Source organism: Anopheles coustani, chromosome 2 (assembly GCF_943734705.1).
Source record: "Anopheles coustani chromosome 2, idAnoCousDA_361_x.2, whole genome shotgun sequence".
NCBI classification, from domain to species: domain Eukaryota; kingdom Metazoa; phylum Arthropoda; class Insecta; order Diptera; family Culicidae; genus Anopheles; species Anopheles coustani.
In genome coordinates, this window is record NC_071289.1 from 18,403,223 (window position 1) to 18,645,020 (window position 241,798).

At 45.1% G+C, this 241,798-nt stretch overlaps 18 protein-coding genes, 1 non-coding gene and 1 pseudogene across 24 annotated transcripts; 13 read left to right on the top strand and 7 right to left on the bottom strand.

Moving 5' to 3' along the window:
* The first annotated feature begins 49,594 nt into the window (after window positions 1–49,594).
* Window positions 49,595–56,635, top strand: LOC131265486 (serine/threonine-protein kinase pakB). The gene is made up of 3 exons (XM_058267757.1): window positions 49,595–50,155; window positions 54,698–54,944; window positions 55,025–56,635. The coding sequence occupies exons 1-3, from the start codon at window positions 49,595–49,597 to the stop codon at window positions 55,309–55,311; spliced, it is 1,095 nt and encodes a 364-aa protein (XP_058123740.1). The 3' UTR covers window positions 55,312–56,635.
* Window positions 56,636–64,007: 7,372 nt separating this feature from the next.
* LOC131265485 (uncharacterized) lies at window positions 64,008–68,338 on the top strand. Its single transcript, XM_058267756.1, has 3 exons — window positions 64,008–64,077; window positions 66,607–66,864; window positions 66,934–68,338. Exons 1-3 carry the CDS (start codon window positions 64,008–64,010, stop codon window positions 67,842–67,844), a joined length of 1,239 nt encoding a protein of 412 aa, XP_058123739.1. The 3' UTR covers window positions 67,845–68,338.
* A 9,806-nt stretch (window positions 68,339–78,144) lies between these two features.
* Window positions 78,145–85,632, top strand: LOC131264029 (uncharacterized). The gene is made up of 3 exons (XM_058266320.1): window positions 78,145–78,301; window positions 83,972–84,448; window positions 84,524–85,632. Exons 1-3 carry the CDS (start codon window positions 78,145–78,147, stop codon window positions 85,630–85,632), a joined length of 1,743 nt encoding a protein of 580 aa, XP_058122303.1.
* Window positions 85,633–85,704: 72 nt separating this feature from the next.
* Window positions 85,705–86,603, bottom strand: LOC131264031 (DNA-directed RNA polymerase II subunit RPB7-like; annotated as a pseudogene).
* Window positions 86,597–89,024, bottom strand: LOC131265484 (F-box-like/WD repeat-containing protein TBL1XR1). The gene is made up of 4 exons (XM_058267755.1): window positions 88,810–89,024; window positions 87,783–88,738; window positions 87,594–87,710; window positions 86,597–87,512 (listed from the first exon to the last, which is right to left on the bottom strand). Exons 1-4 carry the CDS (start codon window positions 88,865–88,867, stop codon window positions 87,129–87,131), a joined length of 1,515 nt encoding a protein of 504 aa, XP_058123738.1. The 5' UTR covers window positions 88,868–89,024; the 3' UTR covers window positions 86,597–87,128.
* A 641-nt stretch (window positions 89,025–89,665) lies between these two features.
* Window positions 89,666–90,603, top strand: LOC131265495 (large ribosomal subunit protein P1). The gene is made up of 3 exons (XM_058267767.1): window positions 89,666–89,848; window positions 90,143–90,398; window positions 90,471–90,603. Exons 1-3 carry the CDS (start codon window positions 89,774–89,776, stop codon window positions 90,482–90,484), a joined length of 345 nt encoding a protein of 114 aa, XP_058123750.1. The 5' UTR covers window positions 89,666–89,773; the 3' UTR covers window positions 90,485–90,603.
* LOC131265488 (ribonuclease H2 subunit A) lies at window positions 90,591–91,780 on the bottom strand. Its single transcript, XM_058267759.1, has 2 exons — window positions 91,520–91,780; window positions 90,591–91,442 (listed from the first exon to the last, which is right to left on the bottom strand). The coding sequence occupies exons 1-2, from the start codon at window positions 91,713–91,715 to the stop codon at window positions 90,652–90,654; spliced, it is 987 nt and encodes a 328-aa protein (XP_058123742.1). The 5' UTR covers window positions 91,716–91,780; the 3' UTR covers window positions 90,591–90,651.
* A 310-nt stretch (window positions 91,781–92,090) lies between these two features.
* LOC131265481 (E3 UFM1-protein ligase 1 homolog) lies at window positions 92,091–95,313 on the top strand. Its single transcript, XM_058267749.1, has 5 exons — window positions 92,091–92,244; window positions 92,318–93,772; window positions 93,859–94,323; window positions 94,695–94,906; window positions 94,977–95,313. The coding sequence occupies exons 1-5, from the start codon at window positions 92,168–92,170 to the stop codon at window positions 95,129–95,131; spliced, it is 2,364 nt and encodes a 787-aa protein (XP_058123732.1). The 5' UTR covers window positions 92,091–92,167; the 3' UTR covers window positions 95,132–95,313.
* A 5,785-nt stretch (window positions 95,314–101,098) lies between these two features.
* LOC131265483 (monocarboxylate transporter 10) lies at window positions 101,099–111,987 on the top strand. The gene is made up of 4 exons (XM_058267754.1): window positions 101,099–101,417; window positions 108,646–109,776; window positions 110,010–110,081; window positions 111,310–111,987. Exons 1-4 carry the CDS (start codon window positions 101,099–101,101, stop codon window positions 111,342–111,344), a joined length of 1,557 nt encoding a protein of 518 aa, XP_058123737.1. The 3' UTR covers window positions 111,345–111,987.
* Window positions 111,988–112,380: 393 nt separating this feature from the next.
* LOC131265487 (uncharacterized) lies at window positions 112,381–147,146 on the bottom strand. Its single transcript, XM_058267758.1, has 6 exons — window positions 147,022–147,146; window positions 140,772–140,776; window positions 128,314–128,403; window positions 127,799–128,174; window positions 114,947–115,320; window positions 112,381–114,478 (listed from the first exon to the last, which is right to left on the bottom strand). Exons 1-6 carry the CDS (start codon window positions 147,144–147,146, stop codon window positions 114,330–114,332), a joined length of 1,119 nt encoding a protein of 372 aa, XP_058123741.1. The 3' UTR covers window positions 112,381–114,329.
* Window positions 136,274–137,395, top strand: LOC131265489 (uncharacterized). The gene is made up of 2 exons (XM_058267760.1): window positions 136,274–136,401; window positions 136,470–137,395. Exons 1-2 carry the CDS (start codon window positions 136,354–136,356, stop codon window positions 137,331–137,333), a joined length of 912 nt encoding a protein of 303 aa, XP_058123743.1. The 5' UTR covers window positions 136,274–136,353; the 3' UTR covers window positions 137,334–137,395.
* Window positions 138,641–139,538, top strand: LOC131265492 (uncharacterized). The gene is made up of 2 exons (XM_058267765.1): window positions 138,641–138,749; window positions 138,837–139,538. Exons 1-2 carry the CDS (start codon window positions 138,705–138,707, stop codon window positions 139,461–139,463), a joined length of 672 nt encoding a protein of 223 aa, XP_058123748.1. The 5' UTR covers window positions 138,641–138,704; the 3' UTR covers window positions 139,464–139,538.
* Window positions 147,147–148,727: 1,581 nt separating the features above from the next.
* On the top strand, window positions 148,728–151,911 carry LOC131265482 (TBC1 domain family member 23). 3 transcript variants are annotated; one of them, XM_058267750.1, is made up of 2 exons: window positions 148,728–149,001; window positions 149,185–151,911. In XM_058267750.1, the coding sequence occupies exons 1-2, from the start codon at window positions 148,985–148,987 to the stop codon at window positions 151,385–151,387; spliced, it is 2,220 nt and encodes a 739-aa protein (XP_058123733.1). In that variant the 5' UTR covers window positions 148,728–148,984; the 3' UTR covers window positions 151,388–151,911. The 3 variants fall into 3 exon arrangements, with proteins under 3 accessions (XP_058123733.1, XP_058123735.1, XP_058123734.1); XM_058267752.1 differs by having other exon boundaries at window positions 149,213–151,911; XM_058267751.1 differs by lacking the exon at window positions 148,728–149,001 and having other exon boundaries at window positions 149,174–150,595; window positions 150,656–151,911.
* Window positions 151,912–152,402: 491 nt separating this feature from the next.
* On the top strand, window positions 152,403–184,127 carry LOC131265491 (protein pinocchio). Of its 3 annotated transcripts, none has more exons than XM_058267761.1 (5): window positions 152,403–152,515; window positions 153,986–154,325; window positions 180,855–180,954; window positions 182,321–182,591; window positions 182,667–184,127. In XM_058267761.1, exons 2-5 carry the CDS (start codon window positions 154,073–154,075, stop codon window positions 182,895–182,897), a joined length of 855 nt encoding a protein of 284 aa, XP_058123744.1. In that variant the 5' UTR covers window positions 152,403–152,515; window positions 153,986–154,072; the 3' UTR covers window positions 182,898–184,127. The 3 variants fall into 3 exon arrangements, with proteins under 3 accessions (XP_058123744.1, XP_058123745.1, XP_058123746.1); XM_058267762.1 differs by lacking the exon at window positions 152,403–152,515 and adding an exon at window positions 152,667–152,868; XM_058267763.1 differs by lacking the exons at window positions 152,403–152,515; window positions 153,986–154,325 and adding an exon at window positions 175,571–176,144.
* Window positions 184,128–184,341: 214 nt separating this feature from the next.
* Window positions 184,342–184,423, bottom strand: Trnas-aga (transfer RNA serine (anticodon AGA)). The gene has a single exon. It is a non-coding gene; the product is annotated as a tRNA-Ser (tRNA).
* Window positions 184,424–186,327: 1,904 nt separating this feature from the next.
* LOC131264032 (uncharacterized) lies at window positions 186,328–205,969 on the bottom strand. Its single transcript, XM_058266321.1, has 8 exons — window positions 205,930–205,969; window positions 197,636–198,519; window positions 191,339–191,510; window positions 189,721–191,225; window positions 188,430–188,731; window positions 187,855–188,325; window positions 187,268–187,428; window positions 186,328–187,190 (listed from the first exon to the last, which is right to left on the bottom strand). The coding sequence occupies exons 1-8, from the start codon at window positions 205,967–205,969 to the stop codon at window positions 186,328–186,330; spliced, it is 4,398 nt and encodes a 1,465-aa protein (XP_058122304.1).
* Window positions 205,970–214,622: 8,653 nt separating this feature from the next.
* On the top strand, window positions 214,623–214,985 carry LOC131265494 (vitelline membrane protein Vm26Ab-like). Its single transcript, XM_058267766.1, has one exon. It carries the CDS (start codon window positions 214,623–214,625, stop codon window positions 214,983–214,985), a length of 363 nt encoding a protein of 120 aa, XP_058123749.1.
* A 7,543-nt stretch (window positions 214,986–222,528) lies between these two features.
* On the bottom strand, window positions 222,529–223,362 carry LOC131263797 (ATPase inhibitor mai-2, mitochondrial-like). The gene is made up of 3 exons (XM_058266055.1): window positions 223,238–223,362; window positions 222,882–223,017; window positions 222,529–222,790 (listed from the first exon to the last, which is right to left on the bottom strand). Exons 1-3 carry the CDS (start codon window positions 223,285–223,287, stop codon window positions 222,662–222,664), a joined length of 315 nt encoding a protein of 104 aa, XP_058122038.1. The 5' UTR covers window positions 223,288–223,362; the 3' UTR covers window positions 222,529–222,661.
* A 368-nt stretch (window positions 223,363–223,730) lies between these two features.
* On the top strand, window positions 223,731–226,610 carry LOC131267279 (upstream-binding factor 1-like protein 1). Of its 2 annotated transcripts, none has more exons than XM_058270118.1 (7): window positions 223,731–224,057; window positions 224,127–224,539; window positions 224,613–224,734; window positions 224,815–225,657; window positions 225,721–225,783; window positions 225,862–225,933; window positions 226,012–226,610. In XM_058270118.1, exons 1-7 carry the CDS (start codon window positions 223,991–223,993, stop codon window positions 226,367–226,369), a joined length of 1,938 nt encoding a protein of 645 aa, XP_058126101.1. In that variant the 5' UTR covers window positions 223,731–223,990; the 3' UTR covers window positions 226,370–226,610. The 2 variants fall into 2 exon arrangements, with proteins under 2 accessions (XP_058126101.1, XP_058126102.1); XM_058270119.1 differs by having other exon boundaries at window positions 225,724–225,783.
* Window positions 226,611–227,698: 1,088 nt separating this feature from the next.
* On the top strand, window positions 227,699–229,419 carry LOC131264033 (uncharacterized). The gene is made up of 2 exons (XM_058266322.1): window positions 227,699–227,716; window positions 228,029–229,419. Exons 1-2 carry the CDS (start codon window positions 227,699–227,701, stop codon window positions 229,304–229,306), a joined length of 1,296 nt encoding a protein of 431 aa, XP_058122305.1. The 3' UTR covers window positions 229,307–229,419.
* The last annotated feature ends 12,379 nt before the right edge of the window (window positions 229,420–241,798 follow it).

Below are 241,798 nucleotides of genomic sequence, written 5' to 3' on the forward strand. Positions count from 1 at the left end.
CAGGGCGCACTATGACATCACCTGAGCAGCACGGAAGGTGTTCCGTCGTCGTAGAATAAACACACTCCGGCATCAGATAGGGTCGGTGCGGCATTATAAAAAAGAAAAACCTCAATCGCAATCTACCATAAGGTCAGCCGAACCGTAATCCGAATCGGCCGTATCGTTAAGGCTGAGCCGTGGAGAGAATGGAAAAACACTTGAGATATCCGGGTTCGTGAATCGAGGGGCTCGCATGGCGTGGTGCAACCATCACCACCATCGAATCGCCTTTAAGGATTAAAGGGAAATAATCCGCCAGTAATGAGATCAATTTGCGAACGATTATGATTTCGAACGGCGTGTTTTAATGAATGTGAGTAAATCGGTTCTGCAGTAATATTTTACTGGAAGCTAGAAAAATATAAGGCAGGGTGAAATTTATTATTCCCAAAACAAACTAAATCAGGGCTTACAAACTTCTCATACTTTAATTTATGTTAAATATTAATCTACTCCGAAAAGGTCACCATAATAAACCTAAAAATAGTAACTGACCTGCCTTCAAACCGATGAAGTCATATGTTTTCTATTGGTATAACGTAGAGAAAACGTCGAAAAGGCATCATGATCATTATAATAATTTATTCAAAAACAAACTAAAAAAAACCCATAAATCCTCACAATAATTCCATACCCAACCGGTAAGTTCGATCGATCTCATGCACGGAAAGCATGCCATTTTTGCACATTCGTCGTCATTTGTCGCTGTTCACGGACGGGTGAGAAATATGACGCACCATGTTTTTCCCGGGAAAATAGTTCCCGAGATTGATCCGGAATCGAAATCGGAGGAGGACCTCAACACCCGAACGATCCGTGCTTGTTAGTGGGTTCGAGATTTCCCTTTTTGCACCCCCTTTCACGTGTTTTCACCAGCTCCTGCTAACGAGCAGTCCGGGTGTTCCGTCACGTTAGATGTCACATTTTTGACATCATCATCCGAGCGGCGTGGCGTTTGACGATGACAATCCGATTCCTTCCTTGTCGCCTGATGATCCGATGTTTCCTTTTCGATGCGGGCGGGTTTCGTGCACGCCTCAATACTGTCCGGAACTGTCGGAAAAACTAATGGCCATTTTTTTCCGAGAAACATCCCGGCGTTCAGTGAACACGTCTGGCTTGAAGTTTTATTTTTCCGGCCCAATGGGACATTCGTGGAATGTGAGTTTATTATTACGGGCTTGTAATTCATGTTGAATATAAACTCAACATCGTCCCACGGTAAAGAGAGTCGTTTAGTATATGCAGGTTCGTGAGGCCGCCATCAAAAGGGTAAAACCGTCACGCACGATAAGCCACGCCAACGCAAAAGAATCGGTCGAAAACGTGGCGTGCATTGCTAAAATGCTGCACATGGCGCGCACGCACCGTACCCATGATCATCCCGTACATGGATGATGAGTTCAATCGAGTAGAGACCGGGCCAGAGGCCTTCCTCTCAAACGCTCGGTCAGAGGAGAATGCACACACCGTATGCAAATCGGAGACCGAAAAACGGGCACAAGCAAGTGCAATGGCATAATGTTCCGCGCGTCATCTCTTGCGCCGACGGATGCAAAAGATAAGTTAACCATCCGGCTGGAATGTTGGCTTCATATACCGTTGCATCGATATAGGGGAGAGTGGGGCAAGATGCGTACCGGTCGGGTTAAATGTACTGGCATTTGTTTTCACCAGAATTATGCAATTCAAAGTATTGGAAATGTTCGTATGTTTCATTCATGTTATGTGAGAATTATGGCTTTACATGAAAATTCTCACAGAGACAACGTAGTAATATTAATTAAGCGAGGATTAATGGATAATTACGTCATCATATTTTCGAAATGATATTTTATAAATATAAACCATCTAAATAGGTGTTTGGTAAGGAATCGGATTAATAATTCTTGTAATCATGTTTTGGAGGCGAAAACTAAACATCGGCTTACATGGGACAACATGCACAGGCGTAAATGTGAGGGAAAACGTCCAGCTTTTCTAAAATGATGAATTTTCCAATTGTCCTAACAATCTAAATTAAGGTATTGTTGTACATATCTGTAACTTACAAATAAATGTTTTCCAAATTTGATATTAAAACAAATATTGAAACGAAACGTTGATTTATTTGATGTTCGAAAATTTTAATTTTTTGTTGTTGGCATGATCAATTGTTTTTTCGAATCATAGATAATCCAAAAATATTGTGTAATTTAAAAAAAGTTTTCTATTCATTTATTATTTAAATTTAAATATTCTACTTTTAGAGTGATTATGGTATTTTTTGGGTAAAAGAAAAGATGTCAGAGAATGGAAATTTAAAAATTGGTAACGTACTCAATTAAATTATTTTTAACGGGAGTGCATATTGCCTCGCCCTGCCTTATGTGCTTTGTGTACCATTTTGACAATTTATTGCAACTGGCCCGTCGGTTCGGTTTTTCGTTTCCTTCTCCTCGTTCGCCATGCCTATTCATAACTCACACGTGTCCAACGCGGTCGAGTGAAGATCTGGCATTCCCCCATCTGACAGCTTCTGCATCGGCGAGGATCTGCACTCGCGATCGCGAGATTTTCCCCCCGCGTCCGAGGCCGGGGGTTGGATAGAGTTTTTAATTTGTGATGCCTTATCCGCGCAGCCGCGATATGTTGTCTATCTGTCGTCTGGCATCGCGGGTCGGCAGGCCAACCACCATAACCGGGCAGTGCATACACTCGCTCCCTCCTCCCCATCCCTTCCTTCTCAATCGGTTCTGCTGCATTGTTTCAGCAACTTTCCGGTCAAGTTTGGCACGCCAAAAGGGTCAAGCCCTTGGCGAAAGGAGAGGGAAAGGGGAGAGATGGCCATAAACTCCGGTTTTTTTTCCAATGCCTTCCGAACACACAACGTGACGGGACACAACGTTCATTAAACCCGTCGGCGAAATAATTGAATATTTCGTACGAGGCGCGATGACAGGCCTCGAGTTTGTTAAATTTATCTCCGTGACGCCTCTTTACCATCGAATGCCACAGCACAACCGTACGATGATTCATTTCGCGGCGGCTCGTTTCGACAAATGGTAAACGAATTCGCGACGTTTGCCTCTTTAGCGGGCTTTATTTTCCCTTTTAACGTGTACTTTTTGTACGATTTTCCGATTGCCTATCCAAGGGACTACACGATGGGCGGCTGTTGTCGTATCAATTTCGCACACGAACGCTGCGCTGGTGGTGGATTAGAGAGAAAGTTCAAAGGGAACAACATCTCGTGGTGAGATATAAATCATCGGTAGCCTCCTTCCCCTAGCGTGTGCTTGGTCTGTGTGGACAAACCGTCTACAACTCGCGACCGGGACATCCCGGAATGTCGTCATCCCGCGGCTTGAGAACGTGAGGATCCATCCATCCGTCTGTCGTGTCTTTCAGCGCACGGCACGGGTAACATTCGCAAACCCGCACAGATCGTCACGTGCTGGCACATTGTTGGTTCCGTGAGCGTGCTAAAAGAGTAACAAAAAAAAAGTAATATCAGAACAAACGAACGAGTGACAATGGTTTCGATGATGATCCATGCACATACACACACATATGATCAGAGCACCGATGGGGGTATGTTGTGACTATGTTGACAGTGGCGATTATTTTCCTACCACTAACCCGCGTCTCCGGAGCACGAATCGTCACGTCGAACTGGGGTTGTTGTCAGGTAATTGCATAACAATTGTACGTTCGTGTGTGGTATTGTGTACGCCGGGTACATAACTGGTGACATTTTCAAGACATTAAGGCTCTCCTAGTTATGCTCCTGAACCTTGGAAGGCACCACGTAACATCTTGGTTCTGGAAAAACCAAGCGGATTCGTTCATTTATGTCCAAGAAACAAATGTAGGCTTCAACTCTTTGATCAAGCTCCGGCAAACGATAGCAACTTTCACTTTACGCGTACGGTTGTTGAAAGTTATACCAGCATTTCACGGTATTCCAACGTTTCAATTGTATTTTGTAACGTGAAACGATTTATTCTTCCTACTTTTAATCCACTTGTCAATCCGGCTTCGTTGAGTATTGGTCTACTACTTTTGATTATGACAGCCTCACAAATGCAAATCATTTGGACACAAAAACAAACTGATTTGCTGTTTTATTGTGTTTTGTAAAAAGTTTTCTGACACATTGGATTGCATTTAATTGTACTTGATTGTTTTGGAATTGAGGTAAATTAATAGAGACTATCCTTTGCTTCAGAAAGTTTCGAGTCATTTAAAAATAAACTATTTGAAACTTTAGATCGACTAAAACTAAGATGATTGTAGGTTAAAATCGATTAAATAAAGCTGTAATAATTTGCTGTTGGCTTGAGTTTCAACTGTTGGTTATTGAAGCTGCCTTCCAATTAGACATAAATGCATTTCAATAAGATGTCTTTGAAATAAATTAGAGCTTCGCTAACATTAGTTCTACTCCTGTGTTCTTTCGAAATGCCTGTGTGTTCACTAACCAGAATATGGAAATCCGGTGATGTGATTAGTAAATGTTATAAAGACAGTCTATGTTCCCTTCTCTAATCAGTGAATAATTTGGAAAGTTCCTAGTATTGCCCAAATCCTTGCTATTCCGTAAGTCACACCACAATCAACTCTGGTTCATCAACAAAATGTCCTTAAAACGCTCAACAAAGAGTGACAAATTTAGATCAAAATTTCAACCAAGTAATAAGATTGCCGTTTTCATCCGACAACCGTGACACGCACGGCTCCGATTCTTCAAACACATGAAAGCGTTCCTGTGGAAATATAATTACCGAGAAACCCCGAACCAAACACACCGAGCGAACATTCCGAATCACGACAATGTGGTTCAACCGTGTGTGTGTACTGTCGTGTCGCCACATAAGGACATGAAAGAGATTTTGGTTTCGCATCAACATCGTCATCGCCATCGTGCGAACCTTCCTGTTGTGAAATGCAATCCTCCGCCAAACACTGGGATACGCACAGTACAGCCTTCATTTCCCTTCCGTGCGTTTTTGTCCATGCAGCCTTCTCTCTGATGCTTTTTGCACAGACATACACACACACACACACACACACACACACACACACACACACACACACGGATTGATTGCTCACGTTTCGCGGATGAAAGCTATGATGGGAAGGGTCGGTGTCGGGGGGATGGAAAACAATGTGTGCCCAGATATCGGATATCCCCACGACGTCCGGGAACAGGACAGGAACGTGCCATTTTGATTATCGACGACATTTTTGCACTTTTCCAACATGCCCGACACTCCCGATACGGGCCGGGGTCTCGTCGTACCTCTGGTGGATGGTAGTTTTTTGCCTCTCATTAGTTCACCGTTGCATAAATGCTGCACGTGTTGGCACGTTGGAGAAACGGTCCAGCTCCAGGGCGGCCGTTGTTGGTGAACTGGAGCGCGAAATATGCTTCACCGGTTCCCACCAAGCCGGGGATCCGGGGATCGATTGAGTTTGAAGGGTGCTTTCATCGGGCACAAATGATCGGAAAAATAGATTGCCAACCGCCGTTCAGCCTGAGGTTTGCCCAGAACTGTGTGTGCGAGTGTGTCTGAAACATTGCTGACAGGGAAAAATAAGACCTAAAGTCTTTGGAATTCCGCACTACAACCACAAGGCCTCGGTGCGACGTGCAAAGTGTGGTCCACTCCAGGAGTTGTGCCTGTTTCGTCAAACCGTGCTCTATCGGTCGTCGCGACCACCACTTCCGGGTGCCGAGAGCAAGAAGAAGTTTCGAGCGAGAAGTGGCCGGCCGGCACTAATGGAAAAATATTCTACCATTATTTTTTGCTTCAATGGAGAAGTGGTGGTTTTTTCCCCGCTTTTCTAGGATTTTTCCTTCGCTGACACAATTCTCGAGAGTTTCGAGTGAAAGAACAGAAGTGGCCAGCTTCTTCCAAGACACTCCTTTGTCGCTTCTCGTCACCGCGCTTCAAGAAGAGTGGACCATATTCTGGTGCCACACGGGCTTCGAACGGATCGAGAGCTTTTCACTCGATAAAGCATAGATGAAGGATGAAGAGGATTTATGGTCCTGGTCCTGGGTGATACGACATGCTTTTGTTGTTTTTGCCTCTTCGTTTTTGCGTCCCGTTGTTTTCCGAAAACTCTTCCATAAAGGTCACCGGATCGGATCAGAAATCTATCCAGTTTTTTCATGCTGCTGCTTTTACTTCAATGCCGTCCTTTTCCGGTGCGCTCGTGCTGGAGGAGGTGTTCCTTGTCGGCGGAATGTCACCAGAGTGCCCTCGGGGGGTTGATCCAATAAGACATAAAGCGCTCGTTAGTGGGATCCATTTGCCGGTGGATTCTGGGCTGGTGACAAATGGCACGCCCCAAAACTGATGGTGATTATTTGATGTGATTCCTTCCAAGTAGTGCGAGCTCGTAAAACAGATCATCGTTATCCTTTTGGTTAAGGGTTTCTGACGGCCCTAAAATGAGATAGAATAAATGACAACAATTTTTCTGGTTATTTTATCACACACCTTTTTTCATAACAAATTATGCATACCTTGTGAACGGGATTATGGTAATTGCGTCGCACAAGGCAACATCTGTGTGCGGGTGAGTCAGCTCCGGCCTCGTAGCTCCGGCGTCAAACGACGGTGAACCGAACAAAGCCAAACCTTCTGTTAATTTTAAAGCAGCTTACAAGTACCCCAAAAAAGGCCTCCAAAATAAACAAATACTCACTAAGGCACCCAGCGGTATTTGTGGTAACAATTTTAAAGCCATTTATATTTGTCCCCCAGCGCCATCATATCGGCGTTCGCCAGCTCCTCAGGGACTCGTCGTCGTGAGTCTGTTTCTTTACTGAAGCGTTTGTGTTTCTTTACCTGGGGTTTTTTTCGCGCGTCAGAGCCATCAAACAAAACTAAAAAAAAACCTTCCGATCGTGGCAGCGCTCGCAAATGAAGAGATACAGCCGACGGTACGGAACAGTAAACAGTAAAGTTAGGTTAGGTTGTCAATTTTCATTACGCACGTCTCGTTTCGCTTGCTATCTTTCCCCGAATAAAAGAGGAGACAGCAACCATCGACCAAACGAACACCTCTCGTCGAACACACTCGCCGACTCTGACAGTAGGCTATGGAAGGAATCACCTGGGAGACAGAAGCATCAGCATCCACCAACCGCCCCGAAAGTTCGGCGTAATTGCGCTGCTTCACCTTGCAAGAGGTGATTCTCGTCTACACTGAAAAAATAATTTGCATGCCCTCACTACGCTGTTTGGCGGCGGGAGTCTGTCGATGAGTTTGTGGATGATGTCACTCCAGCTGTTACCGGTGCGTGCAAGACAAGATGGCGTCATTTATTTGCCACTATGAGGAGCTAAACACAGCCGTAGCTACTAATAATTGAAATAGAACATCAATTGCCTGTTTTTGACATAATACAACTTTTTTTATGTCTAGGTAAATTATTTTTGGGTCTGTAGCACACATTGTTGTCTCTTGGTCATCTTTTCATAGCTCGGATTTCAATCGCGAAAGTTCGATACTGACTAAAAATAAACACTAAATTGACTAATAATAAATAGTCGGAATATCAACACAACCGCTTTTGGTGCCTTAGAGACAACATCTACTGACAACAGCTGTAAAAGTGTGTTTTTATTGACCGTTTGTCACTTTGCACAAGTTTTATCGAGTTGAACCCAGTTCAAATAACCTTTAATAGTGTTAACATTGTTGAGCGTACACGCAAACAAGGGATAAAGTACTAAATGAAAACTGAGGGTTGAGGATCCTAAAGGCTGTGAACTGTCAAACAAAGGGTTCGGGATCTTTTAAAGTAAAGTCTTCCTTTGCGGACCTATTATCGTACGTCGTGCGTCGTGTGCTACCAATACTTACAACAATGTTTGCAAAAATGGGAAAAATATAGGTCCCATTCCGTAAGCCTTTTCTCGTTGGACATTTTTATAGCCATTTAGTTCCGACTCGGACCCAACACACCAAAGGGATAATCCCGGTGTAGGTTTATTTATTTGCAATCCTTTTTTTTTTGCCTTCCCGTATAATGGTGGCGCAACCCTATTCGCACAAGTGTACGTACGTGCGATGTTTTACTACGACCTTTACTGCTGCCTTTTGTCATAAGCTTCGAGGTCGGAGGAGAATGCGCACGGGACAAATCCGGACCCCGTCGGTAATACCCAAATAAAATGCTGTTGAAATAAATCGTGCGGCGGTTCTATTTCTTCGACCCTCTGCAGGCTGCGCGTTTTCTCTTCCCCGTTTGCAAAAGCCACGTTACTTTCTGCCGGTATTAGATGAGCATTTCGTGCCAAAAGCGAAGGAATTCCACTCCGTCGCAAAAGGATCTAGGAAGATTATTCAAAACATTAGCTAATTCAAATTCTTGCCATCACTTCTCGCCAGTCCTCCTTGATCGTCGGAATAGCTTCGTGCCATTCGGGAGAAAGTATTTCGCTCGGTGCAGTAATTCTTCCCCCCCGATCCCTTTGTGACAAACTTCCTGGACAGCTCAGGCCCATAATTTGTCGATAATCCATTCCATTTCGAGCGTGCCGGGACAACAGAAGCAAGCAACAAAAAAACATGCAGAAGCGAAAAACAATCGTCTTAATGAAGTAAAACTTTTCCACGTCCATCCATCCGCGGAGTGGTTTGGTCCAGGTTCGGCCAAAGTCTGCCCCGCCCAACGGCTTAACCTTATTAACGGTGTGTTGCTGGTCGCGTGTCGGAATGTTTTTCTTTTCGGGTTTTCCTCGGCCCGAGCACCCACGCGAACCAACATCCGTTTGTCGATAATGCCCCATCCGGATATTGCCAATTACTTCATTTTTCACCCAAAATCCAATAAAACTCCCGATCGAATTTAGGCGGGCTCTGGTGTTGGGAGGGGAAAGAGAATGATACAGCTAGAGTTTCACGTTCACGACCTTCAGACTAGCACACACACACACACACCCCCTCTGGTAACGGAGCTTTTTCCCACTCCGCCACGATAATGCGGTGTGCGGTCGAGGGAAATTGCCTCCGATTTGTCATGGCAATAATCCACCAGCCCTCCCCTTGTGGCTTTTCGGGACGCGGATAGTCCCCCGACGGAGGGAAAATTTCATTTCCAATCGAACGCACCTTGGGCAAGCCAGGAAGAATGGAAAGAGGAAAGCTTCGGGTCGAGATCGATGATATACGAGTCGTCGTGTACCGGCACGTTTTGCAATAGATGTGATTATATTATTTTAGATACGAAGCAAATGTGTTGAGATAAATCAGTACTTAAAGCCTCGTGCCCCGGGACGAGTGGGCCGGTTGCGCAGGGCAAAGGAGAAGGAAGCCAGTATTTTCCGGACGAAGGAAACCCCACACTTATCCGATAGCTACCATAAGCACGTGGAAATGAAAGTGTCTTTACGATTATCGCTTGTGCATGATTTTGTATTCGCTTTTCATTTTGGATTCAATATATAATTATCAGGCCACGATTCAAATGCGATTGGTTTGAATTTTAATTTTTTTGAAAGTTATTTTCGCTCAATTGTTAATCATTTTAGAAAGAAATATAAATAACCAAATTCGCATACAAAACATTCTGTAAAGCAGAGAATCAATAAACTATGAAGAAGAATAGAATCACGTAAATCAACCATATTATTTTTCTCATAGAGATTCAACAAACACATTGTTTCTTAAATTAAGAGGCTAATATAAATGAAAAAGGTTAATTAAATGAGATAAACACAGAACAAAAAGCGAAAATTAGAATATACAAGGTTTAAAAACTAGAACAAGCATATTAATTGAAATGCCATGAGTTACACAACTTTTCTACTCTCAAGTTTATCACAAGCCCCAAAGTTCATGTTAAAATAATAAATTAGTTATCGGGTAAGATTTCGACGTCCTTGACTGTTCAAATGATGTGAGTGGTTGAACAACTTGGTTAGATTCAAGGTTTAGCTTGAGATTTACTGATAAACCGGAGAGATACTTCACGTTCTTAGGGAGACCCATCTTGACTTACAATAAGGCAAAATTGACGCCGCTCGAAAGTAAACGAAAACTTAGCTCTCAACTATACTGAATGAGACTATCGAAACTCACACCCCAGTTCACCGCCGGCACAGGAATGCTTAAACGGACCGGGGTTAGTTGATAAATGTTGGCAAGCTTTTTGATGGGGTTGCGTGGCAAAAATAAACCACTCGCCAGGATCCATCGCCAAAGGATAGGGAGAAGTCGATCGGAAAATGAACCCCGTGTGCGATATCAACACGATAACTCACTCTCCTTCCTTTGGGATGGACCTGCGGAAGACGCTCGTGAGGAGGAATGGGGGAAAACAAACAAATAAATTCAGTCACTGCCCGCCAGCGATGTTACCCGGTGACTCCGACTTTCCGCTTTTCCACCCACAATCCGGGACGTGTTGCCCGAGGAAAGATGGCTGATTTCGGTGTGCGCGTGTGTCTGGGAGCTGGAGGGCGGGAACGCGGCGTAAAATATGTCAACAGCAACCCCGCAATCGCCACCCACCCCGGTGGACAAAAACCGGAAGTGGCAGCCTCGCCGAAGAACACAAAGGCTCCGGGCCGGGATTGGAGGGTTGGGTCGTTTCGCGAGCGCTTTTATGGCCATGGGTTGGCGCGAGTTCATTGTTGGCATATCCCGGCGGTTCGCTAGCCGGTTGGCCATAAATTTCCGGAGCGTCAAGGTTCGCTCTTCCCGATCAGCCTTGTCCTTGGCTGGAGGTTCGCCCAACGCCCCTTACAACATCGGATCGGGGGGGACTGAGAGGAAATGTTTGTTTATTACACCTCCCCCGGTGAGAACTTTCAACGGTCCGCCAGGAGCCCACATCGACCCGGTCATAAGGAACACTCTTTTCGACGACACACTAAGGAGGCTGTTCATTTTCTAAACGATAGCGCGGAAGGACAAGGGCCATAATTTGTCTCCAGGGTTACCATCAGCCAGTCGCCGACTCGATGTTATCGGTGTTGGTCTGCAGTGACGTTGTTCGGATTTTTGTTAGGTTAAAATAATTAAATTCACTCGCCGATGCTGATGTTGCAAGGGGAAAAAACATCAACTCAGTGAAAACTCGACTTGATGTGCAAAATTCAACAACTCCTCGCAACATTCCCTCCTATAGTGCGTTCGGTATAAAACGAACACCAGGAAACCAGCAGGCGATGATGCGCCAGCCTGATGGAACAAACCAACATCGACGGTTTCCGTTGGGAGGCCCCACGTGGGTGAGGAAACGTTTGAAGATGTTATCCTATTTTGTTTTTGACAGCCGGCGGCGATGAAAACTTGGCGCAACACGGATTGACATTTTCGAACCACGGTATACGCGAGGCTGAGCCGGGGCTGGATTCACTTTTTCCACCGTGGGCGGCTGACGAGTGCGCGATCGGAGTGAATCTTCCGGGTGTCGGGAGTCCCTCCCCCCCATCCCCTCTCCAGCCAGTGCTAGTCCCATGCGCCAAAAGAACCGAAATCGAATCAAAACCAATCCTATTTACTGAAACGCACAGTGGTTGATGTGACAGGCAGGGACCGGACAATTTGAATGGGGAAGTAAATCAAAGTAATTGTAGTTTAAGAAATAAAATAGAAAATAACATTACAAATTGGAAAAGAAATAAAAAGCGAATGAGACCCTTAGGCTCACATTAAATTTTTAACACAATTATGTCTGTCTTTGAAATTTATTCGATAGCGAGCCGATGAAATTTTTTATTATTACCATCAATGCGCTAACACCAGTTTAAAGTACAAGAAACTGGCACATTTTTAACATTTAAAAACGTAAAATGTGGATCATTCACAATAATAGTAAAGGTTTTCCAGAAGAAATTTGACATTCCAAAATTACGGGATAAATTTAGAAAATAAACTTTCTGAAAAAAATAAATACTTCACGAAAACCATGTGAGATATAACGAAGAGCAAATCGTTTGTGTGAATAAAAGACTCTACAATAAGTACCTCTATTACTAGTATGAACTCATCTATCCCCGTTTTCATTTTCTTTTTGAACATATTTGGATTGTTTCTTGACAAGAACAAAGCTCTCAAAAAGTCATTAAATCGTAAATCAAAAACATTGACATTTTTTGTGTTAAGGTTTAACGAATCAGAATCGGAATTCTAACAAAAAAGAATTCCACAAGTCCTTCTAACCGTATCCGATTCCCATAGTGTAATGGACAGTGATTGCTGGGAGAGAAGAAACCAGGGAGCTAATGGGGCGGTCTCGGGCGAAATGGCGGCGAGTGGAAAATAAATTGAAATTTATATTGGAAAAATAAATCCCCGTCCTTCCAAGCTCAAGGGCAGCAGCCTGAGAGCCCCTCCTTTCGTCACTTTCACTCGCCGTTCATCTCGCCTGCGCCCTTCCCGGTTCGTTCCATTCTCTCCTCCTACGCAACCGGCTTTGCGCAAAAAGGACCTCCGCGCCTAGGAAGCGGTGAAATGGCATCCGCTAGTCCACGGGACGAGCGTTGTGTCGTCGCTCGTCGCTAAAAGCCGTGGCTCATCGGATCGTAATGCAGCTCTCTCCTCCGGCTAGAAGTGGCCCTCGTCTCTAGGAAGGCTCGGATTTTCGCCAACGGAGAGGAAGAGGATAACATATTTATTTCAGCTCAATTTCGATCCATATGATGCGATGTTGATGACAGCCGGATGAAATAGATGAGCCCGCAGTGTATATTGCGCCGACCGGGGGGTTTGAGAGTTGGGCGGTTTGTCGCTTTAAGGGTGTCTATCTATTTTATTTATTTCTTCTGAATTATGTGGTAGGAGCAAGCCACATCTCTAAGGCAGGGAGAAACATCATCAATTTTTATGCCGTACCTTGTTACGTCGCGTAATCGTAAGCAAAGGATCAACAGATTCCGTTGACGAGTGTTTTAAAATGATCTACCAGCTAGAAATATCCATTTGCGATTGCAGAAATTGTTTTAACGCCCCGAACCATGCTTGACGCCATTTTAGACTCGACGAAAGGGTAATCCTTCTTGCTGAACTTCTGCTTATTTCAATCAACGCCTCAACCTCGGCATAAGCCGCTCGCGATAAATCAGCGAAACGATATTTATCAACGGCGCGACCCCACTCGGAGCTCTGTCCGGGGCAGATTTGGGCCGATCGTCTCAATTTCTCGACTCTGCCCTGCTCTGCTCGCCGACAGACGAAATTAATTGGATAAATTTTGCACATAATTAGTAAATTTATATCCCTTCCCTCCACAGGCTTACACGCGCCCCCGCGAAGTCCCATCAAGTCATTTCCACTTATCACAGGCGAAAAAAGCGTATTTCCAATCCCGAAATCTGCTTCTTCCCGCAAGTGCTTTTTTCTGGGAGAGCTTACGAGGGGAGTTCTTTTTTTGTCTCTCCTCCTCCTTTCTATGGGACATCGATTTCGGCTTTCACCCAGATACTTTTGAAGATCGGTAGGCATAAGGTCGTGGGACGCGTGCGGGCCTGAGGGTGCGGAAAATTAATTAAAATCGCAAAGCAGTTACCAGGATACAGTTTCCAGAAATTACAGTGGTTGTGTTGGGGGTTGTGTTGTGTCGGAGACTATCGGTATACATTTCCCATTTGTTGGTCTCGTTCCGTTTTGCTTCCCGCCCTTTTATTGCTAGCAAGGAACCTCGTTCTCGTTTTTAGGTTCGCTGTGGAATAAGTCATCCAAACGTTAAAAGATACTTTTTAATCAACAACATTTGTATAGGTGAAGCCTACCAACATTAAATAATACAGTTAGATTTGGTAAAGAATTAAACAAGGAAGTTGTTCATTTATAGAAAAGTACTTTACATCTGCAAAGAACCTTTCCTTAGTTAAATTGTTATGATCTTTACTCTCCCTTTTTCAAAGACCTTTGCCGATTCTTTGCCGAATGAAACAATCATGTGTTAAACATGTTCAGCTACAGCTACTTCACACACTTTGTTGTCTTATCCCTCAATTACTTTCTTCTCGTTGCTGCTTGCTGAAACGGTCAGAGAAACGACTAAAACTTTCGTTTACGCACCGCGAGCAACCAGTTTATAACTCCCATTTAGTTAATGCCTCACGCGCCAAATAATAATAGTTCACAACCGTCAAAGAGCATGTTTTCGTTAAAACACAAGAAACCTCGTGGTTCCCTTTCGATGAAGCACGCACCTTTATTGTTCGTCGAAGGTTAGGGAAAGTTTGGGCACCAGCTTGCTGCTCCTACATTATTATGCAACCCATTGAAGGCTTTCGCGGGAGAGCTTTGGAGCACCTGAAATGGCCCCACTTCTTAGCATTCCCCCCAAAACGGGGATCCTGCTTTATGGAAGCACTTCAAGCACAATGTCTCTATTTGAGGCGGGAATGTTTGTAGGATGAGTCTTTTTTCAAGGTGCGATGTGGTGATGTTAAAAAAACGACGCGCCCGAATAATAATAAAAAAAAAGTTTAAAACCAACAAACAGCCATTCATTAACGTCGCTCATGCGTGTTTACGTGTATGTTTTTTCTTAGACAGACATCGTTTGTTCCGTTTGGGATGGAAGTTTATCTGAAATTTTAATTCACTCCCGAACGAGTCAGATGTGAATGCATCAAGCAAGAGCTCACTCTATTGAAACAGAAGGCCATGAACCTTGAACGTGAACCTCGACGAGCGGCAACCGAGAGTCAATGCAATCATGGTGGTCGTCGCAGTCATCGTCTACATGATCACCATCGTCTTCATTTGTACAGCGTATCTGAATTATCACTTTCTGAACGTATGGTTTCCCGGCGTCCAGAGTTAGGAGAGGTTTCCTTTTTGGTTTCCCGGCCCACTAACTTCTCTTATCTGAACAAGGTTTGTTTCGCACGGACACCCAGGAATATCCCAACCGGCTTCTTCCCCACCAACCTTGCGTTCTGAAAAAAAGCAAAACCGGAGGAGGGAAAACTATAAATTTTAACTGTTATTTCCATGATATGTGTCCACGTTTGGTGTGGTTTTATTTTTCTGCCTTCCGTTGCGGAATCTCCTTTTTTCCTCTTGCCATTTTATTTTTGCTCGTTGATTTGGCCACTTTTAATTCCCTCCTTCTTCGAGCCGCTTCACATTACGAAATCGGCATCCAATCCATTGGATTGGCTCGGCAGGACGCCCTGGGAGAAGCTGTAACTGGTGTATTAGTGGCGCGAAATATACTCTGTGTGTGTGCGTGTGGGGATATGTGGAACGGGTTCCGGAACGAGTCGAGTGATTTATAAGGTTTTAAAAGTTTCCAAATTTATGACCCACGTCAACGGCTTATGAGCGAGCAAATATCATTCGGAAGCGCGATAAGAAAAAGTATGAATGCTGGATGAGCATGAAAAGTGATAGAATAGAAAAAAAAACTTTTACGTAACGTTAATGAAAGTTCCGAATAACATATATTTATAGATTATAAAATATTATACATTGTATTAAGCCTTTAAATTAATGAATTATTTTCGTTTGCCCTAATGAAACTTGAAAATGAAAGCGACACAAATACCTATTTCAAGTTAACGCTCCTTTATAGTTAAAGTATATGATCAATATTTACAAAATTGTACATTAAGTGTAACTTAACATTTCAACTGCATTTTGTGTGTGTCTTTGACTAAAGAGGGAATCAAAAGTTTGGTGTGTTTCGCTATCAAAACTAAACCCGAGCACAACGGAACACTTGTCGAATGAATCCCTGTTCTCACAAACTTTTCCCATTCTTCCCAAAGCAGAAGTGTTTCTACTCCATATGACTTCACTTATCTGTTCCGTTGACTTTCCACAAATCCAACTGTGTAAGCGCAACAATCTTTTGCAATCTTTCCTTTTTTCTGTCGGGGATTCCGGTTTGGAAAACTTTTTCCGGAGCCTTCCTCTTTAAAACCATCCGACTTGGGAATTTACATGACAGTGCATTAGAAACGAGGGTTTCTTTCATTCGATTTGGCATCGATCTTCCCGGAACCACGCGAGGTGTTGTGTGGAAAACTTTTCTAACCGACACCTTTTTCCTTTCACTTTCGAGAAAAGCAAGCTATCGGAAAAAGATGGTAAACCAGTGAAATGCAACGCCAAAAACATTTCGCTCGAAGTTGTTGAAAACTTTTCAACTACAGCTTTTGACGAATCTCTAGAGCCCGCAACAAATGCCTTCGGGGGGAGAAGTTCCGCACTGATATCACAAACCAAAAACCCGCATCATTTGACGGTGCCAACTCAAAAAGCGCAAATAAAAAGAGGAAGGACATGAAAACCAAAAAGCGTGTCTAAAGCGACGGTATCTTTTTGGTGATGTCACTTTTCGATTTCCGTATCGGAAACACTTTCAAACACCGTTGAACAAACCAATTCGAAGATTTTCCTTCTGCGGGGCGCCGCATGGGCCACCGTCTATCTAATATGTCCACCGGGTCGCTTTTCACAGTTTTGGTACCGAATCGAGTCGACAAAACTGGGGATAGGTGAATTTGTGCACTTTCAGTGCCTGTCTTCAGTTGCGAATATATCTGTGTGACTCCAGAGTTGAGTTGGATTACAAGGGATTGGGAGGACAAACTTTATTCCACCTTCTCATCCCTAAACCCCTTTCCTGAGTTTCTCGTTCATGCAAGTGAAAGACAAATACTGTTTGTTGAATGTGAGTACGACATAAAAGGACTGGTTTGGTTGGTTGTCTATCCAGACTAAAATCCACTTCAGCGCAAGGTGTGTTGAACACACGAAAACGAGGACCGACGAGTGTTCCGAAATATCACATGGTGGAATTATTCTTTGTTCCCTCATTTCGGCTGCAACATAATTTCCATACAATGATCCACACGGCTGCCGAGCTCCATTACCGATCCTGCAGCGTCGCAGGTGAACCTGTCCATCCTCTTGCTTCTGGGATGGAGGGAAAAAGGAATCACATTTATCGGACATTGAACTCGAGCCCAATGCATCTCGCCACCCCGTGGAATGGCGTTCTCGCTGCACGAAACGCTCATCGCGGGGTCCTCGCCTGACCATAAAACCAATTACTTTCTTTTTACTTTTTATCGCTCGCGCCCTTCTCACACCATCGCCCTTCACAAGTGTTGGCCATTTTGCAACATCGGTGTAAGCGCTCATAGCTCATGCTCGGTTGGTCCGGGGCTTCATTTGGAATGCCGGCTCGTGTAACGTTCTTCTCTGCCCCCGACCCGACGCGATCGAAACGATGCATTATCTTACCGTTAATTGCATTCCTGTCCGTTTTTCGCGCCGAATGACCGGCACCGGGCGTACGTGTGTGTGTGTGTATGCGTGTATGACAGGGGCATGTCAAAAGCTGCGGCCACTTCACACAGCACGTTTCCTTCCAATCTTCCCAACGTATGCATATGAGATCTAACGACCAACGCGTTTCTCGTCGCGCACAGTCATCGATCGTCGCTTGGACGCTCTTCAGAACTCACGCGGTGTAACAGACAGTCTGTCCATTTTTTTGGTTTCTTTTCATCCTTACGATGCACCGAGGGAATGATAAACTGCATTCCCAAGTGCACAAAGTGTGTTTGTGTGTGTGTATACGGCGAAAGAACGAACCGTAAGCTGACGAGAATGTTTTGTGGCGACGGCGAAAAGAGACATTTTTTAAAACGTTCCTCTTTTATATTCGAAGAGAAAGCTCATTTTTCTGTTTTGTAAGGAAATCCCCCCGAAAAAAAAAACGTACGGAGTCCCGGGATGAAGATGTTGTGAGTTGCGTTTTTGTTTTGGGAAGGAAAATTTATTGGTGAGCATAAATTTAAACATGTCATTGTCAAAAGAAGCTATAAATAATAGTTTGATACATTCTTCTTCACCCAAAAACCAAAAAGAATAAATAGTGGTACATGCAGGGATAAAAAGATTATGCAACATAATACGCTTTTTACAATAAATAAGATTGAAAATTTAAAATATTTGATTAAACAGAAGATAAGTTAAAAACAACATAAGAGAAACAAGCAGAAAAACAAGGGAAAATAAAATCATATAGTTATCATATAATATATAAAAGTCACCGTTGTATGCTTTAAGATTCAAAGTTATTATCAAAAAAGAAGGAATTCACACTATTTTAATTTATAACATCCTAGAACTTCCAAGAGCTAATTCAACATTATCTTTAACTGGCAAAAAACAAACGACAAACGTAAATGGTTAAGAGAATAGTGCAAATACAATAAAGTTTTCAATTGGTGTCATGTGTTTTAACATTTTGATCACATTTTGACAAACTAGAATGAAAAGTTTATTGAAAACAAAAGGAAAGAAACATTTGTGGAAAAAAGATGAATTTTATAACAATGATTTTTTATTTATTATGTACCAAAAAGCGTTATAAAAACTGTTTAAAATTCTTTGTAATCGAGCCGTTTTAACCAGCATGATACCAGCATCATCGAGCAGATCAACCTCTTGAAGGCGAGACCACACAAATTATAAAATTGCACGCCACCACCTTTACAACAGCACACGACAGGACGAACGGACCTCCTGGGAACTGGGAGGAATTTTGACGTTCGGTTTCCCGGTCAAAAATTAAATCGATTGTACCGGGGGAAATCATTCGGTTGCGTTCGTCCCGCTTCCCATTAGCGGCCATGCTTCGCCGCATTCCTGACCCAAAACTCTGGAGCACGTCACCGGAACGGACCAGGGGTGATGGATTTCGGGGTGCCATCTAGAGCGGGAAAAGGGACAAGAATTTTTCGGCAACCGTGTAAGAGACGAAGCCGTTTGACCAGTTTCTGCAGCACGCCTGAATATCGGGCCGTAAGGGAATTTCGCGAGCTTCTTCGCCAAGTTCACCAATTTTTTCTCCACCATGTAATTTATTCCGAAGCATAGGAGAAGGTAGTAGCAATGGGACGCTATGTGGAGGGAGAAGAAAACCGGACTGACGGGTTTCGAAAGTGCAGAAACTTCTCGCGCGAAAGGCACGTGAAACCAGATCGGCCAGAATGTGGAATCAGCCGTTGCTGGTTCTCGAAATTTGGTGCATCAAAAACGGAAACGGTTTAAAGCCAAACTGGATACTCTTTAAATCCCGAATAAAAACGATAGATTTGCATGGGACTCTCCATCCGTCATCCCGCGTGTTGGGGCCTTTACAGTCCGCAAAAAAACGTAACACCATTGTGGAGTTTCGAAAAACGTGCAGTAGAAACTCACCGAACGGCGATAACTCCTATTTCGATGGTGTAGAATTCTCTCGTCCGAACACGTGGGAAAATGAATGCCGGACAGAAAACTTACATCTACAAACGCTCGGACAGACTGCATCAGTTGGCAAATTTTCGACTAAATGTGGCATCACACTCAAAACCTTTTCTGCCTTGTTTTTCACAACCCCAATGAGTGAGAAATACATATGCCGGAGGCTAGAACCCTTGTAGAAACGATGGTAGGTTCAAATTTTAACAACGCAACCATATGCTGCGAGCGGTCGGAAATGTCCCACGCTTGTCGGTTGTCATGAATTTTCCAATGATATGTTTGAAACGGAACCCGAAATGGGCGAAAAAGGGGTCGTCCATTTCGTCCTTTTGGGTTCCGAGAACACAGTTTTCCAGCCGGTTTTTCCCGCGGGCACAGCCGTCCGGGCGATAAATTTCAAACAAAAGTGGCCATCGCTAGCGGCTTCCCACGAAGTGGTCATATTTTTATCGCTCGAGAAACATAACCAAGGAACCGATTCGGAAGCCGAATCTGGGGAAAGGTTTCGACAGATATAATTTTATTTTTCACATCTACAAATGCCACAACCAAACTCCATTTGACCTCCAACAGGAAACCCTTCGTCTAATACAGTCACCGGCCATTTCTTCATTCAAATGAACCTCCCAACTATCGCTGAGGCCTGCCTAAACCCGACCAGGGGGTTCGGGTTTCTTCTCGCTTCCATTAGAAAACCCAGTTCAAAGGGGCAACAGCATTCATTGACCCGAACGGACGAGCGTTCTTTTAAGCCGTCCCACAATTTGCTGTTCTTTGCCATCTGCCAGCGGGGCAACGTCTTATCCCTTCCATATGAATTCGCAATGCTGGCGAACCCACAACCTGAGGAGGGAGGGTTTGCTGGTTGTGTGCTTTTGTGACAAACCCTCCCAACCGGAGGCTCGACTTTTCGCACTTCCTCGCGGCATCCTGGGGACGAATGAATGTCGGTCGGTGTTGTGCGTTGATAGTTATCTTTCGTTTGGGATAACAAACACAAACACATAGGATGGAACGATCTTTTCGCAGCTGGAAACTAGTCACGAGCCTACGAACCAAAAGAAAACCTTTCCGAGACGACCGCCTCTGGATGGCTCTCCGTTCGTTCGTTCGTTCGTTCGTTCGTTCAGCCCCAATAAGCAAATGATGGCCATCGTGCCGTGCCTTTGCTTAAGCCTCTTCCGAGCGTGCCTTTCTTCTGGCCGAGAAGGAAATCCTCAAGCATAAGAAGTAAAGGCAGGGAAGCAAAAATTTGCTGGTGTTAATATTTTATGTTCCGTTGCGCGTTCTTTGTCTCCGGGTTTCTCGTTTGAAGCCGGTGCGCGCAAGAGGTGCTCCAATGGTAGGCCTAGAATGTCGACAAGCATGCTCTCGCACACCGAAAGACACGCGAACATTCAACAATCTTTCGTGGTTCAAGAGATTGCGCGAAAGGCGAAAAGTGACGCGCTTTATCTTTTCATTCGCGTTATTACTGTGGAAAAGATAGTGCCCGTACTCCGTCGTAACCCCCGAGAATCTTGGTCCTCTTTCAGCACACTTTTGGGCCGGATCGATAAACGCGAAGGCCACGCCGAAAGGTTATGGCACAATTTTGGCCGATAGTTTTAAAGATTATCTCGTTTTGACGAGAAACTTATTTAAATTCGTATGGTCTTATTAAAAACTTCAATAAGTATTAAAATAAACAATTTATTATTATATGGCACGACATCCCCTAGTGGGACAAGACCTCTCTCCGAAGTGAGTTTCTATGACCGAAAGACGTTATATTATATTAAACAATTTACCACTAAAATAAAAATTATACTATAATTTACGCTTAATGTGGTGAAGTTAAACGAATTTAACATTTATTTGTAACCAGAAAAGAACCAAGAGAATAATGAACAAATAAATATGGAAAACTCTGTTAAGCTGACATTTTTCATGATCCGGTGCGAATTGTTATAACCGAAGCATGTACAACCGTCAACGTTTTTGTGATATATTTTTAGTTATTAATATGTTTTAAGACATCAAACTATTATTTTCGATCCAATGTAAAAAGCAACGTATTATCAGAAAAAATAACTATTTGTAGAAAAACTAGTGAATGATGAATGAATTGTTATTACAGCATAGTAAATATTCTGTATGACACTTATAAAATGGAGCGGAACTATATTTTTTCATTGAACTTTAACACAACTAAAACGTAGAATTAGTGAAAAATACTTAATTTTGAGTTTAACCTGCATGAACGCTAAAGTTTCTGTTGAAAAACAAAAAGAACACTTAACTAATAATGGTTGAAACTAGTGCAAATTTAAAAATTAATGCTTCGTGCTAATTTTTATCAAACCAATTAAATGTAATCATCATTTTTACTTAGTGGTGCTTTTTTATTCTATCATTGCAGAACTCTTCATCGAATCAACAACGGGTCAACACTCCTGAACATCAAAGGTAACGCAAAAGAGGGCCAAACGTGGTCGCTATCCTCATGCTTTATATAAACCTTTTCAATATTTCCCAATGAACCAAAAAAAAAATGTCTCCCCAACCTCTCCGCCGAGAGCTATCTAATTACAAATGATGCCTCCCTGAGGTTTAAAAGGGAGATATAAACTAATCCGATCGATACGTTGAAACGTGCTGCACGTGGACAGTTACGAATTACCAGCCGCGCACGTTTGGCAATAATAGCCATCCATTAGGCCGGTGTGTCTATGTGAGAGTGTGTACCATTGGTGGTTCACGATCTCTCGTGCGACTTTCATCGTGAATCAACAATTCCCTCAACCTCCCCGAACTAATTTAAATGATAAATAACGATCATCAGTTGATTTACACGCGTGCTTCATTATGCCTCTTACCCGTTCTGACTCTGTCCACCATCCGATATCCTTTCTTCCTGTTTCCTGTTCCTAGTTGACGGGGTGAATCGATCGATCGCAACAGGGCTGTGTGGACTGCCGTTAAGGATTGTTGATTACACAGTCGAGCGAAATTACACCATAAGTCAATTGGAAGTAATTGAAATGCTCACCTCAACGACGGAAAACGGGGAGTGAACGTGTGTAGAGTGGGTTGGGTTAAAATGCACGTTTTAATGCATTTCGAGGATCATCCCGAGAGCAATGTATTTACACTCTTATGCGTGCGTGCGTGTGTGGGTGTTTAATGCAGTTGGAAATGCACTCAACCGGGCTTTGTTGGTTGTTTCGGGCGCAAGAAAGGAAGAGACCGATGCACTCGGCGACGGTTGGAGGATGTGTTGATTTTTCGCGGTTGGCCAAACCCACCACGTGCAGGCCATGTGGCCACCACCAACACACGCGCGCACGCACCTCACCGGACCAAATCGTTTTAATTATGCTAATGGAAGCGAACTTCCTGGGCCTCCGATAGGCATTTGATTATTGTTGAGCTAAAATATTTGCATAAATTTCACATCGCGCACTAAGTGACTCCCGAAGGTGGCGTCCAAACACACACACGCGCGCGGCCTGCGAGTGGATTTTGGTGGTAAATTAATCAATTTTCCGAATGCGTATGTGCTTACGGACCGGAGCGTATTTTCGACCGCTCAACAACGGCCGAGTGGAAATCGGGACGGGATAATGTTATTTCTATCATAATTGAAGCGTGTTGCAACAATTTAATTAAGCTCCCGAATGACACGCTTTCGCCCACCTAAAGCGGATCCTCCCGTTCATTAGATTCATTAAAAAAACTGTACTTTATTGAGCGCGGATCGAACTATCCGCCACTTGTTTATGGTAGCTTGAAAATAGGCAGAGAGATCAAAATTAAATTGAACGAAAACTATTTAAAAAAAAAGGATTCCCCCAAAGGGAAAAGCTTGAACCTCTTGTAGTCAAATATTTCCAATGGTACTTTAACAAAACTATGGTTGAATCACGATGATAATATCAAGACGATCGAGTGAAATGATCAAAACGTGATAAAGCTGAATAAAAATTAATTAACAAACATAACTAACATTCTATACCTGGCAGAAAAAGAGACCAAAACTAATTCCATCCAAAAACTGTACACCAACAACTTTTTGAACAAATAATCATAATAAAAGCGGTAGGAACAGACCAAACTTGGAAACAAAGAAGATTTATTTATATTAAAACTCATGTCTAGATTAGAATGAAAATTAAAAACTAACTTAATTTGAGGTTTTGATGAGAAAGAGTGAGTTTACTGCATTTTACTGAAAAATTCTCCAACCTTAGGATTTCAAAAAGATTCCTTCACATCAGTAGGTGCAATTTCAATTGCTTAAATTATGAGTTGTTTACCACCAGATTTGCTCCCGCTTTCATACATGAACTCCTCTTCTAATCGTTCATTTCAAGGTTGTGAAAGCAATTGTCAACCCAATTATGTTTTCCCCTTTCCCCGGCGAGAGGGGATTCAATTGGGTTCCGCACGGGAAGAGACGCGTGGTACGCAGTGTGGGGTGTATTGTTTTGCGGTTTGCAATCGGTCGTTTGCAAGTTGATTCCACCCGTTTTGCGACAGGATGTTTATGTCTCGGCCCGATGCACCCGAACCACCGCCTCCAGGCGGCTCCGGTTTCACAAAGGCAAACGAAGATGTTGTGCTTAAGCACAGCGAGCGGCTGAACATTTAGCACTGTAATCATAAACACCTGAACAACCTCCCGAGGCGTCCGTGTACGCAAGTGTCAAACGCAGCGAGGCGTGTGAACAGTAAGCCACGTGTTTGGGAAGCCGTTGGAAGCGGGTGTTCGGTGGATTTCTCTCTATCTCTCTCGATAAACACATGTCTCCAAGAGGCCGATCAGTTGGCTTGCTAATTTGTATTATTTAGCCATGAAAATGTCTTGCTGACAACAAACCGTCATCACGATTGGAGGACATCATCGGGTAAAATAGGCAAACAAACAAACGAACGTCTTAAGCGAACACTTTCGTTAGATGCAGTCGGATGGAAAAGAAGAAATAAAACCTAACAATTTACCACTGCCTCGTCGAATGTGGAGGAGAAATACGAATGAAAGTGTCATGGAAGCCCACTTTCGCAGTCGGCTTATTATTATTACAGCGGAGGCAATTGCTTACCAATCACCAATCTCCGGCTTGACTTCAAGACATTCCAGAGGTCAGGCATGCTCGGAGGAAACTTTACACTCACTTTTGCACTTCGTCCCTCAGGTCAGCTTCCTCGCATTAACCCCCCCCGGTTCGGTGCCGTGAAATATGGACGGTGTCGTTTTACAAGCTCACGGGCACACTTTCCACCGAGAGTTTTCCATTCCCGTTTCGCTCGGGGTAAACCCCGGTGGGGGACAAATGTCCAGCCACTGCATTCCCGGACACACTGTTTTGATTGATGGCCGAGGTGAACATTTATCACACAATTTTCACGTGCACCTCCGCTCGAGTGGCAAAAGTGTCCCTGCGAAGGGGAACCCTCGAGCGGACGGAAAAGCAATTGAAGATGGGGAAAGACAAAGAGAGAGAGAGGACGATTGTGTTGCAGAACGTCGTCAATCAAAGCAGCTCTTGAAATGAAAACCACCGGAAGGGGTGCTTGGGGCTGCTGATGATGGTCAGTTAGAAACTGGTCAGCTTTAAGTGCGCTCCTTCTTCCGCATTGGAAGCATTCTTTTCTAGTGTGCTTTTCCGACATCTTACGAGCGTGATAGCTATCGGGTATAGTAAAAGGAAGTTTACTACAGCTACACTCAACTGGAAAGATGGGAGTAGAACTACAACGCTCTGAAATTGGTGCAGTAAAATAAACGAACGCCGCCGATCGATGCAAATAGATGGCGGCCGTGATTGCTTGTCATCCATGATGGAAACGGTGGTTTTCCCTCGCTTATGCTGATTGCTGAGAACGTCCGTAACGGATGATTCGTTCGATCACGTTCTTAAACATACTTTGAACCAGTGGTCGGCAAAGGGTGGCCGAGTTAAACTAATTTTAAATAAATACTAAAATTGAGTGCTGTTTCAATCAATCAGATACATGTGAAATATGGAGAGTAATAAACATTAAAAATAGACTATAATTCAAGTCCGAAATAACCAGAAAATGATCATACCTGATATCATTGAAGCAATCGTGAATCTTTCGTCTAACTTCGAAAAGTGTTCATAATGCACCACAAAACCCAAAAAATAAATGTTTTATAGACGATGCAAAACATTTGCTTGTAAAACAAATATTTTCCTCCAAGCAAAATGAATCTTTTTGATAAATGTAACATGTAAAAGAAAAATTAATTAGATTGATCAAAACAAGTGTGAAAATGTCCATGATAAAATGTATGAACATACAATATTTTTTCTAAATTTAATGGCCTAAGTGACATCGAGCGGATTAATGTATTTTATGGGGCTGTTTACTTGAACTAAAATTTATATAAAAATACATGTAAATTGACTTGATCGATCTCTAGCTCATTTTAGCTTATTAAATATGGCTCTTCAAAATAAATCCTATCAGATATTTTCCAGGTGTCCAGGAGAGTGATTTGCTTCGAGAAGTTTGCCGACCACTGCCTCAATCGATTGAAACCGATGGCGGCAGTAAAACACAAGTGAACAACGGAGATCCATCCCGGAGCCTGATGATCGGGAACTGGAGACATAAATATTAATCAAGCAAATGCCCGAACCGGCCGCGCGAACCGTGTGTGCATCATCAAGCACAAAGAATATCCATTCGCACGGGATGAAAAGCGGCCACGAAACCGTAACCGATTTGTAATTTGGGCGATTGGATTTTCGCTTACGGTTTCGCGTCAAGACGAAGATTGAGGCTTCTATAAACGAGGAAAAACAAAAACGGATCCAATCGCGAGAACGCTCACAGAAGCCGTGGCGCAGCGGCTCTCCGATTTCATCGCCTTTGGGTTTTCTTTTCTCGAATTCGTATCGAACTAATTTGGCGTAAATGCGATTCCAGAGGATTTGATATGTTTATAAAACTATAAAACTATAAACAAACAAGATTCGCGGCAAACGGAACATACCGAGCAACCGAATCCTCGAGATTCCTTTTTTGATGGATGCCAATCTCGCTACCAGAGTTGATGAATATAGTTTTAGCAAACGCCGTTAAATACTTTTCTTGCTCACCGTGGAAATTGTTTATCCGATCGTCAACCACGGGGCACAGTGGGGTCGAGGAGTGGAGTGCGGTGATTACCGTTTTCGATACAACATTCTAGCCCACGGATCAATCACGGTTTGCGCGTGTCGTTTAATTTGTGAATAAATTTACCCGGCGCCACAAGGGAATAACGGAAAAGATAAATTCGAAAATCATCCAGATGGAAAGGTGAAGCACAGAGTTGGCTGGAACGGGTTGTTTTCCGACGAACACAGTCCCCGCAGACGCGAAACAATAACATGGGAGATAACATGCAAACGAGATAATTTATGTGACTTTTAAGTAGCACTTCTGCTTCCAATAAAACGCAGATAAAACGGGACTTTTTTTTTAAACTTACAAACATCTGGCACATGTTTTTAATGTAACAGCTAACTTACTTCACACAAAGTAAACCAAATGAAGTACGGCGCTTGGGAGAGGGAAAACAGAATAGAGTTTGTGTGCACAAACTTTATGCAAATCAGTTTGCCGCTGGACTCTGTGCATCTGTTCTACTGACCCATTTTGGCATGATGTTGGTTAACATTTCCGCCAAAAACTCGAACAACTGCATAAACCTGCACTCGGTGCAGTTTGCATCCGATTGCGAAAAAGGCAAATCCCGTGTGCTCGTGTTTTTCGGTCTCGAACAACGCATAAGGACGCATTTTCCGAACGCTCGAGTGCCTCTTTGCTGATGCTAATCCGAAAGCTGTTCACAAAACCTCGTGGAAAACTCCTTATCGACAAGCTTTCGCCAGCTGGGCTTCTGTTGTCGTGTGGTACAACATAACGCGCCCGTGTGTCGCTTTTCCATCTTCCAATTCTGCTCCCTCGAAATCATCGCGGCTTAGGCTTTGTCGTGATCGACGTCATTATTTCGACTGCGACACTCACGATGGAATCGATTGAATGCACAGGCGGTTTGTGTGTGTGTATGGCCAAGGGGAAGGGGCAGGAGGAGATGAGATGCTGCATAATGGTGTCATGTAAATCAGCATACACACACCGCCAACACTCCCTCCCCCCGGGACCTACAAGAAATCTTTTTGTTTCGTCATCACAATGCTGCCATGATTCAATGAACCCAGCATTCCCGGGCGCTTGTAAGAGGATCTGCCTCCTGTATCCGGGTCAGAGAGCCACAACCACCAGTGCGCACATGTGTGCATATGTGTGATTAATGCTCACTAATGCAGCATAATTCGCACTCGACACCAACACTTCACTGCTCCAGACACGCTCGTGTGAAACTCTACCGTCAACACTCAAGCGAGGAGAGACAGGCAGGTGAAAGAGGCAAAAGAGAACAACACCTCTTCTTACAAGTTGCAGTTGCAACTTGCAGCCTGGCTCCTGCACTCGTGTGAAAACGCACTACGGGTGTAAAGTGTTCCACCAATCTGTGCTCCCACAATGTGACGCCCCACGGTAAAGGGTGCCACATGTGTGCAAGTGTGTCAAAAATTTGCACAAAGAAGAACCGAAGCAAAATGCAGCTGAAAAAGGCAAAACACAGCCTTAATTAAACCGTAACAACAGCTGTTCCATATGTGCTCGTTTGTGCTTAATTTTTATCTTACTTCTTTCGTACTTCGCCGATAAATTTGTTGAAACCTTTACCTTCCTTTTGCCCTCCTCTTTCAGCATTTCCGTGGCAGATGCGGGGTTTGGACATTGTTCACTTACTTATAGCAGTGATTCTCAGTGCAACGAATTACGTAAAGTTCTACTCAACTTTCATAACCAAAGAACAAAAATGGTTTTTAACGTATAAGCTGTTCAATATACGATGAAAATGTTCAAAACTAGTAAAGCTTGTTTTAAAATGTCATAGAAAAACAAATTCTTTAAGGAATTCGAGAAGTTGACTTCAAAATCTATTTTTGATTTAAACACACCGTTGATTCCCAAGTGTACAATCTCAAATTTCTTAAGCATATTTTAAACGATTTCAAATAGTGCTCATTGTTAAACTCGTTTTGAACCCCAAACTACGAGTGGTGGTTTAGAGTTCAGAAAGCGTTTTCTACATAAGGTCGAGTGAAAGTTGGTATCGTTTAAGTTGGTTTTTAAAGATCATGAAATTTATCATTTAAAATTATAGAAAAAAAAAATAAAATTATGATAATTGTCATGTTGAAAGTTCAGATTAAGTTTATTGTTTCCCGTATTAAATAAAAAAACTCCTTTTTGGTAACAATCCAATGTATAAAGCAGACAATTTCATATGAAACATTTTATATAAAACATCTCATTTGCAAATTTGTTTCATAAACTTGACTCAGCAGATCTTGATTTGCTTTTGAATTCCTCTGTTTTGAGCATCTGTTCAATGGTGATTTTAATATGCATATACTTCACAGTAATAAAATATACGTTGAGAATCTCTGGCTAGCACGAATAAAAATAATACATACGAAGTAGTTAGGCCAGATCTTAGTTTTTCCTGGATGAAAACTTCTGCTAACCGTTTGCTGCTTCTTGCGTACGAACGGGTAGTACTAAAAAAACGTAAAACCTCCACCGAGAATCATCACCATCGACTTTTTTACAGAAAGGCGGCGAAATGGAGGATAAGATTTTAAATTGTGCGTTCCCTGCTTTATCCCTTTTTAATGCTAAGTACATGCAAACGATTCTGATTGTTCTCACGGTGTGGCTGTAATTTTTTCCAGCATTTTCAGTCATTCCTTCGTTTACTTCAACAGTTCACTTCATTTGCGACGTCCCTAACGTTTCTGGAAGTCAAAACCGCGAACAAACGCCCATCTGCTCGGGGGAAAAACCTCCTCCCTCCTCCGGTGGGTGGATAGGGAGAGACTTTAGTGCGCGCTCGTAAGTTACACTGATGGTGGTGGATAGATGATGATTATGAAGGCCCCACATCATCGTCAAGAAGCGATTGAGGAACGGTTGTTTTTTTATGTCTCCGTAGAAGAAGGAGGGAAAAAACCTAACGCACAAGAAACCCAACGCTTCAAACCGTGCGCAACATGTGCAACGCCGACGCAATTTTCCCCTCGCATCAACTCGACCGTTTCCACCGGAGAGTGGGAGGTCAGATATGCATTTCCCTCTTGCGGGTTCTCGTTCTGCTGCGCTTCTTCTGCAACGCGAGTGGTGGTGCAAATGGTTTTAAAACAACCGCCTAGAATGTCGGTTGCTGCAGGCCAAGCGAGAGGAAAGCAACAATAACAACAGAGAAAAAACCCATTTGCCCATAAATTACTGCACAAAGAGCAAACGGACATTAGAACAATGGGAAATGTTTATGTTGGCACGACTGCGTGCCAAATGGAAGGGAAGAAAAAGTGGGCTGACGCGCGAAGCGAAGGTCGAGGGAGGGGCTCGGTGCTGGGAAAAGCTTCCATCAATGCAAGTGCATCGGTGCATTATGTGTGCGTTATGCGAGGAACGGTGTTTTCCGCCATTCCGGGGAGGGAAAAAATCAGCAAAGTGCACCCCGTAGAGTGCACTTGCATCGAGAGAACCCATTACGCTGCAACGAGCGCTGCACTTTCGCACACCAGCAACAGAACCGGTTCGATTCGAAATCGATCGATTCGCGTCTGCTGAAGACGGCCGATGATGTCCGGCATATGACGGTGAGTGGACCATAGCGAAAACATCATTAGCCGCCGGGTGTGCGAAATTACCCAAACTGTAGTAAAATGTGCCGAGTTGGGAAATTACAGAACGAAACCGAAAACATCGTCTAGCCGCGCGTGTGTGTGTGTGTTTGTGTTGGGCAGGTCGATGAAAAGCGTGAAAACTATTTGACCATCGCGCCACGAGCAAATGCGCCGTTCTGTTCTCCTCGAGTTGCTTGGTTTCGTAAAATTGCATTCGGACCAACCGGCGCGGTGCGGTTTGTAAAATAAACTAAACCTTATAAGTATGCACCGAACATAGCAAAATACTGCGCGCGTTCAAATTTCGTGAGCTAAACGCATTGAACCGCCGTGAACCTGCCGGAAGAATCGTCTGCACGCCGCAATTTCCAAAACGATTGCGTTTCACGACCGGCAAATAACCCGTTTGGAGGCCAACGGTTCGGCAGTTCAGTTGCAGGTTGTCTACCAATGGCAACGTGTTGATATCAATAGGCACATGGGCTCGATGCTGATGTCCCAACATGTCTTCTGTGCAGAGTACTATTTGGTTGATGGAAGCTAAAGAAATTTATGTTTTCGACCTAACGTTAATTTAGAACGAGTAGCTCGCATTATTTAAGAGCATTGCATCTAATAGGATTACATCGACACGATGCAGGGAATAAATTAATTCCTAATTTTAAACACCAAAAGTATATGACGATGAACTTGAACTTCACCTTTGTGTTCAGTATTTTTAAAAGCTATTCATAGACGTGATTATAAGCAAAAAAATGCCTAAGTATTTTTGAAGGAAATATAAAAAGTTATAATACAAATATCAACCCACTTTTCGTACACTTAAAGTGTTTTATTTTCGTGGTATGGTAAAATTTTCGTCAATGGTAAATATTGTACCAATAAATGCAAAGATTATCTCATAGAAAGGTAAAGACCATTATCATTAACAATAACAATAATTTATTTTTATCTTATAGCAAACTCAATGCGTTATTCTTCTCACGGTTTTCACCCCAGAATATATTTCAACAATTTTCCATTTAAATCAACTCTAACTTTAAAGATTTAACCTTGTAGTAGTGCTCGTCATGAATTACATCTAATAATAATTCTAATGCACCAGAAAGAATTGCAAAAAGCTCACAATGAATTGAGACAGAACAAAAACTAGCTAAATATAATACCTCTATATTTTAAAGCCACTCTCCCACCGTTGGGGTGTTTTTATGGAATGCTGATCTCATTTGATCTCAATATAAAATCCGGATATGGTCACACCATATATTGCACAGTCAATCTATCTAAATCGAACTAATGACGGTGGAATTTATATATTTTTTCGATTATGAACCGTAAATTATTTTCCACCAGTCAAAAACCTTCACGAAATGGACCGTTTCGTCTAATTACGAGACGGAACGCGCTCATCGAAGGTCATAAAAGGCGGCGACGACGATGCTGGGGCCGCTGTATTTAGTGGTTGCAGACGGAAACCCAACGCTAGCCGTCGCAAAAAACAATTACTCTACCAACCAATTCGCCCCGTAGGTGGGTCAGTAAGAACCACTGAACGGAAAAACGCGCGCACAAAAACGGTTCCGGAACCGGAAACATGGCAAAAGAGAAAAAAAGGCGGTCGGCGGGTACGGGAGGCCGTTTCTTTTCTTCTGCAGTCCGTAAAAATCCGCAAGTCTGGTCGCAACCAACCTCCACAACCCGTGGGCTAATTAATTAGCTCTTTTCTAATTACACGAGATTTAGCTCGCCCTATGCCCTCCCTCCCCTGCCCAGTTACCTAAGGCTATTTGTGGTGGACTCCGTTTATCCCAAGAAGGCCCCAAGTCGAAAAAGACGTGGGGTATGAAGAAAAGGTTACAGCGAGATGGGGGAGAAGACGTGGAATTAAAATGAACCGGGTGAAGATTTTCTTTTTTCTTATTATGATTACATGCTGCTGCTGTTATGGCCTGCAGTTCTTGGGGTTTTCGTTTATGATTTTCCTCCGCATTGTTACGCACCCCGACAACAGGTAGGGTAAGAGAGGAAAAAAACAGAAGAAGAAGAAGGGAGGGGGATCGCCAGTCTGGCGTGTTACAACAACAGCCTAACCCGGGAAGAAACAAAACAGTGCATAAGGGGTTGAGAGGTGGAAAAGGTGCGCAAAGCTGGCTTAAAAGAAAATCCCACCGAAGGAATTTGGGACCAGAATAGCGCGGCGTACGCCACCTTAAGGGAATCTTTTTTTTTTAAATCATATTTGTGGTCGATGGTGGCTACGCAACGATGCCTAAGATGGGGCCTAAGGAAAGAAAAGCCCAGGTGTTGCACCAAAAAATTTTAGAAGCTCCCGCTGCCGGCGGAATAAGCTGGATTAGCTTCCGGGAAAACAGGATTAGAAGCAAAAAGGTTGAGATGATTTCGTTCATAAGCCATAAAAAGGTTCGTGACGGTACGTGAATTTTTTAGTTTAAACATTTGCAGTTATTGGTCCGGAAAAACCAAACCAAGGAGCAGTTAAATTTAATCAAACATATTCATTCTTTTTACAATCTATAAATTAAAAGTCAACCCAATCGTTCTTGTACCTTTTGTTAAACACCAATTCCTAACTGGTCGTTAAAATAAACGGTGCTCTAAACCCGTTAAGGAACCATCATAAACCCCCCCGGCCGGAAACGAACTCCCAGAAGGCAAACCAGTAGAAGTGTTAAACAAAAAACAGAAGAAGAGAATGAAATGCTGACCAGAAAATAGAGAGGAAAACCAGAACCTGGAGCACAACACATTAACTTAAATGCCCACAAAGCCCACCAAATTTAATTTTCCTCGACCGGTATTTTATCTATCTCCTCTCACCACTACCGAGGTTTAGTGGGTGGTACACGGGGGAGATTGGTTCTCATATTAGGTCGCAAGACTTTAGCAACGCTACCGAAGGGAGGATAGAACCACCAACACCCTCTCCCATTTTCGTAAGCCTCCATGAGGAAAGGTTTAGGCTTTTTGGTTGCTCTTCTTCAATCTCCTTTCCGTTGCGCTGAGAGAAGGTGCTTCCACAAGCCGAAGCAAGTTGACGCGGTTGGCGTGGAAATTGGTACACGGGAAGGAAAATTATTACTTTCCGGTCGAGTTGCGGGAAAACCAAGGGAAAGCGTCGTGCGCCAAAGCAGTATGACTGCACACCACACAGCCAGAGACTGACCTGGTCTACGTCCACCGTCAGGAGGTGTGTACGGCTGAACTTTTATCGAAACGATCCCAAAATGGTAGCGCCAGCCGGTGCAAATGCCCTCGAAACGATGTTAATTACCGGCTGGTGCCGATGAGCTGATTCAGTGTTATCGGAATTCGCAGGCGAACCAACCCGAGCCGTGACACAGCGCTGGCCCGCAGATCCAATTGGTGCAAGTTTCGCCAAATTCACAACATTCCAGACGCCGACGTCGGCGAATGTCGAGGACCGGCTTTAGCCAGGAGTTTAACAGCGGACCGTCGAGAAATTCCCCAACATTCGAGGGCATAAAGACCAACGCAGAAACTCCCTACCCTACCTTTCTGTAAGGTTCAAAAGCTTGTATTCGACGTGCCCCAAGCTCTGTGAAGGCGTGAAGCACACCTTCACCTTGTCGGGGGTAACACGGAAAGGTCATAAAATCGTAGGAAAGATTTGTTAGCACGCCCTTCGGACGCATTAAGGGCCTTCGTTGCCGCTTTAGGCGGTCGTCTTTCCGGTTACGATTGGATTTTTTCCATCTCTGTTTCTAATAATTTTGGGTGACCGTAGTAGGAGACCCCGATTACTCAATCATCCGCCGTTCGGTATCGATTTCCAATTTTATTTCCCATCGGGATGTAAGAAAAGGAGAGGAGAAGGTCGGCATACCGGGGAAGCTTTTGGGCTTGTTGGGATATCTGAACCGGAGGAATCTCACATCAACTCTTCTAATCATGGCCAGTTAAGTGACGTATTGGAAAAGAAGCTTTAGTTTTCATCTGCAATAAAATGTAGCGTTGTCTGAAGCTACCCAAGATAAAAATATTACCTAATTTTAACTGCTTTAAGCTTTCTTCCACAACCACCGTCGCTCGTATCGATCTGTTCGATCCAAAGCTTTCCCTTGTTGACCCTTAATGGAAGTAGCGCCAACGACCACCGTCTTCTTCTAAGGAACACACACACACATACACTCTCTCTTTCGCTATATAATACCCACTTGTTACGTCAAACGGTTTGACTACTTCCACTCCGCCGGAGTTTCGCTTTCATTCCATCTTCCGTGTCGAACCCAAGGCTCGTGTTTCCGATTTCCGATCTGATAAAATGGGCGGCTGGCAAGCAACCCGTGGCCCATGCGTACCTTTTTCTGTTTCTCTACGTCTTCCATTTTCTCAACGCGAGGCATTTGGTAGTAAACACAACACCAGGATACCATCGATCGATCGATCCGATGCAAATGATCAAACGCATCACCCGGCGACGGAAAGGTCCATTCGGTTGTTCGGAGGATAGGGACAAATTTGGACCCCAGAAAAATCACTCACAAAAGCTCGCGTAAGGTAGTCGTCGGTTGTGTGGAGAACTACAGGTGCGCCTCAAACACATCAGCGAAACAGCGGAAGTTTTTGTTCCGGCATGAAACATTACCATAAATGGGAAGGATAATTCAATTCTCACAACTCTCCGCCGTACATCCCGCAGGAAATGAGCTGGCTCAAATCAAAAGGCGCCCAGGGAACAGGTTTATCCACACGGAACCGTGGAATTCGATGCCATCATTCACGGCGATGAAATATTTAAAATCAACCGAAATCTCATCGACCGTTCGGATGATGTAACGGTTTTTTTTTCTGAGAAGTGCCAATAGTAATATGTAGGGAAGTGGTTATTTTGCTTGTTTTGAGTAGGCCGGGGATTTAGCGAGTTACGTAAAGCGGGTTTTCGAAAGGATTTTATTCGTGGTTCCGTAATTCAGTTCCTAGTATTCCGTATGGTAGATGTGAAGATAATCTGCTTATTAAATTCAAACCATCCTCGATACGGTGGATCCATTCGGAGGCTCAACCAAATTTCAAAAGCTTGTTTTTCAACCCAGCAAAGTAAGAATATCATCATGAAATTGTTTTAAATATATTCAGAATATCCAAACCAGTTCCAATATCCAATATTCAGTTTAAAAGTGTTATTACAATCAGTTTCATAACTTTTCAATACTCAACTGGAGTATTAATATTTAAATGCATGAAACTCAACTGAAACAAAAATAATACTGAAGTTGGTATTAACGACTAAGTATATTCTGACAACAACTAAATTCAATCACATTTTCTAGAGTCTAGAGTTCTAGAATTTTTGAGTTTTAATGTGTTTATTTCTAATCTCTTCAATACACCATGATTAACAACGACAAAACCCCTTTTCCGGTATTGTTACACGGTTTGCAATCCTTTAAGGCATCGTCTGAAAGTATTGCCAAAAAAAAATGGTGGTGCTATTGTTACTTCGCTGGGTGCATAAATAATCGTGAGGGACCTATAATAAACCAGGATAGGATATTACCGAAAATATCCACGACGGAACCAAAGCACTTTTCCACAAATCTCCCCAAAACTCCCCAGCGACCGATCACAAAGCATTTTCCACAACGGTGAACACATTTTCCGGGACGCTGGCTTCTTCAACTGTGCGCGTAATCGATCGGACTCCTGTTGTTACGGTTCGGGGACTCAAGCCGGGCGTCACGCTCTCAGCCATCGACCACTTTGAATAATTATAGTTTTCCTAAGCCAATGTTGCCCTTACAAAACTATAATGGGCTTTGTCCTATGCCATCTTTACCGGGAGTTCGGCGAAACGGTGTTCTTTGAGCAGAATGGCTTTCAAAGAACTGACAGATATTTCCCTGGAGGACGATGGTTTTCAATTAAGAGCGTATTTAATAAAAACATTTGCATTTAAATAGCCTAAATAGGCAGAAGTTCACCGGTTCAACCATTTATTACACAGCGAATCGCACTGCATTAGCATATGCGTTGCGTCCACCAGAATGTCGCATACGCGTAGAAACACTTGCGCAAACATTGTGCCATTATCGGCCAATTCAGAACCGACCCAGTAGCTACGCCTACCCGTGCTTCACAAACGACCTGACTCGACTGTGTGCCTTGGCCGAGAAATAATATTATGTTCAGCAACTTTCCCGCAACCTCCTGGCAGCAAAGTGTTTGTTTCGGCAAGTAACTAGTAGTATGCATAAAATCCCAGTAGTTCATTAATGGACCGAAGTCATAATCTCCAATCCTGCATCTTGAGGTGGGAGGGATCGGGGTATGTGGTACTGATTCCGGTATGGTCTAGCCAATTGGTGCATTAATTTATGATATTTACCTCGTTACCTTTTGCCCGCATCCTAGTCCGCCTTCGCCCGGTTTGGATGTTCCCGGTTCTCGGACGCGTTTTGTGCGACGTCCTGTTGGAATGTTATTAGAAGTTCCTGCTTCTTGCCCTGACAGATTCGTGTCTCACCTTTGCCGTTCGGAGTTCTATCCGGAGGTTATATCTCCGTTCAGGGCCCATATTCCACCAGATCTTGGGTGCAGTCATCTGTGTCTGTTGACCTGAACATGCCGTGGCGCAGTACCAGCACACCATCCCTCACCACTTCTAGTAGAGCACCCGTGAGGCTTGTTTAGGTAGGCATCGAGTTTTGCGGAGAAACAAGTGACACATCTTCCTAATGTGTTCACTGGGTTTGCCATATCGTCGTCGTCGTCGTCGTACGTCGAACCGTACGTCGACCATAAACAAGAGTCCCCCGCCGGAGTGAATTGGTGAACGCCGGTCCGAAAACCGGTCCATGCCTCCCCTGGGCACCGCGTCGTTCGGACCTCGACCAACGATTGCGATGCGATCATTCTGCTCCGGTCATTACGCTTTCATGTACACTCATTACCGCCCTGCCTTATACTGTATGTGTGTTGGATACCAGGCTGCTAGGTATACCTCCCCCACTCGCCCTCCAATCGGTCAGCGTCCGTGTCTTCGGTGCTGTCTACTGCGCGTATATCAAACTGGTTCTGTGTACTTCCACCGGCTTCGGGACTGCATTCGGCGAGAGGTTCAAGTTTATTGGACCGAAATGCTACATCGGCGGGAACGGCGCAGAACGGCATTACGAGCCGGGACGGGCGGGAAGTAGAAGAAATCGTTCCACTTCCGCTCGGTATGCGAAGAACTTTTATCATTAGCGAAGACAAACAAATTTCCCCGGCCTGAACGGATGGGATCGGTCCCTTGTCCTCCCTCCCAAATCTGATGGCCTTTAGCTTCCGTGAGGTCAAGCTTCGGCACCTTTGTACCTAGAGCGGGGTTGGGAGCTTAGATGTGACGAAGTTCTAATCTCACCTAATAAGTTGCGGGACTCGGGTTTGCTTGTTAGCAGCCATAACAGGTAACGACAGATAATTGCATTTAAATGTGCTCAAATCTATTTCGGAGTAGGAGATTGAAATAAAAAGCGATCCAATTAACAAGCACGCAGGTTGCTTGTTTGTACTACTCTTTGAGGTTATGCTTTAGAGTTTTAAGCTGTAACCCCTTAAACCACCTGCTTACCTCTAAGCCGTTACCGACTACAGTCGGTGCCGTTAATGTTTCCCTTTAAAAACGCCAACAAGCATCAACTTAGTGTTTCTAAGGCAACCATTATTTCTATCTTTAACGTATCGCCTTGCCATTTAGTTTGATAATTTACTTTGGTTAAACATGACGAATAGTGTTTGGATTAGGTTTTATACTATGAATGACCTACAGAAAGTAAATTATGTTAAAATTTTAACAATTTAATAGTACGATTTTGAAATGAAAAAATAATAAGTTTATATTACCAACTTTAGACAACATTTATTTATGTTCTTTGTGATGAAGAAAGAGTTTAATTACCTGAAATAACCACTAAGCTCGAGACTAAAATATATAGGCTAGAGACAAAATCAATACACTATGGCCAAAGGATGCCCTTAGACACAAACGTTTGACAGATGATGAGTAGTATTCTAAAATATTTCAATTCAAAGCCAACCTCCCTCACAATGGCTTTGTAATTTTAGACTTCAAAACCGTTCAGAACGGCTTGCTTTTGTGGTTAGATCAAAAACCAACACCGAAGCTAATAAAACACTCCAACCCCGGAACGCCAGAAATGCCCATACATTATAGCACCCAACCGGCTAATGCCGATAATAAAACGTAAATCCTGCCACTTTCGTCCTCGCCGGAACCGACACCGGAACGGTCGGGCGTACGTCCATTGTCGGTGGCTTCCGGTGGGCAACACAAACCATTTCACATTTTTCCCTGCAATGGCCGCAAACCCGCAGGACCCCAAGGGTAGGGAAGCGAAGAAAAAAAAAACAAACCCCTGACAAGAGAAAGAGAGTCTAACCAAACACGGTCCGAAACACAAACATTCACTGTCACTCACCCAGGGATGACTTTTTGTTGGATCTTGTGTGGATGAAGTAGGGAAGTTTACCCGAACATACCTCGACTGTGGTGGCTTGCAGGCGACATGCAGTTCCTGCCTTGCATCGGACTCTGGCCACACAGAACAGGGTATGGAGTAGATATGCTCAATAAACCAAACACCGAGCAAAACCACCGAGCAGCTCCAAGGGGTAAGTATTAGTCTTTTCGGGGAAATTATTCATGAGCATAAATTTCCATGATATGTGATAACTGCATGAGGTACGCACTCGTCCTCTGCCTCACCAATCCTTCCTACCCTTTCTCTTACCCACAACAAATGGTGTGCTTTGTTGAACTGTCGGATAACTCGGTCAACGCTGGGAATATGCTTACGCTTCGTTTGCATAAAGCACCCGCACAACTCCGGTGCAAAATCTGGATCTAGGTTAGGTAGCAAAAAAAACCTAAGTACCACACGCCGGGATTCACTTATCTTCCGGGATGGTATGGTTAGTCGGAACCTTTAGAGGGGGGGGGGGAATCGGAACGTGACCACACCTAGCGCTCGCCATCAATCCACCTGGGTTGGTGAAGCGAACAGCGCTGCTTGACCTGCTTCCGGTACCGACAGACAGGCAAAACCGCCCCAAGGGCAGCCGCCCTTCACGCAACATGGCATACGCACGTACGCACACACGCAACATAGGCATAATCACCGGTGAGGGAAATTTTGTGGCCACACAGCAAAATGGTTTATTATATGCTAATTTATCGGGAACTCCCACGGAAGTTGCTCGTGTAGAGAGGGAGAGAGGAACGATGTTTGATTTGGTTGGTTATGGTGGTTTGAGTCGTCACGTCTTGGATCTCTACGCCTCATACCAGGCTTGGCATGATGTGCCCCTAGGAGAGATAGGCCACTGGTAGATTTATATAACACAAACCTGGTATGCTGCACTTCAGGGAAGCAAAGTGGGACTTGCGATGAGCCCTACAATGTCTAGGACCCAAACACCAGAGAACCGCTATGTCCCTTGCAATGTTTACGAGCTTCCCGGTTGGAAACGTTGGAACGTTCAAATCTGGTGTCGGAAAATGCTCCGGGCTTTTCCGACAAGGTTGCGCTCCCGTCGGTGGGGAGGGACGTTTGCCCTCTCCAACGCTGGGAAAACATTGGTTGGTGCATTGTTTTATATTTATTAGCCCTTGTTACCGGCGGCGACTGCAAGAACTGGGAACTGTGTCATTGTGGCACAAGTACATTTGCGGTCGTCACATTTGCCGAAGTCACCAGGGAGTGCAACGAATATAGAACACCCGGAGGGGGTTTCATAGAACACGAAGAAATAGGGCTGTCTGGTTTCGAATGCCATCAGAAAAAGTGTGACGACTCCTCCTCCTCCTCCTCCCCCCATGCCGAACGACCTAGAGAGCCCAATTAAACACGATAGACTCCCGATAGATACGATGGCAAATGGGGAGGTAAGCTGCACGGTGGGAAAGGGTAGAACTACTAAGCGGACATTTCCAATTTTGTTGAATTTCTCGACTATTTTGATTGCTTCCAGACCAGTTAAAACATTAAAAATTATTGAAAAAATTTAAAATACCCTGAAGCAACTATTGACCAATGTATTGATTTAATACTAAGGCAATCTAACTTTCATGTAAACTGTTTATCTTTTCCATAACTTTTAATTAAAATTTTTCAAAATATCCACCTCTGATCCCATCGTGGTATGTGAGCTGAAACCGTTGGGGGTGTCGGAAATAAAACCCAAGCCCAACGTGTGGCCATCGACGCATAAAAAAAAAACCAATGATAAGACAACGGAACTGTTGGCCGCCCAATGGACGACCCGACCTTGGCATGATTTATGGTTTTCGAATGATTATTAAGGTTCGAAAAGAGGAACACGATCCGCTGGCCGCTGCTCGTCTCAAAAAGCCAAATCAAACCGAACCAACTAGCCACGCTTCTCAGAGGTGTGTGTAAGAGTGTGAGGGGGTTATCTCCATAGATACCCGTTGTCCCATGGAGGAGTGAAGTTGACGGAGCATATCAATCAATGCTAATTTGATACGAGAATTATTCACAAGCAAAGTATCTTTTCCATTAGCGTCCATTATCGATGGTGAGTGGCCGAGGGGAGGAAGCATATCGGGTGGGTGATGGTGGTGTGTAGAACATATAGGATGTTGTTTTTTACTATCTTCAGATAGATGATGACGACGATGATAAGCGGGAGCATAAATAGCCAGTCGCATACGATCGATAAATGCTCGCTTTGAGGAATCTGAAGGATACAAATAAGCTAAATCGAGTTTCGAAAAGGTACTGAACGATTTACGAAACAAAAAGAAAAATAACAACTTGAAACAAAAGAGACGCTGAATGTTACGATTCAGCAAACTTTTACTTGCAGTAAGACAGTATATATTCATTTACAATTTCAAGCCAGTATTTTAATCAAATTCAATGTTTGACCATTCAGTCATAGAGATTGTTCAGATTTTCTTCAAAGAGATTAATCAAAGATATCGTCGGAACAGTAACACAAACAACATTGCAACATTGATAAGCAGTAGGATTAAACAAATTAAATTCTCTAAGTAAATGGTCCTTAACTCATGTCGCACTCTGCTAAAAAATAATCTTGGTACGTTTATTTTTAGAATAAAACCTTCAAGCGATGAAATTTCGCCAGAAAATATGTATTTAAAGAAACGGAAAAAGAAGCTTCCTTTCCATTTTTAAATACATACATGTAATGTTGATGTGCAGTCCCTAGAGTAAAGTGTTGTAATATTAACTTTTTATGTCTTTTTCGTTGATGTTTTTTCAAGGAAATTGCTCGAAAGTCAATCAAATCGATCGGCTGTAAATCAAGTTGGTGTTTGTGTGATATTACTTTGTTGTTTAAAGTTTTTCTACAAAATTCTTGTAGAATATTACATCTACAATAATTGTTGTTCAACATGTACAATATTAAACGTATACATTTATACGTAAGCCTTGGAAAGGTTCAGTATAAAGGTTCAAATGGGATGCTGCGTTATTTAATATGGTTGATTATACAATAATTAAGCCAGCGCTCTTCTTTTCTTTCAAAATGATACTAAAACACACTGCCCTTTTCAGAAGCACTTGGTTCTTTGGCTCCCGAAATCATGCCATGTTCCGCTTGCTCCCAATAAAGCGGCAATAAGTTTCCATTACGCTGCCCGAAATGTAACATGCTGTTAAATCTGCGCAAACAGAACTTTCCCCTGCGATGGGACAGCCGCTCATTTGTTAGATCACCGAAAATTACTCCCCAGCGCAACGGGAAGCCAGCCAGTGGTCGGTCCGGGCCACGGGGTCGGTTCCGGAAGATTCGGGAAAGATTTTTCTCCATCTTCTTCTCCAAAGTTTTGTCCTCGTTCCGCCATGATGCCAAATGAAAAGCGGTGGTGAGGGGTTCGTTGTGAGCGGGGAAGGGGATAAAGTGTGCTAATTACATTTCAGTACACAAGCGACTGCACCGACGAGGAGGCTGATAGGGAAGGACAGGTTTGCCAAGTCGAGCTAATATTCGAGCCTTATCAAGGTGTCCTGGCGGGAGCAAAGTGCCACCATAAGGGCATTACCACTATCCGTTTTCTTCTGGAAACTTATGGAGTAACCTCGTGGAAGCCAACAACGGTTGGCACGTTTCGTGTGTTGATTAGCCTCCACGTCGCAGAAGAAGGTAAACCGCACGGGGTTGTGGTGCTCGCGAAATTAACTACATTAAACTTCAACTACGCTGGAGCGCATAAATTTAATTACACTTCTATTACAGTTTGTTTTTACCGTGCGGGAAAGTAAAACTGCTTCGTCCGCAAGAGTCGCGCGATATCGACGTTCGATCTCATCCAATGGTGCTGGTGTAGCCCTTCAGTGGACGTGTCGGGTGGCTTTGTGGTGCGTTGTGGAGTGACACCCAAGTAGGTAGGAGGTCCCAAGATAAGCACGAGCGCCTGTAAAACTGTTTCTCGGTAGAAAACTTTACAAAACTTTTCTTCTTCACCGCTTCTTCGATCTTTCGCTCACTACACTTTTTGTCCTGGGAATCCTTAAGCAAAAACGTTAAAAAAGAACCCACAACAACGGCACCCAGAGGGCATTAATTCCGCCTGCGGTGACACCGAAAGTCGGACAGGCATTCCACCCAACATCATCTCCGCCCTTCCCCTCCCATGATGTTTCCATATTTTATTATTATTAATTTTGACTTCGCGCTAAGCCAATGTTTCTGCCCTCGGGCGGTCATACCGTGCGGATGTCTTGTTGTTCTATTTTACTTCTCTTTTACCACTTTTGAACTGGTAAGCTGATGCTGCGCGAATAAACTTTGCTTATTTTTTTAACAAAAATATTTACAATGGAATGTCTTTTTCGATTTTTTTCTCCGACCTCGAATAATGCGTATTTATTTTTGCTTGTAAGCCACAAATAAACCACTGTTACCCATCAATCACGCGGGGAGTGCCTTGTTCAATTCAAATGTCAAAAATCAACACCGCACCGAGAAGGGGAGTGTGTGTGTGTGTGAAGGCATGCCAATTTGCAAGACTTCACCTTCCTTTAAAGTGGTCCACGCAAAGGCGGTAAAAAGTCACGTCGTACTACAGGTATTCTTATATTAATTTGCGATTCCTGTGACGCTTCCCTACATGGACCTTCAAAAAAGTGGCGAAACCCCCGCACCCAAAAAGTTCCTCCTTGAGAAAGAAGCCAACCTGAACCGAAACCTCTGCAGGACTTCCGTTTGCGTAGCTCGATGTTGTGAAGAAAAATAAGTCGTAAGAGACAAAATAGCAACCAACCTTCACCAACACGGATTTGCACTCGAAGAGTGTGACTTAATTTTTCAACACCACTTTCCGGCGAGGGAGCGCGCTAAACTTTTATCCGCACGCTCCAGCTTGCAACCCAACACACCGCTAGTTCCTACAAACCTCACACCGGGAAGTGAGGACCAAAAAGGGCAGGCCAAGAAAGACATCTCCTGCAGGCACGTTCCATCAGGGGTTTTTGATTTGCTAATGGTGTTTTGAAGTGTTTTTAATACAACGATGGTCGGTTGTTTAATGGTGGCCTGCTTCCGGAAAGTTAATTTAATTTCTTCACACCCAACGCCACCAGGCATGGGTGGCACGAGCGATGAGCAATTTTAGTGCACAGCCCAGCACTAGCAATGGAAGGCAATTCGCCGCGATACAACTGGGACCAACAACTTTAGGCACCTTCTGCTCGCGGAAAGATGCTGCTTGAGACGAGGATATTTTCCCCCAGAGCAGTGGCAGAATTTCGACAACTCTTTGCACGAAGATCGCATCACGAAGCACGAAACGAGATTGGATAAGCTCTCGGCAAATCTCAAGTACCTCGTTTGCCGGTTCCAAAAGGAACCCGCGCGAGTGCGGTGGTTCCGTCCGAGCAACCGAGCGGTCCTGGACGTGACTAATGACTCCAAGTTGACACATGCCGCCCGGATGATCTGACAAGTCAAATTTGCTTTGCCATTCCATAGCACAACCACCAGCGGACAACTCAATGTGAGTTTGAAAAGCAAAAGCGTCAACATTCAAGGATGCAATCGATCGATGGTAGTCTGCATCACCCGATCACGGATGGATAACACCGAATAAAAAAGGGAAACTGGTTACCCGAGTGCCGCACTGGAATGCACTCGAATGCAATGGCAATTGATCAGAGTAAGAAAGATGACATAAATAATAAACGAAAGAAAAAACAAAATTGCGAACCGCTTGATATAATCCGCAATGTCATCGATTTATGTGACGTGATGCGATTACTTGCCGGCGGAATGACGAATTAAAATATTACCGATCACGGATTCGTTTACCCGGCGGGCGGTTTGATTGATGGGAATGAATAATGTTACGGAGCATTAAAAATAAACACCACGGACGATAGGGATCTATTTTTGTGTGGTTCGAACGAAAAAAACATAAAATCAAATGCGTACATTTTCATCGCATAATTCTGCACAATCCTATTAAATGCGCCACGGTGGTTGCATAAATGCGGCTAGACGCCCACCAAGCGCCAACAGATTGCGTTTGTTGTGGTGATTGCACAAATGATACAAAACTTGGGCTGGAAAATAACATTGATTTATGTTTGATTTGGCGGTCGGTTAAATCATAATCAAAGGTTTCCGGTAGGAACATTCTATAACCTTCCGTCGATTAAAATGTTAGGTACAGTTCATTGGTCAGTTTTAATTTAAAAAAACTTTATCAAGCACTTCTGACTGTAATACCATTATCGATAAAATAAAAAAATATACCTTTTTACAAAAATATTATTGTTTATGGGACACGGAGTCATTGGAACGGAGCGCAAAATCACTACGTTCTTGATTCAAAATTAGTTTGTTAGTTGCGTAGGTTCTAAATTAGCCGTTTGACAACCCTGAAAAAAAATTCTTACAATGGTTTTATTGTCCTTCCTTCCCAATTTTTAAAGCTTTGTCGACAAATAGAAAAGCTTCAACCACATTGAATGGGACAGCTGGGACAGGCATTCTTCCGAAGAAGCCGGGTGCCGCGAAGTTGTCACAAACAAAAAGCTATCCTCTTTCGAAAAATACAACATTTTCAATGGATGGAAACGAAGAAAATGAAAAAAATATGGCCAACCCACGGGAGCAAAAACGTTAGGAAAGAGTAATTTTGTACGTGAGATCACCAACAAACAGAGCCGGGGTGCGAACGGAAAAAAAAATCCTGCGTGACTGAAAAGTGCAACCTCCGCCAATGGGAATCCCTTTTTGTGTTTTATTTTTTCGTGTCTACCAGACCGGAGAGAGAGCCGTACGCTTTCCGATGGTAATTGAATTGCATTTCTGCGCTACAGCTAACGCTTCCGGACAAGCAGACACACCACGCCACAGAGACCAGACGTACGTACCGCTGACAATCGCTTCCCGGGCCCTGAGCTGAGGACTGGCGGGGACAAACTTCCGTTCACACCGGAGGGCGCTCGCTTCCGGCAGGTCTCACGTGGCGCCGACAGTTGGACGGTCGGCAGGACGATCGAGTGAAGCAACATCCACTGTCGGGATGTCGGGGCCACCATGAAGGGACCTCCACTAATACCTTGATGAAGAAGTCATCCAGGTGAGATGAGGACCGGGTGCGCACCTCTTACTCGTTTTCCCTTTTTTTCAATTCGAGTTCCATTTGCAGTTGGGGACTTTTTTAGTCCTTCGGCGAAATATTCTCCCCTTGTGGCAAGCTATTACGAAAGCCAGCGCCATCACGTCCTAATCAGAAAGAATGCACTGTGTCGGGATGGCACGCGGCGGTCCACTATCCGTGTTGTGGCCGTGTTCTAATTCTTCCAATTTTTGCCATTCCTTTCCCATCCCGGGGGTGAGGGCTGGAAAGCGCATTGATTTAATTAAGTTACCCAACACTTTCACTCCGTCCGTTCGCTTCCCTCGTTGCGATTCGTTAGTTAACTTCCACGTCCTATTGATTCTGTGTCCATGATTCTTTTTGTTTCTTCGCCACCACCACCGCGTCTCTACCAAATGTCGGTGGTCCGTGGGGGAAAACTTCTCCGACCATAATCCCCCCAACACCCAGCGAAAACGTGTCCCGGTGTGCCATTTAAATTGAATTTTCCATAACGTGCGCCTCTAGTTTCGGAGAATCTTCTGCTGCTGCGGAGTGAATTAGCACCATCAACTTGCCCCACGCAGACACATTTGATCAATAGTGAGATGTGCCAGCGAAGTTGTATGCAAATTGGGCAGACGCAATTTTCAGACGGGCTTAGGTTTCGACCGAACGGCTATCAAATGCAGACTACCGTTGGGAAGTTAATAGCCGGCCTCTTGGGACCATCCACTCCGCGGTAGGTCCACATCATCCTAGACCACCAGGCACGGCAGAGTGATGACAATTGAATTAAGCCTTATCTGGGACGCCATGTAGTCTCTGCCGGAGCTGCATCTTCGCTGCTGGTCGATCGAACCACCAAACCCTAGCCAAGCTCCCCCGGGAGCCATTCCAGGGCCACTAACGATGTCTGATACTGGCTTGCAAATGCTTGGCTCTCCCCCGCCGCCACGAAGAGTGACACATCCATTCCCTCTTTTTGCAGTGCAGCCTCAGATGGACTCAAGTACATATCTCCACCGTCCATAAAAGGGGACAAGGGTTCACAACAGTTCGAGCTGCCCAGATGGGTGAGATTAAACCGATCTCTCACATTCGACCTTCCGACCGACCGGCTGTCGGATGAACTCCGTTTTGCCGTTACTGACTTTGGGGGGCAATTTATAAAAATCATCCTACCACCGTGTTGTAACTGACGCGATGGCGGCGGCCATAAGGCCGATGAAGACCATAAAGCATTTATAAAAATAATTAACATGTCTGCCCATTAATTAATGCAAATGGACGTTAGATTATGCTGGATGCGTCGTTTTTACTTATGTTTTGGCAGCATGAGGGGGTTGGTTCACGGGAGGATTCATACATATGAATCAAGGAAGAAGAGACAGAGACGGTTTTTAATTGAATCCATTACGCAGCGGTTTTCCCGGCGTGAGGGAAAACTCTTCACTTGATTTACTTTGCGGCAACGAGACACACACACCCACACTGAATGTGTTCAGAAAACATGAAAACAAATGAAATGTTGTTTCGTTTTTCCACTCGCTTTTGGGCATATTATAACCTTTGCTTTTTACCCCGCAAGGTTGTGTGTTGACTATTTTAATTAAGTTGTCAAACCATTTCTGCCTAAAATCTACCTTTTGCACAGTAACCCCGCGGTGGTTGTTTTTCACCGTCATTCGAAGAAAGAACGATAAATTAACGTACAAATTAAGATGTGTTCGGGGAAAGTAAAACGTGCTTACTTAGAGACCCATTGCGCGAAAGAGCAAAAGAACGATCCCTGTTGTTCCGCGTCAACACCGGTGTGTGCCACGGTTGGATGATGGATGAAAATCGTACATCAGCTGAAAGCAGCAATCTTTTCTCGCTCGTGAAGCGAACGGTGCTGTGTGAGACCTGCACCAAACGATGATCCAACACAGCGATGAGGTGGAGAAGCAGAAGCTTTAAAATTGCTTCCGTAGTGTTGTTGTACAACAAGGCACCAGCTAAATCATCTCGTGGTTGCAGACGCTGTGTGTGTGGTACTAACATGATCCTTAAATGAAGGAAAATAAAGGGATAAAAACTAGCCGGAAATTATTAGAGCAAAAGAAAAAACCTTCCTCGAGCGCCATCTCACGTCCGTTGAGGATAGTTTCTTTTCCTTGGCAGTGAAAAATTGCTTAGAATTTTGTGTGTGTGCGGTTGGCACGACGGTCAACCGACGAGAACCCCGGATCGTACTGATGAGGTTGGCGAGCGCGCTCTTCCTTGCCGTACGACCGGGATTTACTTCGCTACAAACAAGCGATCCGGGTAGAAGATATTTTATGTTCGTATTTGCCGGTTGTTCCAGTAACCTCACCAGGATAGCAACGGTGATGAGCGAAGTTTGTCCCAGTTTCGGTTGATTAATCATTTCATTTTCCCCACGCTGGTCACAGACCGGGCGACGTAAGGTGGTACACGTAAGCTCAGGGATGGCCCGGCTATATTGCAGGAGAAAATGTACACCATCCTGCGAAGCTTTGCAATATGGTTTCTTCTTTGTTACTGGGAAATGATTCGAAGACACGTTTTCTTAAAAAGAAAAACAGTTGAAACAATGTTGCCAAAAGCAGGAAGCAAAAAACATTCGAGATTGTCTTTTAAAAAACCATGATTGTGAGTTGAAATGTTTACTCTTGCCACAGTTGGAAACATCTAAAAGAACACATTGACTAGCAAAAACCAACACCACACTAAAAGGGCATACCTGTTGCGGAATCATTCTTTGGAAATGGAACTCGACCGTTGCGTCCCCAATACGGAAAGGTAAACATTAGAACCCGTTTTAGACCTCTTTCTTTCTCCACCAAGTTGGCAGACCACTGACGAGGGTTCGAATTCGTACTGTGCGAAAGGTGTGTGGCTCAATAGCAGCCCTATTTGACAGACAGAGACTTTATCTTATCGAAACCGAAAGAACCCATGCAAAAACCACGAGAAAAGCGCCTGAAAGAGGAAATAGTCTAAGCTACTTTAAGAGAAAAAAAAAATACACCCCAAACTGGGTGTTGGGGGCCTCTTATCAGCTACCTTTCAGACGTCAGAGGCACAACAAACACGCACACCAGATGGCCATCGTGCACTAAAAGGAGTTGTTGGTTGTTCTAGACATTTTATGTTTCACTGTATTTATAAAGTGCAACACACCCGTCTCGTATCTTCCGATCAACCGATGACCTTTTGGTATCAGTGGAAAATAAATGTATCATCTTGATTGTGAGTAATAAGGGGTTGCCTGTTGTTCCGGTATCGTATCGGGGTTGCGTAGCTCGCTCAGAATGACGCCATTGTGCTACACTTGCGACACACACACGTTGGTGTGATTTCATTTCCGATTTCTTTGTATCGGGAAGTTTATGTCTTTCTCCCGATTAACATTTGATGTCTTGTTTCTTTTTTCCTGATCCTTCCTTGTTGCATGCTCAGGATATTTTTTAAATATGCTTTCCACATTGGCTTGTCGTTAACGTTGGCTCCACACTTCCATTGGCTAGTAAAAGTGCAGTTGTATAAGCCGCATGTGTTTATGAGTCTTATCGGTTGTTTGTCCCATATCTCGACCGCGCGGCAACCTATCCGCGAATGCTATCAGCAGTTGCCGGTAGGTTGTCAGTCGAGTAGGGTCGAGCTCCCCTTTTTGGAAGACCTCCCAGCTGCCTTCGATCGTGGCTAGTTGACTCGACGTGTGAAAAGTGTGGTCGAATGTCAGATGGTGCGTTCGCTGTTTCGATACCGGGCTGCACGTACGCTGAAACTGGAGAAAGATGAGAAAATTACTGCCAAAACCACCGCATGTAAAATTGAATTGTGACAAAACGCCTTCCGTTGCCAAATCCAGCAAGTGCTTATTAACTTACCAACGCTATGTTTTTCTACCCCCACTCTCCGCTTTCCGCAGATGGCACACCTTCAGCGGCACCGGTTGGAGTCAGTGAGTGACCACAGTGGACCGACCAGCTCGTCGAGCAAGTCGGACAGCTCGGATGGGTCCGCCTCGGAGATCTGCGAGGTAATGCAGGAGTGGTCCCTGGACGGTAGTGACGCGCAGTCACATCCGCTGCAGCTGCACCATCTCCAGCAGCAGCAACTGCAGCGCCAGCAGCAACAGCAGCAGCAGCAACATCATCACCATCACCATCATCACCATCATCTTCATCATCAGCATCGCACCACCCAACAGCAACACCATCACTCGGCGGCTGCCGCCCATTTGCTCGCCACTCACGAACATCTTCACGTGCGTCCACAGCACCAGCACCAACAGCAGCAGCAGCAGCAACACCTGGCCGGACTCATCCCGTCGCCGAACTCGAGCTACACCCAGGAGGACGACGTCGACGAGCAGGACGTGGACGAGCTCGAGTACAGCAAGCACGACCTCATCAGCCTGGACAACGGCGTCATCACCGACTACGAGCGGGCCCAGATTGAGAGCTTCTTCAGCGGACTCGGCACCGAGGTAAGTCCCTGGCTGGGTCGATATAACTGTTCCAGCTAAACCCTCCCCCAATGTCTCAGGGGGAGGAAGGAAAATGATGTCAGAACTCACACTGGCCACTGCCGATGCGGCAAGCTGTTTGACCCACAGAGGTGATAATGGGGCAACCAGTTGACATGTTTACGGAGTGGTTTATTCTTGCGGCCAGATTAGTGTCACCGTTTGACACTGCGGCTATTTTAAGCCGTTTATTAACTTCACCTCGATTGGTTGAACACTAAACATCACGGAAGGAATGTTTAATCGCTTCACGAAGAGATTCTTGCCTCAGCATCGTTTGCTTTTTGGAATGTGTGCCTTGGGATCTATTTCGAGCTTAGAGTAGAAGGGTGAACCAGGCCAATATGGGCTGCTTTGTTTAGTTTGCAAATTATGGGGCCTACTGCGATAGTCGAGTCGGGTATCACTTTGATATTCGACAGAGCCGATTTTATGTTCCATAGAGTAATCAATAAAATCTCGGACATACCTTTGTGATAAATCTGTAAAATCTTATCAGGTAAGACGATTGCAATAAAAACCAAATCATATTTAGGCACACGAATAATGCAAAAGAGATTTGCCAACACGAACGATAAATCAAAAGATACTTTTGTCTTGTTTTGAGTAAAAAAACGTGTTTTGATAGTTGGGTTATTCATTTTTTGTTAGATCTCATTCGGTTTTTAAACGTTTGAACGGTTGATTTTTTACAATCAGTAGCAATTAGTTCCTAAAAAATATTATACATTTTCAAAATTTGAAACTTTCTCATTCAGAACGTCTCGTTCTACCCAAAGAATGAATGAAACATAATATTTCTATTCTATTTTAACCCTCTATTATGACTTGAATATCCTCACCACTTCTGCGTTAGTTAATTTGCCCAGATTAAAGAGATTTAAGAAACCCTACTAAAACAGAGACTGATGTTGTCCAGATATGAGAAGTCATGAAAATCCACACCAAAAAAGGACGTCCACAAATTTCACACTTTTACTGCAATTGAGATTTACTTTTAACCACCGAAACACGGAAGGGTTTACTTTGCCTCTTCCGACTAATCTGATGCGTCAAAGCGTGCTTATCGGACGGAAACAGCGACACCCATGGCGAAATGGGGGTTCCACGGGTGGTAAAGTGTCAACAAACAGTCACTGGCCCGCTTTGGCCAGCAGAGACGAGAGACCTAAAGGCGCATCCGTGCAAAGCGAGGGGGTTGAGTCATTAATGGAGCGCACGGTCGTACGTCGGCGGTTCCGGAACAACGTGCCCCGGCGGGTGGGACGGTTATAGCAGGTCGGAGTGCGGTAGCACGTTTTCTCAGCCGGCGGCCAAATTAGTGACAATTATTATTGCTGTACTCGTGAGTCAGAGCCATTTTGTTTGTGGTACGTTCGCACACACCCCGGGTGGCGTATGATGATGCTTTCCGGAAGATTCCGAAAACAAAGCATTGTCTATTCTGGCAACTGTTGTTTGCTCTCTTAATAGTTAACGTGGGTGCGTATGGGAATCCTTGGAGCTATTTATCATGCCCCAAACCACCCGAAGTCACGTGTCCAAGTCGCTGAGTTGTGCCGACTGAAATACTCCAAGAAATCACAAACCACTTCTTCTGCGAATATTAACGATCGCACAACGACGCAGATCACGTGGAGGAATTCAAATTAAAGAGAGAAAAACAGTATATCAACAACGCAACGTGATTTGCAAGAAAAGGGCACTTGCCAGCATCATAATCAGTCGAGATGAGAAAGGTGAAACATGTGTTCAGCTGCTTTAAACTAAAAGGCAAAACAAAAATCGACAAACAACAAAAAGGAAACTTACTCATAACGATGGAAACGAGGACAAACTAATAAGCACCTTGCACAACACGTGCAATGAAAGCCATTTTATTCGTTTCGATCCATCGTCCCAGGAATATCTGCGGGACGTTACTATTCGTGTCACTGGGTAACCATCGTTTTTTCTTGCCTTATTTGATTGGAATTTTGACACTTCGATGTTCGATGTTGGAAAAAATCACCAAACATGTGTTTCCCCCATGTCGCGCAGAGAATTTACTTCAATATGAAGCAAGTTTGGTGTTGTTTTCGTTACTTTTCATTGCCCATTTATGTTTCGAGCTCCATCGCAAAACGAAACTGCCGAGCTCGAGGGAAGATGGAATCAAAAGTCATCCCTCGTACCGATACATTTGCAAGCGAACAACAAAAAACCAAAGAGTCGCACAATAAATAAAACAAGTTACAAGTCGACGCGCACAGGCCAGTACAACAAAGAAAGGTGATTTTGCATCTTAAATCGAAAAGTTATCATCCGTTAATGATGATTTGTGGCTTTCGGGATCCCGGGAACTCGGGTGGTTTGTGCCGATTTTTTTTTCTTACCCGCCACTAACAGATGGCGTTACTCCGTAATGCTCCTGATGTTTCCGTTTTTTGTTTGCGCAATTTTATCCTTTTCCCTTCTGCCTTGGTTCTCGGTCGAGGGGGGCAAAGGGAAAATCACCCCACCGCCGAGGGAGAAACATTGGGTAAAACGATGGTACCGATTTTGGTCGACGTGGCATGAAAAGCACTGATATAACTGAAAGATGATCGTTGATTGCGAGCACCGAATGAAATATTGGTATGAAACGATGATTCCGACAATGGTGCATCTTTTCTCGGGAGAATATCGGGAGTATGGTTTCGCGGGATTGTGGGAACCACTGGGACGAGGCATCCACCCTGGGGAGGGCACTGATTTTGCATATCTTTTTTGCCCTGGAAATGGACATCCAATCAATTGCGTTGGTAGCTTTTTTTTACTTTCCGGTATGGTCAACTTGTAAAATTTAATGAGAGAAAATATTTTTACTTTTGTTGACTGTTTTAAAGATGAAGACGGAATGATAACTCTAATCTTTAACTAACTTTTATCGTCAAAAACATGCACACAAATTCGATGTTCATCGATTCAGCGAACTAAAACAAGTTGTACAACTCTTGAAATTGATGTTATTACACAAAGTTTTCCACCACCCGGGGGGGGAGGTTAAAAGACACATAAATTAATGATGCTTAATCAATTTTCCACAAAGCTATAGCTTTAATTGGTCTCTGCGTACCCCAAACGACAAACGGCTAATGGAAATGGCAAACTCGCTGTTCTTTTTCCCCCCCGAAACGACCCCATAACCACACGATTAAATCACGTCCTCAAAGTAGTTGAAGAAAAACTTGGCCGCAACGCAAAAGAAAAAAAAAAACTGCGGTGTTTCCGAACAAACCAGACAATCATAATGGTTTCTGGCGAGTAGTGGGCGACGCCGAGTAATGCTAGTTTTGGGGCGCGGTTGGGGAAGGAACAATCTCCGTAACGATTCCCAATGGAGCCATCCATTACGGTGGGGTGGTTGTGTTGCGGTGAGTTTTCCCCTCGGACAGACACCGCCAGTTTCCCGTGGCAAATAGTCTTCTTTCCCGGTGAGCCCGGTACCGCAAATCAACACGCGATTCATTTTGCTCCGATTCACCTTGATTTGAATTTTGGAAAAACGAAACGAAATAAGTACGAACAACAAAACTGGGACCGAGAGGAGCACATCGAATGCTGGGTGGGAGGATTCAACGTTGAGCTCACCGAAGCCGGCACATTCGCAGCGCAAATCTTATTAGCATCCTTCCACAACAGCGAAGCATAAAACTGTGTGTGTTTGCATACGGCTTAGCATATACCTGAACTCAACACCATTCCTTCCCCCAAAGGAGAGACTATTCATCCGTTTTGGCCAACACGAAAGGAAAAAAAAACCTCAAACAAACGGGCAAACGGAAGAAAAATTCTGCAGAAGTAATAGCTCACGTGGCGCCCGGGTCAAAGGCGCTTTCCCGAAAAAGGGACCAAACCGACCGGGGCTAACGACCGACGGGGGGTTACAAATAAAGTGCCATAAAAAGGTCAAAATGGCCAAACTTTATCAAACACATTTTGCATAAACTTTGACCACGAGCCGACGACGATGAACAGAGGGCCGTGTTCGAAACCAGTCCATCATCAGGGCAGCAGTGCCAATCTTTCAAAAGGTGAAGTTTTTCAAACACCTTACTGCTACTAGCGAGCTGGTACTCGTTAAGACACAAGAGAAATGGGAAGTTCGGGCCATGACCCGTCCGTGCTTTTTCTTCTTGCGATCCTGGTTGCTTCCGTATGCTCCTGGATGCCATTAACATATGTTGCTCGCACTGGGAGGAGGCTGGGTTTGGCTGGCAGAAGTCCTTCCGTCAATCTAAATTGCAAATAAATTCCTCCAAACGACTTCGTTCAGTGAAGGGTAGGCGCGATTCTGCTCGCGGTACACGAACCTAGAAGGTGTTATGAAAAATGTGCCAAGCAACCCCACCCCACACACGCACACACCCACACCCGGGAGCCCCATGAATAATAATTTGCCGATATTTTCTACCATATAAACACACCGGGACGCTTTTCGCGTTTTATGCTACAACTTTTCCCATCTCTGCTCACCGACAGGTGTACGTGAGTTCATCGCTGGCCAATCTGTACGAGCGTGTCGGCAAGGAGGACTGGCGCCTGGTGTTCACCGGCATTCCGGTGCTGCTGCACGACAAAGGCAGCACGCGGTCCCGCTGCACGCCGAGGGTAACGTTCGTGCTGGCCGAGCGCGGCACGTGCTTCGCGCTGTGGAAGGACACCATCGACAACCTGTCCGACTACAAGGTGGCCGCCGCCGCCTTCCACACGATGTGTCTCTCGGCAGGTAAGCACAACTCCGCAGCACACGTCCCGGTAGGACGCTCCACTCAAAATTGTCTTCCGTTTTCCTCCTCCTTCCGGTAGATCATCGACAAGTGATCGGATTCAGCTTCGACTCGAACCAGGCCGCCCGGGAGATGTGGGTGCGGGTCGAGGAGCTGACCAGCAATCCGGAGAATATCGCGCTGTCGGCACCGGGACGCAAGCGGAAGACACCGAAGCGCGCCAAGCCGATCGTGCTGCCGCCAAAGTCGCAAATCTCCCAACCGTGCCAGTTTAACCACGTTACCAGCGTTACGACGGGCGATACGCAGCGTTACTTTAGCCTGCAGGCGTTCGTTTCGGCACCAGTCAAACATCGTAGTCCGTAGATGCGTTTGCCTGAAACGACTAAACTGGTTAATCCATTCAGCAAGTGGCACACGTGGGGGCAAAAGAAAGGAATCGACGAACATATTCATCCATGACTCGAACCGGTCGAGTGAATCGATTAAGCCGAGACACAGTTACTCGTCGAACCAGCGACAGTTGTGTCTCGGGTTGATCGAATGCACCGAGTTTATTTTCAAACTCATCTAGATGATGTGAGTTGGGTGATTTTTTTATTAGTTTATTTAAGCAAAGAAGAACTCATTTTCCATTTTCATCGACATTTCAAAAACAAATACGAAACATAAAACAAAACTCGTTTATTTCTGCACCGCATGCGAAGGGGAAAGTAATTGCAGCACACTTTCTGCCGGAATGTAGCTGTGTCCGATACATGAACACACAATCCGAGTTGATTACTCGACATTAATCGATGGTTTAAAATTGTACTGTAGGTTTAAGGTTTTATCTCTCCTCCATGCATGAAACTTTGAGAAGAAGGAAGGCGGAAAACGGCGCGTCCTCGGACGTTATTTTGCACAGTGCTAATAGCTAGACGACTGCAGTGCCACATTTTGTAGATGCTTAAGAGGATAGGGTTTAGGCGTAGGAAAAGAAGAAAAAAAGGAAACTGAACCTCACCAAACCAACCAAGGTTAGTAGGACGAAAAGAAACACACAAAAATACCTGCTATCAGCAGAGCGTGCGTATATTCGCGAGCAAACTACCCGGGGCTTCGGTACCACATCCTGGGCCTGAGCGAATGGTCAGTTTGTATATGTGTGACTGTGATAAGGGATAAGAAACACACGCATCTGCAAGGGCGATGATTTGAGTCGCGAATTGAAAAACACGACACGAAACGGGATGTTGTTAGTCGCTAAGGAACCATTCTTACATTCACTTAGAAACAACAAAAAGAAACTCAACTAAAACACACTGAAACATGGCTTCTATCACTGTTGCGATCATGCACGGTGCGCAAATTATAAAACTTCTATCATCTCTTTTTCTATGCAATTCAAATGCAGCAACACATCTAGCGTTTAATTGTTGTTCGTGTTAATTCGAAACCGCATAAAAGAATCGGAGTTTTAAACACAAAAAATCAAAATGAAAACACCTCTTAACGCTAGCGCCACATACATCAGCAAGAAAGGATAATGATTCCCCCCTCCGCTATCATCGATCAACTTTCTCTACCCGATGAACCCGTTGTATTGATAAATGTAATTGATAAGAGTTTGAGTAACAATTAAGAGTGCTGTAAATATTTGCAAAAGAAAACAAACACACAAATCTTACATGTAGTTCATGATATGAAAATAAAACTTATCAACTGATTGTAACCCATTGTGCATTATTTTACATCCTTATTCGAAACCTTACTAGAGGGCGATATTTTAAAGCATAACAGAAGACCCTCGATTGTCAGCGGGAAAGAGACTGAGAAACTAAGCTTAGCTTAACTTAAAAATCCCGTTCGTTGGCAAGCAAATTTGAACACATTTTTATTATCAGAACGTAATATTAAGAAAAAGAAAAGGTATCAAGAAAAACCTGGGATCACCGTATAAACGGGAAAATTCTGTATTTCAAGCATTTTGCATCCTTCTTCAACAGGTAAATAATTCGAAATACAAAACCAACTAAGAATTTCTTCAAACTAAAAACAAAAACTTATTTTTTTTATAATTTATAACAACAAAACAGTTTCAGCGAATGTTTAAACATTTGAATTAACGTATAAACAAACTAGATCCATAACATAACCTTTTGGATCGAGTTATTCCAATTTTAAATCGACAAAAACGCCACTTTGACAAATATAAGGGCAACTCAATGCAATTTTCTGATCACCAGCCATGTCGCTAAAACAAAAGAACGGACCAACACCGTCGACACTCGGCCCTCCCCCAACAAATCGGAGGACAACGACCGGTTGGAAACGTTATCCATTTTGTGGCTGTCACCGGTAGCAACGTCCGGTCCAAAGATAGACCCAGTCGACTCGCCTCCTTGACTCTGGAAGCTTCTTCAGCCGCCGTTAGGCAAAACTTTGTAGCTCCACCTTTATGGCAATTGTAGGGAAACACATCGCACTACCAACGCACGTACAATTTGCGTGCGACATTCCGATCTATCACCTGCCCCGACGACGCTCGATACAAATACTCGCACGGACGTCCTTCTTTTCCTCCACCTGGAATCGATCGGTAGTTGAGCGGTGCACAACTTTCAGTTTTTTTATTTCCCCCCCGACGGCAACCTCCGCCTTCGCGAGCCGATCGACGTGCTTTGCTGGAAGATCGTGGGGCGAGAGAATGAAAGCGAAATTTTCACGCCACGTTCCCTTTAAGAGAGTGACATCACTGCCTTATCGGTGCGGTCTATTCATCAATCTGTCATCGATCGATCGGTGCGCCTCGGCGACAAGTCCCCGAGTGTGTCATAGCGCACCATCTCGGCCCATCGGGGAGAGGGGATCATCACCCACTGGCTAACTGGCAGGATACGACCGCCGGGAGGTACCAGCAGAGGAGTCCCAACATGGACTCTGCACATTGCTCCGCTTAGATCATGCGCATCGGGCGTTGCAATCTGTTGGTTGTTTTTGTCGCGCACCGTGTTGTGCACCGGAGTGTGTGAGAGTGTGTGTTGATCCGCACCCGAGGGGGACACATCTTTACGTAAGCCATCCGCCGACCATCTGGAGGTCTTTCTCTCTCTCTTTCTCTGGCCGCGGGATCGTGGTAGCGGCGGGAAAACACCCACTTTTCCATTTTCCAAGAACTGTTCCGAACGGCAAAACCGGGAGTCGGTCAGTCCCCGGTAAGGAGACACGCGCTGCCTCCCTCCCAAACACAACCTGTGCGCCTCGACGCCACGGAGCAGGATGGCCAGCTTTGGGCAGAGCACGTTCGCCACCTCCTGGCGCACCCCAGGTTCTCCTCACCTTCCCCACTGATATGAACGTGCGATATGATGTCGATGGTTGGGGTTGGGTTGTGGTTTGCTATTGATGTTTCGATCGAGCGCGGGTGCAATGACACCACGGCTTTTCCGTGCACATGTGTGCGCAGGAAAGTTTGCAGCAACCAAGCGGCAGCAGCGTCCCTATTAGGGTGGGCGATGTGTTCAATTAATTTACACTAGGGACCCGGTTCGGCCCGCGTGCGTGTCGCATGGACACTCGATCGGTGGAAGGAAAATGCAGCGACACTTTAAAGCAAATGTTGAGCACCAAAGTCCAATAAGTTTTCTTTCTGGAATCAAAAAAAAAATCGATGAAAGATAAAATCTCTTATTTTTGGGGGAATTATTTTCAACAAGACAATTTTATGCTGATAAACGATGACGGAAGCCGAGCATTTTCCTCTGCTTTGCGTTCTGTTTCACACGAAATCGTTGTTTCCTCTGCGGAAATAAAATCACACGAAATCGTTGAATAGAATCGTCAGTGGTTTTGTAAAGTTTTTGCTAACAAATAAGGAAAATATGTATTCCAAATGCAATATCAGAAAAATATCCTTAAAAAAAGACCATAATGTTGGGACCTGTTAAACTCCTTCATGGTAATAAGATAGAAGCAGCTGGGCAGAGTTGCTCTTGTGCTGCAAATAGAAGCTTCTGAAATAAAAGTAAACGCAATTTACTTATATGAAAACAGTTTTTATTAGGTATAGTTTGAATGACCAGACCGCTTCTTCAGCATTCTTGCTTGTCTTGATATGAAAATGGGTCAGCTTAGGATTGGATCGACAGTCAAATAGGCAAATCCAAGTCAAATACCCTCCAGTTTTGATTCGGCAAAACAAAGGGTCTTTTGCAAGGGCTTTCCGGTGACGTGCACAATGTCCCTAGTGAATAAACCCATTCATGATTAGGTACCTCGAAACCAAAGTGTAATGTGCTTTTCCCATCGTCTCGTCTTCCCGCGATAGCTTATCAGCGTTATCTACAATTAGGATCGAAGTTTCCAAACATGCGCCGTGAATCGCATCCCTCGTACGGTTGCCAAAACAAACCGGCATGACGATAAGGATCGCATGGATCGTGCAGGGAAAGCTCCGGGCCGTAGCACCGATTCCGTCCGGCGGGGCTAAACGGAGTGTGCGCTCGCAGGCGAACGGTATGGTCGCGGTTTTTGTACCACCGAAGCGAACATGCGCGAACGGTGGCGTGTCTATTGAATTAAGAGGAATTGAGTTCCCGCCAATTGCCCGCTCAACTGCTTACACGTGATGCTGACACGCCTGCGGTGACAATGGCTCGGAGTGTTTAAATTAAAGCTGCGGCCGGCATCGCGCTTCCATCGGCATTTGCCGTCGCCGTCTCATCACATGTTGGCACATGCCGTCGTCCTATGACCCGTCGTCGGTCGTTCCTGGGCGTTGGAATCAATTCCTAAAAAAGAGGAGCAACAATCTACACCCAGAAATAGCTCTAGCATCCACTCCGTGCTCCGTCCTCGAACCCCCTGTCCCAGATGGGAGTCGCGTACGGTCACCACCATGGTTTAGCGCCGCACCAACCAAACGATAGGTAGCCAGTCAGCAGCTGCGACACGAGCGTCTACTTCTTCCCGCAGCGGCATCGAGCAATCGATCCGCGCCGGCAGTTCAATCCGGTCCGAAGTGGTCCGCGCCAGTCGCCGGCTGAAATTGGATTCCAGAAAATTGCCATCAAATGGCCACCCATTTGCGGTCAAGTTTTTGAGCTAAAAAAAGATGTGCGCCCGCACTTATTTCGCGGACGAACCACACGGTTCGCACGGTTAACGATCCGGAGCGCGCTCGTCTCGGACTGCTGCTGTGTCACTTTAAACCAGGCAACGAGTGAAGAACTCCAACCGACGTCCGCTGCCTTTCGCGTTGGGCGTCATCTTGCTTCCCTCGTGTCGACAATGAGGCGCCACACCTCCCCAATTCTTTGTGAGACGCGTATAAGACAAGGGCGATGTTGATGTTCGACAACCGAAGCAATATTTGCGTACACAATAAAATCATATGAATATTTCATCCTTTCCGGGGAACATTATAAGCGCGTTGCTTATGCGGTGATGGTACATCAAAAGGAGCTAAAATGAAGCAAACATATCTATTTTTGAGAAGCGAAACACTAAAAATAAGAGAAACGAAAACTGACATTATAATTTAAGAACATTGCAATTGAACAAACACGAAGGTTGCCACTAGCATCGGGGAAAAAAAAAACATTTTGAAAATCAATTTTAAATATTAAATGTATGATAATGAGAAGTCATAATGAGTGCCCAGGCACGTGATACAAGCAAATTATCTTGTGGCGGAACATTGCAAATATGGTTGAAGCCAATCAAATCCACGAAGCGACGATATCGATCATCAAATGGAATAGCGGATGTAGTAATCTCCGCCATTGGGCGTCAATTTGATACGAATAGTTTTACATGGGTTGTATACAATGAAATGGATGAGATGAATTGAGCATTAATTTGGTGGCATAGAAGCCAAAAGCATCCAGCAGTGAAATTTGTTTTCGTGAACGATACACGATGCATATATAGATATCGTCGCCGTCGGGCTGAAAAATAGAGTCCGCAAGCGGACGTGATTAGAATTGGTAATGGCAACCACGACGAGAGTTGATTTGTTGGATCGCCGAAGCGGATACTTAAACGGTTTGCATTACATTGTGAATCGCTCTCCCGTTACTCTCGTCGGCTTCTTGGGTTGGTTAGCGCCATCGGACGGATGAGTGAGTAAGCGTCCTACGTTCCCGAACCGACTCGAGAGAAGCTTGGCAGGCTTTGGCAAGGAAGAAAAGCAAATGGCATAAGAAACGATTGCATGGTGAAGACTGGAATTTGCAGATCGCCGAGTGGCAATTGCTACAACTCTTCCGATGCTGGATAAACTCGACAGCATGCCGGTGGTGATTGCAACATTTTCTCCAGTCTACTACGGCGCGTTCCCACTATGCAGGAGTACCCTAGCCAAGTGCGACACCGCGCAAGCTAAGCGCGCTCGATGCGTATACGAAATTCATATGCGACACGATGAAAGTGAAGAAATGCTTCGGCTTCTCTGCGTTGACACTAATGGCAAGTGACAGTGTTCCCCCCTTGAATGTGCATGTCCCATCGTGGGTGCGATATGCGCAACAACAAGCATTGCCATCGAGGGAAGCACAAGCATCGGCGATGACCGGCAGGGTCCGTTTAACCACGCTTGCGCTTCCGGAACGGTGTGCGTCGAAAGTATATTAAAGTTCTTCGACGACGTGCTAGTAATGCATAAACGGATTCCTCACCAAGCGAAAGAGAAAGTACTAACCGACACAGTGGTTGTAGAGTATTCGGTTTTGAAACCAATGCACAACATTACACAACCGTACCGGGGCATCTTCCCATTGGGGAGGATGTCAAATCGAAGTTGAAAACGAAAGTACCGGAAGTGACGCTTACTTAGTCGACAGTTCCGGTATGTTTAAGGGTTGCTTCCATTTTGTGAGTTGAAGGAATTTTGGCTTGCACAATATTTACCCTTAGTGGTAGTGGATTCCGTAATGAATTTTTGATGAAATAATTTATGCCGTATTTTCGCCACGTCCCCACAATATAACTTAAGAACTATTGGTTTGATAATATTTCTTTGAGGAATTCCTATTGATGAGCTACCCGGTGTTCCTAACATTCGAAATATGTATATCCTCTTCATTTGTAAGTCCAGAAAATCGTCTCCCAAATAGATCACCACAAAACTGTGCACAAGAATGGTTGCTTTTTTCTCTATGGATTGGCATTTCTTATCAATTTCACGAAACCCTGGAGGTCGTTTGTGTAGTTGTACACATTTTTTTCCCACATTCCCGTTTTAAATCAAACTGCTTTTTAAAGCGTCCACGCGCTGGTCTAACCTTTGCTGCGTCTAAAAAGAGAACTTAGCAAGCGAGTTCAGCACCTCCTGATAATCAAAGTTTGTGCCGAATTTACTACACACGATCAACACACCACACACCACCATCACACGGGCGGATCGTTCATTCATGGTCAATGTACTCCAAATCCGGATCGTAGACCCGGTTCGATAGGAAGTGGTGTCGGTCGAGGGATCGTTATTCTGTGTGTGGTCCGGTCCTTCAAAAGAACCACCGAGATCCAACAACGGAACTCGGAGAAAGACCCTGTGGCGAGTGGTTGGTTGGTTTTAGGAGGAACCGTGGAGCTGTGGCTACGTCGCAAAAATTATGATTGATGGTTTCTTCCCACCCGGTGCTGCTGTTCCAGTTTGAATGACGCGAATCCAGCAATCTTTCTTATTTCACCATACAGCTGGAACTCGCGAGCGCGAGTGCGGTCACAGGCACTGCTCGATGCTTCTATCAGGATTTTGTATAAATGTTCACCATCTGGCGATATTTTAGGGGTAAGTCGGTGGTGGCCACGTTGTGTAAGTAGGTTCATTGCCAAGAGCACGGGCACACACAAAATGGGAGCATCAACATCAACCCCCTTTTTTGTATACTAAAGAAGAAGAGTCTAAGAATACCCTTTTACCAACCCCGTTTGGGGAGATAGGGATAAACGCCATACTGAGTGTTGGAGAGATCATCAGGCATTCTCTTATACGAAACGTTGAATATACTTTAGAGTGGGAGATAGGGGGAGATGAACCCTCGAGTAAATGAACCCTAGAGAGAGATTCTTGAAGAAAGAAGAACCATATATGTAGCAGGATCTTGGATGCTGCTTGCGTGGATGGCATCATTCTCTTCTCCCGTCAATTTATGATCAGGATTCTCCAGAGTTTCATCTCTCATTCCCAGCCATACTGCTCGTTCCGACTTCATTCATCCAGTTCCCCGTACTGGCCCCGTTAGTGGAAGCTGAGTGCACTGGGTTTTGATAAGACTCTCGAGAATTAAGGCACGCTCGACCACTACCACCGGAGACGGCCATCGCACAGATCATCATTCATATATGCACCGTCCGCCGCTTCGGCACAGCCGTGTACTCGGCGCGGCCTGTGTTCCCGCGCGGCTGCTGCTACTGCGGCTGTTGCTGCTACTGGTGCCACTTCAGAGTACACATACACTACCGCGAGAGGCATATAAATTCTGATCAACCGCCATCCCGCAATTTAGTTGCAGTCTGATATTTCGTACGAGCAATCGGGAACGATCTTCGCAACAAGCTGTGGTGCTATCCGCTGCCTGGTTCTGAGACTATCGTTAGCCGATTTCATTACGGTACAGTCTGGTGCTCAGAACGAACGTACGCTGCAGGGAGAGATTGTGCGCCCATTAGGTTACAGCCTTCGCCTCTGACGGGTTCGTAGATCAGTGAACTGACCCCGCGATCGAGTGTTTCTTGCTTCAGTTGGAGCCCGAGCTCGTGCCCGTGTCTACCTATGTGTTTCAGTTGGCAGTTTCCGAGAACATACACTGGTGACGGGTGGTGTGGTGTGCGAGGTAAAGCGTATTTGTGACCTCCATATGACCAACCGGACGTTGTGGTTTTCAAGTTGGTACCAGTGAAAAGCAGCGGAGTGAGCATAAACGGTGTCCAGAACATCGAGAGTGAGTGATAATCGGCAACGTTGTGCCTACGAATTACAACTCCCGAGAAGCGTGTGCGAATCTGTAGTGCGGGCGTCAGCTGAAGCAATCGAAAGGCCGTGCCCACCGATTCCTCATCCCAAACCAAAAGCCGAAATGCAGAGACTGATAGTGTTGCTACTGTTGCTGGCGCTAGAAACGGCGCGCCATCGTACGGCAGGAAATGGTACGGTGCCACTTCAGTTTCCCTTACATATCACGGTTCACGATGATGTGGTTTCTTACATTCTTAGTTCATAGAGTCTTGTATGGAGGGCATGTTGAGGAGGGTTGCCAGAAGAATACCGAGCATTCTGCTTGCGGGGGGATGTGTTGCGTGCCCCCCGTTGCGTGTAGAAAACGTGGGCAATCAAAGTGGGTGTGTTCGAGAAGGTTTGGCTCGGTTGGCGAATCGCGTACGTTCTAGCACTAGACGTCACATGACGACGTCCCAGTGGCCCGCGCATGTTGCGGGGTCACAAACGGCAGCCCGTACGGTGGGTTGTCCAGGAAATGCATCGCGCGCATCCATCCATTTATCCAATTGCGCATTGCTCCCGTGTGCATTGGTGCAGTGTGGCATGATTGATACACTGAGTAATGCTTGTTCGTAGTCCATCTTCAACGGACTGGCACACCCAGTGGAAAGATGAAATCCGTATGGTGACGAGGGAGTGAAATTGGTGATCACTTATATTCTATCCACAGGCCGACATCGCGACCGTTTGATGTACTGGAACGATTCTCCAACCATCAGGAAACACTAGCATTCATCTGGAAGATAGAAGTTACAAATAAAGACAAAATTTCATTTTTCATTGATTTGAGCTAAATCTTTACCTCCCCATCATACGCTCGAGCATTTCAAAGGCTAGAGCGTAAAATCAAGGATTTACTTACTTTTTACACATCCGGCAAGACCGGAAGACACTCTGTCGATTTATGAAAAATCTAGCTCAGCATAGGCAGGAAGCAAAAACCATTCCCATCAGAAACGTCACAATCAGATTGCTGCTTCGTTGCGATTCCAGCGAAGTGCTCGCTGTTCTCGAAACAGCTGGTCCCCAAGCGCGGCTTGTGGTTGCTAAGTGAGAACGTGAACACCGACACACGCGGCTCGACACTCCGATGATTGAGTTGATTCGTTCGTGACGGGGAGGAAAAAAACAGCGTAGCCAAGGCGCGAAAAAAAAAATATAAAAACGCGAATCGCGCGCCGCTACGTCTCGGAAGATGAAGACGACGGCGTGGCGAAGGAGAGCATCGCTTGGACCTGCGCGGGTCGTTCCAAAGGGCAATGACGAAATCGGTGACGACGGTGAAATATGAAGCGTGTGATGCTTCTAAAAGCATTCATTCGGATGACAGAGTGCGGCTGATTGTAGTTTACGCTGACTCGTGGTTAGCGCGCACTCGATACAGCATACAGCAGCTCCTTCAGAACTCGAGCCACCCGTTTGTTTTGTAGTCCAGTCATCAGACCCTCGTCGGGGGCATCCCGAGCAGCTGGGAGAACCAGCACAATTCATCTGCTTCCGCTAAGGTCAAATGAAAAACAATTTATGTAAAACCACAATTCAAATGTGTAAACATAACAAAGAAAAGAAAGTGTTGCACATACACCACTTACGCGGGGACGGATGGTCGAAGGTGGTGGCGTACGTGACTGTCCCCGGGAATAACCATGCCGTCAATTAGCGGCCATTTTTTGTTTTGTACACACTCTCCCACATGCCAATCTTTCCCGGCGATAATCCGCCAACCGAAGCAACACAACGGTGTCTGGAATGCTCGGGATGTGTGAAATGTTCGATGTGTGTGCAGTGTGTGTCCGTAAGGCGTTACGTTACATACCAATTGCAACAACCACGGTTGACTAAGTGACAGTTTATTCCACTTCGCCGTCAAGTATCGGACCCTGAGATGCGCGAATCCGGAGTTCTCGGGCAACAAAGTTGCCGACAAGATGATGTGCTACCGTTATGCCCAGCAGATGGAGGAATTAGAGTGGTAAACTTCCTCCCACAATCACCACCCAACGCGGTCACCCTCCTCTCTCCCAAAGCTACAAATTTGTCTAAGACACACGGAAGAAGCGCGATCATTTGCGATCAGCGATAAGAGTGTGCTTGACGTAGTTATGTGTCTAGTTCCCCTCGGTAAAACTAGCTCTCACCCACCCTCCTCGGAGCTGGGAACACATGTAGCGGCACTCTCGCACCACACGGTATTTACCCGTTTTGTGCTGCAGAAACTGGGGCCTACCCTTGATCCCAACCATGTGTCAATATTATTCCCGCCCCGCGTTCGTAAGCGAACGTAAACAAAATCCACGTTTTCTCCGAGGGTTTTGATTTGTTTCCGTAACCTCTCGCTTGGCTGGAGAGACGTCCTAGTCACACTCCAAGGTTGGAAAAAAACGGGCTGCCCAACGGGGAGGCTTTCTATATGCCGTGTTTATGGAAAATATATCACCAGTTGCTGAGAGCGGAGGAAAATCCTTAAAAGTAATTAAAGAAAGAAGTACTTCATAGCTCGAAACATTCCTAACATAAGCGTGGCAAAACATTGACATTGCTTTTAGTCCAGAAATACCAAAGCGTTCTTTATGAAGGGATTCTCCACCATTAAATACTACTTGACATCCGTGACCACACCATTGTGTCGTCTATGTCTGGTCAGCGTGCGCAGACAACATTTTAAAGCGTACTATCAGTTCTATTTCGAAAATTTCTCATTACAGCCGTCGAGCGGAACTGCGTGGTGCCGCTGAAGCCCGATCTGTCCTATCCATCGCCGCTGATTTTCACGCAGACCGGTGTACTGATCTCGCCAGAGAACGATAGCCGCGAGGCGGATGTCATAACGCTGGCAACGGGTGAAGAGGTGGTGTTCTCCTGCTCGCCCAACTATTTCCGCGAGCTGTCCTCGGAGAAGGTGCTGTGGGGCCAGTGCAAGAAAGATACGACATTCGGTAGGTATACCAGTCATTGTTCGGTATCATTGGAGCGATGCCTCATTTTGGTTATTTATCTTGTTGCAGTGGTCAACGGGCAGGATAAGAACTTCGTGTCAGCGCTCGCCTGTAAGGAGCGTCCGATCGAGGAGATCATCGTGTCGGTGCGGGGTTGCCCGGCAACCCTACGCTCCATCGAGTACGGATTCACCAACCCGGTCAGCAACAAGTCGTACATCCTTGGCGAGGCGTGCTACGACGCGAAGGTGGGCCGCACGCACTTCATCCACACGAAGGTGCGCTCCGGCACAAACAGCATCGAGCACCTGGCGCTCAAGGTAAAGGACAACGCGACCTACTTCCACGGCTACCACCCGACGCAGCGCTACAAGGTGGACCTCAGCAAGGCGCTCAACATCAACGACCAGGTCGAGCGGTTCCGGGCCGTGTTCGGGGTGAAAAACGCACCGAAGATCGAATCCCGCCGGTACATCGGCGAGTCGCTGCTCACCCACCGGCAGTACCTTTCAGTATTAAAGATGGCCTGGAACTACCAGATTGTGAAGGATCGCGACCTGCTGCTCAACTTCGACCGGCTGCTGGAGGACATCCGTGCGCTCGAGGTGACCGAGGTAGAGATCTTTACCGGCGCGCACGGTGTGCTGACCCTGCAGGACAAGCACAACCAGAGCGCCGAGGTGTACCTGGTGACGAACCGGTTCCCGGTGCCGAAGCTGCACTGGACGGTGGTGCGATCGCAGGACAAAGCGACCGCGATCGCCATCTTCAACAAGCCGCAGCTGACGGAGCAGGAGCGCGAGCAGAACGCCTTCTGCACGAGCGTCTGCGAGCAGATCTCGTGGCTCAAGAAGCTGCACGAGGCCGATGCGTGGCAGAACGTTCGCGACGGGTACGTACTTTGCTGCGAGGTGGAAGACTTCCGCCGGACAGTCAAGGAGATGCCACCGATTGCCGGCATCAATGGTCTGTTCGTCTGAAGATCCCCACACACACACACGCTATCTGCGCGCGGCATCATCTCGAGCAAATCCTAGCGTGTCGTCCAACATTGCACACCAATCTGATCGCGAGCACTGAAACGGAGCCGGGAGTCGGCGAATAGAACGAGAGAACGTGACAAATGATTGTGAGGAAATGCGAACGAGAAATACAGAATTGCTCACCAAAGCAGGCAGTGCACACGCCGGTGGTAGCCACTGGAACTCGTTTGTTCCACTGCTGATGCGTCCCGATGCTGCTACTGTCTTTTCCCCATTAATACTGCTAGTGCACCTGCTATTACTACTTCTGCAGCAGGCTCTAAAAACCGCTGAATCTGAAGCTAGAAGCGTCGGCATTGTGATTTTAATTTTTTTTTTTGTGTAATGTTTTAAATTAAAACCCCTAGCTCTTAGAATGTAGTATTTGTATGAAAACGAAAAAAAAACACTGATCGCGTAATAAAAGTACAATTCGTCTAGTGTGCTTGAAAATCTTAGAGGAACACGTGCGTAGTATTGTTTCATTCCAGTACCAAAGTGAGTGGATATTCCTAATCTTAATGCTTCTTCTTCTTCCTTTCTTCATAGATAATTGAAAAAGATCTTCATACTTTCTAGTAAATGAAAGATCCTGCGTAACTCGTAAAAATCTCCCATTTCCCTTTAACCGAAGTCAGCTGCCCGGCACAAGTCTGGTGATATAAAGTGACGGTGTGAGTTGTTAGATCCATTTAGAAATCTTTTGCTCGAGTACTGTCCCTCTTTAGATTTTATCATTTAGTCATCTCGGTCAGCTTGACGCAACACAGAGGTCACTCCAACGCCAACATCGAGGGTTGCGTCTCAAAAGCGACGCTCTGACATTCTCGATTGAGATTACCAGGTTAGCCACACGGTTTGCAGTCAATAAATTCCCTCCCAAATGCAGTGTTGGGTTTTGTTTTTTGCTCCATCGATTCGTTTCACTTACTTCGAAGTCCCCGTTTCGAAAGCCGATAACAAATCGGGTGTCAGCCGCTTTGGGGCCAGCGCCGATCGCCCCAATCGTGTCATCCCAAGCGGCGCCGATTGGAAATAAAATCGGTAAAAGATGCGTTCGAGCTGGTGTGGGACAGAAATATGCACCCAAACGGTCATCAAACGAGGTGCTTTTTTTTTGTTTTTTGCCAATTTGGCTTAGTTTTGTTAATCTTTGGCCCGTACGACAGTGTTCAGTTTAGGCGCAGTAGAAAGTGTTTGAGGACATACCAGCGCCTCCCGTTGGTCGCGTCCCGAGCGACGTTACGTGATCGGCATCCTGCACCGGCTTCCATCATCCTTATTTCTTCTTCTTCGGAAAGCCGGGTGAAATACTGCGTATGCAAATGGGCGAAACCGTTTCGGCCGCGATCGGCTTAGATTCGCTTGGCCCACCGGTTGGAGGGAGGACCACATGAGGACGCGCATAATGTTGTATGCTGAAACCCACCTGGTTGGCCCCATCGTCTTTCGCCCACCCACCAAACCCACCCCCATTTTGTCGTTATTAGTTGGATGCCTCGGGGTGCGTCTTCAAATCCTGGCAATGGAAACCCATGGAACGTTGACGAAAGAGGGTTGAATGAAAGTGTCCGCGTGGAATTAATGCTGTGCAAAAATGGAAAATAAAACCCCCCAAATGGACGACTATGTTTGAACTTCCATGGATTTATGCAAAAATGTTTCACCAGAAAACTGTCCCGTTCATCTGAAACATCGTTAATGACTTAAAAATATGAATTTTTAAATCACTTTTCTCACACAAGCGGACTGTCCGGGCTGGTCAACGATTTGGCACTAAATTATGGCACTGAGCTTTCGTTTAGTTTCCACCTTGACGTGATGCATTACCCTTAAGCACTAGCGCAACGTAGAGAGTCCTATAGGGTGCATGGCTCCATCTGAAGCTTCCTTAAAGTTTATAGGGCGCATTGCAACATTTACATACACCGCACGTCGTTTCGCTTTTGCCGGGAACAGCAAGTGCGAACGCGGGCCAATGTTATACAAGCCCGTTTCGTAAGGTTCACCGCCGAGAAGCGTCATAAAGTGCAAGTGCAATGCAAACAGAATGCACGATGCGCTGCGATACAAATATTCCCTTCCCGGGCAAGCAAAACAATCAAACGCCACGCTTGGATCATACCATCCGATGAGTGGTTTGTAATCGACTCGGGAATAGCTCTCCTTCTTGGACCGGTTTCACACGATACGCTGATGATGATGCTGATGGACTGAAACATGATCAACTGACAAGACCTCATGAGTCCCTGTTGATTCAGTCCGTAGTGGAACATCAAATAGTGGTAACGATCGATGAATGGTGAGAAAATTATGCACAGAGCTTATTATGTTTGTAAAACATAGATCAGATATAAAGCAGGTGAATGGCGAAAATATAATAGAATTCCCGACAAGCAGCGATCAAGTGCTGAGCGCCATGAATACTAAGAAATTCAAATATCAATGACTTCAGCAACAAGATACACGCATTAATGCTACCCGATGAAGATTGGTGCGAATTATCTGCTCTATCGAATGATGCAATAGATTAGAATGTGCGAAAAACCAAATTCAAATGAAGGTATAATCATGTTGAGTATAAATGTAATGATTTCGGTACCTATCCCTCAGATTTCTCGAGAATATAACCAAACAACCTTGAGAGCGATGGTTTGGGCAACCAATAGACACTGTCAGCGTAAACTAGCTTAAGAATATGTTTCAACTCACCCTGTGTGAAATCGACCTGGATCGCGAGCATCTGAAGCGTACGAACCGTACGTAATAGCAAAGAGTCTTACTTCTAACATCGGATGTGCTTAAGCAGGACATCACAGATGTGTAGTAAAGTTTTCCGTGTTGAGCCAACATTCTGAGGTTTCCACGCGCTTATTGACATACATTTCCTTTCGTTTCATTCACCTTCCATCGGTCGATGCGCTCTTGCATGAACTTGGCCAGGATCGAGTCTGCACATTGCTTTACAATCCGCAATCACCCCGGTGTGTCGAGAGGTATTTGTTCGTAGTGGAGAAAGCTCTGGTTGGGGTTTTTGCGAAACACTTATTCCTAGATTCTAACAATCTTTTACCGTGCAAGTAGTACAAACGATGCATTTCCTCCGGACCCAATGTTTTTGTTGTTATCTGCAAGTAAACAGTTCTGGTTATGAAATGGGCACGCGTCAAAGGGTTGCCATATTTACCCCATCAATAAGCACAGATTGTCAGCATTTTGTGTGTTAAGAACTGCACAGTCAACTGGGATATGCCTTTATACGGTGGCAAAGTGAGTCAATACATGAGGCTGAATAGAGTTGACAGTTCGTCAAAGCCAAAATCCAAAGGCAAACGAATATTTACTGTTTTTGGAAATCCAGAAAGTCTTGTTCAGCTATGAAAATATTTCCGTCTGTAATATTTCCATGATCTGATCGATCTTAGCGGTGGGTAATAATGAATTAAACACGCGAAATGTTCAGTTGAAAGAAAGTTGTTCACGTACCTACCTTTTTCTTACCTACTCGCCTTTAATTCCACGATCTGCTCGTGTGCTGGCTCTTACCGGGTTACCGGGGCTCCAGGTAAAGGTTAACAAGTTCGATTGAACTGATCACCGACGCGCTCGTGCAGCCAGAGTGAGGTTATGGTCAAGAGCAGACGCCGGGTTCGCGTCGCCCGGGCGGAACATGAAATGAACACACAAACACACAACACAATACTGCGGACTACATAACTGCACGGGTGGCACGCCGGATGTCGGGGACCCCAAACAGGGCAGAGGTTTGACACCAAAAGAAGAAAAACAAACCGCACGTAAGGAACGCGATTCCCGAAAACGATGGTGTCCGCGCCCGGTTTGGAGTTGCACTTCCCGATAAACGATCACGCGTGATCTTCCTCAACCCATGACCAAGGAGGACGGGGGGGGGGGGGGGGGGGGGGGGGGGGGGGCAATGGAGGAAAGATTAACCGGGAGTTTTCGCAACAAAATCGAATCGCGAGTGTTTCGTGCCCGCACCCTGACCTGCACTGAAGATGACCCGCCCCCGGGGGGGATACGCGGGGACACGCACGAAATCGTATTCCTTTTATTCGCGCGCGAACGACACGACCGCGGACTTCACCTTGTGGTCTGTTGTGTGGGAAACCGTTCAAAGGGTGGAAAGGGCGACGGCGGAAACCCTGGAAGATACGGATTCTTCCAAAACCAAGTGGCGCACCAGCCGAGAGCAGTAAAAGTGACAGTGAAACAATCGCAACACACGGCAACGCGAACAACACACCGGGAACCCATTACAATAACAGGCCGCAAGATGGAGCTCGAGATAGAAACGTCAAACGCGCGAACGGACCGCCTGGTTCCCGTGGGGGAACCGGCAAACAAAAGCGGCAAACCACAACCGCTGGATGGGTGGGGTGGGGAAAAAAAACCAGGGACAGTTGGAACAACTAAACTAAAGCCAACAACGCACACGGCGTCCACAGCCGCAACTTCGTCCGAGGACAACGGGTGCGAGGAGAAGGCAAGTGAAATGGCCAGGGACGGAGGTACACGAGCGGCAGAATGAATGAAAAGAGGTGGCCAAGGAAAAGGTAGGAAAAAGGCGAACGAAGACGGCAACGCAAAAACTGAACAGTGGTACACACGGCTGAAGAAAGTTCAAAAGAAAGGGAAAGAGAACGAGAGGGAAGCACGATGCGAAATGAAGAAATGAATTGCTAAGTGCTTAGAGTGGGTCGATGATTTTTTGCACATTTATTATAAATTTTCTTTGTCCTTTTTTGTTGATTTTTTAATTTAACAACAGTATACCTACTTATACCAAATCATCATAAAATCGAATGACCACATCATTTTTGCCATAACTTATTGTCTACATAAGATGTACTTTTACTTGGTGTTGAGTCATCTGGCACGAGATTATTCAAGTTTCTCTGGAAAATTTAGTTTATTTCAATACGGTCTGTTTCGGTTTACATACAACAGTAAAAAATTGTTTAAAAGAGCTCCAATTTATCTTTCCATCTAAAGTTGTAAAAAACTTCATATATGTGCTTTAATGGTAGCTAAACAAATGTGTAGCAAGATTCTTCTCAATTGATCGAAGAGTCGAAAAATAGAAAATAACTGTTATTACTTAAAGCGGCTGCCAGCTGAGCTATCAAAATATATCATTTGTAAAATGGTGTGACCGATGTATAATATACCGTCTTCTAAATCACCGTAACTCTTTTCGGAGAGAGGGCCTTGTCCCACTAAGGGGGGATGTCGTACCACAAAAAAAAGATCAGCAAGTTCCAAAATCTATCAAAAGATCTAATCGATTCCTTATTGATGAATTAATTTTCTTTCGATAGTTTTCAAATCAGCTCGTGTTATAAATAGTTGATTTGGTTTAAGACAGAAACTTATCAACCTTCGAGGTGAAGCATGAAAACGAAAACAACATAGAATCAACAAAGCGAACAGCGAACGGTGGGAAACGCGATCGCGAGCCCCCGGGAGTAAAAGAGAGATTCGCGGTCGGTGTGAAAGAGTCATCGATGAAGTCCCGTATCATTCGAGGGGTGGGGAGGAGACTACAACCGCGGACCAACCGCGACGACGACGACGACGACGACGACGACGACGATCGACGGGCGACGATGATGATCATGATTTAAAATTTAATTCATTTTCAAATCAAGCGATCAGTCGATCAGCAGCAGCATAACAATACGCAAGCAAGCAAGCAACAATTTTCCTTTCGGCGCGCGCGCGAATGAAAACGTCGCGAACACCGTCCGTGTACCGTAGTGCGAATACTCTCTCGCGTGTGACTTTCTTCGCCGGTGTCCTGTGGATTGAATTTGTCTTTTCCATCGCATTTTAGCCGTGTTTCATCTTGGACGCGCCCGTGTTTTATCGGTCTCGTGAAGGTTGGTTTTTAGTACGCAGTGCGTTGATGAGCATTTGCTGATTTTCTTATCTCAGTTTTATCGGTGCTGTGGACATCGTTTCTTTTCGATCGGCGGAATGTGCCATTTTTTTATGTGAAGTTTTTCTTACTGAACCAAAGCGGAAACATTTCAAAACTATATTGCGTGCTAGTTGACTAGTTTTAAAGAATCGTATCGTAATCGAAAACAACAAGTGATAAATAGAGACTTTTGGAAAATTTATTTAAAAGTTCCTATTACTAAGTAAAGCAATGTTTTAGAAATTTGTTTATCGAACGCTAATCGAATGATAAAAAATTATAAAAGAAAAATCCAAAAAACAGTCAAGTGATCATGAAAAGGTCATTCATAAGTGGTAAATATAAAGATGACACTCACCCAAATATTATATTGAAAAAAATAAAAATGTCGATGTACATACTCAACATAACACTGCAATATGTGAAGTGGAAAGAGATATAATATGTGGATTGAAAAGTGAATCCAAAAGTAAATCAACCAGAACTATAGATTTCTGTAACAAAAAAAACTCTTATTTTCTACTCATTTTTAAACGTAGTGCTTCGTGTGTGTGTGTATTTTTTAATGAAAAAAAAAGAATCCAGGATGATAGCGGAACAAACTACCTCGTAAGGCACAAATGGGTGCCCCATTTTTCTTGCACATAGAACCAGTTTCCGAACCTTTGAAGGCGCCGAAACAGTGAAGTCCCATCCGGTTATTTCCTCTTTGCGTGGCGTTTTCGGAACCTTGTTGATGTATCAATTACGCTCCTCGTGTCGGTTCTTGTTGGTGTTGTGCAAACGAAGAAAACCTTAAGGACGCACCAAACAGATTATGGAGGATGTAAACGGCACTAATAATCGTTGTAACCTGAGCTCCCCAGAGGATATCGCAAAACCGGTGCGATTACTTTGACGTCTTTTTCATGCTTGTGATCGCGAGTGATCGTGTATCCGTGTGTCTGTTGTTGGGTGTGTTTAAACTTTTTTTAAACTTTAAAAAAAACTCTCAACATCAATTAGCAACAACACGATGTGCAAAAATAAACAACAAAACTCCTTCGACAGAGATCAAAATCGAATGAAAGATAACAATGTGGGCTGCAAGGGAATAAAAGGACGCTGTAGCATAAACTGTTTACGATCGCGTTACAGAAGTGGGCGGTTGATGTTGGGCCGTGCGCGGATGGGTGGTCGATCTTCGCTCATTCATGCCTTCGCTTATGCTCGCGGCAGGAAAATAAAAAAAAACGAAACTTGCTAAAAGACAAACTAAAAAACAAATAAAAAACTTTAACTGAAGCGAACTCGCATCGTCGAAAATCGTGCGCACGCTCGTAAACGATATCGTGTGTCCCTTTGGGGATGGTAATACATGTGTTTATGTCGTGCCCATTGGACTGTCTGTGCCCTGTGGTGTGTGTGTGTCTGTATGTGCACCCAATGTGTGAACGGCAGTTTGAGCAGTTTATCGACTTAAGGTTTTTTTTGTGGTTGGTTGGCTGGTTTTTGTGTTTGCCTCTCCGATATGTCAGAAACGATCTACAATTCGTCGATCGTCGAACCCGTCGGAAAAGCGCTTTCTTCGTCGGCTTGAGAAAATATTGATTTCGGTCAAGTTCAAAGTGATCTTTTAATGAAGTGATAGCTCTTTTTTCTCTCCTCCCGCTTTTTCTTATCCTCCTTTTTCGTCCGGATCGTTTCCTTCCAATCGTTCGTTCCTTTGCTTGTTGGCTTCGGCTGAACGGCAAACGGTTGGACTCACAGCAAACGCCATCCTTCACCAGGTTGCAGACATCCTTAAATAGAGTTCAACATGAGCTGCTCTTTTCAACCACATTGTCCCTCGTTTCTTTCCCTCACCCCTTTTGCACTGCTTGGTCTGTTTCTTTTTCGCATCGCGTGTTGTGTTGTTCCCGCGGTACGTGACTGACCCTTACTCGGCCAGTGTGTCACTGTGGCACGATGTCCACTGTTGTACCGGTGGAAAAATACAAACAGAAACGTTGCTAAGGGAAAAGTATCTTTTTTGAACGAATGCGACCGAAAACGGGCATTTTCGTTCCGAGATAAATCAATTTCTGCAAATATTTTTCGTTGGTGTGAATTGAAAACGACACATCACGATTTAATTATGCGGTCAAAACATATCAATTTAGATTATACTTTTTTTGTGTGGATTCTGTGTGCCGAAAGATTTTTAATTTTCTTAAAAGTTATTGGGCAAATTAATGCCGTCTGTGTGCAATATAATTAGGAGCAATCAATAAATTAAAACATGCAGTATTTAACTTTAATTTTAATTAAACAGCCGCTAAAAAAAACTGTTTGATGTAAAAGAAGCCAAAATTTTTAAGCGATACACCTTAATTACCATTAGATTATGTTTCCGTAGAATGTGTCCATAAATTTTGGCTTCAATATTATTATTGTCGTAGAAATATATTTTGGTACTGAAAATAAGCCTCCTAAAATAGATCAGATATAATTGTAGAGGAATGGAATGAAATTTTAGTTCCAGATGGCAGTTTCCTGTTTTTATTTCTAGAAAAAATGCTTTACATATTTTTGTGATAAAGGCTACTCGTTCTCTTTCGTAAACATTTTAAGAGTTTCATATACAACATGTAAAACCTCATTAAATGATTACTTCATTGTTAACAAAGATCACGTTATCGGTATAATTATATCTGTTGTCTTATGAAATAGCAGCAGGAAAAAGGTAATGTTATAAACAAAAAGCACGTGTGGTGTTGATGCTTCGCTGTACCTAATAGGTACTCAACAGTAACAAATTAACTCACGCCACACTTCCGCAATCGCGATCTGTTGCTCTTTCTGTTATCGATGGGCAGCGCTTAATGTTGGAAAAATAACTCGACCCAACACGAGAGAAGCCTCTCCCAGTCCGTCCCTAGTACCACCAGTGTAAGTGCATCTTGAAGTGATGCTGGAAAACTGCTCATATCTAGCACAACTGTCGTAACATTGGCTTTGCTCATTAGACCTCCACCATCACCATTCCCGCCGGTGGCCATCAAATGGATTCTGTTACCTCTTTGACCAACCCGCCACTACACAATATTGGTGTATTACGGATAATTTTCGCTCCCCCCGTGCTTAATGTTGCCCCCTTCACGGAAGAGCTTCCCTTCGGATGAAGGGAGAGAAGACAAAACAACAGAGCCATTTTGTTGCATGTGAGGGCTTCGGTCCGTATCGAACACTATTAATCACGAGCAGGCCGTGAAGCAGTTCCGGCACCCGAAAGGGCGGTTCCGGCTACTTTATGGCCATACAAACCCTCTACTTCTCCCCACCAACCTTTCTGCCCCCCCCCCCCCGCCACCTGTCCCCCTTCCAATCCTCTCCCCGCATTCAGTTACGATTTGTTTAATTTTAACTACCCATCGAGCGACTCGTGGCGAGTGAAACGGATTGGCTCCACACGTGATTTGATTATTGGATATGTTTGCCTCCATTATCGAGTGGCCCCACACCCTTTGCCGGTGGGGGTCCCTTTCCATTCCCCATGCCTCAACTGTGCGAAACGAAAGCTTTTACTTTCAATCAATTATCAGCAAAACACGTACAGGCTTAGTACAGTCCGTCTTTTTAAAATGGTTCCACTTTAACTGTTCCATTTTTCGTTTCTTTTCCGTATGAAGTGTGCAAGATTCCGTCAAAGCGTGGCCTAAGCACCCACTTTGTAGATCGCTTTTTACGTAATATGTTGATTGATGAGCGGGCGCCGGCGCTTTTCTCGTGCGGTATCACAAGTAGCTACTCAACAACGGCTCTAATGGTTTGACGATAGGTTGCATCTTACAGCTGGCAGGAAGCCGACACGTCGAAGCGCTAGGCATACACAATGTATTTATGCTATGATACTTTTCCACTGCTCATTGCACAAGCTGCTTGTTGCAATTATTCATCAACGCTGTATTTTCGGGTGGATGTTTTCTCCGACGCACCAACGGGGGACATACGTTTCGAAATGGTGATTCTCCGATTCAATCGAGACATTCAAGGCGAGCAAGTGGAGTAACAGCGTCAACTGTATCACTTCTCCAACAGCAGCTCCGATCTATTACGGGCGCTTTGGCAAATATCGCCGCAATCAAGTGATAAAAATGATTGAACACAAAAAAAAAACCGACACTAAATAAGTCACAACGCCACGCGCGACGGCTGCGAAACCGCTCGAGTTAATGGTTCCCCTCCGCCAGCGTTTCATTGCTTTCCATTTCGTTTCGCATTTTCCACAGCACAACACACGGCAGAAGAAGGTTTTTTTCCGAGCGAGAAGAACGTTACTGCACACAGCACATGATGCGCTGCGAAACGGTGCTGAGGTTGGGCTGCGCGTTGCTGATCTGTGTCGGTGCGAGCTCCGTCGAAGCCCACGGCCACGGCCAGGGAAGCGTGGAAACGCTGCTGGCACACGACCTTTCATCGCACGAAGGACCGGGAGATAATTTCAATAATGGTAAGTACGGGCAGGAAGTTGGTCTTTAAGCATGGTGACTTTGGGAATGAAACGGTTGCCATAGACTTTCTTTGGCTGGTAGCATTCCGGGCGGTTGCAAACTATCATGACAACGACATTTATAGCCGGTTACAATAGCTTAATCGATGCAATCTCTAAGGTGGTAGTAATACCAATTACCAAAGGCTAGAGTTTGGAAAAAGTGTGTTTTCTAATATATCCGAGGAAAAAGTATCTACCAAACGCCATTTTATTTCATTAGGAAAACGGTTCTAAGCTCTAACTTATGAAGAATGAAAGTATACAGTAGGAATGCGTTGAAAATATTAAAAAGTTGACCTTTACGGTATATAAAATTACCAAAAATTTGTACCTCATTTTGTATAATATTACACATACAGATAAAGTACCGTGAAGGCGATATGGCTTGTAGTATTAAAATTGTCTATTCCATAATTATCTATTGTTTATGCTGAAATTATTTCTCCTTATTCAAAATGATAATAATTATAATATAGTAATGTCTAGCGTGATACGTTTTTCATGGCTAAAGAGGTTTTAATTTGGTTTTACCGATGCTGAAAAATTGGTTTAAAATATTTTTTTAAAATTTTGAAAACCTGAGCGTTAAAATAACAAACAGTTTGACGAAGATCGCCAGCCAAACCTCTGAGCGAAGCCAAGTGAGCCATAATCCCCAACAAGGGCTCAACCCGACGACATCACGACTAGCATCCACGATGCCCTTGTCCGGGAATCTTCACCGTGGTCAAACCAACACATCTTAGGTGAACAAAATAGAGCCCAAGGGCCACTCGGGAGCTACCAGCACACCACATTCACTGTCACGGCCAGGGCCACGATCAGCGGGGCCGAGCCATTTTGGGCTTAGGATCGCACCGTTCCCATGCTCTCTCGAAGCCAAAGACCCACCCGGTGTTTCGGTGTGCGTCACCGGGTGTCGTGATAATCAACTCAAATATTTTATTGATTTCATTAGTGAAACTACCCCGACATTAAACCGCCCTGTTCGTCACCCGTGCGCTCATGGCTTACCGGGGGACTCAAAGCCAACCTTCCCCCATCGGGTTCGTTGTTTGGTTGTTCGTTGCATTTTCCCATCCCCCATCGCGTAGAGATAGAGGGAAAATACGAAACTGAGAGGCGTGTGTTGGTGTATGCAATGGGACCCTTGTTTTGCCACTGGAGACCCGTTTATGCTACTTAGCCATTTATGTACGTTGTCTGTTTGCCTTACTTCATTCACCGGACCGACCGGAGTCCGGGACGGGAGCGATTGCGACATGTCGACCCGTCGCCGTACCGATGTGTTGGCCAATGGGGACGTTTTCGGTGGCAACACCCTTCTCGCGCAATGAATGAAACCGCAGCATGATGCAAAGGAAAGCCCTCGGTCGCGCAAGTAGACGGAGAAATGGTGAATGAAGACGAAACCGAGAAACAAAAAGGTTGCGATTGTAGGCACTAAAAGTGGGTTGGGATGGGTTTTAGGGTGTTTGTGACTCGAGGATACATTATTCCGTATGCCACATGTTTGGTGTCACTGGGTTTTTACTCCGCACTGTGGTTTCTGGTCGTCAAAAGTGCGGAAGGGAATTTGTTTTGAATGAAAGACATCAACTGGCAAGCAAGCGACGAACCCTACTTTTGCATATTTAAAGGCTAGTTTTAGTTTGTTTATTTTTGCGATGAAAAGTATCACAAAAAACTAAGAATTACTTAAAATTTCAACTAAAATATAAAACAACAATCTTTTTTTCGAAATGCTTAAATTAATATCATTATAGATAGCCTTCAATTGTGGCGATCACAACATTTCTCCCTACAGACTGGCTTCGAAAATCACTTTCATATCTATTTAAACATTCAGCTCAAGCACAATCGAGTTGAAACCCCTTTCCAAAAGCCTCCCTCCTCCTCCCCTCCTACCTTCCACGGTGCTCACAATGGTTTAAGCCAATAAATCCGATTACTTCGAACTCCGAGCTTCGCTGCAAGGAGCGGGAGGGAAAGAAAAAACTCCAAAATTAATCACCCAAGCTAAGCGTTTCGCCAACTTATCACCCTGGGATAGATGTCTACATTACCGGTTGACGGTTCTCGCGGGGAAAAAAAGGAAATGTACCGGAGAAGCATTATGTGCACTCTGCGCTATTGCTTATTGTCACTTTCTAACCACTTGCATCACTTGTTTGCCTCCCCCCTCGTTCAGCGATGTTTTTCCTCGCCAGATCGAGCAAGTCTTCCTGCTCCGGGGAAAGATTTATCATTCAACTATCACCAGCAGCAGTGCCCATAATTCGCTCATTACCTTTCGATCGCCAACGTTAGCGAGCGCGCTAAGGAAAACGATCAATTGTGCGCGGGACGCCGGATGGTGGATCTACCGGAAGTGCCGCCGGGTTGGAGAGTGTGAGTGGCCTTTGCAGAAGAAAGATGGTCTCTTCGCTCATACGCAAAAAAATGGCAAGACGCTACCAATTAGGTAACACCGTCCAGCTATTGGATCAGGGTTCGCAAGGTAGGGATTTTCCCGTCCTTTGCGTCTTGTCGTTGTCGGGAAAGACACTTTGAAGCGCAAACAACCATCGGCTCGCTATGATGGGAATGATGCATTTCCCAATGTTTCAAAAACGAGCCGAAACCTAGACAGCACGAAGATGAAGAACATCGTTGGAGAGGGGTGGGGTGGGGTTGGTGTAGGGAGAAAAGCGAACCGATAGTGGAGGAAAAACAACTTGATGGACTGCAAGGAAAGTGCGATCGGTCACCGATCGAGCCCCGCACGCAGGAGGGAAAATAAAATCTCCAATAAGCACCTAATGCTATCTTCGAGTGGTCAAACATGTCAGGCGGCGGACCGGAGGCGGTTTAGTTCAATGGCAACCCATTCCACCGTGCCTCCAGCAGTGACCTACAGAGGAGTACACAGAGGGAAATGGGAATTGAATTTCAATCTCACCGAAACAGCATCGCACGCTAGCTTGAGAAACAGTGACGTTCGATTGTTCTCGCCACCGACGATCATCTTCAGTTCTTTGCTGACTCATTTTGAAAGGGTTTTTACTCGAAATATGTTTGTCTGTTTTATTCTGTTTCCTACAGGTATATCCTGTTTTTCCATCGTTCTAAAACTAGAAAACTGTATGTGCTCGGTTTGAAGTCCAAAGTGGTAAAAACACGTTTATCTGAATCCATTCTTATCTACCCAATCTTTTCTGTGGACCATCGGATCACTTCAACACATTGGGATGATTATTGGTTGCCGGGGATCCCAGTTCCACGATCTATAAGTTTGTCTAGTTTTCTTAATTCAGGCTTATCCGTTACTATGTTGAGTTATACCTACATGTTTTTGTATCTCATCTACTTTAGCACACAGCTGCTTTTATACATCCAACTAGTCCTACCTCCTCCTTTTTTTAGATGATTAACATTTGGCACAATTTACTACGATTCAAACAATTTTAATATTTTAAATTATTTTTACAATACAGCAACCTTATACAGCTGAGCTCTGTAACAAATTTGAAACTATACTTTTTACGTGATAGTTTCTAGTATTCTATTCGCATATACCTAGGTTTATGACATCGTGAAAATAATTAAAATATGTAGTAAAACATATAATTGGTAACAGTTTATAAAGTTTTTGGTTGGCTATGTTTTTAGTTTTCATTGTTTTCTGTTGATGTTTAAAACCACTGTTAATGAGCAGAGCCCAATTTGACCAATTTATTTGTTCGAATAAAACACTAAAACAATGGAAATGATAAAATCGACCATGCACTGTAACACCACTTCGCCGATGGGTTCAGTAGCCCCCAGCGAATGCTGCCGAAGACCCTCCGTTGGCCGCATGTCCCGAAGAGCTTTGGCCAGAATGGATACGTTTACAAACAGGCTTCCGAACAGATGCAGTACGTTGCGCCAGACGAGACGCGGCTACACTGTGCGGTTTTTATTGGCCATTGTTGTCTCCCTGGTGCCCGCTCGCGCTTCTTTTTCCACCATCCAACCCATCCTGGCGAAGGCGAAAAGCATGGTTCATTCAATCAAGATGCACACATTATCACCAGAGCTCCAGTCCGATGGAAAGGTGTCTGGCTTGAGGTTTGCCTTTCGTATTCCCTCCCGTAGCGTCCCCTCGTAGGTCGGGGCTGCGTGCGTTTCCGTCGTGCAGTCGGCGAAAAAAGTCGTTACACTGCCATATAGTTTAGTACCCAATTTCCCATCTGTGCCGTGTGCCGCCGTTCGTGTCTTCGTGCGGAGGAAATTGAAATGCGATATAAAACAAACGCAATTTTGTGACCCTCACCAAACCCGGGTGCGGAGGACCGGGTTGGTTACAAGCAACCACCCCGGGGGCTGGCCGAGACCTTCCGAAAGAAGCTAACGAACTCACAGCTGCAGCTGTGTAACCACTCAATTAACAACCCGCACCGAAATGGGAGATTCCGGGCGCGAAGACGCTCCGACGCCGCAGACACAAAGACGTCAATTTGGAATGAAATCCCGTGCCGATCAAAGATGATCCACCGCAAGCAAAACAAAACATCGCCTGAACTTTAATTACCGCCCGGGACATTCGCGTTTGAGCGTTTGAGAGCGGTTTGAGAAAGTGTGCGATTTTCCATCGTTCACGGCTTTGGTTTGGAACGCGTATAGGGATGATCCGGAGTATGGCAATAGGATGGGACGATTCCCGAATGTTCATTGTTTTATGCAATCTCGTTTTTCGGGGTTTAATTAGATTCATTCCAAAGTGAATTGAAGTTACGATTGATTTTCTCAGGTTTGCCATAAGGAACCAGAGAAAAATAATGATTAATATGGGAATGAGATTGAAACAAAATCAGATGCCTAATCTTATGCTACAGGTTAAAACTTGGATGTTGATATGGCTTCACAATGTATTATTTGCATAAATTATAATAATTAGGATACTATGCACTCAATTGGCACTTTTAAACCCAAAGTGAAAGATATATCTACTTTAATAATGTTATCTGAAGTTCTATAAATTCATGGGAAGAAAAAGTAAATGGCCCATTAAACTCATCAATTTGAACTCCTCCGAGCACTGTTTGATGGTAAAGTACTGTTTAGTGTGTTTTGTAACGACTATTTAATTACTCCTGTGCTTTGATCTCGTAGATAATTTCAAATTAATAAAATCACAATTTTAAAGGCTATATTTATTCCAATTTGAAAATAAATCGTTTAGCTGAACAACGTACTTTTTTAAACCATACAAAATATCCTATACTTTTAATTTGTAGGAGGAAGGAGGAATCTAGTAACACTCAAAGAGGTAGAAATTTAACTCAAATAACCCGTACTGTGTGTGGCTATTACTTTTTTCAATTATCAACACAAAATTTAGTTTTATGGTACAATAAAAAAAATGCTCATGAGACAAACGTTGGGAAATGAAACATTATCACACGAGTTTAGGGAGAAATATGATGATTTAATTAAAAATGTATCTACTAAATTATACAGGACATGTCAAATAAGCTTTAATAATTGAAAGAAAATTATTACTGACAGGTCAAAAGACCTTTTTGTAAATTGTAATGTTGAAGTTTTTGAATATTATGACCCAAACATTTGAATAAAGAATCATTTGTATTTTTTTCTCCAAAGATTTGGCCCGCAACTTTCACTCACCCCGGTTGGAATACAACGAATGGTTGCCGGTGGGACGAGGTGATCCACTGAAGAACGACCCTACGTACGACTACAGTCCACCGGTGTTGGACCGGGTGCGCTACTGGTCGGAGGGATCGAAGGACAAGTCGGCCGGCAACGACATCCTGCTGCTCGGTGTGCCCTCGAAGAAGTCCAGCGCGGGTCCCGTGGGCAAGGACTGGAACAGCGTTCCACCCGTCGCCCGGCGTAACTACTTCTCTCATCAGCCGCACGGAGTGGCCGCCCCGAACCAGCTGCCCACGGTGCTGATGCCGCCTCCGTTGGGCAACTTCCTCGGTGGGCCGGATTCGGGTGCCGGTTTCTGGGGAGGATCTTCGGCCGGCGCTTCGCAGAGGGTCGACAATCAGCCCGGCGAGGGATTCAAGTATCGTCCGACGGGCAGTAGCTTCCCGCTGCCGGGACAATACCAGGGTATGTTATTGAGCAACCAAATCCGCGTTTGGCGAGTACTTTAACTTTGCTTGTTTTGTGTTTTCTCGTTTTTAGGACCGAAGCATCCAGATCCGCCGATATCGCAGCCTATTACGGCACAATTCCATCACCATCATCAACCCCAGCCAGTGCAGGCAGGATCCGTGGGGGTCGGATTTAATCGGCAGCAACAGCATCCGTATGTGACGACGATCCGATTGACAACTCCGGCCGGTGACACTGTAAAGCGACCGCTGCTGAAGACCATCCTCCAGAATGAGCACTCCTATCCCTTCACCAAGACGGCCATGACGAGCACGGTCACTGAGTACACGTCCGGTGGGTTCTACGACGCGCAGAACATCAACGCCATGGCTCAGACGATCTTCCATCCGCCACAAACCACCGAGTATCTGCAGCCTCAGCCGACGAAGGTGGTCCCGAAGCTGAACACGGAAATCCGGGCACCGTTCGTGACCCCGGCCGGTCCATTTGTGACGCCGGTGAGTGTACACCACTCGCCTCCGGTCACGTCCACCACAACGGTCCGCAGTACGATCGCTCCGAGTGAGGCGCAAAATATCCAACAGCATACCGACCTGGGCATGCACAGCAGTATGGTTAGCAGTTTTAGCTCGCAACCGGTCACGACACCGCCACCGGCTCCACCCGCCATGACAACCGATACGATCTTCTCGCACTACAAACAACCGACCACGCCGGAACGCTGGTCGCCCTACCTCATCATCGAGGGCCACTCGAAGGTGAAAACGTACGGCCTGAACACGAACGACACGCTAATGCAGTTGCCCCGGATGGTACCGGTGGCCAGCACGAAGGATCCGATCGTCCGGCACGTGGTCAACCGGGATCCAGAAACGGGGGCCGAGATGGGCGTAACGCATCTTGCCACCACCCGCCGGCCACCGGTGTACGAAATCCACACGGAACGCACACGGCCTGCCAACGCTAACCCTGCGGCCGATAAGACCGCATCGACAAAGAGCGGCGGCCAGAAAGAAGCGTCCGCCGTCGATACCCTTCTCACGCTGCTCGATGCATCCCCCTTCGGAGACATGCTGAAGCACGACGAAGCCATCGGGAATACGCTGGACGGTGCCGGCGGTGGCAAGGATAGCAAAACCCGTCGGAATGTGCGTATCGCGAGGATGGTGCGACCGTAAGAACCATTGACATCCACGGTTCCGCAAAAAACAAACCCCGAAAACTCGACGGCCATACTTGTCGGTGCAGATTCACATTGTTCTGTACTCTGCATTGACACGCGAAACCATTACAGTAACCAATTCCTTTGGGGGAGGGTCGATGAATTCACCCTTCCCCCTTTCGTGCGACGGATGCTCAACTCAAACTCACCAATGTATTTTCTCATTTCGCTAGAAATCCACACCGTCCCAATCGGATCCGAGGGACGTCTGTAAATAGTAAGCTTAGAGTAAAGATTAGTTAACGAATAAGAACGATAAAAGAATAATTAAGATAATAGAAACATTAAGTGAAAGCTTTTCTGGATCTTCTTGCATCTATGCGAAACTTTACAGGAAAGAAAATATGCTCACGTGCTTCTCTACTTCGTCGGCGAAACGGAACGCTATCTAACGTCTCTAAACGACTCTTGTCTTCCTCCGCTATCACGCTTTCGTCGTTCTTCGCTCGATACCAAGGTGGTGCACCGTTCGGGCAAAACTGTATATCGGCCGGAATGGAATAGCGCGAAATGAAGCACGGCAGAGGTCCGATCCCGGCAAGCATGCCGACCTTGTTGGCCTGCTGCACTATCGCACCTCCCCATGAACGGCCGGAAGACGACCGCCTTATACTTGAACGGATACACCACAAAGCCCTGGCCCGGTTGCATAGTAACGGAACCAGCTAGATCGGGATTAACACTTGCCCTCCCGAACCAGAAGATCGTTCTCCTGGTAAAATATCAAACAGAAAGAACACTGCTTTATTCCAGGAATAAAAAACTTCGCATCGCAGAGAAAAAACGTAAGATTTGTACATCCTAAAACATGAATTATTGAATTTATTTAGCGATTATTAAGTGTTGACTTGTAAAACATGAGGTCAAATTCTGTAAAAATTGTATTCCCATCATCGTAAGAAAAAGCTATGATCTTCATTACAGCATTGAATGTTTATTTTAATTGCCATACTATTGTTCAGCCGCAATATGCTAATACTCTATTTCTAGCTTCGATACACTTTAAACCTTACTTGTGATAATCGGAAACGCCTGGCTACGCTTTCCACTTACAATATAGTCTCATCTCGCTGCAAACACGGGAAAAGTAATGGACACACGCCTGCCGGAGATATTCTCCCGCGGGATGGAGCAGGAGTGTTTCATTTACACATTGTAAGTAAATAAAAAAAATCTTATCGCTAATGCGATATCGTCTACACCTACTATCTAAGGTTGATTCAAATGTCAATGCGAATGCGCACGAAAGGAAGAGTTGGTAAAAGATGGGGGAGGGGGGCATTCATGGGGTGCCGTCCTGCGAACGATTCTCGATAGCGAATTTCACTTCGGATTCGTTCGCCTGAGGCAGTTCAATGATTGTTAAGATTTCTTCTCGGCCGCCGTTAGCAGCGGTGGAGGTAGCCCAATGCCGATCATTGCCGATGAGGACATTGCTCCCGAGAACGTTGCTCATAATTTCCGCAGATCGAGGACGAACACACTGCCGTCGCTGGCACTAGCGCCGACCTTGCTGCCCCGCGAGTTCCAGCAAACTTCGAAGATGCCGCCCGTACCCTTGTAGCTGTGCACCAGCTGTCCGCTTTGGGTGCTCCAGATGTGAACGCACTTGTCGAAGCTGCCGGACGCGAGGAATTTACCATCCGGACTAAACGCCACCGAGTAGACCGGTTCGGTGTGCTTCGTGAGTGTGTGAATGCAGACGCCACGCTCCACGTCCCAGAGGCGTACGGTTGAGTCGAACGAGGCGCTGGCTAGGATCAGGTTCATGTTGGGATTTAGCGTACCCGTACCGGTCGGGGACCATTTGATGGTGTAGATTTCCTTCGAATGTGCCTGCATGGTATGACAAACAACGGTAGAAATCGTGATAGGGAATCAAACCGTGAAAGGGGATTCTTTAGCTCGTCATTTTACCTGCAAATCGTGGACACATGTGTCTTGCTTCATGGACCAAATCTTTAACGTCATGTCGTCGGAACATGAAGCCAACAGTTGTCCCTGAGGGTCCCATTTGATGGCGTTTACTTCGTTCTAGAAAAAAAGGAATAAAATTAGTTGCAAATCTCCCAATTTTGGTTGGAAATACTATCGCACGAAACCTACCGTATGCCCCTGGAACGATTTGATCGGTTTGTCTATGCCAAGCTTGCACACATGAATGCACTGATCCGTACTGCAGCTGGCAAACGACTGATTCGACTGCCAGTCCACATCCAGCGCCGGTGCCGAGTGGAAGCTAAACTGCTGCGTGCACTGTCCCGTTGCAGCGTCCCAGATGATAGTCGTTTTGTCCACACCGGCCGAGAGAATGTAGTTGCCCCGTTTGTTCCACTTGAGTGCAAAGATTGGCCCCTTGTGCTGGCCGAGGGTACTCGCCAACAAACCATCCGTGCGCCAGATACGGGCGTACCCATCGTACGACCCGGTCGCAAGCAACGTTCCATCGCAATTCCAATCCAACGAAGTCACATCCTTGTTGCTCGGTACCTCCGTCCCACCCTTCTGGATGCAGTGGCGCAGTACGAGCTGGTTCGGGTTAGACGGATTGTCCGACATGTCCCAGATGCGGGCGGTACTATCGCCCGACCCACTGGCCAGCAGGTCCGTGCTGGGGTTCCACGCGCAAATGAACACTTCACTCTCGTGCCCCCGCAGTACCGTCGCTTTCGAGGCGGGAATTTCGATGCTCTGGTCCACCTCCATCGTTTCCACCGGCGGCAGTACAACACTGGGCGTGGTCGTCGTGATTGGAGCCGGTTCGGCCGGTTCGTCCTTCGCGCCGTTCGTTTCCGGTGGTTCCGTTTTCGTCGTTTGCTTCTGCTGGTTTTGCATGTTCTGCCGGATGGCGACCACCTCCGGCATCACGGCGTCGATCAGACTCAGACTCTCCACCAGCCGCTGTTCGGTGCCATCTTCACCGATACTGATTTCCGCCTCGGTGTACTGGAGCCCCTTCTGGAGAATGCTCAGGAGGGCGGCAGGCGGTACAAGCGCCCCATTGATGTTGCTTTGCGAAATGTGTGACTCAATGCCGAACGTGTAGGCCGAGTGCGAGAAGCCTGTGAAGGAAAAGCATAAACAATGACTCACGAACGCCTTCTCTGGGTTGTTTATTTGCGACAAATATTACCCGATTCCTGCAAGTAGCGATAAACGAGGAAGTTCACCTCATCGCTAGAGAAACTCATCGTGTGTTTTTGTGGCCTGCAGATGAGCTGCTTCACCAGATACAGACACCAGCAGGTACGTTGATAGTTGGCAGCGTGGAAAATCGATGCTTGGGGCGGTACTTTCAGTAAACTAGCCGAAATACGACCAAAAACAGCGACGACGGAATGTGTTTGTTTTTATACAACTGCAAAACTTTTGAGCGTCATTTGACGGATCGTAATGTTTGCTCGTAGACACCTACGGGTTGAATACTCCATAACCGCTTGAACAGGTTGACCTGACCAACAAAAAAATTCCCAAACGAACTGAAATAAATTATTGAACCACTCAGAAATAAAAAAATAATTTTATTATTTACCAACGCGGTTCAAAATGTAAAACATTTCCAATTTTATATTTTACCACTTTTCGCAAACAACCAGCGTATTTTAGCTTGAATAAAAAACGTACTGCTAATATTTGTTACCTTTGCTGTCAAACGAAACGCATACTCAGCTTCCGGTGAAATGCCAAAGACCGATCAAGCTCTTCACTAGTGATGGAGAAACTGAATCCCTGCAGGGATCACGATCCGGGTCTTCGAATCCGAATCCCAATCCGTCATATCATACATGCTCATCTAATTCCGATTTTTCATATGATGTGTTTAATTCAATGAATGATTTAAATAAGAATATCAGTATAGTTGACATTATTCTTCTAATTGTCTGAAAATTCTGTCAAATGTGATTCGAATCTTTAGAATCCGTCTAGGGATCGAATCTTCGAATCTTCCGAATTCCGATCCTGCCATGTTGACGGCTGCTCCTCACGACCGTGTTTCTTTCTCGATTGTATCGTGAAACGGTGCAGTGTTCTCGCCGGAGCTAAGGTCAATTAATATTGACGACTTGCACGGTTTTACAGATTAGAACCCCCTTAAAATGGCTCTTAACAAAGCTGAACTAGCCTGTGTTTATTCGGCACTGATTCTGGTTGATGATGATGTTGCCGTGACGGTAAGTTTTCGAAAAATGTGTCGACCAGATGCGGATCGAATACCACTCACCCTTCTGGGGTGGTGTGATGTGGACAATCCAAATCTTGTAGAAGTGCCTCGGAGATACTTAGAAATATAACTATTTATGTTGACTTTATTCTGATTGTCGTTGATAAGTGCCATCAATGTGAAAGACATTTGATGTTACAAAGTTCCACATCGCACGCCACCCTCACTCGTGTTTTTATAGGTTATGTTCATCACTGTGTGTTCACATCGTATTTTCGTACCTTGCTTTCGATTATCTTCACAGGACGAGAAGATCTCGACCATCCTGAAGGCCGCCAACGTTGACATCGAGCCGTACTGGCCCGGTCTGTTCGCCAAGGCTCTGGAGGGCATCGATGTCAAGAGCCTGATCACGAGCATCGGCTCCGGCGTCGGATCCGGTGGTGGTGGCGGCGGCGCTCCGGCCGCTGCCGCTGCTGGTGGTGCTGCCCCGGCCGCCGCCGAGAAGAAGGAGGAGAAGGAAGAAGAGCCAGAGGAATCCGATGATGACATGGGATTCGGTAAGATACCGCATGTGAAATTTGAAATGTCCCGACCATTACTAACTCCGTTGTCCTTTCTTTTCTCCATAGGTCTCTTCGGTTAGGTCTTTCTCGCCGTACTGAAAAGTACAAAGCAAAAGGGAACATATGTCTCTTTGCAGAGTGCTGGTATTTGTACAGTTTTACTGTACATTTATGAATAAAAAAATCTTCTAAAAAATAACGAATTGTAATTTCATTTTTCCGCCCCAAGTTGACATCATACTTTATTCTACAAGTCCACTACATGTTCCAGGCAACGATCTCTGAAGTATTCGTTCCTCTTCCTATTCTCATTTTTCGACGCCGAAAAGTATTTGGATAATTTTTCACTACCATATGTGGCTTTCTGTGCCGCTTGAGCATCGGATTCATCTTCGAACTGCATATCGTACGCCTTTTTCTCCAGCGCATTACTTGCCGTGGACCAGCTGAATCGTACCAAACGCGGAAATCCGAAAACAAGGTCTACTTCGCCCAAAAAATCTTTCGTCGTTGGATCTCCCGGATATCCGCTGCCGAAATCGTTCTCGCCTTCGTTCGACCGCTCGCGGAACTTCCAACCCTTCAGTGCATGATCACGGGTAACCTTCGCCGCAATACTGGCCGCCGAAACGATCGGGTACGTGCTATCAGCCTTCTTAGCGACGGTAATTTTGAACTTGGGAAAGATAGTTTTCAGCTTTGCTTGATACTTTTCCGGTGGCCCAACCGTGTCCACGTATACCTCGGCAATGTTAACGCCGGCCTCGATAGCCCTATTGATCAACCCGATGGCCGAGTCCATCGACACTTCGTTCAGGGAATGTTTCGAACGTTTCAGCATGTTCATTGAGATCACGTTCGGTGATATGGCCTCGACTGCCCATCCGAGCGACTCGACGGCGTAATCCTGTCGATTCATGTCATCGAATATTGCATCTCTCTTGCCCTCGGTCAGCTGTTTCGAGTCGGCGAAACCGAGCGTTTTTAGGACTTTTTTCTTCGACAGCGGACAGAAGGCGATTCCATACACCATTGGGCCTAAAAAATAAATCGAGAATGCCGAAAGGTAGGTTAAGGAAAGAAAAGGTTAAACAACGATCACATTTCCCACTTACCCAAGACGGGCCCTCGACCCGCTTCGTCTACTCCGAGCATGCATGGTTCGTCCTTGCACAGTTGAGGAATATCGGAAATGTAGACAAAGTTCTTCGCGTTATCCTGCTCCACTATGTATGGTCCCAACGACTCTAAACTATCTATTTTACGTTTCTTTTCATCAATATTGTTTTCCTGTTTGATTTCTATATCCATTGTTCTACTCCTCGGGATGGAAAACTTAACTTCAACACAAATTATTGCTCGCTACAGATAAACTGCCGATTTGCCGCGCAAAGGATCAAAACAGGTGAAGTCAGTGTTGCCAATCATGTACCTTTTGAAATTATAATTTAACGATGTTTTGTTTGATTAGTTTTTTTTTTTGATTCTGAGAAACCGATATTTATAATTTTTTTTCTTAACATTAATTTTTTCCGAAAGTAATCTACAATAATAATATTTTGGTGACAAATTTAAAAGTAGTCGTAACGGGCAACACTGCTGTTGGTTCTGTTGTCAAATAATACATGACAGCTAGATGTGTATGTGGAACGGCTGATTGGTAACCAATCTGGAAGAGAAAGGTTTTCGTCCAGAAATTCGGTGAAATTCTATTGCAACTTTAATTTTATCTGCTGCTTTTCTGCACAATTCAAACCGCCACAATGTCGGCCGACTGGGATGAGATCAAACGTTTGGCAGCCGATTTTCAGAAAGCACAGCTCTCGACAAGTTTACAAAGGTATCGATGTGGCATATTTGTGGAATAAGTGTTTTTTTTCTACCCCGTATTGCATTCGATCTTTTCCCCCTAGGTTGTCCGAGAGGAATTGTATCGAAATAGTGCGTCTTCTTATCGAAAGACAGTTGATCGATGTGATCTACACAAACGATGGCAAGGAGTATCTCACGCAGGATCATCTGGAGCGGGAGGTGAGGGACGAACTGTACGTCCTGGGCGGCCGGGTGAATTTGGTGGAGTTGGCCACGGTGTTGAACGTCGACTTCAACAAAGTGGAATATACGGCTAAACAACTGATACAACGTGACCGCGAATTACACTTCCTGCTCGGGCAGCTCATCGACCAGTCCTACGTCAAACGGGTTGCGTCCGAGATCAATCAAAAATTATCACAGCATGGTGAAATCAATATCGGCAAGCTAACGGCGACGTACGATCTGCCGGCGGATTTTCTCCTCGATGCCGTCGTGCTGCCAAATCTTGGCAAAATAGTCATGGCCAGGCAAGACTCGGAAAACCGGAACGTTTTCTTCACTCAGTCCTACATCGCACGGAACAAGGCGAAAGTTCGTGGGGCACTGGCTGCGATCACGAAACCAACGCCGATAACGGCCATCCTGAACCTAACCGGTGTGCCCGAGCGTGTGCTGTACATGGTGATCGAAGAGAAAGCTGCACTCGGTAGCGTAACGACGCGGTCAAACGCCGGTCAGTACATTCCGCACATTTACTCGCGCATGCAGTCACAATGGGTGAAGGATTTCTTCAAACTGAACGGATACTTGACGTTCGAATCGATCGCCAAGCTGGGTCTAACAGACGCAAAGAGTGTCGTTCAGAGGTTCCTACCCGATGAGAAGATAGTCCACACGAAAAACTGTCTCATCGGGAGTAAGCTCATCGATCAGGTACTGGCATCGATGGAAGAATGTATTGCGACCGGTTCGTATCTGGACGTGTCCACCATTCTACCATCGGCACTAGGCGACGAAGATATTGAAGAAGTGCTGGCGTACGTGTTCACGCCGACGATGCGCAAACAAGTGCACGTGTTTGGTCCGGTCGTACTAACAATAACCTTTATGGACGAGTGTGTCAAGGGCTGCCACGAGCTTGCCAGTGAGCACGCGAAGCGAGCGGTCGAAAGTGGGGCGTACCAGAAGTATTTGGCCGAAAAGATGATGAAACATCAGGATGTCGGTTCGATGGCAGGCGCAACTGAAGGTGACGGCAGTAAGGGTGACAAGCGTGAGGAGCGTCGGAAGAAGGCGGCTGGTGGTAAAGCAGGTGGCGGTGCGCAGGGCCGGGAGACGAAAACAAAGTCCACCAAGAAGCACACTCGGGGCAATAAGGGGAATTTATCCGATTCCGACGACGAACCGGAGCAGCGGGAGGGAAAGAAGGGAGGCGGCAAGGAGGCATCCATCGAACTGATCACGCCGAAGGAGATTGCCAAGTTGGTGGAGAAAGTGCTCGAACCGGAAGGATTGGAAATGTTTTCCAAGGATTTGGCCAACCATTACTATCCGTAAGGATTACACGCATTGTTCCCAAAGACTTGCCCAATTGTACAATAAGTCTAATTTGTTTTTTTTTTCGTTTTGCACATAATAGAATTCTCAGCAAACAATCGCTTGCAAAAGCACATGAACTGTACGAACTCTCGCTACAGAAAAACAACCAGAACAGACGTCAGACGCACGCCAGCATTCAGGAGAAGCTCAACAACCTGTACAACGATATCCGTCTGTACGAGAAGGGCCTCAAACTGTTCCCGGCCGACGTGCAAGGGCAGCTGCTGAAGTATCTACTCAAAACGCTCGGCACGGAAGTCTGCAACGAGCTGTGTCTATACGTGGCGGCCGAGTGTAATCTAAACACCAATTACGGCACTAACCTTACGCAGGAACAGCGCACAAAAATTGCCAACGATAGCGACGCGGTATATCGACCGACCCTGCAGGCCCTCTGCAAGGCGCTAACCACTAGCGAAACCGTGGACGCGTTCCTCGAGGCAACCGAAAAGACTCTGCACGTTTGCAGCATGATGCTGAAGAAGGTGGACAAGAAGAAAGATAAGTAAGTACCCAGGGGAAGGGGGTTCTGGAAGCGCCGGTGATGGACTGCCGTCGATTAGGTTCAATGAAGTAGGTAACGAATTTTAATTCCCCACTTGGAACGGGTCTTTGTAGTTGAGAAGTGTTTTTTCGCCGGTCGTCTCGTTTCCGCTGCCAACGATTTCATTATAACCAGTTTTTTACGCCCATCTCCCTTATGTTGTTAAATTGGCCGTTAATTAAGTTAGATTAGGCGCTACGCTGTTTCCAACTACCGCCATGCGCGGCAGGTTCCAATTCAATGTGGTTTTCATCGATTGCGACATTCGGTAGACATCGAATTGCTACTTCTTTTTTTTTGCCCTTCTCATTCTCGTTCGTTACACTTTGCAGAAACCTTATTCTCTGCCACAAACATGGCTTGCTGGAGCAACTAACGAACTGTACCGACCCGGCGCTGGTGCTTCATCTGGCCGCACTCATCATCTTCACCATCTCCACGCAAACGATGCTGCACGCTTCCGGTCGGCATGTGTCCGCCATTCTAAGCTTCCTCCAGACGGCGCTGAGTGCCGAGCAGTCGAAAGTGTTCAACACATATCATGGTATGAATGAAATTTCCTTCTTTTCCTATTGGTTGTATTTTTTTATATTAAATTTCGAACACTGTTTCAGATTTGGTGCTGAAATTACTGAGCACCGAAAGTTCCAATAGCGACGACGGCAAACCTAACGCCGAGCAGATCACCAAGCAGCTAGGCGAACTGACACAGGTAGTGAAGGAGATTGCCGGGAACTTTAAGAAAGCCGGTGTAACTGCGGTGGAGTAGGAAACGGAGAAAGAGATTCACTAATCCAAGAACTGATAAAATGGCTTAATAACTCCCCGCACGAAAGCGTTCGATACGCCCGTTGCTACTCACCCGCTGTTGATTGTGCGTTTTTTGTTTCTTTGTCTAGGTTTCTTACGGTGGAACGCTTCAATAAACGAAAAAAAATCTTGTTAATTGTACTCGATTAATTTATTAAGCATCGGAAGAGCGCCGTGCGATGTGACATTTATTGCTGGAAATCAAACTAATTAACCTTTTCGTTCCGGGTAAAGGGGCGTGCGGCAAAAGAAGGTGGTTGAGATTATCGCCACCGACAACTTTGTACGGCGATAGATGCAAAAAACGCTGATGCTAAGTACAATAAGTCCTCAAGAAAGGAAGAAGGTTGACGTTCAGGAAACCGCTCGATTCGATATCGCTTTTTCAGGTCAAGAACTAAAGATTGGACACTGGATACAACACGACCGATGGTGGCTGCGAGTCATACACTTAACACTTACTCAGGTGTATATTTTTTAAAATGTTAATCAAAGCAATCGGTTGCACGGTTGCCTTCAACTTCCGCCACGCAGCGTACATGGCCAGCTCAGATCGAGACCGAGCGTCCAACAGGTGTTTATTATTGACCTATTCCACCCGACAGCAAATAAATTCCATCAAAGCGTGAATCGCTTACACAGAAGCTCCGTCAGCTGGGGGGTAACGGAGATTTTGGATTAACACTAGTTCTGTTAGCCATCGCAGCAAGTACGTCACGTTTCAGTGCTCCCAAAAAGTCGACCAGGAAGACTTTTCGACATCTTGAGTCGCACTTTTACTCTTCGTGATCTACGATCGTCCAGCGAATGTGTGTGTGTGTGTTGTTTTTTTCTTGCACTTCCTATTCGCTATCCTTTTGTGTGCAAATTAACGCAACAGCGTTCATTCACAAGTGGTTCACCACAATGTCCGCTAAATGGTAGTTCAATGGACCCGTTCCCGGGTGCGAGAAGGGGTAGAGCGTGTAATCCCAATTTCGAAGACGTTATCGTAGAGCAGAAAACGTGCTAGTTTTGCGCGACACATAGTACAGTTTAGTTCAGTTGTGGGACGCATCGGTCGTATCGGCCAAACGACCGGAGGTTTGGTCCCTCGCTGCCCTTCCGAAACGATCCTCCATCCTCCGCGCCGGGAGACGTCGAATGCAGGCAAGTAGGCATAGACATATTCTTTCCGTTTTCTCCTCGGCACCGTGCAAAAGTCCCTTTTGCCCAATTGTCCAAACGCTCAAGGGCAATCGTCGGCGCAAAATGTCACGTTGCGATGGCCAGCGCATTTCGAGTTGTGGGTCACGCCAATCCGGGGTGGTGTTGTCGAATTTGTTCCGCCGGCTGATTCAATGGGGCGCCAATGTTACATCAGCTTTCGACGGGACAAGCGTGGAGCGAGGGGAAAAAAGCGTGCGCCCGGTACTTCATGCCTTCAGCCGTTACCCGGTGTTGCGTGGTGTTGGTGTGTTCTGCATTTATTTTCCAATTTCCAACTCCTTGCCGTGTGTTTGGTCGCTTCTTGCTTCGTTCGCTCACTTCCTCCATGCCGCGTTGCTAGGGAACCCCCTCGCCAACGTCTATTGCTACAGAACGAACGCAATCGTGTGTTGGTGTGGCGCGTCGCTGTTCTCGATGCAAGCAGTGGACTTTTAGCACCGTCCCGGTACACGTGGACCGCTTCTGCTCGGCTTGATCGGTGCGTTGAAAGGCGACTCCAGTTAACAAGAGCGTCACACGCGTCTGATTTCGTCATTTTGTGAATGAAACCGCGATCGTTATCACCCTCCCGGCCGCGATTAGATAGCGATCGTGAAGGATTTCCCAGCGCCAAATGTGCGTAGAAAAGATATCGAATGGCATTTACTACACCTACTGCTGATAAGCGGCACCGTCTCAGGCTCGGGCCACGTTGTACATCGACCATCGATGTGCCGGTTGCGGAGTGACTCAGTTTCTCAGTCGTGGCCATTCGGGGTAAGCTTGCTGGTGGCGTGTTTTTCCTACATCGTGTTTTGCCGATGATTTTTCCCCCTCGATTTAAAAACCTTCTGCATACGCAAAATTCTTCGTCAGTGCGGTCTCGTGCAAGTTCCGTCTGTGTTTGTGTGTATTTGTGTGCGATTTTCACGGTCACTGCGGCGCATACGGCGCCTACGCCATTAGAAAGGAAACCCTTCAAACCGAAACCCCCCACACGTGATTAGGGTGCATTAAAAATAGACCCCCGGTTTCCCGGTTGGGCGTCACGTCAACGGCGATCGATTCTACCGAAGAACGCCCTCTGCTGTAGTGTTAGTGGTGTCTACTAAGCAAAACCCGCGTGCCTTCCATAACGGTCTCGGTATCCGTTTCGAGTGGCGTGGCCGGCCCACGATCGATAATAATAGCACGCGAGTAGTGTGATTCGAAATTCACCGGAATCACACGGACACACGAACCACCACCACAGGCACAGTCCGGAGCATAGTAAACGTACGTCAGCAGAACCACCGCCACTTGCATAATATCCGCGAGCCGGTCTTCCGATAGTAGCCGGCAACGCGCGCGCCGCGAGTGTGTACCACGATAAGAGCGACCAACCCCGCGGAATGTGTGTTTCTTTTACTCACTTTTGTGTGTTTGTGCGAATGTAAACAAAAGGTGACGTGACGGCATTTATTCGGCATGCTTGGTTTTTCGAAGATACTTATCGTTTTATCGTTCCGCTTGTGACGTGCGGCGGATCTCTTCCGACCGGATACATCAGCCACACGGTTCGCGTGTACTTTGGAGTTCTTCAGGGGATCTTTGGAAGTCGATATGATGAAATCGCCCACGAAACGGACCGCCGGACAGCGGCTAATACCCCCCACGCATTAGTGAAGTACGGTATTGCTTCGTTGCTAACGGGGAGGAAAACTAGGAACCACGCGTTGGAATCGATCTAAAGGGGCAAAACGTTAACCGATGCATGCTTGCTGATAGGGGGCCCGAAGTCTTCCCTCACGTGCCCGTTGGCGGATGTTTGTGGACTTAAGATCTCGGCGTAAGTTTTGTCGGCGTAAGATTGTCTTAAGCTTGCTCGATCTTTCTATTTGCCGATCCGCCCTTCCGTTGACGCGCTGCCTCACGGAAGGGGGTTGGCAGGGCTCGGTGGTCGCAAGATTTATGTTCGGTGATAAGCGTAACCGCAAAATAAAAACGAGATGAACGAATCCGGCGCGTGCAGTCTACGTGGCGCCAACATATTGTTCAGGAGCTTTTGTTTTCAACTGTTTAGGGTGTGAAAATATGATACGATATATTTATGATTGTATACACGCTAGTATCATGCAACGGTTATCCGATTTTTACCGCCCCCCTGTCACGAATAGTAATCCTTAAAATTTACAATTTTTTGTTTATTATTAATTTGGGAAAATATGTGCTTTACTTCTAAAGTTAAGTATTTCAAACCACAAGTAGTTTTGACAAGTTTTTGCAATCATTAATTTTTATATTTTAATGTTTCTCAAACCTGAAGCTTGTCTTTTATTTTTTATTAAATTCTTTATACCTGACTAGACATAATAAAAGAAGTGAAAAAAATACTGATACTAAAATCGGGACGCGATAAAATACATATTTGCAGAACAATATATTTTCATCGGTCCCCCGTTTTGATCGATAGAAGATTAAATTTCAAAATAATAACAATGAACCTTTCAATGAAATTGCCTTGTAAAAAAAACTATTAAAAAAACCAAAAAATGCTCTTCTATCAAACTGTCTTCCAATACTCCCTACCAACTTTGGGGAAGGACGGCAGGAAACCCGATAGTATCTTTGTTTGCACCACGTTTCTTGTGGCACATCGGAGAATTATTGAGTCATATTTTGCTGTTCCTTTCTTTCCTGTAAGAAACTTTTAAATGCAACGTAGGAAATTGAAGGAAAACAAACTTTAACGGAAGACGAATAACAAAACAGTAAAACAAAGTATAACACCTCAGCAAAACGCTCTCCCCTAATGACCGTACGGTAGGCTCCTTTTCCGGTTTTCCAAAAGGTTTCGCTTTGCGCACGTGTTTCCTTGGCGTCTTGGCCCTTCCACCTCCCAGGTGGAGGGTGGCGCATGTTGTTGTTTCCGATTGCAATCGTGTGCAAATTACATTTCTACTGCTTCACAAAGTGACCCTTTGCCGGTTCACCTTTTCCCTTCAATGGAATCAAACAAAATCATTGCTTGTATGAATTAAAGTCAAAACCTTAAGTGAAAAAAAATGTTTTCTCATCTTGAGTGATAAGTTTCTGTCACAGATGACGATTTTGTTTTACCATTGTTTTGTGTTTTTATCAAGTCGCGAAATTTTTTCTAATGATTGCATAAGCTTTTTGCTTTGTAGGTTTTGAAAAATAATATGACTTACTAATCTGCAACCGAAAGTGTGCCTCTATCATGATATTTTATATTATTACTGATTTAAGATTATTTGTCATTAAAACTGGCATCTGCAAACAATGTTACTTGGAAAAGTCTGAAAATTATAGAAGTAATGCAAATAAAAATGAATCCTATTTTGAATGAATCATAGGACATTCACAATGTTGCATATTTAACCACTATTATGTTGTTTTCGCTTAAAATGGTTTTGCACATTCAAAAATTGTATTGTTTTTCCTTCTATTGTTTTTTCTTCTCAATTTTGTTTTCGAGCTTTAATTGACTTTTACGTTGGGACTTATTGTAGTTGATATTTTTCACATCAGTTTGCAATATTTTTTTTATTTCTTTTTTTCCTCCTCTATGCCTAAAAGTCACATCGTATTCAATGATTTTTTTTATATCCTTCCTGGGCTCGTTCTTCTCCTCGAGAAAATCGTACCGCTTTAGCCGACTTTACTCATTGACCGTCCCCTTTGGGTCTATTGAACTTTTTTTTTTTATTTGCAAAGTTTAATAATTCGTAATTTTAATTTTTCAAACTGCCAATTTTCCATGTTCATTTATTTCACCTAGCAGAATAATCTATTATGGTACATCAGTTCAAGAAAATTTGAAATAATATGCTCTGTTGCTCGATTAACTTGTCGAATATTCAAGACACTTATCAGCGCACGCACCCCCCGTGGATGCTGACGGTTGCGGTATGCCATGTGGAAAGGGACATTTTGCGCGCTTCTGTGTTGGCGCGGGCCGAGTCGGTTCGCGAACCGTAACAGAACCCTTCCGAACACGGCGTCGTCGGACCGATCGACCGCGTGTGTCTCGACATCGCGAGCTTCGCGGAATCGCCAACAACAACATCACACCACGGTCGGCGGTCGCGGTCCTACACGCGTGTGCGTGCCAGCGCCACCGTCGTGTGTGCGCGCGCCTAGACCAGCCCACCACCCTCTCCATCCTCATCGTGGTTTCTCTGGTGGTATGCGAACTGATTTACTTTCTTCTACTTCTATTTAAAGCTGCTGCCGGGACATGCTCCGATCGCATAACGGCACCGTCGCTTCACTTGCGCTCTGGTCGTCAACGGCAGCGGACGACGTCTCCGACCAAGCGAATCCTCGACCAGGTCCACCGCACACGCACCCTCCCGTGTGTCCCGCCGCCTGCACATCAGTCCAGGATCCGGTGATCACCACGGGGCGATCGTGACGAGGGTTGCGCACTCCCTACGGCCTCCGAGGCTGGTGACAATGTCCTGCAGTCGAGTGCGTCCACTAGAGTGTGATCTTTCCTCCGACGGTCAGCGAGTGTTGTGAAGCGAGTGAGAGTGTTTAGAAGGCTGCTGCGGCCATACTGATAACAGCTGCGATCGCATCCGGTCGTCCAGCAGGCACCGGTTGGTGAAATTGTCGATCGAGCGGACAAGCGAAGATAACTATCAGTGTGGGCGATTGATTCGACCTCGATCGAGGAGCGTGTCGACATCGAAGTGCAATCAGATCGGACCCGGCCGTGACACAGGTCTCAAACATGGCCGACAGCTCCAGAATGGTGAAGGATGGTGTGGCGCCCGTCATTGTCGCGGCGAAAAACGGCCACCATCCGCAGCTGAACGGTGGCGGACTCAAGGACGGGCGGAAGGTGTCCGCACCGTTGCTGGAATCGGACGCAGGTGGCCACGGCACGCTCGAACCGCCGGACGGTGGCACCCGCGCTTGGCTGGTGATGGTCGGTGCGTTCCTCTGCAACGGCGTACTGTTCGGGGTGATCAACACCTACAGCGTCGTCTATCTGAGTTTACGGAAGCAGCTCCAGGAGGACGGTGACGACGAAGCGTCCAGCAAGGCAGGTGAGTGTCTTTAGGCAGTGATTCACAAACTCCCCTTCTCAGAACGGGAGTGAGTTTGCGGTTTGTTTAGAAAGTTGGCACAGCGGTTGTTTACATGAGTGATGCAAACGGTCATTCCCGAGCGACGAAACGAGGCGCGATACGAACATGCACCATTCGTATCTAAAATAACCTTCCCAAACGACATAGCCATCGTCATAGTCACCCCGACTTTGGCAAGGAATTTCTAGTGCTTGGCAAAGAACTGCGGTTTTATTGTCTAGCCGAGCACCCGGACCGGATGCCAATCTGTCGGCTGATGTAATTCTGACCAAACTTTCGATCTCGCACCAAACCAAGCGCAGGACACAAAAAGCTAAACGCTCTACTTGTTGGAGCTAATTAAAAGTACGCCAAGCAAAACGATAACCGAAACATTTGAAAGTCAGAAAAACCTCCGCTCGGTCTTTCCGGAGGAGAAGATCAGCCGCAAATCATGACCTATACATTTCATCCAGAAACGCTTTGGCTGCGGGGCGAATCTGGTCAAATTTTGGTGGAAGGCAAAAAGCATGGAGCTGCCGATTGGCGATGTGGAGCGATCCGAACCCAAATAAACAATATAATCAGCCAAGAATGGGCAAAAAAAAGGTTCAGGTCTCTGTGCCAGCCAGCCCGGGGCGAGATAATGGAACTGTGGGATTCAAATCGCGCTGCCCAGATAGCGTTAAAAAATTCGTTGCCTATTATGAGTTATTGTTTTTTTTTTTTGGTGCGATTACATGATCCAAAACAAAAATGAAAGCCAAAAGCAAAACCGCCAAAACAAGCGGGAAATGTTAGGAATAGAAGATGGACACTAGAATGAATTCTACCCGAAAGGGAGGGGTCGTTAAATTGCGTAATTAATGCCAACGACCTGCGATAGTTTGCCGGTACTTCCTAACTACTTCTTCTGTCGGTTGCTATTGCCTATATTTCAAGGACTGTCTATAGGGTCTTGGTGATACTTGGCTACAACTAATTAATTTCTAAGACAGTCCAGCTTGGTGATTGTGAGGTTCAGTGCTGATACTAAGAACATTTGAGATCAAAACCCGGACGGCGTTTTTTATTTACTCAAACTAATCACAATTTTGTTGGAATCATAATGTTTTGATCTGATGAAGTGGTTTTATTTTCGATCAGTCCGCTTCAATGGAAGTTGTGCGATTAGAACGTGCGCTTGGGATAATCGCGGAGTAAAACGGATTCGAAACATCAAATATGCTTTAGTGATATTGCCGTTTGGAAATGGAAGAAAAGCAAAACTAATCACCATTTGTTGATCACCGCAAAAATATGGACAAACAAGAATTTATTAGTTCAAGAAATAGACATTAAATACTTGTTTATTTAGTAGCTAACAAGACTAGTTAACATGATTTACTTTTCATCCCTTTTGAGAAGTAGTTTTTAGAGAGAGAAAAAAAAAATAATTGGAAGTTCCCTTCGATGCACAACAAATTTAAGAACTAGTGTTACTAACTCCGAAGAACTTACTATCGGTTAATCCACCAAATGTGTTACTAGAACTTAAAGACGTGCCTTAAGGATGTCTTTCTTCCTCAAAAATAGCTGATTGCGTTGCAGTACCCTTGTTTTCCTCCAACATTCCTAGCATTCCTGCACACCCTTCGGGGCAGCTGAGTGCTGCCCATCTTAGTTCCGACTGGAGAATGGCTTACAGATAGACTTTTATTGAGGTTCACTATCTAAATACCCACCACTAATAGCTGAGGGTGGGTAACCGTTGCAGTATTTACAACACCCCGGGCCCTCCGCCTCTTTTAACCTCCGTTTTAACGGTTCAGTGGCGATCTCCCTACGCCTTTCCTCTCCCCCCAGGCCTGTTGGAATTGTCACGGTGCGCGAAATCATATGCAAATATAATTCGCATCACATTATCGCACACCTGATAGCGGATCCGACCGCGAGGGCAGGCGAAAGTTAAGAAGAGAGGCAAAAAAACAAACGAAACGCGCAGGACCTTGGTTCTGCTTTTCTGGCGTTTGTTTTCCTGATGGTGGTAAACAACTCCCTTCGGGTTCTTCTTCCTTTAACCCCCGCGTTTAACCGACGTTGTCGGCCCGTCGGTCGACCCCGGGAGGGAATACTCCGGCGGGAGTGTAGTGTTGCTATGGCGGGGATCTTACTTGGTCCATGCGTGTTTTTCATGACACTACCCTTGCCGCTGATCCCCTTTCCAAACCGCTCGTCAGCTTGTAGATCACTCTCGCTTCGAGTGGCCAGATGGGTGATTATAAAATCGTTGTTTTTATTAAACCGCTGGAGTGCGAGCCTCGGTTGTTCTGAGTGGGCCACACCACTTTGAATAACACTTGCCACCCATCCGGTGAAGTGATTAACCGCCGGGTGGGCTTGGCAACGATGGTCCGCGGCTACCGTTCGGTCGGAATATCATCGTCGTCATCATCGTGGCAATCCCGTCATCATCACCCCAAGGAAGAGGTGATCGATCATCGTGTCAAATTTATTGTCCAAAGTTCTGCCCGGCCTGACGCTTACGAGTGGCTCTGTTAGCGAAAAACAATGCATCCGATAATCGAGTACATTCGGGTTGGCAGGGAGTTGAAGCACGACCGCCAGACATTGTCTAGCTTGAGTTTAATGAGAGAGTCGAGAAGGAATAATTGCTTCGAAGAAAAGTGGTCGAACAAATCGCAAAAAAAAAAATGGGGAAGAATTTATGAATCGAGAAAATGTCCCCAACACAAACGGACGCGCTTGGCCGCGATCTTTCCCTTTCCCGCTAGTTCATCCTGTGTTGAAGTTGAATCAAAATAAAATTAAACCAAGAAGGGATGCGTGCGGAACGAGCCCCCCGTTTGGCGCAGCACGAAACAGAAGCAAATGACCAAAGGGAAAGCCGCGTCACACCGCGAAACATGCGATCCAATAAAAATAGATTCTTTTGCGTATGTTTTTCTCTGTTCGTCGTTTGTTTGTATTTTTTTTCCCGGCGCCGATCGCATATGTTGAGTTCAGTGTCTGCAGGTGCATGTCGAAGGGTATTTTTACCGGAAGGCGAAGGGAAAATGGGGTAAGGGAGGGCAATTTTGTGCGCGCAACTCTTTCTACCGAAATCTTCTGGCGAAATACGGTTGACCTTCAACTTCACCGTGTCGTTGTACGCGCTCGGCGCTTATCAATGCTGCCAACGTGAAGCGCTTTGAAACGTCCAAAATTGGACGGTGTGGTGGCACGAAAAGTGTTTTCCCTGTGTGCACGGTGACGCATGGGCATGGGCACCCTCGGGCGTACCTTTATGGAGACAAAACAAAGCTTAAAAATAAAACCAAAAACATGCCTTCTTTAAGCGAAAATGCGAACAATTACGTGAGCAAGATGTGCGCATTTGCAAACAACGCTCGGTAAGGACAAACCCGTGACATGTTTAAGAAAGAAAAGCAAAAAATAAAAAATAATAATAATAAACGTGCGAAATAGGAAAAGCCACTCATCAAGCCCGCTGACAAGTGTCAATCATGCCTTCATCTGATGGCGGCCCGCTCCGTCTAATGACGACATCATTCGTTCGTAGTTAGTTTTATCATCTGTCTTCGTTGGCTAGAAAAGAAACGTCTCCAGCAGCTGCTCCCGCCGACAGGGGGATAAGATCTATTGCGCCAAAAACCGATCAATTGAATCGAACCCAATTCGATCGGCAAGCGGAAGTGGAGAGAACGAAAGGGGGAAAACATTAATAAAGATCCCCCATTTAGGGGCGAAACGCGGTAGTAGCTCAATTTAGTAGATTATTCGATTGATTGCCCGTGCGGTCAAGCGAAGGAGGAAGATGATAAAGAACGTTGAACGATTCGATCGGGGAAGGGTTTTCCTTTTCGTATGTTCCCCCATGCACAGTGGGAAATTCTCGTGCGGTCACGCTGGGTAAAACACACAAGACTATTCATACGATTTTTATTGAGTTTATTTTGATGACGTGAAAGGTCTGCATTTATTTTGATTTAACAATTCTGTCAGTAATTTATTTGAGAGATTGTGTTGCTTTTTATCTTAGGGTGTTATCTTTTCACGCAAATATAAATCATGAAGGAGTTTTTCTTTCTCGAGTGAAAACTTAGAAAAAAAATGTATCGATCACTGTGTGAAATCTTACTGTTTTGAGAACATGGAAAAATTCCGAGGAAAGATACTGTGGTGGCCACCCTTGAGAGGTTGCTTTACTATTCGAACTTTATTGGACCTTTAGTAATTGAAAATGTCTTTGCAATGGGCATAATCGATCGATTTTTCTTTCTGATTTTTTTTACTGATGTTTTATCCTACGTTGGTCCTACCGTGCGATGGTGGCTTTTATCGTTGCAATCATACAAATTTAGTTGAGTATCGCTTTTCGACTTGCAACGAACGCAAACGGTTTGGTATATTGTCTCCAAAATTGATGTTTGATTATTCGATGTTCGTGCTGGTGCAATAAATTGTTAACCTTTCGCCTGTTTACTGATTCGGTTCTTCGGTTAGGTGAAGGCGTGTGTTCATGGGTAAAGTCTTTGTAAGTACCAAAGAAACACTTTAAACAACGACAGGATCTTCCGCTGCAGGTTCTTTGTATTAAAAAAGTACAGATTCACGATCAGAGTTCTCTCACCTCTACTAACCCTATCATTTTTAACGATCGGAGGTTTGTTTGCTATTTAAAACATCGCTCTGAAAGTTAAATCTCACTAGAACGCAATGCTTTGTTACGATTGCCGCCGAGTCAATACAAACTGTCCGTTTGCGCGAGCTGGCTTAGGCATTTATTTGCTCGCAGTTATGACGTGACGCGTCGCCGTGGAGACCTAAACACGTTTGATCTTTTAAATAATTCATAGCTGCGTACCAGGGGAACCATGTTTGTTTGCATGCCTTCTGTTGCATATTGAGTCACGTGTTTGCTACTCCACTCGCCGAAGAGTGCGGAAACCCACCTGGTCTTAGTGCGAAATTATACTGATACCGGAATGCTATGGAGATCTATCGAGAAGGGCTTAGCTCCTGAACACATCTGGTGTTCAGTGGGAAGTAGTCTTTCCAGTTTTGGAGTGAAATATTCAAAATTATTCCTTTAAAGCGTGTACAGGAGGATTTGAAAAAAATATTATTGAAAAAATCGCTTTAAAACTATCTTGACGTGACGTGGTAAGGTTCTTCGGTAAGAAAAGTTCTAGTTGATACTAAAAATCAAAAGACACGTAACATCGGAACTTGACGGAATTGTTACGCGTACCACCCTGACTTCCGCTACTTTGTTGCCGACAAGGCATGACGTTTTCTCTCCGAGGAAAAAGGAAACATTTGTCCACTTCCTTTCCACGCCAAAGTTCGAATGTGGTACATCTACGACAATTGTTGATATTTTTAGTCCATTTGTGACGTGCACAACGTTGTTCCTCATGTTTGCCACCGTTATGTTTGCTTTTAATTTTATTTTCTAACGGTAACACACCCTCTACCAGCGGCTTGTACGGCTTCATAGGGGGGAGCTGAACAGCAACATAGCACGAGCAGTGGCCACAAGAAGTTGTGGTCATACGGATGAGAACTTCCACTGCGTTCTGGCATTATGAGAGGGGGGGGGGGGGGGCTCATTGGTGACAGCTCTGGGCTGGGAGAACGCAAAATATGATTGTTTGCTGAAGGAAGTGCACATGTCGTATATATCTGGTTTTTACAACGGTTTTCTTCACTCGGTCCCTTAAACCCCACGTTCTGTTTCGGTTCCATCGTTATTATGCTCGCCCGGTAGAGGCAACGATCGGTTAAGCCGATCATACCCATCGCCTCGGGCGGTGAGGCGTCGGATTATGTTTCATTTCCATTTTTCCATTCCCAACCTATGGCCACGGTGGGTCCGAGAGTTGGCCACTGGATGGGTTTCCCGGCGTTGGGTACAACTTATCAGCGCTACTATTTAGCCACCAATTTGTACAACGCGCTAGCTCTGTTTGCTTGCCGAGTCTTTGGCATAGGATGGTGGAAATAAATACCACGCGAGGGAATCCTTACGGGAAGCGCCAATTCTTGCCCTCGTGCGCCACCGGGATTATTCCGTCGATTGATTCCGTCGGTGTTTGGAGCACCCGAAATCCAATTATGTGTCCAATCAATCATAACATAATTTTTCCAGCGTCGAAAACAACATCTCGTCCGGTCGCTTTTTGGAACGGGTTAGCGCGGGGTCAGTGATTTGTTGTAGACATGTCATCAAGGACGGTTAGCGTCGAGGACGCAGACGTTTGGAGGTAAAGATTGATTCGTATTTATGCTCTTATTCGCAATGAATTATCTTCAAAATCAATATTGGAACAATTTTTTCGTGGATTCATACGTAATGAATATTCTCTAAAGAATTATCTTAAAAATCGTCCAAATGAATTCTGTTGGGAGTTTATAGGCTGATCTAGTCCGTTCGGTAATCTGGAAACGATACAAATTCATAATTATTTTCATGTTTTATTGCATTCGTAAGAGTAGCAATTTGTGTTTAAAACAGAACACCGTCTTAGTCGTGCTTGAAGATAAATAATTTATCTAAAACTCACTATTCCTAGATCTTGAATCTAAATCCTTTAGAAGAATTCACTTTTGGAGAATCACCCCGTAACATTCTGAAGGCGTACAACAAACGAAAGCGAAAGCATATGAACTTCATTACCGGTGGACCGCTTGTCTACACGGGGTCGAGAAGTTCCCCCGACTACGTCTGGGCAATGTTTTCCAAACACTTCCGAGCCAAATACAATGTGTGTAATCTCTGATAACGTTACGGCACATGGCAAACACAGATGTGCCGGCTCAGCAAAGGGTTGTTTTCGTGAATGGTGGAAATTAAACGATTATGGGTTATTACAATAAAGGCGCCTAGTGATGTGACCTGGCGATGGAGAGATTCTGGGGTAAACTAAGTTAAATAGAAGTAGGTGCTAAGGCGTCAACTGAAGGTAATCCCGCTTTGCGGGGATGTATGCAAGGGCCAGGGAAAGGAATGGCAACATCCGGGAAGGGGGATTTTGTGGGGATGGGGAAATGGAGCTCCAGTAGAGTTAGCCTGTTAGCCTAAGCAAGTGTAATATCGTATAGAACGCCGGACTTCCTCGCTGTACAATAAGATCCTCGTTTAAGTTCTTACGATCTTTGGAAGGAGAATTAAAACTAAACCAATCGTTTGTTCTTATTCCAGCGCTGGTTGGTTCGCTGACGATCGGAACGACGTTCCTGCTCTCACCGGTATCCGGTATTCTGACGGACAAGATCGGCCTGCGGCGGACAACCTTCATCGGTGGTCTGCTTACGTGCGGTGGCATGTTCCTGTCCTCGTTCGTCACGCATAGCGTCAGTGCACTCTACTTTACGTACGGCATCATGTTTGGACTTGGTGCGGCCCTTGCCTACACACCCTCGCTCGCCATCCTAGGCCACTACTTCAAGCGGTACCTCGGCCTTGTGAATGGTATCGTGACGGCCGGTTCGAGCGTCTTCACCGCCATCATGCCCATCTGTCTGGAATGGCTGATAGAGCACACGGGGCTGGCGACGTCGTTCCGCATTCTGGCAATCATCTCGAGCTTTGTGATCTTCTGCGCGCTGCTGTACAAGCCCCTGCAGCCGCCACCGCCGCCACCGAAGGTGAAACCGGGCCGCTCGGCATTTAGCACCTTCCTGCGGTCGTTCATCAACTTCGACAACTGGAAGAAACGCCGCTACATCATCTGGGCCGTCTCGATACCGATCGCCCTGTTCGGGTACTTCGTGCCGTACGTCCACATGGGCAAGTTCGTGGAGGACAACTTCCCCAAAGACAACAAGAACCTGCCGGTGATGTGCATCGGCATTACGTCCGGACTCGGGCGGTTGCTGTTCGGCTTCATCGCCGACAAGCCGGGCGTCAACCGGGTGCTCCTCCAGCAGATGTCGTTCGTGCTGATCGGTGTGCTCACCATGTGTCTACCTGCCACCGGTTCCTTCTGGCTGCTGCTAGCCATCGCTCTCGCCATGGGCCTGTTCGATGGGTGCTTCATCTCACTGCTCGGACCGATCGCGTACGACATCTGTGGGCCGCGTGGAGCGACCCAGGCTATTGGATTCCTGCTGGGCATGTGCTCACTACCGCTTACCATTGGTCCCCCGGTGGCCGGTATGCTGTATGATAAGACCGGCTCGTACCTGCTACCGTTCATTCTGGCCGGTATTCCACCGTTGTTCGGTGCCAGCACGATGTTCCTTATTCGGTGCGTGAAGGACGAGGAGCCCAAGAAACCGCACCTGGCCGAACCTAAGCTGGAACCGCTGGCGCACCCGGCCTGGGATTGTGGTAAGTAGTCCGGACTGGACGAACTGGAAAGTGACGTTTTCAGGCACTGCCTACTAAAAAACAAAACATTGCTTAAGCTTCGCTCGCCTCAAATACATCTTGAACAAAGTAGGCCTTGGCAATGCTTAGAAACGCAACTACATACAGAACTCCACCGTTCGGAAAGAAAACCTCACTCATCAACCTACTAACCGAAACCATACGTACTCTCGTTCCATGCCACCATCTTCCAGAGAACGGAACCGATGGCAAGCCGCAGAACGGAGCGCTGCACCACGACCGCCGGGCCACGCTGGCCAGTTCAGGTATTAATGCAAAATCTCCACTACTCACTCACGCGTCCGTGTCGTCCCTAATACTGGAGGCGTACATTGCCGACAATCCCGTGTTTCGCTTGTACACCGAGCGCAAGTACTGCTATGGCATCCTCTAGCTTCACCGGGGAGGACACTCCTTCCCATGCGTTTAGCAAACGCTTTGCACCAAGTGTCGTAATCTCGCCCGCTAGTCATTCCAGCATGGCTTCACGTGTTAAATCGTTTCTTTGATGCCCTACCCCATTGGTCCCGGCCCCTCTTCGTGTTGTCTCTAATGTGGGCTCGAGCGTTTTATTTTGTGCGTGAATTTTCCCTCCGGAGACAGCGGAACGCAATGTTCAGGTTTTTATTCTAATGCCCGCAAATCGTACACCGATAAGGCTTATCGCAAAATGCTGAAAAACGATCTCGTTAAAGTCGACATTACTCATGCTTGTGGAAAGTTTCGGCTTCTTAGGAATAGGCACTGCCAAAGACAAAGGCTTCTCAAAACTGTCGATCAGCGGTCACACGATAATGATCCTCCGCTTAATGAGCACTTTTTGCATGCGCTGATCCAGTTTTCTGGTGGCATCTCTTACGACAACAACATCGGATCGGTAAACAACATGCCTGATAAGGATTCTTCCGTTGGCACGGGATGTGTTTGGCGCGTTCTAGCAGTCACCCCATGGATGTCACCCGTCGTCTGACATAGTCGATGAACCAATTCGACGGACAGAAGTGGAAGTCCTTCTTCCCTTATACTTTCTCTCTATTTCTCGCTCTCTCTCCCAACGCTTGGCTCCGTGTGAAATGTGCCTTTTAGCACCACGCATGAACGCCTGTGGTGTTACAGATAACTTTGCGTTGCCTCGTGTTGAACCTTGCGCGCCGAACTGGCACACGCGAGAAATTGACGCGGACCGGGGCGTTTGTTTTTGTAAATAAATACTGCACCAGTTAACGCATGCTGCCAACGGCCCCCAGGCCAGCCGTTCTTAACCTATTCTATCACGCTTTATCTCCATGCACATGCCCTGCTACCCGCTTGTAGAATCTGCCAGCAGTTCCGCCTATGCTATGTAGAATGTATTACCATATGCTTCTGTGTCCGCAATCTCTCCAAATTCGTTGCACTTTTGCTTTATGTAACACAACACAAAAGAAAACAATAACTCCATTTCAGACCAATATTTTAACCACCAACCCCTTTTTCGGACGAATTTTCTTCCAGAATCACTTACAGCGGATAAGCATGAAACGGGTTAAAAAGAGGAGGTTGCATTCGTAAAAGTGTGCACCAAGGATAAAGAAAAAGCCAAGAGATCCCAAAAACCAAAATAATAACGAAGGTATAATACGTACACATGAAAATAAGCCCAAATCCAATCCAATCCTTCGGCTACTGGAAGAAAAGCGCGATTGAAGGAACGATGTCTTGCCGGTACACACTCCTAGATAGGATCGCGGATACTGTGTTTCGCATGTTCGTTGTGTAGATAGGTAGCAGTAGGTAGATAGAAGCAAGAAGCAGATGGCTCCAGACCAGGCTGTTCAGCACATTCGGCTAGGGGAGATGCTTGTGGGATGAGGAACAAACCGTGCACGGAATAAGGTGGATAAGTTGGCAAGCAGGCAGGGACAACAACGTACGCGATACGATTACGACGATTCCAAAAAGGTTTATTCACAAGCAGCATTTCTAAAAGAATACACTGTCCAGGTACAGGGCCGTATGCTTTTGTACAATATTTATGTTTTAGTAAATAGGATGTTATTCTTAAGCGTGCGAAACGCGTCAGAGATTGTTGTTGTTTTTATTTTAGTACCAAGATGGAACGAAAAAATGGAAACTAGTAGAAAACGGATGAGCGCAAAGCGTAGGAAATAAAAATCGAATCTTAAAACCATAGTTTAATTATTACTTAGTTTAGTATTATTTATTTACGGTATTGATTTTCAAGGATCCGAAATTCGTTGGGCAAAAGCAAAAGAGCTTTCTTTAGCGTAAAATAATATATAGATATAATTATCTCCCTTGCTGACGAGTCACGTGGTCGACTTTGTTCAAATAAATGTTTGAAATGTCAACGGTTTTCCCGGGAGCTTTTTAAAAGTGTGCCACCAGCGCCATCTGGTGCAGGGCGCAAGAACCAATGATTTCAATAACCCTTCAAGTCCCAGCACATTTATTTGTAACATCGTGAAATACATTTTAACTTACCAACTTTTGGATCTTTGGGATATTTTAGTCGCATAACAAAGCTTTACTTAAATGTTTCTTTCATTCACATTAAGTTCTGCGTGTGTTTAGTTCTTAAAGAAAAATTTGTGTAATTGAATACGGTTCAGTTAGTAACAAAATCAAACCACTGGAATTCCTGGTTAACAAAATATTGTTCAACAATTGATACTGTTGGCTCTAAACAAAGACAAAAATCCCGCTAGTACAAAAAAACAGCGTTAACATGATGTGTGAAATTAATTCCACCAAAAATGGCGGCAAAAGAATTTTGATATTGTTTTTTTCTCGTAATGGTTTGAACGTCAACAGATTTCCTTTTTCGCGTCTTTTATTTGTTTCTTCTCATTCTGTATACACCTTTCGTCCCAAGTTTTCCTCCCTGCCGAGGATACAGCGGCCTAGGAAACAATGCAATGGATCCCAAGGCCGGCCTTTAGATTTTCTTCTCTTCTACACTCTAGTTGAAGTCTTTCCCATCCTGGCCAAGCGCCACGGACGGCGTGTGGCCGGGGTTTGTGTTCCGACGATCGTTTTATCTGTCTCTCCTTTATCATTAGTCCCGAGAAAAAGGAGTTTCTGCTACAAAAGTTTGTGTGTGTGTGTTTTCATGTTTTATTCTGTTCAGTGTTTCTGCTCCGTGAGAACGTTTTCCGTCTGCGTACGCGTCGTGTGTCGTGTTTTGAATGTTTGAACTTTTGTTAGTTTCGTGGTTTCTTTGTCTGGCCTATAGGAGCTGCCGTTGAAGTGCTAGCAACGGTTCAACTCGTATAGTGTACAAACGGTGTCGAATGTTTGCTGCAGTATGTGATGCTTACATTTATGTAGGTTTGATTTATTAGTTTATTAACCACTGGTGATAATATAAAGACAGTTTCTAAAGTCAATTCGCTACGATATAATTGTAATAATAGTTGGAAGGTTCTCCCCCACACGGGTATGGTCGTATTTGTGTTGGGAGTGTGTGCTTTACTTTTTGCCTCTTGTTTGCTTCTTGCTATTTATGATTAGTTTATCTTACTACGCTAAAAATTATTTACCTCTGAGCCAGTTTCTTGTCATGTTATCATGCGCTTAGCGACGGTTTGTGCGAACCGTGTGTTTATGCTAATAGAAGAGCAGTTTCTAGTTTGTCTTTTTGGTTTTTTGTTTCTACGATCAGTACACCTAACGTTCAGGTGTATATTGGTATGTAAATATAAATATATATAAATATGAATACATTTATAATCGGTCACATAGAACCGGTTATGATGCCGTGTGCGGTATACATCGATTAGTTGTGTTGTGTATAAGTTAATACATTGTAGTACATGGTATTTTCTTCAACATCATCATATTAATCTTAGTCGTTAGTTGTGCCTTCACAATTGTTGGGTAGTATACGAATCCACTAGAGCAATACATGGATGTCTTCTGCAATGGTAGCCATTCAACGTTGAGAAAATGGAAGTCGAGCAATACGTGTAGCATCTGATTTGGTTACCTGCTTCTTTGATAGAGTGTCGTACCGAGCAAGAAAACCGATTAGTTAAGGGTGAGGAGGGTGGCTTAACAACTCAGGCTGTGTTTGCGAATCCACCCTGTGCCTCGTGTGGATGAAACGAATTCGTTTCCGGTCCGTCACGTGGCAAACCAGGTGGATACCACCCGAGTCCTCGGAAATTATTAGAAGAAAGCCTTAGTAAAAAAGCAACTAGTGATCGCCAGTTGAACTGTTTCGTTTTTCCATTCCCAAACAGGCGTAGAGAAAGGTGCAAACAGGTTGTGACTCGGCCCACTTGGACCCGGCCAGGCAGAGTAAGGTTTTGCAGCAGGGAAGTTGGGTAATTATGCGCTTAAATGTGCCTCATCAAATTTTTGTCGGATGCTTTGGATAGTTGCCATACGTAACGGTAATACAATGATAGGTAAACACTGGTACACTGATTTGTGGTTCCGGATTCTCGTAGTCCTTGGTTTGGTTTGCGTCGGTACAGTTTCGGTTGCCATTAGTTGCCGGGGTTGTGTGTTTAAGCGGCTGCCTGAATCGTTCCGTGCTGGAAGCTTCCGCAGGACGCATCGCCCGCCTTGCAGCCGGGTGCTACCGGGACGGGTTTGGCCACCTGTGGGACGCTGCGTTTCTTCTTCGCCACCATGAACCGTTTCTGGGGCAGGTAGCCTACAATTAAAATAGAGAGAAGGACGAGATGCATACTTTAAAAGCTATTGAATTTAATAAAACAACTATCCTAGGTTGTCCTTAAATATGTCTCTTATCTGATTACTGTTAGTTATTGTTATTTTAATTTAAATATTTAGAGCTAAAATTACTAATCTTTTTCCAATGTTGTTCAACTGTTTTTGAGTAATTGTTCTGTATAAGAGATGTTCATAAAATAGTAGTTCAATTGCAATAGCAATACTATCATACAAGTAAATATTAAAAATGCTTTTTTTAAATCGAATAAACAAGCAATTGAAAACGTTGAATTTGTTCAAAAATTGTATGTTCTATTTGATGTTTTGCAGTTATTGTGTTTTACTATATTTTTAACGATGCATTTGTAGAGTTTTGTTTTATTTTAAGGAATTTTTCTACAATTTCCCTTCTACTTTACCCCTTTTGGGAAGCGAAAACATTCCTTACCATTCGCGGATCCAAATGATTTGCCATCGTGGAACGAACCGAGCGCGTCCAGGTCGGCCATCGGAAGCCCCAGGTAGTCGACCGACGGGTCGGTCCAGCTGTTCATCCATTCACCGGCATCTTCATAGGCATAGGCATCCTGAGGCATCCCACCCGCACTCGTCCGCCCACCGAGCAGCTGGTCCAGTGCCATCGGAAACGAAACGTCCGGATACAGTCCGTTCGAAGGGGCGTAGCCGAGGACGTCGTTGCCAGAATCCGTTGCGTAGTCGGACAGCGGGGGAAGCGGACGGTACTGGTTGCGCGAGTCCATGAGGGCGAGCAGTGAGAACACTTCCGCCGGGGACAGTTTGCTCGGGGAGTTGCGCTTCAGTCTGGGAAATAAAAGGACCAAAGGGAAGATTATACTCGTAAGTGGATACGTAATGCATTTTTTACAAATTGTAAATTTCTTTCAACCCCTCGGTTTATGTCGTTCGCTCATTATAATTACTTCACGCAGTGTCACGAACTGGTCTTTGCTCATACAAAATGAGCTCTCTATTTGGAGTTTACTGAAATTAATTAATTGCATTACGCTGCAGTCGTTAAACATGTTGTGAGGCATGTCAGTTTTTACCATATCGAATTTTCATTGTTTTTGATTAATTAGGTTTTTAATTGAGCCAATAAAAATACGTGCTCGTGTCGATGCATTTCGTGCTCGTGTCGATGCGATGCAGAGCATTCGAATAATGCATTTTTGTTTTCGTTCCGGCTGTCCATCGAAGAATGGTTGTAAATGGTCAAAAAGTCGGTTGGGTAGTTATATTTGATAAAATAATTTTCCCTTCATTATTTTTAATTACGAACCCTGTTATTCCTGCTCCTACTACCATTACCACCAATAGATCATTAATGTTTGGCATTTGACAAAATGTTGTTGTTTGACACAAACAAAGTCATTTAATCTTATTGTTCTTATCGGAAATTCAGTTATTTATGAATTGCTGTCTGTCCAGATAAAAGTTTCTATTAAGTTTATTATATTTTAACAACTTTTCTGCACGTAATCAGCTATGCTTCGCTGCGTAAAGGTGCCATTTAGATCGAATCAAGGACAAAACCCATTGTAATAGTCCTAGAAAAAAACATAAAATGTAATGTTCATTTCCACACATCTTTGAACCTAAAGTGGAGTGAAAAACTGGAAGTTATTTTTCTCTTGATAAGAATGCACGCAACTAATGTATTGGCCCGTGCAATCATTTTATGCAATTTTCCCAGCATGCCAGCTTGCAGTGGAATGATAGTTTACAAATTGATTACTTTGAAGCTGTTTTCTGGTCGGTGAATCAACTGAATCTCGTGCTGATATGATCATGCTGATTATTCTTGAAATTCCAACCAATGTGAGTCCCGTGTCAATTGTACAACAGAGTGAAGCAGACATAACCAACCATCCCAGGAGTTTCGTTTTTCAAACGAAAAACAATAAAAAATGGCATGTCTGGTTCTGTGTATTCTGACATTTGTTCTTAAAAATAGATCATTCAACACTAAAATGCTAGTTGTCAGAAAAATAGAAGTAAAAATCATGGTGCCCGTTTTGTTCCATATGGAACCATTTTCAACGAAACCTTGAAACGGAATTTTAACAACCCTCGATGGAACACCATCTCAAACGGAATGGAGATGAAAACTTGACCACCAAAGTCCCTAGGATCGGCTCGGAAACACACCGCTACCGAAAGAAAGGAAACTTTTCCTCTGCCCAGGCCAGGCTGGTGAGCATTTTCCGAAATGAACATTTAATTCGATTGTCCATGGGCGAGTGATGGTATGGTGTAAGGGGTAGGGGTTTCCATAATAGACCAGGTTGGCTTTCCGCGTGACAAACGCGGGAATGCGTACGCCATAATTCAATTCGGTTTCCGGGAGTCACGAAATGGATCATTCGTCTTCCGTTTTCGGACGACATGGGAAGAAAAACAAAGCAACCAATGGGAAGAAGGTTACACAAACGGCACGATGGTCCGTTCGATTGGATTGGGTGAGTGGTCGAGATTTCCCCCGCCCGTTTCGATACGGGAGCCTTGATTGAACGCAGCCCCAGCTCGTTAGGGAAGCTACGAGTCTACGGTAATGGGTCAAATGTGTTCCGATTCGGTCAAGTGTGGCTACTGTCCTCGCTCTGTCTCGGAAAGTTGAGCCTTGGGAGAGGAAAATAAGTTTAATTAGAAGAAAAAGGGCAAGTCTATTGCAGGCGTTGGGGATGCGTTGGTATCAATGATAGAAAACACTGATTAGTGCTGTTTCGAGCCCGATGCTTCATCAACCCTAACCCCGACAGGTAACCTGGCCGGACCTTTACTTTACGGCACCTTGAAGAGAGATAATTGACACTATCACCCTGGCAACCGAGCCAATCCGAAGCGGGTGGAAACACATATGTGAAAACTTACACCTTTGGCGCGAACGATCCTTTCGGGCTTCGCACCGAAGAACGGAAGTCCTTCACTCAAGAGCGCACCAATTGATACTCAAACAACACCCGCTTCCCTGCTTTCCTGGCCGAGCAACGCTCTTTATGATATCTAATTACCACTGGACCGGTCAAGCGCGCTGTGCAGACGATAAACATACGACGAAGCAGACGAATGGCTACCGTCTTCGAGGTAAAACTGAGCCACTTTCCCGGAAGCTAAGTGGGACCGGGTCGGAGGGAGGCAAAGCAGTAGTCGGGCACACGTTCATTAGTGCCATGACAAGTGTGTTGTGATATTACTTTGTTTCCACTTCACTTCGAATGCACCACCACGCCGGTTTCGGGCCCTTGGAGCAATACAACCCACTCTGCTCGTGTGTACGTATTTATTCACTCGCAAACACTAATTAACACGATTCCTTGGCCAACGAATGGTCAGGAGAAGACGGTCGAGTGTATGTAGGACAACCGGGAGGAAAACTTTGTTGTTAGTGAGCATCAAATAAATATGATGTGTGTGTTTGTGTGTTTCGATATACATCAAGAGGGTGTAGATCAAAATTGGACCGGAGGTTTTATCAGTTGCAACAAACGAAGAACCCCTTTCTAAGACTTTTGTTCCACCAGGTAAGATAGTGATAATTTTGATCTGTGTTTGTAAACTTTTTGGAATTCTATTTCATGTTTTCTAGAGCCTAATGAATCGGGAAAACTTTCTCAAATTCAGGTCAAAAATTGGATTTTGCAAAAAGCATCCGGAAACAAGCAAAGATTACGGCATACTTTTATACTATATCTGTGATTATTCAACCTTGATTTTTAAGTCATATAGTTACGGCTTGTTGGAATGGCTCAATATAAAAATATTGATGGAACAATTTGAAACAAATCAGTAGTGTCAAATTTTTTTTCATGAACTAAGAAGCTACAAGTATTACATGGTCAAATTAACTTTAAACCTAATATCTTTCTATTTGATTCAAATGCAACTTTTAACATGGCAGAATTGATATGAGCTGAGACCTAAACCGTGTTACGAGCAATTTAAATCAAACCGAATATTTCGTGCCTAAGGAACCTATTTTGGAATATGCCAAAAAAGTGTCCGTTGAAGTAATTGCTTCGCCAAAACCAAACAATAATCTCTACGATCCACACAACAATCTCTACACTCTACGAGGTGTGAGGGGGTGTATCACTTTCATCCTTTTTTCACACATACACAGACGCGTGCACCCTCTAAACTCGATGTTTTGTGGGCAGTTCTATAGGAAAGGCGCTCACTTTACTCACTTATTAACAGATTGATGAAACCCAATTATACCGAACGTGCGATATCAACGGGTTCCATCAACCAGCCACGGTCTGGTTGTACCTTCCCTATCACCCTTTTTCTAAAAACGGAAAGCCTTCATTTTTCCGGTGCACTCGGTTGGTCGTTTCCGGCCTGGGATGATGTCCTGATTTTTCTAACACCGCAGGAGATGTGCATGTTGATGGAGCTGAAATGGTTTGTTATGCAATTAAAACGCCGTTTTCTAGCGCCACTTTTGTGCCCGTGACGATGCGGTTTATCGTGCATCGTGCGGCAAAAAAAGGGAAGGAAATATAACCATAACCTCACATCAACAACACAACGGCGAACGAATATTAAACCGAAATGTGTTTTGTGGTCTTTCGATTTTTAAAGCTTTCCTTCCGTGATTCTACGAAAGGAAGTTCCGCTTCGATCAATCAAAGGTTGTTTGACAACGCTTTGCGGCAATTTGAGACCGCATAGGAAAATGGGTTTTGTTGTTTTCCTTGGAACTTGTTCGATTTTCATGTAACCTTTTTTTTCCCTTATTTTGGCTCAAATTTTAGAACTGGAAGCATTATGTATGATGTCAAGTTACAACATCCTGTACATTTTCCCGATTTGTGAAAGTCAGTCCACACTGCCTTACTTTTTTCTGTTTTTGCTTGCAGTTATTGCTTGCTTTCAAAAAACCAAAGCCTGTACCAGTGAGTTTCTAGATTCAAAACTGATACTCACGATTGCATTGTCTTCAAGGCCCTTTTCCCCCCAACGAACTTAAGGAAATGATAAATCAACCACAGTGTTTCATTTAATTTAGAGTACTTTCGTAATGGGCTCACAGCTGGAAACCAACCATACACACACAGAGAAATAGAAAAACAGACTTTGAAAATGGCTGCGGAGGAATCAGACAGGGATGAGAAAAAAAGGTGTTAAATTTTCAAAGTGGCGTAAAAAGGTGCTTAATTGAATTTCCACCAACACCAACGCGCTTCGTAGCCATTGGAGTTACGAGAGCTGTTGGTTTATGATTTAATCAATTTTCTTAAGTTGTTTCCAACTTGCCCTTTTGTTTTTTTTACCGATGGTGAAAAAAATGTGTTAAAGGGAAACAGTTTCGTTTATGTTCATTAACATTTTAAGTTAAAAAAAGCCATTTATTATCTAAGTGAACTTTTTCTACGGTTTATACTGTTTCCGGCCCGTTATCGAACCCGAAGCCTGTTTTCTCTAGATTTCAACATCTTTTTTCGACGTCTGAGTCCCTTCTTTTCGTTCGCCTTGCGTTCCATTGCTTCTAATTGCATAATTTACGCGGCATACCTACACCATAATCGAGTTTGGGTGCTTCTTCGACACTAATGGCACACGGAGAAGTGCGAATTACAGCCTATCATTCACCAGGTTCTCCCGTGATCCGTCGCAGGTCTGACGTTCAGCCGGCGCGGCAACGGTTTCGACCGGGCAATAGATAATTAACTAACTCGCTAATTAGAAATGATATATTTCCCCGGTGAATGAATTATTTGCCTCCCATCTTGTCGCCACTTAACGATGGATGAGGTAAACGGTCCGGGAATTGTGCCGTTACCGTACTCGCGCACGATAAACGACAGACGACAGGCGTTCCGTTGGGAAGAGAATCCGATTTACTTATGCGACTTAAACGAACAAACGAACACCAACAAACTGCATTTGCAACCGGCAGCACCGTGGCTCGAGTGGTTGCATTTCCATTTCGAATGCCGACAGCACGACTGATAGCAGATCAACTTTCCAACACCGATTCCTTTTCTACCATAAGGAAACGAATTCAATATTGGGTTGGCGTTGGGAAGGAATCATAATTTACCCAAAGCCCCGTATGGCTGGTAAGTGGATCCGTTTTGCACCCGAGCGCGGAAAATCCCGGTGCAAATATTTGCTCATCACTCGTCCACTCCGGCTTCTTCGACCCTGATCGGATCGGATCGATTTCGAGAGCATGTCTAATCCTGTTTGACCGGCAAACTTCCCGGTACCAAGTAGTGTCCTTTGACGAGTTCCCATCGACCACGGAAAGCAAACCGCAAGCAGAGGGAAAAAGTCAAGAGCAGCTTAAAACAAACCGATCGGTTAGCAAAGGCGCACATCCTGACAATGAAAAGTGGACTCTAGAGTACTTTCCTTTTGTATGCACGCCAGCTTTCGTTTTAGTTTACTCACGGCTTGTGTTATGATTTGACAACATTGCTGTCACATTATCTGCATATTTCCGCACGGGAAACAAATGCAAAATGGGAAGTAAATACAAACCAAAGCCGCTTTAAGAAACGGAGCACAAGGGAGAACCCTTTAAGGAACGTACGGATCCATCTGGATGCAAAGTAGTTGTGCTCCTCCTGCATCCGAAGGATAACCAAAGCGGATGGATAGCAACTCCATCAACTCCACAGTGACGCTAACCCAGAACCGGTTACCACATCGTGCATTAGGTGCCATTATAAAAGCATAAGACATAACAGCTTTCCCACTCCTGCCCCAACGGACGCCCCCTTTTTTCCGTTCCCGAAGTTGAGGGAAGTGTGCTGTGGAAATCGGTTTGACACCGAACCGAATGGCCCTAGAATAAAAAAAAAACGGTAAGGAAATGTAGGAAAATGCATTCACGTTTTTGCAATGCGAAGGAGTTATGACGTTCCGAGGGCTGTAGGGCTTACAGCTGACGAGAGGAGTTGTTTTTCTTCCGTTCTTCCCCCATCGTACCTAGACTTTTCGGTGTAGACACGCAAACCCGAATGTTTTTCGTCCCCCGCGAGAAAGGAGGGATAGGGTGTGGGCGTGTGAAAGGCTTCCGGGTACGGGGGGACCGGTTGGTTGCTTTGTTGATTTCCCCGGAGAACCCTCCCGCGGGGGATCGTGGCGACCACGGTGGAACCCGCAGGGGAAACAGAACTGGTGTGAGATTTGGAGAAACGTGTCGCCAAATAATAGCGCACTGTCGCCGTCATTGCAGGCTGTCTGATTTTTGTTAAATCGTACAAAGTTGTTAAAAAATAAAAAGCGAAGCAAGAGAAAACTCAGAAACGCAGTAGCCGTTGGTTGGGATGGAGCGTTACCAACTGATCTTCATACGTATGTGGCAGAGATCGTTCCATGAAAGGTGACAGAGTAGTCGGGAAATATGGAATGGAAAACCAACTGTACATTTTCACCCATTCGTTCGCCCGATGGTGTTAGATTATCATTCATCTTATCGTTGACAGGTAAAGAAGGGCGACGTGGGAAAAGTGTGATTAGTGAACTATTGTGCACTTGACATTGTGAATATGGAGCGGTAATACGAATGAACAAATTTGTAAAACTACAAAAACAAACACTATTATATGATTCAATGCTGTTTATATGATAGAAAGGGCAAAACCATTGGACTTTTCAAACATGGAAAATGTTAAAGTAAGGATTGCATTCAACATAAACATACTTTTTTACCTAAATATCAATAACGCAAATGTCAAGACAATTTAGGACATGTGCTTAGTTGACATGTATGTTCAACAATTTACAATTCCTTTACAGTTGTTCGGTTTACCGCCACAAATCATCTTCATAAATCATTGAAGATAATTGAACAAACATTTATCTATTCACAGACGTGTATGGCTTCAAGCTATCATTGCAGGAAATAATAACGAATTTGTACATTGTTTTTAACTCTTCAATGTTTAAAATAAGCAAATCAGGCATAAATTGAACCATATAATCAGTTTAACGTTCTATAGCAGAACCTACGAAGTACAGTCATTTTATTTTATTACTTTAACCGCCCGGTTATTCGCAAAACCTTTACATGTGTCGGAACCTATTTACGTTGATGTTGTCCGGTTCATTAGGTAATTGACACCTGTTGACGGATAATTTGGTTAGTTGTTATCGCATAAGAGGCATAAGTAGAAAACATGTTCATAAAACAGCTCCATTGAAATTCAACTACATTGTAAATGATTTGAATTAGACAAACCTAACGACCTGCATATGACAGCAGTAAAAATAACAATGTAGCGAAGCTGTCACTCATGTTACCTGAGCACCAATTAATATTTCTAATCAATTAAACCAATTCAACGGCGGAGGTTTAACCGTACGGAGGGTTTACTTTCCCTTGCGCGAATGGCGACGCACGTTTTCTCGATACGCCGCGTGGATGAACCGGCTTTCGCGATGGAGACGCATGGTCCCTCACGTTTGTGTATCGCGAGCGGACCGATGGAGGCGCATGGTGGTTGGAAAGGCCAGTCGTCGATTGTTTGTTTTCGTTTTGTTCTTCCTCCGGCATTTTGCATATCTTCGTCGAGGCTCACCGAACCGTACACTCGAGCGTGTCGTCGGCAGTCGGGGCAGTTAGTTGTTTTAATTTGTTTCGTCTGAAACGGACAGCCCGGTTGGATAGTTTGAGGGGTGGCGTTAGCGTATTCTCTAATGAATTCAAATGTTCAAATGCAATTATCCTTTAATGAATAATTGGAAGGATGCAACAGGCTGTGATTGTAGTATTGTTTATTTGTTTGTTTTAGAGTGGAACGCTGGAATAAATATGGAAATGGTGAGTTGAACCTATCTTTATCTACGGGCAGGCTATTGTTGGAGTGAATAAACATCCCGTTACCCGTAATGCAAAATAGTACAGATATAGTGTTACAATTATTCACTCACGTTGCTTCCTCTGGTCAGAATCGTCGGAACCCTTCGTTTCCCTCCGAGTGAATCTTTGTTTTCGGTGATGTTCGGCTACGTAGCGATTTCGCTTTGAAATGGGGACGATATACACTTTTAAGAAGGTAGTTTTATCCTCCCACATGTGAAAACATTTGCGTGGAATGCTTCTGACGAAATCTTCGCAATTCTGCGAGAAGCTTAAAATATCGAAAGAAAATCCAACAACCGAAAGTACGGTACATTTTCCTTTGGGATCGATTTACCCAACAGCCCTGAAATTCCTCAACTTCCAAGCATTTCTAGGGAACTTGTTCGGCGCTGAAACTGCCATCGGGGTGCAAAGTCAGTGCGTTCGTTTTGTTGTTTTTTTTTGTGTATATACTTTAACAGGCACGTGTTGCGTTGTTTTACTACTTTACGTTGAAGCTACATGTTCCACTTCAGAAAAGGAATTCGGTCACAAGGAGTGGAAACCCACCGTTCTTCGGAAGTGGTTGGAGAAGAAAAAAAAACTCCCACCGGAAAATGCGACGCACAAAACGCGGCGTTGTCCTTGCAATCAGTTTAATCTCGCTGAATGTGTACTAAAGAGAGACAAATAAACGCGAACAGCAAGGGGAAACCGCCAACGAAACGCACGACAGCTTGTCGCCGGGAATGGGACGAACAAGAATTTGATTTTATGGAAACCGATTACGCATTCGTTTGCCATTGGGGAACAATATTTAAAACCATCCTCGGGTCCCTTTCCTCCGGCGTCTTCGCGTTGGCCGGATCCGCCACCAGGCGACACGACGAAAGTCACAACGACGGATTTAACTCTCGTAAGAACCCACACATCGGTTCGCTGGTGTCAAGATTTCTTTTCTGTTGTGCTGTGATTCTCTGCAAGAGGATTAAAGAACTTTTAAATCCATTTAATTTCTATTTGTTTCACTTGAAACTGCTTCGTTACGTTTTTCACATAAAACAAAGTTCGTTTGCATGTAAAGTGGTAATATTTAAATTTGTTAACTTTTCAATGATTAAAGTATTAAGTTGTGTGAAATTGTGTTTAATTATCTGTTGGTTTTGTATATGAAACTGTACAACCATGCACATGCTGATATTTTTTTCTGTCGTTTACGAAATTTGTCAATAAATTAAATAGTGCTTAATCCGATAGAATAGAAGTAAAACTAGTAAACTAATGGTTTGGTTGTTATATATAGCTTTACTATAATAATTTATAAAAAAACATAGGTTGTGTAAAATAAATTTGATAAATTAATCTAATCACTAAGCACACTCAAAAGGAATAGTTGTTAAAAACAAGCAAATACCAGAGTGGCATTGTACATGCGAAAATATGCAATGGTGTGCATAAACCGAGGACCCCAAAATGTAAAAAAATAATGGAAAGCAAAGACGAATAGCAAATTTACATTAATTATTGTCTCAATATGTCTGTTCCACCTCATAAAACCAAGTGCTCGTTGGTGGACACGATTTGAGAATTCGTTTGCATTGGTTGATTCCATACAATTAGGTCCATAATCGATGGTGACCTGTTGCTCGTTTCTCCGTTCTTCTCAAACTTGGGATTGATTTGCATAAAATATTTTTTTTATTTATCAGTCTTGCATCTCTCGTTGGTGGTCTGCTTTAATGTTATTGTAATTTTTATCCTGCAAACTTTTCGTGGAACTTTTCAACGTCCAACGACCGGTCCGGGCCTAACACCTCTTCCAGGAGATTTGGCTATTTTGTGCAAAACAACATTATGTGCCGTGCTCCCCGGGAGAGGCTTTGAATTTTACAACACCCATTTCCCGTTTCATTTTCCCCATCTCACACGCTCACTGGTGGTCGCTGGAGGTTAAGGCGCTACACTTGTCACTCGGCTTACCAAGCCGCACCGAAGATTATTAATATTAATGCGATCGAGACCACCACCGAGGTTGACGGTTCTGCATATCATTTGTGGGGCGGTTGAAGGATAATATTTGCTATTTCGAGTGTGGCATAAATCAAACCGCCCGCTAGTGTGCTGATGGTTTATGGATCATTCCGCTGCCTCCACAGCAACAGGCAATAGTGTGCGTGTGTGTCTGTGTGTGTGTAGGTGATCGGGAGAAATCGTCCGGATTAGTTGTTGAACATTTGACATGTTTTCCACCGAACCGGTGGATGGGGGGAGAAAAATCCCATTAGAATCGTAGTCGAGCCACCCAGGACATGATTGACGTCAGACAGTCCCCACCGGGGCGGAAGGGCGGGCTGGGTTCGGAACATCAAGCATGATAATTTTCAACCGCCTCACGTCAGTGCTGGCCTTGCTCTTTTTTTTTTTACTCCTGCAATCTTTCCAATGTGATGCTTAAAGACGGTGATAACGAATTTCCTCGAAGCACCACTGGAATGGAATTAAGAAATGGAACCGGGGCGACGGTGCAGACGCCCTGTGATCATTTTCCTTCAATTTCCAGTGCACAAAATCGGACATTTTCACAACAACTAGTGGCAGAAGGAGAAGCCCAACAGATTACCCACTTTGTCATTTAATCGACCTGTTTTGTGTCATCTGGCACGGCTCAAAACCGACCGAGAAGAACCGCCAAACCGCACAAACCGCGCGGGGAGGCACGCGCAGGGAAACAAAAATGGCAAAGCCAGAGCCAAAAAAGAAAAGATTTGGAGGCAGAGGAAATTGAAACATTTTTCACCCGTCTCACCGTAGGCCTTGGCTTGGCGGTGGGTTTAAGGGCTTTTAATAAAATCGAATCCGGCTGCATGCCGTTCGGGAATTACGGCTCGGCGATTTTTCTCTCGCCTGCTTTGCTCGCCGTGATTGCATTTCCCAAGAAGCCACCGTCGGTCGGAGTGGAATTGTTGACTGTTGGTTTTGAGTGGCGTTTTGCTTCATGATTGGGTTCCTTAGTGGAGCTCGATTGTTTTTCACCGTGTCTGAGAACAGTGGTCGGTGCGGTGATATTAATATCTTCACATCGAATGCTAAAGAACTCGAATTAATGTTCGATTGCTCTTGTGGAGCTACAAGACCCTGAACCGTTCCACTTGGGCCACCGATATTAAGTTGAGTTAAGTAACGATTATATTTTTAACTTGTTTTGAGATATCCTTTCCACCCAACCAGGCAACAAATTTCCAATTCAATGCACATCCATTTCGTTCGGGTTGAAAAAATCAATATCATTCTTGACGGATCATTGAAAGATTTCGTTTAAAATCTTTCCTAATGAAATCCCGGCTATAAACACATGACGAAAATTGAGCTTGTGCTTTTAAAACAGGTGATATACTCTTCTGCTTAACAGCGGCCTGAAAAAGTAAAGAGGAAAAAAGCCCCCACACGATGGAGGACGCCAGATTGACATCTAGAAATAGGGCTTGATAATGTTATGCCCGGAGGTCAGGTTTACGGTTACCATCCCACAGCTTAAGGTGGATGGATAAATGGCATTTTTTATCAATGTTTCCTTAAATTTAACCTTCAACAATATTGGTTCAGAGCAATCGATTCCTAATTTTTCGAAAACTACGTTCTAGGTGAAGAAAATTGCTTTCAAAAGAAACGTTGTTTACTGTACGCTTCGTTTCCCGTCCCCTTAAAGGGGTCTTTTAATCCTTATTAAATGTTTTTATACTACATTTAAATTGATTTTTTAAATCTTTAAGTTAATGATGAATGATTTTATCCGTTCTTATAAAATGTATTTAGATAAACAAGGTTTCATCATTCTACTGACGGGTTTGCAATAAAACTCTATTTAAAACAATTTTCATTTTGATCTTTGTTCCATGCTTTGTTTCATTCAAACCTAGACTTGTAGGTTCTTAATAAACTGTGTGATTAGAGTGGTTTGTTTTTTCGTGGGATTATTTAAAGGAGGAGAGTTTTTTTCAATCTTTGGACTACCAAAAACGTATAAAAACCTTTTTTTTTGTACCCAAATTGACCAAAGAAAACTTTTAATGTTATGTAGATGTTTTTGAAATCGTTATACATTTTCTAGCATACTATTATTTTACGTCGACTAATCAATACATTAGCTGCGATGAGGTATTATTTCGCGACTAAAGCGACGAAAACCATGGCAAACCCAACTGAGTGTGGAATACCATAATACCTAAAACCGGACTCCTGCGGATTGTAGGAAAACATTCAACACTGGAATGGGTAAACGTCTACCAATTGACTAACAATAATCTCTCCGCTGGACGAATGCACCTGGCCACGTTTAATTGGAGCCGGGCTCTCAAATGCCTTGCAGCGACGACGGGATAACTTTTCCACTCCACCGTGTAACTATTGTTAGCCTTTCGTTTAAAACTTTGCCGTCTCCCCGTGCCGGACGCCCGAAAAGATAAACTCGCCAACGGAACTTACCGCATCGAGTGGGAATGAGGTTTTCCGCCCAACGCTGGTCCCACCGACGAGGTACGCTTCCTGCGCTCGCCGTACGAAGAACGGCCGCCGGTGTGTAGCCGAAGCGCCGGAAAACCTTCACCACCGGTGGATCCGACCAGCAGCGGATTGTACGCCGACGGACGATTCAGCAGACTCTGGAGCACGTCGTACGTCCGTGCGCCGTGAGCGCCGTGCTCGAACGGAGGACCCGGCTCGCCGACGGCATCGAACATCTCCATCGGGTACGGGAGGCTCTGGAGCGGTACCTCGACGTCCTCCCAAACGCCGTTCTGCGGGATGGAGTTACCCGAGAAGTCGTTCCGAAGTTCGGCCTCGCGGTACAGCAATGGGTTCACTGTGTTTTGTTTGAAGATACCAAATTATTGCGGCGTTAAATTTAGCTCAAATCCTTCGATGTGAAGGGGCGCTTGGGTTGGTGTGAGGTGCAGGTGGCGCATGGAATTGTTCAGAGCAATGTATTAAAGCAGGTTTACCTCCACGTTTCTGCGGGTTAGATGGCTTATCATCGCCGTACGTCACTTCGTCGGTGGTCAGTTGATTCAGCTCGGGCGACGTCGTCACAGCTTGGCGGTTGGTGGTGGGATGGAAAGATAAGTAATGACGAAGTCATAAACAAAATTTAAGTTAATCTAAAATTGTAAGCAAGCTGCAATATGGCCGAAATTGAATGTTGCGTTTAATCTGGAATAACAAAATTGGACACTAATTTGTATGGGAAATAATGAATGTTTTAGATACTTTTTCACAAAATCTTTGACTGTAAATATTTAAATATTTCACTGCATTATGCTTCCCATATGATTCCCAAAATCTCTATTACTCGGTACAGTTTGATGGAAATTTCAAACGTTAATCAAACTGATGACGAAACCAAAGACTAAAACTTTTCATTATCAGTCATATACTGTTCACAAACTTTTGTTGGTATTTATGAACAGTTGTTTTCCAGATTGATTTAAAAACTTAGTGAATCCAGTCAGTCTTAGCAAACCAGATTCAAAAAGTTGTAATAAATAAAGTTCTGGCACAACAATTTAATCTGATTTTAACATGACTAGTGACTACATATACATAACTATACTGAAGTATTCTCACGAGACAAAAATAAATTTCAATTGTTGAAAACTATTTCCGTGCAAAATAAATATTTAGTATTCTCACTCCGTTGAGGAAATCTGTTGACCAATTTACTACCAACATTTTTTAATTGTTACTGCTATTTTTTTATGTACGGTTTGTGCCGTGTGCATGTTTTTTTCTTATTTTTTTCTAAAATTATAAGTTTCTGAGAATATATTAACCATAAGGAACAGAAAGTCCGAAAGTATTTTTATAAATAAGCCTCACTAAATGCTTCAACTTCTGTATTTTTCTAATTTTCAGCATATTATTTCTATTTCATTGAGAAAAGTTTGATAAAAATTATGCATTAAAACCTAAAAAAAAAAAAAAAGTTTGTGGGTCAGGTACTGAAATGCAGATGCAAAATCGCACAACAACCAGAAAATATCGTGTTCAAAGCTCAAAAATGTCTCTCCTCTATACCGAAGCGTTGAACTCGAATAGAAAATATTTCACCACAAAAAATGAATACCAACTCATCCCAAGTGCGGACGTCCGCTTTTTACAAAAAACCTCCTCCACCCTCCGGTGGAGAGGCAACTTGTGCCGAAAACCACCTGCAGACTGAGCTGAATATTTAATGTAATATTTTATCGAGATAGACAGCTAGAGGAGCTGGCTTAGGTTCAAAGGGGAGAACCACCAGCCGATGAGATCTCTCCCGAGAACCGGGACCGATTTAATTTCAGCACAAAAGTAAAAAGGGCCAACAAGTGCTGCAAATGAAGCGGCAAGTTGTTTGCCTTCGAATGAATTCGGTACGCTTTCTGAATAAAGGTTGCAATGACTTGATGTTCAGGATGCGTTTAGTGGTGGAAGGAAATCTCGTCGTTTACGTCGATTGGTGGAGGGCGTTTTCGTTGGAAAAGCATATTCATTTCTTTTTTAAATTATCCAAAAATAACCTCATTTTGTGTAGCTGCTGAAGTAATTAAATAAAAGATTTATATTTCTGAACACACATTTTCCAAAACATTTTAACATAATTTATCTGCTGAAGCCGGGGACAATTTTTAAAATTTGTATTTGATTGCGAGGTATTTTTATTCCTCAGCCGGAGGACCAGTTTGTTCTGGTTCAGGTTCTGGTACGGGACCCTCCGTGGGAACTTGTTCCGGTGCTGGTGGGGTCGGTGGAGCAATCGCTTCGGGCACTGGCACGTACAGCCCATTGCACACCACTTCCAGCTGGAGCTGAGCCATCTGCAGGGCGGACTTCAGCAGCTGCTCACCCATCGTCATGCAGCTGACGTACGACATGCGGACACTGTCGAGCTGGTTCCCGAACCCAGCAACCGAATCCAACAGCTCGCTGCCAATGTGCGTCGGGTACTCCTCCATACGGAACACGCGGTTCTCCAGACGCTGGATGATGTGCCTCGGATCATAGAACACGTTCTCACCGCGGAACTCGTCGAACAGACCGACTCCGACGTACTTACGCTCGTCCACGTCCAGCTGGGCGTAGAACTGCTGCACGGTCGAGAGCAGCGAGTCACCGGCCTGGGTCAGACAGTTAGTGTAGGATACACCGGCCAGGTTCATGTTGACCTCGGCGCTCTGGCGGATGAACGCCAGACACTGCTGGTCGATGTGGCCCGGTTGACCATTGACCTGGACCAGTAGATCCTGTTCCTGCTTGATGGACGTTCCAAGGAACGTGCTCTTCGTCAAGATTACGTCCTTGTGGAAGTCATAGATCTTCGCCGAGCTCGACAGGCGCGCATCCGTGATCGTGTTGATGACGTAGTCCTGGATCTGCTTGAACAGTGGATGTACCTCGACCAGTTTGTTCACTACGGCCACACTGTCTGGGCGCTGGGCCAAGGCAATCTATAAAAGGGAAGCTTGAAATGAGGACACCCTGCCAACTGGTACCCCTTCACCAACCAAGGGCGATCTACTTACACCGGCCAAAAGTAGAACTAGAGCGACAGCCTTCATTGTTGGGATTTGGCTTGTTTGTGCTTTCAAAGGCTCACACCGAATAATACCTCTCTGTGTCCCCGGAAAGCCCTTTATATGTAAGACGCGGTTCCGGGTTCAAGACCTATGGTCGTGCCAGTCGAGAATTCTTTATCGAATCCAGACCCACGGAGGGTCGCGTTATCGGGGTTGATTTAATCTTCGATTAAGCAGCTTTTATTGTAGATCGAGATAAAATTTGATCGGAAAACAGTTGCCAATGAAGCCTCTCGGTTTGTTGCGTGATTCCCAGCACCGATTACTGCAATTCAGGCAAGGTCATTCTTTTGGACGGCACGGTCCCAGACGTATGCCTGCTAATCTCCGAACAGGATGTACCGGCTTACAGTGTTGCAGATCGATTGATGCAATTCAGAGGTGAATTTAAAATGGCAAGCCCACATCCCGGAACTCCCAGGGCTTTAAGAAAATACTACACGAGAACTATTTGAACCACTTCAACTACACAGAAATTGAAGTTGCTTAAAAGAACCAGAGAATACGAGAATTGGTTTATGCTTCCTCAGAAATAAAATTTATGACAATAAAACTGAATAGTATTCTGTGTTTTTTACTTCCCTTTAGATGTGCTTTACAAATATTAACGCCCCAAATTCGATTTTCGTGCCCCAACACAAAACCGCAAATTGTATTCCAGAGCTCCCCTTTGAACTGCGGTGCTTCCGCATCAAAATACGCCGCCGAAGTTATAACCAATCAATCACACTTTCTACACCGGTACTCCATTAGCCCTTTCTACTCCCAAATCGAATGCACAAGTAAACACTCATGCACACACTCACTCACACGTGGCATGGTTCTCCGGTCCGCTTTTTTACGCACTGGATGAGTTTTTGAAGCCCTCGCAATACCCGCGGGAATAAATCTCTTTCAGTTCAGTTGAAAAAGTTTCCCATGCCGAGCGGAAAAGAAAAGGGAAGGGGTGGAAGCTCTTCTTAGAAGTTTCGAATGAAAAGTGTCTTTGGAGAGGAATCGTTTTTGATTTTTGGTCTGTGACTTGGATGCTTGGAAACTTGATGGTTTATAAAACAATGTGTTGAAACTTGATGACACATGAGAAAGGTCGCGTTACATACAGGGAGTTTGAAAAAGTATTGAGTCAATAAGTAGGGTTTTTAGAGACGCCAATTTTTATTAGTTTTCGTTTACCAACGCATTCTCACAACGTTCTACTTGAATATCAAATTTGTATTTTGATATTCGTTCACTGGAGTAGTAAACACCAGGATCGAACGTTCGCCCATATGACAGTCTAAGGGCTCTGGGGTTCGGTAGGTTCGACCGGTTCCAGCTGACCCTGGCACACCTGTACGATCTGGATACGGGCAATGTCAAGCGCGGAGAGCAGGAGCTGCGCTCCACTACCCAAACAAGCGTCGTACTCGTCCTTCACCTCGTGCAGCTCATCCTCGAACTCGGTGATCACATCGAACAGCTCGTTCGCGATATACGAAGGGTTCTCTCGCAGCTCCTGGAGTCGTTTGTTGAGCTTCTCCACCAGGTTGCCCGGTGTGTGGAAGATGTTCTCCCCGCGAAACACATCGAACAGGCTGGCCTCACTGTACTGCGTTTCGTCCTGCTGGATCGTCCGGTAGAACTCCAACACAATGCCGGCCAGCGAGTCATCCACTCGGGTAATGCAGTTGGTGTACGACACACCGACCAGATTGATGTTCATGTCCACACTGTTGCGCACGAACCCGAGGCACGTCGGATCGACCGACTCCAGCTGGCGATCCACGATCGTCAGTACGCCCTGCTCCTCGGCGATTGCACGCCGCACGAACTGATCCTTCGAGTCGATGACTTCGCTGTGGAAGTTGAAGATCACCTGCGAGCTATTAAGGCGCGCCTCGGTTAGCCGGTTGATGACGAAGTCCTGAATCTCCCGGTAGCGCGGTTGGAGCTCCCGGAGGACGCTCATCACCTCGATCGCCGGTTCCCGTTGGCCAAGCGCAAGACCGAACGTTCCGACGAGAAGGAAAGCAAACACCACTTTGAGAGTCATTTCGGATTGAAAATGTTTTTCGAAGTTCCGGTTCGAGTTGAACGATGTTGGTTTGATTGGCTGCGATTTGGCTGTATAACCACTGTCTTCCTGGACTATAATGTTGTTTGTCAACACCTGCCGCTCATTTTATAGTCAAATGTGTTCCATCTTCCACAATCAACATGACCTCACCATCTGTCCGAGGGGATTCCAATTTGAATTTCCTTTGTGTGCATCGATGATGCGACCGATGCAAGGTTGCATCTGGATGACAACACCTGGATCAGGTGATCACTTATCGGACACCCATGGAACTCCCTCCGTGGGCAGTTCGGAACAGCGACATTGAGCTATTTTTCTGGGTCATCTGGCGCTTCAATCATCGGAACAATGTCAGGAGGATACTCCATCGTTGCAGAATGCACAAAATTGAGGAAGGTCGTGGCGGTGGCATTACGATAAAAAAGTAGATTTAGAAAAAAAGTTCCTCCACACGGTGGCAGTGGTGATATTCATTCACGCTCGTTCATTCATCCAAGAAGGCGCCATGTCTGCGGCTTAAGGCGAACGTCGGATTCGTAGAACAATAAGTTGCAACATCTTCCACCGCTATCGCACGGAAGGGCTTTCGATTAATTGAGTAAGATCGATTGACAGGATATGGGAGATAAACTGCCAACCCAATGGGATCAAAAGCGCAGCCCTCTCCCTTTCTTCCGCCAAGACAAGTGCGCGATAAGAAGTCTGAGACTGTGGCGTGTAGGTTCATGAATCACGGGAGTGCACGGTGCGTTGTGATTCGCAATCTCGGATATGAAAGAGCCCGTTGCCGCGGCCGTAAATCAGCGTCCAAACGGCGGCCCACGCCATGTGTTCTTCTATCTAATCGCCATTGATTTAATCAATTTGAACGGTGAGATTTCAAAATTCGTTCCAACACGGTTTTGCAAGCAAGCAGCATGCTCCGGTCATGTTGTTTGTTTTCCCATGATTATTAATAGACAGGTGGATTAGGCTATATTCTACATCCGTGTACGGTCTATTTTGGGCTGTTAGAGCTTGACCCACACGGTATTTCCGCACACCTGTCGTATAGATAGACCGATACGCTTTCATCATATTCATTCCATTACTTTCAATTCTGATATCTGAAAAATAGTTCCGATATCTACAGCTCGTTGTTTTGTCGGGTTTGAAACTTTTTCTCGCATAACTGAGCGTCCCGTTCATCAGTGTCTTAGACAACCGCATTCTGGGTCACTGTAAATTACACGGCCGTTCTTCACCTTTTCTCACTGGAGTTTTCCGTTTGTGTCTGGTGGGAAACGAAGCCTGCCGGAAAGTCACGATGAGCGGAAAACAATGCTGCGAAATTGGGAAAGTTTTCCACTGTCCACCGAAATTCTTCCATTCTCAGACACGGTCAAACAAACGAGGGAGAGAAGCGAAAGTAAAATAAAAAACAAAGGGACAAAAAACCAATCAAAGGGAAAACGGAAAGAGCGTATGACGTGGTGACCGTTTTATACCACGTTTCGTTGTAGTTTTCTTATTTCCTGTGACTATAGGAAAAAGGATGGTACCAATCGTCCTCCACATGATCATGTCGATTCTTTACGGGACTTTTGTTGACATTTGTTGACGAAGAAATGTGATCCAGGACAGCTGAGAGGATGTTGTTTGAATGTTTTCAAGGGTGGATTATTTGTAGCGTTGTTTCTTAAATTGTCCTGTATTAGGTTGGAAACTTAACCACTGGATCAAATGGCTTGTTGTTTGATGTTCGAAATTGTCATTTTTACACAAAATATAACTTATATTTCGAAATAAATGAAGCCGGAGTTCAGCTCGATTGGACCAAATTTATCCGGGAAACTCCGTTGAATTGACGACACATAAATGTACAGTCTTTCTTTTACTCCTTATTTTCATTTTATGCTTTTCAAATATTTGTTTATGTTTGGTTTTTAGACTAGATGCGGCAACCTTTAGATATGAGAATTTTTTGTCATGGTTTTCATTGTCTAGATTTTTACGAGTAATTTCGGGGAAAACATTGTTTTGCAGTAAAATCTGAATAAATACTGTTATTGCAATTCCCTGAAATAAGGGTTAAAACTACTCTTTCGATTTGTGTAAATATGTTTTGGACAATTTTAAATAACCGTTACTTGTGCTAATTTTTGGGTTTAGATTCAAAATAAAAAGTGTTAAAATGTGATCCAAGATAAGGAAACAAATACGTAATCGATCTAATGCACTCGACAAGCATGATTCAATCACGAACTAGACAAAACAACCGGGTGTATCGTAACGTACTACACTAATGAGTTTATAACCTACTTTAAAACCTCGCACGCGTCGTTAAACGGCTTAGGGACTTGCCGGTACCGTAGAAAACGATGATATGAAATGTCAATCGTACGAAGCTACTCAGGCAAATGTTTGTAAAAGCACTCAAGAATCCCATCCCCATTTGTAGCGTGTACGTTATCGATCAATGGCTACAGTAAGCCATCCGTGTGGGATCGCTGTGGACCACTCAGAGTTGCTCAGGAAATGAAAACCGTTGCAACCGTGGAGCCACTTGATGCGTGCAAAAAAGCACCGATCTTGATCTTAGGCGAAGTGGCACTATCTGTGCTCGAAAGGGATATACCAGTACATCCCCGGCTGGTCGGGGACCTTGATCGAAAATCGGTACTACGTTTTTTACACCATCTTTTGCACCAACTACAGCTAACCGCGCTATCAATAGGTTGATGATTTAATCTAAATCGCGCCCTAATACTATCGGCAAGGGTAGAGACAGCACACGGCAATCTAATTATCTGGCAATCGATTTCCTGGCCATATGCCTCCAAGGTCGGGAGGGGGCGATACACGTATCGATCATGATGGGAATTCGTTTTCGCATAATTATGCATGCACCGCCAAAAAGCGGTCGCTTTAGCATGGTTGCGCAACGGAGCCTTATCTCGATTGACATTTGCCGGGAGCATCCGATTATGGGGGGACTATCACCTCCAGCCTAAAGGTTGAACCAAATTTTTGTTTGGGGACATTCCAATGCATGCTCATGCTAGACCAGCGTATTTGTATTTTTATTTCTATTCTTGGTATGTGTAACTTGATATGCTCGACACCTTCCCAGGGAGAACTAACACAAATCTACCAACCGCTTATGTCTACGGGTAGCGGTCGAAAGGTGCTCGAGAACTTCTTAGGGTTCGATAGCGAACACCATCGATTGGTTTCGATGATGAAGTACTTGAAAGCTAGTTCCATTCCGGTATAAAAACTTCACACCTCGAGGCGGGTCACAAACAGTGCCAACCCAACTCTGGAAAGAATAGGTTCAAAGAAATAGTGTAGTCCAACTATATCCGTCCACAAGAGAAAGACTATCCTGCGCGATGAAAGCCTATCTCTTCACAGTTGCCTTGGTTCTTGGAGCCATAAGTGTAAGTTATTGTGACGGTTGTGAATTGCTGAACGAATCGTTATAGCTTAAAACGATCTCTCATAATAGGTCTCACTAGCTCAACGAGAGACATCCCTACGAGTCATCGATGCCCTGCGTGATCTTCATCCCGCGTACAGGGACCTTCGAAACGTGGTAGTGAACGCGGTCGCCGGAGCCAAACTGAACAGCTCGGAGGTTGTGTTCCGGTTCCAGTCGGAGGTAGCGGAACGCAAAGAGCAGTTCATGAAGACGGCCATTAACGCCGAGGCGACTGTGCTGCGGCAGGTGAACAGCCAGCCCAACAGCGTGGAAACGAGTTGTCTGGGCTTCCTGCGCCAGAGTGTGGACGTGAACATGAACCTGGCCGGAGTGTCGTTCACCAACTGTCTGAACACCGTCGACGGTTCGCTGGCGACGGAGCTGACACGCATCTACGCCGAGCTGGCGGTCAACGAGACGTCCTACGTTAGCCTCAGCGTGTACGACGCGTTCCGCGGCCAGAACGTGTTCGTGAACCCGCAGACCATCGTCGATCGGTTGGCGGAGAAGCTGTCCGCCGCACAGCAGACCCCGGTCGAGTTGGCCGCAGAGCTGGCCCTGCTGGTGGACGCATTCGAAACTCGGCTGGGTGATGTTCAGCTGGCCTACACCAACTGCTTGACGATGAACGATCAGCTGTTGCAGACAACGCTCAACACGGTGCTCTTGCAACTGCAGCAGATCTGTTTGGGTACGCTCGTACCGGCCGCATCCACCTCGGATCCAACCGCCGAAACGACTGAGGAAGGACTGGAAACGGAAGCACCTGAACCAACGGAGGGGGTGGTCGAAGAGACGGCCGAACCTGAAACCGCCGAAACACCTTCCACAGTAGTAGAACAACAGCCCGAACCTCCCACTCCAGGTCAGGCATACGCTCATTTGGTGTAAAAAGGTGCATAAGTCAAAATCTGTCAAAACCAAAATAGGCTCAAAATAAATTCAAGAATAACACTACCAAAACAAAACGTAGTCGGGTCTCATTACTAAATGAAATAATTTGATGGAATGGCATTAAAAAAAAACGAAATAAACATTTCACATTACAGCAATAAAATTGAACGTTTTCCAATAAATCGGTCTAGGAATAAGTAAGTAAGAATGGAAATGAAAATAGATAAATCTTTAAATGAAAAATATGTTTTGGTAGGTTGCGTGGGTAAATAAATCAAGTGGTTTAGAATCTTTTAATATTTGGAACACATTTCCCCTTAAAATCATTCAGTTAGTCATGAAAATATTGTTTTTTTTTAATTGATAACAACGGATAAAAAATAATTTCGTTTGCTTTATCTTTAAATGCAAGCGAAGAATTTCCATTTCATAATGATAAATCGCATGACAACAGCCAATCTTTCAAATGTGTTGCATGATGCGTGAGTTTAACTTTACGTCTAAACATTTATTTTGTTTAACGATAGTCAAGTAGAAAATACTTGTCTACCTTTTCACAGGAAACGCGTGCCTGAAGATGATAACGTTTGTTTTGTTTTCTACCTCAAGAGAATTATCCATTTACTCTTGATTAGATCGTTGCGGTATCCCGGTGGGATTTAGTTTTGTTTGAAACTGTTAAAATGCAATAAAGAATTATTACCATTTTGTATACATCAAATATTCATGAAACATTTCTGTTATAAACCCTTGTTGGAAGCTTGTGGAAAATGTATCATAGTTAATGTCTCTTGGAGGAGATCATCAGTTCTGGTTCCGATGGTTGTAAAATGCAATGTAATGCAGGGACCGTACGAACGTAAACAAATTTATCGTTTGGAGGTTTCCGCCCATACTTTCCCGTCCTTGCCAAATTCCCACACATGATCGAACGTTGTCTTCTCTTCCATCGATCACTTGCTTGAGCGAAGCTATCCTAGAAGGGCAACAGAGGCTCTCTAATAAGTAACTGAGGAAGTTTTGATGAGCTCACTGTCCTCGCTTCCACCCAGCAAATCGGAAGCCCGCTGCTCCACCCGTACTTTTGTCCACTGATCAGTCTTATCGTCGCCTTCCCTTGATAACACCAACCCCTAACCGATAAGCAACCGCCCAAGCCGGACTGGCCACTCGGGATTGTTGGGTGAAGAAAAGAAAACAAAATGAAAAAAAATCACCCTCTTAAACTCGGAACCGATGTGGAGCCAGTATAAAACGGCCGTACGCTCGTCTGCGCAAGCTCATTCGACTACTAGGACTCGGTGCGAATACAGTGGTGTGCTTGGATTGGTTGTTTTTTTGTTCAATTTCGAGTGAAGTACGTTCACCATGAGGGGTTTTATATGCCTGGCGCTACTAAGCGTCGCCATTTCGGTGAGTTAACTTTGCCACACACTCGACAAGTGCACTCAGAAGTGGAGGTTACGTTTCGTGAGATAATCCTTGCCGGCGTTCCAACAGGTGGTCGCTGCCGATCGCGGCGAGGCGCTGCAGCTATTCTCGGACCTGAAGCGCTCGAAGAAGAGCCGTGGACTGGGCCGGAGTGACGACTTCGTGTCGGTGGTGCAGTCCGAGCTGCTGCTGGCCGAGGAGGAGTACGTACGCTCGTCGATTAACGGCGAGTCGGGCGTGCTGGAGGCCCTGTCGGAAGATGCGGCCCAGACGAGCGGTCCGGCCTGCGTCGACTTTATCAAGCAGAAGGCGGCCATCATGATGAACCTGGCCGGCGTTTCCTACGCCACCTGCCTGCGAGTGGTCGATGACGAGGTGTTTGCGGCGCTTTCGACGGCTACCGATGGAGCCGTCTCGCGTGACCAGTACGATGAGGCCAACGTGCTGAGTGCGTTCCGTGGCGAGAACATCTTCGTCGATCCGTCGCGCATCCGTGGAAAGCTGCAGCAACGCATGCGTGGTTCGTTCCGTCTGCCGGCGCTCGACGCGGCCAAGATCGCCGTAGTGAAGACGGAGCTGGAGGCGGTGAAGGATCGGTTCATCAAGTGCATGAAGACGGCCCGGGGTGGACTCGATGATACGCTGAAGGCCACCTCCAAGCAGCTGAAGCTGGTGTGCGCGAACGAACGAGAGTGAACTCTCCCCGACGACAGTTCTGCGGTTCAAGTCACATGCATTCCGAATCTAATAAATTATTTTACCTAATGTGCATTTAGAGCAGCTTGCAACACTCGGAGTTAACAAAATGCTGGTATTTGATGAATTCCGTTTTGGGTCTGTTACAGCAGATTTTCCATATTTGGGAACGTGGTAATTACTGTCAAGGATTTTCAACTAAGTAAAGGACGATTGATTGACTTACATGTGTTTTAAGTCTATATTTTGGGCGTGTCATTTCGAATTCTAGAATAGTCTAGCACCTACGAGGGATGGAAGGTGACGCATGAACGATGGAACACACCTCCTTCATTTGAACTCAGTCCTTAGTCCTCATTTGACCATAGGAGAAGACTAACTGAGACGGAAACTAAGGCAGGAATGACCCATACAGGTAACTGCACCTGAGTAGACTTTTTCGTAATATTGATTGTGCTCAGTAAAATAAAGCTCTACAGAAAGAATTCAGCAAAATTGAACATTTCATTTGTAAGAGATATTTTTTAAACTTATACAGAGTGAGTATCAAATACATAAACATTTCTAGAGCTTTACTTTTTAAGTGTAGAAAAAAATCTATCCGATGGACGCAATTATACATGAGTAAACAAAATGGCGTACCTTAATTATAAAGAAGCCAAATTCATCGAGATTTTAATATAATGTTCTATTATAAAACATACCATATAAGCCGGTGACGACAAGAAATTGGAAAAAAGCGGTTAATACAAGTTACATACGTCGCAGCGTGCAAAATCGTCATGCTTTCTCGATCTGTCTGACAGCTGTTAACAACAAAACGAGGAAGCATGACGATTTTCCACGCTGGTGTTGCAATTGTGTATGTCTGTATTTGATAACCAACTCTTAGTGTTTTGTAAAAATCTGTCTATTTAAAAAATATACAGTGATTACTACTGGTAGTGTAAGTTTCCCAGCAATCGTTTTCATAACAGAGATATAGGTTGTTTCAATTTATCCATATAGGCTTCATAATTCTAAGGATGTCGACGATTGCAGACAATTTGTCAACAACGTTTTTCCATTTGTTTCCAAGTGAATAACCTGGATAAATTTGAAACGGTACCTCTGTGCCATAATTTTTGGTCTTTCCTCGTAGCTCTAGCACAGACTCCCGTGTGAAGGTGTCATAAATTATTGGATTCAAGGTTGTTCTGTTAAATTCGCATATCTTTTGAACTTTATCTACCAAAATGTAATGCGGTCGACGCGTCAGAGTGAAGCTTCCCAGGATGTCTACGGTTAAGTAAATATTAGCTAGAAAACGTCTGCTCCGTAGACGACTGGTTGGTCACTCCTAAGTCATCTGTAGTTGAGCTTGTATTGGTGGTATCTCCGGTGGCCATAATCTCGGATGATCTTGACAAATAGATAAAATTCACTTCCTTCTTTTTCGGTCACTTGGATCTGTAAACAGTTCCGAGTAATTCCGAAAAAAAGATGTTGGTTTACAGTGGCTTAGCGGGCAAATAGTGGATCGAGCCAGGTGCCGGGCGTACGCTCCAACGTGTTTCCATCCCTATAAAAGCTTCCAGTGGTCTACGAGGAGTATTCAGTTTTGAAGCTTACTCTCGGAACGTGGACCTCACAGCCCAAAACACGCTACAACCATGAAGAGCTTCATCGTTCTGCTGGCCCTCGTGGGCATTGCGGCTGCCGCTCGCCCAGCGTCGGAGCAGGTCATCACGAAATTCAAGACCGTGGCGCCTCTGTACAAGGCTGCGATGGATGCCGAGGAATCGCGACTGGTCGGCATCAAGAGCAACCTGACCACGCAGCTGGTCGATTTCCACCTGGACGTCATCAACTCGAAGGAAACCTTCGTTAACGGTGTCATCACGCGTGAGGAGTACATTCTGGAGCAAATCGGTGGTCAGGACGAGACGGTCGACACCACGTGCCTCGGTTTCGTGCGTACCAGCAGCGAGATGACCGTCAACCTGGCCGGTGTGTCCTTCACCAACTGCATCAACGCGGCCGACGCTGCGCTCAACACCAAAGTGACCGACTACTATGGCTCGGTCGGCGCGCTCGAGGCCCGGGTCACCCAGCTGCGCCTGCTGGACGTCTTCAAGGGCGACAACGTGTTCTACACCCCTGCCAGCATCATTGCTAAGTTGGACGCCAAGCTGGCTTCCCTGGAAGATAACCCAACCCTGACCGCCGACGAAGTTGAGGCTCTGGCAGTCGCTGTAGCCAGCGACTTGGGTGCGATTCTGAACGCTTACAACACCTGCATGGTCGGTGCCAACACCCTTCTGGAGCAGGGATTGTCGATGTGCGAGATGCAGCTGACCGTTATCTGCGGCGCTACCCTGGTTCCGGCTGTCTAAGCTCCTACACTGTCGATAGAAGAACGTTTCAAATTGCTTACGATAAATAAAAAAAAACCCAACTGCTTGCAAAATTTACTGAGTTATAAATACTTTTAAAATACTCTTTTGAATTGACTAATTTAACATCATAGACTAAATATCACAATTTCGCCTGCGAAACCTCCACAACGAATAAAGATGTCAAAAGGAGACAACGATGTTGTCATGTCCGATCATGTCCGAACATGATTGTCCGGAGACCCCGGGACATAGCTGACCTAAACCTATGCCGAGTTGAAGCTATACCGTAACTTTTAATTTTATGAGCATCACTCTTCCATTTCATCTACTATAAAACTTGCTGCATACTTTTTCTTGGTGCATACATGATTTTTGAAGACCTGAACACCTGAAACTCTCGGTATTGGTTGAGGTGCGAACCCACGCAATCCACGGTTAATTCCGCACCCCACGAAGCACCACTATGGCGGTAGTGTTCTTCTTTTCAATATTTAGATGTTCTCGTAATAATCTTAATCTACAATTATTATAAAATGAAGTTCAAATATAACACAGCCAACTTTTTATAAGAAAATGTGTACAGTTAAAGAATTAACTGTTGCTATGCAACCGAAAGCCTTTAGAAGACCTCTTCATGCCAATCATAAATATGACTTAACAAATGTGTCACTTTCCAGACAGAATCTGCACCGAGTTCATTTTGTTTTTGGCAATGGCAAACATTTGAATGTTATGACTGTTATGTAATGGTTTAGAAACCATAAAAACCTCGGGTTTAAACTCTGAAGATGAATTAAAAAAACCTGATTATGTTATGATATCCGGGAGTTGAAAAGAAAAAGATTTAAAGAAAACTTTCTGGTCAATGTTTGCATGTTCTCAATTTTGGGTGACATGTAAGAAGCCGGGTGGATTAATCTTTCTTCCCCACGAGATGCTTATCGTGTGCAAACACAAAATGAGAGAATATGCGCCACGGCAGACTGTTGTTATGCGACGTTGGCCTCCAAAATGTGGTAGGAGATAGTATTTAAGTCGGCTCAGTAGACTCACTGAGCCGCACAATCGTGGTAGCATCGTCGAGACGAGGGTAAGATCGCAGAGTAAATCAAAATGAAACTGTTCGTTCTGTTGCTGGCTTTGGCATGCGGCGCCTACGCCGAACGTCCCGGTGCGGTGGAGGTGATCAGCACCTTCAAGGAGGTGGCACCGCAGTACGCCGGAGCGATGAACCAGAACGACGATCAGCTGCAGGAGCTTCAGCACCAGGGCTCGGACGCGATCGTTAAGTTCCACAGCGACATCATCACGGTGAAGGAAACGTCCGTCGTGTCCATCATCAAGCAGGAGGACGACATGCAGAAATTGATTGGCGCCCAGAACACCGCGGAGGCCGACGTCCAGTGCATGGCCTTTATCGAAACGGCTACCAGCGAGAACGTCAACCTGATCGGTGTGGCATACACCACCTGCGTCAACAAGGCGGACGAGGCGCTGGACACCGTCGTATCGTCGTACTACGGCCGTATCGGCAACTTGGAGGTGGCGATGACCGATCTGCGCCTGCTGGATGTGTTCAAGGGCGACAACGTGTTCTTCACGCCACAGAACATTGTCACCAAACTGCGCAACAAGCTGACCTCCCTGAGCGACAAGCTCGAACCGTTGGCCGCCGGCATGGAGGAAGAGCTGGAAGCCCTCGAGGCCGACCTGGAGGCGATCCGCGATGTGTACATCACCTGCATGGTTACGGCCGAGACGCGATTCCGCGACTACATCACACTGGCGAAAACTCAGCTGACCGCCATTTGCTCGGGATCGCTTGAACCCACCCCAGCTCCGGAACCTGAAGCTTAAGCGTTGAAGAACAAGCAAATACAAAACCAACAAGAAGTCGAGAAATGTCGAGAGATCATAAATAAACTGTTTTCGCAAATTGAACGTTTACAACATTTTTTGTGAATGAGATCAGCGTTAATCCAAAAAAACTCAAAATCATCTGATGGGGTAACATTCTGAATCTTTACCATGCCTATATTCTTCTAGTTTCTATTCCAAACTTTTCACTTTGGGACTGCTTACAATATTTCTAGTCCATGTGATAGGAGGTCCATGTGTGCAAACCATCTTGTTATTAGAGAGAAACTAACTTTGAAAATGTCATACCTTGTGTCACAATTTCTAAGCAATACTGCTTTATTTTTAATTTGCATTCATTACCTTCACGACGAGCAATTGAATCTAGCTACCTAGCGCTAGTAGCATTCGACAAAAATGTACCTTTTGCTCACTTCGAAGTTATCCTAAGTAAATAGGATGTAACGGTGATGAGTGTCCCACAGGATTGTCAAAGGCTGGAAAGGACAGGCGGCTGCGGTTACACCTTTTTCGTAACACATAAAGCTTTATTTGATATAGAATCCCTATCTTTTCAACTGCCCGCATGGGGGAAAATAAGACCCATGCACCTGTTTTGTTTATTTTAAATTGATTCAACTTTAAAAATGGTTCCATTTCCCTACGAATGACCGTTGAATGGTTGATTCGTATTTTTTCCAAAAGAGAAACAAATCGTTGAATTAGGCATATTTCTTAGTATTTTTTCGAATTTTTCACGATTTTCACAAAACAATGATGACAAGAACATGAGAACCAAAATTGGACAATAAAATGGATTTGAAATTTATCGATCCATGATGGAGCCTAGTGGACTGAAACCATCTGTTAGAATTAAAAGTTTAAATCAAAAACAATTAAGGACTGCCGAATCACGTTCAACCGATAAAAGGGACTGAATTTTAACTTTTCGGCATTAAATACCAATCCTAGTTTCTGCGATGATCTCTTATTTTTAATTATTTTTACAATTACGTAGTGCTGGAGAAAATTGTACCAATCGACAGCCATGCTGCCCATACGGTAGTGAATAAGCTCACGAGAAGAGCACACATCACACATGTGGAAAATTTCACATCGAAACACGTGATTTAGTGTCACGGATTCCTCGCAGCTTTAGTCTCGCAGGGCGCTACACGGGTTTCCTACGTTTAACCACCGGAGGATATCTTTTTTTCTGTTCATGTTCTTCTCGCATCAGTCGAACAGCGTCGGGATACAATCTGATGTCCATTAACGGACGAAACCAAGTATCATAAATTAAATTTTATTATTTCATTATCCACTTTCAGCTGCCACCTTTTACATCCTAACCCAGCTCCGGGAGAATATTGTCTAGCACCGGTAGCAACCTGTTGTTGCCGGGCTGTTTCGTTCGGCCTGTGGCCTGAGTAGGAGTAGTGAGTTTTTTTTTCGGTTCGTTGTCCTGGTCGTCGTCATCGTTATCGTAAAGTGACCAGCGTCTGACAAGTGATTCCACTAGTCGTCTATTTTCTAGTTCCCGGCTGAGTAGCTCCGTCCCAAGCACGATTCGGTTCGGGCTACCGATGGAATCGCTCTGTCTTGCTTATGTGTTTATAGATTCTGCGGTAAATTGCTACGAACCCGGAAACCCGTACCGAACATATCCCGTATGGTGGTCAACGGTTCACCGAGGCACTTCCTAGATGACCAACCATCAACCTCAAGCGGCACCAGTTTTCGTGCTTGTGTTTATGCTTGTACCAAGAAGGGATAGGTGGAGGCTTTTCAAGCACGTTTCTGTTCCGCACCTTTTCACAGTTTTGTCCCGCAATATTTCGCTTAGATTGAAAGACTGCCACCACTTGACGTAGTAGCAGCTAGAGGGACCGAAATCCATAATTGAGTTTACCAAACCGCGATGAATTTTGGGCTGATTTCAATTTCCACCATCCATCAGCAGTGCGGTACACAACTGTGGATGAAATTGCAAGTGCTGATTTTGGAATTAGCTTTCGCAACGGTTGTGCCTCCACAACTTTTAACCAGATTGTCCGCGGAAATGAGGTCGAGAGCAAGCTATGCAAAAGCAAGTTCCAAAGGTGCGACGCAACTGAACGAAATGGCTGAGATCGAAACCAGGTAAACATATTAACTGAACTAGAAATTCAAGAGTATTAGGTAGTAATTATCTAAATCTCCAAAATAAAAAAATGAGACAGTGGATCTTCTAAATTGAAACATATGGAAAGAGTTTCGCTCTGAAGGTGAAGTGATTCAACGGATAGACCAGAACATGATATTATGGAAGATGTAAAAATTGAATCACAAGATATAGGAATCGATTCAACGCTCTCAATGATTTTTTAACCGTCTAGATTATCTTGATGAATCAGGATACCTTTTTTTTTGCATCTGAAACATACTGTTTGTTAAATGTTGGATTGGTTTGATATTAACACAGTTTTAAGCTCTTGTAGGAATTTTACTTGCAGATGCAATCATTGTAAGTAAAATATGTTTTGTAGATTCCTTCTTCACAATAGAGTAGTTTCAAAATGAAAACTACGGACGAAACGGACTCTATTCGTAATCTGTGTAAACTTCTTGGCACAAATCATCATCACCTCTTGCTAAAGGACTTTTCGCATGTTCCCCCCAGGACAAACCAGAATGCACAGTATCCTTATTTCCCGCGGTGAGTGCTATGGTGACAGTTTTCCATCGATTTTTCGACAACTAATGAAAGGAGAGTCAAAAAGTCATGTTTAGGGATATGTGGTGAGACGCGACACAAAAATATAAAGCAGATAATGTTTCCGGCGTTGTCCAAGCTACATGTGGCAAGGTACAGGTGACATAAGGGGGAAAACAAGCCGTTCCACGTCGACCGCTGCTTACGACCTTTGCTGGATGTTCCATTTTTCCGGAATGGACTCACGAAAGACATACACATTTTACGGAAAAGTAAATATGGTGACACAAAAGAAAGGAGTTTGAACGGACATGCATGCAGGGTGCATAATAAATCAACTCCAATAAGCGTAACAAGTGTCCCTCGTTTGAGTGGTGCTGCTGTCAACAGGTCAGATGGCAGACGCAACGTGCCTCGGAATGCGACGAGAAAATGCAATTTAATGTAGTGGATGCTTGTGAAAATGTTTTTTCACTGTTATAGGGCAATGCGTAGTTTTCGTTTCATTTCCCATCCTGCCCAGCTGGCGCCCCATTGCTGGATGGCAAATATTATTCTAGTGTCACTATAGCCCTTGCTGCAATTATCGCATTACCGACAATGATAATTTCTGCGTACGGTCCGGTACTTACCGTTGGCTGCCTTCGAGTCTGCTAGCACCGATGTCGGCACGGCCCCGACGGTGGCCAGCGACACCAGGATCGCCAACGTGACACGCCCGGTGGCCGCGGATGCCTTCGCGTTCCGTCGCATCATTTCAAACGAAAAACCGGTAAAACCTTTGCACAGCACTTACACTTTTGCGCTTCACCCTAGATAGAACGTGTTAGAGAACGAGCGAGTTAGGCGAGTAAAGTCGAACATGCTAAAAACAGGACAAAAATACAGAAGAGCAAGTTTCCCTCTCCCCCGTCCAAAAACTTTACTGAAAACCAAACGGTTCCACAACCACTTGGGCCAGATCTCACATCAAAAATTCACTTCAACCGTCTCGTGCACCGTCGGATAAAACTGTAGATTATTCTTGGCTTGAAGGTTTTTCACCCTTTTGGATCCTATCGGTGCAGTCAGTAGCTGCCCCGACCGATTCGAAGTCAACTGGTGGAAACACACCGTTCAACTGGGGGTTTCCAGCACGTTTCCTTTTTATATATACTATTCCGGACGAGGGAAAGCTCACGCTTGATGGTAGTGTTTATAGAAAAAGCTCAAGGAGGAAAATTATCTGAGCTTTCAGAATGTTGTGTGAAAGGTGGGAAAAGCTAGCATTTCCACATGTAGCACGCGTTTATGGTAACAGCGTGACCATGCGCCAAGTTTAAAAATATATTACAGCTTATCTTTTTTATATCTCCATTGTGATACTTGTCTACTCAAATCGTGTTTAATTAATGTAATTTTGTAAGTGGCAATAAGATTAGTAAACTAAACTATAACGATACACTTGTTCACTACGTACATATTGAAGATATCAGTTCAGGTGTTAACCAAAATTGTGCGAAAATACCTGCCCTACTCAGGAAAGTGGTCCCCTTTGCTAGTTGGGAAATCTAAGATGTACCTCCTTGTGCAATCGATGGCGACCGTTGTATGAATGGAGCAGAGTTGGATACGATTGTTCTGGAGCGTAATGCCCCAATGCCCCCTCTCGTTTGGTGACTTATATTTAATATCGTAAGATACTTTCGTCCCTCTCAAATCTATGTAGGGGTAAGCGGTGGGACTTATCATCATCATCATCATCATCAGCATCATCAGCATCATCATCATCATCATCATCACCATCATGTAAACAAATCAATGTCGGTCTGGAAATTGTTTATCCTAATCTGAATCCCCAGAATCCGATTCAGAATTCGGTAAAAATTGTCTGGTCCTGATGAAATGGGTTTGGTTGGGTAGAACAACTCGGATAATGGACATTCTACTGTATTTCTTTGTAGAAAATAGGTTCCAGGAATTTTTCTACAGCAAACCTTGCAAATCGCGCAAAAAACTCAATCTATGTCCATTGGACATTCTACCCAGCGTTCGATTTGAGTATACTTAAATCAATTACATTGTCTCTCGATTGACTCGTTATGTTACTAATTCGACTCAAATAATTGTGAGTCGATTCAAACAGTTTAGGATTAAGTCAGAATCGTATCAAATCTTTAGAATCCGTCAAATTGGATCCAAGTCTTTAGAATCTGTCAGATGGGATTCGAATCTTTAGAATCCGTCTAGGGATCGAATCTTCGAATCTTCCGAGTCCCGATACTGCCAACACTAATTTGGGTTTACAAATTGACAACTCAGCTGTCAGTCCAATTCCAGTGATACTGGGGTTGGCAAATTAGTGTCGCTGTGGAAAATAAAGTCAATTTTCTCCGCTTCTCAGCAAAAGCGTCGTTTTTAATTGGTATTTTTGTCTAGCAGATAGTTTCAGGCCGTGCGATGGTTGCTTTTCCACGTCTCACTTTGTAAGAGACGTCAAGAAGGGCCAGCGACAAAACGACAACAGTTTGCCGAGGTGTTGTGGCGCGCGAGGGACGTGAAAGTTTTCCTTCGTGAAATTCTCTTGCCCAATACGCTAACGTGCTTGCGATATGGAGGCGGGTTTGTGGTAAGCAATGACGTGAAAAACGGTGTGGTTCGCCGCGATAAGGAGGTTGTGATAAGACGGAACACCTTTGCGTGTTGACTCACGACTGCTTGGTGGCAGTAGTGGAGGAGTAACCCCCGTGTGGTAATACGTGTTTGTGCTTTCGTCATTTCTTTCTCCCCACGATTTTAACATGGACGACAGGTTGATAGAGCTCGAGTCTGCCCTGCAGGACGATTGCACAGTGGACGACATTTACGCAATATGCCACGGAAAGGCACTGCCGGAGGCGCTCCGGCTGGACGTGTGGCAAGTGTGCCTGGGCGTGCGCAACAAAATGGACCAGATGGCGCAGTTCAACGAAATCTACGACCTCCCGTTTCAGGCGCAGCTGCGCGCAGACTGCGAGGATTTCGTCAACAAGCTTGGCAACGAGGACGAGGACAAGGTGTCGGTGGTGTGTGACCTGGAGTCGATCCTGACGTTCTACTGTAAGAACCGTGCCCTTGGGTACGAGCCGAACAACGGTTGGGTCGAACTGATGTTACCCCTGCTGTCACTGAAACTGATCCGCTCCGATACCTACAACCTCTTCGAGGCTATCCGTGATACGTACATTCCAAAAGGGTGCGTCAAGAACGGCACCGTATTCAACGTGTTTCGGCTACTGCTCCTGTACCACGATCCGGAACTGTGCACCATACTCGACACGAAGCGCATCACCCCAGATTGCTACGCGATGGGCTGGTTCCAGACGCTGTTCGCATCCACCTGCACCCTCCCGGTGGTGCTGTCCATGTGGGACCTGTACTTCCAACAATCGGACCCATTCCTCGTGTTCTTCCTCAGTCTGATTGTGCTGATCAACCAGCGCGATCAGATTCTACTGATGAAAACCTCCGCCACCAAGGAGGAACTGGTCAGCTTTCTAGTCAACATGCCGTGCAATATTGAGGCGGACGATGTGCTCGATTTCTGCTCCCTCGCCCAGTATTACTCCGTCAAAACGCCCGCCTCCTTCAAGCGCGATCTGCTGCAGGTGCTATTCGGGGCGCAAAGTGGCACGACCGAGGGAAGTTCGGTTGTCTCGCAAGCCCTCTGCCTTCCCGTGTCGGTGAACGAGCTGATCGAGAATGCTTCCATCGAGAACCCTCACCCGGAGGCGGTACGGTTCTTCCTTGTCGATTGCCGCCCGGCCGAGCAGTACAATGCCGGTCACCTTTCCACCGCGTTCCATCTAGACAGTAACCTTATGCTACAGGAACCGGAAGCATTTCAAACGGCCGTCCAGGGGCTTTTGCGGTCCCAGCGCAATGCCATTGATGCCAATTCGAACGCTGGCGGTGAACATCTTTGCTTTCTCGGATCCGGCCGGCTGGAGGAAGACCAGTACACGCACATGGTGGTGGCTTCTTTCCTGCAGAAAAACACCAAATACGTCTCGCTGCTGACGGGCGGATACGAGGCGATACACGAGTACTTCGGTGAGGGTATGGTCGACTGCCTCGAGGATCACGATCCGCTCAAGTGTTTGCTGTGCAACAAGGAACAGGTACAGTTCGGTAAGAAGGCATCGAATAACAACAACAACAACCAAAAGGCACTCAAAAGCGGTGTGAACAGTGCCAGCAGCAGTGCAACGAATAGCCTCAAACGGGGTGCCAGTTCACAGCAGCAGCAACAACGAAGCAGAAACCATGCGACCAACAACAATGGCGCGGACGGCGATCGGAAGCCGACTATCGATCTGTTCAGCAAGCTGTCGCTGGCGATGAAAACCAAGTCGGCAGAGGTACGCGAGAAGCTGTTCGATTACATTTCCAATCCCAATGCGACTACCGGTGGTGCTGGGTCGGGTGTTCCCGGTTCGGAGAAGCACGTCTCACGGAACGATCGCAATGGGAAGCGCTACCGAAACGTACCGCCTGTCTTTAGCATTGGTGAGGATCACGAGGAGGACGAAGATTTGAACTCGGCGGCCAGCGAAACTTCCTCGGTTGCGCGCAGCACGAAAGCGGCCGCCAACAACCGGCAGTCGGACACCGGCGAGGAGATCGTTTCGATACAGAGCTTCCTGAAGAGCCCGGACGTCATTCGCCACTTCAAGTGCAAGGAGGTGCATCTGAATGGGTACATGTACGACAGCTACCTGCTCGTGACGGCCACGCATATGATCGTGCTACGCGAGTTGGAAACGCACCACGATCAGGCCCGCATCATCGTGCGCCGTTCGCTGCAGAGTATCGTCAAAATAACGGCCAAAAAGCGGCACCGCGATTTGATCACGTTCAAGTACGGCTACCCCGAGGAGGAGAACCTCGTCATCACCGACATGGACCGATTTTTGATACCGAAAGCGAGCGAAGTGACCGATCTGATCTCGCGACACATTATCAAGCAGACGTGAGCTTCCAATCGCAGTCGCCACACAGCATGATGTCGCGTGGTAACATCTCAATGCCCTCCCTCCTCGCCAATAGGAACATTCTACACGTCACGGTTGACTCGTTGAATTTGTAACGATTTTTGTTTCTTTAATACCTAGCAAATTACCAATTAATTTAATCGTTTTTGGTTGTATATTTTATTATGTATCATATAAAACGCCCGTTACTTACTCTGGTCTTGTACTATGCACGCTACTAGTTAGTAGTCGAGGATGTTAGTATAAAAGAAAAGAAGAACAGTCATCATCAGCACCGGAACAGACAGTTGTCGCGCACACCGTAGAGTGATCCTTGAGAAGAAGAAAAATAACCACATACCTAAGTCCGTGATTTCTATTGCCACTCTCGTCGCGGCCCCTTAGCAGTAAGTGAAACGAGCACGACGGTGCGCAACAGCTTTTTATGTATAAAACAATAAAAACCAAAAGTTTCCTTCCCCGTGCAATGGTAGCAATGGGTGTTGTTACTTACATTTTAAACTAAATGATTGCGTTTCGGTTGATTTTTTGTTTAATCCGAAATACATTGAATACTTGATGCCCTGCATTTTGATTGGCTTATCAAATTAGATATCTAGTTTTTACTTTGATAAATCGCCGCTAGATAATTATGCTAAAGTAATAAACGCATTCGTATTGTTAATGTTTTTTTACCCCAAATATTGAATTCTGTATCTGCACAAAAACCCAACGTTCAAATTAATACTTTTATCATAGGGGAGAGCAAAAGATTAGGAAGAAATATTACCAGACCTAATGTTTTCATTCCAATTTATTTAATCTATCATTTTTATAGAACAACTAAAATTCGATGAAAAATACATTAACGGTTTTCAGTCTTAAATTTAAAATTAGTTTCCCTAGAGTTATATTTACCTTGTTTGTATGGAACCGGTTCAAATTTGACAATCCCATCATTTGTCATTTGTATTTGATACAAATATTTTCCAAAGACCAATTTAGCAAAATAAAGTGTAGTGTATTCGTTTGCCGCCAACGTTTTTGGGAAAAGGGTCAGTTTTTCCTTCCACATACGGTGCACAGAAAGGAAAAAGGACCTGCTTTCCTTCCGAAAACATCGTTGCAGTGGTAAGTTTTGTTCTGGTGTTAGTTTTGCATGGAATTGCGAATTGTGGTTCATACGATTGACTTGGGAAAGCCAGTGAAAGTTTGGGCATTGTAAACCCTAAAACAGAACTAGTCGTAAGTGGAGCAGAACCACTAGCCTAGACTATTTTGGTACGTGCGTGTTTTTCACGCGTGCATCAACACGGAGGAATCCTTTTGAATCGATAATCATCCCACAGCTGACGGGCTGAGTTGTAAGATTAGGTGCGGAAGCGAAGGCGGTGGCTGGGAACAAAGAAAAGTTGTTTTCCTTCCATAAGAGGTGATAACTTTGATAACAAACAGTCCAGGGGTGTGTACCGAAAAACGAACAGGTGAGACTTTTATCTTGTTGCTACGCTTAATTTGGCAAATCTTTTTCTTTGCACAAATCGTACCTTGTTATTTTTTGCGCTTTTGCTAAGCTCTCCTCCGCCGACATTGCCCTGGAAATGTACAGCATTACGTTAGGCCGAGAGGTGATTGCCGTATCACGATGTTAGCATTTTTGTTGTGCCGGTATATTTTGATAACGAATGTTTGTTGCCCGGCAGCAGCTGTTCATACAGTTGGTGTTACTACAGGCTTTAATTTGTGTCCTTAAAATAATGTTGATTATGTTGATTATTCGTACTGAAAACCATCAACCATTAAATAATCAATACGCAAATTATAATTTAAATCAGCAAACCAAAAGAAAGGAAAATAGTTCCATCAAGTTGCGTTTGACTGAAAATCATTTGCATTCGTCTCCCACATTCGCCTAAGCGTCCGATCTATTTTCGTTCGTTTTGCTATGCAAATGCGGTTCTAAACTGCTTCCGGAAGATCAGGCAGAGTACATCATAAATTTACGGTTATCTTGTGCTTTGTCCTGCATGTCGTCCCCGTGCCATCGTTATACCGGGACCGAGGCGGAACTGCCTGTTACAAGCCATGATATTTTTGGATCCAACCGGATAACGTCATGGACCATGATGTTCTGTTTTCTGTGCATTTAAAAAAAGCCTAGTTCAAGCTTATCTTTCCGCACGTGCAAGCGTGTTATTTTTTTAGTCGTAGTCGTTATTCGAAGCTTTCCAGCGATTGAAGGTTACCACGGGAATGATTTGATCATTTCCAACGTTGGAAGCATTTCCCGCACGATAAACTCTTTATCAAGTCGTCCCCGACCACGTGGCATGGCCGTCGGCTTCTACAGGGCGGGTATGGTTCTTTCGTATTTTTCCTTTTCTTGATTTGAATTTGTCACCTTTCTTGACACCATTTGAAACTGGCCGCCGGTCGGTAATGCAAAGTAATGAGATGCGTGCGCCTTAGCGCGGTGTTCCGTTTTCCTACGGTTGGTTTCTTCGTACGCCACTGATAACTAATTAACCTTCCTATAGTGTATGGTAATGCTCTTGAGCTCCCCGTTGTCTACGAATCGAATTTTTTATTTTGTTGTTTTAGGTCAACCCTTCCCTGCTAGTGCCAGTCGGATAATAACATAAGCCCATAAACGCCCCTTCCGAGACGTGCAAAAGTGGTTCTTTTGGAATGAAACCGTTCGACAATGCTTCTGCTGGTAGTGCCATCGTGACCGAATGGGAGGACAATGTGGTGTTCGATGCGGATGATCCGGACTTTTCCGCTGGCAGTGGCACGGCCGCTAGTGTCTTGATGCGATCGGCGTCCGGCACGCAGCAGCAGCAGATGTCCAAGCTGGCATCGAATTTAACCCGCTCAGTTACGACGTACTACGGGCTGAATTCGACATCGGTCGTATCGAATTTTAATCACCTCATGAAGGGTAAGTAACCGCAGGCAGAGGGCAAACGGAAACGGTGTTCCATTTTTGCAGGTGAATTTACTTCATGGGACAAGGGAATCGACTAACGGTACGCTCGTACGCTACAGAAAATATTCTTAACCTGAGGCGGAAAAGCGATAGACCGGAATATTCAACGATGGTTGCAAAAATGATGAAGCAATGACCACTCCATAATTAAGTTGTAAGACGATTATTCTAAAACAAATGAAGGCCACCCCAGTAGGCCTTCACACTATCCTGTTCTTCAGCCAGTGTAAATGTTATCAGGGATAATGAAAGCCACACAAGGACATGTCAGCATGTCCATGGCACTCGATAAGATGCATTCCGTTCAATGCAGTAGTTATCCTGCATTCAAAGGAAGTTTAAAGTTAAACCCTCTCTTACAAAGAGCTCATTCCATAAGGGTTCACTGTCATCGTGATAACAATTTTTAATTATGATGCGGGTTATTAACATTCGACGGACAGCTACTCGCTTCCTAGAATAAGTTCTAGGTCACTGGAGCAACTGTCGGTTCAATCTCGCGTTCTTTCTTCTGTCGCAGAAAATAATTCATGTCATTTTTATTTGGGTAGCGATTAGTATGATCGTATCTGTCTATCAGAGGCGGGGAAAATATGATAATCAAAGCATCTATTCTTATGCCTATGTCGGTCCATCTAACCCATCCCATCATTTGATTGATGCAAACGTTTTGCCGTAAACATTCGATTGTACTGAATTCCGATGACGTCCTTTCGATCAACTTGCCGATCGATGTTATGTCCGGCACGATGTAAAATTGGAACAAACAAGCTTATTTTTGCACGCTCTCGATCTCGACCGCGGCTCGCGTTAACGTCCTTCCTTGAACGAAATAAATGTATGTACATAGGTCGGTTAAGGTTTATTATTCTTCTTCATCTCCACTGTGGTGGCTTGCTCTGCTTGGTGGACGATTACGATATGCTGCAAAAAGGTGTCGGGGGATGTGATGGAACCTGGTGAACCCAACGTCCTACCGTGTACGTGTTGACCGTGGTCATTCTTCGACCGATCCTAATCGACACCGTCAACAGGAATGAGGAACTTGTTTTCGTGGGAAGGAAGGATGTTTTTTCTTCTTTCACTGCTGGTCCTTTTTTCTTGCGCTAATCGGGAGAAAAATATGATAACGTGCTAATAATCGTACCAAACCATCCGACGTGCTGCGGCCCATGGTGTTGTCCGATAGGCTTGTTGTCAGTCAAAATTTGCCATTAATCCCTCAGGTGATCAATTTAGCAAAACACAATTGAAAGTATTGTACCGTTAGGAAGAAAACGCATATTTCTTAATGCACACGGGTTTTGTTTCAGTCTTTTTTTAAATGTATTTTGTATACGGATAGATTTTCACGATCACTTTCAGATTCTAGATTTCATTTATTTCTACATCATCGTTTGAGGTTGAGGCACCGAAGGGTTTCTTCCAGACGGGTCCTGCTCCTTACGGGGCCATCCAAGGAAGAGTGGCCGGCTCGTGTGCCCACCCGTTTGCGTTGTTTGTTTGTTGCTGGTGTTTTGGCAACGATGGTCTGTTGGGGGTGTTGTTGGATCGAGCGTGTAATCTAATCGCCAAGGTTCGAGGCCGCCCGATCGGCGAGCGCTGTATGATCGGTCCACGATCGTAGCACGCGGCGAGCCGGGATGGATGTTTGTTTGCCATCACATGTTTATAGCACCGATGCGATGTGGTTTGGAACGGCCCCCAGTAACGGGCTCCAAAAGAACGAGCCTCCTTCCTGATTGTGTTGTTCACATTTTTTTTGCATACATGTCCTACTGTTGAGTTGTTGTTGGTTGGCTCCAGCTTACCATTTATGATGTTTTGCAAGCCACATAGATTGTTGTTCGTTGTTTGCGCCGGTCGGTATTTTTTTCTCTCTATTTGTCACCCACATTCGGCATCATTTTATTACGCTATTTTTCATCTCAGCTCCGTTGCTCCGTTGCCTGCTCACCGAGTTTTCCGTATGTTGGCGTGCTCGATGACGTCCGTTCAGGTACAATGTGTTTACTATACCGAAAGTTACATACGTAAACATAACTGACGCTTCCTTCCATCCGGTCCGTTATCATTCAACATCTCGCGTGGGAGTATCAGAGAGGGGGAAGGGACACTAAGCAGAGGAGATGGCTTTTAGGTTTTACCTTCACACAAATTGAAAGTTTCATTCAATGAAAGATAAGATTGCAATCGAACTCTACTCGAAACTCGAAATTAGAGTGTGTATGATGTAGAGGGCATCAGCAGCATCGTTGGTAGAAAAATGCGTCATATTTTGGGAACATGTTATGCGTTGTTGGATTCAATAATATTTACCACGTTTAGCGCATTGTAATGTGCGCATAACTTTTTCTTGTTATAAAGAAAAACAAATCAATTCATTTTCATATTGTTTTTTAACCATATGCATTGAAACCAAAATTATTCCGACTTTCGAACTTTCCGACCGGTTGTTCATTCCAACTTTAAAACTATCACGTTCTTGTCAATTAGAAAGATTAAAGAAATTCTGGTATGATCCATACAATAAGAAATGTTTTTCGTTGGATGTATTTGTTTTTGTTATGTTCATAGCGTTGTTTTGCGATGTATTACGTAGCTCAGTGGTTCCTGAAGCTTGTTGTTTTGAAATTCGTACGTAATTTTATGGAATTATTGCGTCATTTAGATTTAATTTTCTTGTTGTTATCGATCATATAAATGTCCAGATTATGTAGAAGAAGTAAGAGTATTAGCCCAAGCAATGGTCTTGGGTAATTGGGTCAGTATTGTTTTTTTTTTTGTAAAATGTTTATGGGATGGTTACATAGCGAAACAATGTCCCACAAAGCGAACTGCTTTTACTTTCTGTGTATGTTATGGCTGGGAATTAACTCAACAGACTGGGGAAGTACCGATGTAAATAACATTGACAATCGTATTTTGGCCAGCCGATTAGTCATGAAATAAAACTTAATATTTTACTCATGCTCCACGACCTCAAACGACGCGGGAAAGCACGTTCGATTAGCATACGCATACCATCGTGGCACGCAGTCATTAGGCAAATCCCATTCTACGATTCGATCATGATCGATACCGACCCCACACTCGCTTTAGGTTATCCCCTTCCGCGCTTCATCCAGCGCCACCGAGACGAGTATATGATGAACTCGCCAACTTTGGATTAACACGCCGCTTTTGTCGGGAGGGAGTTTCTTAATTTCCCCACCGCGGTGGCCTCGCATAACCTGTTCCCGGGTTCGCCTCGGCTACGTTAAACGTTGCCAGATTTCCACAACACAAATCCCCAGCGGCATCACGTGACCGACACTCCCGTTCCCAAGGGTGCTTCCCCCGTTGGAGCACGGAATCTTCGTTTGCTGGAATCTTCTTCGAACACCCCCTCGGGGCGGGAACCGATAGGGACAACAAGTTTCAGGGAACCGGTACGCCCAAAACCGACTGCTCCACTACGATGTCGTAGTTCCCGGATAAAAATCCTGCCCAAATGCGGAAGAGCCGTGGCAGTTGTTTTTTTCGTTTTGTTTTCTTTGAGAAAGTATTCCCCGTGAGTCAATGTCAACCGTCTTCGTTGGCACCATGGGCGCCCTTGGTCGCGAAATTGGCCCGCGCTCGGTCGCTCCATAAGTGAAGTTTGATGTTTGACGGTCCCCGGATGTGTTTGCAGGCCGGGAAACTCCCCATCCCCGCTACTGGACCACATCTCAGTCCTCCTCCCAAGTACGTCGTGTTTGCGTCTCAACATTGCTTATCAAGATGTCGCAATGTGTCCGCTCCGGGAACGAAGCTGCGCAGTCGACATTCGAGAAATACGCACTCCCGAGTGTTGTGCATTCCGTAAACAAAGCGTTGCTCCACTAACCATCTTATGCCGCCTGGACGTACCGAATGGTGGTAAATCCCAAGCCTGAACCCCGGGCCGGTTCAAACCGGTCTCGGGCCGATCGAAGCGACCAGAAGCATGGGTCGAAGGCCGGGAATCCTCCATTGAAGCTTCTCCACGCCAAGCGGCATGTTGTTTGGAAACAATTTTAAACCGTAAACTTCTAAAAGTCGCGGTTTAAGTTCTGCGACTTCCGCTCGGTACGGATCTTTTGGAGTCCGGCAGGGGTTATTTGTTTTGGTTCGTTTTGGATTTTCCCGCCCCACACGAAAGTGGAGAGTCCGGATCATTTCGGTACGATTTGACTGCGAGTGACGCACGTGACGTATCGGACACATTAACACAAACATCCAGCCGCCCCGAAATTGCGTCGTTGAAAGGCTACTTCTTGAGCCAGTGGTGTTTTGGTGGCCGCCAAGCAAGCGATATGGTATGCGCCTTGTCGAGACATGCAGCACGGGCCCCAACCTTCGCCCGGGTCAATCGGATACAAACATACACACGCAAGCAAACATAGACGATCGGTCGGCACCGGTTGTGTGTGACGTCACGTACGTAAACATGACGCTGACTTGATGGCGATCCGCTGTGATCGTAGGAGGCAGCTGAAACCGGGGAGGGATTAAATTATTTTTCTACGATCTGATGGAGGTTTTATCTTGGCAAGCATATGATGTGCGCATGAAAGATGTCGGCCACTGCGACACCTGCGTGCACTGCCCATGCTAAACGACACACGCTCGTTAACCTTCGGTAAGGCGTTGACGTGATCAAACTCATCCAATCCGTCTGATTAACGAACTCATTGATTAGATCAATTCAAAAGTATTGCCAAACTAACAAGCTTCCATCTGATGATATGTTTTCTCATATGATTTCTCAGAAACGGTGACTAAGTGGCATTTGTTATCCACTTCCACTGGACTCCCACTTTACTACGCTGCATACTCCGGACGGTGCTAATCCGTTACGACACTCATGAAACTTCGTTCGTTCGAAAAGATGTTCGAAAAGATGTTTTGGAACGGAAACATCATTCCGCGGCGTCGCGATAAATATGAATCATTTCAAACCGTGCGCGGCGTGACTCGTCCAACTTTACTATTAGCCGGATCGCACTATCATTAAGTACACAGATGTGATCCGTCTGCAGTGTCGCTGCAGTGTATAGTGCGGTCGACGGTCGGGCGGAGGAATTAACACCATTTAATTGTGTACAGCACTGCCCTACAAGCAGTTACTACCTTCGAGGAAGATGCGCCTCAGGATGGCTCGCTGGTCGAAGTATTTCATAATGTTGTATTACTGTTACATGAAGTAAATATTTATATGAAAACTTCCAGTATGATATTTATATGAAAACTAAAGAAAATTATCACAAAGAATTGTAAGGATCAATTAAAATCGTCTCACAGAATTACAAGATTTCTTTATGACAACTTATTATAATTTTTATAACTTCTCGTTCACAATAGCGTGTTTTGCTCCTTGCTTAATAAATTTCCATACATGTTGAAACTTGTTGGTAGATTACTACTGAAGGAAAATCTCTCTAGTATAGGCGAGATCTGGAGTTTGAATTACTTTTTCTTCTTTAATGGCCCGCTCATAGTTGAGCACGTCGTGCAATCGTTCTCAGGGGGGGCCGGTCCATGGCTGCTGCTCTCCATCCCCGGTCGCATTCGATGTCCCGCAGGTTCTGCTCCACTTGGTCCATCCACCGAGCTCGCTGCGTCTGGAGTCTGAGTTAAAAATCTTCTGAATAATTTTTGCTTCAAATATAAAATGTAAGACCTTATATTAAAGTATAGTTTGAGTTTCTAGTTTCAATTCAGCAATTAAAGATGATAGTAAAATCATTAAACTAATTTCGTACGAACTACAAATAATGGACAGTTGATTTAATTTGATTTTAGCCCAGATAGGTCTATTGCATTTAATACTTTTTTTTTAATATAATAAGAACTTTGTCTTCCCATTTTCAGCTTTTCTTCAAGTGCATGAGACGTTTATGTCACACCATTGATTAAAATCCTAGCGTTCCATTTTCTTCACCCTGCATTGACCTCAAGTCGTTAGGACGCAAAACTTCGCGTAATAAAAATGTTTAATCAGTGCTGAATGTAGCGTCATGAGCGGTTTATGATTTGGTTCCACTGATACTAGTTTTAACCTGTAGCGGCGTACCCACGAGATTGCGTGCCCAGGTTGCATCAGCTGATGTGGCCGAGTCTCTCGAGTTCAAGCTGATATGGTTAAAGGTGCTGCCGGTGCAGTTCATCACCGAGTCAGGTCCTCAACCATGAGCTCATCTCATGTGTGTTTTGTGGCTTTTTTTTTTCGTGGAGCACATATTCTCCTGTCGTGGGAAGCTGTCCAGCCTGTGGATTATCAGGCCAGGCCCAACATGTAGAGCCGGTCGATGAAATATTTGTTTTCTTGCTTCGATGGTGATGAACCGTGCAACAGGTGTTCGAATGTTTGCCTTTGCGAAAACATTATCATCCCCCCGAACAGCAGGAGTTTCATTTTCACATGGATTCGGAAATCGGTTGGGGTTTGAAGTTTTGTGCTGGGGGAAAATATGGCTGACCGCCGCGTGGCGTGTAATATAAATTGCACTCCCACGTTCGCAAACGGGACATCGTCCAACCGTTTGGCAATAAACACTGTCGAATCGGCCTCTCGGTCACCTCAGTTGTCTCCCGTCTGTATCAACAATCCACCCAAACGAATTTCATCCGAAGTCTTACCGAAAAAGAAAAAGAAACGGCCGATCAGACACCGAATAAGAAAACGACCCTCGAAAGACATGGGGCATATTTTGAGGACAAACGAATTGTTTCTACTTGCGCCTAGCAACTAACGGCCATCGACTCGCCGGCGGGGGGTTTCAAGAAGCGGAAAATGAAAAAAATAGAAACCAAAGCCCCTTAATCCTTCAGGTGGATAAATGAGGAAATGAGGATTGCATCGTAATGTCGCCAATTTTCATTCTCACTAACCCACATATCTTATCAACGTCAAAGGGAACGATGGCATGGGGCCACTTTTCGAGGCGGTTTGTTTGTTTTTTTTTTCGGTTTTGTATGCGAAATTAATGTATTACTAGAAGTTTATCAGGCTTGTCTGCTCGGTTCGCGCGCGCGTGTGTTCGTGGGTAAAGGTTATATGAACGTTCACACAGATGTTATCATTTTTCTTCCTTGACATACCCTTCCAAGACATACCGGGGGATGTTCTAGCGTGAACCGTAACCGAAAGGGTAAGAGCGACAGCGACACACAACAGTACGATCAAGTACAAAAAGCCGGCTTTGGCAAGGAAACCCTCACTATGAGCTTGCAGCTTACAGCTGATTACGAGAGACTGAACCGCCTTCACCGCCTTTGGCGGTTGCGAATCGATGGGGTTGGTATTACTTTTGTGCTCTTTTTTTTCCCCTTGCGTTCACATCTCGCGGGTTCACCTTCTTACTGTGAACAAAGTTCGAAGGCTAACCGTTTTATCAGGTGAAGGCACCAACCGGATGAACCACTTCGGCACGGAAGGATGAATTTATAATGTTGCACATATGAAAACGGACCACCAGAAGTCATAACATACTGGACGTTGACTGCAGCTCACCTTAGGACCTTGATCCGCTCGGGTGAGCTAATGCTTAGGCAGAATCCTTCGGGGGGAAATTCCCACTTTCGACCGAAGACCGCGCGGGATGAAGGTGAATTTGGGCGCTTAGCTTACCTTGACACAGACTCGGTCGATTTGTTCGTTATCGTTTGTGGGAGGTTTTATGGCTTTCAAAGCGTCTTAAAGGGTATTTACCGGATAGACTTTGTCTTACGGTTTGAGGTAAGATTGTCTAAAATTAGATTCAATGATTGCATTACGTGTACTTTATGGCTTTCAAATTAATTTTGTGTGTACTTTGTGCTTAAACTTGTAAGCATGTGAATAATCATATTGTCCAACAGTAGCTTGTTTTAATTTTATTTTACAATTGTTCTGTTTTGATATATTACATAGCTTAATTTACTGAATGTATTTGTTTTCAAGAAAGATATTATATTCCCATCTTTGCAAATTGCACAGCCCATGCTCCACTAATCTACGTGATTTTCATCATTGTATTTCTATTCAATTCATGTAGTATAAATTTACAACTTTACTTGATCTTTGCAAATGATCTAATAGTGATAAAAATGCTATCCTATACGAATAGATAAGCCAACCGGAAACAAGCAAGCAGAACAAAAACATAGTCGATTTATGTAGCTCTTTTCGAAACAATAATCGAGGATAAAAGGCAAAATACGAAATGGTAGTATCGAGCCATAAATGTTATTAGGTTTTATTTAATTACATGCAAAGTACTGTTGTTGTAATTTTAATTAATTTCTCTTCTTTTGAAAATTTATCCAGTTTCACAGTACAAACTGAACAAATCGATGTACTCGTTTTGCCTACATTAACAAATTGTTTATTTCTTGTCCGTATCAATATCTTATCACCATCTCAGCCCGAAAAGGGGTCCGCTGGGGTGAGTTGTTTCCTTTTTTTTTCTGCCCACCGTACCCCTTTTTAATCGCGAATGAGTAATGATTATCGGTAGGTCGCGTGATTTTCATGTTGTTTTTATTTTGTTTTGCCTAACCATATTTCCCTCTCTTTCCGATCGTTGCACACCGATGGCCATCACGACCGGCTCCAACGTCCAGCCGCGGACGTCGAAATCGAACTGTCCCCGGGGAACAATTATCGGTCACGTGTGAAAGAAATCGTTGCAGCGCGGTGCCAAAACCCACCCCTCCGCCAACCCTTACACACACACACACCCCCCCATAAAGATCGTGCCTCTAATGTTGCTTCGGGGAAGGTTGGTGGATGGTGGACGCGTTTGCTGGAGAGGTTTGCTGGCAATTTACGGTTTTATTTCTTTCAATATTTCACATCTGCGGAGTGTTTTGATTTTTTTCCTGTTTTGTTGTTAAAGTATCTCCTTTTGCACGTCGTTGTATCACACTTGTAACGAGTCCACTTCATTTTATAAATCTTATGACTTTTTTTTCTTTCATGGTGATCGTGCGAATTAACCATATGATTTTCGCCTGGAAACGATGAACAGGCTATATCGTTAGGGAAGCAGCTTGTTTTTTGTTCCTTTTTTTTTATCCCAAACCCGTTGCATTCTTTTTCGTCCCATTTCCACCTCACATGTTGATAACATACGGCCGGTGGCAACGAACCATTTTCCCTCCCGTCAATTTAAATGCAAATCGAAGTGACATCTCCATTTTGAGATCATATCGATAAAGGCACCACCATCCTGCCACGCGGTCAGTCGAAAGTGAGGCCGCGAGGGGGAGTAAACATGATTGTCAACATCAACATCGAGGGATGGTTGTGACAGGGTTTTTTTCCTCCGCTTCCCTCTCCCGCTTTCTTCTCCATTTCCCACATGTCCAAACTGTCACCAGCGCCATTGCAACCCGCGATGCAATGCAAAAGAATCGCAATCGAAAAGCCATCATCCTCGGCGGGGCTCCAATTTGCATAATCCTCACGTTGTCCGTCGCATGCACCCGCTATTAAGGGATGAGAGAGATTTTCATTTTTCCATTGCGTTCCACGTGCGGCGCCGCATGCCATTCGAAGCATCCCCTAAAACGGCCGGCAGAGCGCCGCCCAGGAGGGCTGTCCAATCGATTCGGTGCTGCCGAGAGGTTTTCCACCCGATTTGCACGACGTCCGGTCGCCTGGTCGGATATGTGTCTGTCCGCCTTTTTCCATTTCGCACGGTAATTTGTTTTCGTACCGGAGGAAACCTCCGACCATCCCAGCGAACAATGATCACGATTTATTCACAGTGAAACAGAGGTTGATTGAAAGATCCCTACACACGAATCGTCTCTTGGTGCACCTGTCCGAAGCACCTCGAGTCTCATGTTTTTTCTTCCGTACGCGTTCCATGTGATCGGCATAAACCAAACAAAGCGAAACAGAATAGTCATCTTATTGATTTATTTTTTCCTCGCGCCCCAAACATTGAGGCTTTTTAGTACCAAAAACTCGGCGGATTTACGTCATTTCGGTTCGATCGAAGAATCGATTGGACAGATCGAGAAGCTCGATCGCTCTCGGTGCTAAACAGTGGGCTCGTTTGTGTGACCTTCTTACATCACTTCTTTGCTTTTCAGAGTAGTTCTGGTGGTGAAATTAGTTGTCAGTTTTGCGATAACTAATGCGCCTTTCTCGCGGGACACTCGGGGCCGGCGTGCCGGAGAGGACAATGTAGGCCATCAAAGACTTGATCGGACCATAAAATGGTCGTGCTCAAAACCTGGCCAGCGTTCGAAAGTGTCCAGTTCCTAGACAAGCTTTGGTAAGTGGAACGTGTGCCTTACTTATGTTCTACCGATCCCACACGCGTGGTCACCGACGCGGTGTTGGCGTTCCAGACGAAATTTGAAATCCCCGATCCGGTTGAAATTATCAGGAATTGTTGACGGTTGTACTATGGTGATGAGGCCAGTCTTTTCATTCCCGGAACAGCGCAGCATCTGATATGTCGGTACGGGATTCGTTTAAGGTATCGTATGCAGTAAGAAAGATCACTATGTCAAGAACGTTGGAATAGGTTGAACCGTAATCGTGTCTAGCTTCTGAATTTATTTATATCTAACAAGACTGCTTTCTGCTGTATTTATTTATGGCTTGGAAGACTGTTTCCAAGCTTTAGAATTCCAGGATTTGCGGAGCACGTCGTCTCCGGGGAGCTTATCTTTATTTCTTTTCCGTTTAAGGAACGTTTACATGATCTCGGTGCGGACGATACATTTTTATACACAGTACCTTCCTTAATGATGCATCACCCTGTTGAAATAGCATCAATGATCATCGTTCGTTTTTGTACAGACATTACTGCCTTGTTGTGGGGTAAGGAATGCGAAAAACGAAAATATCCATGAACTTCCGAGATACGGGTTTTAACGACATTTTCCGGAAGCCATTAAAGTGATGTTTTTCCGAAACCCGCGATCTCCTGCCAGATGTTCCGCGCAGCATTCGAATAGGTTTTGCCCACGCAGAAATAACACAACCCACTCGGTGGCAATATTATATTCGATCCTATCTACGCAGCGTGTTCGATTTTCGACGGCATCTCTTCCCGTTTTACTCTCTACATCGCGTTGGGTGTTTACAGAAGGCGACCGCCCGCCGTGCAGTCACATTTTACTGGAACGATTCTCCTTCCTTCCTGCGTGGCATGTGGCACTGGCGCCGTGCTCGGGCCAATCTGTGCATGCCCGACGGTGTTGTATGCACGGAACCGTGACTGTTTGGAACCACCAACGCGGTGATCGTCACTATCACCAATTGATTCAGCTAACACGCGCGCGCCGTGCGCCCGTCTAATCTTTCCCCGGCGGCGACGGCTTTAGAGAGACCCGAGTGGTTTTGCGGAACTGAAAAGGGGAGGGTGTGGGGGCGAAGTTGAAAAATGGCTGGAAGCATTGCGATCGGACGCGACGCGTGGCTGCGCAGCACGAGGATGCCCATTTACTATAAATACCTGTCAATTTGCAACGGTCCGGAAAATAATAAGCGCTAATGTCCAATTTGTCCGATCGGGCTTATCAGCGGTTTATTTGGTGATAGTAAGGCCACAGCGTTAAGCGTGGCAAGGCAAGTCACAGGAACAACGTATCATTACTCATTTAAGGACATTTATAATTTGAAGGATTTATTCAAACTTGTCGTTATTGGTCGTAATTGGCAAACAATTTTCCAATTCCACCTGTATTCACTAAATATTATCATTTTCTTTAGAGGTTGATTTTAACACCTTGTTGACGGGAGACGAAGATCTTCGTCTGTTTTTGACTCAACGTTGAGGACGGAAAGACGGACATGTACGTCGCACGTATACCATTGCACAGCCGAGCATTCGGGTTTTTGGTTCGTTTCGTCGTATCCGTTTCGATCGGTCGTTCGTTACCGGGGCGGCTGGCCCCGGTGACAGCAGCTAGTTTTGGGAAAAAAACGCCCGTCAACAAAGTGTTAAGACAAATTTTGGAACAATTCTCCATTTCTTACCATATTCCACTAAATGGTAATTTTTTACTGTGTTCCTTGCGTTTATTGGTTAATAGACATGGACTAGTAGAATGTAGAAGTTGATAAAATGACAATAAAAACTGATGATAGAAACATATAAGTAACATAAGAAATAAGAAAACTTGTTAAATAATCTAGGATAATAGGACTTCATGCGTAATGCAAGATAAAGAATTGCGCATACTTAATAGAAATTTGTAGACACAAACAACCGTTTTAATTTGACTGAAATTGTTTAAATCATTCCAAGACGAATGTCTCTTATGTAACCAACCGTTTCAAGCTCTTCAGCCCCGATCAGCTGTGCTGAAGTGCGAGGGAATAGAGTTTTACAAACAAAATCCACGTCTTCATGCGATTCCACTCGACACGCTACACGCCGCATAATGGGCCTTGTTATTATTCTCAGCCACGTTGTGTTTCCCTACGGCATCGGCGATGGTCATATGACACCAGAGGACGCATCTGACCACCCGTTCGACCGACCGTCGACGACACGCGTCCACCGGACAGCTATTTTTATCGCTACTTCGAGACGCATCTATTTTGGGTTCTTGGTTTCTTTCCTGGCTTCCCAAGTTCCCCCAAACACTGAGAGGGCACCTTTAAGGACTTTTTTTTTTCGTCGGGGATGAAATAATTCACCACCGCCCACTAGGTGGGGTGGGAGGCGCAGTAATTTTTGCGTACGATACAATAAGTAGATCGACGAAATGGCGCTTTGCCTGTTTGGCGAACGCGGACGGTGTTCTTAATTATTGTCCCGGCGGAAAGAATTTCCCATGTCCATCATCGGCACGTACGCGACGCAGAAAGTGTCTAGTCTTTGTAGTCACAAGGTGGGGGTGAATCCAAAAGAGTGCGGAAAAACAATGCTAATTTTCCTCCCTCTCCTCCCCTCTCTCTCTCTGTGAGTGACTAACGTCTCGATACACAGCTCACTCCCGCCAGTCCGCCGGCGGAAAAATGCTCCCCAGCGACGGAAATGCGAAATTATTCCATTCGATCTCAGACGCGACGATTGCATTTTGTTTGCGCGAGACAATACGCTGAGAAAATGTGGCAGAACGGTACAAAAAAAGCCCCCCTACGGCATTGCATTCTGTTCTATTATTAGGCGGGGGCTGCCCGTGAGTTATTTCTGACAAACCAGGGTGCAGGGTGACGGTACTGGCGGCGACTACTGGCGGCACGCTACCGGTTTTCAAGCGGAGATTCTGCGAAGATGGAAGTGGCAGGCATTGGCACCGGGATGGGAAGCGGCTGGGCAGAGGGTGTGGGATGCACTGGAATGCATTACAAGGTGTTCTCAGGAGATCGGTCGTCAGCGAGTGCCATAAAAATTATCTCACGCGAGATGAGAAATACTCCGAATAGTTTCGTCATGAAGCAGCTTACAAATATTATGCATTTTGTTTTACACATCGACAATGTTCTTTTGGTATGTTTTAGGTAACAAACAGTTTGGGAACCTCTACCCTGAGAAAGTCACCAACGTAATGTCTAGCTACCTGCCTGCAACCGTGCCAGGAAGACATTCTCCTCGGTCGCCATACAGACAACTGTCCGGCACACGTTGATTGATTGACATTTAAAGCCGCTTGTCTTACCGGGCACCTACGCCTCGCTAAGTCCCGGCGAGCAGGGATTAAGCAATTGGAAAGTCTGTCTACACCGTACCGATGCCGCCATGACGCGCCAGCTTTTCCAGCCGCCATCCAAAACATCCTCATTCCAAGCGAAATGAATGAAACTCAGGTGCTCCATTGAGACTCTCCCCAAGGCTACGGCCGGGAAAAGTATCGGGAAGAAAATTTTCTACCCACACTTCACCAAGGGCCCCGTCCTACGCTGGACGCTAATGAAAAGCCACGGTACACGCCGGCCGGGAGTTTGAAATCTGGGACAGTCCGAACAGCGTTTGAACGCCCGGTGAAGGGATTTTGGCTTTGGAGTCTTGCTATCCAGGTGGGACTTGGAGGCTGCTCGATTGTAAAGTACCGACACTTAGTCTCGTCCGACATGTTTACAGGCTTTCGATATATGGTACGGTATCGGGTTATAGCGGGAGTCCCCCTTTCGGGTCGGTTTCAGATTCCCTCACCTACCGTCTCTGCCTGGATGGTTGGTAAGGTATCGTTAAACTCGTATTGGGTTTTATGATGATTTACCAGCCCAAAGCAGTAAGGCTGGAAGTTGCGTAAACCGATGGTGGTGGTGCTGTAACCGTTTGCATAAGTCTACCCACGAGTTTCGGAGAGGTTCTTATACTGTCGAGTTGAAATATTTCATCACGGGAAACCCGCAATTTGTATTCACGTCGCGGGAACCCTTGTAGTCCTGTTTAGGCACTTAAAAAGAGCTTTGTAACTTAAGATAACTAGTATATGAGTAACCAAAAACTTGTAAGGAGAATCAATGTCAGTCTGCTGACTAATACATCTGACAACGAGTCTAGCAGCTTCCAAGTTAAACCCTCAATGGTATCGCGTGGCGTTTCTCTTCCATCCAATCTCTGGCTGACATCATAGGTTGATAAGGACCCACACGCTTAACCTGTTGCATACTAACATTCAATTAAAAAAAACGCCATACCAGGCGACTATCACGTGCGGTCGGTGAGTCCTTCGTCTACACACCTCCTCACCCGCGCCGTCTCAATGTTCCACCGAAGTGCAACGATCCTCAGTCTCTCGGTTGCATGTTGTCTCCCAACTACTGCCACCACTGATGACCATCGGGTCAGGCAGTGTGGAATTGCCACTGATTTACAAATTACTTACTGCAACACTATCCACCCCACCTCCTCCCCCAGCCGGTTGCATGGTGCGAAGGTGTGACCCGTTGGAATCCAGCAACGATCATCAACATCATCGTCGGGGCGGATGTAACAACTCCCCGACTAGTTGCGAATTGCTCACCGTGATCACGTTCTTGGTAGGTGATTTACCTCACCGGAGCGAGGCTGAGGATTATGGAATTTTTTCGGGATCTACACTGCGAGCGCGCTTCAACCCTCCTTGAGCGCGATCTCGCCGTGGTAGTGTCTAATTGACGGACATGTAAGAGTATTATCCCGATCGATCGGTTATGCAACTGGTTACTGTTAGGGTGAACAATTACTGTCGTTAGTATCTAGCTTCGTCGATTTTAGTACTTAGGAAGAGTACCTGTAGAGTGATCTTGCACGTTTTCGACGACACTGGAAGGAATTCGTTGGACTATGATGTTAAGCGAAGAGAAAACCGGTAACACAATGGCTCTGCTTTTGATTGAGTAATCGATTATATTTTACCAGGAAATAGAAAAAAAATTCAACCAATTCCTTCTCGCTCGGTTGCATTAATTTTGAAGTCAAAGGCTTCGGTCAAGCCAAAGGGTAGGTGCCATACCATGTAGTCGCTGTCCAATGTTCCGAGTTAAAAAATTCCATCTTCTTCCTTCCGACACGATAGGGGATGGAAGAAGACACCACCACCTCCAGTGTGTGTATGTGTGGTGCGGTAACAAGTGGAAATAAAACGATCTGCTGATGCAAGCCACAGGAGAGAAGAAAAAAAAAACTGTTACAAGACGACGATGATGGGTGGTATGTATACATTTTTAATGCGAGATAAAATACGCCAGTTCGGTCAGACCTGTCAAGTCCACTAATAATATCCTACCGGGTCCGGACCGGTGGCACGCTGGAAATCGTTCACAAGCACGCCTTTGCCGCGGGAGGCGGAAGGTGGAATTGGAAGTGTATGTACTACCGAAAAGTGACAGTGATGGCAGGGAGGCTAGTACCACACTGTACCGGGAGAAAGGTTGCCGGGACAGCATCATGTACTCATGTTCAATTGAGCGAAGACACGTACACCTGGTCGGTAGTTGTATAAAAAAAATACGAGCTGCCAGTTATTTTAATGGTCCCCAATCGGTTGTGTGATGTATTACAAAATAAACAACTTTGATGAGCTATCGACACTCAACCCGATCGCCCATGGCGAACATCTGGGAGAAATTGTGGTTTTTCTTTTGCCCATGCCTATCTTTGCCAATTAGACAAATGGGTTTTTAGGACGGACCTGTTATCAGTGTGACCTGATGGTTCCCGACATTGCAGAGCCTCTTCCCATATCTCGGCCTATCTTTCGCAATTACTAAAAATGCGTACGAGCAAAGGTTATCAAACGGTGGCATGTTGGAAGACAGTCAAGAGCATCTTCTGCGCCTCGCGACATTGGAAGTAGTTAATCTCTCTGGCATCTCACATACAAACGATGCTGGTGGCCATACTTTCGTTACCACAAAATGCAACTGTCGCCGCCTTAGCGTGGAAGTGAATCCTACCGACCATTAACAGCACCACCACGGCGTGGAAAGTCAGCCAGCGGGACGGGATTGGCGTCGGTTTGAAACCTAATCGTCGCCACATGCGGGCCGCACACAACCCGGTGGCGCCGCGACCAGATGCACGAACCGTTGCCAATACGCGGCGACGTTGGGAACCATCAGTTTGTGATTTGTGTAAGCCGAGAATGGCACCATCCTAGAACCACCCTTGGCGAGACATTAATTGCCTAATTGGGGGTGGTGGTAGCGGGGCTCTCGGGGCCGGTGGGAAGTCGCCTGATAGCGCGACGATTCTCATGTGACAGCAGTGAAAGTGCCAACTCTAGGGGGACGTCTATTGCGCGTTTTTTCGTAGTGTCCACCATTCGACGCCACTCGGGGCGCATGCTCGGCATTCCCAGGCCTTCAAGATTGTTGCACTAGGTTATAGTCAGCCAGGGATGTGAGGCCACAGGCGAGTTGAGGTGTACCGTGGCCATGATCACCGTTTATCCGTTAGAACTCGCAGGTGTCCGCTTCTGTTTTGACTCCGTGTGGCTTCCGCGAACCTCGAGAGTGTGTCTGGATTAGAGTTACCCGATATAATCAACCCGATAAAGATTGTCAACCAAGAAGTTGAAGTACGCGAACGCGTGCAGTGGCAGCGACATCCCACGAGCCCCCTCGTGGACGCACACTCTCGGGGTAGGTTGGCCTACCATGACACGCCAACCTTCCTCCTCTAGTCAAAACAATTCTGAATTTGATAACTGCAGCCACACCGAGCTGCCTCCGGCAATCGGAATCACCCGGTGTACCTCGTGCAACGGTCGTGTCTGATTCCCTCACTTTATCTCTCTCTCTATCTCTCTCTATTTCTTTCTCTCTTATGCCCCATGGTGTAGCTGTGCTGTTAACTCCATAGCGCACCGAATGCACTGCCCTGTATGATGGATGATGCGCGCTCCGATCAAGTGGCACTCGGGACGATTTCCTCAGCATTTTAGGTTAAGTGGCGTTAAACCGTTCAATGTCATCGCCGCCCGCGGGCTTTCTTTTTCGTGGCGTGTATACGCAACGGATTGCCGGCGAACACGATGCGAGCCATGCGATTGTACTCTGATTACCGTTGGTTGTCTTTTTCCTTTGACATTTGCCCTCACCCCGTGTTTGGTCAAGGAATAACGGAAACGGTCAATTACATTTAGTTCGAAACTTTAAACCTCTTGTATACTCTCGCTTTCTGTTGGTAGTCTGTTTTTTTAACGTAAGATTAAGTACTTTCTTTCGGTTTATAAACTTGAATTTCATTCGATCCAAAGGGTCGGGACTGACTCTGTCAGACCATCTTTCTACGGTGTTGGAAACATCCATTACAGATTGATTTCGTAAAGGATTTTTTTTCTAAAATAGAAGCAAACCATTAAGCTGTTTGTGCATGCTTTAATTGCCCGTTAAATTAATTTCTTCCTTTTACCAACCAGGGGAGTCACACCAAAGGGGACCTGGTTTTTGGCGTTCGGTAAGATTAGTCAGACTGCTGCGATCGTTGACAGGTGGATCGTGCACTTAAAATAACGTCTCGCAACAAGATTACTAAAGCGACTGGCCAGCTGTTGCCGGTGGAATTGATGAACCGGTGACACGCTTTGACAGAACATATGTAAGGATTCACCACAAGAGACTTTTGCTATCGTTCCGGCAGTGGAACGGAAAGGTTGAGTGTTTGAGTGTCGGATCAGTTTCGGTTTTTAGAGATGGTAACATTCACCGAACCCACCGGATGACCCCCTCCGGTGCATGGTGCATGCATGTTGCGGTGGGTTTGTTGCCATTTTGCCAACCCTGACGGTCGCCATCGGAAGGTCGGTCGGGCTGTGGATGCACGTGTGGCACGAAATCGTGCGTGATGTACGTAGTTATAGTACGTGTGTGTGTGCATTTTCGCGGTATGGCCACGTTCATTTGCTGCCAATCACTCTTGCTGGCTGGCTATACACACACTCGCCGATGAGAATTAATTTCTCCATCAAGTGGTTATTTTCGGTCGATAATCAGTCGACCACTTTCTATCTAAACCACGGAACCGAACCGAACTGAACCTGACGGGCGGGGCGAGTTAGCGAACGCGTTGAAATTATTATTAGCCCCGGGGCTTGCATTTATTTTTGGAGCCAGTTGTTGCAGTTTTCCTTCAATCTATGGCGGTGGTGTGTGGTTTTTCTTGCGTTTTGCACGCCTTTCTGTTTTCCACTGCTTTTCCTCCCCACCTTCATCGACGTGGGTTTGGCTTACATTTATTTATATTTGCCAATTTTAGAATGCTTTCTAAAAAGTGAAATATTTTATGTATTTTTGTTATTTGTTTTTTTCAGATACAAATTGTAAAAATGTTCCAACATTGTTTCTCTGCTACTTATGATTTGATTTGGTTGATGAAACGATCGTTGACTTTGCTTCGCTGAAATATGATTGTTTACAAATGTCATATCGCCCAAAAGTGCATCGGTCTGTGAAACAAAATGATCGTACGATCGTGAACCAACCCAAACGCCACTACCACCGTTTGCTGGCCTGCTGGCCTGCGAGCTGCTGCCCATTCATACACAATTCGTTACGCGTCGGCGTTCAGCAGTGTCGAATCGATCGAACCTCGTCCCGATCGATCGATCAATCGATCGAAACGTTTTGCGCGGGATCGCACAGATCGCTGCGCATAACAAAAGTAGGCGCGCTCGATCGAGCGCACTAAAACGAAACGCGTCAGCAGTTGGCTTTTCATGCCGCTGTCAGAAGGAGAAAAGACCTCGCGCCTTCTTCGCGCTCGCTGTCAGCTCGGCGATCAAACGATCGGCGACGGTGGCGGGTGACAAGAGTGGCAGGGAGAAGAGACAGGAAGCACTCATCCAAAACAAACATTGACCCGCTTCGAAAACACAACCGCAGCACCAACCGCGTTCCGCGTGCACTTTGTTCACCACTCCAGCATCCGCACGCTCCGCGACATTGTGCCGGCATTCATACCCGGTTTGCATGATGTTGGTGTGTGTCACCCGCACTGTAGGGGGCAGTGGGGGGGTGCTGCTGCAAGGGCTGGACAGACGCGAGGTACGACTGCGTCATGGACTCGAGTGCGCGTTTTCCGTGGGATGATGCTCGTTTTCCTTCTCTATCTGGCCGGATGGCGCTTCATAACCCATCGTGCATCTCTTTGTGCCGTGTTCGATCACTCCGAACGACCGACTGAGAGCGGCCTGGTCCATAGATGGTCGGTTTGCAGCATCCATGCCTGTATTGATCTGTTCGCACACCCATATCACACCGAAGCACAGTGGTCTATCGAGTGGCATTGTAGATTTAACATTTGAATTAGGTTCCTTTTTTAGTCGACGCATTTCGGGTGAAAATATGATTCACATATAAAACAACAAAATATTCAATGTTGTTTAGTACACCATATAGTTGAGAAATTGATACCGCTTCTTTTTGCTTTTGTTGAGCCACTGTTCTTATTTGCTCAATCCGACCTAACGCCGAATCCACAATGTGGATTATCTACACAGATTCAGAGTAATTTTCGGGCTGCCCAAAATGCTGGCTGTACCAAAATTATCTTCCGGAGCATCTTCCTCTCGATCATGGCAAACAAAGTTTTCATTTGAGTATGGACCACTACCAGACAGTAAAGATAGATACAGAAAATCAGGACATACGGCCTTAGTAGCCGGTCCTTAACCAATAGAGGTATACGTCTCCAGGTTAGCTTGCGAAGGCCCAGGAAGCTGGATTCAGTAGCCGTACTGGAGTGAATCCTCGCCGAAGAAGAAGAAGAATTTGGACTATGTTTTTTGGGTCTATTGGACTTTGAAATTCCTATATAGTCCCCGCTTCAGTTGTGCTGACAGGTAGTATCGTGAGCTTTAGAGTTTTCTCAGACATACAGTTTTCAAGGTACATGTATTTCCGTTCTACCCTAGCGAAGCTTTCGCCTTACTGTTTTGGCTTTTACCTGTGTCATATGTGGGTCATAAGCATTTTTGAGTAAATCAAGCGCCACCATCATCAAGCAGGATCGGATTCGTACGACCATCAACATGAGTCTAAAAAAGTGAGCCTTGGAGAGCAGTTATAATCACAGTTGATCGTTGAGTGCGAAGCTGGGTCAAAAAACAAGAGGGGTAACCCCGGTTAACCATGTTCTTTCTTAGCTAAGACGAGCTAACACCAAGACGTTAACGTTAACGTTAACTTGATTTGATTGTGATGTAATGCAATAGAAATGTAATGTGTAATGCTGTGATAGTTAGGACAATCACAAACTTCCAGCAGCAGATGTTACGATGAAATCAACAATTCTACCTAATCTATCGCTGGGGAGTATAAAAGTTAGAACAATTTAATGCACCAGTGAAAAAGATAAACATGTCCATTAAAAACCGCTTAGCACCGCTGCGTGGCTCACTGTGCAGCAGACGGAAAAAAAAACAAACGTAACAAGAACACAACCCCGTACATCACACGATGAAGATGTGCTCAGCGACTGCGTGCGTCTCCGCGTGCTTCGCGCCGACACACCACACGGGTTTCCCAAAGTCACCACCAATCCAACGGCTGGCGCTAGTAGTGAGCTCCCCTTCCGGCGACTGGGGACCACTAACCCCGCGGGCCCTCGCGCGCTCCACGTACCATATCTGTGCACCCGCGGTTCAGGCCAAGCCTCCCACCGCCAGACTACCATACCCGCCGTGGCACCCGCTCGCGGGCCACCTTGGAAGCATCACACTTGCCCGGCCGATGGTGGTGGTGATGGTGATGCTGATGGCGGTTTCGCGCGGCGCGACCTGTGTGTGTGGCCGTGTCGGATTTTCTAGTTTATAAATACGACGGTTCGGACGGAGCCGATGTTCAGTCGCAACTCGGCGTTCGCAAGGAACAACAGAAACCAGCTGATTTCTCGCTCCGCTTGGAAACCACCTCGCTAGAAAGCCCGTGTGATCGTTCAAACGTCCTAAACCTGACAAAGTAGCAACGCGTATCCGCAAACATTTCGCTCAAAGCCTGCTTGCTGAAGTGTGTTGCACCATTGGTGTCGAAACTGTGAAAAGCAAACGCGTGCAGGTCCGTCGGTGGAAATCGCCAACAAAAGTTCGTTTCGCTTCGTTGTTGTGGAGTGAATTTAAAAACAGAAAACTAAACATTTAACAAACCGCAAACTTGCAGTGGGAAGAAGTGAAGGCTTAAAGCCGTTTCAACAAAACCAATTGTTGCACGCCAAGTGAAAATAAAACTTCAGTAAAACGTCTGAAGTGGGTTAAACACAAACTGAGGAACAAAACTAAAGGAAAAAAAACATTCAACTTGTGCCTTGCAAGCGGTTCAAAGTCAAACCGTCAGCTGACATCGTGTACGTTCGTCCCTCTCGAAGGAGACACTTTGTTTTGAAAAATGTAAGTTGATTGAAATGTGCTACACATACACACCACAGGTTCGAGGTGTCATGGCAACGATGGGAAATATTTCTTCCATGCAGGGAAACAAAAGACGTACAAATCTTTGGGTCGGAAGGGGAACGAAAATGCGCTCTAGGAAAAGCATCTAACCAGCGAAGGAAAGCTCGGGGTGCAGCTTCGGGTCATATAAATAGGTTGCACACTTTGCTCCAAGATCAGGTCAATGCCGCAGAATGCATTCACTCCGGCGTTCGCGCCCTCCCGGAAAGTGCAATGAATGACGGTGGAAACGCTCGTCATGATCGTGCCGTTTCGTGGTGCCACCAGGATGAGGCCCCCGGGGCGGCGGGCTAGAGAGTTAATTGCATTTCAGCGTGCAGCAATTAGAGAGGGGCCTGTCGCCGCCACCATCGGTTCATTACCACAGACACACACTCACAAAGGGGTGTTCTTGTGGCGCGCTTGAATTCCTTGAAAATTATGGTTTCTCAACCGTCGTCGCCCGGAGTCCGTCATTTCGACGGTACATTCCAAGCGGGGCGGCGCCAGCCGTAATTCAACCGAGAACGCGCGCGCCATCCGAAGGACGGTGTGTTAGGGTACATTTTCCACCTTCTACCCGCGGAACGGCGTAATTTTCACACTTGAGTGCGGCCGCTGTGAAACCTCGCCAAACGGAAAAGCAAACGGTATTAAACATTCGCAAATCCTATTACCCTAACCGGTGGAAGGTGGAAGGAGGCGGAAGGTGGAGGAAGCAAATACCGCACAGAAAAACTACCGTTCAATTTTCCTTCCCACCGCCCGGTGGGGGCGCGTTTCCCCGGTTGTATCCGGTAATACCGACCGCATCCGATCGATGGCGGATCAGTCCGACGCAATCTCGCCCGATCGGGGTAGGCCCGGCTGGAAACACTTCAATCAGTGGCAATTGAACGAGCGAGCACCAGCACGGTCGTCTTCTGCGGAACGATGACGTTCTCTGGCGTGGCACACTAGTTTGCCACGAAGGCGGTTCTTCCCGACAGACAACTTGGCAGTTATTAATTTATCACCCGGATAATTGAGTTCCAACCAGTTGACACTGGCCCAAACTGCTGTTTATTTAAAGAGCCTACTTCGATTCGATTCCAGAAGGAATATGTATCAGCACAAAACCACGACTACCTCCGTTCGGGGGGAACCACAGGACAGAAAAGGAATCGGTTGTCCGTACCTTCGGCAGCATGGGAACGGTGGAACACTATCCTTGACCGGGTTCTCCATACTTTGAGCTGGGAACGACACAACAACAAACGGCTTATCCAAGGTGGATACGGGCGCACAAGGAAACACCACGCTTGTTGTTTTCGAAACCTAACAAACTCTGGAGAAGTATTTGTTTTTATTGTGCAGTAATGGCCTCCCGTGCCAGCAGCATTCACGAACAAACTTTGTGTCCTACCTGATGATGGCGCAAAATAGCAGAAACATGCGAGACTCATTCTTGTCTACCGCGAGTCGACCATTCCCTTTGTGGAGTTGCAAAAAAAAAAAAACAAAACGGAGTAGAAACCAAACAACGGGCCTAAAGTTTCGCTGAAGATTGCTTTAGAAAATTGCAGTTTGCAAATTATACCTCACCATATCCCGTCGTAATGCCTAGCATCGGCGAAGTGCACGCACATCTTTCTATTTGGTTGTACCCGCCCCAACGCCATCACTCAACGCTTCTGCCCGCCTTTTCAAACCGCCCCCCAAAAAAGCGATACTTTCACTCGGTACAAAAGTAAAAGGCAGGGTGATGGGGTCCAAACCATCATCACCGCAATTGAATCCCCGTTTTCTTTTCATCTTGAAATTGAGTTTTTCGTTTTGTGGTTATTTTTCTTCTTCCCGCTGAAACGAAATTTCTAAAGAAAAGAAAAAGAGACGTGCCGCAAATGGCGTTCGGTTAGGGGGTTGGCGCGCAAAAATGTTTGCCAAATTATAGGCCAGACCAAGCCGACCGGCCGAAGCGGCATACATTATATTCGGTGGCTTCACCGTGCATGGATATCGTTTCCACCGAACGAGGAAGATGCTGCCGTGGAGCGAGATTTTATATTATGTAATCAAATTTAGGTTATTTCTTTTTAGCATTTTTTTTTTCCTTTATTTTGACCCCTCCTTGGACTATCACTCCACGTTTATCAGCAAGCCTTGGAGTGTTATTGGCATATGGCGGGCAACCTGTTGCAGTAAAGCAAGATACACTTTAAAAGGAAAAACAGTAGTGCTTCCCCGTAATGGCTACGGACACACCCGTATCATCATCCTCATCAATGCGCCACACACAGCTCGTCCTCCTCGTCCTCGTCATCGTCTGACCCGAATCGGATGGCAATTGCGCGGAAACGCGTAAATCCGTACCCGGAGTGTGTCGGTATATGTAGTTCACCTGCCGCTGCTGCATCGGTCCTCATCGAGCGAAATGTAGGTCAGAGACTTACATTTCGTTTGGGGTGCGACCCCCCTGGTCTATAGGAAAAGTGCATTTTGATTATCTTCCAACCGTTCGAAAGAGATGGATGGAGCCGTAAGAAGCGGCGAGGGGCATCAGCAACAACAAGGCCACGGCGTAGAGAAATCTACGCACAACCACTACGTGTGACACCATAGAAGCACCGGAGACAAGGACACAAGATACGACCGTTGGAGTGTAACGCTCCGGTGCTAGAAATTTCCAATTCCGTGGTGTACCATATGGACCGCCCACTCCACTCGATCTATTACTGGGTTTTCCACCAGCAGGTAGAAGAAATAGCGGACTCTAGTATTGCGATGAGCTACCGGAGTCATACCCCCCCCCCCCCCCCCCCCCCCCCACACACACACACACACGCACACAGAAATGGAGTAAAGTCCAATTTGATCGATGCCATTTGCAACCATTACCCACAACCCCCTTCGAACAACGACTCCAGTGGATCGCGCGCGGTCTTTGGTATGTTGCGGAATCCGAAGCCCCACAACGAGGAAATCCGTGATGCCTGAAACACCCCCTGCCCCCGGAGCTTGCAAGCGTTGTTTGGTGGATGCCGATGCCCTTGAACAAAACCACCGCCGCGACCCACTTTCCGTACAGCGGTTGGTTGTTGTTTGTCCTAGAGCCGAGGTGAGGCGAGAGGGTTGGTCATGGCAGCGATGGCAAAGGTTTGTGGATCCTCCGGAGTTGCGGTTTTGTTTGGGAATAGAAGCAAATGGAATGCTGATAATGTTTAGGACCTTAAACTCTACCTCCGGGGGAACCTCCAACATCCAGGACCTCAAAAAATGGTCTAATGAAGTTGTAGAATGTTCGAAGTAATGATCATTTCGATTGGGAAGGAAAGGTCATCGATCGTCCCTTTGCCGGGATGATGTTGCGCAATCGGTCAACGACAACGCCACTATCAGCTTCTGGAAGCTACGACCAATAATGATGGGCAGGTCGACGGTTGTCGCCGTCGTCATAATGTATGTCATCACTGTTGCCCCCTCCCCGTACACAGGGTGACAATTGCCGAGAACTGGAAGGTCGCGGTGCTGCACGACATTCAAGGCACAGAAGTGCTGCACGGGGGGGGGGAGGGGGAGGATGGATTCCTCTGCACCGAATGCAATTGCCGTTGGAGCTCGTGGTGTTGGCGAAAGACGCGATAGGGGTGCAAATCACGGAACTACGTCCAAATTTCAATCTAAACCTGACAATGGGAACCTGACCGTGCGACCTCTGGCTTGGTTCGCGAATGTTCCTCATCCTCCACTCGCTTAAATGGTCTCAATTGCACGTGCGTCCGGGCTGATTCCGTGCGCCGCTCCGGGAATCGGGAGGATGGATGGGAGGTTATAGCGATTGGGGGCCCGAAATTGGATGATGTAACCCGCTGCCGGGCGCGGTTTCCTGTTGCATCTCTGATCTCCGTAGGAAAATTACCAGAATGGCCTTCTTCGGTGGTTCCACAAGAGCTTAGGTTACGGGGGTTATCAAGAGTCTGCGTGTCACCCGGATCATCAAGGCGTGAGAGAATCGTTCTGCGATATGTTTTTTTTTGTGCAATAACGGAAACCTAAGGCATTAATCAACAAGCAATAATCAGTAATAAGAAGTGCTTGCATTCGATACTTTCAAACGACTACAAACACTCTACGAGATAACCTAGGCGAACCGTCGGGGAATTCTGGGTTATTAGGCAAACAGACATCAGCATCGTCAGCAGAGAGTGGAACAGATGTCCAAAAAAGTGACCACCCATTTTGCACGTGATTGTGTGGAATGCACAGGACGTCACTGGACTTTGCTTGGGAATCCTATTCATTGCATGAGGAAATACTTCATTTGAATGCGGCCCCGAAAGCGAAGGTCCTCTTGGAAGGAAGCCGTTGAAAGATGAGTAGTTCCGTCCATCACCACACATTTTGAGTTCAAGGGGCGTTTCCAATCGGTTGTCCCTGGACGAGAAGTGTTCCACTCGCGACTACTTTCCCGACTTGTTTTGCTCCGGGGAATAGCTAAGCGCGCTAATCGTCTTCCGCTTTGAGGATGATAACGTTGGTCATGTGAGACAACGATCGTAAGGTTTCCCCTTTCGAAACTATTTAAAGCATACCCTAGTATCTACTTCATTTTTTCTACTACCAACGAATGAGGAACTGCTTTTTTTGATTTTTTTTATGAAATATTTTTCCTCTCTTTTCTTCTTGCAGTGTCTTCAAGTGCGAAGCTATCAGCAATCAGCAACAGCAGCAGCATGTCGGTGGCCAGTGTACAAGCGCCCCATCTTGCCGATTTGTGCAGTTCGTTGAGGTGAGTTTTGCGAGGCGAGGCGTGGAAAAACGAGAGGGAAAAAATATAACCTAATGGAAACGCTTAGTACTTTCCCAACCACTCACACATACATATAGAAAACCCCCCCCCGTGAAGTGGGACGATCCCTTTGCAAACGCAAAGGTGGGCGTAATGCTTAGTAGTTAAACCTGAACCGTATTTTATGGTTGGTTTAACCCTGCCAATATGAAGTTGACTGTACTTTAAAAAAAAAAAGCTAGCAGAAGGAGGATTCCATTTTGAGTTCTTTTAAGTAATGTGTGTTTGTATTTTTTTTATGGTGAGGGAAAAAAATGTTAAAAGCATTTTGTTTTTCACTCCTCACCATCAGCTCTTTATGTTTGAACGCGTTAATTGGCTTGTTTTTGTTTCATGTTTGTTGAATCGACGGAATATATGGCCCACATGGAATAATTTTCCATTCCAACACGTACGGTGTGTACGCTAAATGTGGGTAATTCAAAAAGTGTTGGTAATTCAAAAAGTGTGTTTTCCTGAAGCTGGATTTTGTTTTGAGTGGTTTATATTTAGCGCTCTGTTTATAAAGTCATTACCCAGCTGATTGTAAACACGGGAAAGAGGAACATGAATGGAACTTGAAGGAGAAAAGGAAAAAGATTTTAATTTCTACCAAGCAACAGGCGCTGCTGACGTTCATAGCCTCCTACCAGGAATGCTTCGAACGGTGTCTCATCTCTCAGTGACACTTCATTCATAAATAGTATCCAAGGGCAACCGGGGATGCATCATCGCCTTCTGCGCGTAAACTGCCTTTCCCTCTGTCTGGGCGACTTTCTTGATAGTTTTTTTTTGTTTCGTTTGGTTTCACCAAGTTCCGGAAGTGATAGGGGTTTTTTGGTGTTTTACGTATTGTTTTTATCATCATCAACAACAAGGGAGTGGAGGGGTGTGTTTAAAATAGTATCCCCTACTCTTCAAACCTATCGCCCGAGGAGTAAGCGAGAGAGTGAGTGTATTTGTCAAATGGTGGCGTCACCATCGTAGGGATAAGTCGTTAATGACGGTAACGATGGGTGTACATCGACGGCTTAGAGTGGCGTCTCAGACTATGTGTGACGTCGATGGTGGCGAAGCACTTTTTAAGGCCAACCATCATCATCGTCAACAGCAGGGATTGGATTTGTTTGTGCTATTTTGTAGTACACAAGAGTAAGGGAAGGGCAACACTCCTTGGTAGTCTGAGAGAGCATCCCGGTTTCGAGTCGTAAATAAATTCACCGTACGTCAATCGTGTGACTAGAGGCCATCTCTTTACGCAAGCTGCTCCGTACTCGCAACTGAAAATACTAATGAAACGTTTTCCATTTTCTTTTCTCCTCCACAGCCGAACCAGCCTGAGCATGTCCTCGTCACTGTCCGATCTCGTCGGTGGCAGCCCGTCGCTCGGTGCCGTCTTTGACTTTCACTACTCGGACGCGGTGCTGACGATCGAGGAGCTGCGGGAACAGCTCGGCTCGTGCTACACCTGCGGCGTGTCCTGGACCGAGGACCAGGTGTCCCTCGATTGCACCGAGTGCGGTGGCTACAGTCTCGAGCGTCCCTGCATGCTCTGCGATGGCAACTGCGGTCAGCTGTGGAAGCGCGATTTCACCATGGTAGGTTTACACGCTGCGCACCATCGAGTGAGGAGGAATACTGACGATTTCCTTTTTCTCCGCCACCAACAACAGAGCCACGCTTGTGGGAAATCACGCTGGCAGGGCGTGTGCACCAAGTTCCCGGCCCAGATGATGCAGCCGCTGAGCAGTTGCGCCAGCTTCGGTAGCCACCATCAGCTGACCGCGGCCGCCAGCGCCGTGCCCGCCGCAACCTGCGCCTCCAGTGCCAACCAGCAGCACTTCCTGCAGCAGGAACTGTGCGCCCGGCTCGAGAAGCTTTCGGCCAATGCTGCGCACTCGTAAAACTCGCGCCTTAGCAGCGTGCACTTAAAACTAGAAGGTTCTCCTCGAGCACCAACCCTCGACACTAAGCGGCAGCAACAGCAGCACAGACCACGTGTTGGCGAGTGTGTGTGTCTTGGCATAAGATTTCTTTACTGATTAGGAGAGAAAGAGGGAGAGATTGTGCACCAGGGAGAAGAGTAGGAAAAGGAAGCTTCTGCCGTCTCCATGAAGCGTCGTCGGTCCGGCCATAATTTGATTGTCATTAGAATGTTTGTGTTTTTTGGTTTTTCTTTACCCGTACTACAGGGTCTATGAAGTTCCTACTTCCATTTTGTTGTTCCTAGTGGGTTAAACCCCCTCTCTGTATTTGGAAACAATTCGAACAGAAACGAACAGAAGTAGTGAAAGATAGATAGTTCGAGTTGCATTTGTATCTGGTCTCTGTTATATACATCGTCATGTTTTAAACCCCCTGTCGGTTTACGTTCCAAAAGGAGGGTTTCATTCGGTAACCTCTATCACCTATCGCGAGGAAAAATGGAACACAAAAATCAACCGAAAACGGCACAAAAATTATGTGATAAAATGTTGCTCAAAATCAATGAATTTCAAAAACCCTCAGACGTAGACCGCCGGACACAGTGTAGGAGGGGGTACGACAGCGAGCCAGCTGAAGGCCGGAGCGGAGGAAGATGATGGTTCGACGAGCGGCAGAGGAACTAGGTTTAAAACTACCAGTAGGACGTTAAGCAGTGTAGCTAAATGTGGGGGGGAATAATTGTTTTTCTGTGAAAAACATAACATTACTACTCTGATCTGTAGCAGTGTAGCACTATATATTGTGTAGGTAAAGTTAATTGTTTAGCATTAGGGCATGGAAAGCTATGTGTATATATTTACCCGGGGGTATACCGAAAGTCAGAAGTGTAAGCATACAAAACATTTATTCTCCACAACTACTCGTGATCGAAACGAACAGGCAAAACACCTTCATCAGATGCAGAATTTACAATAGTGTAGGAGTAACATTTGATATTGAACGTAAAAACAAAATCCTCGTGATGAGCATGTTTTGGTTTTGTATTCTTTTGTGTTTTTTTTTCCCTACCACAATTATGTTAACACACGTTCACTTTGTATGCAGGCGTATACGAGTCGTTTGTGAAGGGAGCAGGCAGGGATGGCGGACAGTAGTATGCCATCCCGTAGCTTAACTAGGCTTAAGGAAATTACATGAAAATAATAATAAAACACTATCAAAAGAACATAATCAATGGATAAAATGGAATTGATTCGAAAAGCGTAAACTCGCTATGAAAGAAATAAATTGGTTGAAAACTTTCGTTGATAATAAGGTTTTTCTTCCCTCCAAAGACATAATGGGAAGTAAACACGATAAACCTCCTGATAGGCAAAAAGGACTAAAAATGGGCATGCATTTTGTGTTAAAAAAAAGAAAATTCGCAGTCGGTAGGATTCGAACCTACGCTCCCAGAGGGAATCTGATTTCTAGTCAGACGCCTTAACCGCTCGGCCACGACTGCTGTTGGAGTTGGTGACTGTAGATTGCACTTTTGTTCCACAATGTACTGTTTAGTCTATCGTTTCATATCGGTATTAGTAAGTAATCACTTTGATATTTTCAAAAGATAACATGCGATGTAAAAGCTTATTTCTCATTTCTCAAAAGCTTAAGTATCAAAAGGTTAACTTGCTGTATTTGAGAAAATTAATATCATTATGGCTTTATTGTAAAATCAAACAGTTTTCTGGAAAACATTCTATTTATGCCATTAATAACAATTGTAAATAGATGGATGAAAACGAGCTTGATGATTTAATGTTTTAACCATTCTTCGCACGTTATTGCACTATAGTTCGTTGGACTTGCATTGATCAGTATGCAAGGCCGTTTGCATGCCATCTTGCTTGCGACAGAGAGTAGTGCTTTGTTGTATGCAAGAGTTTTAAAAAAATCGGATGCAAGTAACGAACCATCTTGAAGTCAACCGGAAGCATTCATTTTATTTGGAAAAATTCTAGTTCCATTGAAACAAATACTCAAATAGATTTTCTCACCTCCTGGTGCATTCATAATATATTATTCGCTAGATTAATTTATTCATATTCCATAGTACATTATCCGCTTATAATATAGCTATTTCTTAATGCGCGTTTTCTAGCAACCTACACACAATCACACACATACCCCTCTCCTCCATCTTCACGAGAACGAATAAATTATAGCCTCAATGTGGCCACACACCGCTTATTATATCGACCATGGAGGAATGCACAAGGGGTTTGCTAAATTAAATCACCATTCGTGAACAGCTTTCGATGGCACTGTCTCTCTTAAATCACCTTTTTTGTTGCAAAATTCACCTTACATTTCTATCTGATTCATTTGGCGTGCATGGGCGATCCAAAGCCCGCCTATCGAAGGCGTAGTTCACACGTTTTGACCGAGGAAGGCAGAAGACTGTCTAATCGTTTCGATTGGGACATTGGGCGCGAGTCGCTAAACTTTATGCTTAAACTAGTTCAATCTCATTGCATGGCTTTTTGACCCGAGTTCATTTTAAATTATCATAAGGAAGGGGGGAAAACAAAAGGAAGCACTTACTTAAACATAAACTCAACTTCGGAAAATGTCCATTTTGTGTGGAAACTTACAGGAGATACATAAATTAATAAATAATCGTAGCACGAACATTTACATGAGAGCAATGTGCGGAATTTTGAAGGGGGGATTCTGTAGCCTTCCCTTTCGTAGGGAAATTATTTCTAAATCGTCCCTCCGAACAGCCTTGCCTTTGTTTGTCTCTATCATCATTTTCCTTACTTACTAAATACGCTGCACTTTGGAAAGTTCTGCTTAAGAAACTAGAAATCTTTTGTTGCACTTGGCTTGCAGTGTAAAACGCGCGCAAGCAAAATGATGGCCAAGTATTTCATGCCCCGTTTAAATTAACACGATCCAACGTTTGGAACGCAGTCACGTATGAGACAAGATGGATATGAAATAAATAGCTTGAATCAATAATAGCTTATGCTAATGCACCTTCCGGACGAACGAGGAATCCTTTTGTTAAGGGAATGGTTATGTGTGTTTGTGTGTGAGTTTGTGATTTCCTTTTCCACCTCCCGATAAACAGTAGTAAGCAACACATGCAAACGCACACCATCTTTTCACCGGGAAAAACTTCTCGGTAGAGAACCACAAAACAACCGCCATCACACCCCGCTTGGTCCGTGCTTTTAAGGCAGAGGGAAGGAAAAATGGGCTCCCACCGGAAGATTCCCAGCTGTGGGCTTCGCTTCGCGCGTGGCGATGCGCCGTTCGCTTAGTGATATTGTAAAATTGTAAAAAATATCCTTCCACATCTAACATTTAACCTCTCTCAACAACAACTCTCTCCCTCTCTCTTTCTCTTTCTAGGGGTCTTCAAACGGTTGAGGTGAGGGTAAGTCCCACCGGGTCCTTTCCTATGTTATGCTTCTTTACCACCTCCGTATATTGGACAGTGGGGCCATCGACGCCTTTCGGATGGTGTTCCCCTTCCCGCTGGACGGCAGCAGTAATGACCATCGGTGGTGTCGATGGTGCCATCACGAGCTTCCTGTCGTCCTCGTCAACGAGGGCCGACGTTTCGCCGGTGCGCGGATCGACCAGGACTAGGTGCACCTGTTCATTGTCCACGTTGGAGTACCGTAGGGCAATATCCTTGGACTGTTTCTTATCGACCACGTGATTAATCTCGAGGTTCGCACTCAGCTGGTTCTGGCAATTCCGGTTCATATCCAGATAGGACACGACACGCTTCGGCTGGCGGCTTGGTGAGTCGTACTCGCCGCCGCCATTGCTCGATTCGCTGGCTGAAGCGGTGATGAAGGACGTTTCCTCGAATCGACCACCACGCGGTGGACTGTTGTTGGACGTGTTGTAGTGATGATGATGGTGTTTCTGCTGTAGCAACCGCTCGATGGAACCCTCGACCTCATCGATCTCCTCACTGCTACCGAGCTTTTTCGGCCGTAGCCGGACGTCGTTTTCGTAGCGCAGCTTCTGCTCGATCGTGGCCGTTTCGATCAGTGGACGGGGTGTGTCATAGCTTTGCAGCAGCAGCTGCCGCTTGTCTTCCGTCATCGGCAGGATAACAACGCGTTCCGACGACGACGGTGACTGATAGCGGCCGGTCAGCTCGGCGGCGCTACTGTCGTTCACCGTTTCGTACTGCGGTGGCGTCCAGAGACTTTCCAGGCGATCCTGTTCCTCCTTGCAGATTGCTAACTTGGCGCAATCGACTTCTGAAAGGAAAGCATGGGAACAAGGGACGTTATGAAAGGGTCACATCGGAAATGCACGTCAATTAATGCCCGCTTACCATCTACGTTAACGCAATAGACCGGGTTGGAGATGGAATTTTGCTCCATGTCGATGTACTTGGCACTGCGGCCCAGCAGGAGCTCGAACTGGCCAGCTAGATGCTTGAAGCTAGGCCTTTGCTTTGGATCGTCAGCCCAACACGATCGAACGATGCCATAACTAAAAGTGGAACAAAAAGTATAAAATATGCACAATATTTTGAAATTGTAATGTAAAGATGAGTTCACTTTGGGAAATGAAAATCGAAAATGCAACCGTAATCTATAATTTTATCAGTGACAATCAATAACTTTCCATGAAGCCCACTTAAAATTAATGCAACTTTCTGTTTTAAATTCAAATCACAAAGGCTATGTATTTCATTCGTTGCCATGGTTTTTTTTTAGTTTTCAAGAGTTTCCAGTTTGAGGTTAAGGATACTATCGTTCAAAATAAGCGAAAGATTAAGCTTTAAGTAAAGAAAATTTAAACATCTCTAATTGTTAGCCGTTGCCTTTTGGAGAAATTTAAATTTTTAAATAGAATAATCGATCCAGTATAAAAGAGAATTGATTTAAAACCCTACTACAGTTTCGTTTCACTTACATTTCCTCGGAACAATTTTTCGGGCACTCCATCCGGTAGCCCTGCTTCAACAGGTTGTAGAGATTCTGTGGCGGGATGCCCGGGTACGGCGAGGCGCCGAGCGTGATCAGTTCCCAGCAGAGCACCCCAAACGCCCAGACGTCACTTTTCGATGTGTAGATGTGGTCCGCCAACGATTCCGGTGCCATCCATTTGACCGGAACCCGATCCTTGCTCTTCTTCAGGTACGCGTCGTCCTCGTAGACGTCGCGCGTCAGCCCCAGGTCGGAGATCTTGCATACCTTACCCTCGGCCAGCAGCACATTCCGCGCGGCCAGATCCCGGTGTACCAGCTTGATGTCGGTCAGGTACGCCATACCCTTGCTGATCTGCCAGGCGAACGAGAGGATGTCCTTCACCGTGATCGGCTCGACCGCGTTCTCGTAGTCGGCGTTCATCACCTCCAGCTTGCGACTCAGGCGAAGGTAATTCCTGCGAGAAACCAAAAACAAACAAAGTTGTGTTGTTGGTAGAGGAAATTCAACGTTTAACATTGATTTATGCACGAGCTCCTCTCTCGCACACCGAAGACTTACTTCAGCGACCCGTACTGGCAGTACTCGATGATGAGCAACGGCGAGTCGCCCTTCGTGCACGCGCCCAGCAACCGGATCACGTTCGGATGGTTCACCTCCTGCAGCAGCTGATACTCGGAAAGGAGCGCCAGCAGCTCGACAGAGTTGGCGCCCGTCTTGAGCATCTTCACCGCCACCGTCGTGATGCCCGGCCGGTCCGGCAGATCCGTGGCGTACCCTTTCAGTACCTTGCCGAACTCGCCCTCACCGAGCGTCGCGTCGAGGATGAGGTTCGCGCGTGGAAATTCCCATTTGGAGTCGTACTGCCGTGGACGAAGAAAGTTAAACACAAGCTTAAGTACAAAGTGGCGGATGGATGGGCGGGCAGTGAAAGGTTAGACGTCTATATCTAATTAAATTTGCAGGGCTAGGTTGTAAATTGATATTGCCGTGATATTTTCCCCGACCGTTCCGGTTCAAAACAAACCGGTAAAGCGGCTCCACCAAGCAGTTTTGGTGGATTCCGTACATACCAAAATGCAATAGAAGTTTATTAAATTATCCAAGTACAATGCATCATTTATCGATAACGGCCTATGATAGCAGATAGATTTTACCTTGACTAAAAACTGCTGCATTGGAACATCACCACGCAACAATTTGCGCAAACATGGAAACGGTTTTTAAGATAACAAGGTAGGCCAATCCATAGCCAATGGTGAAGTTTGTTGAAGTTGAAATTAAGGTCTTTAATGGATCTCTCTTTCACACCAGGCTGTATGAGAAGAACAGAAATAAAAGAGCTCAAACTTTTCTCAGAATAAGCTAACCGAACATTAAAAGGATTCATTGTAAAAGGACAATACAATGGCTATGGAAAAAAAGGAAAAATCGAAGCAACATGGAGAACATGAAGAAGAGAAAAAATCAACAGCAGCAATTAAATAAAAACGGATATCTGTTCATTCCATGAGAAAGTTTCACGCCCTTGAGCGACTCTGGAAACTTGTGATGTAAAGCAAAACTCGATATTCCAAGAACAACACGAAACATGACGCATAAAAGCTCTTGTAAATTACCGTTCAATGTATTATTCATTCATTATGCAAACGAAGTGGAAATTGATGGAAATAATTGAAGAAAGTCGATAATTTTCCTACAGTTCTGAGAAGAGGTAATAACAAGCAAATAAGCGAATCAGTTTCGTTTGAATGGAAAAATACGGTTTGGATTACAACATTACGACCTTAATATGCTAGTCCTTATCTTAACTTAAGTGATTGATAAAAGTGACATCTGATATATTACTTACATCGATCTTAAAGTTGAACTCGTTCATCCGCGACGCCAACGGAAGCTCCACGTTAAAGATTTCCGTGTCGTTGCTCACCAGGTTCATGCCGATACTGTTCAGGCCACCCGGACCCGAACTGGTGCCACCGTGAAGCAGTTTGTTTTTCACCGTCACTTTACGGCTGAAGCAGTACAGCACGATCATCACGGCCACGACCATCGGTATGAGAACGATCGCGATCAGATAGATGGACGCGTGCGGGCCCTTAATAAGTCCTGGTTCGTAATAGCTGCCGTCGCGGACTGCCTCCGGTAGCGAATCTTCCGGTCGATCGCGGTGACCCGTTTTCACCCCATCGAGCGAACCATTTTGTGGTTTCGAACCGGCCACAAATTCTACATCGGATGATTCGGATGAGGGCGTAATTGTCGTGGTGGTGGTCGTCGTGGAGGTCGAACTCGACGTGGTCGTCTTGCGTCGCTTGTCCTCCGGTCGAATACCGACATTTTCCGTACACTCGCAAACACCGGACGAACGGCAATGGCAGTGACCGGAGGCCGTGTGAATACCGCGCGGCGCATTATCCGAATGATGCAGTCCAACGATGTCCTTCCGGTAAACGCAATCCTGTGGGCATATGTGGATCTGCTCCCGGTGGCCCATCTCCTCCAGCGGATCACAAATCCCGTCCGGACAGTGTGACAGCCCGGATGAGCAGGTCGGATACTCCGCGGTAGCCCACATCGGTAGCGATGTCGCGGAAGGTGGCCGATACACGCACGGTCCCAGCAGACTGCCCAATCCGCAAGCACTCTGACAACTCGTTGCATTCGCATGGATCGCACAAAAGTCCAACTCCATGCCGTGGTGCTGCTCCTCAGTAATTCTCCTTTCTTCCGCTACCGACAAGCACCGCACCGCATCCGGATTCTTCCGCAGTTTCACCAGAATGGTGACGCTGTAGTTCTTCCAGGCCACGGTCAGCTCGTGCCGACTTTCCAGCTGCTTACGAAAGACGGTCTCGTTCCGCAGGTAGATAATACCCCCGTTCTGCGTGATGCCGAAAGCGTCCAGTGGGTTAGCGGTCAGGCGGAAGTTCAAATCTAAACGATTCTCCTGAAACAGCTGCCGGAATGAGCCCGGTTCCGCGATCCGGGCGTACCGTCGTGACGTATCATACACGTACGCCTCGCGTGGATACGCAATCTTTCCGGGGGATACCGTTTCCTTCTTGCTTTTCCTACGACCACCAACTTTTCCGTCACCACTACGGAATCCGCTTCCCTCTCCGGGGGGAGAAACGACCGACGTTCCGCCACTCGTCAGTGCTTCGGGCCTGGGAAGGTCGTACTCGTGAATGCGATTCAGATTCGTACTGAGACAGATCGAAGCGTTCGCGTACGATGTTCTTCGCTCTTCGTCCTTTGCCGCCCCCTTAGGGAGCTCCACCGTCGGATCGACCGCCTGCAGCGTCACACAGTAAGGACTCTTGCGCAGTATACCGGAACGGGCAAATACAAGCTCTGCGAAGAAAATGGGAACAAAATACACACACAGAGGGGCACAGCATGACATAATTAGCATTAGCTATAGAATCGAACCGAAACTTTCTCCCGAGCCGCCAACAACAACTTACTGCATCCGAAAACGGTTTGCTTCAGGCCACCGGCATGCTCGTTCTCGTACATCGCACAATCGGGACGGAACAGCTCCAGGACGTCGCCGTGCAGCTTGTAGTGGACGCGCGTGTTCAGCGGTATCGAGTCGTCGTCGGTGAAAACCACCCGCACGTGCCCGACGGTGTCGTCCTAAAACCCGAAAGTAAACAGACCGTCGAAACATTTAGTTGAGAGTTGAAAATATGCTTCAGTTCCCGACCCGGTGCTATCAGATCGATGCCAAAACAAACAGAGATCGCAATTCATCACTTCGATTAGGCAGAAATACGTTGTTTTCGTTTGCAGAATATAAATGAATAAATTATTCAATTCATCACACCGAGATGACGATGGGAAAATGATAAGCCAGCGATTGTTTGGGTTTCGTAAATTACACTCCGCCACTCCAACAGAAGCTGTCGCCTTCAATCAATTGCCCCTCAACGCAGCAGGGTCGTCGAGAGGCGGCGCACATCGAGCGGAAAAATTGCGAATGGGTAGGGTCACCTTTCTTGGAAGGAAATTTTCCGAGAATAATGTTCGCCCGCTACCCGGGCTCCCCCACGTTGCTGTTTGTTGTATGGGGGGAATTAATGGAGAGGGGGATAATGAAAAACTGTAATCAAAAGTTGCTAAATTTGGAGCAAAACTTTTCTTCTAAAGGACGTGCGTTCGGACGTCATCAATTAGATTACATTTTTGTTTGACGCGCCTACAGCAGTGCATTGGAAAGTGATTGGCAGCCAGTGATGTACCACGTGTTGGAGAGAGCTTATGTTCATCGATTTCGAGAATTATTATAACATATACAATATTTGTACCGATACAGATAGATTTCCGAGAAATGGAGTAAAAATTAATCGCCATTCCTCCTCTTGTCTGTGAAGGAAGAAGCTTTCCAACAGTGCACCACACATAATGAACCGATGCCATCGTTCGTGACGAATTACGAGATCCCCACATACAATAACAATAATAAGTACAGAATAGAAAACAGTGGGTAATGTTCATCGAAAGTTCCCAATGTACAAAGAAAGGGGTTTATCAATTTGTCAACGTCGTCGTCTGAAGCAAAAGAAAGTTGCAATATCATTCACCATCACCCGCCAAAAGGTGTAATAATGTTCCACACAGGGATATATTACTTTTATCGCGCCCGGAATCACACAATGACACAATAAACTTTCCACCTAGTGGGCGTAAAAGGGAATTAATTTTCCTCAATATACCCCGATAAAATCACACACATTTTCCAATCAATCAAAAGCTTCCCACCTGCACAATAATGGTGAAACATTCTCGATGACTGGCCCAATTTAGTGTCTAGCATTAGGTTTAATGCTTGTGTTTAGGTTTATTTCATTAGAAACAGCTCACTAAATGATTAAATCAAAACCATCAGTGTTGTGATGCCTTCCCATAGGTGAGGGGATTGGTAGACTAATAACATTTTGGTCATCTCAATAGTCTCGTTTTCTCAACGTTACATACTTTTTTCAAATTTACTAAATCCCCAGACAACGGAACCAAACATTCCAACAGTCCTAGCCTCAAAAACAACTGATACGACACGCGAAGGATTGTGTTTGTTCCGGCGACCAGTATAATCCTTTTCTTTTATTGGCCCCACCGAGCAACGACGGAGACGTTTGATGAAGATTTTCGTTTCCGTTTCCTAATGCAAACTTCCTTCGCCCGGTATAAAAAAAAAAAGAAAACTCCCCAAAAGATCAGCGCCCCCCGTTAGGCAAACAGACGGAATACATATAATGCTCATATAACAAATGGGTTCACTTTATAACTTCCTCCAGCAGTCAAACTCCAGGCCCGATTTCAACCGGCCGCCACCCGGTTGGGGAAGATGCCCACACTTGGTTCTGCTTTTATGGGTGTTCTTTGTTCCAAGCAGCCGTTCTTTTCCCCACGAGAATCTTCTTCTGCCAGGATTAAACTCCACACACACACACGGTTACCATTTTCAGCCACTAGCGGACCAGGATTTGCATTCCCGGCCAGTGTGTGTGTGTTTTTTTGGTCTGAAAATATGCAAATTCATTTGGTCCAACACAGAATGGGAGCCTCAGTCAGTCGATCGGACGCTCGGCGTCTGTCCCGATTACTTCGGTTCACCGAATGCACAGCAGCGTTCGTTTCCGGTACTTCCACATCCGGCCGGGGCCATAAGCAGCTCGTCGCGGTAAGGTTTACATGTTTTCCTCAAGTTGGATTAGAATGTCCTTTTATTATTACCCCAGACCCAGGGCAGCTGATGGATACGGGTGGGGAGACTAAAACAATTTACGCTCCGTTATTACGAGGGCTATAATCTTCCTGCGGGTAGAAAAGAAAGACGTTTATGGCCATGCTCAAGCATGCATACACAAGCACACAGACACAAAACGGCGATGGTTTGGAACAAAAAGTCATCGAACTCGTCGAAAGTCGGCGCGCAGGGAGTTTTCATGGTCAGGCTCCGGGGAATCTAATCAATTGAAGACTATAACCACAAGCTACGGAGACACACGGAGCTGCTCCAAACAACAACAACAGCACCTCGGGAAAAAAACCTGGTCCGGCAAGGCTGCAACGGCGCGCATTTTTTGGATCCAATCCACTTCAGGTTGCCACCCCCGCGCGGGCAGCCCGACTTCTCCCTCCGTTGGTGTTCCGTCTGACGGTCGCTGTCCGTTCGTGCCGAGTGTGCGATTCCTGATTCGACACTTTTCGTGGGTGTGCTTGAGCAAATGAACCGTGTCCTTTTATGACCCCGCACTACTACTAGTTCTCCCATCACCCCTCCAAGTGTCTGGTTTATATGAACTGCGCCGCCATCGACTTTCTTTTGCTCGCGTGATTAGCTTCCATTAATCTGCCTGATGGTAAACAAAAGTGAAACGCAACGTCTCCCAACGGTGGATGAAATGGACAGGGCATAAGGAGGCATCACCTCCGACGGGCAGTGCGGTACAGACATTGCCATCATCATCCCCGACACTGGGTGCAACAACAAGCGATGGTGGTGTTACTTCAACTATCCCCAACTCTCCTATCGCCTTGTTGTAATTCCCACAAAAGTGCTCGACCTCGCCGTGTCAGCTACAGGCTATCGAGAGAGCGCTTCTGCGAATTTTGTCGCCGGTAACATGCCGACGACAGATAAGGTCAGTGGTGCGAAATCTCAGCCACAGCGCGTACAACCAACGATCATTCTTCCCCCGTCACGCCATGTTGCGAAGCGCGACGATGACGCTGTGGGCGTCGTCGGGAAACCTTTGACGGATGATGATGATCAGCTCTCCATCCACAACCCCAGGACATTCCCGCCCCACCCGCTCGGAAGGTTCACGGTCAAAGTCAAGACCCATAACAATAAGGTACACTGATGTAATCCTTAAGGGGTTAGTGTTTGTGTGTCCACTCCTCTACGATGCTCCATAAATAGGCCCATTTCCTTATAATCATTAGGCTAAGCCCAGCGGGAAAGTTTCCCAGGGTGATGAACGAAAACGGATTAGAAAGCGCGTAGAAACGTCCAGAAGTCAAACGCTTTTAGTTAATTTCCTATGGTAGATTTAGAATAAGTGTACACCTTCGAGATTTAGGACGAAGGAAATAAAAAGGAATACATTGCCCATCGTTCTCGCTTATTGAAACCTAACCTGACAATAGTTTTGCTTTCATACCTTAGGAGCCTCAAAGATTCCTCAGCTCTACCGTTTCTATTGCGGTTTAAAATTACACCGTAAACCCGCTCTCCCGGAGTGACAAACAAGTAATTTTTCTAGCAAATATTGGCAGTAAAAATATGTTCAATTCTCGGAGGACGGCAGCGCGACAGGGATCCTTTTCCCTTTAAGGAGGGGGGCAATTTCCACCCGGCATGAAAGGTTCCTAAAATTCATCAACATTGTCAAACAGAGTAACGTCGTGAAATTTGAGCCATGCTTTCGGTTGCGCGCGACGTGTCGGCGCGCCAATTTTGACGGTGTCCGGAAGGATCAAATTTCCATTTTGTGCATCCCGTGTGTAAACTCTCTCCATGTCCGGTAATGTCAAAACACGATGGGAAAGGGGTTTGGCTGGCTGACGGTTAAAAGCAAGGACGAAAACAGTCAACGCAGAGGATGCCAGGTTGTACGCAAATGTTTTGTCGTGGAATAAATTTCCTCCAAATTTCAAAGAGAATTCCTGGTAAAAGAGCCCTACTGCGTGGTGGCTAGGGTAACAATGATGTCAATGATCTAAATATTTAGAAAATTTGTACAATTTTTTCGAATATTGGATGCAATTACGTGTCCTTATTGGACACATGGTTTACCTTCTGATTCGCCAAAGACGCCAACGTTCATTGGTGTCGTTTAAGCAATCAGGCGAAATAATCCGTGTGTTTTCCTCATTATCTCATCTTTGACCTATCTTATGCTCTTCCGCCAAATATTCAATAATCCCAAGCGGCGACCTGGAAGAAAGGACGAATGATTTTCACTACGTACCATAAAAACACTATGTTTGCCAATACGATTGGGGGAGGCCAATACATTTGCACCTCACTTTGATGACCAGGAACCTGTAGCAAAGCTGTGTCAATACAGGAACAGAGGATACATTCTTTTTTGGAGCAAAAAAGGACATCCTCTGTGTAAGTAAACCGTGTCTTCACTGGTTCGGTTCTACCGCACCACGAACCGGTAAAAGATTGCTTGGCGGGCTGCTCGCCTCACAGCACGGACGATGTTTGATCAAGTCATTAAAATTTCATCGTCATCGACGACGGCCACTAATCACCTCACCGGACCGACTGATCCATGAAAATGGGGTGCGCAACGCGGACAGTCCCCGTCACTAGTTTTGGAGCGAGCAGCAAATTAATTTAACGCCGTTACAACAAGCCATCGTCCGGGGACACACTAAAGGGACATCCTTCTTGCCACTAAAGCGAAAGCCACCGAAGCGAAAGGGAACATCTCACTCATCAGCGGCAGGCTATTTGAGGGTTTGCGGATTAAGGGATCCAAGCGAGGCACGGGGTGTGCGGGGTTTCATGTTTTAACGGTGTTTATGGCCATCCACTAGCCAGTGCCATTTGCCGAGCGTCCCTTTTCCGAAGGGACAGAGACCCTCGCGGAGATGAGGCGCCGCGGTATGGGGAAAAAGAATTTGATACATTCTTAATTACGTTGGCCCCGTTTTCTTGTGCCCTGGAAACGGGGCATCGTAAAGTCGTTACGTGATGATGGAGATCTAATTCCTTTCCTAGGCGAGATGGGAACACAAATTTGCAGCTAGTTTCCGGTCACAAACCCGTTCTATAGTACAATTTGTTCCAGCATGTCAGATAAAGCCGGACAAAAAAAATGCGGAGAATAAAAGGTAGCTGTGAAGGTCAGTATCGTGTAAAAGGAAACTTCATAAAATAGATCATAGTTGGCGAAAAACCTCATCTCAGCAGCCCGCAGGAAAGTTCAGGACGTGAAACTCTTCTGTGCGCTATGCAAACACAATAAACAAAATCGCATAGTATACTAGGGCGGCACCGTCAACATCCACCACCCCGCGGTACGGATTTGGTGCCGAGGAATTCAATTACGCAAATGGGAAACACGGAGATTGCAAAAGCCAAAGGCTGTCGTTCAACGCTCAACTGGCGCTTCTTCGGTGTCATGATGGAGGTTGATAGTAGTTTAAATGTACATTCCAGGATATTCACGAGCAGTCAGGAGGCCATGATATTCAAGGATTGAGATCCGTTCTTACTCTAAACTGAACATCGACCGTTGTACAAAGGAAGTTATTTTTTTCGATGATCCGTTAGCGACGGATCAAGAGAAACATTTGATCGAGTTTAACTAGCGTTGAAAGAAGAATAACACAGTTTGCACCATATAGAATCGGATCACGAAAAACATTTCCATAGAATGCGCGCCTTTTGTTCATCTTTAAAGGTACGCAATAAGGTTCAAAATAAAATTTGGGACCTACAATAAAATAAGCTTGGTTGTTTCAAGTAGTCAAATTATGTTTTTTTTTTTGCTTGAACGAATTAGGATGTACAGCGGCCACGAATCGAATTTGGGTGGTTTGATAGGTCCTTCACTTCAACAAGAAATGAAACATATTGGTAAGCCATGGGTGGAATATACTACCAAAAATACCCAACCTACATACAGCTCCCTCGAAAGTTCGTATTATGATTCTGTTTGAAGTGCAGTTTACCTACAAAATATGAAAATTTCATTTAATTTAGTTCCCCACTCGAGAGGCCCGAAGTCGCTCACCTGATTAACATGTGGATCGTCGACGTACACGTCGTAGCTGGGAAGGTCCTGCTGGTGATGCTCCTGCCCGGAAGCGACGCTGCCATTCGCTGCTTCCAACCGAGGAAGATTGTCGTTGCGATCGAGCACGTTCACCGTTATCGTCCGGTCAACGGATTGAGAACCACCGTCACCGGTCACCTTGCCCTGTTGCTGCAGAGTGCACCGGACGGCAGCCTGTAAAGTGGGTCCCGGTGCGTGCGTGTCATGGTCGAAGGACAGCCTTGTCCGCAGTGTGCCATCGGTAGGTGCGACTAGCAGATACCGATCCGCTCCGCCGGCAGGATTCGACTCTTCCCCACGCAGCAGTTCGTACGCTGGCTGATGCTGAGGACACAAGCGTCGGTAAAAGGCGGGACCAACCGTTCCGATCGTCCAGTTGCGCGGCCCGTTCTCTGCCACCCGATATTGCACCGTGTCCCAGAAGCAGGCCCGCTCCGGATGGTGCTCGCAGAAGCTATCCAGAGCGCCCTCGGCCACCGGCTGCGGTTCGATGGTGAGGCTCAGCCGAGCCGCCGGAATCTGTCCCGTTGCATTCCGTGCGACCACGATAAACTCGGTTACGTTCGTAAGCTCGTAGATGCCGGACGTTACCCACAGATCGCCCGTATGTTCGTCCACCTTCAAAAGCTCGGTCCCGCTACTGCTACTGCTGTCGCCGGAGGGACTTTCGATGGCGTAACTGTAAGCCGATCCGATACTCTGCCCGGTTCCGCTTGCCGTCGCCGACGACGAAAGCAGGCGTAGGTTTACAATGGGCTCACTGCGCAGGATGATGTAGGATTCCTTCGAGACCGGCAGCGTCACGCGAAGCTTCGAGGTGGAAAAGTAAACGCCCGGGGATGCTACCAAAAGAAACAGGAAAAGAAAACAGAAAATTTTCTTCAGTCAAAAGAGCGTGTACATAAAATATTTAAACCGAGCCTAACGATGCCCGTGGCCAATTTTCGAAGGATGTGTTGTAGCTCGGCCACTCGCTTTCACTTCGTGTCTGGCTTTCCTTTATTGTGGTTGTAATATTCACTCTCTCTCTCTCTGCTTTTATTAGGTTCCCATTCATTCACAAAAACCTTTTGTCGTATCTTGCGCGGGGGAGGTTTTAAAGGATCTGGCAAAGATTTTCCCTTTGCGGACAATTTAATAAACTCACCGGAGCCTAACTTTGGGATTGTTTGGCTTAATCATTCGGACGACTAATTTAATTCCTTTGACGAGAAACACGGGTTTCAATGAAGCCTTTTTCTGACAGTAGAAATTGCTCGATACAATTTAGTAAACGAGTTTTTCTACGCTTCACTTTTCCGACCAGTTGGAGACGAATTGTTGCTAATCGTTCGGCGGGTAACGTTTTGACCTTTTGGGCCGCAATTCAATTCCACAAAAAGGTGGTTTTTAGTAGCTTTTAAAGATAGACGAAGGAGGTCCTTTTTTGCCGTGCTGTGTGTTTGATAAAAAACAATCCATCAACGGGTTTGGAGTTTCGACACCGGATTGAAACGGGAGTGCTACGGTAGTAACGTTAATGAATTTTCCAGACCGACGGCAAACGGCATTTTCTTTTCATGAAAGTGGCCGGTGGAGAAGAAAAAAAACAAGCGATCGCTAATGGTGTAAGGTTGTGAGCTTCCAAGTGACAAAATAGGAGTACAGAGCTGCTTCCGCCCTATCGGGCAAAAGCCATTTAAAGGAGGACACGCTGATTAGAAGCTGACGTGAAGCGATTGGCCATTAGTGAAGAGAACGGCGATGTGAGGTGAGGCAAGAAGGGGTTAACAACAAACATTCACACACACACACACCACGGGAGTTACCAGGGCGGCCGCCGGGTACGCCGGTGTCCGGTAGGGAAGAAAAAAAGAAAGGACTATGATCACGAACAAGGAGCACACAAATGAGCTACGACGATGCAGTGGTTTGCTCGAGAAGAAGCCGTCGTGTGTGTGTGTGTGTGTGCACGGAGAAAGGGGAGGCTCAAGAAGCGGTGGAAGGGTTTGATGGAAATATCAATTAGCGTTATGCTCGACACTGCACTTTTTGTCAATGTTGGCTGATATGCTCACATTTTGTGCTGTGCAAACATTGGCCGCAAACGGTAGGAGCGGACGCAAACACGTGGTGGCGTACGAAGGACTAAAAAACGAGGTTATTTCAGTTTAAAAATATATCCTTTTCGGTGTAAAGTACATGGACGATGCCACTTACCGGAGTTATTAAACGAACATAATGAAAATTTTATTTTATTTAATTTTCCAAACCCCACGCATTTGCGATTTTTAAATTTTAATTTATGGAACATATGGGAAACGAACGGAAATTGGAAAAACGCAAAACATTTCACAACACAACATTGGCAAAAGGAACCTTGGTCAACCGGGATTTGCAGTGGACAGGACGAAACGGGTCAATTCCCCGAACCGACACAACGGAAATGAGGTTAAGTGCGAGTTTCTCGAAATTTTACACGAATGCGAACATCGGAAACTCTTCAATTCGCACCGCATGGTGCCGCCATTTTAAAGGTCAGGAGGACCCACCTCAATCGAGCCCCGTCGTTTAGTGACTTTTACTTCATATCCTTCACTAGCTTTTTATTATTCCACTCCACTCCCAACTAATTTTTTTTTGACAATTTTTCTTTTCATTCTGGCTTTTCCGAGCTGGGTTATTTTATTCAAAAAGTAATGTTTTTGGGTCGAGCAGCACGATGTGGCCACATAAAACCGGCGACACCTGAGTCTCTCGGTAGCAAGGGGGCTTGCTTGTGTGATTGGGGAGTTTGCGTCAGGCTCTTGTAGCGTGATGACAATCCTCTGCCGGTGCGCCTCCCGCTGGGCTTTTCGTGCTCCTGATGGACCATCGGCAAGAGAGATAAACAGCGTGTGTGCTCTGATGGGCAAAACCTGGTGCGATTCGGAGTGGCCGGACCATGAAAAGGTGAAAAGTGCCACGAAACGAACAGGTGGATATATTCTAGTAAATTTACGTTTTCTTCTTCTACCAGCCAACGTTTTAACCGTTCGTTTTCAAACGTCAATGTCATGATATAGTAAAGGGACACTCGAGTGGAAAAGGTGCACGTTGTTGGAAGAGAAGAGAAAACCCAAAAAATAAAAAAAAACCACCGGTTCACGAACGTAAACAACATCGAGCCCTGTGTCTGTGTCCTTTTCCCTTCCCAGGAGGAAACGTCTACGCACTCACGCACTCTCAAACCATCCCCCTTTCCACCCCGAAGCCATCCATTTTCCACACCTCGTTGCGTTCTCATATCGCAGCACAAATCAATCACATAACATATTGGATGATGGAGGATATATTTGCTGCCTCTCCATCCTTCACCCACACTCACACACGCATATCCGCACGCCCGCATTTTTGTTGTGAAACAATTTCGCGACGCGTGGGTTCGAAATGATTGAAATGGATCGGGTTTCGCTTCGCAAGTTCAACGATGCGTAAAATCGCACACTGAAAGTGGTCCACAATGAATCGATAGTGTCCTATCGGAGCGTAAGAGGTGAAACGCCGGGCCCGTGCTTTACACGTGTTCCCTTCAGAGAAATGGTCCTAATCAAATCAAGCGTATTTATCGTGAGTAGGAAACGTAACACGTCGAGCACGAGATCACGTGAGCACAAAATAGTTGATTGCGATAATTTAATATTACAGATCCGCTCTTGTTTCGACCTTCACGAAACAGAGGAGATCTTTGAACATTTACATTCTAAGCACCATTACCATTTTGAAGTATCAAGAACCTTTTTTAAATTTATTTATAGAGTTCTTGGAACTAAATTTCGAGTTCGAGTAGAGATTTTTAAACAAACTAAGGTAAAGGGTTAGTTACCAGTTTTCTTCAATATTTATATTCTAAATTTCGAGTTCGAGTAGAGATCTTTGAACAAAGTAAAAAGGGTTAGTTACCAGTTTTCTTCAATTGAATAAATGATATTTATTATGCTTTTCCCAGTGATTTTATGTATGGTACTAAAATAAATTGCACTACTTGTTTGCCGCTAATAAAAATGTACGGAAATGAGTTCAGTAGCAAATTAAAAGGTAGGCACTTTTTAGTTAAATTACATTTAAGCCACTGAAACGATAGGCTACTCGTTCCTTGGTGGACTTGCATATCTGGAGCAAAGCATAAATCATCTGAAAAAAGTGTTTGCTTGCCCTACGTTTCCCGCTGCAACATCGGCTAGAAAAGAAAAAGTAAATACAACAAGTACAGCGTAAAGACAAACATTGCCGCCCCATCCACCTCCATCATGTCTTCCTACGCGATTTATCATGCTGCATCATAAAAGTGCATCGATCGATTAGTGCATGAGTGATAGGCACTGGGCGATAGGAAATCTAAACTACCGCAACCCCCAATATCAATGCACAATCACACACACATACACTATCATGAGCAGTCATCAGCATCAATTACAATCCGAGCAGTTGCGAGCGGGTTGGACACGAGCGCGTGACGACGATCACTATGCGTATGGTAATTCGATAATATGTTTAACGATGATAACGACGAATTGCCTTATCTTAGAATGTGCCTGATGGTCTTTTTTTGTATTTTATCTCTTTCTTCTTTTTTGTCCAAGTGCTCGCTCGTTATCAAGCACGCAAAATCGAATCCCATGTTCATGGCGAGCACGCGACTCGTGAAAAGGTTTGGAACTTTTTCGACAGTGTTCCACACTTAAGGCCTCATCACACCGGCGGTAAACCCTCAACAAGCAACCCCCAAAAAACCGATCCATCATAGCGTGAGAAGCGTTGTTTTTACGGTTCCGTAGCGTACATGTTGTTTCGTTAGGTTGGCTTTCTTATTTGGGTTCCTCCGAAACATCTTCCACTAAATGCGAATCGAAAACGTCCGACAAATATTAAAGTGTAATTAACTGTGAGTAGAAGTTTCTGAACATATACTAACAGATATATGATAGGTAACAAGAAAAACACAAGACAACACCAGATCGAAAAAGATAAATGACAAATATTGCATAGCTTTAAACTATCCTCATATTCACAACAAAAAAAATCAGTATACGCTTTTTTTCGGACTAAGATCAAACCTCAGGACTGCAGGGTAATAAAACTTTTCCATTAATTGCATCTATTTTTTCAATGAAAGGCGCTCTTACGAGGCTTCCGAAGCTGCCGAAAATATTCAAAAAGTTGAATGAGGACCGAATCCGTTTTTCCGACAAGGATTATTAGGCATTACGGTTGCGCTCTCTGCGGAAAACTTTGCCCATTTATTCCTGCATATGCATATTCCCCAGGGGGTGTGAACTGAAAGGACGTATGAAAGCGCAAACATGCCAAAACATAATCGTTAGCGGGAAAGAAAATTGTGCTGCCCACAATTTTGTGAAAGGGCAGAGTACGATGGACCGGCCAACAGGTGGTGCTGCCGAAACAGGACGCGGTGCTTCACAAGCCGTAATAGTGCAAATTAATTCCACCAAAGGACCCGGATTTCCGGGAATTCAGGCGTGCTTGCGACAGAGCTACCGGCTCTTATCAACGGGTTTCTCCGCGGTTCCACAGAGAAGAAGCTGAAGTTGGCGTGAATGAAATGCTTCGAGAAATTGCTGGCACAGATTTTTGAAGAGGAATTGTAAAAGTCAAACATGCGTAAAACGAGATATTATTTTTACCTCCTTTAATACCATGGTTGAATGAATGAATCTCAGAGCACACGCAGGATACTTTTTACGAAGCAAACAAATCCTATAAACGCCACGCGAATAGAAAAAGCATCGCTAAGAGCCAAAACCATTTCTGCACGCGCTTTTATGTACATAATCCATCAGAACAGAACACAGTAGAAAATGAATAAAAAATCGTTTAAAAGAAAATAATACCCTGAACAACCGGAAACGGATCCATCGCCGGGATTCTGCCATCCTCGAACACTCGAACCGGATAAAATCCAGCCCAGTTTTCCAACGCACCGTGTGGACCGTCCGTGGATTTGTGTGCGCGATACACAGAACAGAATGTAAAATATTTATTTTACGACGTTACTTTGCAGGCCGGCAAACGAAAGCTTCTCCGGCTTCGAGCGTTGAAGACTCCATTAGAGTTGGTTCGAAAAAGTTTGTAATTGAACTACAGTGCTTCCTGAAACATTATTACGGAGCATGAAAACAAGAGACTATGAGGGAAGGTTTTATTCCATTCCATAGGAACGGATAAACAATAAAATACCCGTAAAATACAGCGTCACATTAAAACTTTAGTCCTAGGTCATGTATAACTATAACCCGGATAAACTTTGATTGTGTTAAATGAGTATTTTACATTTGGACAAACTTGTTTGTGCCTCGGTCACTCATTCATTATTTTGTAACTTTGTTTCTTATCTAGAACATATTTTATTTAAGTATCAACCCACTCTGTGTTGACAAGGTATGATTGAAAGCGATAGCAAAATAGTTAAATTAAATTAAAGTGTACATCACCACAAAAAAATGTTTACGAAAAGGGAGATATTTTATACACATACTCGAACCATCAAACGTTAGCAAAAATACAAACCACCAACGAAGCATTTATTATCGCAAATAAAAACAATCTTCAGTTTGAAGGCAATTAATGAACGTTCGTTTCGTTCGGCAAACGGCATATCGTCCGAACGGGGAAGAACGAAAAAAAAATCAAAACCAAAGCAAAACGAACCGATCACGGGCCGACACTCTAATAAACATTTGGCACCATCCATAATGAATGAAATGCTTTTGCTTTTTATTGGTACCAGAAAAAAAGGCGACAAACGCAAATGGATGCCCTAGCAAACTACCAACGTTAGGAGTTTTAACCGTTCTCTGCGCCGGTTCTGTCCCCGAATTGCCGCCAAAGGCGAGGAGGAGAAAACCTACAACGCCGATTTGTTCTCGATTTTGTCACAACGCTCGCGAAATTGAGATGAATCAGCTCAAGGGCAATGATAATAGTAATAATAATAATAACAAAACCAATAATCGTTCCAGCTCGTACCACAGTGAGTCTGTTCTGTCGCCGTTGAGGTTGGGAAAGAATAATGTCTACCTCCCCCCGAGCGGACGGTATCGATGATGGAGAGACTTCGATGTAAACAACCGATTGCTGCCGAACTTGGAAACACCAGTTAGACAGGAACGAGTGTGGACAAATCCGAAGGGTTTATGGCAAACTCTGGGGTGGACCACCCAGTGTCCTACGGCTCCCCCACGACGGCTGATGTATTCTACACACCCGACATTGATCTTGAAACCCACAGAAAGAGAGAATCTCGTAAGCATTCAATCTTGCGGGACGATTTTGCTTCCACCAGCAAGAAGAACAACTTTTTCGCTGCACGTCAAAAGCTGTCGACATAAATAACCATTGATTGGGAAAGTAAAACATTGCCCTCCCTGTCGACGGTTTTTCTGCATCGCGGAGAGGTTGGTATATTAATTCTCGGGTGCGTGCCCTGAACCAGAGGCTGAATGAAACAACGTCCAATTCCGAGGCTAAGCTGCGTCTTCTAGCGTCTCGTGACCTTCAATCTCGACATCGTTTATCGCACCCCGAGGGCTCGTGTCTCTACTTGGGCTGGCAACAAAAAGCACTTCTTGGCTTAAGCGGATAATACCGTCGAATTGATTTCTCCCACTCGACGTTTTTCGCATGCTGTTTCCTGCACCAAATTTCCCTGCGTTCGACGAGGGAAGTAAATGTAAACAAAGGATTAGTTAGTGCGTGAACCGATCCCCTCGAAGCGACACGTACGAAACACGCAAACCCAAAATTACCCTCCTTTTTTGCGTCACAAACCTATTCATATAGCCACTTTCCCACAACCCCCGAGAAGAATTGTTAGAAAGTAATCATTCATGCGGAAAGTTAGAAAACTTCGTAAGGCACACGAAATTTCAATATGCTTTCCAAACCGATAAGACAACAACAAACAGGTTCTCAGAGGCATACAGTCAAAAACATGTTTTAGCAAACATTCAGTTGAAATATGGAATGAGTTTTTGATGCTTCAAACGGCTTGCATTCCAAGAAAGAGATGGTCTTTTTTACGCGAAAGTTTTAAAAGGATCATGGCAATAAATTTTCATCTAAAAGATCCCTACACCTTCAAAGAATTCCACTGGCGAAAAGACGCATCCATGAAGCTCCATTTTTCACCCGGCACCTTTCCCAAATTGGGTTCAATTAATTTCCCACTCGTCGGGCGACGTGTGAGAGTTTCGAAATTTTGAACAATTACGAACTTCTGGTGAATAATGTCGTTTTAGCTTTTTCCAACTCCATGCTTATACTAGGCACGTGTGCCCGGAGGACGTTGGGCCTGTCTACCACTTACACCAACACATACGCTTCATTGATGATGTTTTCCCGGACGGGAGATATTTCCAGGAAGTTCACCGCCCACCAAAATCAAGTCTTGAACAAGCGAAAGTGCCCTCCTTGAAATGCTGTTCGATGTGCGAAGAATCGAACACACAAGAAAAGGATGTCTTCGTCTTTTGCATGGCCGAAGGATGCAAAGTATAGGGAAAAGAAAGATTCAACATCCGACGCCTTCCGAACCGATATCCCTCGTCTGTTGGTTACAAACGTGAATCATATTGGACTTGCCAAGGGGTTTTCCCCTTGTGTCGAACTTCGAATTTGCGGACCAGCCATCATCATCGTGCGGCATCATGAGTTTTCCTTTTTGTTTTGCTTCACGATCCGAAATGTTTTCATATTTCCTATCCCGAAATGCGGGGAAATGCTTTTTCGGGAGGATAAACGACCGTTCGACTCGCTTGACGAGGGTCATGGTTGAAAGACGCTAAGGCCAGCTAAGAATGGCGAAATCGTCATGGCAACGTAGACGACTTTCATACAACCATGTCTACTCTGCCTGCTTCAGATCTCATATCAGTAATCGGATAAACCAAGCAGCAGAAAAATGTACAATGATTTCGAATGTTTCCACCAAGCCAACTGAGTTTGCAGGAAAAACAGGCAAATTAAATGCGAACTGTTCTTTTTTGGTGAATCAGTCAGGCAAATCAACTACGATGCGAAAAAGCTTCAGCAAAGTAAAGTCGGCCAGGGCGCATTGGATGCGTATGCACAAGCGAACCTTTTCCGTTGCTACGACGCCCGAACGGACGGAACCGCTTTTGGATGCTGGCCAAAATCCCATTGGCTTTTCCGCTCCGTCCGGTTGCCTCGACGCTGCGACAAAACTCTGACTCATGCGATGTCGGATGCAGATGACGAGTCCGGAGGAAAAGCGCATCCGGTGATCGTTCGGGACCGACGGGCCGAGTTCAGTCAACTCTCGCTGCTGCCGGTGTAATTTATGCACCTTCGGACAATGCAACCGGTGGCCTCAATTTAAAATTTCCACTGAACGATTTTTTACGCGCTCCTTCTGTCATCGGATCCTTTTATATATTTATTTTTGAACCGAATAGTTTGTTCTAACTCTTGTTTCTAGAATCATCCAAGGCTCAATTAAGGCTTAAATAATGTTGTAACTATAGTTGTTTTAAGGACGTTTTTTATTCATGCTAGTAGTTTATAAAAGGTTAGCGAAAAAACAGCTAACTAACTGTAAAATTTACAGAAACACTTTAAGATTTCTTTTCCAAAGTAAGAAGAAAGTAAACTTATTAAATGTTTTAATTTAAATGTTATAGTTCATTTACAACTTTCATATGCTTCCATACTACATTTAAACGTCCAAACTATTACATTCTTTTAGGAACTTTAGCTTTCCTTCGGTGGTACTTTATAGAACCTCCACATTTCTATAAAATAATGAAGTCACATGGACTTACTTTAATGGGTTACACACATTGGGAAGAATGCGCACACTAGAAGTAGAATGAAGGGTTAGTCCTGCGGTGAACACCAGTCATTTCACATTCCATCACATTCACACATTCTTTCAGACAAGCAATAAAGTTCGCTGCATGGAGGCGTCCAATAAAGAGAAAAAAAAACCTCACACAGGACATCCACTCCTACAATGTGCTTCCGACAATGTGTCATCAGGTCGGCACGCGAAGCAAGGAGAAATGGTTCGAAGCGTCCTCCTCCTCGTTGCGGTTTGGTGTAGAAAGTTTTATCTTTAATTTTAGTTTTCAATTGCTTTTCAATCCAATCCCGATCATCCCGGAGGGAAACATTTCGATTGGATCCAAGTTTATCCTTGTGGACAAAAAAAGAAGTCTGTTTTCTAAAATGTCGAACAAGAAAAACCGCCGTGGGGGGGGGTCGCTCTTCGTCATGGAAAAGGATCATTTTAGTGTTTCCAGTTGAACGAACGAAACGTGAGAAGCTACTTACAAAACTTTTTCACCATAAAAACATAACCGTCCAAAGCGCCGGTCAACCTCCCGCGCTCGCTTCCGTTGTTGACACGAATGGTGGCGCGATGGAAAGTTGATCCCATTCGGCATCCGAACAACTCCGTCGTTTGGCCCAAAGGAGGAACGGATTTTTATTTTCCGCAAATGCAAAGTGCGTACAAACGTTCCGCTTGAATGGTGAGGAAATAATGCCTTAACCACAACCACCACGACTCGTTCCGGTGCCATCAACAATTCTTTTCCGTCTTCAGCGTACTGATGGATATTTTCAACATAAAAGATTGTGGCAACAAGAGTACCATAAACCGAGTGCGCACACAACTATTTCTCTTCCAGGTCCAATTGCTGCGCCCGGTCGGGAGGATTAAAGACGAGTAAGCACCTTGTACAGGGAACCGGCAATAATCGAATCAATTCGCAGCTCGTAGAGTTCCGATCTGTTGAAGGGAATATTACACCAATGTTTATGGGGGCAGATAGGAAGAATGGGAAAACGATTCCAAGCTGCAAATCAGACGCCTTCGACTAAAGTATGGGTTAACGATACTACGTTCTGAAATATTATAAACACAAGCATCCATTTCGAACCGCGATGATTGGAATAATAATCTATCTATATGTCAGAAAAATTGTTCCATCAACACACGTCTCTTAAAATTATTACTCACCATCAACTGCTTGGAAAGGACACCATCCGCTAAGAACCGCAAGAACTACGAACAACGGCAGCAGCATCCTCGTGCTTGGCGGCATCCTCTTTCTTCTCCTAGGACCGCATTGCTCTTGTGTTACCAACAAACTATCCACTCCACCCCCGGCGCTGGCGTTAGGTTGCAGCATCACTGACATGTTCTTTAACTATTCAACCACAAATGTATGCATTCGTTGAGTACGACTTCTTGTGCGACGGCTTCTTCGGGATATTTCTCTTTCCCCCCTCTTCACTACCCAATGTCTCACGAACGTTGTTCTACAGTTGGTATGTATGCTATGTTCTAGAATACGAAACCCTTTCTACCGCCGTGGGTTGATTTCGACCGATTCAACACAACAACTTCCTCTTACTAAGTGAACCTTAGCCCGATGAACACCGACGTCCTTTTACAGGCACATCGAGAGCTTCGCCATCCACAGAAGACATCGGTCCGGAAGGAATTTCACTTCATCTCGCATCCAAGAAGCGACCGCACACCGCCACCGCCACACGCATTCCGGATGTGCGCCACTGGAAGGAAATCATTAAGCAATTACGACCGCACACACGTCACACTTTTATGATGCATATATTCTCAACCGCCCAACCGACCACCTAACGCTGCGGGATACCTCCTCCCCTTCCGTCGGTTTGGGCAGACGAGTGAGGTGGTGGTGTCGGTGGTGATTCTGCCCTTGCTTATCTTATTTCCGACGTTTGGTCGTTCGGTGAGGGCTGCATGATACGCTAACGTTGTTTACACTTTACAACCCCCTGGCCACAGGCTGTGCGAAGGAGGAGAGTTCGCCTCCAAACGGTTGCCCCCTGGGGTAGGGAAACTTTACTGCTCGAGAGTACCGTGTCTTCAACAAACTCATTCACCAAAAGGGATGTTTCATCCGGCTTTAAGAAGGATTCAAGATCCTTCCACCGATGCCAGCGTTGGGGGTGGCTAAACGAGGGTGGCCAAACTTTTTGGCACGAGTTTCGGGCCGGTTATCTTTCACTCTTCACGTGGTTGCCCGCATTCACACCAACGTCGGGAGGGGGGGCACTTTTCGATTCTGTTCAATTTAAAAGACGTTCAAATAGACAGATCGAGGGGGGATGAACGGTGACGCTTCAGCCTGTTGCGTGTCCTTTCGTTGTTTATACTCCCGACGACAAGGCATCGGAGTGGGTGGTGGGTTCGCTTCGATTGAGTGGTCGAAGAAGTAATTTAACAGCACTGGCGCCTCTTGTCCGCTGATCCCTCGGAAGAACGGTCAAGAGCAAGTTATGCGCGTCCCGACGACGATGACGGCGGGAACGACTGAAATGATAAGCGGAGATTTTGTGTGTTTGTTAGCATTTGGCCAGACTCGACTGTTTGCGGTGCCGAAGATGAAGGGCGCGTGAAGAGAGTGCAAGTCTCGTCCAGTGACTTTCCAGTGATTGGTAATGAAATGTTCGAAACGATGTGACTCTTTAAAACTGTCCTCGTCGTCGTCCCGGATGGGTGGAGGTGGAGAGAATTGTGGTCAACAAAACAACAAGATCCTGCACCCTCCATCCTTGTGAGACCGTCCCTGGGGGTACGTCTTTGCCCTGTTACGGTCGTGGACGGCGGCATTAGCTTTCCGTATCAATTAAGTTTGCTCTCTTGGCTGTTGAACTTAAAGATGTTATGTGAAGCGACGAGCCGAACCGAATTCATCGAACTTTATTGGTTTCTAATTAATATTAATTTTAATTTTTATTGCGTCCCTTTACTGTCTTTCGACACGACTTCAAGGAAATAATAACTCAATTCAAAAGATTTAAATGTAATTGTAGGCCAGATGATGGAAATGCTGTTTTCTTAAGCTTTCTTAAGTGACCATATAATTAATTCATAAAACTCTCTGCATATGACTTAATATCAAGCAAAAACCTCTAAAAATTAAACAAATTCAAGGCATTTGTATCTTGTTTTAGGTAGGACATGGATAAGATATGGCATGTTATGATATTTAATGAAAACCTTCAGACTCATTGAACCTCTTTCCAATCGTATCCTAGACGAGAGCCAACCGCTCGAAAGAAAAAGAAAAGTTATCTTTTACGAAAGCTAGATAAGATTAAATCTGTCAAAATCTTTATCTCCAGCTCATCGCTTTATCATTTCCTTAACTAATAAACGTGATTCACATCAACTTGTACCGCAAACGATTCTTCAAAACAACTTCTTTTCTCGGATCGAATTTTTCTTCATGATCGAAAATCATGAAGATTCCCCTCCGATAGGTGCAGAACCTAACCTTCCTCCCTCTACCTGCTGCGAAGGATGGATGTTGATACGGCGCATACACACACATGCTACCGCATGGTAGGTGAAACAAGGATATGGGCTCGACCGGCTCATTAATTAGTGACGTCAGTGGCACCGAAAGACAAAGTTCGTTCCGTTTTGTTTATCGATACTTTGCCCCTAGCACCCCGCGGGGCTCTGTCTTGGGCTGTCTGTTTCGTTCTCTCGATATGAAGCGAAGAGGGTGGTTACCGCCAACCAAGATAAGGAAATGCGCGCGCCCGACAACCTGGTCGTCTTAATGAATTCGGGTAGCGACCTTTGTGACTAGGAGCTAGGGCAAGTGATCGATGCAAAACGTGACACAATGAAGCAGATAGTGACACAATTTACACTTTATCACGAATTTAGCACGTTCCTCTTCGGGAGCACCCGTATCGGTGGTTCCGTCTGATAAGCTAACCTCAGCTTCGGAGAAGTTCCAGATGCACGTGGGAAGCACTTTGGGGGAGCATTGAACGAGTCAACCTAAATTTCACCGATCAGCATATCGTTCCGATCAACGTCAAGGGCACACTTTGCCGATAAGACATTTTAGCGGGGGTTCGACATAGAAAGCTCTTTTTGTGTACTTAGCGAAAATTGTGTGCTCAAGTACGATGAAATCAATTTTCGTGTCACTTACCACAACGGTAACTACGTGGGGGGGTTTCTTCTTCGATCGAACTTCTTTTAATCGCTCAATGAAACCGTACACGCTTCTTGCTGTCGTTTCTTGGGCCGGTATTTCATTGAAGAAATTGGCAAACGGCTGGGCACGACGCAGTCTGCTGGATTATGTGTGTTAGGGCGGGAGAGCTGGAATGAAATTATTTCCACACGATCGCAGCAGAACACACGACGCCGACGCTCACGACGACGACGTGGACAACGACAGCCGGTAAATAAATTTGGGCAAATTTACCATCCGTTGCCTACTACTCTTCGCCTACTGCTGGACACGGTTTTTTTTTCTTCCGCTCGCTTCTCTATATATCACCGTCGTGGGTCTTTTTTCGGCTATTTGTTTTAACACTTGCGGAAGCAAACTCATGCGATTACCGGAGGAGTACAATAAACATTGTTTCACGGGAATCCAAACGCTAGCCGTTCTTGTACACGAAGTGGAGTCACACACAATTTTGGGGGGACCCTAAAAATAGCCTCAAACAAGAAGCATCTAAACGACACTCTGTTTTTTAACATGTACAGTAAACTACACAAAATAAAACAACTTTTTTGACAGGAAATAATAGCGTATCGAATGTGTTTTTTCTTCCTTTTCGTTGTCAACTACCGTTACTCGCTTTTCAAAGTGAATACAAAATCTCACAATTCAGATTCTTCTTTTTTACGCACGAAGGTTTACCACCGTTGAAGGATCTAACCACACAACACTCAAAAAACAATCTCATTAACGAATCCGTCAGTCTGGAGGCAATTTTTGTATTTACCATCAGACGAGCGCGTGCTTTATTCCGCTATTCACCAAATCACTGCTGCACACTTCAATCCTCTGCGGTTCGGGATATCCTTCCGCACGCACATTGCGCACAGCGATTGGTAGAGTGGAAATAAATTGCTTCACACAGAACTGTACCTAAATTTTGCTTTTCTTTTGTTCGCCTACATACACACTGAACAAATTGCGTGGTGCAATTCTACCGTTCAAAAACACACGAGTCCTGAAAAGTTCGTCCGAACGCTTCGAGTGATAAAACTAAACTGAATACCAAACAACTTTGCTCGGTCGTTTCAGTCTCGACTGCTCCAGGAGTAAAAGCGTTCTTGTGCGTACTCCATCTCGGATCTCTCGCTCTAATGCTCGTATTCGCTCCTGCTTCCACTCGTCTACGAGAATAGGCAACACGAGGTGAGAGTGTTTGTTTCCATCCCGTGCAGCATTAAGTTACGAGACCGTAGAATTACCATCAATTTAAATCTTTTCGTGGCAGTACGGACTTCGATTAGATTTGTCCGATTTTCGATAGAATTTAAAATCCATGCCGTATGCGTTTATACTACACATGGTGCCTTTGACGTGGCTGGCATGAAAATTGGAAATCCGATTCGATGTTTTTGCGTACGTTTTTGTTTGAGTACGTTTATAAACTGAGTAATCAGAAAGAAAGCGTTGAACTTGTTTGACCAAACGTCACTTTAACCCCTTGGAGGTCTTCATCGCCAGGCATCCTTGAGAAGGCCCAGGAAGCTGAATTCAATAGCCGTACTGGTGTAAATTTACCCAGACGAGAAAGGAAAAGAGAGAAATGGGCTGAATTTTAAATGTTGTAAATTGTTGATTACCGAGTTTCTGATTTTAAAAAACACATATTTATGCAACAAATGGAATTAATAATGTAATAATGTTTTAAATCATGCGAAAATGTGTACTGTCGATTTGAATTGCAACAGCAAACATCTGTATCACAATCGCTCGCATTATTTCTCAGTTCCACTTACGCGCTCTGTTTTTGCTCTCGTTCTCTGAACCACGAGACACGCGTTCAACTCTTTTTGTATAGAGTATTCAGGGGAAGGGAACGCGGGGGTTGGGAGAGTAACACATGGCGTGCAAGTAGAGAACATGCGATCAAAACAGAACGTAAAATAATGATGGTTTTTTTAAAACGCACAATTTAGTACACAATCTCTCGGAGAGGACACAATTCTCGCGCACAATCCTTTTAGTTACGCTTTTCGTTGGCATTTGAAAAACTGTTCGGGAACGAATTATTTGCTTGTTGATTATTACCTTTTATAAGATCATGTAGGAAACAAAAAGTTTAAATATGTGGAACAAATTTGCCAAAAAGTAATGTTTTACTACTGGTTCTGTAGAGGTCATGGTTTTTACAGTTTATTGGGATAAGTCGTCGATATAACTTATTCTAGTAATCACGTAACACGAGTAATGTAAGTCGTTACATATCATGTACGCTTAGCAAATAAATTTCCAAAATTCATTAGAATGTAGCTTCTGGACTAGAGATTGTAATACTATAAGTAACATGTTTACAAAGTAAACCCGACGGCTCTAGAACATGCTGGAAGCATCGTTCAGGCCTCAGCAACAGGTGCTTCGATTCACTTTCAATGCAAGTACACCGACGGGCTGACAGAAAAATACCGAATTTGATAGCCATTCACACAGGGCCGTCCTGTTTGGAAATTGTGCAACAACGCCTCCACACTTCGACACTCCAGAACGCACAAATCTGTCGAAAATGATGCGTGCTTGTCCTCAGGCCGTAACCGGGCCGCGGACACACGTTTGACGTGTTCGGTGTGAGCCGGCCGGGGACGTGACCAGGTTGGAATGTTAAATGAACCTCATATCATGGCCTTTCGTCGACGACGGGGGTCCCAATGACGTTCGATGACCGCGATACGAGGTGTTCCACCCTTCCACCAGCCGGTGTTTGGTGTAGTAATATTTTGGCCGGATTTTCGGTTGCAATTAATCGAGTATAAATGCAGCCCCGATTGACACCGAATGGCACAGTTCCATCTTCCTCCAGCATCGAACAACAGTTCAGTTTAAGTCACCTAACCTCTACCGTTTCCAACGAAACTTCAAATCCACTCAAAATGTTCGCCAAAGTGTTCGTGTTCGTCGCCATTGCCGTCGGTTGTGCCGCTGGTAAGCCGCTGACGGCCGCTGTTGTGGCCGCTCCGGCCGTCGTGACCGCCCAGAGCTCGCAGGTGATCGCCAGGAACTACAACGGAGTTGCTCCGGCCGTCGTGTCCGCCGCCTATACCGCACCGGTGGCCGCTGCCTACACCGCCCCTGTTGCCGCCGCCTACACCGCCCCTGTTGCTGCCGCCTACACCGCCTACAGTGCCCCATTCGGTGCTGCCTACACTGCCCCAGTGGCCGCTGCCTACAGTGCCCCGCTGGCCGCTGCCTACACCGCGTCCCCGTACGCTTCCTACTACCCGTACGTCCTGTAAGCGGCTGTGATTCACTCGCATTCTGACCACGACCCGTTTTTGTTACAATAATAATAACTACCCAGCAAGTCATTCCGTAGTCCGTAACCGATGTTATTATATCCTTCGCCTCCATCCGAACGACCCGCTCCATCATTCCGGAAAGTATATTTCCCCCTGGAACAGCACCCCTACATTGTCCACCACTGTCCACCAAAATTGCACCCGGTTCGCCTTTTCTGACGAATAGAATCCTTGATACTCCTACCTTCCATAGTCCTACTTCAAAGGCGACCCATTCATGCGTGCAAGATTTACATCGCTCCCGGTGATGGTAGGAGGCGGAAAAGTACACTCGAGAAAACCATTAGAACTAGAACTGCTCCTAAGAGTGTTTCTCCCACCACTTCCGGCGGTGAGGCAGTAAAGTGGACAATTGACCAGTGGCAATTGAATGGTAAGCTTCCGACCACTTCCATGGTCACGTCGCTGCAGGGAATGCAAGGAAGGAGCTCATGCCTGAATTCTCGAGTCGGAAGCTAGGCTTTCGAGGGACCACTGCATCTCGTAGATGTCCTACATTCCATTGGAAATGGCATTCGGCTAGCTGTTTGCAAATGCTTTCGGTCGAGTGTCTTCTTAACCTACATTGTAGATGTTCTTTCAAGGTTATGGTGAAGTCTTTAGTTTAGTATCATTGCGAGTGTTTATGCAACTTTATGTTCGTTTGTTATAGCTTTCGATTCATACGAAATGCCTACTTGTCGGCCACTATTTATTATGCCATATTCATTTTTAGTGGCCGATGAAATTACGAACCAGTGCATGTATGGATTTTTATGAGGTTTATTCATATTTAGGTTTTTCTCTTTTATTAAATGCGTATTTCATAGCTTATATATAATTGTCAATAGAATGGAAGAGTCTATGTCGGATGTAGGTTACAATAGAAAAGTACCAAACTTTTTGAGCCTTAATTGCTAAGTTCTGACGACCAGTTGAAAAATTCATTGATCTGTCCATCATATCTTTCGAATTGAAAACGATTACCTTCATCATCCTCGAGCTACCGGCACCAGGTTATGCAAATGCTAGATCCTCATATAAAGGTCGCTCCATCATCCATCATCATTCGGGTAGCGTACGCGATGGACGAGGAATTTACCAAGTTATTTCGATATTTTCGCTTCGCAAACTCTTTTTCTTCTGTTGTGGAGGAGGAAAGTTGTGCGATTCCACCGGTTGCTCCAAACCAACCGGCAGAGCATTCGAGACCAACCGGTTATGATGGTGTTTCGTGTGGCAGTGCGTTCCTGGAACGCTTTTCTTTATCCTTTATTTTCGCAAAACCTACTCACGATCTTATCGAGTTATCTGGAAGCATGCACACCGGCTGTGGGTGGCAAATTCTTTCGTGTCCACCTCACGCAACCCAAGCCAAACCCTTACCCCCAGAAGTACTTTGAGGACGCAGTGCAGTCGGTATGGCCGACCATGGAGTAGAAAAGAACCGCAAGAAATGCCAACAATTCTCATATTTAATATTCATATCCATAATTATGCACGGTACGTACCCTACCAGCTGGAGGATGCCACCGGATATCAAACCGCACCGACGACACACACAGCATCCCGTTTTTGCTGCCATTTTGTTTTGTTTTTTTTTTCTTATTTGTTTGTCCGTGCTTTTGTCCCTCACGTTCGTTCGGTTTCCGCTTGGCATCCGTCGAGGTGCCGGGGGAAAATGTGCCCCATCATCGGACGCTCGGAAGTGGTGGTGGTAAACTGAGCCTTCGGGCACGTCCCAGGACTCCCGTTTCCTGTCCCCCCAGCATCCGGACAGAAACGGTGCAATCGGAATGGCGTCCAGTATGGCGGGGAAATTGATACGAATGGCTTCGTTGGGCTTTGGCATCGGCAAACAATGGCCGGGTACACAGGATACGGATCCGTCCGTTTTTTTTGTCATGCCCGGCCACCTTGACGAACACCGGTCGAATTGAATGCGCTCCGAATAAGAAAACCCGAGTGTTATGGACTATCTCATAACTCAAGGCGAAAAAATTTGTAATACTTTTCCAACGAAAAACGAAATAAAATAAGCATGAAAGAAAACCCAAATACAAAAGAAAATGTGGCTCAATCGAGCGATAAGGAGACCCAACCAATGGCAAACTGTATGATGAATCAGTTGGAGATAAGGAAAAGCAGAGGCGAGAAAACGTAAGAACGAGTCACAGCTTGCCAGAACGCGCCGAACGATAGGAGTTGAAAGCTTTTCCGACAGGAATGCGGCCACCAGGATACCCGTGCAGGTGGCTGCCATGATGTGTGGGAAGGGAAAGCTCGCGTGCATCCACAGGACGCTGCAGGAACGGATGGAACTCAAGGGGAAGTCCTGTCTCTAGCGTCGGTTGATAATTGCACCGGGTTATTGCCGGTGGAATGAGATTAAAAGGTCCCGGTGGACGCCAAGTGGAATCCGGCGGACGAAATAGTACCAGGACCTGCCCGTTGCTACAGACAGCTTCTGATCACTGTGGAAGTACCTGCATCCGAAAGTGGTTAAAAAATAACTTTTATCATTTTATTGTTGAGAGGTTTTTTTCAAAACTCAAGGGTAGTATAACTGAGGTGTATCGTCAATTGCATACATACCGCCGTAATACAAAACGTTTATTGATTTCAAATATCATTTTCATTCAAAAACTGATTGAAAACAAATAAAAATCTTGAATAAGAAATAAATCATCATCATTATGTTTGCTTGTTTGAACTTTAGAACAAGTTTAATAAAAAATAAAAAAAGGTACGATTTTCCCACAATGCCTCGGTTCTACTTGGTCCTGTTGGTTGCATTAAAAACCTATTGCTGCCAAAGCCCCGAACGGCGCGGAAATTGCGTTCACAACCGCATCGTCCATCATCGCACATCGAGAGTGTCGTTCCATGCGGACAGCATAAAGCACATCCTTACGATGCAAAAAGTGTCCTCAACTGGTACGCGGACCATTAAACGAAGGAGTAACGCGTGCGAGGCACACAATTGAAAATTCGAAAGGGCTAAAGAGGTTTTTCTTATTTAAAGAACCCTTCAGGAAAATTGTATCAAGTGAGAAAAACGCCATTGCAGAAGCCTAACCGCATGCACAGATAATGGCTAGTTCGGTCATTGACCTAGCATGAATCGGCTCGGCCCGATTCGCCCATTTATCAGAGTCGTCTAGCCGACGGATGGGGAACGTACCGGGACTCTCCTAGATTCCAATACAAAGCCACACCAAGGACTCTGTGGACGGATCCCATCAGACCCTTCCGGACGCGGGCCGGCGGGAAACTTAATTGTAAAATGAAACCAAAACGCTAAATGATGTCGGCGCGGTGGCGAAAGCGTGCCTATTTTTCTTTCCAATTCCTCGGCTTGCCTTCCGGAACCCCGCCTGGGGGAGGGCTGGTTTTAATAAACGGTTTACTGGTCCCATCGCGCACACTGTTCGGCCGTCGGCGCCCTTTTTTAACTACGAAACTTCGTAGTGAAAGAATCAACAAGAGAGATCAACACCCACAACACTATCCCCGTGGCGTGAAACCGGAGCATTCTCGGTCGAATGTAATAAATTTACGATTACATTACAATCATGATCGAATTACTAGCAAAAGGGGTATGTGTTTGTATGCCTGTGTGTGTCTTGTTTCTATTTTTCTCCCTTTTTGCACGATTTCCCCCTGAATCGATCAGCTCCTCGGTTGATTATCCTTTCGGAGAAAAATATCGATTTGATGAGGAAATACTATATCCTGGCCTAGCCACAGGTCGTCCCGGTCGGCTTTAAGGACCAAGGTGTAAGGATTCCGACCAGACCAGACCATTTTTCCTCATTTGTCAAATTAATGTTCGAGTGTTGGATGTGAACGTGCGTGCGTGCGTGCGTACCAATCCAAACACGGAGTCTCGTAAGCGGCCCCTCATTTTATGGGTTCGCAAGTGCACGGTCGTTCGTTCGTTCGTTCATCGGCCACCGCAAATGGGCCTCGTTTGGGATGTATCCTGAGCCAGACAGTTTTCACCGACGAGGGTGCGTATGGGTTTCCTGGGGGGAGGTTTTTTTTAACATTTCCCTCTCTTCTCCATTACGATGCCGGCTCGTGTTGCATCGAATTTAGGTCAAACGCAGTAGTGGTGTCAGATTTGTGGGACGGAATTTTTAAATCAGGCGAATTTATTGCCTTTTGCTGTTTGGTTTGTTGAGAGACGCGATGAAAAGAAATTTAGTAAATTTTATTTTATTGAAAAAGTAGAGTGTTTTCAATAAGTTAAACATGATTATAAGTAAATGTTACATCTCTGTTAAATATGCAGCCGATTAGTTCTGAGTATTCAAAATTAAAGAACAAACAGCTCAAGCTTAACGGGGTTGAAATATGTAGGGCAGGCAAAGAAACGAAAGCCTGGCAGCAGAAAAAGAGCATAAAAGATTGACACCACCGTATGTGTGGCATAAATGGTAGGGCGCTGTAACCTTTTCGGTAAAAATTATGACGTAATCCATGCCGATGTGGCTTAGCGGGTGTTGCGTTTTATTGCATTTCGCGCCTGAACGGGTGTGCCATGTTCATGTTTGGAACAATTTTCATTGCGGAGGGATGCGCCATTCGTCAATTTAATCACACCCTGGGTTTGGTGGGCGGATTTTTTTTTCCATTTTCTCCACCTTGCAGCAGACGATCTTGTGGTGTTTATTGCGGTCTGAATGAAAAAAGATCCAAAAATGAGCTAATGATAAGGATGTGCAGCGAGAGTCGTCCATTTTGGGTGGAAAATATTATAACCAGTTGTAAACTTTTTACAACCCACCAACAGCTACATGTATTGTGTATATATGTATAAGATTGAAAAAAGCTAATTATTTGGAAAACTCATTTTGAAATGTAGTATAGAACTTTCTAAATGTATTATAGTGTGTGTGTATTGTCCGCATAGAATCATTCTTACGTCATATTACTTTGAAATAATCTAAAATAGACAAGTTTTTCTTTTTTTTTACTTTTATTTAAAGCTCATATATGGCCCTATAATTTCCAGCTTAACCGTAATCGATTGTGTTCTTGATTAATAAAATGCTGATTATTCTTGAAACATTCGAGTTCCAGATAAGAAGTTAATAAAAAATCCTTAAATTAGGATGGCATCTCGAGGATCCGTGATGTTAATTGTTTTAAAATTAAGGATTCAAATATTCGTTTTGCAGGATATTGAACCATAATTCCCATTTTTGTGTAACTTCAAGATTAATCCACCTATTCGGCACGCGCCAACTGTGGTATTCATTCAGAGCCACCCCTAGAATTTTATTGCTATTATTATTATTAGAAGGAAGATCTGATACATTTTGTTGCAAAAAGGTAAGATATGATTGGAACTGTCAAGCGTTGTCGCCTCCACTTGAATGGTGGATTAATTTAATTACTTCTTCAATATTTCCAATATTAAACTTCGTCCCACGTGGTCTACCAACTAGATTGAATGTTTAAAGGCACCCCTATCGTAGGTTCCTCTCGGTCAGGCGTGCCCACATTTCGGTCTCGTGGTGGCGGATAAGGTCCTGGTCACGTTTAAACGCGGCCCGAGCGGGTTTATGGCTCTATTTGTACACACAGTCGAGTGAAGTTTGGCACGAGCCAGCGGCAGCCGGGATCGTTCCCCACGCTCAGACCTGCAGGGAAGAATCAATAAACAGGCATAATAATGTGCGGAAAGAAAATGAAAATGTAAGGGAAGTCAGAAAAAACGCATGCCTACAAATGCGCCCGAATGTGTACCGCCATCGGGCCCTTCGCCGTTAAAGTTCCGGAGGGCGATTCCAAATTCGCACCCCTCGCGTAGACGCCGGGACTTTGAAACCCTCCTCCGATGGGACGTGACTCTCGTCGATTACTTAATTTGTTTTATATCGACAAAGTTGATGAAAATGGGCCATTCGCCGGGTTTGGTTTTGAGGGCGGTAGTGATTTGGAACTAATCACGACTCAAAGTGGTTTCCGCTGAAGGTACGAAGTGGTTCGGCAAAACGCATATCCACGTGCAACCGGAGAGTGGGACGTAGTTGTTACCCGACATAACTTTGTCAAACCGGGATCCGACAGGATATGTGTAATGCTTTCGTTATTCCCATGCAGAAAGCTGAAGGACTTATAAAACTTTGCACATTCCCTAGCAGTCCGGGACCGGGAAAACTACAATCTTCTACTTGGGCAATTCATTCGCGAAGGCAGACAAACCCAAGGGTGAATGTGTAAAAGGGACAAATGTTGGGGTAATGTTATTTAAATACCATCACATTCTCGACATAATTTTGCACAGACGACCAGCAACTAGGATAGTTCAACTGGGGGAGTAGTTCTAAGCATAACCGTTGGGATTCTATCCATCCAACCCCAGTAGGCCACAAGGAAGAGGAAAACCTAATCGACCCGATGGCCTTCCCGATCGAAGGAGGGAGGCTTGGGTTCCGACCACTATCGGGGGTTTTTATGGAAGTTTTCGTGCATTCGACAGTATAAATTCTTATTGAAATGCGTTGTGCTAACTCGGTGCTTGAATAAATCGGAAAAAATAGGGTTGATGCACATGAGCCGCTACATCAATGTAGTTTTACTATTACAGCTTCCTTTTATACAGAAAATTGATGCCTTGATACAGTTTTCTTTAATGATTCAGTGTTAACAGCACAAGTCTAGTTTGGTGTGCCAACATTCACAAGAAGCAAAAACTAATGTTACGGAAAATAAAAGTGAAAATTTGAATGATCACACTGTACAAACTATTAGTTACCATCATCAGTAATAGAAGCTACGATGGATAATTAATCTTTCGGAAACCTCTTCCGAAACCTTTATGAGCTACAAACTACATAGTGTGAACGTGCGTTAAGAAGAAAGGTAAATTTAATTAATTCCTGTCGCATGTCCGAACACCAATTACGCCACGAAAATGACGGTTGCAAGATTTTATCCCCTAACCAAATTTTGACCCTGGTATTCAGGACTCCCTGGAGATTTCCATGGCAATTTTTGGCAGTAATTAATTTGTCCTCACAAAAAATTTTAAGGTGCAGCTCCTAGGGGAGGAAAGCTCAACATTGAGCACATTTGAGATGGGAAGTTAAGCATTTGATTTGTGTCCTACAAAAAAAAAATCATCTTAAAGAGAAGAAAAATATAGCGTTGTTGTTTTTCATGTGCCAAAGGGCTTTAAATAAAACAAACGCAATTTCCTCCCATCTCGGTATGTAATCTCTAGTGTATCATCCCTCCTCTCACACACTGTAGAGGGAGGGAGTGTCCTATAAATAAACAAAATTATTCTGGTCGCTATATGGAAGACAGCAATTCACAAATAACATGCAACATGTTGCTCATCATATACAGTAGCAAGCAATGTCTATTTCAATTAACTGACATAAGTTCCCATACCTTGGTGATGCATAAATAGAACGCAGAAGATATCCTATGATTAACGAATAAATTTCCTTCGTGTGAAAAGGCAATAATTGTGTACCATATATTACTAAAACTTCTCTACTTTATTGACACATCTGGAAACATAAATCCCGTCGCCGATAGTGATCCCGCCTAGACACAAATGTTTACCCAAGTAAGTACTGAAACGTAAAAGACACAACTCTGGACGAGACAAATTACTTCTTCAGCTCGTCGATCGCCTTCTTATGGCGTGCAATTGCTTCTTCGTGATGTTTGATCGATTCGGCATGAAAATCTGCCTGATTGATGGCCTGTTTCTTCAACTTAGCCAGTTGTTCCTGACGCTAAAAGTTGAAAGGAACAACGAAATCACGTAAATAAATTGTCGATCTATGGATCACCGATGTTTGAAAGGTGTGCATTTGTCGGACGTACCTGCTTGTAGAAGTATTCTTCTTCATGTGCAACCTCCATTTTGCCGAAAGAACCACCGGCATCACGAATCGATCCACCGCCGCCGCCACCTTTACCAGCTCCGCTGCCCGCCTCTCCAGCGCTCATGCGAGCGATTCTAGAACGGTAACAAAACGTTAATACGATGAGCATCTTTATCGAAAAGAAGATAAGCAATCCTCGCCATTGCAACGGTATCGATAAGACGTGCACAGGTTAATTAGCACCTCTCCGAAAGGTACCAATTTCATTTAGAAAAAATGCTTATGCAACATATTAACTTTAAGCAACATATTAAGAAGCCACCGATCACGTGAAATACAATCCATGTAAATTACCTCATTCCAGAAGGAATCATCCAGGTGGTTGTTTTACGAAGAGATTGCATTTTTAAGTGCACTTGTGAAAGTCTTGCCGTCGAAACGAAACTGTTGAAAAGCAGAAACTGCAATGACTGGCTTGTTTTGACGTTTGAGACTGCTGTCGATCCAAGGTGAAAACATCAAGAGGTAAGCTCAGGGCATCATTGTGACAGCCACAGTAAAATGGATGCGGCTTGCTCATTGACATGAATTGAATTATTTTGTCTAGATGGAAGCCTCAATTCTGGGTTTTCTAAAATCAAATTTTGTTAACAGATATTCGGACACGACTATCGGATAGAATCAAACGATTTTGATTTAATCGTACGGCAAAATTTTGTGATTAATCACACTCCTTTTGTCAAATCCTATACAATATTATCTGTCAAAATCTGACGCGCCAGAGCATTGGCACCAACCTGGCATGTGCTATTCGCCTTGACTACTTGACATACGACAAAACCACATTTTGGCGGCGTGCATTATTGTCGGCGTCTGTTACTAGTTTTTAATGAGAAATATCAGCATTTTCCGTGATAAAAAGTGAAAAATGTAATTTGTTGTATATTTCAATAGCATTTGTTGCTCTTTTTCAACTATTTGTTCCGTGTTTTGGACCTGTACATCAAAATAAAACTTCTGAAAACAACCACGCAAAACATAACCTGTGTAACTCTAGCGTTGGTGGATTAATCAGTTCTGTATAAATTTGAAAGCAATAATCACAAAATGAGACCACGTTCCCTTTCGGTAGCCGTCGACCGGCACGACATAATTTCCAAAAAGTTCGAAGGAGGTATTGCCTTGTGCTGCGTAGCTTGTACCTGTAACGCAAGTTTAACTCATTTGTACGCTTTATTTACAGTGGCTTCCGACGAAAACGAGGAGGTTGTGAGCGATTCGGACGATCCGGATGATGATCAGCAAGCGCCAGAGGGCAAATCTGATTGGACGAATACGGATTACGATGATTTATTTCAGAAAATTCGCGCAGTTCTGCCTAATTCTGATAACAGAAAAGCCGCTTCTCGGATAAAAACAATCGATTGGACGAAGGTGGCATTCGGCGACCATTCTGCCGATGAGGTGAAGGATGTGACGTACAAATTAATTGCAAAGGTACGAAAATATCGTACGTTAGGAGAAATGCTGGATGATATAACGAAGAAAAGCATAGTTGGTGTTCCGAAAAAGCCCAAAGCTCCTCCTTCTGCATATAACTTTTATGTCAAAGCAAATCTACGTATAATCAAGCAAGAAAATCCTGAATTAACAGCGGTGAGTGTTCCGGTAAAATTTCAACGACAAAGGATAGTCAATATTTTCAATGCTTTGAATTCTTTCTTTGTAGAATGACGTCTTCAGAAAGGTTGCCGAGCAGTTCAAGCAGCTATCCGACAAAAAGAAACAGAAATACGAGCAACTAGCCGAGCAGGCTAAAGAACAGTACAAAAAAGAATTGGAAAAATTCTAGTAAGTGCGCTTGGTAACATCGTAACTTACAGTTTTACATGGGTTTTAAATTCTCTTGTTCGTTTTCTTCTTTTTTCCAGCATCGATAATCCAAATGCCACTCCGAAAAAAAATACTGGAAAGTTACCGAAGAATAAGGTACCGAAAAAACCAAGCAAGGTAACCCCATACAACTTGTTTGTGTACCAACAAAAACTAGAGGGGCTAAACGTGTCCAATGCCGATATGAAAAAGCAATGGGAAAGCATCGACTTTGAGCAAAAGGTCAAATTTATTCGTGAAGCGTACAGCAGCGAACAGTCGAAACTTACCAAATCGGAAAAAGATTTGCTTGACATAGCACACGGAAAGCCGGAAATTGTTCCTCGCTCGACCTGCGAATATTATTTGAAAAAACACGCCGTGAGAAATACATCTATTACTCCACAAGCCTGGCGCAAGAGCGCGATGGCGGAGTTTCGAGCGCTACCGAAGATTAGGAAACTGGAACTGGAGTTGGAATTGCGGCGCGCGCAGGGCGAGTTCGTCCGTAAATACCGTGCATACATCGACAAACTACCGGCGCATGAAAAGCAACCAGAAATAGATTTGCTGCAGCTGTACTTGCAAACTACGATGGAAAAAGAGGAAAAGCTCAAATACGATGGAGGAGATCTGACTGGATGCAGTGGGACCAACGAGCTGGGCGACTTGCCTCTTGCCGAGTCGACTACGAACGAAATAGAGCCTCGCAAGAAGAAATCGAGCAAAAAAGTCACTTCCGCTGAACTTCCACCCCCTAGTCCCGTTGCGTCCAAGCCATTGAAATCAATTCTTAAGAGTCCTGCACCAAAGCACAAACTAGATGAGCCGGATGCATCGACAACAGCCTCAAAAAAGAAGAAGAAATCAGAAACTCCAGTTGTCGATTCCGAATCGGACAGGTGAGTCATTTAATTTTTCAGTCAGGGGTCAATGTGAGATTTACCATTCCATTCAATATTTAGCAGCTACAAGCAGGGCAAAAAGAAGCCGAAAAAGGAGAAAGAATCGAGCAATGGGGTGGATTCGTAAGTTACAACTACTGCAGAAGAAAGGACTGAATTAGTATAAAATCGTAAACCATCCTGTTTATTTCACTTTTATAGGGACCGGGGAACTGGCGAAAATGGATCCAACCTAAACCGATTTGCCGTAAAAGAACCTAAACGTCCACCAAAGTATGAATTCTAGTGCTATAATTTGACTACTGATCATAGAATATTAACCAAACCAACTCCGTTTCTCGCTTTCCACAGAGACATAATGAAATATTACAAAAAATTCCACTACTTTGGTAAGGCGGGGAAACACAAAGAATCTTTTGAGAAGCTGTCCGCCCAGCGTAAAAAAATGATCGAGGAAGAAATGAGAGCCGCTCAAAAGAAATACATGGTCGATCTAAAAAAGTTCCTAGATCACCTACCGAAGTCGGAAGTGAAGGCCTACGTCACACATCTGAAAGAATTTGTCAAGAACGGTTCCAGTGCGGACGAAGGGGAGACTGAAGAGGAGGAGACAGAATCGGTGCCGAAAAAAAAAAGTCCTGCTAAGAAGAACACCACCAAACAGGAACCGCCGAGCGACAGCAGTGAGGACGATAGCGATGAATATTGAAAGCATGTGCCCAGAATTCTTCGTGCTTCCTAGTACACCGAAAAGAGAAGTGACGTCTTTGCCTTAGAAATCTAATCCTGTGCGGGTCATGTTTTTTAATAGAATTATTCATTGGTTAGAAGTGTTTACAATACTAGAGGCAAATGTAATACAATTTGCTAAATCATTGCAAACATCTGGGTGTACTCTATACGCCAATAATAGTGTTCATGTATGAGTATCAAGTTTTAGTTAAGTTTCACTTTCAAAATTATTATCAGCCGACAAGCAGTTGCTTAGAAATATGTTTACGTTGTTTGGATGCCAGAAGCACTCGTTTGGCATATTACTTATCCTTTTCTATTTCTCTCTGCAAAGAACTCTTTCGGATTTCTTAAAATCCAACAAGACATTTTTCTACTGATTACATATTGCACTGTATGAACCGAACGTTGCTCTGATTGTCTATGATAAACGACAAACCCGAAGAGATAAATAAAATAAGTAACTACTTGACTTATCCGAGTGTTTGGTAATCATTGCAGTACAAAGAGTAAAGAATTGATTACGCACCTATGTGAGAATGCATCCCATGTCTTTGTAGGGCATTTATCGACGAGTAGTTAGATACCCCAATCTTCCCGGAAAAACAACGACATGCATAAGTTATAAAAGAATGAGAATGCTCAAAAAACGAATCGCGAAAAAATAGTCTTTCTATTCTAGTGAGAAATCGGTTGAAAAAGCAAACATTCACGGGCCTTCCCAGCAACCTTAATCGATTTATTTGCAAAACCCTTGAGGCGTGCTATATTACGCTCGTGACTATGTTCCCTTCGCCGTAAACCGGGATGGGATGAATGTTTAAAGATTCCGGAATACCTTACCTGAGTGTCTGTTCATCAATAATCTATCCGGCTGATCATCATGACCACCCCGGGGTCTGGATTCACGTGGAAAGAATACGCAAATACGTGAATACGAACCAACTGTTGCAGTCGTCATCGGGCATTCTGCGAAGCCTAACCTTCCATCCAGCCGACTTACACATCGGAGCACTTTCGTTTTCGATGGTGCACCTACTTGGCGGGAGAAAACCAGTCCTGTTTGATTTACAGAAATCTTCCGGCAAAGCTGGAATATCCCACTGGGAACAGGTGGAACCGGGCGAATTCGTGAGATGCGTCTTCTATTTATATGGTAATTACATGGCGTCGGTGGCCACGATTGTTCTGATCGCCTGAGCGTGTCTGAGTATGCACCGGACCGGCTTATAAAGGTGCGCTCTAAGGGCGCTATCGCTCAATGGTTCGGTTGGGTTTGCGGCGTGCAGTTGTTAAAAAGTGGACAATGTTTAAGCAAATTATGGTAAGTGTGATGTGTAGATAGGGTAGAAAAAATCTCAGTTAAAATATACTTCGTGAAATGCTAACAAGAGCCTAAGTGTAAACTGCATCCTTCATAAACCAAAATGGTTTTCAAAAAATGTCATGCAGGGGTTTTAAATCTATTTAAAACTTCATAAATACAATTGAAAATCTGTATTTATCGAAAAAGAAAAAACATAAAGTGAAACATAAGAAAACATAAAGTGTGTTGCCCCTAAATACAGGCAACTCGAATGTGCGTAATGTAATTTCCATAATTTTCGTTTCACTTTCTTCGTCAATTTTATTTCAGATCGTGGCGTTGCTGAGCGTTTCGCTCACCAGAGCCACGCTGTTTAAGAAAAAGATCGTACTCAGCTCGGAGAGTGACGGTGGCCATGGCGGTGGAGGTGGCGGTGTGTCATTGGGCGGTGGAAGCTTCGGACTCTCGTTCGGCGGTGGCCTGTTCGGAGGCGGTGGAGGATCTGATGGTGGCTATGGAGCGGGTCATGGTGGTGGACACGGTGGTTCCACCGGCGGAGGCTACGGTGGTTCCACCGGTGGAGGCTACGGTGGCTCATCGGGTGGTCATACTGGAGGAGGATACTCTGGAGGCGGCTCTGGAGGACCGATTCATTCGGGACCATCGAGTCATGGAGGTGGCGGTGGAGGACACTCCTCAAGTGGTGCCTTTGCCAGTGCAAGTGCAAGTGCTAGTGCCAGTGCCGGTGGTGGTGGAAGCGGACATGGTGGTCAGGGAGAGTATTCGAGCTACGGCAACCAAGGATCGCATGGGGGACAGGGCGGACACGGTCAACAGGCATCGTTCGGAGGCTCCGGAGGTCACAACGTACACACGCCGGCGGATCATTTAACGCCACCGGGCAATTCTGGACACCAGGGAGCCGGTTCGTCGAACGGTTATTCGAACAGCTTTGCTAACGCTGGCGCCAACGCAGGTGCTCATGCCGGAGGTGGTTCCCTCGGCGGTGGATCCCATCAAAGTCCATCGCAGGGATATCCTTCCGCCGGTGGTCATCACCAGCATCAGACGGGTGGCGGTTTCACGAAGCAGATCACCATCACCAAACACCACGAGGCACCTCAACCGACGCGCACGATCGTGGTCGAGAAGCCGGTCGCTGTTCCGGTCGATCGGCCGTACCCGGTGTACATCGAGAAGCAGGTCCCGGTGACGGTTGTGAAGGAGGTTCCGGTTGGTGGCAATACCGGTGGTGGATACGCGGGTGGAGCTGGATACGGTGGTGGTAATGCCGGTGCCACTGCGACTGCGACGGCGACTGCACATGCGAGTGCTGGCGCTGGCGGGGCCGGCTACGGTGGAGGATACGACGGAGGGCACCGCGGTCCTGCTGTAGGCGGTGGCTATGGAGGAGATGGCGGCCACGGAGGAGGTGGCCACGGAGCTGGTGGCCACGGAGCAGGGGGCAGCGTCGGAGGTGGTTACGGAGGAAGCCACGGCGGAGGTGGGGGTCACGGAGGACATGGTGGAGCCACGTTCACGAAAACCATTTCGTTCGAAAAAACGTTCAACAAGCACAAACACCATTTGCATCACCATGGATGGTAGAATGCGCTTACGAGCAAAATTTAATGCTTGTTCAGTGAAACCAGTTTAAAAGTCAATTAAGTTGCTTGAACCCAAGAAAGTTTGCGAAGAAAAGTTTTTATAAATACCATTATCCTTGTGTGCATTGCAATAAATATGAGTGATTCCTAAAAACTATTGTATAGCATATCATAGTTTTCATTTATTCACTACAATAAAATAAATACGTCCTGGTATGTAAAACAAAACCGAAAAACATGTCCAAACAGTCTTACCTAACCTATTTCACTTTGTTAGGCGGAGAATAAACTGAAAGATGTATTAGGGCTTTAACATTTTTAAAGAAATCTAAATATAAGAATCATTTGAAATGATGTAGAATGTTTTTTAATATTGGATATTCTGTGCGATAATGGCAATGTCCTCATTAAAAGAGAAGATTCATGGATAAACCAAATCTCTCTTTCCAATTTTATTCGGATTGATTAGATTTAAAAAAATAGTAACCTCATTTAATTTTGTATCTATCATTATAGATAGTTTTTCCAGGGACTGGTAAATTCTCTGCATAGTTTAATATGTTCACATCGATACATGAACCTGATTTTTTGTACGTCATAAGTAAAGATTGGATAGCTTTATATTGAAGACAGCACGATTTTTATCCGGAATTATTTGCATGATCTTTGAATGCACTCAAAAATTGTGCCGATGTGTTTTAGTGGGTCAATCGAATGGTTTTGATTCTCGATGCGAGAAAAAAGACGACGAAGAGGTCGTTCGGCTTGAATCAATTCCCCTCCACAACTCCGCCACCAGCCCCAACGGATGCAAAAACCAGTTATGCTGCGATTTCTGTGAATGAATTCGTCGGAATCGTAACCGATTGCGCGAATGGCAAGGTGTTTCCGGTTCGGATCGGCAGCCATCGGACGCCGTTTCCTTCGCCACAAGTCGCTCACGGTCACCCTCGAACGCGTCAATGAAACCGGGAGTCCGCACCGCCCGCCAACCACCCCTCACCGTGCTCAAGATGCAAACTAGCGGGGGACAGATTCCCCGACAAGCCGTGACTCCGTGACCGACATCTGATGCCGCAGGGCATCCAGATAGGCTTGAACGAAAACGGAAAAAAAGTGTAGCTACATAGGCTGGGAATGGCGATTATGAAAGTGGAAACATATCTGCTCCTCGCCGGGGGGCAAACTCCCCATTCGACCCTTCGAGCCCGGTGGGCACACACGTGGAGCTTTTTTCGAACTTAATTTCCATGTTTGTTTTAACGCTCGATTGATTGCGGAGGTGGCGGTGGAGACGCCGGGGGTTGCATTCACCGATTGACACACGACGATCGTGCAAAGCGTGCCGATGCATTTTTTGAAATGCACAATTCGCGCGAACGATGATCACCATGCGAAAGAGCGTGGCGTTTATATTATGAGCTCATAAATAAGTGCACCTTAACGTTTATTACGGGGGTGATTAATGATCTGGAAGGGGCCATTATTGCCACACGGGTTTGCATTGTCGTTCGACGTCATACGTACTTCTTGTTTATTTATGTTTTGGGATGCCTTCCGGGTACCTTTGCGTTTTGTTGCACATTATGGTTTTGTAGTGCACGTGAAAAGTAAACACGTGTTTGTTGACGTTCACTTTCTGCGCCGTACTTTATATAATTTATATATTTGAGAATATTGCAAAAGATTTTTCTTTTTATGTTCAGTATACGACATTCCCGACATGCGTTATTCTTAGTAATGCTAATACATAAGAAACATAAGTGATCAGTATTTAATTTTGGTTGTTTTTTGGTTAATATCATTGTACATTAACTCAAATGAAACTTATAGCTTTTCAGACTATTAAAATATCTTGCTGTATATATTTAATGTTTCTGCCATATGTTTTAATGCTTCTGTGGCAAAAATATAATTTTATAATCGAAAAAATCAATGCTGCGTCAAACATACGTTTCCCTCACAACATGTTTCAAAACATAGATTTTGTTCTGTATTACTTAATATACAAAAGAGGTTTTTCCTCATTGCACTGTTCGGGAAATTACTTGGGGTGGTGAAAAAATTAGAGAATGATACAAGTTTTGTAGTCTATGATAGGTTACGTTCATAGTTCATGCTGCCAATTTTGCTAAATGAGCAACCTTATTCTTTTCTCGTTTACACTAATCGGTTCTGCTTGTTAGCCGAATAATATCGTATTGAGACATCAATCTGAAAACCGACGATTAACCTTTTACGACCCGACGTCTCGTTTTACCCGGAGACCGTTTTGGCTGATAAAATATGCGTGACAGCTACTGCCACCGGTGTTGGCTTCGGCCACTAATAGCTTTCAGGGTTAGTTTTTTCGGTGTTCTCACAAGCGACACACAAATTCGTCACAGCGAACAACTCCGCCTCCTGAGCAGCATACTCCTTGTGGCGCCCGCCCCGTGGGCCTCCCATTTTTGATTGATTGACCCAATGTGGCGATGCATCATCATAATTCAGCTGTGTAAATTGGGTGAAGATCAACTGAACGATCTCCTGGCCGCGTTCCATGCGAGTGGCAAACCGTTTTTTTTTGTGTTTGTTCCATTCCGTTTGCAAATCTTGCAGGTGACTACAAAAACAAACAATGCAAATCAAGCAGAAAGGGAAACCGGATTGAAACAAAAAAGCCAAAGTCCGACGAGGTAAAGGAAAGCTTTTGGAGTGGAAAAACCAAAAAAACATCGGGAGGATGGACCGCGGCGTCGCACTAGGTGAAGGGCGCGTGCGACCCACAACGAAAGAATGAACCCACTATAACAACGTGGAGGGGACGGACGGCAAACCAGATACATCGATGCAAAACAAAATTTAAAAACACTCTTAACAATGACGCCAAACGGCTCAACATAAGCCGCGAGCCACTTGAACATTATGTAAGCCCAAGCGGACCGGGGCGCACTGTAGATAAAAGGTGAAGGAAGGAGACGCTCCGGGGCCGGCATAAGGTGGGAAAATCGGACGACAGGACAGTCCCAGATCGGATCAATGTTTGGAGCAACCGAATGAATTGGTTGTGGAAGATTTTGATACGGGGAGAAACGGTTCGAAGAGACCAAGCTATAAATAAGACGTTATGAATTAATTGAAAAGAAGCGATTTTAATTAGTACCGATTATTGGTCTCTCAAAATTGGACGGTGACGTTAGCCAATCGGTTAATAAACGCACACCGAAACGATCCATAACCACTCGTCTCCGGTCCATCTTGACCAAGTTACCGTTGGTATCCGTTGGTGCACCCGAGCGCGCGAGATGGGATTCTTCACCGTTTATGACACCATTGGTTGGGAAAGCTGGAGAAAAGCCTCGGTGGCCGGTTTGCTGTCGCTCTCCCGCAGGCCCCGCGAAGCTTTTGGGTCAACGAGGTGTAAGAAGCCTGGGTAAGTAGTGCCACAGCCGACGGTTATTATTTATCTGTGAAAAACCACCCCGAACGTTTGCGAACGAGTGTTTAATGTGTTTATTTTTATTTCTCGTTCGTTAGATAATCGCTTGGCTGTTGGGCCCGGTTTACCGGTTGCCAAAATGATGCAGGTCACACCCGAGTGTTGACCGGTTTTTAGCCAATCGCCAACACCCAAACGGTGATGGTAATCCCGTGGACTCAATGGGACAATGTCCGTGTGTCGCGAGTGAAACAATAGAACCTGAACCAGCTTTGTTGTAAAACGTGGCGAAAGTCGGTGACGTTGAGTCTGCTGTTGTAACATTGATCCAAATCATGCCCAACTTATTGGTCTAAACGGGTCAGGGACGTGTCTTTGAAATTTTTAATGACTATTTTGAATATCTCGTTCAAGTGGTTTGAGTTTTAAATTGCCATAAAACTTCATGAACATTTAGGTAATTTGATACCTTGTTGATCATTATCTTTTAAGTAGAAAATGATACTAGTTTTTTCATGTTATTTTTGTAACTTCTTTGAAAAATATCATAAATAGAATTTTAGACGAATTCTTTAGGCAATTGTAGCAATCATTATTTTGAATCATGATAACATGATTAAAACGTTAGAATCCTATGTATGTTAGTGGGACTCATTTGAGCATTATTAATTGGAACCATTTCTCATTTAAAATACTTAGCACCAATACATTTCAAACCTATCAGTTTAATATTTCTGAAATTTGACATTTTTATAGCTATCACGAATATAAACTCATTTGTGATTCACTTGGGTTGAAAATCTCTAGTTTCAAGATTGCATTTATTTTTGTTATCAAAGTTGCTTTCGTAGAAACAGGTATAAGAAAGCAGAACTATCATAAATCATTTACTCAATACCTCATAATTCAACCATCTGCCAATGATCAACGGGGAATGCCCATTCGTCGCCTGTCTTATCGTTATGCTTCATTCAAAACCAACTCTCACGGTAAATCATTCCACAGAGCGGGAATGGAGGATTTCGCAACCTTTCTGGCCAAGGCTGTCGGGCACAAAAGGCCGGTCCCATCGGGAGAACACACTGTTCGGAATGGACAAACACCTTGCGGCTCCGTCGAAGCGCCGGATCGATCGTTGTCGAGATTACGGGCGAGGACATTGTACAAACGAAACGGGTGCACAGATGTGCCTGGAATTATGCCGCTCACAATCAGCGATTCCCGACGGTTTCGTTTTCCCAATTTTCCACCACTCCCAACCGGGTGGGTTATCGTGTTGCCAAGCGTTCCAGTCGGTCAGTATGTTATGTAAATTAATTACTACAACCCACCCAACGCCACCCGCCAGCAAAAATCAACCCACTCGCTGACAAACAGCGCACCGGAGTGCTGGAAAACTTGCATGTTTTGATGCGTTCGGCGTGCTGCATACCAAATGCCGGCCCAGCAGGAGATGGACGGTAAGGATGGGCGTAAAGTTCAACCGTACGTAGGCATGAGGTGACACATTCTGGCTGCTGGTGCAACATTTGTAGACGCGCCCGGTTCGCGTTGCACTTCCTTCGCTCCCGGTGGCCTGCTGGAACTGCGCAGTACGATGTACGGTTGTCCGTTCGGTTGGCCCGGTGGATGAGATGTGTAATGAAAATAAAATTATAAATGCATTTTCTCAACACCGTGCCCAGCTGCATGCAATCGATTCGAGAGGAATGGAAGAGGGGTCCAACAAGGAGGCTTAGTTGATGCCGACGATAGATCCATCATGCAGACGTTCCACCCATTTATCACCGACGATGATACTGCACTCTGGACGGATCGTCAAACGAGGGAAAATTGAAACAAATTAACGGCACACCGATTTGCGAAAAGTGGACTGAAGAAGTTTATTGAGTTGATTTTAATCATTCAATTAACAATTTTCGGTATTAATTCCCTTCCATAGGATATTTTTATGGCACAAATAATGCGAACGGTAAATGGGAATTCCCCCACGAAAAACGTGCCGATCCACGTGCTACCGCTCGCGGGTGACAGAGCGCCGTATTTGCGGGTTCGTCGCTTGTCGTTGCGCACGACTTTATTGTTGTTTCGCTTTGGAAGCCGCAGTTTCGATGCCGTTCGGTGCGATCGCAACGGTTTGCAATACGCTTTGCGCTGCTATCTCGCACGATCTCCGATAAGCGTCATTAAACGCCATTGTCAACGACGCGCATTGCGTTAAGTTCAGTCTACGTTTGGCGCATACGCCATGTCGGAGTTCCGAGACTCCGTTTTCACACGCCCGGTGTTTCGTCATTTCGTTCACACCTTCACGTTTGAACCCTGTCCCGAGCCCGGGTTGACACCATTTCGCACAGGAGACACGGCGTGTTTGTATTAGACCTGCGAAATTGTTTCAATTACTTTCAATTGGGTGGATTTTTGCATTTTTCGGCGACCCAGCTCGTGGCGTTGAACTATATTTTCCTGCTTTTTTGCTCCTTCAAATGGTCCGTAAGGTGGTCCATTTAACTGAGGCGTCGTTACAATGTTTATGGAGTCAGGGTTTTGAAACATATGTTGCACACGCTATTTAAATACGCGTCCTTTAGAGATCGACGGTGCCATTTCAGTTAATTTACGCGGAATAATTCATCCCATATAGCACCACGAATTACCTCGTTTGCGGGTCCGCTCACCGAACGAACGCACGACAAACCAATTACGTGGAAAGACACGCGTTTATATCTATGTTGGCTTCGTTAATGATCCGTGGATCGAATTGCTACCGGTTTTTCGGAATTATCTCGCTCTATAAAGTATAACCCATGTTGTAATTTTCAACATGCATAGTAATGTTAATTCGAGTGCGAGAGGGAATGTTAAGTAAAAATATTAGCGATGAAAAATCTCAAATAGAAAAATCAGCACTCGTTACAGAGTACGTATTCTTACAACTGTTACAACATTTCGTATTTAAAAATATCAAGAAATAAAGTGTCAATGCGTAAAATAAGAAATCGATGCAAATCTATGGATCTAACCGGTATTTATGGAACAACTGGTAATATATTTTATAGTTGCAATAAGGATACAAGAAGACATAATTAAAAGTCTCAAAAGTAATTTTTCTCTCATAAAACATTGCTGTCGATGCTTACACATTTTTAGCTAGTGTAGAAGGCAATTAAAATCGAGGAATCAACTACTCTTCAAAAATTGGAAAATATGTGAGCTTCACACGAGTTTTAAAAAAATCTGGTTTTGTTGAAATTTCCCTGCCAAGTGAAAGAAACATTGAGCGGGCGCGAAGAAGACGGGAACTAGCGTTTACCTTTTTCCCAAGCGCCTGTCATCGTGGCTCAAAAACGGTGCTCACCATTACTTTTATTGCCGTGATTAACCCTCGCTTGAAGGAGACATTTTGTGGTGCGCGCACCTCAGCAGCAGCAGCTGAAAATCAAAGCAAACAACAAACATGGCAAATTGTAATGTCGGTACATAAATTTAACCCAGTTTCGAAGCCGGCTAACAAACAGAGGTCGGGCTGCATATTTTCGTGTTCACTCTCGTTTTCCGACCCGTTTCGTTGTTACGTCTAATGATTTCACTACCCCTTCTCTCCGCGATCTCCGGTGGTGCCCCCTTTCCTCAACTCCCCCTCTGACGCTGGTCAATGGTACAGGGTTTCCGACGGATGTAAATTATATGTTTTCCGCCCGACAGTGCGACGACGCCGGCGATGAGCGAGGGCGCTATGCGAAGGGAAGGTTGTACCTTGCGCCACCGGCGGCTGGCTGCGTGTGAGATCTCCGCGCTGGGCGCCTCGGTGGCCTTGACAAACGCCACGCATTGACCTAGAGAAGTTATGACCAATTATTTCAACTGCAGAAATAATGTGAACGGCATTCCCACTCTCTGCGCCTGCCGTGGCGGCGAGTGGTAGACGAGGAGCTTTTATTTCTGGGAGTTTGGGAGGGCTTATGATCGTCGGTTGGTGCCTCGGTAAGGCTTTTCCGGTTGGAAGGTGGAAAATCAACATGTAAATCCTTATTTTTATGTGAACGTTATAGTGATAAATTTCCAAGGCAAACGAACTTGACAATTAAACGATTTTTCTCATGGTTTTTAAAATTCTCTTTTCATTAGGACGATGGTCTTTTAATTTCGGAAATGGACAGAATGAGAACATACAATTGAAATGTGCGTAACTGGTTCGTAATAGCTCAATTTATGTTGCCCATGGGAACCGACCGTCGTTGCAGTTGCGGAAATGGGAAAATTCTACCGGAAACCGGCAGCAACACTAAAAGCATTTTCCACTTATGGCCGCGGAAGAGCGTTCGATTCTCGGTCGGAGGCTGGCGGAAGGAGCGGCTTTCCAACCCGCAGCGAAGGTCGAATCAGGCCGAGCATGAGACACACGAAAACAAAGAAACGTCGTACGTCACGCGCCGATCGGTCGATGAGTTTCGTGTGTTCATTACGGCATCTCGGCGAGCCGCACGTTGTTGGGAGCCGTGCAGAGAGCAGATGCAGATGCAGATGGACCGGACCCGGTCCGGTGGCGCTGAATGGTTCCATTTCGGTTCGGTGCATGGTTCGTTCTCGGGCGGCACGGCAAGAAGAAGGATGGGTCACCCGCCGGCGATCATTAGATCACGCGATGATGTAAGGCTACCCTAATGAAGGTCTGATCTTTCGCCGAGGAATTCTGAATGGAGCGGCATGATTGATAGTGGGCGATTTACTAACAAGTGTTCGGACTGCGGGTGCCGCTGGGAGGTCGGACTAATCGAAACGTGCTCGACACTTCTGGCAATCTTTACGCAATCCGAAAGCCCGCTGAAACACACTCTAAGTGCTTCTTGGGAGTTTCTACGTTGTTTCTTTTGTCCCTATTTTCACGCGCTTAAGTGTGATGGAAAATCATACAAAAAGTAATTTGAGCACGTCTCCAGAGATCGCCATTGCGTGTTGGAATACTATTATCAAACGTGATTTATTATACTTCGTTTTAAAATTACCTTTAAAAATACTGTTTGTTTTTGTTGATTTTTTTATTCTTTGCCCATCTCTTGATGTCTTCTCTGCTTCAACAACTGAATGAACTCATATTATACTCCCACAATTCATTGATCTCGTGTTAGACATTTTCTCCACTCTGTCTGTTTTCTGTTTATATTTCACCTGGTTGCCTATTTTCCTGACTATTTTCAAACAATTCCAAAACGAAGCAAGGATGATATCTCAAATATCAAATTTTTCGCAAATTTTACAAATGAAAATACATTCTTTTAGTACAGAAGAAAGTTATAGTTAACAGAAGAAGCTATTTTTTCAGCTCCTCGTAGAGTTTGTTATTTAGAGCCACTTCCCTACAAACTGTAAGCGTTTTATCTCCTTAGAAACAACGACAAACAACAACAAAATTTAAATTTTTCAGGTTATCAATGTTTCTCATATTTTATATACACATTAAAATTTAAGTTTGAAAATTTTAGTTTATTTACTGCACTTTCGCAATTTCTTGGTTACCTGAAACGAGTGCTGCGAGCAATGAATTTATTCACAACTTTTGGAACTACAAAAGGGTTTTCGACTTTATCTCAAATTCATGCGTCACATGTATTTATTGTTGGTTTTTCGTCTTTGACGAATAAATTTTGTCTTAATTTAATAAATTGCACCTGATCTAAAGTGTATAAACTGATATTTTATTTAAAATATCATCAAATAGTATTTTAAATGCTACAATTGCAACTATAGTAAAAAAATTGAACAATAATTCTCGTGATCTCGGAGTTATTACCAGCTACTTTTGTACGCATATGCAGTCATATTCTGCGTTAAATTTAGCTCGAACAAACTTTCGCAGAAATCATAACGCCCGAAAGGGCCTGAACTTGACCATTTCTTGCACATCATGCCGTCGCGGTCAGTCGGGTGATGAAAAGCCATCAAAATAAATTAACCATTCACGCGCCTTTCGAAGCCAATTGGGGCATTGTTCTCTATCCACTCCCTCGAGCGGCCCAAGCTGCCTTCCCCAAGCAGCGACAACGGATGCGCCACCGAGACCTTCCCTTAAGACGCTACAAAAGGTGCCGTTTAATTTTTCCTCTCCCAGGCACAAGGCGAGCTCCGGCCGAGCCCCGTGTGGCCTCCATCTCGCACAAGACTGCAGTGCGAAGGTCCCCCCGAATAAGGCTTCGGTTGTATTTTTTTAATTTTCAAAGATTTGATTGAAGCGAAGGAACGAAAAGGAAAACAGTCTCAAAATCGATCGATTGATCTTGTCCCATTTTTGGAAGCCACCGGAGATCCATCCGTTGCACCCGGTCACGGTGTGCGCGGTCAAATGTTGTGCGGAGCTGGATGCAGTTTCTAGGTGTGCGAGCGAACCTCGGCCCGGTCCAGCATCTTGCGCGATCGTGGTGCATATAGAATGGCATTTATGAATGACCCTAATGCGGGAGGGGAAAAAAAGACCGAAGACATTCGTTAGCCGTGCTGCAAACCACGCTATGCCTTCCTTTCGCTTGGGCCCGAAATGTTGGATGCTGCTTGGTGGTTGGTGAAGCGAAAAAATTGCTCAAGTTATCATAAAAACGGCTTCAGACCCACCGGTACCCAGTCGCCCGTTTCCAGTCCCGAAGCGCCTGCAACGCGTATGGTGCGCCAACGTCTGTGTGCGCCGGAAAAATTAGTTCGTACGAGCCCGACGAACGCAGCTACATTAGCATCACCAGCAGCGGCATGCGTGGCCTATGCTCAGCCTTCACGGTTTTCGGTCGGAAAGATGGACGGTATTTGCCGACGTTTAATTTGGCCCCCATTTACTGCCAATTGCGCAAGCGCATCTGCATCGGATTCTACCTTTGGCACAACCAAACGAGCCGTTCGTGTAAACGTTTGCATCAGCATCAACTTCGATCTCGTGGTGCCTTGCTTATACCGTTTCGGCAAAGGGAACACATTTTGATAACCTTCCTTACGCAACGCGTGCGAGAGTTACAATAACAATTTAATTTGTCCCCATGGCAGACCTCGGGATACACTGGTCCAGAACAGGTCCAAAGTGGGACCGTAAACGAAGTTGGATTGCGATCGGATAACGCGGTTATGTAAAATGCGACCAGGGAAATCATGGTTCACACCTCTTTTGGTGCAATTTGGATCATTTTGGAGATAAAAAAGAAGGCAGGTTTATTTTTATAGTGCTTCGGGGTTTTTAATACTTGTCAAAATATGCATACACATTGGATTATAAGTTCGTAATTATACTATTTTAAAATCCTGTTTGAAGGGGAGAAAATGAGAACAGTAACATACTATTTAATTAATTATCTAATTATTAACTATAACGCAATACAGATTACTTTTTTTGAATATAGTTTTATTTGTGAGTGAACAAATAAATAAAAGTTATGATAATCTTGAACTTCTTATAGAAAACTTAATCTAAAGTTCTTATTGAAAAAGATTAGGTTTCTTTTTTTGTTTTGGTTTTTGTGAGTTATATTAGATTTAAAGATTCCAGGGTACATTTATATACATACTGAGACATAACTACATTTACGGACATATAAAATTATATGAAAAAGAACAAAACAAATATTTAAGCAAGTAAATTGGTTCACATAATTGAAGGGATAGTATGCAGAGTAAAACACTTAAAACTCTTAAACTACAAATATATTTATGAAAAATTAATAGATACTAAGTAAACTGTCCTAGTAAACTGTTTTTTCTCTTCATATCAAAGTTTTTCATTTGCTACACAAAAATCTTAGAACACGTTTTTTTTAATTTCCTTCTTCTTCTTAGTTGAAATGATCATTTTTGTCTCTGATTGATTTCTGAGTAAGAACACTTTATTTGCTATTAGACATAAATCGTTTTCCATTTTCAACTCTAATGATCCTAACTCTAATTAACATCCTAAGGCTGAAGTACACCCACAGTTCAAGAAACAAATAGATGATTAAATGAAAACAACAATATGCGCTAACATAGCTTTCCTCGAAGAGAAACCACTAATCTGAGCGTATTACAACACATCCTGTCGAGCACTTATTTGTACCGTTTTGTATATTCGAATGATTTTTAAAGCCCACCATCTTTCCGTTCCGAGGCATCCAAACGGTCATTTCCAATCGCGTAGTTTCCGGTGCAGAAGGACAACCCTTATCGGATTTGCAAGGCGTAAAGATGAGGCCGGCGTAAGGTAATGGACTGTTTGAGCAACCGCACGCTTCTTATCTCGAGCATATCAATCTTCAGCGTGCCGTTCAACTTCGGTAAACCGAAAGCCATCAAATGCCTCCGGTGGTAGTAAGGTCATGGCGGGAAAATGTCTACATTGTCGTTACGCTCAATGTCTTCATCGCTGTGAGAGATGTGGAACTATTTTTTGCTTCTGAAGATTTGTTCAACGTTTCTTCATTGTACCAGTAAAAAATACGAAGGGCAGCACCGAAGCGGCGGCGTGTGACAAAAAGTGTATCAAAACGTTTTGGCCAGTCGGTTCCCACCGGATTGCGCAGCCATGCTAAACGATTTACATTTGGGGGGAGATTGAATTGAGCGTTTAGTAAAATACACTGCAAAATGGCTTATTGTTTTTCCCGCCATTAGAAATGTTGTTCATTCAAAACAAAATAAAAATCATAGGTACGGTTTAAATGTGGCACGAACCGCTCGATCGAAAACCGTTACCGGGAGCGTTATAATTAATTTCGAACGCTAATCTGGACGTTAAAATTTAAATTTACACGCTCGGTTGATGCGGTGAGTAGCAGCTTGGTTTAGCTTGAGATGATGTTCGCACCCATGCACCTTTCCTCGGACACTATTCGCAACCTAACAACACCTTGTAAATGTAAACTTTAAGCAGCAAGCTGATTAAAAATGTATTTGCTTGTTTCTTTGCTCCTCTACTTTCCGCCTTTACCGTTGTTGACAAGACGTTAGCATCGTTTTAAGCTTGTTTCTCCCGAATAACTCGTTTTGCGATCCACCCTGGCCAGCCTTAGTTTCGGTTTGGTGGCTGCATTTTTACGTAAGCAAAGGGATCATTTTGTTACCGCC

What these genes read in the sequence shown, in the direction of transcription:
- LOC131265486 (XM_058267757.1), top strand. Translation starts at nt 49,595, where the DNA reads ATGGCACACCTTCAGCGGCACCGGTTGGAGTCAGTGAGTGACCACAGT. An exon ending in TCAGCGGACTCGGCACCGAG is followed by an intron (nt 50,156 to 54,697) that starts GTAAGTCCCTGG and finishes GCTCACCGACAG; the next exon opens with GTGTACGTGAGTTCATCGCT. An exon ending in CACGATGTGTCTCTCGGCAG is followed by an intron (nt 54,945 to 55,024) that starts GTAAGCACAACT and finishes TCCTTCCGGTAG; the next exon opens with ATCATCGACAAGTGATCGGA.
- LOC131265485 (XM_058267756.1), top strand. Translation starts at nt 64,008, where the DNA reads ATGCAGAGACTGATAGTGTTGCTACTGTTGCTGGCGCTAGAAACGGCG. An exon ending in CCATCGTACGGCAGGAAATG is followed by an intron (nt 64,078 to 66,606) that starts GTACGGTGCCAC and finishes GCGTACTATCAG; the next exon opens with TTCTATTTCGAAAATTTCTC. An exon ending in CAAGAAAGATACGACATTCG is followed by an intron (nt 66,865 to 66,933) that starts GTAGGTATACCA and finishes ATCTTGTTGCAG; the next exon opens with TGGTCAACGGGCAGGATAAG.
- LOC131264029 (XM_058266320.1), top strand. Translation starts at nt 78,145, where the DNA reads ATGCGCTGCGAAACGGTGCTGAGGTTGGGCTGCGCGTTGCTGATCTGT. An exon ending in GGGAGATAATTTCAATAATG is followed by an intron (nt 78,302 to 83,971) that starts GTAAGTACGGGC and finishes TTTTCTCCAAAG; the next exon opens with ATTTGGCCCGCAACTTTCAC. An exon ending in GCTGCCGGGACAATACCAGG is followed by an intron (nt 84,449 to 84,523) that starts GTATGTTATTGA and finishes TCTCGTTTTTAG; the next exon opens with GACCGAAGCATCCAGATCCG.
- LOC131265484 (XM_058267755.1), bottom strand. Translation starts at nt 88,867, where the DNA reads ATGAGTTTCTCTAGCGATGAGGTGAACTTCCTCGTTTATCGCTACTTG. An exon ending in AATCGTTCCAGGGGCATACG is followed by an intron (nt 87,711 to 87,782) that starts GTAGGTTTCGTG and finishes CTTTTTTTCTAG; the next exon opens with AACGAAGTAAACGCCATCAA. An exon ending in CATGTGTCCACGATTTGCAG is followed by an intron (nt 87,513 to 87,593) that starts GTAAAATGACGA and finishes CATACCATGCAG; the next exon opens with GCACATTCGAAGGAAATCTA.
- LOC131265495 (XM_058267767.1), top strand. Translation starts at nt 89,774, where the DNA reads ATGGCTCTTAACAAAGCTGAACTAGCCTGTGTTTATTCGGCACTGATT. An exon ending in ATGATGATGTTGCCGTGACG is followed by an intron (nt 89,849 to 90,142) that starts GTAAGTTTTCGA and finishes TTATCTTCACAG; the next exon opens with GACGAGAAGATCTCGACCAT.
- LOC131265488 (XM_058267759.1), bottom strand. Translation starts at nt 91,715, where the DNA reads ATGGATATAGAAATCAAACAGGAAAACAATATTGATGAAAAGAAACGT. An exon ending in GGGTCGAGGGCCCGTCTTGG is followed by an intron (nt 91,443 to 91,519) that starts GTAAGTGGGAAA and finishes TTTATTTTTTAG; the next exon opens with GCCCAATGGTGTATGGAATC.
- LOC131265481 (XM_058267749.1), top strand. Translation starts at nt 92,168, where the DNA reads ATGTCGGCCGACTGGGATGAGATCAAACGTTTGGCAGCCGATTTTCAG. An exon ending in TTGGCCAACCATTACTATCC is followed by an intron (nt 93,773 to 93,858) that starts GTAAGGATTACA and finishes TGCACATAATAG; the next exon opens with AATTCTCAGCAAACAATCGC. An exon ending in GTGGACAAGAAGAAAGATAA is followed by an intron (nt 94,324 to 94,694) that starts GTAAGTACCCAG and finishes TACACTTTGCAG; the next exon opens with AAACCTTATTCTCTGCCACA.
- LOC131265483 (XM_058267754.1), top strand. Translation starts at nt 101,099, where the DNA reads ATGGCCGACAGCTCCAGAATGGTGAAGGATGGTGTGGCGCCCGTCATT. An exon ending in CGAAGCGTCCAGCAAGGCAG is followed by an intron (nt 101,418 to 108,645) that starts GTGAGTGTCTTT and finishes TTCTTATTCCAG; the next exon opens with CGCTGGTTGGTTCGCTGACG. An exon ending in GGCCACGCTGGCCAGTTCAG is followed by an intron (nt 110,082 to 111,309) that starts GTATTAATGCAA and finishes ATTTTCTTCCAG; the next exon opens with AATCACTTACAGCGGATAAG.
- LOC131265489 (XM_058267760.1), top strand. Translation starts at nt 136,354, where the DNA reads ATGAAAGCCTATCTCTTCACAGTTGCCTTGGTTCTTGGAGCCATAAGT. An exon ending in TGGTTCTTGGAGCCATAAGT is followed by an intron (nt 136,402 to 136,469) that starts GTAAGTTATTGT and finishes CTCTCATAATAG; the next exon opens with GTCTCACTAGCTCAACGAGA.
- LOC131265492 (XM_058267765.1), top strand. Translation starts at nt 138,705, where the DNA reads ATGAGGGGTTTTATATGCCTGGCGCTACTAAGCGTCGCCATTTCG. An exon ending in TACTAAGCGTCGCCATTTCG is followed by an intron (nt 138,750 to 138,836) that starts GTGAGTTAACTT and finishes GCGTTCCAACAG; the next exon opens with GTGGTCGCTGCCGATCGCGG.
- LOC131265487 (XM_058267758.1), bottom strand. Translation starts at nt 147,146, where the DNA reads ATGCGACGGAACGCGAAGGCATCCGCGGCCACCGGGCGTGTCACGTTG. An exon ending in TAACCCGCAGAAACGTGGAG is followed by an intron (nt 128,175 to 128,313) that starts GTAAACCTGCTT and finishes AACAAAACACAG; the next exon opens with TGAACCCATTGCTGTACCGC. An exon ending in CCTCATTCCCACTCGATGCG is followed by an intron (nt 115,321 to 127,798) that starts GTAAGTTCCGTT and finishes TTTATTTCCCAG; the next exon opens with ACTGAAGCGCAACTCCCCGA.
- LOC131265491 (XM_058267761.1), top strand. Translation starts at nt 154,073, where the DNA reads ATGAAACCGTTCGACAATGCTTCTGCTGGTAGTGCCATCGTGACCGAA. An exon ending in TTTTAATCACCTCATGAAGG is followed by an intron (nt 154,326 to 180,854) that starts GTAAGTAACCGC and finishes TTCTTCTTGCAG; the next exon opens with TGTCTTCAAGTGCGAAGCTA. An exon ending in GGAAGCGCGATTTCACCATG is followed by an intron (nt 182,592 to 182,666) that starts GTAGGTTTACAC and finishes CACCAACAACAG; the next exon opens with AGCCACGCTTGTGGGAAATC.
- LOC131264032 (XM_058266321.1), bottom strand. Translation starts at nt 205,969, where the DNA reads ATGGAGTTGGAAAAAGCTAAAACGACATTATTCACCAGAA. An exon ending in AACGACATTATTCACCAGAA is followed by an intron (nt 198,520 to 205,929) that starts GTTCGTAATTGT and finishes TTCTTTTGGTAG; the next exon opens with CATCCCCGGGCGTTTACTTT. An exon ending in AGTTCAACTTTAAGATCGAT is followed by an intron (nt 188,732 to 189,720) that starts GTAAGTAATATA and finishes CGTCCACGGCAG; the next exon opens with TACGACTCCAAATGGGAATT.
- LOC131265494 (XM_058267766.1), top strand. Translation starts at nt 214,623, where the DNA reads ATGTTCGCCAAAGTGTTCGTGTTCGTCGCCATTGCCGTCGGTTGTGCC.
- LOC131263797 (XM_058266055.1), bottom strand. Translation starts at nt 223,287, where the DNA reads ATGCAATCTCTTCGTAAAACAACCACCTGGATGATTCCTTCTGGAATG. An exon ending in ATGATTCCTTCTGGAATGAG is followed by an intron (nt 223,018 to 223,237) that starts GTAATTTACATG and finishes TTACCGTTCTAG; the next exon opens with AATCGCTCGCATGAGCGCTG. An exon ending in AAGAATACTTCTACAAGCAG is followed by an intron (nt 222,791 to 222,881) that starts GTACGTCCGACA and finishes TTCAACTTTTAG; the next exon opens with CGTCAGGAACAACTGGCTAA.
- LOC131267279 (XM_058270118.1), top strand. Translation starts at nt 223,991, where the DNA reads ATGAGACCACGTTCCCTTTCGGTAGCCGTCGACCGGCACGACATAATT. An exon ending in TCGAGCAATGGGGTGGATTC is followed by an intron (nt 225,784 to 225,861) that starts GTAAGTTACAAC and finishes TCACTTTTATAG; the next exon opens with GGACCGGGGAACTGGCGAAA. An exon ending in GAACCTAAACGTCCACCAAA is followed by an intron (nt 225,934 to 226,011) that starts GTATGAATTCTA and finishes CGCTTTCCACAG; the next exon opens with AGACATAATGAAATATTACA.